At 42.1% G+C, this 288,358-nt stretch overlaps 4 protein-coding genes and 1 long non-coding RNA gene across 6 annotated transcripts; all 5 read left to right on the forward strand.

Annotated features, from left to right (window-relative positions):
- Positions 1 to 12,014: 12,014 nt before the first annotated feature.
- Positions 12,015 to 31,328, forward strand: fads6 (fatty acid desaturase 6). Its single transcript, XM_034194619.1, is given in 7 exon segments — positions 12,015 to 12,359; positions 17,155 to 17,321; positions 18,644 to 18,824; positions 20,295 to 20,482; positions 26,165 to 26,186; positions 26,189 to 26,343; positions 30,957 to 31,328. Coding segments are annotated over 7 exon segments (1,143 nt in total). The 5' UTR covers positions 12,015 to 12,079; the 3' UTR covers positions 31,107 to 31,328.
- An 8,534-nt stretch (positions 31,329 to 39,862) lies between these two features.
- Positions 39,863 to 71,402, forward strand: trim16 (tripartite motif containing 16). Its single transcript, XM_034194474.1, has 6 exons — positions 39,863 to 40,628; positions 49,607 to 49,702; positions 49,965 to 50,198; positions 60,253 to 60,424; positions 60,758 to 60,853; positions 70,412 to 71,402. The coding sequence occupies exons 1-6, from the start codon at positions 39,954 to 39,956 to the stop codon at positions 71,038 to 71,040; spliced, it is 1,902 nt and encodes a 633-aa protein (XP_034050365.1). The 5' UTR covers positions 39,863 to 39,953; the 3' UTR covers positions 71,041 to 71,402.
- A 7,599-nt stretch (positions 71,403 to 79,001) lies between these two features.
- Positions 79,002 to 89,391, forward strand: tvp23b (trans-golgi network vesicle protein 23 homolog B (S. cerevisiae)). Of its 2 annotated transcripts, XM_034194438.1 has the most exons (8): positions 79,002 to 79,111; positions 86,250 to 86,326; positions 86,438 to 86,582; positions 87,242 to 87,331; positions 87,495 to 87,620; positions 87,693 to 87,821; positions 87,898 to 87,961; positions 88,179 to 89,391. In XM_034194438.1, exons 1-7 carry the CDS (start codon positions 79,046 to 79,048, stop codon positions 87,922 to 87,924), a joined length of 660 nt encoding a protein of 219 aa, XP_034050329.1. In that variant the 5' UTR covers positions 79,002 to 79,045; the 3' UTR covers positions 87,925 to 87,961; positions 88,179 to 89,391. The 2 variants fall into 2 exon arrangements, with proteins under 2 accessions (XP_034050329.1, XP_034050328.1); XM_034194437.1 differs by having other exon boundaries at positions 87,898 to 89,391.
- A 2,676-nt stretch (positions 89,392 to 92,067) lies between these two features.
- Positions 92,068 to 180,403, forward strand: exoc7 (exocyst complex component 7). The gene is given in 22 exon segments (XM_034193326.1): positions 92,068 to 92,264; positions 92,396 to 92,461; positions 96,299 to 96,483; positions 96,593 to 96,698; positions 99,604 to 99,826; positions 100,667 to 100,834; positions 101,122 to 101,133; positions 112,566 to 112,658; positions 119,590 to 119,735; positions 126,084 to 126,236; positions 126,318 to 126,416; positions 126,506 to 126,568; positions 126,701 to 126,767; positions 128,342 to 128,380; positions 130,723 to 130,763; positions 130,765 to 130,789; positions 153,759 to 153,879; positions 154,987 to 155,082; positions 155,166 to 155,229; positions 158,377 to 158,418; positions 162,102 to 162,235; positions 180,148 to 180,403. Coding segments are annotated over 22 exon segments (2,106 nt in total). The 5' UTR covers positions 92,068 to 92,204; the 3' UTR covers positions 180,251 to 180,403.
- LOC117530446 lies at positions 130,920 to 139,254 on the forward strand. The gene is made up of 5 exons (XR_004566366.1): positions 130,920 to 131,012; positions 132,117 to 132,212; positions 132,296 to 132,358; positions 135,503 to 135,544; positions 139,224 to 139,254. It is a non-coding gene; the product is annotated as an uncharacterized LOC117530446 (long non-coding RNA).
- Positions 180,404 to 288,358: the final 107,955 nt, after the last annotated feature.

The raw sequence follows: 288,358 nt of genomic DNA on the forward strand, positions 1-288,358 counted from the left end.
AACATTTGTACGTGCTGAATAGGCATTAGAGGTGATGGTGTAGTGGTTCAGTGTTGGGCTTGAGACCAGAGGATCCTTGGTTCAAACCCCACCCAGACTAAACAATCACTAAGGGCCTTTGGAAAAGGTCTTTAATTCCTGAGTTGCCCCCAGTGTGTAGTGAGCTCAGTTGCAAGGCAGCACCCTGACATTGGTGTGTGTATGGATGAATGTGAGACATTGTAAGGTGCTTTGAGCTTCTGATTCAGTTGGAAAAGCGATAGATTCAAGATTCAAACAACTTTATTGATCCCTAAAAGGGCAATTCGTATCACACCCAATTACCTCAGACAAAAATACAGCAATTAATCAACAATTATTACTAGTTGAACGTAATAATGGCACACATTAGAATTAAAACACTGCACATATACATTTGATTGTTTATGTACGCTCAACTTTAAGACAGTCCGTCATCTGAATTGAGGCAATATGAGTGTGTGGGGGAGCAATCTTGTTAAAAAACAATGGTGTCAATAGCATTCAGAGACCAGCTGATTTATTTTATGGTTATTCCAATATAGTTCAAAGAATTAGTAGTCTGGTGAAGTTGGGACTTTTGAAGGTTGGAACAGAGACAGAAAAGCACAGAGGGAGAGGAGAGAGGAGGAGATGCGACCGCCCTCGCCGGAGTCCCAAGCTTTACAGATAACGTTCATTTAGCATAGATACATTGATGGAAAAAATGTGTTTTACTCTTTTGTATGCAAACTCTTGCATAGAACTGTTGCCCCTTTAGCTGCTTAATGAATGATGGAGTAATGAATGCTGGCACCGCGAGGAAAATGCATTGGCTGCTGACTGCTAATGTAAATGCCTCAGCAATCTAATAAATCTGTTGGCTGCAGCACTGAACAAATTTAAAACCTGCGCATATCAGCTTTGCTCTGTTGAAATGGTAATTGATGTGCAGCTGTTTCTTTCATATCAAGAGTATCAAATTACTGCATGTCTGTGGTTTGTAAGCTGCTATACAATTATAAGTGCAAGCTGGTTTACCATTTCTTCCTGACATTAAATCACTTTTTTCTTCTCAAACTAATTTGGACGGCCCTTGGACATATATGAAAAAATACTGTATTATCATATTTGACCACAAGATGGCAGTGTGTGACAAACTGCTCCTGTATTCTGAATGAGGTTCTGTGATTTATGCTCCAAAGCAGAAGTTGTAGGTAATGCCTCAATAAGATGGAAGAAGAAGAAGCTCTGATTGGGGAAGATGTTATTAGATAATTTAATAAATTATACTCTTAAAAAGACCATGCTGTTGAATAAAAAGTGGGAATATAACTTTGATATTACTCAGTGCAATAACATTAATTACCTCATTAGCTTCTGCTCGCTAATCAATCAATCAATCAATTTTTTTTTTATATAGCGCCAAATCACAACAAACAGTTGCCCCAAGGCGCTTTATATTGTAAGGCAAGGCCATACAATAATGATGTAAAACCCCAACGGTCAAAACGACCCCCTGTGAGCAAGCACTTGGCTACAGTGGGAAGGAAAAACTCCCTTTTAACAGGAAGAAACCTCCAGCAGAACCAGGCTCAGGGAGGGGCAGTCTTCTGCTGGGACTGGTTGGGGCTGAGGGAGAGAACCAGGAAAAAGACATGCTGTGGAGGGGAGCAGAGATCAATCACTAATGATTAAATGCAGAGTGGTGCATACAGAGCAAAAAGAGAAAGAAACAGTGCATCATGGGAACCCCCCAGCAGTCTACGTCTATAGCAGCATAACTAAGGGATGGTTCAGGGTCACCTGATCCAGCCCTAACTATAAGCTTTAGCAAAAAGGAAAGTTTTAAGCCTAATCTTAAAAGTAGAGAGGGTGTCTGTCTCCCTGATCTGAATTGGGAGCTGGTTCCACAGGAGAGGAGCCTGAAAGCTGAAGGCTCTGCCTCCCATTCTACTCTTACAAACCCTAGGAACTACAAGTAAGCCTGCAGTCTGAGAGCGAAGCGCTCTATTGGGGTGATATGGTACTATGAGGTCCCTAAGATAAGATGGGACCTGATTATTCAAAACCTTATAAGTAAGAAGAAGAATTTTAAATTCTATTCTAGAATTAACAGGAAGCCAATGAAGAGAGGCCAATATGGGTGAGATATGCTCTCTCCTTCTAGTCCCCGTCAGCACTCTAGCTGCAGCATTTTGAATTAACTGAAGGCTTTTTAGGGAACTTTTAGGACAACCTGATAATAATGAATTACAATAGTCCAGCCTAGAGGAAATAAATGCATGAATTAGTTTTTCAGCATCACTCTGAGACAAGACCTTTCTGATTTTAGAGATATTGCGTAAATGCAAAAAGCAGTCCTACATATTTGTTTAATATGCGCTTTGAATGACATATCCTGATCAAAAATGACTCCAAGATTTCTCACAGTATTACTAGAGGTCAGGGTAATGCCATCCAGAGTAAGGATCTGGTTAGACACCATGTTTCTAAGATTTGTGGGGCCAAGAACAATAACTTCAGTTTATCTGAGTTTAAAAGCAGGAAATTAGAGGTCATCCATGTCTTTATGTCTGTAAGACAATCCTGCAGTTTAGCTAATTGGTGTGTGTCCTCTGGCTTCATGGATAGATAAAGCTGGGTATCATCTGCGTAACAATGAAAATTTAAGCAATACCGTCTAATAATACTGCCTAAGGGAAGCATATATAAAGTGAATAAAATTGGTCCTAGCACAGAACCTTGTGGAACTCCATAATTAACTTTAGTCTGTGAAGAAGATTCCCCATTTACATGAACAAATTGTAATCTATTAGACAAATATGATTCAAACCACCGCAGCGCAGTGCCTTTAATACCTATGGCATGCTCTAATCTCTGTAATAAAATTTTATGGTCAACAGTATCAAAAGCAGCACTGAGGTCTAACAGAACAAGCACAGAGATGAGTCCACTGTCCGAGGCCATAAGAAGATCATTTGTAACCTTCACTAATGCTGTTTCTGTACTATGATGAATTCTAAAACCTGACTGAAACTCTTCAAATAGACCATTCCTCTGCAGATGATCAGTTAGCTGTTTTACAACTACCCTTTCAAGAATTTTTGAGAGAAAAGGAAGGTTGGAGATTGGCCTATAATTAGCTAAGATAGCTGGGTCAAGTGATGGCTTTTTAAGTAATGGTTTAATTACTGCCACCTTAAAAGCCTGTGGTACATAGCCAACTAACAAAGATAGATTGATCATATTTAAGATCGAAGCATTAAATAATGGTAGGGCTTCCTTGAGCAGCCTGGTAGGAATGGGGTCTAATAAACATGTTGATGGTTTGGATGAAGTAACTAATGAAAATAACTCAGACAGAACAATCGGAGAGAAAGAGTCTAACCAAATACCGGCATCACTGAAAGCAGCCAAAGATAACGATACGTCTTTGGGATGGTTTTGAGTAATTTTTTCTCTAATAGTTAAAATTTTGTTAGCAAAGAAAGTCATGAACTCATTACTAGTTAAAGATAATGGAATACTCAGCTCAATAGAGCTCTGACTCTTTGTCAGCCTGGCTACAGTGCTGAAAAGAAACCTGGGGTTGTTCTTATTTTCTTCAATTAGTGATGAGTAGAAAGATGTCCTAGCTTTACGGAGGGCTTTTTTATAGAGCAACAGACTCTTTTTCCAGGCTAAGTGAAGATCTTCTAAATTAGTGAGACGCCATTTCCTCTCCAACTTACGGGTTATCTGCTTTAAGCTACGAGTTTGAGAGTTATACCATGGAGTCAGACACTTCTGATTTAAAGCTCTCTTTTTCAGAGGAGCTACAGCATCCAAAGTTGTCTTCAATGAGGATGTAAAACTATTGACGAGATACTCTATCTCCCTTACAGAGTTTAGGTAGCTACTCTGCACTGTGTTGTTATATGGCATTAGAGAACATAAAGAAGGAATCATAATGCGGTGTTGCTTTATATATAAATAATGCACAGAGGTCAGTCAGGATGTAAACACTGACCTAAAGACTTTGGGAACCACTGGATTAGAGATTAGGATTCTTTAATTAAATTGTGTGCACAGTTTTTGTAGCAGTTGCCTGTCGCCATTACACTGTTCCAGCGATATAGTTGGCAACGTAACCCAGCATGTCCACCGGTGAATTTCATTTTGTTGGTTTGGAACCAAGATTTTGCTCGTTTACTAGTGTGCTTGGGATCATTGTCTTGTTGAAACACCCATTTCAAGGGCATGTCCTCTTCAGCATAAGGCAACATGACCTCTTCAAGTATTTTGACATATCCAAACTGATCCATGATACCTGGTATGCGATATATAGGCCCAACACCATAGTAGGAGAAACATGCCCATATCATGATACTTGCACCACCATGCTTCACTGTCTTCACGGTGAACTGTGGCTTGAATTCAGAGTTTTGGGGGTCGTCTCACAAACTGTCTGCAGCCCTTGGACCCAAAAAGAACAATTTTACTCTCATCAGTCCACAAAATATTCCTCCATTTTTCTTTAGGCCAGTTGATGTGTTCTTTGGCAAATTGTAACCTCTTCTACACTTCTTTTATTTAACAGAGGGACTTTGCGGGGGATTCTTGCAAATAAATTAGCTTCACACAGGTATCTTCTAACTGTCACAGCACTTACAGGTAACTCCAGACCGTCTTTGATCATCCTGGAGCTGATCAATGGGTGAGCCTTTGCCATTCTGGTTATTCTTCTATCCATTTTGATGGTTGTTTTCCATTTTCTTCCACGCGTCTCTGTTTTTTTTTTTTTTTTTTTGTCCATTTTAAAGCATTGGAGATCATTGTAGATGAACAGCCTATAATTTTTTGCACCTGCGTATACGTTTTCCCCTCTCCAATCAACTTTTTAATCAAACTACGCTGTTCTTCTGAACAATGTCTTGAACATCCCATTTTCCTCAGGCTTTCAAAGACAAAAAACATGTTCAACAGGTGCTGGCTTCATTCTTAAACAGGGGACACCTGATTCACACCTGTTTGTTCCACAAAATTGACGAACTCACTGACTGAATGCCACACTACTATTATTGTGAACACCCCCTTTTCTACTTTTTTTTTACTAATAGCCCAATTTCATAGCCTTAAGAGTGTGCATATCATGAATGCTTGGTCTTGTTGGATTTGTGAGAATCTATTGAATCTACTGGTACCTTGTTTTCCATGTAACAAATGAAATATACTCAAAACCTGGATCAATCTTTTTAGTCACATAGCACTACTATTATTCTGAACACTACTGTACATTTCAGGGTTCTTTCCCCAGTTAAAACTTCGCACACACGCGCATCTTCAACCAGGTCACTGCTGGGATGGGCTGGAGCCTATCCCAGCAGTTATAGGGTGTGACGCGGGGTACACCTTGGACAGGACGCCAGTCTGTTGCAGGGCCATGTATAGACACACAAACACAGTCACACCCGCACGCACACCTACGGACAATTTAAAGTTTCCAGTCCAACTACCCTGCATGTCTTTGGATGAGGGAGGAAACCGGAGCACCCAGAGGGAACCCATACAAACACAGGGAGAACATGAAAACTCCACACAAAGGCCACATGTGGGAGTTGATCCCACGGCCTTCTCGCTGTACAGCAACAGTGCTAACCACTAAGCTACTGTGTTGCCCTATGAAAACTTTAATTTTACCAGATACACACAAAAAAAACCACTTTGGCCATTGTAAATGGTGTCATCACATGGTATGTCCAGCAGAGGATGCTTCAACATTGCTTACAAAGTTGTCAAACATGGCTGGGACCCCATCACCCCTTGGTAACATTTGCTACAAGAGACAGAGGAAAGGTCAACAGCTGCCATTCATTTTAAATCAGTGGTAGCTCTGCCGCCAACTAGGTGGGGCCAAGATAGACCAGAAATCTATTTATTGCAAATACTGTGTGATGCGACCCAGCGACAGCCAATCCAAGTGAAGGCAGATATTCATGGTTACAGGCATTCATAATAAAGTTCATGTTTATACTGTAAAACATCAAAGCTCCGTGACATTTCTTTGTTCAAAGGGTTGATAATGAAATCTATCAGTATGGTAAATATTTTACTCCACAGGCTCTGATTTTTGTCAATAAGTTAATACGACTTGGGCTGTAAAAAAAAGTTAACGATATGAAGTTATGTGGGATTTGGTAGCTTAAAAAAATACTTTGACAGTCACTTCATTTTGTTCAGTTATTTCAAGACCACAGTGTGAGGACTTTGACAGTGACGAGATGAGTCTTTTAGTCCACTTACACTTTCTTTCATCACAAAGACAGCATCACACTATAACAGGATTTAAAGGACAGGACACTATGTAGTTGTTCTGGGTGTCACCTGTATTTATGGTCCCAGTTGGTCACACCTGCAGAAACCACCTGAAAGAACTTGTTGGTCCTTTCGGCTCATTTCAGCAGCTGTACACATTTTAAACTTTATTCTATTTGTTTCTTACTCATTTACAAATCGAATATCAGACCCACGCGATGTTGTGGATCACGAGAACACATCAAATTCACATTAAGATCATGAAGTTATTCTGACAGGCAGCACAACAGAATTTCAATAAGGCCTTAAATTACTCTTGAGTCATATTCTCTTATCAGACTGTCTGCAAATACTGGAAAAAAGTTACTGTGCTCCATTAAATGTAAACTTAAGGGAATCCTGAATTTTGTTGTTCATTTTGGGGCATTTTCTTCTCAGCATGTGCCGCCAGAGGTTTGTATTACTGGTTAAACAGCGTCATCTAGTGGCAGCTTACAGGACTTGTATAATGAGCTTTTGCAACCTCTGTTTTTATTTTTTGCAGGCACGTGTACAAGCGTGACAGTATGGCAGTTCCACACCTTTAATTTTTATATACAGTCATTCTTTATTTTATTCACTGGATAAAATGTGTCCTCAGTGAAAATGTGATGCATATCTGAGATTCTCACTCAGCATGTTACTGAAGCCCCCCCCCAGAAACATCGAAATATTTGCTGCAAATACACTCAGGTCCATAGGTATTTGGACAGTGACACAAAAACAGAAGGATTTTGGTTAAAAGAGGAAGCCACAAGGCCTAGAGTAGATTTGAGATTTGTTGTATGAAAATACTTCAGTCCATCATCGAGCTGTGAGCGGTGACACAACAGATGACAGCTGCACAGTCCAGACACAGACAGATGATGACTCCTTCATAGTTGTCTGGGTATCTTGGTGGCTTCCCTCACTTGTCTCCTTCTGGCACAGTAACTCAGTTTAATTGAGGAGTGTTTCCTTGAGAATTTAGCAGACAGTACCACAGTTTGTGTTTCCTAATAATTGATGTAAATTATGTAAAAAAATATTCAGAGAAATTAAACAAAACTGGCTGAGAAACTGATGATTTTATTTATAATAATTTGTCCAATTATTTACGATCTGTGAAAATGATGGAGCTGTATACAAATGGCTGTAATTCCTAAATAGTTAATGTGATAGTTTAGTTATACATTAACTGTGATTTAATGTAAAAGTCTACAAGCACCTGTGAACCAGTCCCGGATAAGTAGTTGAAGATTGAATGAGTGAGTGAGTGAATCTACAAGCCCATTTTGACTTCATCATTGTAGTGGAGTACGGAGGCAAAATTACAAAAAGGCTGTTGTCCAAATATTTATGGGCCTGACTGCACATGTTGATACCCCAAGACCACCTGCCTTTAATTATGGATCAGTGTTTTGTTTTTTAAATCAGAGAATGATTTGCATACTAATAAATATACTTAATCTGTATTTAAAGCCTTTATTATCCAACTGTCTATGGTGCGCTGTGAACCCGGGTGTGAACCCTGTGCCTGGTGCGATGTGAACCCTGGTGTGAACCATGTGTCTGGTGTGATGTGAACCCTGGTGTGAACCATGTGCCTGGTGCGCTGTGAACCCTGGTGTGAACCATGTGTCTGGTGCGCTGTGAACCCTGGTGTGAACCATGTGTCTGGTGTGATGTGAACCCTGGTGTGAACCATGTGCCTGGTGCGATGTGAACCCTGGTGTGAACCATGTGCCTGGTGCGATGTGAACCCTGGTATGAACCATGTGTCTGGTGCGATGTGAACCCTGGTGTGAACCCTGTGCCTGGTGCGATGTGAACCCTGGTGTGAACCATGTGTCTGGTGTGATGTGAACCCTGGTGTGAACCATGTGTCTGGTGTGATGTGAACCCTGGTGTGAACCATGTGCCTGGTGCGCTGTGAACCCTGGTGTGAACCCTGTGCCTGGTATGCTGTGAACCCTGGTGTGAGCCATGTGTTTGGTGTGATGTGAACCCTGGTGTGAACCCTGTGCATGGTGCGCTGTGAACCCTGGTGTTGATGTAACAGCGCCGTGATGGGCCTGTGAACATGTTAGATAACATCATGTTCTCAGGTTGCTCTGGGACGTGTTTCATTTCACTGAAGCTCTTTGTCTCTGCATGAATGGACATTTTCATGTTGGCGAATGTTGTTTTTGTAACATCACCTGAAGATGTACAGATTTAATTACTTTTTATTAAAATTAAGATCAAAGGCTGAACGGTGTCTCAATTTATTCTGGTGTGACTCAAATGAGTTTAAGACTGTTGTAGTGATCTGAGCACCAGGAAGTAAAGATGCGTTCCTGTTGCGCGTGTTGAGTGTTGGTGCTACGTTATTTATGCTGTCACTGGGTTAATGTTGTGGACAAAGTGTTGGTAGAACTTGAATGTGGTCTGGTGTCTGTTTTGGGTTTGCTGTGTACTTACTGCTGAAAAGTTGTTTACTTTAATGTGGACTTGTGTCTCAATGTTCGCAGGTGTCTGCTTGCCCGCCGCTAGAAACTCTCTAGCGGTAAGTTAGTGGTTTGTATCAGTTGTCTGTCTCAAGTTTGAAATCGTACTTACTGTGGTCCGACGATAAGCAGAACCGCTGTAAATACAAGAAAGGAACTGATAACTTTTAGCCGACCCTGTTGGGGGGAGACGTATGTAAATCTTCATCACGTGTCCTTGCAACATTAAATGACATAATATTCACCACATTTTAAGATAGTCAGTGAACTAAGATGAAGAAAGTTATTGACAATCAAATGTTTAACTTTTGATTAAGGTTAAAAATGGAAAACCCTTGAAACTTTCTCGTACTTTAGAGGAACAGATACTGTTGATTTTGGTTTAGTAGGATCACAGAGAACCTGAGTAATATTGATATATCACATATGTGGTCAGAGGAGAATATTTAACAAAAACCTTTCAAACAAGAAGTTTATTTTAGAATATCTGATATTCACAAACAGTAGTGGTGTGAATAAATAAATACTGAGCCTTTCAAAAGTAATCATCCCGTTGGGCTTGAACATATTTTAATTTCTTTATGCCGTTTTGAACACAAAAAGTAACTCAGGCTTCTATGTGTTAACATTTATAAAAATTATCCTCCTTAAACTCAAACTGAAAGCAAATCTCTACAACTTGATATAAATTAAATAAAAATATTAAAGCCAGTAGGATGGGTGACATAAGTAATGGCAACCTTTGATATAACACACATAAATCTTCACTTTTACAGCAGGTTTTTTTCAGACAAGTCTTGGACTTAATTTATATCCATCTTTAAGAAATACAAACAGTATAGTACTGTGGGGCAAATTTGTGTGGAGGAGGCAGTTCTCAAAAACTAATATGAGACTGTGCAAGAAGGAGATGAGTGAGGAAAGCCACCAAGACACCCAGAGAACCCAGAAGAACTTATAGGCTTCTGTGTCTGTGATTGGAGAAATTGTGCATAGTGCAAGTTTTGAATTTTGCATCACTAATTACACAGCTTCATGATGAAGTGGTATATTATATATGGAATATAATACAATACAGAACATGTAACAACAAAATGAAAAGTAACCAGCATGTACATGAAACATCAACACTATTAGAAACAGCACAAAGTAGTTTTAGCACAATTGTCCAGACTGAACAAGAGCAAGTGCTGTAGTTTATTTATAGCATAAAACCACTGCCCTGATGCACTGATTCCAACGCATTATTCCAATTTATATAATGCCTGAAAAGATCCTTGTTATTTGATTGGTGGTTTGTATGTCATGTGATATTCATCATTCATCCCATTTGCCTTTGTGCTCCATTTACTGTGCAAATTTGGTTCCATTTACCATGCAATTTTTGTGCCATTTACCATGTAGTTTTGTTCTATTTACTGTGCAAATTTGGTTCCATTTACCATGCAAATTTGGTTCCATTTACCACACAGTTTTGTTCCATATACCATGCAAATTTGGTTCCATTTACCATGCAGTTTTGTTCCATTTACCGTGCAATTTGGTTCCATTTACCATGCAAATTTGATTCCATTTACCATGCAGTTTTGTTCCATTTACCGTGCAATTTGTCTTCCATTTACCATGCAAATTTAGTTCCATTTACCGTGCAATTTGTCTTCCATTTACCGTGCAAATTTGGTTCCATTTACCATGCAGTTTTGGTTCTGTATGTTTTGTACCATTGCACGCTGCAACCACCACATACACACATTAGCGGCGATGGCGCTTAGCAGCTTATTAACACTGTACATTCTTCTAACACACACACGCAAAAAAAAAACCAAATCCAGTGCGCTGTTATTTGCAATATTTTCTGGGACATAACTAGGGAAAGTAGAATTGATATCAATTGAAAAGCTCAACAAATTTCTGTCGCAAAGTTTTCCTGGACTGAGAAAAGTAGACGGCAGTCTGCACACAAAGAAGTCAGTGCATGGCATCAGCTACGAACTACATCATCAGGATTATTTCTGAACTATCTGACTGTTTCTGCAAATTGACTGAGAACAATTTTGGATTGAACTGCTATTTAAAATTCGCGTTGGACTGTTTGGAATTACTTGACGTCAAAAGACCAGTGACACACACCAAAATGTATTTCCCGTTTTTTTTTTGTTCATAAATTAATAAAATACCAAATGACAAGGGTCTATTTTAGGCATAATATAAAACAAATAATGAATGTTTTTTTCATTTGTTCAATGGAAAGAATATTTTATGAGGTGAAATATTCTTACCGTTGCACTCATAAACATTCATTATTTGTAGAATATATATACAATTTTAACCCCTTCTAAGCCTGTATATACCATCAATGGGAAATTTCACTTTTTATTTGTGAGATAATGACGAGCCAAAATGAGGCGGGTGGTAGATAAAAACTTGATAAGTACTCTTCACCCAGGCAAAACACGTGCCTCTGCCTGTGTACTTTGTATGACTGGGTGAATTCTGTCACCTACTGAGGAACTGCTAACTCCTGCATATTTACATGTAGTAGTAATAATAATAATAATAATAATAATAATAATAATAATAATAATATGCTCCGTCCCGTTCAAATAAACAGTAAAGTTGCACTCATGTGGAAATAAAAACAAGACTTGAGGATGTAACTGGAGCTGTACTCTTGTGTTCCCTTCTTGCCTTCGGAAGAAAACAGATGACATCCAGCTTCAAACCCAGAACCCTGGGCCTGCTCCCAAAAAAGCACCAGACCCACATAAATAATCGACGTCATCTCATCTGCACTGAGGCGTAAACACACAAATTCCTGCAGCAGCGTTTCTGCCCGATCTGACCTTTCACCGAACATCACGAAATGGGTAACTGCACAGTGCACGGCGTGGGGAATGCACCCCTCCTTTCTGGTTTCTGAATGCTTTTGTCAAGGTGACAGAGGCAGGAGAAGAGCAGGAGCCAATGAAAGAGAAGGGGGTGAGCGCCATGCAGAATTAATGAGTGAGGGAGTGACACAGCACCTCTGCATCTGTTTGTGTGCTGGAGGACTGCAGAAGGAGCGAGGGAGGAGGAGAATGAGGAGGGAGAAGTGGAGAATCGGTGCGGCCTGTGCAGCAGCAGCAGGAAACGAGCCGGCCTGCATGATCACAGTGTGACCTTTGAACTGTCGACTTTATCTTGGCCATACTGCGTTCGTACACCACTCGCTGCTGACAGCGGGCACAACGTTCACGACGGTGGTGCTCGGAGAGATTTTGGTCATCACAGGAGTTGACATGCCGACCGTCCCGGAAGATCAGAGAGGAGGATGGGAGGAGAGCAGAGGAGGAAGAGGAGGGAGGAACAGCAAACGTCAGGGAGGAGACGCGTTATTCAGGAGAAAGAGGTACGAGAGCAGCGACGGCGAGATGACGGCTGCCGAGTTGTCAGAGAAGGAGTCACTGATGACGGAGCTGAGCAGGCTGGTTGAGTGGGTGGTGCAGGAGAGCAGCTGGTGGGAGAGGAGGGGAGTCGACTGCAGCATTCTGACGGGAGCCTTCCTCTGCCTGCCGCTCGGTGAGACTCGCCACTCTCACACCAGGCACTGTTTGTAATAGCCATGCCCATCAGAGGCCAGGAAGAGGCTGAGCAGCTCTGTTTACAAGTCCACTCCACTGATCTGTATATATGACTGGATCACTCACTGGCTCACACACTCTGTACTATCTGCTGAAGCAAAATGGCGGCCATCTTACCATTCCCAACTTATGCAGACTGCACAGACAGCTTATTAGAACATCAACAATTTCAAGTAATAACTGAGCTGAGATTGATCCCTCCTAATCGATGCATGCTATGATTAGCTATTTGATTTAATTCCTTTCTTTCTTTTATATATATATATATATATATATATATATATATATATATATATATATATATATATATATATATATATATATATATATATATATATAGTGTGCGTGTGTGTATTTGTACCATATCATAAACAAAAGTGGATGGATGACAAAAGTCTTGATTGGATAGTACAGAAATAGTGGATTTTTTTTTTTAAATAGTTTCACTAAAATAATAAAACACCACTTAACAAGCTACAGGAGAGTTAGTTTTCCCTGCAATGGCAAAATTTATTACACACAACTCTATGAGCTTCAGCTAGAGGTGGGCGATACTGGGAATTTTGGTATTGATCCGATACCAAGTAAATACGGGCCCAGTATCGCCAATATCAATACAGATCCGATTCTTTTTCATAATTAAGCTTCATAGATCCAAAGTGTTGTGGGCTGGGGTGTTTGGCTGGCTGGGTTTTGTTTTCTGTTTCTCCCACCAGGTGGTATGCATTCAGGACTGAGTGGCTGAGCATTAGGACCTCACCCTGAACACCTGAGGCTTGTTTTCACGTGCAGGTCATCAGGACTCACAGCTGTGGTGTATTCTGTCTTGATCAGAGATTGCTGCATTTAAACCTTGAATGCACAGTGTGTGATTGCCAGAGACTCGACCTTGTGAGCAGACATGTGAGATCGGCGTCAGGAGAACAGTCTCGGACGCAGAGACCGCTCCAGGTTTGACGCCACAGTCTGTGAAGGAGGATTGGGTGAGGTCTCACGCTCTTCAGCACACTTCCTGAGGTAATTTGGTTTTGGTGACTTTTATGAAGTAATGACAGTGGATTTGGTGTCCCTCACACCTTGTGTAGTGAGCTGTCACGTTATGCTAATTGTCTAATCAGCTTCTGCTGCAGTGGAGATTTGAACTGAGTTGTTCCGTGCCTGCAGGGTGAGAAGCTGATGTATAGATTTAATTCAGGAAGTGTTTGCTGATTGCGTGCACCTTTGAGTTGTGTCTCTCTGTGTGGAGTTGGACTCACCTCATGTTTTCTTTCTTCACAGACTTGGTTTGTCGCGGCCACCTGGGGGGTGTCGGCGGGGTCCCTGGGTCTGAACTGCTGTGGCTCCGGGCCGTTTGCGCTGTTGAGAGCGCGCCGTGTTTCCACCTCACCAGACCGCGGACTTTTTAGTTGTTTAGCACTTCACTCACTGTTATGTTTATTAAATTCTGTTACCTTTTGAACCGTGCTCTGCTTATTTTATGCTGGGTCCTTTCAAATGCTGGGTCGGTGCTCCGACCGCGTCCGAAACATAACACAAAGGATCTAAAAGACCGAGGATAAAATTTCGCCATTGTACGTGACAACAAAATACTTTATTATCACAATCAACATTTTTGTTTAAAAAATATCACTCAACACAACTTAAAACAAAATCTCCTGAGTTAGAGGGCTGACAAACCACAATACAACAAAATTAACACACCACAACAAATACTGTAAACAGTTTCAAACTTATTCTGTTTTTCAAGTCGAACAATACAATAAAATAATACAAAAAATAAGGAATTTCTTCCCTTCAGTGCACTTCTCTATGTTGTTTCTTAAATAAAGAGTGTAAAAAAATAGAACTTAAAGCAAATTAAAACAATCTTTTGAGGTTAGAGAGCTGACAAACCAAAATAGAGAAAAACTAACAGACCAGAACAAAACAAAACAGTAAACAGTTTCAAACTTGTTCTTTTTTTTTCAAGTCGAACAATACAAGAAAATAATACAAAGAAAAAGGAATTTCCTCCCTTCAGTGCACTTCTGGGTTTAAACAAAATAAAAACATTAAGTGAGAATTAAATAAAGTATAAATAAAGAAAGAAAGAGCGCTGCTCTTACAGACAGAGAATAGACTTTGATGAATCTGCGTGCACAGCAGTCAGTGCATGCAGGAGAGACAAAAGCTTGAGTATCGATCTTTTTACACAAGGATCGTTCAATATCAATACCAGCGTTGGTATCGATATTATCGATATTAGGATCGATTTGCCCACCTCTAGCTTCAGCCTAATATAAGGAATAAAATTCATAGCAACAACACCTAAAGCTCCAAAACTATGCAAAAGTAAACCTAATAAATGTCTTAAAATAGTTTGTCCAACACAAAACACATGTGGCTTCACATGTTGAGTTAATAAGCCACTTATTATTATTATTATTATTATCTTTACCTATATGCTGAAATAAGGGAGAGAACTCTTCAAATTATCATTCATTACTTCTCATTTTAATCATACTCACAGGTGAAATGTTTGTCCACAGCCTTTGAACTGGCGATTTGTGCAGTTTGTAGCTGCACATGAAGGTATTTTTTTTAACAAAATTACAACAAATAAAGTTGTGTGCGCCTCATTAAAGATCAATAGAAAAGAGTGTTCAGGAACAGGACATCGGAGTGGTAATATGACGGCCAGTTTGCTTCAAAAATATTGGCCAATGAGTGATCCAGTGTTATAGATCAGTGGTCCACTCACATTCCTCAAATGATGTCACTATGATGTCACTGACGGTGTTAAGTGTTTCCAGAGCTCAGTCTTCCTCCTGGATCAGATCCGGGTCAGGACCTGAGTGGAACGAGCCTGAACTTTGACCCGTACTGCAAGACTGTGAACAGCTTTCCAAACATGTCCCACTTCTCGTTTAGCACCATAACAACCAGTGTGCTGTGCAGAAAATATTCTAAAATGACCCTTTTTTTCCAGAGGTCATTAAACAAGAAGTTGGACTTTGGTTGTTTGCTCTGTTCGCACATGCACACTGGTACCAAAAATGACCATTTCAGTTTTTCATTTTATATCAGAAATATGGCCAGAAATGATTGTCACACCATAGTGTGAAAATCCATAGTGTGACAACTTATATACAGAAAAAACTACATTTGTCAGTAATAAGAAGAAAAATCATTATTCATGTAGAACTTTTCCAAGAATCAAAGCACTAAATAAAATAAACTCCAATAATAAAAGAATAAATGCCATCATAAAATCATAAAACTATTCTGCAACAATGCAGAAAAATGACATCACATTTCTGTGTTGCATTTATATGATAGTGTTAATGGTGACAAGGCAGAGTGCGTCATATCATTGTGTCGTGTTCAGCCAATATTGTGCTGTTTTTAGTGTAGAGGATCTTGAAGCACAGAGGTGATGATTCTTCCTGAATTCATGCTTTTGCAGTCAAATTGTTGGTTTTGGTTGTTCCTTTATTGTTGCTTCTCATGGATACTTTACACATTTTGGGAGTGATCCCTGCCCTCCAAAACCAGCACAGGATAACTATTAATTCAGAGTGCATATACCTCCTTCAAGGAACAACTGACCTCTGTTGTCACTTTCTTTTTCATTGTGAAGGTTTTGTTCCTTTGATCATTTCTCTAACATTTGTATTTCCCAATTCCTGACTTTTGATCCTGATGCTGATCTTTGTCTGATCTTTGATTCTGATCACTCATCTTTTATCCTGCTCTTTGATCCACAGCTTTGATCATGATCACCCATCTTTGATCCAAAACCTTAGCCTTTGATCACAGCTTTAATCCTTATCTGTGATCCAGATCACTCATGCTTGATTTTAGCTGCAGATAGCTGATATTTTTGTTACGTGTGTTTAGTGATATTATCATTAATCGTAATTACTACGGCCAAGATCATGACAGAAAAAAAATCATCCTCTGATGCCTAGTATACAGATTGGTAAATTACTGTGTACACTTTCCAAAACTGCATTTGACGGGTGAGGTGTGTAAGCACATGTACAGTTGTGCAGTAGAGTTCACCTCAGCGGGTAGTTAATCTTGATGGATAATTCCTCTCGACAGGTAGTTCATCTCAACGGATAGTTCACCTCGACGGGTAGTCGATCTCGACAGGTAGTTCATCTCGACGGATAGTTCACCTCGATGGGTAGTTGATCTCGACAGGTAGTTCAGCTCGACAGGTTGTTCATCTCAGCGGGAGGTCCATCTCGACAGGTAGTCGATCTTGACAGGTAGTTAATCTTGATGGATAGTTCATCTCAATGGATAGTTCACCTCGACGGGTAGTCGATCTCAACAGGTAGTTCATCTCAACAGGTAGTTCATCTCGACAGATAGTTCACCTCGACGGGTAGTCGATCTCAGCGGGTGGTCCGTCTCGACAGGTAGTTAATCTCGATGGGTAGTTGATCTTGACAGGTAGTTAATCTTGATGGGTAGTTCACCTCGACAGGTAGTTAATCTTGATGGGTAGTTCACCTCGACAGGTAGTTCATCTCAACGGGTAGTTGATCTTGACAGGTAGTTAATCTTGATGGGTAGTTCACCTCGACAGGTAGTTCATCTCAACGGGTAGTCAATCTTGACGGGTAGTTAATCTCGATGGATAGTTCACCTCGATGACTTTATAAGGTGCAGTATGTTGGCAGTTGAAATTGGAGACCTTTCAGTTTAGGGGTCAGTGTGGTCTCCTCTCTTCTGTCTTCCAGCCTTCCTGCTGCTGGGCTCCTCTCGGGTTCTGTGGTTTGCAGTGGGGATGCTGCTGATGGGTGCGGCACACGCTATCATCACCGTCAAGGGAGCCCACCTGGCCAGTCACGGGGCGCTGAGCCAGTCCCAGACCTGGGGAAAGTTCTGGGCCATCTTCTTCATTGAGGTGACATGTTCAGAAAGAACCTGTTGTGTCATGTGCATGATTGGAGTAAGGTGTAACTCCACCAACCAACAGAGGGAGGCAGTGCGCCCTCCAGAGCACAGATGGAGTTCATGTAATCGCCAAACTGTGTACAAAATTATTCAATACTGTTTCAAGTATAGGAAAACAGTCGTTATGTTATATGTTTGTGACTCGCTAGAGCTGCATATTGCAGTTTTTCTGAACCAGCTGCAATATTTAACTGGTGCAACATTTTCTCATAATCTTTCATTGTTGGGTAGTTTCTCAACAAACCAACCAACCAACTGTTAAACATAATCTGTTGACAGCGATAAAAACAAAAAAGAACTCACATGTTCCAGTCTGTGCGTGGTGGCCATAGAAACAACAATATTCCTAGTCTTTGGAGAAGTCTAGGCAAATTAATGAGCATATCCCCTCCAGTTTGCCAACAGAATAACTCAAAAACAATAACAGATGTTTTCATGTATGTGTGCAAATTAAAATATCATATAATGAGGAAAAATGCATTAAAATTTGGTGAACTTTGATGGACTAGATCAAGCAAAAACAACAACAAAAAAACTTTGTTTTGCCTTTGTAATGTCCCACAGATGTGCCTGCTGCCTGATGAACACTGCCACCTAGTGTTGTTTCACTTCAATTAAGAAAGCTGCCTCCAGTAAGGTCTAACCTTACCAACCCCTAGAGCAAACACACAGGCGACAGTGGCAAGGAAAAACTCCCTCTGATGATATTGAGGAAGAAACCTCAAGCAGACCAGACTCAGAGGGGTGACCCTCTGCTTAGGCCATTCTAACCCTTACAAGGTTGTTGTATTCAAGATAACATACAACTCAGTGTCACGAATGTCACATCTTGAGAGAGTGTACGTTGATACTGTACAGTTGGTACAGTTTACTGACTCAAACATTGTCCACCAGAACTGAATTTTTATTTGACTAAAATCAGGCTCCTCCAGCTGTTACTTCTTCACTGAATGAAACGATTTCTCAAGATAAACTGTTTGTTTCAGAGTGACCTCCTACTGTGACCAGTCCAAGGTCCGTCTCAACAATAATCATGCTGTGTAATCAGCATGTTGATATGCCACACCGGGCAGCTGGATGGATTATCTTGCTCACGAACACAGATTTTAAATATTTGAATAAAATTTGAGGAAAACCATTTTTTGGGTGCACAGAAGTCTTCAATTTTTTTAACTGATGAAAAATGGGAGCAAACACCAAAGTGTTGCATGCATGTACTGACTGTTCTGATTGCTCAATGTTGAAGTGTGTGTGTGTGTGTGTGTGTGTCAGATTTGTGGCTCGTTTTCAGAGCAAGTTGCCGTGCACGGCCACATTAAGCTGCATCACGCTCACACGAACATCATTGGGCTGGGTGACTCCAGCATTTGGAAGGCCCCGTTGCTGCCGCGCACCGTCTATCTGTTCCTCGCTCCTCTGGCAGTGCCTGTTCTCACTCCACTGATTGCACTTGGTAAGAGAGAAACATGTTTTCTTTCTCGAGTTGTTGTTCTTTTTGTAAAAGCCTTGTTGTGACCAAACATCAATACGTGATGAGTTGGGTAAACTCCTTCCCGGGTTCTCCTCAAATGATGCTCATCAAGCAAACATATCAAAACATTCAGCCTCAGACTGCTTCTTCCCAAGTGCAGGACCAACAGACTGAAAAACTCCTTCGTCCCTCAGGCCATCAGACTGTACAACTCCTCACTCGGGGGGAGGAGGACTAACAGGAAGACAGAGGACAGGAATGAGAAGGAGAGGAACAGTAGTAGCCAGTAAACCAGTAGCGATCAGGATGTCTGGTATTTATATTTGTGCATTTATATTTATATTTGCAAACTGTTTTGGGTTTTTTTACTTTCACTTTTGATGCCCTGTGTGCTGCTATACAATGCTGCTGGAACCTCAGTTTCCCTGAGGGAGTCTTCCCAGGAGATCAAGAAAGTACTAACTAATCTCATGTAATCTAAAAGTACCCCCAACCCAACCCCTCCACTCACCCCTCACATGAGGTATTAAGTGAACCTGTGTTGGACAGTTTGACTATGGGCTCCATGAGAATGTGGAGTATGAGTGCAGACATTGCACACAGGCATATCGATGTGAGGAACCTTTAGTTTCTGTGGTCTCCATCAAATCTGATCTGCACCCCAAGATGCGTGTGTCTAAGGTATGTTTAAAATGCCAAAAGAGAGCCTACAGAGTCACACTCCACCCAGGAGCCCCAGCCCGTCAAAACCCATAGACCAAATACCTTACAAGCCCTATGTGCATGGTGATGATATGGTTGTATAGATATACATAGGCATCCATCCTTCTCATGAGATGATGTGGTGTTCGTGCCCTTCAGCATTCTTGTCTTGATGAACAGCTTTGTCTTGCTGGAATGACCCGAAAAGCCTGGGAAAGATTTATGGATGTCCTGGGCTAGTCAAATGGCAGGAACTTCTTTGTGTCGCTGGTATGTTCCAAAGGGAAGGAAAATCCAATACGTTTGACACCAGGCAAGCCACACGAGTTGGTAGGAAAGTAATGTGGCACATTTTCCATCCACCTAAGGGGCTTCTCTGCTGATTTTCTTTCAGAGTTTACTCTGCTAGCTTTTATCTCTCCCGAGATTGTCCCACAAGGCAGCTGTTTATCCAAAGCTGCGGTTTTTGGTTCACGGGCACCAGGGCATATCCATGCACCTGTTGGCCTGCATGCCGCATGTCTGGAGGCCAAACCTCCTCCAAGTCCCTTGTAGTTTAGCTTGAGGTTGCTGGACACTCAGATGACATGTGTCGCCAGCCCCGTGGCACTACATAGGGCTTGCTGCATGAGAGACCATGTGCTGGCAAAGAGAGACCTATGCACTCGGCTCTCAACAGCAGGGCGAGCCAGTGATGAGTTTGCTGTAAACTGGATCTTGCAGTATTGACTATTTGTGGCTGTTTTGCAGCTCAACTCAAACAGCATTCTCTGGCTCACGCTGTCAGGAACATTCTGCTGGTCTCACTGGGCCTGTACTCCCAGTACTGGCTGCTGATCCACATCTCTGGTTTCCGGTCCCCTCAGAGTGCCTTGCTCTGCATGTTTGCCTGTCGAGCGATCTTCTCTGTGCCCTACATCCATGTCAACATCTTCCAGGTGAGTGAGCACTCACAAACCTGCTGTACAGACTCTGCAGGACGGCACACGTGTGCACGTTTCACAGGAGCCCCGCCTGCAGCATGATGCTTTCTGAAACCTCTTTTCTATGCAGCATTGTGTTCTCCAGGATCACACCAGCCTGTGAAACAAACACATAAAATAATCCATGCATGATTTACTCAGATGGGAAACTTGTATTTCTATGTGCATTGTTCTGATCAAAGATGGACTGGACTTTTGATCTGAAATCCAGCAGGACAGCATGTTTGTTCTCCCTGGGTGGGGTAGGGACTAAAACCCTTCATGTGTCCTGGTGCTGCTGGTGGCCATTGTCCTGTTTTGCTTCCCTTGAATGAAAGTTCTCTGAGTCCTGGTGTCACCGTGAACTTTTTTAAACTTCAGCTTATGGAACACAACATAACTGGTCTCACTACTGTCTTGTAGACTTTCCCCTTCACTCTTGCTGATATTCTTTGGACAGTTGACCCCAAGTATTTAAACTCATCTACTTTCACCACCTCTACTCCTTGTAACTGCACTATTCCACTGGGCTCCCTCTCATTCACACACATGTACTCAGTCTTGTTCCTACTGACTTTCCTGCTTTCCAGAGTGTATCTCCACATTTCCAAGCTAAACTCACCTTGCTCTCTAATCTCACTGCAGATCACATCATGGTCACAGTCCATGGACACTCCTGTCTGATCTCAGCCACCAACCTGCCCATCAGCATTGCAAACAAGAAAGAACTCAGAACTGATCCTTGGTGTAATCCCACCTCCACGTTAAATGAATGTCATTCCTACTGCGCATCTCACCACTGTCACACTATCTTTGTACATGTTCCACACTACACTCACATACTTCTCTGTCACACCACACTTCCTCATACAATACCACAACTCTTCTCTTGGCACCCTGTCATAAGCTTTCTCTGTCAGGTTTCAGCCCCGGGGTAGTGTCATTTAGCTTGTTTCCCCTTTCCATGGTTTTATATTGTAGTCATTGCTTTTTGTTCTGAGTTCATAATTTATTTTCTGTTCAGTATTTCGCAGTCTCTGATTTTGTTTTCTGTTTATTTTATATTTTCTGTTCATCATACCTTTGTCATGTAGTTTATTCAGTTGTAGTTTCTGTCCAGTCATTGTTTTTTCCATGGTGTTATGCTTTTGTTTCTGGTTTTATTTTCTCATTATTATACAGTATAGTCTTTAGTTCTTACATTCCTTTTTGCATTATACGGTTGTCTTAGGTTTCGTTTTCTTTTATGCTGTTTATCTATAGGTTACTTTGTTATGTTTATTATCTTTTCTTATCTGACTTTAGTCATGTGTTTAGTTTGTTACCTTAATAGTCACTGATTTTGGTCACCGTTTGTATTTCTTTCACTAAAGCCTCGGTCCCACCGAATAATGAAGGCTGAAGAAGGAGCCACACATGGGTGTGGAGTGATTATTCAAAGAATGACCCACGTTTTCATCTAACACGTATCCACTACTAAGGTGCCTCTCTGTACCCCGCATGTTGTGTGGGCCGCTGAAGAGGAGGTACTGCTGGCCCACCACCACCAGTCGGCGCCCTGCTTGGAGTGCGGGCTTCAAGCATGAGAGGGCGCTGAGACAGAGAGTGACAGCTGTCACTCATTTACACCAGCTGTCACCAATCACCTGCATCTCTATAAAAGCCGGATCATTACTCCACCTCCTCGCCGAGAAATCAACTACCGTGAAGGTAACCTTCTCTGCTGAATTATCGTTGTATCTAACATTGTTCTGTGTGCAGCCGTATTCCTGTGGATTGAGTCTGAAGCTGGATTGGCGGATAGTGGGAGTGCGACGTTCTTCGCCTCTTACTCCATCCAGGAAAGAGATTAACAGGAGCTGCACGGCAGTACCAGGATCTGCAACAGAAGACGGTGACCACCTGGGGACTCAGGACTTGGCGGCTCCGGTGTTCTTCAGGCCGTTGGTGGTGGAAGCTGTGTGGGTCCCGGCTCTCCGATCGCCAGAGGTCTCCTATCTTCGAGCCTGCCCGCACGTCACCTTGTGTTCAATTGGCATTATCTTTGTCTGTATTCAGTTGTGCGTTTCACAACATTAAATTGTTACTCTTTGTCTTATCCATTGTCCGTTCATTTGCGCCCCCTGTTGCGGGTCCGTGTTACGACACCTCCCCAACACCGCACATGCCACGTAGAAGCCACGACCGACAGGTCATTAGAGCCTCGAATGGCTCGTATCAGCCATGCTAAGCCACGTATGAGCCACGTATGAGCCACGCAGTGCTGTGTAGTGTGATGTTATCAAGCTATAAAAACATTAAAAATAGTTACCTTAAGCTGTTCAAAATATATTCCACATGGAGCAGGAAAGAGAGGGAAAAAAAGCATCCAGATGAAACAGTCCTCTGTGATTCCAGAAGTGATTAGAGGTGTTTTCAGCATCCAAGGTTTGGCAGAAAATTATTACATTATTTATATAGAGCTCAGCGCACAGAGCAGGTGGAATTGTGTGCACAAGAGCCGTTCCAAAAATAGCCTCTCAGGTCCTGCATAACTGCCAGGCACACGGATAATGGGTTTTTAGCAGACTCGTAATCACCAGGCAAATGCCTCTAAGCCGTCAAAGTAACTCAAACACAAACTGCGCCATGCTGTTGTTGCTAAATTTTGAACATCTTGAACTTAGAGCCATGCACAGAGAGGAGCCTCGTTAACTGAAGATAATGCCTCTAAGAGCCACTATACTGCCACGATAGCTCACGAAAAAAACAGGGTGCGTGGCTCCTTCTTCACTCCTTCTTCACTCGGTGGGACTGACGCTTAAAACTCTTTCACCTGCCTGTTTCTTCTTTGTCTCTGTTTTCCCAATGTGTGTTCACTTACTCTCTTGTACCTGCCTGTTTCATCTTTGTCTTGGTCTGCCATGATCACTCCCTCTCTCTCTTGCATCTCTTCCCCCCTCTTGGATTCATCTGACCATGCCTCCCTTCTATAACATTCTTCCACACGTGCACCTTGTTCCCCTAATTACTTCAACTGTGTATTTAAGCCCTTTACTTTCTTCACTCCCCTACCAGTTCATTGCGATCTTTGTATCCACGTCCCAGCCTTTTCTCATTGTCTTGTTTTTGCCTCATAATGTTTTGACCTTGCTTTGTTTTCCAGACCTTGTTTTTGCCTCAGCCTACGTTACAGTTTCTCTCCGTGTTTTTGAACCCAGCCTGTCTTACGACCACGTTTTTGCCTAGCACTTATTGTACCTCTGCTTCGCTGCATGCCTTCCCGTGTACCGTACCCCTGCCTGTTTAAACAATAAAGATTTTTTTTTTTTTACTTCAAACACCTTGTCCTTGAGTCTGCATTTTGTGCCCTCTCACAATCTGTGCCATGCATCCTCGAGCCATGTCATTCTCTAAATCTACAAACACACAATGTAAGACCTTCTGACCTTCTCTATACTTCTCCATCACTATTCTCAGAGCAAACATGGCACCTGTAGTGCTCTTTCTTGGCATGAAACCATATTGCTGCTCACAGATCTTCACCTGTTTTCTAAGCCTAGCTTCTACTACTCTTTCCCATAACTTCATGCTGTAGTTGATCATCTTAATGCCTCTGTAGTTACTGCAGGTTTGCACATAACCCTTGTTAAAAATAGGATCCATCACACTTTGTCTCCACTCCTCAGGCATCCTGTCAGTTTCTGAGATTTTTTAAACAATCTGCCATCGCTCCTAGACTTTTCCGAGCCTCCACTGGAATGTCATCAGGACTGTCTGCCTTTCCAGTCTTCATCCTCTTCGTAGCTGCCCTCACTTCATCCTTGCTAATCTTTTGCACTTCCTGATTTACTCTCTCCACATTATCCAGCCTTTTCTTTCTCTCTCATTTTCTTCATTCACCAGCTCCTCCAAATATTCCCTCGACTTTCTGAACACACTCTCCTCACTTGTCAGCACTTTACCCTCCATATCATTCATTACTCTAACCTGCTGCACATCCTTTCTAGCTCTGTACTTTTGTCTGGCCAGTTGGTACAAGTCCTTTTCTCCTTCCTTACTGTTCAATGTCTTGTACAGCTTGCAATATGCCTTTTCCTTAGCTTTTCCCACTTCTCTTTTCACTTTATGTCGCACCTCCTTGTACCACTGTCTACTTTCTTCATCTCTCTGATTATCCAAATTCTTTTTTGCCAATTTATTTCTCCTTATGAGCATCTTTGTTCAACCACCTTCTTGTCTTCCTTCCACTGTCCAGATGTCATACCTAATGCCCTCCTCACCACATCTGCAGGACTTTTCTAATTGTCCAAAATTGCTTCCCATCCATCCAGTGCTTCTCTCACCTGCTCACTGAATTTCAAACAGTAGTCTTCCTCCTTCACCTTCCACCATCTGATCTTTTGTTGAGCTTTCAATCTGTTCTTCTTCTTCTTCACCTCTAAAGTCATCCTACAAATCACCATCCTATGCTGTCTAGCTACACTCTCTACTGCCACACTCTCCAATTTCTTTTAGCTTGCATCTCCTACAAAGAATGTAGTCCACCTGTGTGCACCTTCCTCCACTCTTATATGTCACTCTGTGCTCATTCCTTTTCTTAAAGTGGATGTTCACCACAGCCATTCCTATCCTTGTTGCAAATCAATTAACATCTGCCCTTCCACATTCCTGTCCTTGATACCATATCTACCCATTAGTTCCTCATCACCTCTGTTCCCTTCACCAACATGCCCATTGAAGTCAGCTCATATCACCACTCTTTCATGCTTGGGTTCATTCTCCACCACCTCATCTAACATACTCCAGAAGTCTACTTTCTCCTTTGGCTCACAACCTATTTGATGGGCATATGTGCTGATGATATTCATCATCACCCCTTCAATTTCCAACTTCATGCTCATCAGTACTTGCTTAACCTCCAATACGGTCTTAACATACTCTTCCCTTAAAATGACCCCAACACTATTTCTCTTCCACTCATCACCCTGATACAACTTGAACCCACCACCTGTGCTCCTGGCCTTACTTCCCTTCCACTTGGTCTCTTGTACACACAATATGTCTACCTTTCTCCTCTCCATCATGTCAGCCACCTCTCTCCCTTTACCAGTCATTCTGCCAAAATTCAAAGTTCCAACTCTCACTTCCGCCCTTCTAGTTTTCCTCTTCTCCAGCTGTTGCTGGACACGTTTTCCTCTTCTTCTTCGCCCAGCAGTAGCTCAATTTCCACCAGCACCCTGTTGTGCAATGGCACTAGTAGTGGTCATTGTTAACCCGGGCCTTGACCGATCCGGTATGGAAATTCAGTTTGTACTCTGTATGGTTATGTTTGCTTCTGTTACGCCGGATGCCCTTCCTGATGCAACTCTAATCATTTATTCAGGCTTGGGACTGGTGTCACCGAATGCCCCCCCAAAATACTTTCAGTAATACTGATTTGATAATAATAATAGTGATGATGATAATAATAACTGTGAGACTTATTGCAATGAAATTATGTTTTGTATTGTGTTCTTTGTGTTCTGTTTACGGTGTTAGTATTTCTTCTGTAATCCCTTTCTGACGTTCTTGTGTTCAGATGTGTGTCTCTGTTCAGAACATTTGGTTTGATTCTCTGACCATGTGAGGATATGTTCACTTTTCATTCTAAACACATGGTGTCATCATCATTAACAGCACATCGGCCTGCCAATGTTCTCCTCCACCGCCGACCAAAGCGGATCCACCAGATGACTCACGGAGTCCTGAATCTGCCGCGGAACCCTCTGCTGGACTGGACATTTGGACACTCCATCATCAACTGCCACGTGGAGCACCATCTCTTCCCCTTCCTGACTGACAACATGTGTCTAAAGGTGGGAAACGCTCAAACTAATGAACCATCGCTTAAACAAACAACAGGTCAGCACTTGTGCAGTGGTGTTCAAAGTATTCCAGAAAGGGCCGAGAGGGTGCGGGGTTTTTTTGCAGCCACTGACTCCAACAGGTGATTTCACTGATTAACATCACTTTGAGCAGATGGGACAAGTTCATCAGTGGCTGCAACGAAAACCTGCACCCTCTTGGTCTTTTCTGGAATACTTTGGACACCACTACGTTGGAGTGCGTACCTCCACCAAACACTCTTTAGAGTGCGTACCTCACCAAACACTAGAGTGCGTACCTCCACCAAACACTCTTTAGAGTGCGTACCTCCAACAAACGCTCTTTAGAGTGCATACCTCACCAAACGCTCTTTAGAGTGCGTACCTCCACCAAACACTCTTTAGAGTGTGTACTTCCACCAAACACTCTTTAGAGTGCATACTTCCACCAAATGCTCTTTAGAGTGCGTACCTCCACCAAACACTGGTTAGAGTGCGTACCTCCACCAAACACTCTTTAGAGTGCGTACTTCCACCAAACACTCTTTAGAGTGCGTACTTCCACCAAACGCGCGTACTTCCACCAAACGCTCTTTAGAGTGCGTACCTCCACCAAGCACTGGTTAGAGTGCATACCTCACCAACACTGGTTAGAGTGCGTACCTCACCAACCGCTCTTTAGAGTGCGTACCTCCTCCAAACGCTCTTTAGAGTGCATACTTCCACCAAACGCTCTTTAGAGTGCGTACCTCCACCAAACACTGGTTAGAGTGCATACCTCACCAAACACTGGTTAGAGTGCGTACCTCCACCAAACACTGGTTAGAGTGCGTACCTCCACCAAACACTGGTTAGAGTGCATACCTCACCAAACTCTCTTTAGAGTGCGTACCTCCACCAAACACTCTTTAGAGTGCGTACTTCCACCAAACACTCTTTAGAGGACCAAAGAGGACCAAAGCCTCTTTCTGACTTCATAAAAGGGCTGCAACAAACGATTATTTGGATCATCGATGAATCTGATGGGGTTTCAACACGATTAATCGATTAATGGGATTAGCGGGGAATTTTTTAAAAATGTGCCAGGGAAACAATTTATCTCTCCTTCCGTCACTTTATTTAACAACAGAACATTATCTGAAAACTTAAAATACTTGAAAATCAACAAATGATCAAATGTCCCTTGGCTGTTGAAATATAAAATAATAAAGAATAAAACAGTTTATAATAAAGTAAATCAATAAAGTTTATAATAAAGAAAGAATTATTTCAAATGGCATTGCTTTGTCAAAGTGCTGAGTTGCCATAAAACAACATTGAAACATATGTTATAAAATATATGGTGAAAAAAGAGGTATTTTTGTTGCTGCAAATGAACAATTAGCATAACCAGTTAACCATAAAACCTAAATCAAAAACTGTAGCCAGACTCATTATATGTGCAACATTCTCTGTATAACTTGTAAACTACACTCAACAAAAATATAAACGCAACACTTTTGGTTTTGCTTCCATATTGTATGAGATGAACTCAAAGATCTAAAACTTTTTCCACATACACAATATCACCATTTCCCTCAAATATTGTTCACAAACCAGTCTAAATCTGTGATAGTGAGCACTTCTCCTTTGCTGAGATAATCATCCCACCTCACAGGTGTGCCATATCAAGATGCTGATTAGACACCATGATTAGTGCACAGGTGTGCCTTAGACTGCCCACAATAAAAGGCCACTCTGAAAGGTGAAGTTTTGTTTTATTGGGGGGGATACCAGTCAGTATCTGGTGTGACCACCATTTGCCTCATGCAGTGCAACACATCTCCTTCGCATAGAGTTGATCAGGTTGTCAATTGTGGCCTGTGGAATGTTGGTCCACTCCTCTTCAATGGCTGTGCGAAGTTGCTGGATATTGGCAGGAACTGGTACACGCTGTTGTATACGCCGGTCCAGAGCATCCCAAACATGCTCAATGTGTGACATGTCCGGTGAGTATGCCGGCCATGCAAGAACTGGGACATTTTCAGCTTCCAAGAATTGTGTACAGATCCTTGCAACATGGGGCCGTGCATTATCCTGCTGCAACATGAGGTGATGTTCTTGGATGTATGGCACAACAATGGGCCTCAGGATCTCGTCACGGTATCTCTGTGCATTCAAAATGCCATCAATAAAATGCACCTGTGTTCTTCGTCCATAACAGACACCTGCCCATATCATAACCCCACCACCACCATGGGCCACTCGATCCACAACATTGACATCAGAAAACCGCTCACCCACATGACGCCACACACGCTGTCTGCCATCTGCCCTGGACAGTGTGAACCGGGATTCATCCATGAAGAGAACACCTCTCCAACGTGCCAAACGCCAGCGAAAGTGAGCATTTGCCCACTCAAGTCGGTTACGACGATGAACTGGAGTCAGGTCGAGACCCCGACGAGGACGACGAGCATGCAGATGAGCTTCCCTGAGACGGTTTCTGACAGTTTGTGCAGAAATTCTTTGGTTATGCAGACCGATTGTTTTAGCAGCTGTCCGAGTGGCTGGTCTCAGACGATCCTGGAGGTGAACATGCTGGATGTGGAGGTCCTGGGCTGGTGTGGTTACACGTGATCTGCAGTTGTGAGGCTGGTTGCATGTACTGCCAAATTCTCTGAAACGCCTTTGGAGATGGCTTATGGTAGAGAAATGAACATTCAATACACGAGCAACAGCTCTGGTTGACATTCCTGCTGTCAGCATGCCAATTGCACGCTCACTCAAATCTTGCGACATCTGTGGCATTGTGCTGTGTGATAAAACTGCACCTTTCAGAGTGGCCTTTTATTGTGGGCAGTCTAAGGCACACCTGTGCACTAATCATGGTGTCTAATCAGCATCTTGATATGGCACACCTGTGAGGTGGGATGGATTATCTCAGCAAAGGAGAAGTGCTCACTATCACAGATTTAGACTGGTTTGTGAACAATATTTGAGGGAAATGGTGATATTGTGTATGTGGAAAAAGTTTTAGATCTTTGAGTTCATCTCATACAATATGGAAGCAAAACCAAAAGTGTTGCGTTTATATTTTTGTTGAGTGTATATATTATATTCCAATTCTAAGGTGGAACTATGCCAGTATACAAAGGTATATGTAAATATCTAAAAAGGAAGAGTAAAATAGGAGAGTAGAAAACAGTAGAGTAGAGCCACTTAGGTGCCTGGTCTTGAGAACCAGGGATGGTCACATGTGGTCATTTCACAATGACACGTGACTCTTGTCTCTTTCTCTAAAATTATATTGTAGCATTATTAGTTATTATTATTACTATTATTATTGTTGCTATTATTATTAATATATAAAAATAAATTAAAAAATATAATTTGTAATACATTTGACTCTTTTATGCCAACAAACGCTGAGCTATTAATTATTATACAAAAAACAAATGCACAAACATGCTGAAATGCCAGCAGCTTAATGCTAACATTAACACTGAAAACGCCATAGACATGCTAACGCGTTAGCATAAAATACATCTATCAACTGTTTCAGAAGACCATAAGAGGTCAGTTTACCAGACATATGTTATTTAGGGTTTTAGTGGGGAAAAATTAAGATAAAGCGAAATAAAACAAATGAAACCAACGAAGCAGCAGCTCGAAGCATTCCTTCATTGGTTCAAGATTCAAAGCAAAGCTTGGTTGATTATATGGAAGAAATTCAACATTTGCAGTAAAACAAAGTTATTTAGCAACTAATCGATGACTAAATTAGTTGACAACTATTTTAATAATCGATTTTAATCGATTAATTCGATTAGTTGTTTCAGCTCTACTTCATGAAGCTTTTTTTTTTTTTTTTTTTTGCATTTTACACATAAACAAAAGCACAATCAGAAAGTGCAGCCAGTGAAGTTCTGGATCTCTGGATCACCGTTCAGTTGTGCTGGTGCTGTATTCAGCAGACCACACTGGATGGACACCCGGGCGGACAACCACTCAGAAATAATGCATATCCCTTGTGCTTGTACACAGACTTAATCAAATAAAATCATGAAACAAAAAATAAAAGCAAACACTAATGAGACAATAGAAAAATTCACCTTACCATTGCCCTCTGCTGATACACTGGCACAGACCTGTGAACTTGCCCCAAAACTCCTTTTTTTCTGGCAGAGTTCTATCTTAAATGCAATAACAGCTGACAATCTGATTGTTTTGGGTTTTTTTTTCAGTTCATATCTAAAACACACCCATGACTAACTCCCTCTGTGTGCAGTATAGTACTGTGGTTCAAATACGCATTTCTCAAGAAACTGAGTGGCCATGGAAACAAGTGAGGGAAGCCACCAAGTCACCAATGACAGCTCTGAAAGAATTCAAGGCTTCTATGGATGTGAGAAATGGGAATAATGCAACATTTGCCTGTTGCATCCCAATTCACAGCTTCTTTGTTCATCTCGTGAATCCAGCACATTTAAAATGGATCATATGGCTCAGCACTGAGAATGATTTTCTTGATTAAAAAAAATTGACTAACTGCTCCTGTTTTGAAGGGTTACAGTGAAGCTGTCGGTTTTGTTTTAATCTCACATCTTTCCACGTCTCTCCAGGTGAAGCCTGTGGTGTCCAAATATCTGAGTGAGAAACAGCTTCCGTACCAGGAGGACACCTACCTGTCCCGCCTGCGTCTGTTTTTCCACACGTACCAGGAGCTGATGGTGTTTGCTCCGCCCATCACGGAGCTGGTGGGAGTTCAGTGACGGAGAGAAGCTCAAAGCACAAGAAGAGCAAGTTCTCAGTCGAATGCTTTAATACATCAGCTGGTTCTCGCACTATTTTCACGTTATTTAGTGAGTAGCACAGGAGAAAGCGCCAACATCAACGGACCTGTTTGGACTTGCATTAGTGTTGGAAATGTAATCACAGACACCTCCACCTGGTCGGACAGCTTTTTTTAATTTAATTTGCTGTGTGCGTTGCTCTAAAGCATTTTCTAAAAAGGTGCCATTATACGGGCACGATGTTATGTGCCCGTATAATGTTTTATTTCTTGTTGTTGTTTGTTTTTTTTTATATGTGTGTGTATATATATATGTATATATATATATATATATATATATATATATATATATATATATATACACACACACATAGTGAGCACTCCTTGTAGGAGGAGTCGTCCAGCCCCTCGTCGGAATTCCTTTGAGAAGTTGCTGAGAGACTGGCGCTTTGTTTGATCAAAATTTTTTCTAAACCTGTGAGACACATCGAAGTGGACACAGTTCGAAAAATTAAGCTGGTTTTCGGTGAAAATTTTAACGGCTGATGAGAGATTTTGAGGTGATACTGTCGCTTTAAGGACTTCCCACGGTGCGAGACGTCGCGCAGCACTCTCAGGCGCCGTCGTCAGCCTGTTTCAAGCTGAAAACCTTCACATTTCAGGCTCTATTGATCCAGGACGTCGTGGGAGAACAGAGAAGTTTCAGAATAAGTCGGTTTCAGCATTTTATTCGGATATTCCACTGTTAAAGGAGATTTTTTTAATGAAAGACGTGCGGGCGGATTACAGCGTCGGCTGCGGTATATATATATATATATATACACACATTGGAGCAAACTTCTAATTTTCTTCTGCATTCAGTCGAAACTCACTCATTTTCAACTGTTTACTCCAATTAGGGGTCACGGGGGGCTGGAGCCTATCCCAGCAGTCATAGAGCGTGAGGCGGGTACACCCTGATCAGAACGCCAGTCTGTTGCAGGGTCACATATAGACAAACAAACACATTCACGCCTACAGACAATTTAAAGTTTCCAGTCCACCTGACCTGCGTGTCTTTGGATGTGGGAGGAAGTTGGAGCACCCGGAGGGAACCCACACAAACACAGGGAGAACATGCAAACTCTACACAGAAAGGCCACAAGTGGGAATCAATCCCATGACCTTCTTGTTGGGAGGCAACAATGCTAACCACTAATCCACCATGCTGCCCTTCACAAGAAACTGAATTCAGAATTTCTTACAATTCCAAAAAGTCCATCTAATAGATTAGAGATTAGATAGAACTTTATTGATCCCTTGGGAAGATTTCCTCAGGGAAACTGAGGTTCCAGCAGCATTGTATAGCAGCACACAGGGTAAGAAGCACACAGAGTATCAAAAGTGAAAGTAAAAATGAAAAACAGTTTGCAATACAAATACACAATATACAGTAAATACCAGACATAATGATCCATACTGATTTACTGGCTACTACTACTACTAGTAATAAAGCCATGATTAAACATTAATCTACTAATTGACTTTCTTTTTTGACAAATGAAGCGAACATGTTGTGACTGTAACTAACTTCAGACCTGTGTGAGTGTTGTCTTTCCGTCCAGCAGGTATCCAGCAAAAATGTTCATGCTCGTCCAGCATTTCCAGAGTTCTTCCCGACAGGATCTCTGATCACCAGTTTAGTCGCGGTGTCCATCATTCTGTTTTCTGCTTCAGTTATACATCTTTTTTGGCATTTTCATTTGCATTTGGAGGTCTACTGCATTTGTATTGCTCCACGATGCTAACACAATATGTGTAACACCTAGGTAGCACACCGGTGTAATTGAGTATCAGGACCACTGCCGCTGCCGCCACCACCACCCTCTATGACATCAGCACAGGAAGTGTGTCGTGGCATCTTGACGTTGGTCAAAATCCTTAATTGTTTCCACTGATCATTTTTGTGATATAAGAAAGTTAATTCATTTCAGTATTGAGGAACAAAATAATGTTGGTGCAGAAGAAAATGCTTTTTGTGACATAAAGGATAAAAAAATCAAAAGGGACTAAACCTTTAATTGACATCACAACATGAATGTACACATAGTGTTTGTGCTGATTCATTTAGTTTGGCCATAACATACATACATACATACATCCATCAGCATAAGAAAAAAAAAATCACAGAGGAGTTACTCTGCAGCATCACTGAAAAGCTTCAACAGATAAAATAGTTTTTGATTGAGTGCTGAAGATTAAAGACTAAAAAGTGTTGAGAATTATTTTGTGTGAACCATCGTGTGGTTTTGTGAGATTATCATTTTGATGATTGTGTTATTCAGTGATTAAAAACAGGGTCTGGATCGAAGCACCTTTAATGATTGTGAAGTGCTCCCAGAGCTACTTTGTTCTAATCCTGAACATCAGGCGCTGATTGGCTGAGAGCTCCAACATCTTCATCGCGATCGCGTTGTGGCCCATCTGGATGATGTTGAAGGAGAAACGCCGTTTGGCCGTTGATAAAGCAGGACTCCATTAAAAGTATCATACGATTTAATTTGAGTCGAATACTTACAGCGTCGGCCACTTAACAACTGTGTCACTGTTTCTGCAGCGACCATCAAAAGGCAGGTGTGTGATCAATCTGTTGTGTGTGACTTGTGCGGAGGAAGTCTCAAACACCCGGGGCAGGTGTAGAATGCACCTTGGCCTAATATCCCACAGAAAATATAAAGGTCAGAGGTCAAGGTTGCAGAGGTCCTATGAAGGTTACAGTTGGTGCCCTTGTGGCACGTTACAAAGAAGGATTCTGTACGGTAGCTAGACATTGGTTTTCTCATTTCCAAAAACCTTTTTTTTTTTTTTTTTTTTTTACCTTGTCCATTGTGAAAGTGTCAAACCTGCAGAGACTCAATTATCTCAGCAGTGACTTTCATGAGGAGCTAAGGAGGCAGCTAAGACTCGGGTTCTGGCAGATCGACCCGGATTGGATGCTGACCTGGATTACATAGAGCTCACTAGTGCTTGCTATAAATGTGTCCTTCATTATGTTTGCAGACACGAGTTATGAGAGTAGACTATGACTGAAAACCTTTTTTTTAAAACAATGTCACTGAGTAACAAGGCCAAAACATTGTGACCATGACCTACAGCGGGCGGTTTTGGACCCAGTAACACAGCTGAGATATGAGTCAAAAGTCAGCCCTATATTTTACATATAATTTATATTATCTGCTAATATAACTAGCAGGTTGGTTGTTGTTGGTGTCCCACAGTAGGTTCTTGAAATGGAGTAATAGATAATGGAGATTTACCATTAATGCAGGTATAATTGAGTTTCGCCAAGAGGTCCAGTAGGAATATGTTATAGAACAGTTACAGACTGGAAATCACAGCAAAATTAGTCTATGAAGCAACAGCACAGCTATCTGATAATAAATCAGTTTTGCTAATCCACAGGTGCAGCTCTTCTTGCCCTTTTTTTTATGGACTTTATGACACGTGGGCTGTTGCTGGACTTCTTGTGTCTGTCATTCAAGTAAACTGGCAAGTTGGGAACTTGGATAGTTATAGTCCATCTGTACTAGCCAGTGTGTTGTCTGAATTCCTGGAAAGGATTTAAGTAGGTCATCTACGGAAATGTAGTGAACACAGGACGTCTTTTATGCATTTTTTTTTTTTTTTTTTTTTAAAAAGGTCATTTAGGCTGAAAATACTGAAAACAAATCTCTATAATACAATAAAAGTAAATAAAAATGTAAAAGCATTTCACTCTCTGTCCCCAACCTTGGGGACCTGACACTATAAATAGGTCTGTCAGCATGGTTCCATACCACAACTGATCAGGATGGCAAAGTGATTCTCAGTTCAGACTGCCTTACAGTTGATATTGGAAGAGACAGAGGGTTTTGATTTTGATGCAGAGGAAGACATTTCCAAATGTGAGGATCACATTTCTGAAAAAACAGAGTCTGACACTAAGTTTGTAGAGGAGGATGAGCATCAGTCAGCTCAGAAGCGTGAAAGAGCCTCAGGACCAGCCCTTCAGCAGCCAGGACTAGTCTGTGAAGTAGAGGTGGTGGATCGATCCTAATATCGATAATATCGATACCAACACTGGTATTGATATTGAACGATCTTCGTGTAAAAAGATTGATACTCAGGCTTTTTTTCTCTCCCGCACGCACTGACTGTTGCGCACGGAGATTTGTCAAAGTCTACTCTCTGTCTGTAAGAGCAGCCCTGCACTGTGTCATACAACACGGAGCAGCACACCCTTGTATTGTGGTTTGTCAGCCCTCTACCTCAGGAGATTTTGTTTTAAGTTGTGTTGAGTGATATTTTTTTAAACAAAAATGTTGATTGTGATAATAAAGTATTTTGTACAATGTTTGGCGAAATTCTATCCTAGGTGTTTGGATCTATGAAGCTTAAATATGAAGCAGTATCAGTATCGGTAACAATATCGGTGATACTGGGCTTGTATTTACTTGGTATCGGATCAATACCAAAATTCCCTGTATCGCCCACCTCTACTGTGACGTTTGTGGGCCTAAGATGGACAGAAAGACACAATATACACGCACCCAGTGCAAGAAGTACATATGCAATACACACACAGTCAAACTCTGCCCCTGGTGTTCTATAGTCTGGTGTGAAAGTGACCGAGTTCAATCCGTTGTTCAGACAAGTGTTATGTGTAAACTCACCTGAGTAGGTTAAATTTCTAATGAAATTCAAATGATTCTGAAATTGTTTTGGGCCCTTAGAACAAAAATTTGTTTATTCCCAGGTATTAATTTGATTCTTCTTCAAAGATCTAAAGTCTGCTCGTGGTCCAGTGAGTCTTTTTGTAACTGCTCCTAAGAAGGAACCTGACTTGTGGGTTTATTCTGTATGTCTTTTTTCTGCTCTTAAACACACAAAGGCACTGATTTAGCAGGTCACTATTTTCCCTACAATTATGTCACTTCGTCATTTAAAAGCTTTTACAAGAAATTCCATCTTCTTGTGAGTGGATGACGTATCTTTGTGGCCACATTGGGGTTTCAACACCAGATCGCTCGTACCTGAGACTAAGGATCTACCAGGTCAGCCAAAGGAGAATACCCCACTAGCCAAGCCAGGAGGAAGAACATTTCAATCTGGACTTCACCTGGCTACATTCTGGAATCTTCCATTCTCTGGTGATGGTGGCAGAGAATAGAACACTGGGCATTAAGGACGATGCCAGTCACCCTCTGCACAAGAGGAGCCTCTTCAGCCGCAGACTGCTCCTTCCCAACTGCAGGACCAACAGACTGAAAAACTCTTTGTCCCTCAGGCCATCAGACTGTACACCCCTTCACTCGGGGAGGAGGAGTAACAGGAAGGAGAGGAAAAGTAATAGCCAGTAAACCAGTACTGATCAGTATGTCTGGTATTTATATTTATATTTCCAAACTGTTTTTCTTTTTACTTTCACTTTTGATACTCTGTGTGCTTCTTACCCTGTGTGCTGCTATACAATGCTGCTGGAACCTCAATTTCCCTGATGAAACCCTCCCAAAGGATTTAATAAAGTCCAATCTAACTGAACTAATCTAAAGAGGCATCATCTTGGTGTATGTCAACTGGTGACCCAATGAAAACTCGTGCTATGTGCTGGCAGCTATATTTACAGCCGTGGACCTGTATCTTCACCGGTAATGTGACATCCTGAGGAAATCAAGCTGAGGAAATGTTTTGTGCTGCTGAAGTGTCTTGGAGTGGTGCAGCATGTGTCAGTGAACAACAAGAAAATTGCATCAACATCACAAGAAAAAGTATTTTATATATTTCTCCTGATTTTTTTAAGTTTATGCATATATAGAAATGTAATGTGTGTGAGCACAGGCCGGTCTGTGTGGATATGGATAAACAGGTCCAGTGGCTGTGGGGCACCTGCAGGTTTACAGCTCAAAGGGTTCAGATTTACTGATAAAGCCTCAAATGACAAAATGTCTCAGTGAGGTTTGTGTTGTCCACAAAACAATGTTCTGCTGTGGAGGTTCTCCTTAAAATCAAGAGAACATCTCGAACAAAGTGACACTGCTACCAGTAACTTCAGTAGCATGGTGGATGTTTCTAGGCTTTTCCCGAGCCAAGGTATGCACTCTGTATAATGCATTGACTAAATATGTTCTATGCAGTTTATGAATTGGAAATATTCCCAAAAAGGATCTGGAGCAGACTGGAATCAGTGTGTTGTGCAAGACTTCCAGAAGTGCACAAAGTCCTGGACCACACTATCAAAATGAAATGCTGTGTTTACTTAACCTAGTTATGTCAACCTCTCTCACAAAATGTGGTTGTTTCAAAGAGAAACATAATCTGAAAGTCATTGTAACAGTTTCTTCCAATTTAGTTTTCTCGTTTAAACAACAAGGTTTTCCACCGACATAACTGGATTAAGTGAATATAACATTTCAGTTGTTAGAGTGCAGAAGGGGACTCATCGTTTGAATTTCCAGACGTTTTAGTCAGTACCACTTAAAGGGAAGAAACGACATTTAGAATCCAGCCTCAGTGTATTATGACCTACACAAAATGTATGATAGCCATCCCAGGGTGGTAGCTGTTGCCAGGTAGGGGTCAGTGAAGAATTACACAGAGGTCAAACTTTAAAAATGCTCCAATCATGTTGAAAACTATATCACATTACTTGTCTGATCATAACAATTCCAAAAAGGTATAGTTTGGACTATCTATGACGGAATGTTCTGGAGTTATGGGGTCAAAACAGCAAAAATGGTGACAGAGGTCTTTAAAAATGATCCAATCATACTGAAAAGTGTCCCACATTGTTTATTCTGTCACATCCACCCACTAAACCAGCTGATTGTAATTAGATCACAGGTAGACGAGCTCATCAGTGAAATCACCTGCACAGGTAAGAACATTATCCTCAGTTTTCTACCTCCGTTTATGTGTCTGGTCAGAAATGTGTAGTTTGAACCATCTGTGACAGAATGCAGTGGAGTTAAAACAGCAAAAATAATGACAAAGGTCAGTTTCACTTTGTACAGGGGTCAAAGGTTAAAGTTGTTCCAATTTTCAGACATGTAATGTGGCATTCTTCTCTGTGATTGGAGCATTGTTGACCCCTGCCTGGCTACCACCCCAAACGACTGTCATACATAAATATTAACTTGGGATATAGACGTAGAAAATTAGGGGTGGTAGGTTTTGTTTTGGGAGACGCCCACGTGGTCTGACAGGTGTTTTACTCATAGTTTGAAATGAGCTTGTCAGGTTTTAGTTTTTCTTTTCCAAACCTTTTTCCCAGTCGCTGTGAAAGCCCCTGCTGCTTTTTGGGTTGTTTGAAGTGGATTTGAAGTTGAAGTAGAGTGTAAATTAACTCAAATATTTCAGGGATTTTTGTTGTGATGGTGTAGGAACACGGACCCACAACAGGGGGCGTTAAATGAACGGGCAATGGATAAGCCAAACAGTAACAATTTAATGTTGTGAAGTGCACAACGGAATACAGACAAATACAGTTTTGGTACCACAGACAGTTATATGTAGAGTGACGTGTGGGCAGGCTTGAGGATAGAAGACGTCCGTCCAGAACCGAGCCGGATCCCACACGGCCTTCACCGCCAACGGATCTGAAGAACACCGGAGCCGCCAAGTCCTGGATCCCCAGGTGGCCACCGTCTCCAGCTGTCAGACCTGGTACTGCTGGCAGAGAACAGAAACAGTATTGATGAGTGTGAGTTCGCACACTCAGTAATCCCACAGTCTGTGTTCGTTAGGGAGGGAGCACCTCCACCTCCAATCACACACTCGTGCAGCTCCTGTCTAATCACTTATCTGGTTGGGGTGTGAAGCGAAGCCGTCGCTGATCACACCAAACGCCAATCCCTCAGATAAGGCACACCACAGGAAAACGGCTGCAAAAGAGTTCAGACAGAGATCAGGTCAGCAGAGAAATGACCTCTTCTGGTGGCTGATTTCTCGGCGAGGAGGTGGAGTTGCAGTCCGGCCTTTATGGTGATGAGTTGGATGAGTGACAGCTGGTGCTGATGATGTGTGACAGCTGTCACTCCCAGTGGCTCCGACGCCCTCTCGTGCTTGAAGCCCACACTTCAAGCAGGGCGCCATCTGGTGGTGGTGGGCCAGCAGTACCTCCTCTTCAGCGGCCCACATAGTTTTTTTTGTTTGTTTTTTTTAACACCAATTTTTCCATCTGGAACTATAACTAGATGTTCCACAAACCCATAGAAACCTCTGCACTTCTCATTCCGTGTCATTTTCAAGGTAAATAAACCTACTTTTATTTTCTCAATCTAAATATTCTTTTTTTATTAAAGTTATTTTTTTTTATGTTGTGCAGTTGGATAAATCTACATGCTGACCACTAGGTGGCAGTGATTACACTGCAGCTGCTTTGTGACCTTTCACCTCCACTGTTTGCATTTCCAGTGGATTTCAGAAGTGCAGAAATGTGCAGAAGGTCACATGGTTGATTTAATCATCTGCACATGTGCACAGTCCCGTGTTGACTGACGACAGCACGTGCACATTTGACTTGCACATACAAACACTGCACGTGGGGGAATGCAATCCTACACTTTTCTGTGTCTGCTGTGCAATCTGAGCTCCAGCCTGCCGCTCTCCTCCCTGCAGGGACGGGGAGGGCACCGACTGCCGGCTCGCCCGCTTGCATGTGAGTGTTGAGGGGGTGGTTACATCTACATCATTTAGGTGTGGCTTCCTGGGATCCTCATTGTGATCCAGGAACTAAAAAGTGGCTGAACCAGTTCTCTTCACAGTATAAGAGAGTGTACGGTGAGCGTGGCTGACGTGTTAGACAGGAAACATGGCAGACGCACCAGCTGAAGAAGCAGCTCCTCTCTCCAAGCAGCATGTGTGCGGCGCGTGTTCGGCCGCGCTGAGCGGGGACGATCCGGCAGCCTGTGGACACTCTGTTTGTGGTTCCTGCCTGCAGGATAAAGGATGTCCTGAGTGTCTGCCAAGCCCTGATGTGCCTGATCCTGCTGGTGGAACCCAGGATGAAGCTCCTGTGACCAACTCCAAAGAGCTGGAAAGAGTTGACGGAAAGGCGGCAGAGGAAGTCGAAACTCAAGATCTGAAGGAGTCTGAGGGCACAGAGAAGACTGATGAGGACAAGGAAGAGGCAGACCTGGCAAAAAATGGAGCCAAGCAGGAGGTGAAAGAGAAGCCTTTGGGCCCTGATGACGTGGTGTGTGACTCTTGCATTGAGAACCCCTGCAGGGCCCTCAAGTCCTGTCTTACCTGCCTGGTGTCCTACTGCGAGGCCCATCTCCGACCTCACCTGGAGAACCCCAAGTTTCAGAACCACCGGCTGGTGGAACCCCTCCGAGACATAGAGAGACGCACGTGTGAGAACCACAAGTGGCCACTGGAGCTTTTCTGCCGCGCTGACGCCTGCTGCATCTGTCAGGACTGTGTGACCGAGGACCACAAAGGCCACAACACGGTGCCCGTGGCGGACGCCCGCAGGGACATCGAGGCAAGTCTCACTCGCTCAACTTCTTCACCATTTTAGTTTTACTTCCCAACACTGGAAGTTCACAGAGGTCATATAGTCCAACAGCATTCGATCAAAAACAGCCAAATCGTGGAAATTTTAAATAGCAAACTGAAATTTTCAGAATAGGTCCAGAAAATTGTGTAGAATCACACACTAAAAGTCCCTGTAATTCTGCTTAAGACACAACCACAGGCCAAAGCACTTGCTTATGGAAAGGACAAGAGCAATCTGGATACGGATCACCTCCAAAATTCAGTGGAGCCTTCCATGGTCTGATATCTATCTCTGGTGAAAATCTGGGGAGAATCCGTGACATAGTTTTGACGTAATCCTTCAAAACCAACATAAAGTGAAATCTTGATTCAGAAGCCAGATCACCTCCAAAATTCAGTGGAGCCTTCCATGGCCGAATATCCATCTGTGGTGAAAATTTAATCAAAATCCATGCAGCAGTTCTATCTTTATTAGTTTTTGAGATATAGAGGTCCTTTAAAATTGGGTGTGGCCATAGTTTTCCATAAAAATTGGGAGCTTCTAAAAAACTTGCAATAGTCAATCAGCGATAACTTTTGAACTGCTTATTGTAGAAGAATGAATTTTTCAGTGATTGTTCTACAGTATTATTACTCCAATCTTAACACTAACTGGTCTTATGAAGAATTTTTTTTTTTTTTTTTAATGACAGCTTCTTAAAATTCAGATAAAATATTTTCTTTTGTTTTTTTGGAGCAGCTTTGACCCTCTTTATCCCCTCTTTCAAATTTCAGATATATTATTCATATTGTCTTGTCTTGCTTGCCTCTACTGGTGGTTGGCTCTCACTGCGGTATTGTATCACTTCCTGTTCCGGAGCACAGCGGTGTTTTGCTGTATCTGTTAGCTGTTTAATCTGCGCAGTTAGATTGATCTAGTTATCTAGATTACGATTTGTTTCCCAGTGTAATCGTCACGTGCCTTAACTAAAGCACTCCTTCTGCTGAATCACCTCTAAATTATTTACACATTATTCACTTTGCGTGTTTTTAGGAATCCGCTAGCTTAGCGCAGCTACTAGCTCTTAGCCGGTTTAGCATGGCGGCTTCTCCTGTCTCTCCCGCACTTTTCTGCTCTGGGTGTGAAATGTTTAGTTATTCCTCGGCCTCCTTTAGCAGTAATGGTACTTGTAATAAGTGTAGCTTATTCGTAGCTTTGGAGGCCAGGCTGGGCGAATTGGAGACTCAGCTCCGAACCGTGGAAAATTCTACAGCTAGCCAGGCCCCTGTAGTCGGTGCGGACCAAGGTAGCTTAGCCGCCGTTAGTTTCCCTCTAGCAGATCCCGAGCAGCCGGGAAAGCAGGCCGACTGGGTGACTGTGAGGAGGAAGCGTAGCCCTAAACAGAAGCCCCGTGTACACCACCAACCCGTTCACATTTCTAACCATTTTTCCCCACTCGGCGACACACCCGCCGAGGATCAAACTCTGGTTATTGGCAACTCTGTTTTGAGAAATGTGAAGTTAGCGACACCAGCAACCATAGTCAATTGTCTTCCGGGGGCCAGAGCAGGCGACATTGAAGGAAATTTGAAACTGCTGGCTAAGGCTAAGCGTAAATTTGGTAAGATTGTAATTCACGTCGGCAGTAATGACACCTGGTTACGCCAATCGGAGGTCACTAAAATTAACATTAAATCGGTGTGTAACTTTGCAAAAACAATGTCGGACTCTGTAGTTTTCTCTGGGCCCCTCCCCAATCGGACCGGGAGTGACATGTTTAGCCGCATGTTCTCCTTGAATTGCTGGCTGTCTGAGTGGTGTCCAAAAAATGAGGTGGGCTTCATAGATAATTGGCAAAGCTTCTGGGGAAAACCTGGTCTTGTTAGGAGAGACGGCATCCATCCCACTTTGGATGGAGCAGCTCTCATTTCTAGAAATCTGGCCAATTTTCTTAAATCCTCCAAACCGTGACTATCCAGGGTTGGGACCAGGAAGCAGAGTTGTAGTCTTACACACCTCTCTGCAGCTTCTCTCCCCCTGCCATCCCCTCATTACCCCATCCCCATAGAGACGGTGCCTGCTCCCAGACCACCAATAACCAGCAAAAATCTATTTAAGCATAAAAATTCAAAAAGAAAAAATAATATAGCACCTTCAACTGCACCACAGACTAAAACAGTTAAATGTGGTCTATTAAACATTAGGTCTCTCTCTTCTAAGTCCCTGTTGGTAAATGATATAATAATTGATCAACATATTGATTTATTCTGCCTTACAGAAACCTGGTTACAGCAGGATGAATATGTTAGTTTAAATGAGTCAACTCCCCCGAGTCACACTAACTGTCAGAATGCTCGTAGCACGGGCCGAGGCGGAGGATTAGCAGCAATCTTCCATTCCAGCTTATTAATTAATCAAAAACCCAGACAGAGCTTTAATTCATTTGAAAGCTTGACTCTTAGTCTTGTCCATCCAAATTGGAAGTCCCAAAAACCAGTTTTATTTGTTGTTATCTATCGTCCACCTGGTCGTTACTGTGAGTTTCTCTGTGAATTTTCAGACCTTATGTCTGACTTAATGCTTAGCTCAGATAAGATAATTATAGTGGGCGATTTTAACACCCACACAGATGCTGGGAATGACAGCCTCAACACTGCATTTAATCTATTATTAGACTCTATTGGCTTTGCTCAAAATGTAAATGAGTCCACCCACCACTTTAATCATATCTTAGATCTTGTTCTGACTTATGGTATGGAAATAGAAGACTTAACAGTATTCCCTGAAAACTCCCTTCTGTCTGATCATTTCTTAATAACATTTACATTTACTCTGATGGACTACCCAGCAGTGGGGAATAAGTTTCATTACACTAGAAGTCTTTCAGAAAGCGCTGTAACTAGGTTTAAGGATATGATTCCTTCTTTATGTTCTCTAATGCCATATACCAACACAGTGCAGAGTAGCTACCTAAACTCTGTAAGTGAGATAGAGTATCTCGTCAATAGTTTTACATCCTCATTGAAGACAACTTTGGATGCTGTAGCTCCTCTGAAAAAGAGAGCTTTAAATCAGAAGTGCCTGACTCCGTGGTATAACTCACAAACTCGTAGCTTAAAGCAGATAACCCGTAAGTTGGAGAGGAAATGGCGTCTCACTAATTTAGAAGATCTTCACTTAGCCTGGAAAAAGAGTCTGTTGCTCTATAAAAAAGTCCTCCGTAAAGCTAGGACATCTTTCTACTCATCACTAATTGAAGAAAATAAGAACAACCCCAGGTTTCTTTTCAGCACTGTAGCCAGGCTGACAAAGAGTCAGAGCTCTGTTGAGCTGAGTATTCCATTAACTTTAACTAGTAATGACTTCATGACTTTCTTTGCTAACAAAATTTTAACTATTAGAGAAAAAATTACTCATAACCATCCCAAAGACGTATCGTTATCTTTGGCTGCTTTCAGTGATGCCGGTATTTGGTTAGACTCTTTCTCTCCAATTGTTCTGTCTGAGTTATTTTCATTAGTTACTTCATCCAAACCATCAACATGTTTATTAGACCCCATTCCTACCAGGCTGCTCAAGGAAGCCCTACCATTATTTAATGCTTCGATCTTAAATATGATCAATCTATCTTTGTTAGTTGGCTATGTACCACAGGCTTTTAAGGTGGCAGTAATTAAACCATTACTTAAAAAGCCATCACTTGACCCAGCTATCTTAGCTAATTATAGGCCAATCTCCAACCTTCCTTTTCTCTCAAAAATTCTTGAAAGGGTAGTTGTAAAACAGCTAACTGATCATCTGCAGAGGAATGGTCTATTTGAAGAGTTTCAGTCAGGTTTTAGAATTCATCATAGTACAGAAACAGCATTAGTGAAGGTTACAAATGATCTTCTTATGGCCTCGGACAGTGGACTCATCTCTGTGCTTGTTCTGTTAGACCTCAGTGCTGCTTTTGATACTGTTGACCATAAAATTTTATTACAGAGATTAGAGCATGCCATAGGTATTAAAGGCACTGTGCTGCGGTGGTTTGAATCATATTTATCTAATAGATTACAATTTGTTCATGTAAATGGGGAATCTTCTTCACAGACTAAAGTTAATTATGGAGTTCCACAAGGTTCTGTGCTAGGACCAATTTTATTCACTTTATACATGCTTCCCTTAGGCAGTATTATTAGACGGTATTGCTTAAATTTTCATTGTTACGCAGATGATACCCAGCTTTATCTATCCATGAAGCCAGAGGACACACACCAATTAGCTAAACTGCAGGATTGTCTTACAGACATAAAGACATGGATGACCTCTAATTTCCTGCTTTTAAACTCAGATAAAACAGAAGTTATTGTACTTGGCCCCACAAATCTTAGAAACATGGTGTCTAACCAGATCCTTACTCTGGATGGCATTACCCTGACCTCTAGTAATACTGTGAGAAATCTTGGAGTCATTTTTGATCAGGATATGTCATTCAAAGTGCATATTAAATAAATATGTAGGACTGCTTTTTTGCATTTACGCAATATCTCTAAAATTAGAAAGGTCTTGTCTCAGAGTGATGCTGAAAAACTAATTCATGCATTTATTTCCTCTAGGCTGGACTATTGTAATTCATTATTATCAGGTTGTCCTAAAAGTTCCCTAAAAAGCCTTCAGTTAATTCAAAATGCTGCAGCTAGAGTACTGACGGGGACTAGAAGGAGAGAGCATATCTCACCCATATTGGCCTCTCTTCATTGGCTTCCTGTTAATTCTAGAATAGAATTTAAAATTCTTCTTCTTACTTATAAGGTTTTGAATAATCAGGTCCCATCTTATCTTAGGGACCTCGTAGTACCATATCACCCCAATAGAGCGCTTCGCTCTCAGACTGCAGGCTTACTTGTAGTTCCTAGGGTTTGTAAGAGTAGAATGGGAGGCAGAGCCTTCAGCTTTCAGGCTCCTCTCCTGTGGACCAGATCAGGGAGACAGACACCCTCTCTACTTTTAAGATTAGGCTTAAAACTTTCCTTTTTGCTAACGCTTATAGTTAGGGCTGGATCAGGTGACCCTGAACCATCCCTTAGTTATGCTGCTATAGACGTAGACTGCTGGGGGGTTCCCATGATGCACTGTTTCTTTGTCTTTTTGCTCTGTATGCACCACTCTGCATTTAATCATTAGTGATCAATCTCTGCTCCCCTCCACAGCATGTCTTTTTCCTGGTTCTCTCCCTCAGCCCCAACCAGTCCCAGCAGAAGACTGCCCCTCCCTGAGCCTGGTTCTGCTGGAGGTTTCTTCCTGTTAAAAGGGAGTTTTTCCTTCCCACTGTAGCCAAGTGCTTGCTCACAGGGGGTCGTTTTGACCGTTGGGGTTTTACATAATTATTGTATGGCCTTGCCTTACAATATAAAGCGCCTTGGGGCAACTGTTTGTTGTGATTTGGCGCTATATATAAAAAAATTGATTGATTGATTTAATTTTTCTTATTATTATTCAAGAACACTCAAAAAATGGCTCATTGGATGAACTCAATTCAATTATGTGCAGGATTTCCATCTAATAAATATATGTAGCCACAACTCAAGTAAAGCACATCCATGCAACATAATGTAATTTAATTTAGTTGGGAGTACATATATTTATTAGATGGAATCCAATCCAATGAGTCAGTTTTTTGAGTGTGTCACAGAAACAAATGACTCATTGAATGAACTCAATTCAATTATAGGCAGGATTTCCATCTAATAAATATATGTAGTCAAAACTAAATTAAATTTGGATTACTTGGCATGGATGTGCTTTATTTGAGTTGGGGCTACATATATTTTATTAGATGGTAATCCTGCTCATAATTGAACTGCGTTCATCCAATTCATAAGTTTATGCATGAACTAGAAACGTGAGAAAAAATAAATTTTTATGAGTCATTAAAAAAATTTTAAAATTATTTTATGTATATTTTTCAAATATGTGCTGCCCAGCTATGACAAAGTGAACCATTAAAAAAAACAGTTGTGTCACTGGAAAGAGTATTTCTTTACTGATGAAAAAACCTGCAATATTAAGTTCATACCTTGAACCAAACTAGTTTTATTACGGTATCAGACAAACCATGTTTTACTGCAAATGGAAATGCTTTTTTAGGGCATATTGTGATATTTGTGAGGTCTCAGCAGGAATCCCACAGACATGTCTATGGGACGTGTTAACTAGGTTCGCTGGTGTTAACTAGATTCACTGATATTTTTGCTGTCCAAGCCCTCTGCTGAAATCCAGCACACTGTTTCTCTTCTCTCACTGGAGATGATAGAACAGTTTAAGCTGACAGTAGGTGGCAACACGTCTCTAATCTGATCGACTTTGACGGAATTTCCCATCCTGATTATTCCAGAGGTGCCTGGAGGTTATTTGGCTCAGTGAGACAGACGGCACCCAACAATATGCTGATTGAGGGGTTACATTGAACTGCATCTGATGAACTCTGGGGTCACTCCGAGCGGTTTCCAGGCTTTGTAGACACTCTGATGTGTTTTAGCCTTTGAAGCTCAGTCTCTCTGTGACAGTTCCTGGCCCTCAGAGTGAAGGCATTCCAATCCAGATTCCAGCAGAGATCTGGACTTGTAGTCGACACCTGTTATTTGCAGAGTGGGCTGTTGCCAAACCTCCAGCACTTTCATTAAAAGCAAGAAAGCAAACACTGTGTGATGTGAGAGAACAGCTGAGCTGACGCCGCAGCTTCCTATAATCACACACTGTTTGTACTGGAACTGTGCAGCTCATGGGTTTGAATCTCCAAACCTCCACTAAGTGAAATAATAGAAATATTAGAGTTAATAAGAGAGCTGAGCCAGATGGTAAGACTCTCGATTTCCCAGTAGATTCACGCTCCTATCCTCACATATAGTCATGAACGTTTGGTAATGACTGAAAGAGCAGGATCGTGGATGCACGTGATGGAAATGAGATTCCTCTTAAGGAATCTGAGCTCACATTCTGGGACAGAGTGAGAAACTGGAATATCTGGGAAGGACTCTGAGTAGAGCCGGTTTTTTTTTTCATTACGCCCTCTGGTTGTCTCCCTGGGAAGGTCGTCAAGACATGTCCAACTGGGAAGGGTCTCATCCCAGTTGAAAGACCCCGGACACACTGGAAGGATTATATCTCCCAGCTGGTTTGGGAATGGCTCAGAGTCCCGCAGGAAGCGTTCGAGATCTTGGCTGAGAATAGGGAAGTGAGCCACCTGTTCTACTCACACAATGACCCAAATAAACAGTAACAAATGAATGAAAGTGTGACTAAATATAAACATTAATGGTGAGATGAAACAGACTTCTGCATGACTGTTAACAGAGGAGACGACAACAGAGTAAAAGGACTTCCTCATCACGCCTTGTGTTTTCCAACAATACTGACAAACGCCAGCTACGGAAGTGTAAACTATATCGCACACATATTGTACTGCAGAATTTATTTTACGTCCAATACAGATTTGATTCTTCTTTCACCGCAGGCAGTAAACATGTTTATTCCTGGTGTACAGTTTAACATGAGGCTCCATGTGGAGGGCCTCACTTTCGGAGACAGTCACAAGTGGCCATTCAAACAACTCCAAAAGTTCTTACTTCCACATAATGAGGTTGTGTGAAAACCACCTCCCAGTAAAACATGTGTTATAACGTAGCCTGTTAGCCTTAGCTTGTTGGATAACTGTGAGGTGGGCGTGTGTTTGGACTTCCACCCAAGTCATGTTAATATTGCCTATACTTCACTTTTTACCCTTTTGTAAGTTGGCCGAGAGACTGTCAGAATCAGATACTGCACTGTTTGAGCATCAACGTTGGTGTGATGGACGTTTGTCACACAGTATTTACACAGTCTGTGGACAGACCTGCTAACATTTGGGCTAAGTTGCAACTGGCCTGTGCACGTCGTGATGCGACGGTTTGAACTATCTGCACCCTACTGAAGAGCATTGTAGGAAAAGTACTACATGAACAAACTGAAGATAAAACAATAAAAACATGCATTTTTGTGTGTTTGTAAATTTTGTCAACTGTGTTGCTAGCATGGTCCAAGCAGAGGGTCACCCCTTTGAGTCTGGTCTGCTTGAGGTTTCTTCCTCAAATCATCAGGAGTTTTTCCTTACCACTGTCACCCGTGTGCTTACTCTGGGGGTTAATAAGGTTAGACCTTACTTGTGTGAAGCGCCTTGAGGCAACTTTGTTGTGATTTGGTGCTATATAAATTGAAATGCATGAACAAGAGCAATCAGAGATTTCTGATGTATGCCAATCCGGATCTGGATCACCTCCAAAATTCAGTGGAGTCTTCTATGGCGTAATACTGTGTCTATCTGTGGTGAAAATCTGGTGAGAATCCATGAAGTAGTTTTGACGGAATCCTTCAAAGCGTATTTAAAGTGAAATCTTGATCCAGAATCTGGAATCAGATCTGGATCACCTCCAAAATTTAATGGAGTCTTCCATGGCCTAATATCTATGTGCTGAAAATTTCATCAAAATCTGTGCAGTAGTTTTGACGTAATAATGCTAACAGGCAGACAAATAAATAAACGCTGATGATTTAATTACGTTGTTGGCGGACGTAATTAGAGTAACTCCTTAACAAAAGACCATAATGTAAAGCTGATTGTTCGTTTCTGCTGTTGATGTGTTCCACTTTCATTCCATTTGGAGAAATATAACTGTTCCCTCAGAGTCTGAACTTTATGGAAACAAAATTATTCATCTTGAGTACCATCTTCGCCTGGGCCTGTCCAAGGAATTCCGACTCGTCTCTGTAGCTCAGTAATACATTACTGTTTGAAAATCAGATACATGCAGTGACATAGGAAGGGTGACTGCAGAACAGAACGGCCACAATGTTTAGTGTTTCCCAAATCGGTGACAGATTTGCGTACGGGTGAGATGTTAGGATTGGACATAGTTTCTGTGCGCCTGCATAGTTTGTGGCTGAATGGTGTCTTTATTTAACCACAGAAAGAATTGAAGGAGAAGCAGACTGAGATGGTGAAGACGGTGACGGCAGCGGAGAATGCCATTAACAAACTCCAACTCAACACAGTCTCCATCAAGGTAAATGAACTGAGTCATCTGCACATTGTCACGAGAATGTCTCAATACCCTGTGAGAGGGTGGCAGCTAGTTTTGGCCCGGAGCACCCAGGCTGTCAGATCTGCCCAAACCTGACAGGTTTCCCAACACTGAAACCGGGGAAACTGGTGTTTGTCACGAGGTGGTGTCGACACTTTGTAAGGCATCGAGGTATTTCCCACTGAGGTTGCAGTTTCTTGACTCATAACTCCTGAATGTGATGCGCACTGTTCTGCTATTCCAGAATTCTGTGACTGAGGTGCGAGCAGTAATCGCGAGCCAGTTTGAGAACCTTCAGGCAGAGGTGGAGCGGGCCAAGCGGGAGGTGACCGAGATCCTAGAGGCGGAGGAGAAGCAGGCGCTGAGTCAGGCCAAAGGTATACGGGCTCACCTGGAGCAGAGGTGCACAGAGCTGAAGAAGACTCAGGCGCAGGTGGAGAAGCTCTCCAGAAACAAGAATAATGTGGATTTCCTCCAGGTACATGTCCCAGATCTCAGCAAAGTTCTAATGTGTCCCTCAAACAAACATCGATATGATCTTATGAATCTGCAGTTGGTCTGGACTCTGGACTGTACCAGGTGTGCAGAGAACTCTGCATCCTGGGTTTCATGCATGCATGTCCATCTCTTGTGGGAATTCCACCCTAAATTGTTGCAAATGACCCATTGTACTGATGACCTCTTGCACAGAGGCATTTCTTCAAAACTGACCAATCACTGCTCACCATAACCCTTCCTTCTGTCTTGCAAAAAGAAAGTCAGTAATGACCATGAGTATGACCTCTTGATTATAGACATTACAAGTTGTTAAATGAGCCATAGTTTGTCCATATTTGTTTTACTGACACAATGGCTGCCTTGGTTACTATGGAAATCACCTAAAGCCTATTCCTTGCAATTATTTTTGCGTTTGCCTTGGTTACCACGGTAACCATTTAAAGCCTAACCCTGCATCCAATCACTCCCCAGCTGTTACTGTAGTACATATACAAGATGTAAGGAAACAAGTAGTAAGGACTTAATACCTACTACATACAGATGTACTAGTACTACACCACTGCCATCTTACCTGTGCTTTGACCTGCAGGTTTACAGATGACGCATATGCCACAAAAACTTCTTTTTTGCAACAGCAGAATTTTTAAACTGGTTTCTAATATTTCATAAATGTATATTTGCACAATGCCATGGCCACTTCTTGTATGCCCTCTGTTGTCTCTGAATTTTCTCAGGAAATACTTCTTCTTTGGTTTCCAGTCTTTGGCAGCTTCATGGGAGATTGTAGTGGAGCCCTTTTGCACACTATAGAGGTAGTAGATGATTCAGGTAGAGTTAAACTACTAACCTTCTGTTGAGTATTAAGATACTCTGCAGATTGTGAAATAGTAAGCTTGTATTAGTTTTTGTGTGTAGTTTATTTCTCACCATTACTTTGGAGCAGTGTTTGCATTTGATAACTGTTGGGAAAGTGTAGTGACACGGACCCACGACAGGGGACGTAAATGAACGGACAATAGATGAGCCAAAAATACAACACTTTACTGTTGTGAAATGTGCACAACGAAATACAGACAAATGCAGAATTTGGATTATAGTCAAATGTACAAAGGTGACGTGTGGCCAGGCTCGAGGATAGGAGACGTCCGTCCAGAGAAGAGCCGGATCCCACACGATTTCCACTGCCACTGAACCCGGAGGATACTGGAGCCGCCAAGTCCGGAGTCCCCAGGTGGCCACCATCTCTGGCTGTCGGATCTGGTACTGCTGGCAGGAAACAAAAACAGAAAACGAGGTGAGTGTGGTGACACTCAGCAACTCCTCGCACACAGTTCAGATAATGCAGGTGGGAATTACACCTCCACCTCCGCAAATACGAACACAGTCTTTCTACAGATCTGATACAGACGCTTGTCTTCACGGGTCGGGAAGGGTGCGGCTTGTCACCCTGTCGTCCGCGACCAGCTCAGCCTCCAGCTGACACAAGCTACCAGGAACTCCTGTAGAGAATCAGGCAACGATTACGTGCAATACGGCACAAGCTCCTCTTCACCCAGGAGCGTTCCTCAGGTCCATACCCCTCCCTGTCCACCAAGTACTGGAACCCCCGGCCCTTTCGATGGACATCCAGGAGCCGGCACACCGTCCAAGCCGGCTCCCCGTCGATGATCCGGGCAGGAGGCAGCGCCGGTCCAGGAGCACAGAGGGGTGAGGTGTGGTGTGGTTTGAGTCTGGAGACGTGGAATACTGGGTGGATCCGCAGTGAAGCTGGGAGTTGGAGCTTCAATGCGGCCGGACTGAGGACTTTGAGGATCTTGAAGGGGCCAATGTACGTGTCCTTCAGTTTCGGGGAGTCCACCTGGAGAGGAATGTCCTTTGTAGATAACCACACCTCCTGCTTGGGCTGGTATGCAGGGGCCGGGGAACGCCGGCGGTCTGCATGGGCCTTAGCCCTCGTCCAGGCCTTCAACAAGGCAGAACGGGCGGTGCGCCACACCCGACGGCATCTTCGCAGGTGGGCCTGGACCGTGGGCACACCAACCTCCACCACGGGAAACAATGGGGGCTGGTACCCCAGACACACCTCAAACGGGGAGAGGCCGGTGGCAGAAGACACCTGGCTGTTATGTGCGTACTCGATCCAGGCCAGATGGTCAGTCCAGGCCATCGGGTGCGCGGATGTCACACAGCGGAGGGTCTGTTCAAGTTCCTGGTTGGCCCGCTCTGCCTGTCCATTCGTCTGTGGGTGATACCCAGACGAGAGGCTCACGGTGGCCCCCAGTTCTCTGCAGAAACTCCTCCAGACCTGTGAGGAGAACTGAGGACCACGATCCGAGACAATGTCAGTTGGTATCCCATGCAGACGCACGACGTGGTGGACCAGAAGGTCAGCTGTCTCCTGGGCTGTTGGGAGCTTCAGGAGGGCCACGAAGTGGGCCGCCTTGGAGAATCGGTCCACTACCGTGAGGATGGTCATCATACCCTGGGACAGTGGGAGGCCCGTGACAAAGTCCAGGCCGATGTGGGACCAGGGGCGATGAGGCACAGGTAACGGCTGGAGGAGTCCTTGTGCTCTGTGATGATTGGCCTTGCCCCTGGCACAGATGGTACAGGCCTGGAAATAATCCCGGACGTCGGCTTCCATAGACACCCACCAGAAGCGCTGCCGGACCACTGCCACGGTCCTTCGCACCCCTGGGTGACAGGAGAGCTTGGAACCATGACAGAAGTCCAGGACTGCAGCTCTGGCCTCTGGTGGGACGTAGAGGCAGTTCTTCGGGCCCGTTCCTGGGTCCGGGCTCTGTGCCAGGGCCTCCCAGACGGTCTTCTCCACGTCCCAGGTGAGGGTGGCCACAATAGTGGACTCAGGAATGATGGACTCCGGCGGATCCAACAGTTCCGTTTTGACTTCGTCTTCGTGAACCCAGGACAAGGTGTCCGATCTTTGATTCTTGGTCCCGGGGCGGTAGGTGATCCGGAAGTCAAAACGCCCGAAGAACAATGACCAGCGGGCTTGCCTGGGGTTCAGCCGCTTGGCGGTCCTGATATACTCCAGGTTCCGATGGTCCGTGAAAACCGTGAATGGTACCGCAGCTCCCTCCAACAGATGTCTCCACTCCTCAAGAGCCTCTTTCACTGCGAGGAGTTCCCGATTGCCCACATCATAGTTCTGTTCAGCCGGGGTCAACCTGCGTGAAAAATAGGCACATGGGTGGAGAACCTTGTCGGACTCCCCGCTCTGGGACAGCACGGCTCCTATCCCTGAGTCAGAGGCATCCACTTCAACCACAAACTGGCGGCTAGGATCGGGCTGCACCAGAACTGGTGCAGTCGAAAACCGACGTTTCAACTCCCGAAACGCGGCCTCGCACCGATCCGACCAGGTGAAGGGGACTTTAGAGGAGGTCAGGGCTGTCAGGGGACTAACTACCTGACTATAGCCCTTAATGAACCTCCTATAAAAGTTTGCACTGTTGCAGCTTCCTACAGCTTGTGGGTTGGGGCCAATCTCTCACCGCCGCAACCTTGGCCGGATCAGGTGTGACGGAGTTGGAGGAGATGATAAACCCCAGGAAGGACAAAGAAGTGCGGTGGAACTCGCACTTCTCGCCCTTCACAAACAGCCGGTTCTCCAACAACCGCTGCAGGACCTGACGTACATGCTGGACATGGGTCTCAGGATCCGGGGAAAAGATGAGTATATCGTCTAGATACATGAAGACGAATCGGTGCAGGAAGTCCCGCAAGACGTCATTTACCAAAGCCTGAAACGTCGCGGGGGCGTTAGTGAGGCCAAACGGCATGACCAGGTACTCAAAATGACCTAACGGGGTGTTGAATGCCGTCTTCCACTCGTCTCCCTTCCGGATCCGAACCAGGTGATACGTGTTCCTAAGATCAAGTTTGGTGAAGATTTGGGCTCCATGCAGGGGCGTGAACCCTGAATCTAACGGGGCAGAGAGTATCGGTTGCGAACTGTGATCTCGTTCAGCCCTCTGTAATCAATGCATGGACGGAGTCCGCCGTCTTTCTTGCCCACAAAAAGAAACTGGCACCCATCGGGGAGGTGGAGTTCCGGATCAGCCCAGCAGCTAACGAGCCCCGGATGTAGGTCTCCATTGATTCGCGTTCAGGACATGAGAGGTTGTACAGCCTGCTGGACGGGTACTCAACGCCCGGGATCAAATCAATGGCACAATCGTACGGCCGGTGAGGGGGAAGAGTGAGTGCCAGATCTTTGCTGAAAATGTCAGCAAGATCGTGGTACTCTTCAGGCACCGCTGTCAGATTGGGGGGGACTTTAACCTCCTCATTAGCAGTCAAACCGGGGGGAACCGAGGATCCTAAACACTCCCGGTGGCAGGTTTCGCTCCACTGAGCCACAACCCCAGACGGCCAATCAATCCGGGGATTGTGTTTTATCATCCATGGGAAGCCCAAAATTACGCTGGAGGTAGAAGGAGTTACATAAAACTCTATCTCCTCCCGATGATTCCCAGACACTACCAGAGTTACTGGTTGTGTCTTGTGTGTAATTAAGGGAAGAAGGGTGCCATCTAGCACCCGTACCTTCAGTGGTGAATGGAGCACCACTAGAGGGAGCCCTACTTCCCTTGCCCATCTGCTGTCCAGCAGATTCCCTTCCGACCCCATATCCACCAGTGCTGGGGCTTGAAGGGTTAGATCCCCACTCAGGATCATAACTGGGAGCCGTGCAGAAATGCGTGTGTGTCCCACGTGAATTTCCTGGCCCAATCTTAGCCCAGTTCCTAAGAGCGAGCATTGGTGTTTAACCGTTTGGGGCAGTCTCTCTGCTGATGCTCGCTCGAGCCACAGATAAAGCACTCCCCACGGGCCAGTCTCCTCTGTCTATTGGAAGCTCTAAATTTAGCCCTGCTCGTGTCCATAGCATCATCAGCAGGGGGAGCTGTTGTCGCACGGAGCGCTGAGGCTGAGGAGTGTGGGGAGGGCGGAACTTTTTCGGACCCGGAAGGGAGAGGAACGTGTGCCTGGTCACGTCCTTCGTCTCGCTCCCGACAGCGTTCTTCTAACCAATTGTCCAATTGTATAACTAGATCAATAAGCCCGTCCAAATCCCGCGGCTCATCCTTAGCCACCAGATGCTCCTTCAGGACCGACGACAGTCCGTTTACGAAGGCGGCGCGGAGTGCAGCAGTATTCCAGCCGGACCTCGCAGCCGCGATGCGGAAGTCGACCGCATACTCGGGTGCACTCCGACGCCCCTGTCTCATAGACAGCAGCACTGTTGAAGCAGTCTTGCCTCTGTTTGGGTGATCAAAAACTGTTCTGAACTCCCTCACACACCCAGAATATGTCTTTCGGAGCCGTGAATTCTGCTCCCAAAGCGCCATAGCCCAGGTGCGTGCCTCACCTCGAAGCAAATTGATCACATAAGCCACCCAGCTGGATTCTGACGCATACATGACAGGACGCTGTGCAAAGACGAGTGAACACTGCATTAAGAAGTCAGCGCACGTCTCCACACAGCCTCCGTACGGTTCCGGGGGACTTATGAATGCTTCAGAGGATGGTGGGGGGGTTCGTTGAATGACCAGTGGAATGTCTGTATTTGGCACCAGGACAGCAGGAGGAAGGGCTGCAGCCGCACCCTTTGCGCGTGCTTCCACCTGAGCGGTGAGAGCCTCCATCCTACGATTGAGTATGACGTTCTGTTCGGTCATTAAATCTAACCGAGCAGTGAAGGCGGTGAGGATTTGCTGAAACTCACCTACCACGCCTCCTGCTGGCACCTGTGCACCCTGCTCTTCCATTGGTTGTTCACTCGATGGTTGATGCCCCTCGGAATCCATGACGTTGGCCGAGATATCAAGTTAGGAAAGTGTAGTGACAAGGAACCACGACAGGGGGTGTAAATGAACGGACAATAGATGAGCCAAAAATACAACACTTTACTGTTGTGAAATGTGCACAACGAAATACAGACAAATGCAGAATTTGGATTATAGTCAAATGTACAAAGGTGACGTGTGGCCAGGCTCGAGGATAGGAGACGTCAGTCCAGAGAAGAGCCTGATCCCACACGATTTCCACTGCCACGGAACCCGGAGGATACTGGAGCCGCCAAGTCCTGAGTCCCCAGGTGGCCACCGTCTCCGGCTGTCGGATCTGGTACTGCTGGCAAGAAACAAAAACAGAAAACGAGGTGAGTGTGGTGACACTCAGCAACTCCTCGCACACAGTTCAGATAATGCAGGTGGGAATTACACCTCCACCTCCGCAAATATGAACACAGTCTTTCTACAGATCTAATACAGACACTTGTCTTCACGGGTCGGGAAGGGTGCGGCTTGTCACCCTGTCGTCCGCGACCAGCTCAGCCTCCAGCTGACACAAGCCTCCAGGAAGTCCTGTAGAGAATCAGACAACGATTACGTGCGATACGGCACAGACTAAGGCTGAGGAAATTACCTCCAATGGTAGGCGATATCTCGGCAGCGGGGTGGAGATGTCGTCCGGCCTTTGTGGAATGGTTGATAATGTGGAGATAGGTGACAGCTGTCATGAGTTGAAGAGTGACAGCTGTCACTCCCGGCTGTTCCCGTGAGGCGGCAGCGCCCTCTCGTGCCTGAAGCCCGCACTTCAGGCAGGGCGCCCTCTGGTGGTGGGCCAGCAGTACCTCCTCTTCAGCGACCCACACAACAATAACCATCTCAAAGCATATTTCTCTGGCAAACTGTCTGCATTTTTTGAACTAAAAAACTACTTTTCACAACAGCTCTATTTGCCTTGGGTGCCATGGCAACTATCTAAAAGCCAACGGCTACATCCCAATATTCATTCTACAACCCCTGGCAAAAATTATGGAATCACCGGCCTCAGAGGATGTTCATTCAGTTGTTTAATTTTGTAGAAAAAAAAGCAGATCACAGACACGACACAAAACTAAAGTCATTTCAAATGGCAACTTTCTGGCTTTAAGAAATACTATAAGAAATCAGTAAAAAAATTGTGGCAGTCAGTAACGGTTACTTTTTTAGACCAAGCAGAGGGAAAAAAATATGGAATCACTCAATTCTGAGGAAAAAATTATGGAATCATGAAAAACAAAAGAACGCTCCAACACATCACTAGTATTTTGTTGCACCACCTCTGGCTTTTATAACAGCTTGCAGTCTCTGAGGCATGGACTTAATGAGTGACAAACAGTACTCTTCATCAATCTGGCTCCAACTTTCTCTGATTGCTGTTGCCAGATCAGCTTTGCAGGTTGGAGCCTTGTCATGGACCATTTTCTTCAACTTCCACCAAAGATTTTCAATTGGATTAAGATCCGGACTATTTGCAGGCCATGACATTGACCCTATGTGTCTTTTTGCAAGCAATGTTTTCAAAGTTTTTGCTCTATGGCAAGATGCATTATCATCTTGAAAAATGATTTCATCATCCCCAAACATCCTTTCAATTGATGGGAAAAGAAAAGTGTCCAAAATATCAACGTAAACTTGTGCATTTATTGATGATGTAATGACAGCCATCTCCCCAGTACCTTTACCTGACATGTAGCCCCATATCATCAATGACTGTGGAAATTTACATGTTCTCTTCAGGCAGTCATCTTTATAAATCTCATTGGAACGGCACCAAACAAAAGTTCCAGCATCATCACCTTGCCCAATGCAGATTCGAGATTCATCACTGAATATGACTTTCATCCAGTCATCCACAGTCCACCAGTCATCCACAGTCCACGATTGCTTTTCCTTAGCCCATTGTAACCTTGTTTTATTCTGTTTAGGTGTTAATGATGGCTTTCGTTGAGCTTTTCTGTATGTAAATCCCATTTCCTTTAAGCGGTTTCTTACAGTTTGGTCACAGACGTTGACTCCAGTTTCCTCCCATTCGTTCCTCATTTGTTTTGGTTTGCATTTTCAATTTTTGAGACATATTGCTTTTTCTGTCTTGACGCTTTGATGTCTTCCTTGGTCTACCAGTATGTTTGCCTTTAACAACCTTCCCATGTTGTTTGTATTTGGTCCAGAGTTTAGACACAGCTGACTGAACAACCAACATCTTTTGCAACATTGCATGATGATTTACCCTCAGATGACATCTCTCGTGTTAGAGCCATGATTCATGTCAGTCCACTTGGTGCAACAGCTCTCCAAGGTGTGATCACTCCTTTTTAGATGCAGACTAATGAGCAGATCTGATTTGATGCAGGTGTTAGTTTTGGGGATGAAAATTTACAGGGTGATTCCATAATTTATTCCTCAGAATTGAATGAGCCCATATTTTTTTCCCTCTGCTTGGTCTAAAAAAGTAACCGTTACTGACTGCCACAATTTTTTTTTCCTGATTTCTTATAGTGTTTCTTAAAGCCAGAAAGTTGCCATTTGAAATTACTTTAGTTTTGTGTCATGTCTGTGATCTGCTTTTTTTCTACAAAATTAAACAACTGAATGAACATCCTCCAAGGCTGGTGATTCCATAATTATTGCCAGGGGTTGTAGGTTTACTATACAGTCAGCAGAAAGCAGTATGTCATATTACGTAGGGTGTCCCAACACTCAGTCTGCATTTTGTAGTAGTCAAACTGTACCTGGATGACGTATTACTACCATTGTTTTTAAATGGACGACACTACACTGTACGATGATGCAGCTGGATCCTGGTAACCGACGAAGAAATTCAAAAAAGATAGCGGACATGTAGCAAACTGCAGCAGAAAGTCTGCCACTGCAAAATCTGTAACCATTTGGGTCAATGGACAGTAAGAGATGGCAGCGGTGCAGTATGCCTAAATTGTGTGCCTAGTACTTGCTCACTTTCTTCTATTACACACTACAGTAACTGTTGGGTTGTGGGTTCCTAACTGATGTTAGCCCCTACTAAGTTTTTGGATGTTGGGTATTTCTCGCCATTATCTTCAGTAATATTCTCAATGGTCAACCATGTTTTTTCTGACACTATATAGGGAGGGGTGTTATTTCAAAAAATTTGGAAATCTATAAATGTTTGCATGGAATATGGAAATTTACATGGAATAAACCATAACAGTATAATTTTTCGGTCATTTGGTTCCAAAAACCCATATGGACGGAACGTTTGAAAATTTCAAGTAACGCGTGTGTCATATATGTGCTGTTGACATAGAAAACCACTCTGTTGCTTATAATTAGTTAATTGTGGCCATGTCATTCTTTACATGTGATGATTATACTCAACTGTTGTTCCTGAAGTAAAAACTACATAGATTTTGTTTGTTACAATTAATCGGAACATATGTACTGAAATTAGGTTTTTTGTCAGTTACTCTTAAAAAACACCAGATAGGCTTATTGTTACTATAGACGTTGAATATAAATGTGGAGTTAAGCAACATTTGGAGCCAAATTTCAAGTCTCTAGGTGCAGCGGTTCTCAAGATATGACATGTTTGTCGATATTTTTAGCGATTTTTGAACCCGATATCTTCACTGGCTCTGTCCATATGGGTTTTTAGAACCAAATGACCCAAAATTTATCCTGCTATGGTTTATTCCGTGTATATTTCCATATTCTATGCAAACATTTATGGATTTCCAATTTTTTTGAAATAACACCCCTCCCTAACTATACCGCTGTAATACAGGGTATTGCAATTGGACTCACTTGGAAACAGTTGAGCGATTTTTTTTTTTTTTTTTTTTTTTTTTCTCCAACAAAATTGGGAGTAGGAACATTCTTTTGGTGCATGTCAATCTGTGGTCTCAAACAAAAACACTGACACCTGCGAGGAGTAATAGGAAGACAGAGATCGGGAACGAGAGGAACAGTAGTAGCCAGTAAACCAGTATTGATCACTATGTCTGGTATTTATATTGTGTATTTCTATTTGCAAACTGTTTTTCTTTTTTACTTTCACTTTTGAACTCTGTGCTTCTCATCCAGTGTGCTGCTATACAATGCTGCTGGAACCTCAGTTTCCCTAAGCGAGTCTTCCCAAGGGATCAATAAAGTTCTATCTAATCTATATTAAAGCTCATGCTTTTATCTTTGACATTTGTTCTCCAGGAGTATGCAGAATGGAAGAAACAAGTCGCTGACGTTTCTCTGCCTGGCGTTTACATCGGCCTCATGGACCGCCTGCACTCCTTCAGCCGTGTGATCGTTGACTCCACGCAGGAGCTGTGCACCATGCTAGTATCTTCCTACGTGGAAAGGGTTAAAGAGACGTGCAAAAACAGTAAGGCCAGAGCGAAACCTAAACAATCCACCTGAGTTAGCAATGCAGAGATAATCCACCGCCTATCTGGGCGTGTTTACACATGCAAAAGAATCATATGTTGTGTGTCACAGTTTTGGAGCTCAGGTTCACTGTGTGTGTGTACACACACACTTTGTATCAGCAAGAGTAAATGCCACTGGTGTGGTTCATGAGTCACCTCATGAGCTCGTGCTAATGTGTCACTTACGGGTGCTGAAGAACAACCAATATGTATGACTTATGTAGGTTTTTATGTAAAGAAATTTAAAAAGTGTTACGTTTGAAGACAAAAAATATTTCCTTCTATTTCAGACAAGATGGGAATAAAGACCACTGTCCAGCAGATTGTGGCAACCAAGCAGAACATGACTTTACCGGATCCAGTGACACGTTCTGACTTCCTCAAGTGTAAGTTTATTTGGATGCAGTCCTGAGAGTCTGTAGTACGAGACCCTGTGAGTCATTAGACCCTCTTGATTAACAGGACATGCACAGGAATAATAGAGTGGGTCACTGGGTCAGTTACTCTGTGAAAACTACAGTATATTCAGCTTTGACATTTTGGATTGTGATAGATACAGAACCTCATATTTTGGCATCTTTTTAATGCAGTAAATTGCAATTATTCTCTTATACACTTTGGATTAATGGGGAATCTTGGCACAGTGGGCCACGTCTTGACACGTAAAGTCGACCTTTAATTTGCATGTGATTTATGAAGTTGCGGATCAAGCTATGGGTATTTTACAGCGCCATATAGTGGTCATATACGTATATTAAAGTAAGATCTTTTGGCTTCTGTCGCTTAACTCTGGGTTGCTGCAGCAGACCTGATTATGGATCTGCATGTTGATATTGGCACAAGTTTTATGCCTTTCCTGAAGCAAACCTATACATGCAGAATGGGCATGGGTCTTGAATCAGGAACCTACTGTTTTGAAAGCAAGTGCTCTGACCACTTATCCACACGCTGTACAACCCCAGTTCCAACAAAGTTGGGACATTGTGTAAAATGTAAATAAAAACCGAATGCAATGATTTGCAAATCCTTTTCAACCTATATTCAATTGAATACACCACAAAGACAAGATATTTAATGTTCAGACTGATAAACCTTTTGTTTTTGTGCAAATATTTGCTCATTTTGAAATGCATGCCTGCAACACGTTTCAATAAAGCTGGGACAGTGGTATGTTTACCACTGCGTTACATCACCTTTCCTTCTAACAACACTCAATAAGCATTTGGGAACTGAGGACACTAATTGTGAGTGTCATGATTGGGTATAAAAGGAGCATCCCCAAAAGGTTCAGCCGTTCACAAGCAAAGATGGGGTGAGGATCACCACTTTGTGAACAACTGCGTGAAAAAATAGTCCATCAGTTTAAGAACAATGTTTCTCAAAGTTCTATTGCAAGGAATTTAGGGATTCCATCATCTACAGTCAATAATATAATCAGAAGATTCAGAGAATCTGGAGAACTTTCTACACGTAAGCAGCAATGCTGAAAACCAACATTGAATGCCCGTGACTTTCAATCCCTCAGGTGGTACTGCATTAAAAAACTGACATCATTGTGTAAAGGATCTTACCGCGCGGGCTCAGGAACACTTCAGAAAACCATTGTCAGTTAACACAGTTCGTCGCTACATCTACAAGTGCAAGTTAAAACTCTACCATGCAAAGCGAAAGCCATACATCAACAACATCCAGAAACACCACCGCATTCTCTGGGCCCGAACTCATTTGAAATGGACAGACACAAAGTGGAAAAGTGTGCTGTGGTCTGATAAGTCCACATTTCAAATTGTTTTTGGAAAAAGGAAAAAGACCATCCAGATTCTTACCAGCGCAAAGTTCAAAAGCCAGCATCTGTGATGGTGTCGGGGTGTGTTAGTGCCCATGGCATGGACAACCTACTCATCTGTGATGGCACCATCAATGCTGAAAGGTACATCCAGGTTTTGGAGCAACACATGCTGCCATCCAAGCAACGTCTTTTTCAGGGACGTCCCTGCTTATTTCAGCAAGACAATGCCAAGACACATTCTGCACGAGTTACAACAGCGTGGCTTCATAGTAAAAGAGTGTGGGTACTAGACTGGCCTGTCTGGAGTCCAGACCTGTCGCCCATTGAAAATGTGTGGTGTATTATGAAGTGCAAAATATCTTGTCATTGTGGTGTATTCAACTGAATATAGTTTGAAGAGGATTTGCAAATCATTGTATTCTGTTTTTAATTGCCTTTTACACAACGTCCCAACTTCATTGGAATTGGGGTTGTATATGATAGAGCGAGTAAGCAGTCAACGTTGCTGATGAGTTCACCACAGAGTCTCATTGCAGTTACTGTCATGGATGTCCTGATAATTTCAAGCTTTTAATGATGTCTTTGAACTGTTCTTTTGCCATGGTTGAATGATTCTACATCATTAATTACTTTAAAAAGCAAGAACGGGGTGCACAAGTTTGAATTTATTTTGGAGCTTCTCTAATCCACTCAGGGTCAAAATTATACATACAGGTTTAAATAAATACATACACCACCACTAATATTTGGTTAAATGTCCCTGAGCAAGCTCCATCTCAACCAGGTACTTTTGGTAGCGATCAACAACCTTCTGGCTTAATTCTGGCTGGATATGTGAACACTCGTCTCTGCAGAATCATTGAAATTGGTTGGTTTGCTGCCACATACCAGGTTTTTCAGCGTAGCCCACAAATTTTCAGTGGGATTGAGGTTGGGCTTTGGGAAGGCCATTCCAGTTTTCACATGCATTTGGGTTGTTGTCCTGTCGGAACACCCATTTGTGGCAAAATTTCAACAGTCTCGCTGTTGATTTGACGTGACGTTGAAGAATTTGGAGGTAGTCCCCCTCCTTTATTATTCCATCCACTTTGTGTAGTGCACAGTACCACTGGCAGCAAAACAGCCAAAGAGCGTGATCCTTCCACCACCGTGCTTGACACCACTTTTACTCCTCCAAACATACTTCTTGTCATTGTGGCAAATAGCTCATTCTTTGGCTCGTCTGACCATATAACGTTTCTCCAGAAGGCGTTTTGCTTGCCCATGTGGGCAGCTGCAAATTTCATTATTGCTTGAAGGTGTCAGTTTTGGAGCACGGGCTTGTTTCTTGGTTGACGCCCTCTCAGTCCATGGTGATGCAAAAATATCTTCACAGTGATGCTGGTGTTCTGGCAGTTTTTAGGTCATGACAGGCCTGAGCCTTGGTGGTTCCTGTGTTCTTCCTGAACGTCCTAATCAGTTTCCTTTCAGAATCAAAATAGCCTTTATTCACCAAAATACACCAGAATACAAGGAATATGACTCTGGTTTGAACTGTACTGTCTCTGTATGAGCGTGTGTAAATATACACTCAATAATTCATAGTAAAATGTGTGAAAAATGTGTGCAAATGAAAAACAGACAAACAGATTGAAGTTGTACATGAACTGGTGAGTGTTTTGACAGGTTAAATTGTTCATCAGTGAGTGTGATGGCCTGTGGAAAGAAACTGTTCCTGTGTCTGGTTGTTTTGAACATAGACATTATAAAGAGTAGACGCCGCATCGACCACTACCACGTATTGGTACTGACGAGCTGTGGGGCCGCCATCTTAGACTGGTCATCCGACCCGCTCCACTCAGTGCTGTTTGGCAGACACAGCGCATTTAATCCATCATAATTGATTTTCACCCGTTTTTTTTTTTTTTTTCTGCAAACGTCACGCATGTAGCTATGGACAAATGGTTTGTCGTATTTTAATATTCATAGTGGGATTAACAGCAATAGAATATTCTGATATAGACTAGACTGTAGACAGGTATTTTGCAAACACTGTAAACACAGACATTATGCACACACACTAATATATGATAGAGAAGCAGATAGTGTCAGTAAAGTCAACTAATTTAGTCATTTGAAGAGACATATATATATATATATATATATATATATATATACACTCAACAAAAATATAAACGCAACACTTTTGGTTTTGCTCCCATTTTGTATGAGATGAACTCAAAGATCTAAAACTTTTTCCACATACACAATATCACCATTTCCCTCAAATATTGTTCACAAACCAGTCTAAATCTGTGATAGTGAGCACTTCTCCTTTGCTGAGATAATCCATCCCTCTTCACAGGTGTGCCATACCAAGATGCTGATTAGACACGATGATTAGTGCACAGGTGTGCCTTAGACTGTCCACAATAAAAGGCCACTCTGAAAGGTGCAGTTTTTTTTTATTGGGGGGGGGATAATAGTCAGTATCTGGTGTGACCACCATTTGCCTCATGCAGTGCAACACATCTCCTTCGCATAGAGTTGATCAGGTTGTCAATTGTGGCCTGTGGAATGTTGGTCCACTACTCTTCAATGGCTGTGCAAAGTTGCTGGATATTGGCAGGAACTGGTACACGCTGTCATATACGCCGGTCCAGAGCATCCCAAACATGCGCAATGAGTGACATGTCCGGTGCGTATGTCGGCCATGCAAGAACTGGGACATTTTCAGCTTCCAAGAATTGTGTACAGATCCTTGCAACATGGGGCCGTGCATTATCCTGCTGCAACATGAGGTGATGTTCTTGGATGTATGGCACAACAATGGGCCTCAGGATCTTGTCACGGTATCTCTGTGCATTCAAAATGCCATCAATAAAATGCACCTGTGTTCTTCGTCCATAACAGATGCCTGCCCATACCATAACCCCACTGCCACCATGGGCCACTCGATCCACAACATTGACATCAGAAAACCGCTCACCCACACAACGCCACACACGCTGTCTGCCATCTGCCCTGGACAGTGTGAACCGGGATTCATCCGTGAAGAGAACACCTCTCCAACGTGCCAAACGCCAGCGAATGTGAGCATTTTCCCACTCAAGTCGGTTACGACGACGAACTGGAGTCAGGTCGAGACCCCGATGAGGACGACGAGCATGCAGATGAGCTTCCCTGAGACGGTTTCTGACAGTTTGTGCAGAAATTCTTTGGTTATGCAAACCGATTGTTCCAGCAGCTGTCCGAGTGGCTGGTCTCAGACAATCTTGGAGGTGAACATGCTGGATGTGGAGGTCCTGGGCTGGTGTGGTTACACGTGGTCTGCGGTTGTGAGGCTGGTTGGATGTACTGCCAAATTCTCTGAAACGCCTTTGGAGACGGCTTATGGTAGAGAAATGAACATTCAGTACACGAGCAACAGCTCCGGTTGACATTCCTGCTGTCAGCATGCCAACTGCACGCTCCCTCAAATCTTGCGACATCTGTGGCATTGTGCTGTGTGATAAAACTGCGCCTTTCAGTGTGGCCTTTTATTGTGGGCAGTCTAAGGCACACCTGTGCACTAATCATGGTGCCTAATCAGCATCTTGATATGGCACACCTGTGAGGAGGGATGGATTATCTCAGCAAAGGAGAAGTGCTCACTATCACAGATTTAGACTGGTTTGTGAACAATATTTGAGGGAAATGGTGATATTGTGTATGTGGAAAAAGTTTTAGATCTTTGAGTTCATCTCATACAAAATGGGAGCAAAACCAAAAGTGTTGCGTTTATATTTTTGTTGAGTGTATATATATAAATAAAACTAAATATTGACTAATGAATACATTATATTTCTATATAAAACATAAGATATTTATAGAGCAGAGACAATGAAAATATATATATAAGTCAGTGTATCTATATATAATAGATATATGTTATACATCAGAGAAAATCATAATATATACGAAATTTATATAGAGTATCAATATATCAGAGAAAATTTTATATATATATATATATATATATATATATATATATATATATATATATATATATATATATATATATAGTTACATATTAGAAAATAATAACATATAAATCATAGAGTATCTGTACTTCACATCAGGTCAGAGAAAGACAGAGTTCCAAGGCTGTAGAAAGCAGAGAGAGAATACAATGTAATGTCAATTGTCAAATTAACACAAAAACATGACACCCCTGCCCCAAACCTTATTTACACATGCACAAACTTTCTCGTGAAAGTTTTCCAGCCAAAATCCCCGACAGAGGACTGTTTGGCAGAGCATCTTTCTCATGCTCCCTTTCTGCAGGTCAAGAGAGCTGAGTTTGGCCATGTCTATGGTTTTGACGTACAGGGCTCTGTAACGTTGACCAGAGGGGAGGAGTTTAAACAGTGTGTGTCCAGGGTGTGAGGGGTCTGCAGAGATGTTACCAGCTTGCTTCCTGGTCCTAGACCGGTATAAGTCCTGGATGAAGGGCAAGCTGGCTCTGATGATTGTTTCTGCAGACCTGACAGTTTGTTTGAAGTCTGTGTCTGTCATGTTTTGAGGCAGAGGGAAACCAAACAGAGATGGAGAGTCACAGGACAGACTGAATGATGGATGTGTAGAAGATGATGAGCAGTTCCTGGGGCAGGTTGAATTTCCTGAGCTGTCTGAGAAAGTACATCCTCTGCTTTGTCTTTTTCCTGATGGAGTCTATGTGGGAGGTCCGCTTCAGATCCCAAGAGATGGTGGATCCCAGGAACCACAAAGTGTCCACTATCATCTCCATAGTTTTGAGAAAGTCCAATTTGTTCTGACCAAACCAGAAGACCAACTGGGGGGGGGGGGGGGCAGGTAGTCCACTGTTATTGGTGTGGGTGAGGGCCTCTTTCAAATCTTGCAAAAAACATGTTCAGTTCCTCAGCCAGTTGGGGGTTCTCCACGGGGGGGGGGGGGGGGGGGGGTATTGTAGGTTGGTGGCATGCTGAAGACCTCTCCACACTGGCACAGGGTCATTAGCTGAGAATTGGTTTTTCAGCCTCTTAGAGTAGCAAAAACTGATGTAAGATGTCACAGTGTCACAAAGTCCATGACTGCCTGTAGATGCACCTTCAAAGGCACTCCAGTCTGTGCAGTCAAAACAGGCCTGTAGCTCCTGCTCAATTCAACCATCCACTTCTTTACTGTCTTCACTACAGGCTTTGCAGATTTTAACTTCTGCCTTTATTGTGGTGTAGCAGTGGTCAAGAATGTTTGCATCCCTGGTGGGACACATGATGTGCTGTCTGTATTTGCAGAGTTCATGACTGAGAATTGCTCTGTTAAAATCCCCCAGTATGATGAGCAGAGAGTCTGGATATTTCCTCTCTGTCTGTGATCTGGTCAGCGAGCTGCTGCTGCACTTCCATTATGCACACCTGTGTTGGAATATACACACCAACCAGCATAAATGAGGAGACTTCAACATTAAATAAAATGGCTGACTGTTTATGAAAAAAGTTTTCAGCTGAGGGCTGCACATCCTATTCAGCACTGTGACATCTGTACACCAGCCTTCATTTATATAAAAGCATGTTCGACCTCCTCTCATTGTCACAGAAAGCTCTGTTACATGGTGCGTGCACAGCAGCTGGAAGCCAGGAAGTTGCAGAGCTCTGGGGATATGTTCACTGAGCCAGATTTCAGGGAAACATATTGCGACAGATCTTCCAAGGTCTGAGTTTGATCTGACTAACTTATACTTAGGTACAGTTATTTGAACTGATAATCTTGAAATATGCAGTTGTTCAGAAATGGCTCCAAGAGCATTCCCAACTTGTGTAAATCTACAACTCATCCTTTTTTGTTGGCAAAGAGAAACTACCAGTTGTAGTCAACCATGATCATTAAGAAGGAGTTAAAAGACCTTGACCATGTCATGTTAAGACATTATAGAACCTTCAGCACCACTAGGGAGCATCTCATCCTCCAACCTCTGGAAATAAACCTGTCTTAGTCATAAATCTGTTCTACCATGCAGAAAATGTACTCTGTTAATTTTTTGTTGAAAATGAACTATGTTTACATATGCCACCACCGCTGTGAAATTTTGCATTTTGTTTTGTATGAAAATGTGTTTTTTCTTAAATATCTCAAAAACTAAGGCCAATAGGCCTATAGTTGCTATTAAAGTTGAATATATGCTTGTGGTTTCTGCACAATTTGAGCCTAATGCAAGTCTCTAGGATGATTGGTTCTTAAGATATGGATTTTTCATATAAAATGAAAATGCAAAATCTCAAAGCATTGGTGGTAACACAAAATTTGAACAGACTAAGTTTTCTGCATGGTAGAATAGATTTATGACTAAGACGAGTTGCATTTCAAAGATTTTAAAAATCATCAGGGGGGTCTGTTGCACCTTAAGCACCACCTCATAAAAGATTTGAGCCTGTATGGGTAAACACATCAGAAATGGTGACAAAGGTCAGTTTCAGTTGGCACAAGTTTCAAAAGTTAAAGTTTCTCAAACTTTGCTGAACAGTGATATAAATTACACTGGTCAAAAAGAAAATTAAACTCTTGCATAGACTTTAAGAACTGATTTAGGGTCACTTTGGGATGCTGAATCTGACTCCGAGCTCAGATTTCCTCTATAACATCATGTTCTTTGGCAAACTGCATGTTCTGTGTTGATGGATTACACAAAACCTGCTCATTCACTCGTGGGTTTGACACCACTAATCGTGCACAAAAGCTGCTTCAAAAGCATAGTTTTTAAACCAAGTTCGTGAAATGTGAACAAGAGCCATAATATTGTTTATGGCTCCGAAGAGGTGTGCAAGACTGCAGTTTTTGCTTCAATGCTTGATAGAAAAAATATGTTTTCATATCTCAAGAACGTGATGTGATTCGGATTCAGCGCCCCCAAATTACCCCAAATCCGTTGAAAAACTCCATGCAAGAAAATTCGTGTTGACCAATATTGGTTAGTAGGGTTTGAAAATGGAATAACCTGCACCATCTGCCATGCTTAGTTATCATGAGGGAACAGGGTGAAGGATGCCATAGAATCTGTCAACCTTATTTGACGTTTACTTTGGAAACCAAGCATTCAACGTGGTCAAAATAATAATTTGCCATGCAAGAAGGAGACTAATGAAGGAAGCCATCAAGACACCAATGATGACTCTGAAGGACTTGCAGACTTCTGTGGCTGACTGGAGAAGCTTTAGTGTTCTCAGCTGTTGCTGTGATACTCGGAATATTGGCTTACTGAGACAGAAGTCACAAGACACTGTATTTACCTCTGCAGGTTTGAGTGCATTTTGAGACTAAATCTAATGACGTGAAACAGTTGTTCTGAACTCCACAACTCATTATTCATTCAGCCACACCAGACAGGTTTGGCTGAATGAGGCATACTGCACTGATCTGCAAAATCAGGTATATTTTGGATTTGGTCAAATCCTCACCATCCACTTCCTTCTTGCGGTATCCTCCCAAGACCCTGTGTCCATTATTTATTTATTTATTTTCAAAATCAAAGATATTTGGAAGTTAAAAAGAGCTTGTTCCAGCATGTAGTGCACATTTTGAATGGAAAACCATAGTCATGAAATTATTCCTCAACTCCTCCTCACAACTAGAGGTGGGCGGACTGATCCTAATATCGATACCAACGCTGGTATTGATATTGAACGATCTTTGTGTAAAAAGATCGATACTCAAGCTTTTTTTCTCTCCTGCATGCACTGACTGCTGCGCACGCAGATTCATCAAGGTCTACTCTCTGTCTGTAAGAGCAGCGCTGTGCTGTGTCACACAACACGGAGCAGCGCACCCTTGTATTGTGATTTGTCAGCCCTCTGCCTCAGGAGATTTGGTTTTAAGTTGTTTTGAGTGATATTTTTTTAAACAAAAATGTTGAAATTCTGTCCTAGGTCTTTTGGATCCTTTGGATCCATGAAGCTTAAATATGAAAAAGTATCTATCGGCGATACTGGGCCTGTATTTACTTGGTATCAGATCAATACCAAAATTCCCGGTATTGCCCACCTCTACTCACAACTCAACTTCGGTTTGCATATTTCACATAATGCATCTAACAATTTAATGATTGGAAATGCCTAAGAAAAATACAGTGTCCGGTGCTGCTGACTGAAGCAAACTAACTGTTTTCACAATCCTCTCCCAGATGCCACCAGTGTCAGTTTTGACCCCAACACAACCCACAAGTTCCTGCATCTGAAAGAGGAAAACAGGAAGGTGACTAATACCACGCCCTGGCAGCATCCTTATCCTGACATTCCTGAGAGGTTTGAAAACTGGCGCCAGGTCCTGGCAACACAGAGCTTCTATCTGGGGCGGCACTACTTCGAGGCCGATATAAGCGGGGAGGGCACGCACATCGGCCTGACCTACAAGTGCATCGACCGCAAAGGCAGCAACAGCAACAGCTGCATCACTGGAAACAACTTTTCCTGGTGTCTCCAGTGGAATGGCCGCACCTTCTCTGCTTGGCATAGTGACGTGGAAATCCCGCTCAGCGTGGCAAAGTTCGCACGTATCGGAGTCTATGTGGACTACACACGCGGCCTCCTGGCGTTCTACGGCGTGGACGATCCCATGACCCTCATCCACCAGTACGAGGCAGAGTTCCTGGAGCCTCTCTACCCAGCATTTTGGCTGTCAAAGAAGGAGAATGTAGTGGCTTTGGTGGCACCGGGGGATCCGTTGCCACTTAAAAGACCGTCTCCTCCCACCTCTCCACCACACGGAGCTGTGGCTCCAACACTGCGGCAGCAGAGCGAAGAGCAGAAATAAACTTTGCCTCGATTGTTTACGGCACCGCACCAGCGGTTTTTCCATTATAAGCCAAATGTATTCAGTTTTATGGACATTATGTTACTGAGAACCATTTTCCAAAGCACAAAAGTGGAACAGTGAATTTAAAAAAAATGGGTCTGTGTTTTACCTACTAGATGGACAGACCCTCCAGACATTTGCGATGTAAGGATTTCAACAAAGAATTCAACCAGTTCTCGACACAGATGGATGGTTCTACATACAGTGGCTTGCAGAAGTATTCAGCCCCTTCGTATTTCATGCATTTTAATTTGTTTCTGGCATTTCAAATACAAAAAGTAAATCAGGCTTCTCAATATAAAAAATTCTAAAATGATTTTCCTTGGACTCAAACTGAAAGTAAATCTCTACAAGTTGATATAAAGTAATTAAAATATAAAAGCTAAGATGATGGGTTGCACGAGTAATCAGCCTCTTTGGTATAATACCTGTAAATAATCAGTTTTATTGCCAGTTTTCTTCAGACTATTCAGGAGATGAATACATGAACATTTCCAAGTCAATGAATATGTCTTGGACTTTATTTACATCTGTTATGAAGAAATACAGTTTGACACTATGGTAAATCTGTGTGTCGCAGACAGTTCTCAAAAACTGAGTGACTGTGCAAGAAGGAGAAGAGTGAGGGAAGCCACCAAGACACCCAGACGACACAGAAGAAGTTACAAGCTTATGTGGCTTCATGATGAAGTGATACAGAGGAGGGTTTTCTTTCACCAGAACATCAAATCTAGGCTTGCATCTCAGATGTACCTTCTGGCAAACTGTAGCTGAACTTTCAGGGCTTCTTTTTAAGAAAATCCTCCTCTACACCACTTCATTGTGAAGCTGTATGACTGGGGATATAAAATGCAAAATTTGCACTGTGCACAATTTCTCCAATCACAGCCACAGAAGCCTGTAACTTCTTCTAGGTTGTCTGGCTGTCTTGGTGGCTTCCCTCACTCTTCTTCTTCTTCTTGCACAGCCACTCAGTTTTTGAGAACTGTCTACATAGATTTATCACAGAGTGCCAACTATCTGCATTTCTTCATAATTGATGTAAATAAAGTTCAACACATTCAATGACTTGGAAATGTTCACGTATCCATCCCCTGACTTGTCTGAAGAAAACTGATTATTTACAGGTAATATACCAAAGGGACTGATTACTTATGCAACCCATCATCTTGGCTTTTATATTTTTAATTAATTTATATTAACTTGCAGAGATTTACTTTCAGCTTGAGTTTATGGGAAAAAAAATTAGAATTTTTTTTTATATTGAGAAGCTTGATTTACTTTTTTGTATTTGAAATGCCTTAAATTAAAATGTGTGATATACTAAGGGGCTGATTACTTTTGCAAGCCACTGTATCTACATATAGAGAAATATTTAAATATTTTGGCTGTTTTTTTTTTTAATTGTTGAAATCTCTTCATTTCAAATTTCTGGAGAGTCTGTCTGTAACGAGGACCTAGACTCTGCTCCTGCAAATCACCAACCTGACATATTTTCCACCTCTGACTGCTCAACTAACAGCTATTTAACTGAGTAAGGTGTGTTCAACCAGTCACAAACTGGCTGGTAAAGGTGTATGTTCCACCGTACCACTGCTTTCAGTTTATTCCAGTACACTATTAAAATCCACACGCTGGTACTTGAAGCATCCGCGGTGTAGGTCAACATAGAAACTAACTTATCTTTAGGGGTGGGAGTATTAGTGGCACACCAGCCGCAAACCACCTAAATGCATATTTTGGTTGAACTCACCTCCATAACGGCGCAATGTTGCAAACAAGTTGCCGCAAACGCTTGTTTACACTGACAACGAAATCTCGGCCTCCCCAGCGAGAACGTGATTACGCGTGAGATTTGACACTGTAAAGGTATCAGTGTTTGCATTGGTTTCCTCCAGTTGCACCGGCGTCCTCACTTCCAAAGACATGCAGGTTTAGTGAACTAGTCACTCTAAGTTGACTGTAGGTGTGAGTGTCTGTCTATATGTGGCCCCGCCTCTCACCTCCTGAACGGTGCTACAGGTTCAGCACAGAGTGCACATTGCCCCTATGATGCACCTTTTTATTTCAAAGTCATGTACCTGAAGTCTTTCACTGCCATAAAACGCTAAGAGAGATGCTGGAACAAACATTTGCATTCACCACCTCGTCTGTAAACCCCAACAAAAACTGATACTGTACAACATCTGGTACGCAACAAGTGCATCCATTCTCTCAACAGCATGTTCATAATAATCAGCATCTGCTGTTCTCTTCAACTACTGTTACTGTGACAATGGTTGTGTGCATTATTTGTTGGTTGCCATTGCTGTCACCACGGCACCTGAATGCACCACCAAGAATTATTTTCAGATCGGTCTTCAGTTTCACTTGCATGGAAATAAATGGTAAATGAACTGCATTTATATAGCACTTTTCCATCTGCAGAAGATGCTCAAAGTGCTTTACAATTATGCCTCACATTCACCCATTCACACAAACACATTCACACACCGGTGCCAGGTTACTGCCATACAAGGCGCTCACTACACACCGGGAGCAACTTGGGGATTAAGGACTTTGCCCAAAGGCTCTGATAGTGCAGCAAATAACTGAAACAATACTTCACATGGTGATACAAGCACCAAATCTAGCACAAATTCTCCTTAGACATTGCTCTTTTGAAAAAAATGACAGGCCACTTGAGTTTTCAATAGGCGGCCACATAGGGGTCAATTGAAGAATTACACAGGGGTTAAAATATAAAAATGCTCCAGTCATATTGAAAACTATACCACATTATTTGTCTGATCATAAAGATTCCAAAAACGTATAGTTTGGACTATCTATGACTGAATATTATGGAGTTATGGGGTAAAAACCCTAAGAATGGTGACAAAGGTCAATATCAATTTGTACAGGGGTCACAAGTTAAAGTTGCTCCAATTTTAGTAAAAAATGGTGCAGATTGTTGATTGAGATACTTGGATTAATAAATAGAATAGTTTTGACTGTGTTGAATGCTTGGTCTCCAAAGTAAAGGTCAAATAATCGTGACGTCCATTGAGTTCTATGACATGTGACATATGTTACCCCGTAACGTGATAACTAAGCATGATACATGGTGCAAACTATTCCTTTTCGAAACCCTATTAACTCAACCAATAATTTGCATCACGTTTGAACAAAATTGGAGCAACTACTTTTGACCCCTGTACAAACTGAAACTGACCTTTATCACCATTTTTGTTGTTTTTACCCCATAACTCTATAGAATTCAGTCATAGATAGTCCAAACTATACCTTTTTGGAATCTTTACAATCAGACAATTAATGTTGTGTAGTTTTCAATATGACTGGAGCATTTTTATATGTTGACCCCTATGTAATTCTTCAATTGACCCCTACATGGCCGCCTATTGAAAATTCAAGTGGCCCATCTGTTTTTTTCAAAAAAGTAATATCTAAGGTGTACTTTTGCCAAATTTGGTGCTTGTATCACCATTTGAAGGATTCCTCTGTAAATATTCTGTTATCTGCTGCACTGTGAGTGATTTTCCAGTCAGACTGGGGTTTGAACTGAGGATCCCCTGGTCTGAAGCCCAGTGCTTAACCACTAGACCATCACCTCCCCAAATACTAAATTTATGAGAATTACATAATTCAAATCTTTTCAGAAATTAACTTAATGTGAGCTCACTGTTAGAACAGTAACTATTACTAATGAGTTTAAGTAAAAGGTGTTTGGTTCGAGTCCGAGCGCCTTGCATGGCAGCACCCTGGCATCGGTGTGTGAATGTGAAGCATCCATGTAAAGCACTTTGAGCTTGTGATTCAGGGGAACTGACTCATTAGTTTTCAAGTAATTCTCCATAAATTTGGCAGCTGAATGAGGCTGAAGTACGACTTTCACAGGCTTATAGTAACAGTAATAAATAAATGATTAAAACAAGAAAATTTGTGCCATATTTGACCACACTGTCTCTTTGAATGATAATGTTGTTCATCTATTCCAACAGAATTTGGGTTCAGCTCACTCACACTTCTGTTTACTTTGGTACTACTGTTACTGTTTGTTGACATACTGTGATTATAGAAATTTTATTTTCTGTATGCAAATAAAGTATTTTTCATTTGCAAAAACTGATCACTTGTTTTTCATAGCTAAAGATAGATTATGATGATGATGTAGAGCGGGTAGCTCAGTGGGATAGGCGGTTGGGCTACCAATATGGAGACTTTACATTCCCTGTACTACCTGTCTGGGTAGCACTGTTGCCTCAGAGCTAAATGGTCACTGGTTTGCTTCCCACCTGGTCCTTTCTGTGTGGATGTTGCATGTTCTTCCTGTGTTTCCTCCCACTTCCAAAGACATGGATTTGATGAACTGGTGACTCCAAATTGACCGTAGACACGCGTTTCTGTTTACATGTGGCCCTGCAATAGACTAGCGGCCAGTCCAGGTTGTACCTCACCTCTCACTCAGTGATCATGGGAAAAGGCTCCAGCCTCCCTCTGCCCCTTAACTGGACTAAGCGAATTCAGGAAATTAAATGAATCATCTTTATCACTCTGCATGCCAGCGGAGCAGTAAAGCAGGGCATTGTAATCGGTCCTGTATGTGCGTGTCTGTGAACAGGTTAACTAATAAACAGCTGAATGGATTTTCACCAAACCTGGTGGGAATATTACTTGGGCAGATATCTTGAGATGATTAACTTTTGGAGAGGATCAGGCAATAGTGGGGCAGCATAGCAAAACAATTCTTCATTTTGTGATAAAAACATGGAATTTGGCACACATATTCTAAATTGACTGTTTATTTTCAGATATGGAGCCATCCTGGAGCTGACCTCTAATGAGCTACAGGGGTCAATAAAGAATAACGCAGGGGTCAAAATTTAAAAATGCTCCAATCATGTTGAAAACTATACCACATTATTTGTCTGATCATAACAAATCCAAAAACGTATAGTGTGGACTGTCTGTGACTGAATGATCTGGAGTTATGGGGTAAAAACGGCAAAAATGGCAAAGGTCAGTTTCAGATTATACAGAGGTCAAAAGTTAAAGTTACTCCAATTTTGGTAAAAAGTGATGCAAATTATTGGTTGGAATAAAAGGATTAATAAATGGAATAGTTCTGACTGTGCTGAATGCTTGGTCTCCAAAGTAAAGGTCAAACAAAGTCAAAATCCATTGGATTCTAAGACGTATGACATACCCTGTAACATGATAAGTAAGCATGACAGATCGTGCAAACTATTCCTTTTTGAAACCCTATTAACTCAACCAATAATTTGCTTTTTTTTTTTTACCAAAATTGGAGCAACTTTAATTTTTGACACCTGTACAAACTGAAACTGACCCTTGTCACCATTTTTGCTGTTTTTAACCACATAACTCCATGGAATTCAGTCATAGATAGTCCAAACTATACCTTTTTGGAATTGTTATGATCAGACAAATAATGTGGTATCATTTTCAATATGACTGGAGCATTTTTATATTTTGATCCCTATGTAATTCTTCAATCGACCCCTAAGTGGCCGCCTATTGAAAATTCAAGTGGCCCGTTGTTTTTTTCAAGAGTAATATCTAAGGTGTACAACCCCTGGCAAAAATTATGGAATCACCGGCCTCGGAAGATGTTCATTCAGTTGTTTAATTTTGTAGAAAAAAAGCAGATCACAGACATGACACAAAACTAAAGTCATTTCAAATGGCAACTTTCTGGTTTTAAGAAACACTAAAAGAAATCAAGAAAAAAGATTGTGGCAGTCAGTAACGATTACTTTTTAGACCAAGCAGAGGAAAAAAATATGGAATCACTCAATTCTGAGGAATAAATTATGGAATCAACTTGTAAATTTTCATCCCCAAAACTAACACCTGCATCAAATCACATCTGCTCATTGACATTGACCCTATGTGTCTTTTTGCAAGCAATGTTTTTACAGTTTTTGCTCTATGGCAAGATGCATTATCTTCTTGAAAAATGATTTCATCATCCCCAAACATCCTTTCAATTGTCCAAAATATCAACATAAACTTGTGCATTTATTGATGATGTAATGACAGCCATCGCTCCAGTGCCTTTACCTGACATGCAGCCCCATATCATCAATGACTGTGGAAATTTACATGTTCTCTTCAGGCAGTCACCTTTATAAATCCCATTGGAATGGCACCAAACAAAAGTTCCAGCATCATCACCTTGCCCAATGCAGATTCGAGATTCATCACTGAATATGACTTTCATCCAGTCATCCACAGTCCACGATTGCTTTTCCTTAGCTCATTATAACCTTGTTTTTTTCTGTTTAGGTGTTAATGATGGCTTTCGTTTAGCTTTTCTGTATGTAAATCCTGTTTCCTTTAGGCGGTTTCTTACAGTTCGGTCACAGACGTTGACTCCAGTTTCCTCCCATTCGTTCCTCATTTGTTTTGTTGTACATTTTTCGATTTTTGAGACATATTGCTTTAAGTTTTCTGTCTTGACGCTTTGATGTCTTCCTTGGTCTACCAGTATGTTTGCCTTTAACAACCTTCCCATGTTGTTTGTATTTGGTCCAGAGTTTAGACACAGCTGACGGAACAACCAACATCTTTTGCAACATTGCGTGATGATTTACCCTCTTTTAAGAGTTTGATAATCCTCTCCTTTGTTTCAATTGACATCTCTCGTGTTGGAGCCATGATTCATTCAGTCCACTTGGTGCAACAGCTCTCCAAGGTGTGATCACTCCTTTTTAGATGCAGACTAACGAGCAGATCTGATTTGATGCAGGTGTTAGTTTTGGGGATGAAAATTTACAGGGTGATTCCATAATTTTTTCCTCAGAATTGAGTGATTCCATATTTTTTTCCTCTGCTTGGTCTAAAAAGTAACCGTTACTGACTGCCACAATCTTTTTTTCTTGATTTCTTATAGTGTTTCTTAAAGCCAGAAAGTTGCCATTTGAAATGACTTTAGTTTTGTGTCATGTTTGTGATCTGCCTTTTTTCTACAAAATTAAACAACTGAATGAACATCCTCTGAGGCCAGTGATTCCATAATTTTTGCCAGGGGTTGTAGTTTTGCCAGATTTGGTGCTTGTATCACCATTTGAAGGATTCCTCTGTAAATATTGTGTTATCTGCTGCACTATGAGTGATTTTCAACATGATTGGAGCATTTTTGAATTTTGACCCCTGTGTAATTCTTTATTGACCCAGCTCATTAAAGGTCAGCTCCGGGATTGCGCCATATCTGAAGTTAATTTGGAACATGTTAATTTAGAACAAGTTAATTTAGAACATGTGCCAAATTCCATGCTTTTATCACAAAATGAACAATGTTTACAGAAATTTTAGCTAAGCTGCAGGGTTGGGTAGGATTACTTTGAAATGTAATCCAAAAGTAATCAGATTACAAGTAATCCAAATGTACATATGTACATACATACATGTAATCCACATGTATTCTTTCAAAGTAATCCTACCCAACCTTGGCTGCACCACTACAAGGGTCAAGGTCAAGGGCAACAAAAACATGGTGTAAAAAGGATGATTTAAAGTTTATGTTGATCAGCAAAATGTTATTTTTAGAAAACAGAAATCCAGGATCATTGTCTCTCTGTTGTACTTACAATATGGACACACTAAAATACAGCACAAACTGTAAAGATGTGAAAGCTAAAACCTATGCAATTAATTTGCTTTGTAATTAAAGTAATTAAAATTGGTTTATTGTTGTTTATCTCCTCTTAATGTATTTTTTCTTTATGTACAAACATATGTTAAATGTGTTATTTTGGGTTAATAAATACATCAAACAAGCTAAACAGTGATTTGAAGCTGAAAAACGGCGCTTTGCATTAATGTCACTTACTTTGAAGCGTCACAAAAACATTCACTCAAACAAAACGTATCAAACCGTGCGTGATGACGTACTGACGTTCTTTCTACGCTCGGTTTGGTCACGTGGTCGTAACAGCGCAGCATGACGTGGCTTCCAGCGGAGCATGTAGCAGGAAGTGTCCGCTCACATTTCACCATGTTAACAGCAGTAAGTTTAATTTTTTTTTTCCCTGTTTGCGTTTCGTAATGTTAAATGATGACGGAGGCGCTGCGGCCGAGAACGGCTGGAATATGTTAGTTTGTACCTGTGTCGTTTTCGTACTACTAAATACTTAGCTAATGCTGCTAACACTGTCTAAATTTAATTGAATGTTTCTGCTCTCATCAGAAATGTAAAGGAACATTTATTCTGGACCTGCAGACAAACTGATCTTGCATTATTGTGACTGTCGTCTTCACTGTGGCGCCGTAACAGCTAAAGGTGCTAAGCTAACAAAACACAGAGAAACATCTTTTTCTGTTTATTAATCACAGACGTCATAAATCTGACAGTAACTCCAAAATAACTGCAATTACTTCGAAAAAGAGATCCTAAAAGTTAATTACAGTGACGCTGATTGGAGTAAGATGTGTGTTTACAGCTATCCGTACGGAGCCGTGAACGTCTCTCTCATAGGTCAGTATTGGTCATGTGATCACGAGGCTTCGTACTTGTACATGTATTTGCCACTGATACCGAGATTCTTAGAATATGTTAACCACAACCACTAATCCAAATTTTCTGATAATCTGTCTGTAAGCACCCTCATCGATAATCGGTCTGTACGCAGCCTCATTGATGATGTGCCTGTCTGTGGTGTTATTGATGATCTATCTGTACAGTGTCAGGTCAACCTGTGTCACCTACCTGCTCCTAGCACATGCTTGGTCAACTTGTAGCACTTTTTAATTCAGTAAGTGGACTCGGTGTGTTACAGCTGCTCGGTTTGATTGATGTTGATTTGTGCCGGTAATTTATTTTAAAGTTAGTTAGTTAGCATTGCCATTATCCCGTGCGGTAAACAGCGTTTTGGTTACGCTTGGTTATTGTGTGACAAGCAGTAAATCGCAGAAATCACAAACTCTTTTTTAACACATCATGATGTTTTCCATGTCTGCACAAAGGACTGCCCATGAGGAGGGTTAGATGTGTATGACAGTTTATTCACATTTTTTTACATTTACTAGAGCTGCCAGCTAACTCTTAGTATTGCGTACTATGACTTGACCAAGGTGCTACAAGTTAACTATACAGTACATCCAGAAAGCATTCACAGCATTTGTTGCTTTGAGAGGGGTTAATGAAGAAATTGTGGACCTATCTGTTTTGAAAAGCAGCGAAGCAGCGGGTCTGCAGTCAACGCAGAGAAATGATCATTTTCCCAGTACACACCCTTAGAAACAACAGCTGCTCCAGCGTAATGTGAACTGAAGGTCCGATAAGGGAATCATTAAGCAAAAAGGCTATGGATGTCGTGGATCAAATCATTTTTTAACAATTCTTAAAAGGAACTGGTATTTGATACCCATCTCTAGTTGTCCTTCTGGAAGGTTCTCCTCTTTCCACAGAGGACGATGGAGTCCATTGTGCTCATTGGGACCTTCAAAGCATCATTGGGACCCTTCTCCAGATTTGTGCCTGGAGACAATCCTGTCTTGGTCTTCAGTCAATTCCTACAGTCCAATGCTTGGTTTGTGCTCTGACATGCACTGTCAACTGTGGGACCTTATATGTAGACAGGTGTGTGTCTTTCCAAATCATGTTGAATTAAGTGAATTTACCCCAGGTTGACTCCAGTTAAGCTGTTGAAACATCTCAAACATCATCAGTGGAAACAGGATGCATCTGAACTCAATTTTGAGCTTCATGGCAAAGGCTGTGAATATTTATGTACATGAGATTTCTTTAGAAATTTTACAACATTTCAATTTTTTCTCACATTGTCATTATGGGGTATTGTGTGTAGTTTGAGGACAAAAATGAATTTCATCCATTTAGGAATGAGGCTGTAACATAAAATGTGGTAAGTGTGAAGCGCTGTGAATACTTTTTGGATGTACCGTAAACCCTCCATATTCCATGGAGAATGGGCAGGAGGTGGGTGTTGAACTGGGAACCTTTCCCACTGGAAATAAGTGCACTTAACCATTTGGCCATCACTTGATCATCTGTCTGTACCAAGGGGTGAATTTTGATGGTGTCACATGAAGCCCTACTTGAAAAAAGAAAAAAGTTGAGGCTGGCTCTAAAATAGGACATTCCCATAGGACTCCATGTTAAAATGGCCAACTTTACAGGAGAAATAAACATGTTTTAGCCTGGTACAAAAAACAGTTTTGTTCTCTATAGATCGTTTCCTCCTCCATGACAGCTGTACAGAGGGTGAGTTTTTTTTTTTTCTTTAGCTTCTTAGTTTAAGACATTTTAAGCCATGAAATTATGTATAAATTTAGGCGTGGTCACTTTGAGTGACAATAGCTTTGCGCTGAGTGACTTCTCCTCTCAGCTGGCGGCAGCAGCCACTCGCTGTTATGGAGACTGTGTCTGTTTATTTGGACTGTTTTATTCAAGGATTCAAAGGAATTTTATTGTCATATGCACAGAAGAACATGTTCCCTGCACAATGAAATGTGTCTACTGCATTTAACCCATCCTAATTGCCAGTAGGAGCAGAAGTCGCCATTAGGCGCCCGGGGACCAGCTCCAGATGTATATCCCTGCCTTGGTCAACAGCAGGGCTGAGCAAACCAAGACTGACCCATAACAAACGACACACACATAACACACAACACACATAGGCCGGCCCGGTACATAAACATATATTGAAAAGCAAAACACGAGGGAAAAGGAGAAAAAAAAACCCCTCATAACCGCTGCGTTACACAGCAGCAATGAGGAAAAAAATCCCCATCAGCACAGAAAAACAATAATCACACAGACAAAAAAGGACGCAGGACGACAACCGAGATTTGAAGGTCCATTTTATCAGAACACTCCGGAGGCAGCCTATTTGGCGCTGTCAACGGCCTTGTCTGACAATCCTGGAGGGGGAGGGGCTCAGCCCTGAGCAGTCCACTGTCCACAGTCAACGTCAGAGCTGGAGAAGCTGAGGGGAGGGGGGATGACCAGGGAGCGAGGCTTAAGTGTTGATCTTCTTGAGGAGGTTTTTTATCACAGCGACCTTGAAGTGCAGCTGTGTTGGGGAGGCCAAATGAATAACCAGATTAGCAGACGCCTGAAAGATTCCACAGTTCTGAGAACAGAGTGTCTCTCAATACATCTGAATGTAGAATGTGGTCTTCACAGACGGTCACAGCGGGTTTCCAGAGCTGCAATCCTACCCGAGATGTTTTCCAGCGTGCTGCGCAGCCACTGCCTTCCCAATCGAATCAATCATGTAGGGCAGCCTGGAAGGCCCAATCAAAGCTGCTTCCACTTTCTTGATTTTCCGGTAAACCAGCGCCATGCCCGCTCCACACAGCAGAAAGCCGGTCACCACCAAGCCGAATATATACACATCTTCGACGTCCTCCACAGAAAGCATGTAAAGGCACATGACCTGCCATCTCCTCCATGAGTCCATCACGTAACCCATCACATGCGTCCTGGCAGGATAGGTCGGGTCCTCTGCCCCCCGAATGTCTTGTAGAAAAATAGTGTCAATTGCGTTCAGAGACCACTTTAACAGATCCATTTTTGTCATTTTCCAGAAGAGCAAAGCTGCAGCCTCACAGACAACACGCCACAGAAGCAGGAAAGATAAGGAGGGAGGGAGAAGAGAAAAGTGCATCCGTCTCGGCCGAGTGCAAGCTGGCAAAAAAAAAAAAAAACATACATCATTATTACAAACATCTGGAATATTCTGGCTTGTTGTGCGGTAAAACGTCCTAACAGATCATATGAAAAGTCCCTGCTGCAACATTCGCGCTCAGTGAAACTCTGGTAGTATTTAAACCTATAAAGCCCACCCTGTGAAATAATTGTCAGAAAATTCTCTTAATTTTTTGAAACAAGAGTCTTTATTGGACCTTTTAACAAACCCACCAAAAACAAAAAACAAAAACCTTTTTGCATATATGTTTTTATTTGTATCATATTTTCTACATTGGACATTCTAGCATAAAAACATCCATTTTAAATCCAGAGCAAACATAACATTTCAAACCTATAAAATGCTGCATTTTCTTAGGGAAATTACTGTGGATCATTTGTTTCAGGCAGCCATTATGAATGTCTCATCTGAAGGCCCTCTGATGCATAAGATACTGACATCTGGTGGTTTGTCTGTGCACTACAAGTATCTCATTGTATACGATGGGTTTTTTGGGGAGAAAATATCACACTGATGAAGCAGGAATTCAGAAAATCCTGTATCAGATATGATACACTTGGCGTTATAGGGTTAATGTTAAATGCTAACAGTGTTAGTGCTTTTAGCAGCTTTTGCTAGCCTATTCTGTTAAGCCCCGTCAATGCACGATTACTGAAAAAATAAGTGGTTCCTAACTTTTAATGCCCACACCAAAGTAAATTGTTAGAACCACTGCACAGTCCCCAAAAATATGTAATAAACACCCAAACAAAGGTTAGCCTTGTTAGCTTAGGGGGTTTGGACTCTGAGGGGCCTGTTCAGGCTACATTCATCACACACTGAGCCACGTTCCACCCCTTTATGCATTCATAAGTTCATCATCACACAGCCAGAATCAGTGCTGCCATCATGGCGACACCCAGACATGGGCTGAATAGTCTAATCCGGTTTGCTGTCAAAATCCTACGGGTGATGTCACACCGGCTTTGTCCAGTATATACACAGTTTGTGGTCTGTACACAACTGTATTGTTCATCTGTACAGAGCCGTAATGATGATGCAAGATTGTGTTCGTAGAGCTGTGCATGATGTCACAATGAGGAAAAAAACAAGGCGTATATTCCATAACATCAGACATCACAAAATTACAAAATGCTTCTTGGTTTAAGCAAGAACCAAACTCATATTGCTGGAGTCACAGTCCAGAGTACCAGCCAGCACACTTCGGGATCGTACAGCTGAAAGAGTAAATAGTTTTGGTGAGCTTTTCACCATCATACTGGTATCAGTATTATTTTTGCAGATATGAAATCTGTTATTTTAATGACTCAGTGATGCAGAAAAACACTTTGGCTGTTGAAAATCGTGTCATTACGTCGTTATGTCCAGCAGAGGGTGCTTTGACAGCATTGTTTGCAATGCTATCAAGCATGGCTGGGACCCCATCACCCCCTAGTCACATTAGCCATAAGAGACAGAGGCAGAACAACCCGCTGCTGTTCATTTGCAGTCAGTGTGGATGTTTTACAGCGACGAGAGGCAAGTGTTCACCGTGGCATCAGCTCGGCGGCGCCAAAATACATGAGAAATCTATTTCCTGCGAATGTTGAGTGATATGACACAGTGTCTGCCTGTTCGAGTGAAGGCAGCCTGATGCCACTGTGACATACGTACATGCCTCATTTACATTTCTTTGTCATAACGGTTTGATTTTGAAAAGTTCTGAATCATTGGTACTTTTTCCTGTAGATACATGTTTAACCCCCTAATTGATATTGTGTTGACTCCCCCCAAAAAAAGCATTATTGGTTGGGCTCTACGACAACATCAGACCATAGTTTTGGGGATGAAAATTTACAGGGTGATTCCATAATTTATTCCTCAGAATTGAGTGAGTCCATATTTTTTCCTCTGCTTGGTCTAAAAAAGTAACCGTTACTGACTGCCACAATCTTTTTTTCTTGATTTCTTATAGTGTTTCTTAAAGCCAGAAAGTTGCCATTTGAAATGACTTTAGTTTTGTGTCATGTCTGTGATCTGCTTTTTTTTCTACAAAATTAAACAACTGAATGAACATCCTCCGAGGCCGGTGATTCCATAATTTTTGCCAGGGGTTGTATAACCACAGTTTTTCATGATTTCTTCACATCTGCGAGGCATGGAGTCAACCAACTTGTGGCACCTTTCAGCCGTTATTCCACTCCAAGATTCTTTAACAACATTCCACAGTTCATTTACATTTCTTGATTTTGCTTCAGAAACAGCTTTTTTGATGTCACCCCACAAGTTCTCAATTGGATTTAGGTCCAGGGATTGGGCAGACCACTCCAAAACATTAATTTTGTTGGTTTGGAACCAAGATTTTGCTCGTTTACTAGTGTGCTTGGGGTCATTGTCTTGTTGAAACACCCATTTCAAGGGCATGTCCTCTTCAGCATAAGGCAACATGACCTCTTCAAGTATTTTGACATATCCAAACTGATCCATGATACCTGGTATATGATATATAGGCCCAACACCATAGTAGGAGAAACATGCCAATATCATGATGCTTGCACCACCATGCATCACTGTCTTCACTGTGAACTATGGCTTGAATTCAGAGTTTGGGGGTCGTCTCACAAACTGTCTGCAGCCCTTGGACCCAAAAAGAACAGTTTTACTCTCATCAGTCCACAAAATATTCCTCCATTTCTCTTTAGGCCAGTTGATGTGTTCTTTGGCAAATTGTAACCGCTTCTGCACGTCTTTTATTTAACAGAGGGACTTTGCGGGGGATTCTTGCAAATAAATTAGCTTCACACAGGCGTCTTCTAACTGTCACAGCACTTACAGGTAACTCCAGACAGTCTTTGATCATCCTGGAGCTGATCAATGGGTGAGCCTTTGTCATTCTGGTTAATCTTCTATCCATTTTGATGGTTGTTTTCCGTTTTCTTCCACGCGTCTATTTTTTTTTTTTTTTTTTGGTCCATTTTAAAGCATTGGAGATCAATTGTAGATGAACAGCCTATAATTTTTTGCACCTGTGTATACGTTTTCCCCTCTCCAATCAACTTTTTAATCAAACCATGCTGTTCTTCTGAACAATGTCTTGAACGTCCCATTTTCCTCAGGCTTTCAAAGAGAAAAGCATGTTCAACAGGTGCTGGCTTCATCCTTAAATAGGGGACACCTGATTCACACCTGTTTGTTCCACAAATTTGACGAACTCACTGACTGAATGCCACACTGCTATTATTGTGAACACCCCCTTTTCTACTTTTTTTTTACTAATAGCCCAATTTCAGTTAAGAGTGTGCATATCATCAATGCTTGGTCTTGTTGGATTTGTGAGAATCTACTGAATCTACTGGTACCTTGTTTCCCATGTAACAATAAGAAATATACTCAAAACCTGGATTAATCTTTTTAGTCATATAGCACTATTATTCTGAACACTACTGTATGTCCTAAATCTCCCGAGACTTGATGCGTTCCTTCTTGAACCTCCAGGATGCCAACGATGAAGACGTGTCTCTGTTTGATGCAGAGGATGATGCAACTAAAAGGTCAAAGAAGACGGGCATTAAGTGAGTTTGGAGCAGCTTCCTTCATGTCTTTGTCTTGTTGTGCTGAACGGACTTCATCACGAGGTGAAAGGATTGACCTCTGTAATGAGTTTGTTGGAAATGTGTCACCAGGCACCCCGTGGCATCCTTCTTCCACCTCTTCTTCAGAGTTTGTGCCATCCTGGTGTATCTGCTCTGTGAGGTGTTCAGCAAGAGTTTCATCGCCTGCATGGTCACAATCATTCTTCTGCTCTCCTGCGACTTCTGGACAGTAAAGGTGAGCTCTTATTTCTGGTCGGTCATCCTGGTTAGTATTACTGATACATTAACTCATCAGGTCTCATTACCTGACCTCATTCATTAAACTGTAAAACTTTATCATTTTGCATATGCAAATTTGACTTCTGTCACAATTTATGAGCCTCCTCACAGACTTCAGCAGTTTAGAAGTGACTCGTGCTGTAACTCACACTCACTCACTCATCTTCAACCGCTCACTCCAGTGAGGGGTCACAGGTGGGGAGCAGGGCCCATCTCATCAGTCACGGGTCACGACACGTGGTTCACCCTGGACAGGATGCCAGTCTGTCACAGGGCCACATATAGGCAAACAAACACACCTACAGACTATTCTGTCCTCAAAATTTCATGGGAACAATATTGCAAATCATTCCTGTTATTTATCATGATAAATTGTTTTCTGAATGTGTGGAAATCCAGCTTCTCTCTGTTTTATCTCATTGTAAAATTAATAGATTTAAGATTTTAAGTTATTCCCCTCCGGGCCAGCAGGTGTCAGTGGTACTTTTCACCGTTTTGTAATATTTGGTAGACTGTTTAATTGGATTCATAAAGGTCACATTCACACTCTGAATTTAGGGGTTTGTTAGACAGAGTCATCTTGATGACATCATACGTGTGTGTCTTTGTGTCCAGAACATCACGGGCAGGTTGATGGTTGGCCTGAGATGGTGGAACCAGGTAGACGATGACGGGCGCAGCCAGTGGCTGTTTGAATCCAGGAAGGTGCGGCTCCATACTTGTCTCTACTACTACTTTTGTCTCGCACGTCTTCAGGTCACGTCATGACGCTGACCTCTGGTGTCTCAGTGTGCGCTGCGTCCAGTCAGCCGGCCATAGAGGATTTGCAGATGTCCTGATTGTGAGAATATCCTGTTTCTTCCTTCAGGGCTCTGGGAAGCAACAGTCCTCAGACTCGGACTCCCGCATTTTCTGGCTGGGACTGATCATTTGTCCTGTCCTCTGGGTTGTCTTCTGCTTCAGCACGCTCTTTTCCTTTAAGGTCAAATGGCTGGTAAGTCTTACAGTCGGACGGGATCTTTGTTGCTGCACGTCATGCGCTAACGCTGTCTCCCTCTGCTCGCAGCCTGTGATGATCATGGGTCTGGTTTTACAAGGCGCCAACCTCTACGGGTACGTGCGCTGCAAAGTGGGAGGCAAGACCAGCTTAAAGAACATGGCAACAAATTATTTTGGGAAACAGTTCCTCAAACAGGTGACTTACACGCCGAGTAACGGCCTCATTGGTCTGTTTCCAAGCGTGTGACGTGTCTCATGTTTTTCTTCCGCAGACGCTGTCTAAAGAAGAGGAGATGTAGAGTGCAGCTTTAAGGACGCTGCCGTTCTGCTTCACGTGTGAGAGTGATTTAAATAATAGAATGACACTTTTCCAGGAGCAGCAAGCTTCAACAAACTCATATCAAGTTACATGTAACTTCAGAACCACACAACTTTTACAACTAAATTCAGGTGTAGTTCTTTTTGCAGGGTTGTGTGGAGGTATTTGAGTTTCAGAACATAATCACTGTGAAATAATCAGTTTACTTCTCTGATTTATTACATTTCTGTGCAGAAACCTTGTCTCATTGATGACCACACCTGCTCCTAATCCATCTAGTGACCAACCTATCTGGCCCCAGACTAATCGTTAAACCAGCGTCCACTAACCAGCAAGTGCCAGACATGTCTGTGGGATATTACGTCGTATTTTTTTTTTTTTAAGCTGCTTTTTTGGTTGATCTGTTAGTTCAAAGTTCAGCATATTTTAATGAGTTTGTTTAAATTATATTTGAGTTACCAGTATTCATTGTTTTTAGTTATCCTGTTAACAAACTACTTCTGCGATAGGCTAGTGTGCCCCCGCGACCCTTAATTACAGTAAGCAGGTACAGAAAATGAATGAATGTTAACAAACCAGAGGGCGTGACTCATCTGTTTACTGGCTGTATTGTATTGGCTCTGTGCTGAGGCTTTCCCAAATGTCAAGAGTTAATGCAGTCGATGTTTGAAGCCTGATCTGTGTCACTAACGTTAACCAGCATCACCTGTCCTGCCTGTAAATTAGGTGAAACTCTGTTTAGCCGGAGGCCACCAGACAGATTGTTCTGCTTTATGAACGTGGAGTGTTCCAGTGTTCCCAGTAATGCTGCTTGAGGAACGCCGTTCTCCGCTTTGCAGATGTTGTACATTAACACTAAAGGTGCAGAACCAGTGTTTAGAAACCTTGGTGAAATCATTGGGCATACCATGAAACAAATTTGTGCAGCTCTTTCTAAGGAGTGTGGCTTTACTTTTCAGCACACTTCTGAAAGGACATGCAGTGTTCCAGAGTGACTCCTGGGGGTGGCGCTTACATGTTGGTAACATTAGCTAGGGCGGCAACTACACTTCTGTTTATAACGTTAAAGATCTACTGATGACTTCACTTTAAAGTGTTTTATTTTGAAGTGATGATTTACATTGTTAATGCATGAGTGATTTTTTTTTTTTTGTTTGTTTTTTTGTCTGCTGACTTGTTGCAGCTGTGCAGAATAGCTGGAATTCCGCAGCATTCTGTCCACAGACATCACTCACTGTGGACAGTAACCTATAATGCAGTTATTGCTGGGAACGCAGACTGCTCCCTGTAATAACTACTTTTAACATTAAATAATATTTCTGAGCTGTTTCATATCGACAGTGTTGTTTGGATGATAAACAAAAATTTGTAACATAACTGTAACATTCTAAGACTTTGTAAATATGTAAAGAACATCTCTGCAATTAAATTGTCGTTACTTTCTAAAGTTGTTTTTATTACTATTATTATTACACCGTTACAGTGCGTTTGGCTCTTTCTGCGGCCTGCAGCGACACCTAGTGGGTCGTGTATGTAAGACTGGTGTTGGAGCGTTTGGAGTGATTCCGTGTGATTAGTCGGTCTGCATACTTTATAATTTTTGTAAATAACAGCAGAAATGCGTTGAATTATTACAACAACCGGTCTTTTAGATCACAGCTCACCGCCGTCAGCAGCTTATACCGGAAGCGGAAGACAGGAGGTCAAGTTAATTACACAAACACACGCAGCTGTTCCTTTGTATCGAACGATTAAAAGTTTATTTATTTATTTTTTTTTTTTTGTGGTGGTGAACTCCGACAAAATGTGAATACGTAAATACTTATTCCAGACCTATTTTATTTTGCTATATTTGTCATAAATACAAATTTTAAAAGGTCAGATGACTGGTCTGTACATGTGGCAACATTGTGTGTATTTATTTTTTCCTCTACAACACAGTGGAGTTGAAATGAAACCATCCAGATGATCTTGTACTGTAGACTTTCAGCTTTACTTCAATGGTTTAAAAACAATTTAGCTGTTTTTCTACACGGAAGATTCCCCTTCAGAACCTACAAGTAATTTAAATGTAAAAATTAAATGGCAAATTAAATGTAAAGACTATTTTTAAAACAAATGATCACTTTTATAGCTATTGTTTTTAGTTAGGTTAAGGGAACATTTACGTTTTTTTTTTCTGACATAATTATGCAAACTAGCATTGTGTGGTATCTATAGAAGGCAGAGTACAAGAGTTGTCACTGTCCAAATACTTGTGTACCTGACTGTAGCACTCATATATATATATATATATATATATATATATATATATATATATATATATATATATATATATATATATATATATATATATATATATATATATATATATATATGCGCACACACACTCAACAAAAATATAAACGCAACACTTGATTTTGCTCCGATTTTGTATGAGATGAACTCAAAGATATACAACTTTTTTCCACATACACAATTTCCCTCAAATATTGTTCACAAACCAGTCTAAATCTGTGATAGTGAGCACTTCTCCTTTGCTGAGATAATCCACCTCACAGGTGTGCCTTATCAAGATGCTGATTAGACACCATGATTAGTGCACAGGTGTGCCTTAGACTGCCCACAATAAAAGGCCACTCTGAAAGGTGCAGTTTTATCACACAGCACAATGCCACAGATGTCGCAAGATTTGAGGGAGCGTGCAATTGGCATGCTGACAGCAGGAATGTCAACCAGAGCTGTTGCTCGTGTATTGAATGTTCATTTCTCTACCATAAGCCGTCTCCAAAGGCGTTTCAGAGAATTTGGCAGTACATCCAACCAACCTCACAACCGCAGACCACGTGTAACCACACCAGCCCAGGACCTCCACATCCAGCATGTTCACCTCCAAGATCGTCTGAGACCAGCCACTCGGACAGCTGCTGAAACAATCGGTTTGCATAACCAAAGAATTTCTGCACAAACTGTCAGAAACTGTCTCAGGGAAGTTCATCTGCATGCTCGTCGTCCTCATCGGGGTCTCGACCTGACTCCAGTTCGTCGTCATAACCGACTTGAGTGGGCAAATGCTCACATTCGCTGGCGTTTGGCACGTTGGAGAGGTGTTCTCTTCATGGATGAATCCCGGTTCACACTGTTCACGGCAGATGGCAGACAGCGTGTGTGGCGTCGTGTGGGTGAGTGGTTTTCTGATGTCAATGTTGTGGATCGAGTGGCGCGTGGTGGCGGTGGGGCTATGGTATGGGCAGGCATCTGTTATGGACGAAGAACACAGGTGCATTTTATTGATGGCATTTTGAATGCACAGAGATACCGTGACGAGATCCTGAGGCCCATTGTTGTGCCATACATCCAAGAACATCACCTCATGTTGCAGCAGGATAATGCACGGCCCCATGTTGAAAGGATCTGTACACAATTCTTGGAAGCTGAAAATGTCCCAGTTCTTGCATGGCCGGCATACTCACCGGACATGTCACCCGTTGAGCATGTTTGGGATGCTCTGGACCGGCGTATACGACAGCGTGTACCAGTTCCTGCCAATATCCAGCAACTTCGCAAAGCCATTGAAGAGTGGAGCAACATTCCACAGGCCACAACTGACAACCTGATCAACTCTATGCGAAGATGTGTTGCACTGCATGAGGCAAATGGTGGTCACACCAGATACTGACTGGTATGCCCCCCCAATAAAACAAAACTGCACCTTTCAGAGTGGCCTTTTATTGTGGGCAGTCTAAGGCACACCTGTGCACTAATCATGGTGTCTAATCAGCATCTTGATATGGCACACCTGTGAGGTGGGATGGATTATCTCAGCAAAGGAGAAGTGCTCACTATCACAGATTTAGACTGGTTTGTGAACAATATTTGAGGGAAATGGTGATATTGTGTATGTGGAAAAAGTTTTAGATCTTTGAGTTCATCTCATACAAAATGGGAGCAAAACCAAAAGTGTTGCGTTTATATTTTTGTTGAGTGTGTGTATATATATATATATATATATATATATATATATATATATATATATATATATATATATATATACACACACACAGAGTACACTTTACTTTGAAATTCATGCCGCCAGTTCTATTCCTGTTAGCTAGACGCTACCACATTTAGCTAAACAGCAGTGGGTTTTGGGGGGTGTCGTTCCTATATTATTATTTTTGTGTATAAATCGGCGTGTGAATCTGTTTCCAGCTGTAATTTGTCGTACTTTAATGCGAGTCCCCTCCCGGAGCGTTCAGGATGATTCCCACCGAGGACGCGTCCGCCAGGAAGCGGGAGATCGAAGAGAAGCTGAAGCAGGTAGCCAGAAGCTAACAGCTGACAACACCCTCACAAACAAAACAGCAAAACCGTCATCACACTGTTCATGGAGCTGCTGTGTCCAGCCGAGGTCTGAGTCTGAGGTTTAGTTTTCATGCTGCTTGTTTCAGGAGCAGGAGACGCTGTCGTACATCAGAGAGAATCTGGAGAAGAGCGATCAGCTGACTAAAGGCATGGTACGGCGATAAACACTAAAATAATACACAAACTACACGCTCATGGTACGGCGATAAACACTAAAATAATACACAAACTACACGCTCATGGTACGGCGATAAACACTAAAATAATACACAAACTACACGCTCATGGTACGGCGATAAACACTAAAATAATACACAAACTACACGCTCATGGTACGGCGATAAACACTAAAATAATACACAAACTACACGCTCATGGTACGGCGATAAACACTAAAATAATACACAAACTACACGCTCATGGTACGGCGATAAACACTAAATAATACACAAACTACACGCTCATGGTACGGCGATAAACACTAAAATAATACACAAACTACACGCTCATGGTACGGCGATAAACACTAAAATAATACACAAACTACACGCTCATGGTACGGCGATAAACACTAAAATAATACACAAACTACACGCTCATGGTACGGCGATAAACACTAAAATAATACACAAACTACACGCTCATGGTACGGCGATAAACACTAAAATAATACACAAACTACACGCTCATGGTACGGCGATAAACACTAAAATAATACACAAACTACACGCTCATGGTACGGCGATAAAAAACCACTAAATAATACACTAACTACACGCTCATGGTACGGCGATAAAAAACCACTAAATAATACACTAACTACACGCTCATGGTACGGCGATAAAAAAAACACTAAATAATACACTAACTACACGCTCATGGTACGGCGATAAAAAAACCACTAAATAATACACAAACTACACGCTCATGGTACGGCGATAAAAACCACTAAAATAATACACAAACTACACGCTCATGGTACGGCGATAAAAACCACTAAAATAATACACAAACTACACGCTCATGGTACGGCGATAAAAACCACTAAAATAATACACAAACTACACGCTCATGGTACGGTGATTAAAAACCACTAAAATAATACACAAACTACACGCTCATGGTACGGTGATTAAAAACCACTAAAATAATACACAAACTACACGCTCATGGTACGGCGATAAAAAAACACTAAATAATACACTAACTACACGCTCATGGTACGGCGATAAAAAAACACTAAATAATACACTAACTACACGCTCATGGTACGGCGATAAAAAACCACTAAATAATACACAAACTACACGCTCATGGTACGGCGATAAAAAACCACTAAATAATACACAAACTACACGCTCATGGTACGGCGATAAAAAACCACTAAATAATACACTAACTACACGCTCATGGTACGGCGATAAAAAACCACTAAATAATACACTAACTACACGCTCATGGTACGGCGATAAAAAACCACTAAATAATACACTAACTACACGCTCATGGTACGGCGATAAAAAACCACTAAATAATACACAAACTACACGCTCATGGTACGGCGATAAAAAACCACTAAATAATACACAAACTACACGCTCATGGTACGGCGATAAAAAACCACTAAATAATACACAAACTACACGCTCATGGTACGGCGATAAAAAACCACTAAATAATACACAAACTACACGCTCATGGTACGGCGATAAAAAACCACTAAATAATACACAAACTACACGCTTATGGTACGGCGATAAAAACCACTAAAATAATACACAAACTACACGCTTATGGTACGGCGATAAAAACCACTAAAATAATACACAAACTACACGCTCATGGTACGGTGATTAAAAACCACTAAAATAATACACAAACTACACGCTCATGGTACGGTGATTAAAAACCACTAAAATAATACACAAACTACACGCTCATGGTACGGTGATTAAAAACCACTAAAATAATACACAAACTACACGCTCATGGTACGGTGATTAAAAACCACTAAAATAATACACAAACTACACGCTCATGGTACGGTGATTAAAAACCACCAAAATAATACACAAACTACACGCTCATGGTACGGTGATTAAAAACCACTAAAATAATACACAAACTACACGCTCATGGTACGGTGATTAAAAACCACTAAAATAATACACAAACTACACGCTCATGGTACGGTGATTAAAAACCACTAAAATAATACACAAACTACACGCTCATGGTACGGTGATAAAAAACCACTAAATAATACACTAACTACACGCTCATGGTACGGTGATAAAAAACCACTAAAATAATACACAAACTACACGCTCATGGTACGGTGATAAAAAACCACTAAAATAATACACAAACTACACGCTCATGGTACGGTGATAAAAAACCACTAAATAATACACAAACTACACGCTCATGGTACGGTGATAAAAAAACCACTAAATAATACACAAACTACACGCTCATGGTACGGCGATAAAAAACCACTAAATAATACACAAACTACACGCTCATGGTACGGCGATAAACACTAAAATAATACACAAACTACACGCTTATGGTACGGCGATAAACACTAAAATAATACACAAACTACACGCTCATGGTACGGTGATAAAAAACCACTAAATAATACACAAACTACACGCTTATGGTACGGCGATAAAAACCACTAAAATAATACTAACTACACGCTCATGGTACGGCGATAAAAAACCACTAAATAATACACAAACTACACGCTTATGGTACGGCGATAAAAACCACTAAAATAATACACAAACTACACGCTCATGGTACGGTGATTAAAAACCACTAAAATAATACACAAACTACACGGTCATGGTACGGTGATTAAAAACCACTAAAATAATACACAAACTACACGCTCATGGTACGGCGATAAACACTAAAATAATACACAAACTACACGCTCATGGTACGGCGATTAAAAACCACTAAAATAATACACAAACTACACGCTCATGGTACGGCGATTAAAAACCACTAAAATAATACACAAACTACACGCTCATGGTACGGCGATTAAAAACCACTAAAATAATACACAAACTACACGCTCATGGTACGTAGTAAAGTAAATCTGTAAGCCCAAATTTGTAATTCAGCGGAGAAATCTTCGTTTAAAAATGACAAATTTGCAGCTAAAATTTAGCCCTCTGTGAAAACAGTTTGTACAGCCGTATCATTTCCATGACGTCAGGGACAAGACAACGCGCTCCCGCCTTCAGTCCGATCCCGCATTGAAATTGATTTTATCTGTTAGTAATGTTACTTATACACGTCCTGGTTTCAACATCCAAAAGTAAGCTGCAATGAATGTGAGATACAGATCTGTGTGCTCAGATCAGCAACGACATCGACAGCGGGCGCCGTTCTTCCTCTCCCGCTCTCTGCCTCCGCTGCGCTTATTAAGTCTGCGGGCTCGTTAACGAGCTCGTTAACCGCCAACGCAGGCCACTCACACCACCCGTGTCTGCTTTGCAGCCGGCATCACCTCTCTGTCTACTGAATGGAGCTGCAGCACACTTGGCACAAGTCCTGAGATTACGCTCGCTGTTTTAATGCGAAGCGGCGGATCTGCTTTTTTCTACAAAATTAAACAACTGAATGAACATCCTCCGAGGCCGGTGATTCCATAATTATTGCCAGGGGTTGTATTTGCAGGAGTTCCGAGTGCTGAAACAGGTTCTGTTTGTTTTTATTTTTTTCTGGAAATTGGTGAGAAAGTCATGAACCACTGTTGTTTCAGATTTGACTTGTAGGTTCTTCAGCTTTTAATATTTGTCTAAAATCTTCAGAATAAATAAAAGTTGCTGAGCAGGATGAGAGAGTTCACCCATGTGTGAACACCTTGACTCTTCCTCCACTTATTAATTTATGTTTGACATTAAATTAATGCTCCCTGTATTCCCCTCCCTCCCCTGTTCCCTGTGGGGACTTTGATCTGGGTTTAGGTCTCCATCCTGTCTTCGTTCGAGAGCCGCTTGATGCAGCTGGAGAACTCCATCATTCCAGTTCACAAGCAGACGGAGAACCTCCAGCGGCTTAAGGAAAATGTGTACAAAACTCTGTCCTGCATGGATCACGTCATCAGTTACTACCACGTGCCCAAAGACACGGACAGAATCATCAGAGAGGGGTAAGAGTTCACCTCTTGCTTGATGAGACTGTTGTGAACAGTTACAGGCTCTGAAATCTAAACTTACCAAGAACATAAGTTGGACCATAATGTGAATTTTCTGTTCCAGACCGACCGGCAGACTGGATGAGTATCTTTCCTGCATCAAAAAAATACAGGAAGCCGTGGAATACTTTCAAGACAACAATCCAGACAGCCCTGAACTCAACACAGTGGTACAGTATTAACTGTGTGTGTAAATTGTTTTGCTTTTTATGCCCCGTGCGGCATATAGCATCCAGGTTGTCTGTCCGTCCGCCCTTCTATCTGTTTGTCTGTCTGTCCGGCCGCATTTAGTTCGCCGCAGCACCTATTGTTCACAGAAACTTCATATTTGGTGGATACATGCCTTGGAGGAGTAGTTCACATGGGCTTGAAGACCATTGACCTTGGCCTACTTTTGAAAGTCACCAGTGGTCACAACTGTCAAATCCTTCGCCTGAAATTTGTTTGCCGCAATGTACCTCGGTACCTATTGCTTACAAAAACTTCATATTTGGTGGGTATTTGCCTCGGAGGAGTACTTCGCATGGGTTCAAAGGCCAGGGACCTTGACCTACTTTTCAAGGTCACCATTGGTCACAACTGTCAAATCCTTCGCCACAACATTGCTCGGCACCCATTGCTCACATAATCTTCATATTTGGTTGGTACATGCTTTGGTGGAGTACTTCCCATGGGTTTGAAGGCGGTGACCTTGACTTACTTTCCAAGGTCACCAGTGGTCACAACTGTCAAATCCTTCGCCTGAAATTTGTTCACCGCAGTGTACCTCGGCACCTATTGCTTGCAAAAACTTCATATTTGGTTTGTACATGCCTTGGAGGAGTACTTCGCATGGGTTCGAAGGCCGGTGACCTTTACCTACTTTAAAAAAATTACCAGTAGTTACATTTGTTTGAAGGCTACCAACTTTTTATGGTCACTGTTGGCCACATCCTCTCAATAAATATAATGTCAATCTCCAATTTTTCCACTGTGTATCCCAGTTTACATCAAACACATAAGGGTTCAACCAAATACCTACCCCACACATGTACATATTACTGCACTTTACATGGAAAATAGCACTGCGCGCGGGGCATTTCGTGACGAATGTCTCTAGTTGTTTTTTTTATTTGGATGATCCTATGATTTATACTGCACTGTGACTTGTATACAGAAGAGACACATTTGTTATTAAAAATAATAATAATAATTCATATAGCATGAACCCAAGAATCAACTCACTAAACAAAAATTTCAACAGGAAAAGTACATCCACCTCAAATTACCAGATTTCAGGAATGTTTCTGACTGACCATCTCCGGTTTGTTTCATCCTTTTGCAAAATAATGTTGTTATTCCCAGTAGACACCATACAAAATTTCAGGCACATCTTTATTGGTGTTTGAGATTTTGGGGCTTTAAAAGTGAGTATGACACAGGTTTTATTATAAAATCAGTAGTACAGAAAAATATGCTGAACTCAAAAACTCATTACTTTTGAACTCTTCATATGCATTATATTTTCTTGGGTATTGGATGTGGGCTCGTAGCACAGGAACACGCACAGATTGTGTCCACCGTAGGGTAGAAAATGAAGTACTTTGAAATATGTAATGTAATATACCATTTTAAAGGGTAATGTCTGGGATTAGGGGTGGGCATTTATTATATGTAAAGGGCCAAATGAGAAACAGAAAATATTGTGGAGGGCCGAGCCAAAAGGCTAAACTCAAGTCTGCACAATAATCATTTTATTCTGATATAACAAGCAGTAAATAGCATTGTTTTGACAAACTGTTAGATGTTCTGATTAGGCGATGAAAAAAAAGAGGTTACCTTACAAAAATGTAATTTATTCAATCAAATTTTCCAAGACAGTCGTGAACAAAATGTGAAACATTTTGAATTTATTTGAATTTATTAGGAACCAATGCAAAAAACAAACAAACACTCATTTGCAGACCACAGAATCACTACAAAAAAATAAAACAAAACAAAAGTAACAGGAAAGAAAGAACAAGAAAACAATAAACATGGTGCCCAAAAGGTGTAGGCAGAAACAATGCTTATCGATGCCTACACCCACTCATACAGTCAAATCAACCCAGACTAGATGCCAGTTCATACATGTTCATTTCCAACAAAGTCTGACCAGTAGTAGCTCATAACTACAGCTGAGGGAAGTGAGTATTTCACAACAGCTTCTATTTCGTTGTAGTTACCCCAGTACATATTCAATAGTAAGAATTTAAATGAAGCACCTTCATCATACAACACAACTCAACGTTTTCCATCAGATTCTTATCCGGCGAACACCATTTCTTTGTATAAATATTTAAACTGGTTGATATTTGGACATCGTTGGAGTTTCCCAGGTAGCTTATTCCATTTTTTGGGGGCCGCAGATAGAGACACAGAAGCATTTCCTGATCGTCCTTGTGCCAGCAATTTGTGTTGCAGGCATCCATCCAAAATGAGCAAATATTTGCAAAAATAAAAAAGTTTATCAGTTTGAATATTAAATATATTGTCTTTGTGGTGTATTCAATTGAATACAGGTTGAAGAGGATTTGCAAATCATTGTATTCTGTTTTTATTTACATTTTACACGTCTCAAATTCATTGGAACTGGGGGTGTAGCACAACTTGTTAGCTGACGCTCACATTAAGGCAGGCTCCGGTGGGCAGAGTGCGTTCAACTGCAACGGTTTGTAATTTATCACAAACCATCCAGCAGGTGGCAGACCTGTCTGCAGTATGTTACATAAGTAAAACAAAGGCATTTCTTTTTTTTGATGTGTATCGAAGTCGAGCAGCATCGGCGTCACTTCATCCTCATTATGTGCTCTTTTAATTTGGCGAGTTAGAAGATGATCACATTTATTATTTTTGAGTTCGGCAGCGGTGGCGGAATTTTTGCAGCTTCACGCACAAAGTAGGTGCGTCACAGTTTGGCCTCTGCATGTTTCATGAGTCTGATTTGAGGTTTTCTTATTTTACTCACATTCAAATTGTATTTGTTATTTTAAACTAAGAATGTTAAGAAAGCGGGTGGAATAGTTTGTGAATCCTGATGTTTGTGTCCCTCTGCAGAAAGCACGTTTTGAAAAGGGGAAGGAGCTGCTGGAGGCGGAGTTCCGCAGCCTCCTGACTCGGAACAGTAAGCCAGTTCCTCCTGTGCTCATCCTGGACGCCATCACCGTGGATGAGGAGCTGGAGGTTCAGGAAGAGGTGGTGCTGGAACATTTGCCAGAAGCCGTGCTCCAAGATATCAGCCGCATCTCTACCTGGCTGGTGGAATATGGACGGAACCAGGGTACAGACGTCTGACCTCTGCTGCTCCGTCGCTGCGTCTGCGTGCACACAAGTCACAAAGTACTGAAAGTGAAATTTGAAAATGCCGTCAATATGTTTAACTCCAAGATCATTTGGATCCGGAGTCTAAAATTTGACGAAAGTTGAAATATTTAGTGTTGAGAGAGAAAACTGAACACTTTTGACTTTTTGCGCTGTATGTCTAATGTTAATAATTTACTATAGTGATCGTGGCAACACACACACACACACTCTTTTGTGCAGGCTTTTGCTAATAATAATAATAATAATTAACAAAACACGGGGCATACTGTTAATCTGCATGAAATGAAGTGGATAAATTGTTTTAATCTACAACCTAAAACCAGAAAACATGACGTAGTCAGACACCTATGTCAGGTCTGATTATTATTGAAGAAATCTGATCATACGTCTGCATGCAGGTCGAGCACACAAACTCCTCGTGAGTTCAGACTGAGCGATAAAGCCTGATGATTCTCTTCAGTGTTTCGCTGCACCCACAGTTAAAGCCGAACTCCACAAAACTACTCGCCCAGAAGCTCCGCTCACTTGTTCATCCACAGCTGAGATGGTCAGTAGTACAGCGGAGTTGCGTTTAGTGATCTGTTGAGTCAATAATTCTATTAGTTTTAGTAAAAAAAAAAAAAAAAAAAAGAAGCTTCGTATCTGTCAAAAAAGAAAAACAAGCGTCTACCTATTGAGGAAAAAAAAAAATGAATCATTGAATCTCTACTGGACTCGATGAGCTCCAGCAGGTTTTGGTGTTTGCGATGCTCCTTTCATATCTGTGCAGTTTAAGTTCTCCTCATCTCTTTTGCAGACTTCATGAACGTGTACTTCCAGATCAGGTCCAACCAGCTGGATCGTTCCATCAAAGGCTTGAAGGATCACTTCCGCAAGAACAGTGCATCCTCTGGGATCCTCTACTCGCCCGCCGTCCAAACCAAACGGAAGGACACGCCCACCAAAAAGATTCCCAAGAGACCAGGTCAGCACCAAGCATGCAGCACTTTACGTGATCAGTGTGTAGTCACATGAGCACATCCTTTCCTGTAAAGTAGTCTAATGAACCCACATGTTCTCAAACCACAAAATTTAGTCCTGTTTGATCAGGTTACTGTTCCAGAAACCTTCACTGTCTCATATTATGTGCACACAGAATCCTCTCATTATCTTTCTCCTCAGCGTGCACTCACACCACACTGTGACTTTTAACACTCTACTCCAACTAATCCTTCATGCTTTCCTCTTTTATAATCTCCATGTTGATGACAGTCTACATCCCAGGTAAAGAGAAACGTTTGGTGTGCGCCGCGTGCTTGCTTCTGTCTGTCAGACGCTGCTCACAGCAAATAAACACCCAGGAGATACCCTAGCAGTCAGATGTAGTATTTTGCAGATAGTAGAGGTATTTTTTTTTTTTTGTCTTAAGAGATGTAGTAGGTTGTATTTGTTACAGTTGTCACTCCAGTTGTGTGTTGACTGACTTTTGCGCCCTGCTTTAATTAAGCATTTAATTGTTGTCAGTGTTGCTTTAATTTGAATCTTTGAATAAGTGGTCACAGCTTGGAGCTTTGTTTTAGTTGCGCAAGTGCGACGATGAGTGCAAATCTTTCGGAGTCGTGCACTGCTGTTGAGTATTATGGAAAGGTATTTGCAGTCCTGATTTTTATTATTATTATTATTATTATTATTATTATTATTTGTGTAAATATCATTTCAAGTAGTTTCAGATCCTGTCAGAACCACGTGTAATTGGACATTGATGCAGTTTTGTCATTTTGCTTCTGTCACACCACCAAAGTGGAGCTGAAATTAAATAATCATGATGTACTTCTAGTTTAGATTCAAGGGGTCTAACAAAAATGGCACTTTACTGTATTTTCCACACTAAGTCATGGGTTTTGTTTGTTTGTTTTTTACTTGTTTGGTTGGTCCTGTGACTTGTGTTTCAAAGCAATTTGTACATGGGAAAATACTGCACTTTAAGGAGCTACATGGTGCTGTAGATCACAAGATGACACCACTTGTAAGTTTGACAAGCTTAAAAGAGGTACTGTGATCATACTTAAGAGCAGAAGGTGGCAGAATTGAACCATTTACCTGCATGTCAACTGTCATAAAATAAGATGTGATTGAGAATCCTGTATCCAGTCTTAGTGAACAAATTAAATTAATAAATTATGCTCTCAAACTGAAAGACCGTTCTTAACCTTTATCTTACTCGGAACGCCACTTGTTCGCACTTTGTAGGGCAGACAGAACAGCAATGAGGATGACAGCTAGGCCAATGTAAGGCGATCTGTAATGTTTCAGAGATGTATAAACAATTAAAATACATCAGAGTTTTTAAACATTTAATTACATTATGTGAGATAAATGTACACACATTCATCTCTGACAGTTTACTCTCGAGTTCTTAGTGCATTGTAAAGAACATTAATTAGACTGTTGGCTTCTACTTGCTAATGCAGCAGTTGCATTATAAATAAATAATGTGCCGATTTAAATGCATTTTGCTTCTTGTTGCTTGAAGTAATAGTACTACATTAAAAGAAATAAATAAATGTGACTTATAGACAAGTGCCACTTGCAATTTTTCCTCTTCATGGAGCATTTTTGGACAAATGCAGCTAATACTCCAGTGTAACATGTAGTCTGGAAAAACTAAACATTTTGCAATTACTGTTACATCACCAGTAATACAGCCTCATAGTGGACTGGCATAGAAAAGGATTTTCTTCATACTATATGAATATTGTTCAGGGTTCTAGCTAGCGCAAACTTCCATTACGGCCCGTTACTCTATAATTTTGGACCGTTACGCTTATTTTGGACCGTTACAATTTTCAATACAGCATCTGTAATCAACCGTTTCTGCAGCGCGACTCCAGTTTGAAGCGTGAATCAATGAAGCAATGCTTCGATTCAATGGCTCGTGGCTCTTTGATTCGGTACTCTTCTCTTCAGAAGCGGTAAGTCCGCTTCTTAACCCCTCTGAAAGACATTAAAATATCATGAGTCACTTTTGTATGGATTAAAGTCACTAACTGGGACTCTTGTCTTGTTGCAGTCAACAAACGAGAATCGTCCTCCGTTCCGTTGTCACAGCTCCAAACGCTGCGCGGCTCTCTGCTGAGACAGAGTCCGCTCGGAAGTAATAACTTCAAAACGAATCTCCGCTTTAAATAAAGTGACACCTCTTACAAACGTTGCAATACAGACAATAAACTACAATCGACTAAAACGTTTTTTCCTCCCAAAATGAGACGTCTTGCATTCTTTATAAACCTAACCTGCAGCACATCTGCAAGAGCTCAGCTATGGAAAGACATTCATGCCAATAATGTCTGAAAGGAAATGCTTTTGACAAAAACTAACATATTTTATGTTTATGTTCAGAGATCAAGGATCCACCATGTAGAGTTTATGTCCAGAGTTTAAGGATCCAGTAACCAATTTCATATTTATTTACTTTAAGACTCAATAAAATGTTGTTCAATTTCAACTTAATCAGCTTATAAAGTGCCAAATTACAACAAAAGCCGTCTCAAGGTGCCTCACACAGGACAGTTAAACATAAAAATAAAAAAATTCAAATACCTAATTAAAAACAGAAGTAAAAGAATAAAACATAACAAAATAAAAACTACTCATAAGAAAGAGAATTAAAATGTTTTAAGTCTTGACTTAAAATGTCCACGGACTCCGACTGCCTCACTGAGGGCCATGTACTGGCTAACCCAGAATGAGATTGCCCACTCAACAAACTTCCCCAGCCTTCTGGACATGATGAAGGGACTTGGGCTGTCGTACCTGGCTTTTCCCCTTTGGGTACCCCTAGAATGGCCAATTTTTACCTTGAATTTTCAAAAGCTTCCCCCCTTCCACTCCCCCCCAGTTGCTTCGCTCCCTCGACATTACCACTACGCTAAAATTTTATCCTAGCTAGAACCCTGTTGTTGTATAAAAAAAGTTCTCCCTTCCACTTTACCATAATGCTGTGATTGGCCGAGCAACAGTCAATAGTTGCACTGTGCAAAGTTTCTGTAGTCACAACCACACAAGCCTATAACTCCTTTAGAGTTATCTGGGTGTGTTGGTGGCTTCCCTCACTTGTCACTTTATGCACATCACTCTGATTTTGAGAACTGCCAACGCCAGACAGATTTACCATATTATTTGTATCTCTTAATGATTGATGTGGTGACTTGGAAATGTTCTTGTATCCATACTGTAACTTGTCTAAAGAAATGTGTAAACTTGGTAATTTGTCCTTTTATTAGATTAGATACAATTTTATTGATCCCTTGGGAAGACTCCCTCAGGGAAATTGAGGTTCCAGCAACATTGTATAGCAGCACACAGGGTAAGAAGCACACAGAGTACCAAAAGTGAAAGTAAAGAAAAAAAAAAGTTTGCAAACACAAATACACAAATATAAATACCAGACAATATTAAAAATGCTTCTTGCATTTAGTTTGTCTAATTCCTTACATGCTCTTAAAATGGAGGCACGATGTCTTCAAATGGGCATAACTCCTAAATGGCTAATGTGATATTTTTGTTACACCCCTTGATTTTAAGCTAACAATCGTCTTTACAAGTATATCTGGATTTGTTTTCATTTAAATTCTGTTGCAATGGTGTAGATGTCCAACATTACAAAATTGTCTCACTGTCCAATTACTTATGGATTTGATTGTATTCAAACTCAATTTAAGAGTTAACCCGAGTAAACACAAAATACATTTTTAAATTATAATTGTGTTGACTGAAGTAAATTGGTCATCAACAACCTGTTGCACCCATAAAGGACGTAACATTCCCTTAAACCAAATTCTACTTTTAACAGCAACAAATGCAGCAAAGTGTTTCTGATCATTTGTGTCTGATACAATTTGGGCTCATTTCTTTTCAGAACTGCTTGACTGTCTTTTCACAGTTCTTTTGCTTTTTTACATGAAATTATTCTTTAAAAACTGTTTTGTTTTTTATTTTGTTTGAACATCTAACAATTTAAAATGTGTAGAAATGATAATAAATCAGAAGAAATTACAGTAAATACTTTTTCATGGCTCTAGTTGATGCAGGTGCAGTGGCTCAGTGCACAAACAGGATGTCTAAAGTGGAATAAATGTCAGGCTGGTGAATAATCACAATGTCTTTAGTCAGTCACATCACGTTGTGGTCAGAAGTTGACTCTTCATGGGCATGAATGTCATGGCAATCAAGGGCTTTCAATGGTTTCTTTAATGTTTTGTTTTGTTTTTTCTTGCAGTGAGCTTTAGAAATCTATTTACACTATTTTTTTATTCAAAATCTGCACGTAATCTGTTTTTGTTAGCATGGAGGCGACAGCATCCAAAAAACAAGAGAAATCCATGGATAACACCTTTTTACCTGTCAATCAAATAGGGTTTTCTAAATAATGACCCAAGTTCTCCATTCTTACTGCTCACTGTGCAGGGCAGGGACATAGCCAGAGGAAACGCACATAAATAAATTCATAGTTGTGTATCAAAATCCCGTGGGGTTTATTTTTTTCTGTTAAAGATATACGCTTATGTTGTAAAATGATTCTGCCCCATTAAAAACAAAAACCACTGTCACGATGTTCATGTCCATGATAGAGTGGATGTAAACCTCTGACCACAACTGTACCAGTCATATGTGTTATGACTAAAACTGATCACCCTATGGAAAGACATTTCTCCCTTAAATAATATTGTTGTCTATTAGGTTCAAAGTGTCATTATTTGAACACACAGTCAGCGGCACATCGACTGAGTTATGGTTTACACCAGCTGGGATGGACTCATTCACTCATCTCCATTTTTTTGTTGTCCAAGTCTTCCACTGTTACCAGCTCAGCGAATTGTCCATTTTTCACTTCACATGCGTTTTCATCAGCCATAATTTTCTGGTTTAATTTTTGTGACTTTGACCTCATTTTGCTTGTGTGTCTTTGCTCATCCAAATAAGTGATGCCAGCAGGCTTTGTGTATTTTCCTCGTTCCATCTGTCTTTCTCATTAACAAATTTCAGCATAACACAGAGTAAAATATTACTAAAATAATGGATGGCTGTGAAAGAAAGCCTCTTTTAAAGTCCAACTGAAATCACAGAAGTCATTTGTTATTCCTCATATTGGTTCCTACTAAATGGGAGATTGAAATTAATTTGTGCATCACCGCCTAAATTCAGCAGGCTGAACATTAACAGTACTTAGACCTTTCGCAGTGCTACCTGGCTGGTTCATATGGTAACATTTACAGTGTCTTTAGTCTCACGTGATTCACATGTTTACAGTAGAAAAACGTCACACTGCTCTGCTTCTGTAGCAGAATTGCTGTCGTCTGTAACTTTGCAGACAATGTCATCAGCCACGGCCATTTTTCAAAGTTCATGACACAACAATACTTTGTTGACACATACGCCATATTTTTTAGTATTTTGCACAACGTCATATTAAAACAAGAAGCTCTCCTTCTTATGGTTGCTTTTTAAAAATTCATTTATAAAAAACACATCAAATATTAGCAAGAAGGAGAAAGAGAAAGAAAAATGTTCTCACTGTGACTTTAATAACTGTTCAGATCAGCGACAGGAATTTTACATTTTACAGGTCATTTTACAGTAATCAATAATGCAGAAATTCGACAAGCAGTTTCCTGCAGACCTTTTAGTTGGTTGTAAAAAATCAAGTCCTTCGTGTCGTCAAGCAATTCGAAGTAAAACCTTGCGGGGTACAGATCACATCCGGGTCGAACGGCACCACTGTTATTTCCGCTGGCTCTTTTTGTAACACTGCCCCTCACAAAGTACAAACTCGAACTATTCCACTTGTAAATTTATTCAAAGTCACAGTGAAAATATGAGGCCTGGGTCCTGCAGAATTTCTCTCACAGAAGAGATCTGCTTGTTCAGAACCCCGACCAGTGGACACAAACAGTTTTTATAAAACTCAACATAGCCATAACAGAGGCGGACCTTATTTCGCAAAATCCTTTCCTTATTGGTCCCCGTGGGCATTCGAGGGAGGTCCAACCCCCTGCCCAAGATCCGCGCAATAATGGGACATGTATGATTTATAATGTAACCTGAATCTCTCTGTCCTAAGTGGTTAAAAACTGGTTAAATCCAGTTCGATGTGCACATTCCAACAGAGAACAAAGGAAAGTAAGAATAAAAGTGAAAACTAAGAATACAATCCTAAGTAAAATAACTACTTTAAAGAAAAAACAACTACAGAAAACAAATAAAGAAAACAATAATTAAACACAGAAATATATCTAACATATGTTCTTTTTTTTCTCTCTAATATTGTGCATTATTCACATTTACCTGATTGGTAGCCAGTCTGCAGCTCAGAACTCAGAAGCTAAGCAGTGTAGGGCCTGGTTAGTATGTGGATGTGAGGCCTCTTTGGGACACCAGGGGCTGTGTGTGTTTCTCCAGGGAGTTGTGTCAGGAAAGGCATTCGGTGTAAAACGTGCCAAATGCTAATGAGGATCTGGCTGCATCCGTCGTGGCGACTCTGAACAGACGGGAGCAGCCAAAAGGACGACGACGAGTGTCACCTGATTAAAACCAAGTGACACTCTGCACTTAAATAGTTCATCTCTCACTGTTTGCCATTTCTCCTTGTTAATGATAAAACGGAATCCAGTTTATTCAGGTCACTGCGGCATGCTTTTGGCAGTGCTGCCATGGTGTGCTGTAGCCAGCTGTAGTGTACTTTTCATCTTCTGATTGAAAAGGATGGAAAATCTGTTTTACCTTCTGACAGTCGACATGTCAGTGCAGTATTACTGTCTCCAGCAGCCACTGTCATCAAGCTTACTGTGTTTTCATTTGAAGCTTTTGTTGGAATTTTTGGAGTAATCTTTCCAACTCAGAAACTATATTTTTGAGAAGTCTATTGTGTAAGCACTCAGAAAACCTGTGTTTCCATTTCCTCTCATACGTATATAGCTGCCATCTTGGATTTTCAAAGTAGCGACCATAATGATGGATTTTGTTCATATCTCAACTCCCAGGCAGCTTAGAGCTTTGGTTAAAACAGCTAAAGTTACATTTACAGGACCAAGGAATGCAACGGGGGAAAAAAACTGAAGAATCCTGGTCGTCAAGATCCAATGTACTGCAAATTATCTCCATTTGTCCCTGAACTCATCAGAGCACATTATGTGGAACTTTGAAATATCAAAACACATGAAACCCTGTGAAACAGGAAGCAGAGTCGGACAGCACAATATTCTCCGTGACCGCGGTGTGCTCGTTAAGGTGAAGTAAAATCAGCAGGATATGATTGTGTTGCCAGGTGTATATTTATTATTTGATACGTAGTTTATCTAGTCTGATTTACACTTACTGGATGTATTTTTAATGCCGGCTGTGCTAGTTATAGTGCATCCAGAAGAACGGCCGACTAAATCTCTTCAAAATAAGGCAAATAATAATAATAACTAGGACTGCAAGCAGTCATATATGGGCCCTTGTTCCGCGCGACTGCCTACCCAGGCCAGTGGGTGCCATTGTGACCACATGTGGGCATGTGCATGCAGGGGCAACCACTCATCACACAGTTAAAATTTTAAACAAATCACACAATGCATGAAGGAGTTATGACATGTTGATTTTTCATCCACTAGGGGGCGCTCAGTGTACAAACAGAGGGGCCAGGTGTGTTCAGGGGCCAACCGTCATCATACATGTGAAGTTTCAAGTCAATCAGGCAAAGCATAAAGGAGTTATCATGATTTGATGTTCCATGGCAAAGGGTCAAAATGGCGGCACCATAGCGGCCACACCCTTCAACATAGAGAAAAGCTTTCGATAACTTTTGGTCAGCATCATCTTTGGATGCTATCAAAGAAATTTAAAGTGCATTGGACAAAATCCGTAGGAGGAGTTCGTTCAAATACAACATGTGGAAATCACGCCAAAATGAGAAGGAAATTCAAAATGGCCGACTTCCTGTTTGGAGTAGACCCATGGTGCAAGAGACTTTTTTGTACGTCTATGCAAGTCACACATGTGTACCAATTTTCATCTCCCTACTCCAAAAAACCCCTATGTGGAGGGGTTTTTGAAAGTTTCAAGGGGGCGCTATTGAGGCATTCACGAGTTCGTTCAAATGCAAGTAGTGGAAATGGCCAAAAATGGCAAAAATTTGCTCAAAATTGAAACTTAAAATCAAAATGGCCGACTTCCTGTCGATATTTCACCATGACAGTAAGAGACTTTTTCGTGCGTCCTGGCATGGTAAATATATGTACCGAATTTCGTGAGGCTACGATGAAAAAAGCCCAATGAGGAGGGGTTTTTGAAAATTTCTAGGGGGCGCTATTTCGCGATTTTTCTGCGACCATGTGCGACGCCCCCAAAATATCGAATTTCGGATCCGGCCGGACGACTTTAGAAAGTTAATAATAATGCCATGTCATCTCTGCTTGTCTATTAGTTGCCTTCTCCTCCCACCTCTTAGCTGACTTCAGTCAAACTTGGTATGCCAATGAAGGATGACGCTGAAATTCCACTTAAAACAATCATTTTGGAAAAGGTCATGGAATTTGATTTTCAACCTAATTCAGACCAAAGGTGGTGCACAGTTTGTTGGATTCCAGAACTGCCCTGCCAGGGTCAGACAGAGGTCAATCATTTGGGTGAAGGTCGTCAGTGGGTTCAAGTGTCAGACTGTTATCACCCTTACTGTCTTTATGCCGATGGGAACTATTACTTAGTTAAGGTGCAGTGACACAAGCATGTCTTTGATTCATGCACTAGCATGACCTGTGTCATGCTGCAGAGTAAACTTGTCTTTAACTGGTGCAGACTGAAAGTGAGAGGGGCGCCAGTGCATGCTATTGCGCACAGAGGATTTTGAAATGTTCAAAAAAATCTTTCACGCACAAATGTCGTGCTACGTGGCACGATCTAATCGCCAACTCGACGTGCAGCTCGTCAAGTGGAGTAAAGAAGTGAACAGAGCGAGTGGTGACATCAGCGGATCGCTCAGAGTGCAGCTCGTCTGAACGATTATAACAAGAAGTTAAAGTGGATATGACACTTAAAGACAACATAGTCTTATTACATGTAACAGGTTATATAAGCGTTTTGGGAAAATGGACACGGTTCTCCCGTTATATATAACATTTGAACGTCCCGCCACTGAAAAATGTGCACACCCCGTGATCAGCTTCCTGCTGAGCACCAAGCCTAAAATACGTTAGTACGTGTAGACCGTCTCGGCTTGCGTGCCTGGCAGCCGTTTTTACACTTTGTTTGCCGGCAGAAACTTTGATTAAACACAGCTCTCAGGGACTTGTTTGTCAATATGCCTGACCAGTGTGTCGCAGCATATTGCACAAACACAAGGCGAAAGGTTTTAGCCTTTTCAAGTCCAGGCAGATTGATCAAAAGCCGCACTGTTGTGCGATACGCGAAATGTCAGGCTGCCGCTCCCTCCGCTCGCACACATTTGCTCCCAACAGCAGACACTTTCCTCTACCGTCTCCATGTTCTCACTGCTCATAGGAACACATAAAATGTCAACCCCAAATAATATGTTCACAATAATCTTGAAATGGTCAAGGAACTTACGTAATAAACACGCCGGCGTCACATAAACACAGCCCCGGCACGTAAACACGGTGGCAGCATGTTCACTGTTGTTTTCGGCGATCTTTTTCGAAACTTTCACCGTTTATTTCCTTTTCTTTCGTGATAATAATGTAACTAAACATGGATGAATGCAATGCCAGGCACTCGAACACGGCAAAAACCCCAAGGTAATGACGGTGGTCCGCAAGTAATAGCTACACTGTCGCAGCTCCAGAACAGTAACAAAGGCAGTAAACAGACGCTCGAATCGAAATGCTATACAGTAATTAGACTGTTATAAACAGCAGCAACAAGAATCAAAGCTTCTCTTACCATTCCATATTCTGCAGCCTTTCAAAATCCATCGGAATTGGCACGTCTGTTGCCTCTGCTTCGGCTCTGCCATAAGCACCGCCGGCATTATTTTCGCTGCCATAATGCTCCTGGTTTGAATGTTTGTCCGAAAGATACGGCTCCAATCTGTAGGGTCTAATCACTGCTGCGACATCCTAAGGATCCGAGTCAGAAATAATCCACACTTGAAGAGGAGTCAGAAAAGTTCTTGATCTCGTCACTGTCCATGCTGAGGTCTATCTATTCCTGTTGTTAATCTAACAGACAAAGACGGGACTCTACACGCTGTGATGTCACGGCATCACGTGACCGCTAATGGAACGCTACCAGCACGCTTTCCAAGAAACACACTTTTCAGAAACTGTACAAACTTTATTTCTGTGATAATTAAAACCACTTTCAACTTACTATACTGTATGTATATTTTCATATTTATATCAGTTTAACCTAATTTTTTAGGTGTCATATCCACTTTAAATCTGTTATAAACATACTTTAACAGCTGCACACAAGAAGGAAAGAACACACAACTGTTTTACCAAGCCATGACAATGTAAACATGACAAATAATTACCTTTTTAGAAGGCTGAAAATGCTTTAGCTAGCTTGTTAGGCGCGCACGTGCACGAACAGCACCAGCTGAAGCCTCCTCTGTGATTCAGGAAGTGATTAGAGCCATTTTTACCAGCCAATTTGCAGAGAAAATGATTAATCCACCACAAAATAATTTATTTTATATACACAGCATACAGTGCAGAGCACGTGGCAGGCGGTAGAACAAAGAACAGCGTCCAGCTGGGAACAGAGTGGGTGGGATCATCATGATGACGTGCGTGCTAGTGCGTGACTCAAAGACATGCTTGTGTCACTGCACCTATAGTAAAGTTGGTGCAACGGGACATATCTGGGCTTATACAGGCAGGCACATTGTCAGAAAAAAATAACCGTCCTGACTATGGCCGGAAGAAGAGGGAACATACATGTAAAATTGGCCTTTTATGAATTCTTGTTGCTAATCGCAGGGTCCTGATGGCAACTCACTTTCATTTCCTGATCCCCCTTAAAGGACAGCATGCTATTTAATTTACACAGCACGTGTTCTGACAGAAAACACACTTATTTAGTTTTCATTTGGACTTTAAAATTGGAATTTTGCTATAAAGATTTTTGGCAGTGAAATGGTGAGGACAAATTTATATTTCAGAAAATGTGTTCTAGCTGCAGCAACCTTTAATCGGCTTTAATAAATGAGAAAAGTTTCTAACCCGTTGTAATGTGTGCTACATCCTTACCAACTCCCTGACCAAGCCAAAATATTATGTTTTAACCGTGAGCCTGGAACTTTGATATGATATGGACTGTGAATGTTTTGAGTAATTTTTGTATTGATAATGCAGAATGTGTCTGTAATTAATTGTGATGGCTGTTTTATGTTTACAGCAGTTCTAACCTGTTTTTTTCTGCTTTTACATGAATGGGGCACCCTGTGTTTCGGCACACGGGCCCCCTCGCTTGTGTAGTTTCGTTGTACTCTAATTGCTGTCACCCAGTCATTATTTTGCATAGCTGTGGTGCTAGGCCTCCCCCCCCCCTTCTTTCTGACTGTCTTGGTGTCTTGGTGTTGGTCATCATTCACTTCCAAGCTGTCCTCCTTCTCTTCTTCCTCTTCTTTTTCTCCTCCCTCTGTTTCTGGGCTGTCTGGACCTTGCTGCCTGCCTCCTCCTCTGGACTCTGTCTCTGTGCATTTATGGGACCAGGGACCATTCGCAAGGCTCAGAACCTTCTGAAACAGTACTCACAGCATGGGCTGGATGGGAAAAAGGGGGGCTCTAACCTCACTCCTTTGGAAGGTAATGCACCTTGGTTTTCTTTTCTGATTCCTTTTTTCCCTCCTGTACTGTGGTGTTGGTGTCGAGCTCCTCTGTTGTTTCTCATTAAGAACAACAGACACACGGACTCCTCCGTCACAGCAGCTTTTTGACATTGCAGATTTTGTGTGAATATACAAAAATTTGAATTTTAAATCAACAAAAATGACAAAAATCTCAAGCAGCTAAGTGTATTTGACATTAGGAAGTTGCACAATTTATTATAATTTTTTTACTTCGACAGTAATGATATGAAGGTGGAGTCAAGGTATGAATCACTACGTGACAAAGGAATGCTTTACAGCGATTAATCTTCAGCTGTAAAAATGAACACAGTACCATCTTACAGGTCACGCTGCATCTCAAAAAATCTGAATATCGTGAAAAAATTCAATATTTTTTGCAGGTGAAAATTTGACATTCTAGGCTATAAAGATCTGGACTATATAAAGAAAAAAGTTTTAAACTTCTTTTAATTTTGATAATTACAGCCTGAATGAACATACTTGATCAGAAGCTTGACATTTCTCTATGACAAATCTTTTTTCTGCTTGATCTCAAGAAATATTCTAATATTTTGCGATAGTTTTTGGAGGTCATAATGATCAAAATTTAAATAAAAATGCTTGGAACATTTTATGTATGAGTCGAGAATATATAAAATTTTCACTTTCTGACTTTACTGACAAAGTATGGTATTCAAATTTTTTAGATGCATCTTTAAGGTTTTTTTTGGCAGAGGGGATTTCCTGTTGGGGAGGTCTCACAGAGTGGAGAACCGAGCACTGCTGATAGTACAGAGTGCCAGACAATATCAAGCTAAAAGCATCATTACAGTAAATTCAACTTCTCAACAGATTGATGAGACTGTGCCGTCCCTCTTGGTCAGATATTGGTGGAATTATTCGCTTCATGGATTTCAGATACAACGGAAATAATTAAAGGTGTACAACCACTGGGTTTTTTAAGATCTAAGTCATGAAAAATAATTTTTTTTTGGCACGACTATAATTTTATTTATGAGTCTTGAAATAACTGGTTCATAATATGACATTACCAATATGATCAAAATTTGTGCTCTCTGAAAAAAAAAAGAATTATTATTTCCCCTGAAGGGAACAATTTCAAATGAACAGATGGCCTTGAACTATTTATGGTAGCGACCCGTACAGTCTACGCTAGCGACCATAGCAACATCCTAGATCACATGGGGGCTTCCCCTGACTTGCGCGAGGGATGCTGGGAAGCACATGGCAACAACCAGTCAGAGTAGAGAAAGGCACGGTGACATCAGCTGGCTGCTTGCAGGAGCAAAATGAAATAGCGTATTTCTTTATAAATCTGTCTCTCATATTTTGTAAAAGATAACAAGAAATAAACACTTTTAAATCTATAAACACTGTTTTTAAAACCAGATAACCCCTCTGAAGTGATTTACAAGGCATCTTATGAGTGTTGGCGTGCACACCTCGTGTATGTGCATCACGCAGTGTCAAAGATAATTTAAAAACTTCCTCCTGTAGACGGTATTAAAAGGTAAATAAAATATTCCTCATGGAATTCCGTCAGGTAAGTATGTTCTCTTCAGTAAAATGAGCTATAATTTTGAAAGAATTTTCAAAAATAGGCCAACACTGTAACGCTTGGATTTCAGTAGAAATAAAATTTTGTCCTTTCTGTTCTTTTCCTCTTTCAGAAATGTATTTGCAGTGTACCTATCATTTGCACATTTATTGATTTAGAATTTTCCTCTTTTGGAAGGGTAATTCCAGACATGGGGTCAAATACTTTTCATTGTATTTAAATACAAATACTTTAGATTTTTTAATTCTAGATACAAATACAAATATTTTGTACTTTTTCAAATACAAATACTTTATATTTTGAGTATTTCAAATACAAATACTTTCTATGAACTACAAACAACAAATCAACACAAAAACTGATAAACCGGTGACAATTTATTGTGAAAATAGCATGACCAAATATTATTGATAAGTAAAGGATTGAATGTTTTATCACAAATTCACTATTATAATATCACAGGCAATAATCAAACTATCACAATTTATATTCAACACGGTGTCACAGAGATTCCCAAGTTTGAAAAGTATTTGAAAAAGCATTTATAAAAGTATTTGAAAATACTTGGGATCGGCGATGTATTTGAAATACAAATACTTTGAATTCAAAATCAGAAAATACAAATACTCCGAAAAATGTTTTTAAGTATTTTCAAATACAAATACTTTTGTATTTGGCCCCATGTCTGGGTAATTCTAACCATTTAAACGTTATTTTAACTTTGCTAACATCTGGTTTAAAACAATTACAGTGATGCTTTTAGAAGTTTAGAAAATGTTTAAACCAGTTCATATTTGGTTTGAAAATTATTCAGAATATAATTTCTTTCAAATAAAACAGAAGATTCCTTAAATTTGATAACTGGACTTATTTTGAAAAATAACAAAATTAGTAATTGATTAATGAAACAGTTGTTTACTGTTAATTAATTGTTTCAGGTCAGTATAAAATTATTAAGGTTTCTGAGGTCGTTTACATTCCTTGGGGGTGGGGTGATTGTTTTCTGTAAACGTTAGATGAGTTATTCTGTGAAATTTAGATTAGATAGAATTTTATTAATCCCATGGGAAGACTCCCTCAGGGAAATTGAGGTTTCAACAGCATTTTATAACAGCACGCAGGGTAAGAAGCACACAGAACATCAAAAGTGAAAGTAAAAAAAAAACCCAAATAAAAAAAATTGCAAATATAAATACCAGACATGCTGATCACTATTGGTTTACTGGCTACTATTTATTGTGGAAAAATGCAGATAAGCAAGTTTCCACAATGAGGTATATGAATAAATAAATTGTAACTACTGAAAAGTCCTGACTTTGTTTTTGTAAGCTTAGTGAGATTTCATGGAGTCTGAGCATCTAAAGATTCTGCAGTGTGATAAAAGCTGGTGTTACGGCGTTTGTCAAAACTGGTTTATTTAGTTGTAGCACACGCACAGTCTAACGTAGTGTCACGAATCACGTGCACAAACCCTACCTCTCTGGGCACTTTGAGCCCATGTCCTCACCCACCTCACTGTGGTGGGTGTTCCTTGCTTCCTGCCCCCTCCTCCCCTCCCGCTGGGTGCTTGGTGGTGGTCGGTACAAATGTTCCAGGTTTGTCCCGCAGCCAAGTCACGACTCTTGTGGTTTGACTCGGCCTCTTCCCGACCCCACCCACCAGGTTACGATCATGACCTGCGGGTCAAACTCCACTCTGACGCCCTGATCGAGAAGCACGGGGCCGCACCAGGTGAGTGAGGGGAACAAGTGAGAATTTAAAAAAAAAAAAACACGTCCTGACTGCAAGTCATCTCTGTCGAAGACTGTATTTTTACACATTTACAACATCAGCTTTAACGTATCTTTCTGTTTAAACACAGTCAAACTGGTACATTTTTTCTTGGTTTATGGGGGGGAGAAACTCAGATTTTGTCCTAAAACATTTACAGTATTATGTCCTAGAGCCCAATCTTACAATCGGTGGAAAGAAGCTCCAACTGATGCAGTTATTGTTTTTATGCCCAGTATCCACGTTGTGTAAGAACGGCCCCCTCATTGCTAATTTCTGGCTCAGATTGATGTCCCGATTTCAAAAATGAGGTAATCAGGCCCAATTATCCGCAACAGCAGTCTAAAGTTGTGTGTCATAGTATATGTACCAAAACAAAGCACACATTGACTGATCACTGCACGGTCAAATTGACTGAGCTGTCAAATCCACATTCAAGCAGAATTTAATTCATTTCAAAGTGCAGTAACAAAATAAAAACCAAAACCGTCAGTAAAATTAGAGTTAAAGACACAGAGTACGTCCCATCATTCACCTTTGTGGACTGTGATGTGACATAATGTCAGAAATTTTTTTGAGCATTGTCAACATTTTCCTGATTGGTCACTACATTCTACAGCAACAGCACTGTTATTCTCGATGACACACATTTTTGTGCCCCGATTGGATGTTAAATTGCTTTTTACCCATAAATGTACACAATCGAGTGTCAGAAATCGACAATGGAAGAACTGCTTCAGTAACAAATGAATTTGCACTCATTTATGTGCCCATCGGACTTAATCAGGAGTTTATGTGGCCCCACGTTCAGATAGATACACCTTAAATAGGCGGGTTCATAATGTGTGTGCACTCGTGCACGGTTTAACTAGTATCATGGAGTTGGGCACATCGCTATGCACTTTGTATCCCGTGTTATCATTTAAATCAGGCCCTTAATGTTTGAAGTGAAACTGTATCACTCCAACATCATTTAAAACTAAATTTAAAAATGTAATAGTTTGCACAACCTTTACGTTAACACAATGTCACATCACTTTTACAGTCGGTTGACTGTAGACATCAGGAGACTGATAGAATATTAAGTTTCTTGGCGTTGGTTAAATCATTCAAAGAAGCGTGTTAAATCTGTTCAAAACAGTTTGTTTTCAAAAACTGAGAGAATCAAAACTCCAAACCAGAATTTGAGTCTTCTTTTTAATACCGTTCTCTGTTTCTGTATCATGTGTTAAGGAAAAATTTGACCTGCTCAGAGAGAGCTCAGGAAAACCCAGATGCCAGATGCACGTTCCTGGTAGTGGGTATTTATCCTTCCTCTGCAGACACGAGAGTCTGTGACCAGGGTCACTAAGACAAACCAAACAGTTTCTTCGGGTGCCAGTTTAATCTTAACGCTGAGACACAGCATCAGTCTGACCTTTGACCCTGAGATAGAGGACAACCTGAGAAACTCTTCAGCACAGCAGGAAACAAACCTCCTTCACATCATCAAGCTGTGACCAGTTCAGCAACAATCAAATGTACACAGTCTCTTCAGTCAGACATGGACTGTTATAACGGTTTGATGGTTTGTTTCTGTTCTGCAACCCCAATTCCAATGAAGTTGGGAAGTTGGATTTGCAAATCCTTCAACCTGTATTCAATTGAATGCACCACAAAGACAAGATATTTGTATGTTCAAACTGATAAACTTTATTGTTTTTGAGCAAATATTTGCTCATTTTGAAATGGATGCCTGCAACATATTTCAAAAAAGCTGGGACAGTGGTAACAAAAGACTGGGAAATTTGATGAATGCTCAAAGAACACCTGTTTGGAACATTCCACAGGTGAACAGGTTAATTGGAAACAGGTGAGTGTCATGATTGGGTATAAAAGGAGCATCCCGAAAAGTCTCAGCTGTTCACAAGCAAAGATGGGGCGAGGATCACCACTTTGTGAACAACTGCATGAAAAAATAGTCCAACAGTTTAAGAACAATGTTTCTCAAGGTTTAATTGCAGAGAATATAGGGATTCCATCATCTACAGTCCATAATATAATCAGAAGATTCAGAGAATCTGGATAACTTTCTACATGTAAGCGGCAAGGCTGAGAACCAACACTGAATGCCCGTGACCTTCGATCCCTCAAGTGGCACTGCAATAAAAACAGACATCGTGTAAATGATCTCACCGCGTGGGCTCAGGACCACTTCAGAAAACCATTGTCGGTTAACACAGTTTGTCACTACATCTACAAGTGCAAGTTAAAACTCTACCATGCAAAGTGAAAGCCATACATCAACAACATCCAGAAACACCGCCACCTTCTCTGGGCTCGAGCTCATTAGAAATGGACAGACGCAAAGTGGAAAAGTGTGCTGTGGTCTGATGAGTCCACATTTCAAATTGTTTTTGTAAATCATGGACGTTGTGTCCTCAGGACAAAAGAGGGAAAAGACCATCCAGATTATTACCAGCGCAAAGTTTAAAAGCCAGCATCTGTGATGATATGGGGGTGTGTTAGTGCCCATGGCATGGGCAAATTACACATCTGTGATGGCACCATCAATGCTGAAAGGTACATCCAGGTTTTGGAGCAACACATGCTGCCATCCAAGCAACGTCTTTTTCAGGGACGTCCCTGCTTATTTCAGCAAGACAATGCCAAAACACATTCTGCACGTGTTACAACAGCGTGGCTTCGTAGTAAAAGAGTGCAGGTACTAGACTGGCCTGCCTGCAGTCCAGACCTGTTGCCCATTGAAAATGTGTGGCACATTATGAAGCGCAAAATACGACAACGGAGACCCCGGACTGTTTAACCACTGAAGTCGTACATCAAGGAAGAATGGGAAAGAATTCCACCTTCAAAGCCTCAACAGTTAGCATCCTCAGTTCCCAAACGCTTATTGAGTGTTGTTAGAAGGTAAGGTGATGTAACACAGTGGTAAACATACCACTGTCCCAGCTTTTTTGAAACATGTTGCAGGCATCCATCTCAAAATGAGCAAATATTTGCACAAAAACAGCAACGTTGATCAGTTTGAACATTAAATATTTTGTCTTTGTGGTGTAATCAATTGAATATAGGTTGAAGGGGATTTGCAAATCATTGTATCCTGTTTTTATTTACATTTTACACAATGGGGTTGTAGTTTGCTCAGTTTTTGAGGATGCAAGAGACGGTGTTACCGTACAGTCACACAGTGTGTATTTCTTAATGATTGGTGTAAACAAAGTCCCAGTTCAGTGAAATAATCGCATGTCCGTCCTCTGACTTGTCAAAGGATGATTTGTTTTCACTTTGAGATTCAGGTGGCAAATTATTCAAATTAAATAGTACTTTGTTTAAGAAGTCAGATTATGGTTATTTTAAAATCTGATGTAATGACAGCAGGAACATGTCAAAGCCTGAGGAGTGAGGAGTCCTTATAGTTGTTGTGGTCTGCCAACAAACACATTTTTGAGGGTTAACACACAAACTCTAATTGCTTTTGTCTACTTGTCACATGACCAGGGCCAAACCCAAACCCATATTTGATTCTCTGACTAATTTTTCATCCTGTGCTTCTCAGGAAAGGACGATGTGCTGGACATCGAGACGGACTCCTACATTCATTGTATCAGTGCCTTTGTGAAGCTGGCCCAGAGCGAGTATGCTCTTCTCACCGAAATCATCCCGGAGCACCACCAGAAGAAGACCTTTGACTCCCTCATTCAGGTCATTGATAGCAACCAGGGAATTTTGTAGAAAACCAGGACACGTTGGTGGTACTGGCAGGGGAATGGTTCTGTTTTTGAAATTTTAAGGTGAATATGGACAAATTTTGGACAAGATGCTGCCTGCTGTACTGACGTGAAGTTTCCTCCTGCAATTTTCTATTCAAACGCACAAGTTATTTTTGTAGCTCAAATTTTATGAGGAGAGATTTTATCTTGAAGATGAAGACAGCAGCATGTCACAGCAACACAAAGCATTCTGGGACTACTGACAGGCAAGTGTGATGTCAAAATTAAGAGGAAACATGCAGGACCATAGGTTATATACTAGGTCATTGTGAAGGATTTGGTTCTAAACTACTGTTAAGTGCATCATCGCCACCTACAGGGCATCCAGAAAGTTTTCACGGCACTTCACTGTTTCCACATTTTATGTTGCAGCTGCTGAAAAACATCCCCACAGCATGATGCTGCCACCACCAGGCTTCACTGTAGGGATGGTGCCTGGTTTCCTCCAAACATGTCGGCTGACATTCACACCAAAGAGTTCAATCTTTGTCTCTTCAGACCAGAGAATTTTGTTTTTCCTGGTCTGAGAGTCCTTCAGGTGGCTTTTGGCAAACTGCGGGTGGGCTGCCATGTGCCTTTTACTTAGGAGTGTCTTCCGTCTGGCCACTCTACCATACAGGCCTGATTGGTGGATTGCTGCAGCGATGATTGTCCTGGAATTTTCTCCTTTCTCCACAGAGGAATGCTGGAGCTCTGACAGAGTGCCCATCAGGTTCTTGGTCACCTCTTTGACAAAGGCCCTTCTCCCCCAGTAACTCAGTTTAGACTGGGGGGGCAACTCTAGGAAGAGTCCTGGTAGATCCAAACATCTTCCATTTGCAGATGATGGAGGCCGCTGTGCTCATTGGGACCTTCAAAGCAGCAGAAATGTTTCTGTACCCTTCCCCAGATTTGTGCCTCAAGACAATCCTGTCTCGGTCTACAGACAATTCCTTTGACTTCATGCTTGATTTGTGCTCTGACATGCTGTCAACTGTAAGACCTTATATGTAGACAGGTGTGGGTCTTTCTAAATCATGACCAATCAACTGAATTTACCCCAGGTGGACTCCAATTAAGCTGTAGGAACATCTCAATGATGATCAGTGGAAACGGGATGCACATGAGCTCAATTTTGAGCTTCATGGCAAAGGCTGTGAATACTTACGTACACGTGATTTCTTTTTTTATTTCTAAGAAATTTGCAAAAATCTAATGTCATTATGGGATATTCTGTGCAGAATTTTGAGGGAAAAGTTAATTTACTCAATTTTGAAATAGGGCTGTAACAAAATATAACACAATGCTAAAATAGCCTTGACCGTATGAGCATTGTTGTCTTTATAATATATATATATATATGGCCCCTGGAAGCGATTATGGCCCCTGGAAGCGATGGCATACCACCAGAGGTCCTCAACAGCGGGAAACCTGCACTACTTCAGCCACTGCATGACCTACTTTGCCTCTGCTGGGAACAGGGCTACATCCCCCAGGATATGCGGGACGCGAACATCGTCACCCTGTATAAGAACAAAGGAGACCGCAGCGACTGCAACAATTACCGGGGCATCTCCCTCCTCAGCATTGTTGGCAAAGCGTTTGCCCGTGTCGCGCTGGCACGCCTGCAACCTCTCGCCACCCGCATCTTCCCCGAGTCCCAGTGTGGCTTCAGGGCCAGTCGATCAACAGTGGACATAATCTTTTCACTACGCCAGCTGCAGGAGAAGTGTCAGGAGCAGCAGATGCCACTTTACATCGCCTTTATCGATCTAACAAAGGCATTTCATCTGGTCTTCAACCTGCTTTGGAAGATTGGCTGCCCCCCACACCTGCTTGCAGTGGTAATGTCATTCCACGAGAACATGTACAGCACGGTCTGCTACAACGGCGCAACGTCCGAGGCATTTCCAGTCAGCAGCGGAGTGAAACAAGGCTGTGTCCTCGCACCAACACTGTTCGGCATCTTTTTCTCCATGCTGCTCCAGTTTGCCTTCCAAGACTGCAGCGAGGGTGTCTACATCCATACCAGGTCTGTCGGCAAGCTCTTTAACATTGCCCGACTCCGCACTAAGACCAAGGTCATCAAAGTTCCCATTCGTGAGATGCTGTTTGCTGACGATGCAGCCTTGGCTTCACACACAGTAGACGGCCTCCAGCAGCTTGTCAGCCGCCTCTCTCTCGCCTGCAAGAAGTTTGGTCTGACCATCAGCCTCGAGAAAACCAGCGTCATGGCACAGGGTGCCCAGCTCCCACCAGCAATCACCATTGATGGGTACACCCTGGAAGTGGTCGACAACTTCATCTACCTTGGATCTATCATCTCTAGCACACTGTCCATCGAAGCAGAAATCAACAGCAGGATTGCCAAGGCAGCAGCAGTCATGGCCAAACTGAACCAGCGAGTGTGGAACAATTCCAACCTCACTGAGAAGACCAAGATGCGAGTCTACCGGGCCTGCGTGCTCAGCACTCTCCTCTATGGCAGCGAGTCATGGACCACCTATGCAAGGCATGAGCGGAAACCAAACAGCTTCCACATGAGGTGCCTGCGACGCATCCTCCAGATCAAGTGGCAAGACATGATCCCCAACACCGTGGTGCTGGAACGTGCCAGCATGGGCAGCATGCATTCCATGCTTTGCGAGAGACGGCTCCGTTGGCTCGGCCGCGTCAGGCGGATGGACACAGGCCGCATCCCCAAAGACCTCCTCTACGGCGAGCTGGCAGAAGCTGTAGGACGACAGGGGTGCCCAAAACTGCGCTACAAGGACATCTGCAAGAGAGACATGAAAAACTGCAACATCGACGTCCAGACGTGGGAGAGCTGTGCAGACAACCGCCCCGCTTGGCGTCTTTCTATCAAACAGGGCACAAAAGCCTCAGAGGCAACACGGAAATCAGTCACCATCAACAAGAGAGGAAGCGGAAAGAGCGCCAACACGAGCCCCAGAAACCCACTCACTTCACCTCCTTCAGGTGCGGCAGAGACTGCCATTCAAGGATCGGACTTCACAGCCACTCCAGAAAGTGCAGAGGAACCAACTAGGGCTACACCATCGTCTCTCAAGACGGACGGATGCCGAGATAGCTATTTACATTAATTATTAAGATCCTATTGTCTTACTTACATTTTGTACATGTACATGTTCCCTCTGTCGTTCAGTCAATCAACCATAAACAATATTCACATTTATGAGCTTTCAATATTGGTTGTCCATTTGGCTGCTCCCGTTTTGTGTTCGGGGTCGCCACAGCGGATACAACCAGATCCGCATTGATAGTTGGCACAGGTTTTACGCCGGATGCCCTTCCTGACGCAACTCCAGTGTTACCTGGAGAAAACACACAGCCACTGGTGTTTCCAAAGAGGTCTCCCATCCAAGTACTAATCAGGTCCTGCACTGCTTAGCTTCTGAGATCTGACGGGATCAGCCTGACACAGAGCAGACCAGCTGCATTTATGAGCTTTCAACAAGAGTGGAAATTAGCTTTGAGTTAGCAGAAGTTAGCATGTCCGCTACAAAATGGTAAATGGACTGCATTTCCATCTGCATCAGACGCTCACACCGCTTTACAGTTATACCTCACATTCACCCATTCACACAAACACTCTCACACACCGATGTCAGGGCACTGCCATGCAAGACGCTCACTACACACCCCAGTGTGTAACTAGGGTGTGTAGTGAGTGCAACTAGGGGATTGAGGACCTTGCTCAAGGGCCCTTAGTGATTTTGCGGTCAGGCTGGTGTTTGAACAGAGGAGCTTCTATCTCAAGCCCAACGCTTAACCACTAGACCATCTCCTCCCCAGCATTACCGTACAAAAACAGTGTTTTCAGTTTTAGAAGTGTTTATTTCTGATAACCTTTACATAATATATGACAAACACGTCACATTTACACACAAATGAAACAGAGTTGAAGATAGCTACCAGCCTGTGACATCACCACGCTAACGTCCGCTCTTGTAAATCACTTCAACTGAGTTATTAGGTTCCAAAAAACAGCGTTTTCAGTTTTACAAAGTGTTTATTTCTCTCTTGCTTTATAGAAGGTATGAAAAATATGTTATATAAACACATAAATGAAGAGTTTTTAGAGAGACCTGCCACTGATGTCATGGTGCCACTCTACTCTGATTGGCTGTCTGCCACTCGAAATAAAACCTCTTAAAATAGGTCAATCTTTGAACTTGTCCAATGTCTGTGTCCCAAGAATGTTCCCTGTGAATTTGAAGACTCTGGCAGTAATAGGACGGGAGTTATGCTGAGCACAGACAGACGGACGGATGCAAAGTCTTCGCAATACCCGATGGTCGTGATAAATACACGTTTCTGGCTTCATGTATTTGTTTGAATATTCATGAAGCGTTTTGCATGGGCCGTTCGTTTGTGGCTGAATGTGGGCGTGTAGATGGTGGGATATGAGGTGGATCACCATGCGCTCAGTTCAAAGAAGTGTGTGATTCATAAAGACTATTTTCCTTTCAGCTATGCATACAGAGAATTTTGTAAGTCAGATTTTTTTATGTATGCCATTTTTGGTTCTTGTTTGTACGTACGTACGACTCATGCACAGTGTTTTTTTCTTTTTTTTTTAAATGAGGCGCCTGGTGCTTCCTGTCTTACTGTATGGTTGTGAGAATTGGACGTTTTAATGAACGAACTTGGTGTACGTAGTAGTTACAGCCATCACCGGCTCCTGTTTTGAAATTAGGGTCAAATTTTCAAACTGTTCAAAAGTTTCAGCCCAGTATGCAAAATCATGCTAGTGCGTGGCAACACTCAGGTATTTGTAGTCTTAATAGCTTTAATCATGTTCTGATGTTTTTTAAACGGGGTATTCCTAGTGAGTTCAGCCTGAAACCTGTTTGATCCAGCGCCATCGTTGTAAAAAATTTGAAGCAGAAGCAATATTGTTGTGGTTCTCGCTGAGGACACAGCTCCTTACTTTCATTTTTGGGCATGTTGCCAGGTCTGCAGTTTATAAGCTAGCCTGTTAGGAGGTAAGCTGAAGTAAGTAGTTTCATCCTGTAGTTGCACTTTTTTTTGTATCGTCGGCAAACGTAACAGAGCGGTTCCCTGTGGAAAAGGGGTGTTGGGGAGGCTCAGATGAGGAGTGTCACTTTCATTGTGAGGGTGGGTTAGCTGCAACATTTTAACTATGTGGCGAGTTCTCTGCATGTTCCAAAATGCACATGCCAAAGTATTGAGGAACACAGCAACTAGGGAAGTCCATGGTGGGTGCCCATGTTTCACCTGGCTATGGCAGATAGATGATTACACTGAAAAAAGAGAATGTTTGAACCAACTTAAAGTGTTACAATTTGTAAAATTCCTGAATGGATTAAGTTGTGTGAACTTATGTTTGTAAGTTAGAGTTGATTTAACTTTCAAACTTAAACAACTTAATCCATTCAGGAATTTTACAAATTGTAACACTTTAAGTTGGTTCAAACATTCTCTTTTTTCAGTGTACTTTCAAGAGGTGGGAATAGATCTGGGGTGGTTCTGTTGTGTGGTGGATGCAGCAACATGTGGCACCAGTACCTGCAGTACCTTGTGTTAACAGTAGAGTTTTCATGAAAAATTATAAACATAGGTCTTTTTTTATGTTTCTCTGACTATAATATTTCACCTGTTCTCTTTTGTAACGTTAAAAATCTGCAAATCCTTAGTAGCACAGTAGTAGCATTTCTTAAAACTGCAGCCAACAATTTCAAACATTTTCATTCTCCTTGGCCCAAAATGACTAAGGTTTGACCGTCTTTATTTCAGAAGCATTTTGGCTGTAGACCAGTGTTATTTGACCAGCAGATGTCAGTCGTCTCTTTTGAGTTCTTAAATGAGGCTTAAAGCAATGAAGCTTTTAGAGAAGTATGTGACTGTCAAGCTCGGTTTAATGTTCGATAATATGAAATATTTGCACCAAATTCCATCTTTCAAGAGACACACTTTATGTTTCACAAGTACACAACTGTCTGCTGGAGGAGGGTCCCCAAGATTTGTGAGGAAAGCTTAATGGGAAGACACATTATTGTAAGATCTCGACATGAGAATGAAAATGATGTAAATCGGATAGCTGAGCTAGCTGACAACAATGCAGAGAAAATACATCATTTAACCACTTTTAAATGACAAATACACACCTGTCCAATTCAGGTATGGTGGTGGAGTTCCCCTCTTTTCTGAAGAGCTCTTCTAATGGTTCAAGACGAACATTGATAGCAAACCTGAGGTGACTCTCTTAAGTTTTTAAGAAGTTAATCATGCATTGTGTTACTTTTGCTGTCCACAGGAGGCGCTGGACAACCTGATGCTGGAGGGTGATAACATTGTGTCGGCAGCTCGCAGGGCCATAATGCGCCATGACTATAGCACCGTCCTCAGCATCTTCCCTGTACTCAGACATCTGAAAATGAGCAAGTCTGAGTTTGACTCAACTCTCCAGGTTTGGTCCAGTTATGTAATGTGTAAAAAGTAGCAGCTTAAAAATGTTAATTATGTGTTTTACTCTGTGATCTGTCTGCAGGGAACAGCAGCAAGTACTAAGAACAAGCTGCCGACACTCATCACCTCCATGGAAACAACCGGCGCCAAAGCTCTGGAGGAATTTGCGGACAGTATCAAGGCAGGAAGCTCCGCCCCTTTTTTCATCAGCAATCGATCATCCGTCCTCAGTTCTCGTGGCTTAATGAATTCTCTCTTGCGTACCTGTAGAATGATCCTGATAAGGAGTACAACATGCCCAAAGACGGAACCGTCCACGAACTAACGAGTAATGTAAGTCGATGCTCAGGATGACGCCGATCACCCGCTGCAACACAATCTCGGCACACAAGGTTGTCAGTTACTTTCTGGGGATCCAGCCGGACTCTCCAATAAACTCAGGCGGTGCTTGTTCCTCTCTTACAGACCATCCTGTTTCTGCAGCAGCTGCTTGACTTTCATGAAACAGCTGGAGCCATGCTGGCATCTCAAGGTACTGACACGTCTCGTAGTTATGGCTCTTATAATTGTGAGCTGTCTACAATCCAAAGACCATTTATGATGAATGATCATCCATTCATTCATTTTCTATACCCGTTTATTTCAATTATGGTTCATGGTGGGGGGGGTGGGAGGAGCGGTCATCTCGACAGTCCATCCAAGGATTGAAACATCAGTTTTAGTGGAACTTTTGCATTTACAGGCACATAACAATCAGTGACGTGTACTTGGGCTTCTGCAAAAGCCTGAGCAGTTACCTCGTAAAATGCAGTGAATGAATGTACATCCCACATTCACAAGAAGCCAAAACTGACACTGAAAACTATGATTTTGTTGTCCTGAACCGGTGGGCTTTTTTCACTGCCGGTTCGTTTAAGCCTTAACAGCTGTTAATTAAACACAGCCATGGACCTTTTAAACATATACAACTGTGTTGGGGGAAAAAAGTCTTTAACTCATTAAGTTATAATTCAAATTTTAACATTAACCTCTGCTATCCAAGGGCATTTCCTAATGTCAGTAATTTCCCTTTTAGGTATTTGCATGTAGTATAGTGCCCATGCGTTGCATATCAAAATGTTCAGACCGCATCAGCTTTTTGAAATGTGAGACATATATTGTCTAGAAACACTGAGTAAAAGATGTAATTTGGCTCTTAACCTGAAAATACAAAATGTCCTTTTAGAAATTCTTCAAATCTTTATTCAGGTCTTCCTTTTATTCATGTAGACATAATGTTTGGTGTTGAAAAGGGTTTTGCTGCAAAATGCACCTCATGATTTTGGGGGATGAGTACCACCAGGTCTGGACATTCATGCTGGACATTAGGAGGAGATGTGGGAGATCTTGCACATAGCTTGTCCTGAGCTTGTCTTTCATTTCTAAGTGTACCGTAGGTCTGTTTTCCAGTTGAGTTAATAATTAATTGGCGAGCGATGCCAGTTTCATTATTTTGGCTCTGTGCTCTAACACACTTGTTGTGAAGTGAAATCATGAAGACATGGTTTAACGAACTTCAACTTTTAATTTGCGGGTATTTAAACCACATCTAGTAAGGGGAATGGTTTTGGTTCAGTTAGATTATCTGGCGGTTTTTGTGTGTTTCAAGAAAACTCTCGGCACCCAACTCTTTTCAGACTCTCACCACTGGCCTTGTTTGTCTTGTGTGTGTTTGTTGTTTTGTTGAAGTGTTATTTTGCACTGTAATACATCTGCTTTTTTTGTTTTTGTTTTGTTTTTCCTAGCGGGAGGAAGGTCTTTGTTTAATTAGCGATACAGTTGGGGCTTGTATGTTGGGATTTGCATGTTGCCTCGCAGGTGTTCTCTTGTTGTTGTGTTTTTAATGCATGTCCATCCAGCAGCCACACTGTGCATTTTATTTTTGTGGTCAGCAGAGTTCAGATGATTCTGAGGTTTTGACCTCCTTCCTGTATTTGTCTCGCTGCGGGCTGACACCTGTTTGCTACTTGGCTTTACTCCACGCTAACCTCGTCTTTTCTAACCTTTTTGCACTTGTGCTTCTTTGTTTCTCTTCTCTTTCTTCTTTGCCTTGCCTCGGCCCCTTAGTACTGGGGGACACTTACAATATACCCTTAGACCCCCGAGGTAAGCACAAGACCATATTAGGCCCCTGAATGTTTGTCTATGTCCCCTTGACAGGTACATCTTCAAAATGGTTTGTTCTTTTAATTAGAATGTTTTTCAAAATGTGTTCTGTGAAACTGCTTGAAAACAGTGTGCAGCATACATTTAGGTACAGTGTCACTTTAACAGCTCTACCAGCATGTAATAGTCAGCTGCAATAACACATGTGTTGTCCATTGCACAAATACATGTAGCCATAAATGTAGTTAATCAGTTTGTGGTATCTAATAGTAACTTCAGGTAATTACTCCAGATGGGCCAAGCACGTGTTTCAGCAACTCTAAAAGAGGACAAACAACACTTACAATCCAGCCTCGGTGTACCGTAACCTACACAAAATGTATGGTGGCCATTCCAAGGTGGCAGCTATAAAACGATGAATTACAGAGGGTGCAACATTAAAAATGCTCCAATCATACTCAAGCCTATACCACATTGTCTAAATGTGTAGTTTGGATGATGTCCTGACTGAGTTTTTGGAGTTATCTGCTTAAAAATGGGCAAACAAGATCAAATTCAGTTTGTACAGGGGTCCAAAAAGATAAAGTTACTCCAATTTTTAGTGAAAGCATTGCAAATACTAGTTGATAATATTGTTTTAAAAGTAACTGTTTGCACCGGTCTGTTCTGCTTAGTTGTCATGTTACAGGGTAACATGTTAGGCATGGGCCGGTATGAGATTTGGATGGTATGATAACCGTGGCAAAATACCGCGGTTTCTCATGGTATTATGTATAGCTTTAACAACATTATGGCTATTTGCATATGAAGCGCACGTGATTCAGGCGCGTGATGTCTACCATGACGAGCACTATATCACTGATAGCTTTAGAAAAAATACCAAATAATAGTCACTCTTTTAGACATGTAGCATCTGCCCCGTGGGAGACATGACTTACTTGCTTAGGGAGACAACACGGCTCGAATAAGGTTCCGGAACTCTGCGTGCCTCAATACTTGGCCCAGCTTCACCAACAAAGTGCTTGGAATAGATGTATTTGTCCTTCTTGACATGTTTTGTGGGAGAAATTTGGTCGACCACAATCACGACTCAAGTTCATTGCTTGTACTTCTCAGTGGTTTCCAATGATGGGATAAAGTTTACTCCTTCCATGTAATCCTTTATGGGTATCGTGAATCGCTCCGAGTCCGACATAGGCCATAGCTACGGTGCTTTGTTGCCACCGTTTTTGGCTTGAAGGACTATTCCACGGAAAATTAAACAAAAAAGCCAACTTGGTGCTTTTAGACAGAGGGAAAAGTTAAGTGTAGGCATCGCCTCCTTCAGCCATGATGCAGAGCTAGCTAATGTTAGCTGTCTGTTTGTAAACAGACAGAGGTGCACGCCAGGGGGAAGGGCGGCAGCGGCTGCCTCCATTCTGCCTGTCAAGAATTCTCATAACCCGTTCATACCGTAGGGACAGTATAATGGAAAATTTTAGTGGTTTTGATACCGTGGCTTTTTCATACCACGGTATACCATGAAACCGGTTATTGGTCCATGTCTAAACATGTTATACATCATAGAATCCAATGGATGTCAGTCTTCTTTCATCATCATGGTAAAACCTATTCCATTGTCTTAATTCTGATTACCTCAGCCAATAATTTGCATTTTTTTAATCAAAATTGGGGCAACTTTATCTTTGGATCCTTGTACGCCTTTATCACCAGCTTGCTCTTTGTACCCCATAACTCCATAATGTTCAGTCCGAGAAAGTAAAATTATACCTTTTGAGTACCTATGATCAGACAAATAATGTAGCGACTTTTCAATATGATTGGAGCATTTTACATATTGATCCCTCTGTGTCCTTCATTGGCCCCCACCTGGCTATAGCTCCCACCCTGGGATTGCACACATTTTTTGCAGGATTGTGTTTGTATTTGTTTGTTTTTTTCCTTTTAAGTGGTACTGATTAGATCAAAATTGGCATCATTGACTAATAACTAATAAATAAGGCAGTTTTTTTTCCTTGATAATATGGTTGTTTTGGTGCTAACAGAATTTGATTTATTATTAGTAATTATATGTTTCATTAAATATGAGGGCTGTATCCAGCCCCCGGGTCTCCAGTTGCCCATGCCTGTCCTGAATGCTGCAGTGGGAAACTGAGTGCTTTTATTATTTAATTCATTTTTAAACCGTTACAAGTCAAAGTATAATGTAGATTTCCTCCTTCTCCTGATCCAAGGGTGAATATGTTCTGTGAGCTCAAAGAAAGCGGGAAACATGATGATTGTGGGTGTTGAGTGATTTCAGCAGGCACTGCTTACGAGAACATTTTATGTCTTTTTTCCAGAAACCAGCTCCTCAGCGAGCAGCTACACCTCAGAGTTCAACAAAACGCCTCCTCAGCACCTACATATGTAAGCACACAGGAACCCGGAGCAGGGCTCATTGAGCGTACTGCTCTCTTTTCTCATCGTTTTTCTGCTGGTGACTGAGGGAGGATTTTTGTCCTTTTTCAGGCAAAGTGTTGGGAGAACCTGCAGCTGAATCTGCTCAGCAAGTCCAAGGTGTACGACGTTGCGGCGCTGAGTGCCATTTTCCTGCACAACAACTACAACTACATCTCAAGTCCCTGGAGAAGTAGGTACAGTTCATTCCTTCATCCTTGAGTTCCACTCCACTGAAGGATGTAAATGACATCCAGGATATATTCAGTGACGTGGAAGTGCTCATGTTTGTGTTTCCAAACGTAGTGTCTGCTGCACCACCACAAGAAAACAAACCAAAGCTGAACTCCAGTGTCGTGCGGGTTGGGGTCTGGCGTGCTGCGCGGCTGTCAGGGCTCCCTCTGGGCTGTGGTGCGGGTTGTTTCTACCCTGCACCGTGGTGTGGGAGCCTCGACCCAGGACATCTGGTGGTGTGTGGGGGCGTTACCTCAGTTCTGGGAAGCGTATTTACCCATTGTCTCTGTGGGATTCTGGGATCTGCTCGATGTTGGAACTGCTGGTTTGTGTCCACTGACTGTCGGGGGATTCGGGGAATTATTTTGTTGGATGGCTGGTCTGCGAGGCCCTGCGCGGGGCGGGTCTCAGTTCAGAGGCCATGTTGTATGGATGCAACACCTCAGCATCATCCACTTTAGTCTGCATATTTCTGGGACACAGCTGTTATCCTGGTGTGAGACCTGGGTGCTGATGGTCTGTGTGTCGTTTTTCTGTCTCTCTCTCTCTTATTGTTGTCCTTGTTGTTGCCATGGACACAGTCTTTGTGGTTGTGTGCTGTTGCCACTATTACTGTCACTGCCACTGTTTTATGGTTCTGTTCTGTGTCACCACAGATGACTCACATTTCCATTAAGTTGAATGAATGGGGAAAGACCAAACTCTCATCGTCCCACGTGTCTTCTGGCACTTGTACCTGAAAATATTTCACAAAATCGTCCTCTTCACAGTTGTCCCATTGTGCTGATTTAACTAACTGTAGATAAGGTGAGGTGCCTTCCTGTCTGTTCTTTAAAGCGTCACCCGCTAGCTCTGTCTGACTTTACACTCTGCAGGTTTTATTGTGGTAAAGTGCTCAAAGTGCATGATTTGGACCAAAAGCCTGACAGACAAACAGCTTCAGGTATCAACAGACTGATGGAACAAACCGAAACAGAGTCTGTTATTTTTAACAACCGGGTCTTGGTCTCACATGTGTGGGTCTGTTGTGTCATATGTAAATTCTGGATTTGAATGTGTTCAGGTCTGAACTGATCCAGCTGGTGACGGTGACCCAGAAAAACGCTGAGACCTCCTACAGGGAGCTGATCGAGCAGCAGATTCAGACCTACCAGCACAGGTAGACCGGTCGCAGTGGACCTCCGTCTTCGATGTTTGGACTCTAAACTCGCACTGACCTCATGTTTTTTCTCGCTTTTGTAGCTGGTCAAAGGTCACGGAGCACCTAACAGACCGAACATGCCTGTTTTCCAACCCGGCGTCAAGGTCAGAGTCAAACCTCACTGCAGAATAATTTTGAAACTTAAAGCTCTAAGGCCCTTCAAGTTCACTAAACTGACAAAAGTTTGCCTCAACTGACATCCAAGCACGATAATGTCTGTTCATTTTAGAAACATTTTGGAAAATTACAGCTCATTTTAATAAAGAGAACAGATTTATCTGTGGGGGGGAAATCCATGACAAATATATTTTTTTACTTGTCAACTGCGTCTGCAGGAGGATGTGTGTGTGCTCATGCATGAGCTTTTGAAAAGACCGGAAGTTACCTTTTACTGTAGGTGATGCGTGTGCACGTAGCATGCAAGCTGACGTCCGTGATATGTCTTGTACATCACTTTAGAGGTGTTATCAGGTTACAAAAACAGCGCTTTCTGATTTAGAAGTGTTTATTTTTTTGCTTTTTATGTAAATAGACTGCATTTACAACCCCACTTCTAATGAAGTGCTACGTTGTGTAAATGTTAATAAAAACAGAACACAATGATTTGCAAATGCTCTTCAACCTTTATTCAATTGAATACACTGTAAAGACAAGATATTTAATGTTCAAACTGATAAACTTTATTGTTTTTGTGCAAATATTTGCTCATTTTGAAATGGATGCCTGCAACACATTTCAGAAAAGCTGGGACAGTGGTATGTTTACCACTGTGTTAAATCACCTTTCCTTCTAACAACACTCAATAAGCATTTGGGAACTGAGGACACTAATGATTGGGTATAAAAGGAGCATCCCCAAAAGTCTCAAGCAAAGATGAGGTGAGGATCACCACTTTGTGAACAACTGCATGAAAACATAGTCCAACAGTTTAATAACAACAATGTTTCTCAACGTTCAATTTCAAGGAATTTAGGGATTCTATCATCTACAGTCCATAATATAATCAGAAGATTCAGAGAATCTGGAGAACTTTCTACAAGTAAGCTGCAAGCCAAAAACCAACATTGAATGCCCATGAACTTCGTCCCTCAGGCGGCACTGCATTTAAAGCTAACATCATTGTGTAAAGGGATCTTACCGCGTGGGCTGAGGAACACTTCAGAAAACCATTGCAGTTAACACAGTTCGTCGCTACATCTACAGTGAACAGTTAAAACTCTACCATGCAAAGCGAAAGCCGTACATCAACAACATCCAGAACGCCAGCGCCTGCTCTGGGCCTGAGCTCATTTGAAATGGAAAGATGCAAAGTGGAAAGTGTGCTGTGGTCTGATGAGTCCACATTTCAAATTGTTTTTGGAAATCATGGGACGTTGTGTCCTCCGGACAAAAGAGGGAAAAAGAACCTCCAGGTTGGTACCAGCACAAAGTTCAAAAGCCAGCAATCTGTGATGGTATGGGGGTGTGTTAATGCCCATGACATGGGCAACTTACACATCTGTGATGGCACCATCAATGCTGAAAGGTACATCCAGGTTTTGGAGCAACACATGCTGCCATCCAAGCAACGTCTTTTTCAGGGACGTCCCTGCTTATTTCAGCAAGACAATGCCAAAACACATTCTGCACGTGTTACAAAAGTGTGGCTTCATAGTAAAGGAATGGGGGTACTAGACTGTCCTGCCTGCAGTCCAGACCTGTTGGCCATTGAAAATGTGTGGCGCATTATGAAAAGCAAAATACGACAACGGAGACCCCGGACTGTTGAACAACTGAAGTCGTACATCAAGCAAGAACGGGAAAGAATTCCACCTACAAAGCTTCAACAATTAGTGTCCTCAGTTCCCAAACGCTTATTGATTGTTGTTAGAAGTAAAGGTGATGTAACACAGTGGTAAACATAGCACTGTCCCAGCTTTTTTGAAACATGTTGCAGGCATCCATTTTAAAATGAGCAAATATTTGCACAAAAACAGTTTTTCAGGTTGAACATTAAAGATCTTGTCTTTGTGGTGGTATTCAATTGAATATAGGTTGAAGAGGATTTGCAAATCATTGTATTCTGTTTTATTTACATTTACACAATGTCCCAACTTCATTGGAATTAGGATTGTATATAACACTTTTCCATCTGCATCAGACGCTCAAAGCGCTTTAACACTAATGCCTCACAGTCACCCCAATGTGAGGGTGCTGCCATACAAGGCGCTCACTACACAATGGGAGCAATTGGGGAATAAAGACCTTGCCCAAGGGCTCTTACTGATTTTCAGTCAGGCTGGGATTTGAAACCGAGGATCTTCTGGTCTCAAACCTAACCACTAGACCATCTCACACACACACACACACACTCACCCATATGAGACGTGATATGTATATGAGAAACGCAGCTGTTTTGGAGGGTTTTCCACCATGTTGATTTAGTAGCCAGAGAGATCAGCCAGTGACATCATGGTACCGTCTCTACTCTGATTGGCTGTCACACGTGTCCTTCCCAGAATCCCTCACACAATTCTGGGGAAGCCCCCACGTGATCTATGACGTCTCTGTTATTAGCTGTATTGGTCTTGACCCTCACTGCTGTAGGTAGTTCAAGGCCGCCTGTTTCTTTGACAATTTACCCTTCAGGGGAACTTTTATAAAAAAAAATTTTCTAGACAAAGTGAATTTTGATTGTATTGGTAATGTCACATTATGAATCTCCTACTTAAAGGCGAATAAATAATATTATAGTGGTGCCAAAGAAAATTCTTTTCATGCCTTAAATCTTAAAACGTTTTGTGGCTCTATAAGTGTCGGCTTCTTATGTGCTTGTTGTTTTTGACACACAAGGACATCTGAACTGGTGTCGCTTCAGCAAATGTACTTAGAGGCTGCAGCGCCACCAGGAGGTCACATGCAAAATCAATGTTTGACACTTTGACACTTCAGGGTGTATGTGGCTTTCCATGTGTTCTGGGGCTGTTCCAAAAGTTTAAACTGTTCACATTGGCCTGGTTTGTTTGTTTGTTGTTTGTTTGTTTGTTTGTTTATATCACATTCAGGTCCCCTCACTCTGTTCAAGATTTCAAGTGTTTTCCTTCATCTGAAAATAATGTGATTTTAAATGTTTAATAAAAAAAACTTGAGTTGGTCCTTCCTGAGATGTGATGTGGCCACACTGTGTTCCAGAGGAAATTCTTTTTCTTTCCCTGTTTGTGGTGAATGTTTGTGTTTGTCTGACTGTGTGTGTCGTGTATTTCTTCCAGCTGAAAGATAAAGAGCGGCAGGTGATCAAAGATAAATTCAAGGTGAGCATCTGGCATCTAGTAGTCCATACTAATATATATATATAAAGCTGGACAGTGGCCTTTGCAACAGCACATCATGGGTTTAAACCCCGGTCAGGACACACATCCATCCAGTAAGGGTCCCCAGTAGGCATGTGAATCTTATGACAATGATGACTGACAACGATTCAATACACACCCTCGATACACTACCAGCGATAACGATACATATTGTCATACATGACAATACTGACGATATGATGCGATATGATTGACCCCTGTTCCCGATTTGGTGCGATATGAATTAGGGATGGGTACTGATAAGATTTTATGTCCGGTGGCCATTATCGATTCCGCTTATGAATCCGATTCTTTATCGATTCCCTTATTAATGCCTCTGTGAATTTTCTGTTTACTAAAAGTAGGCTTTAGAGGTTTTCTATGTCAACATTTTATTGTCTTAAAGTAAATAAATCTGAAATTAGTCACTGTTAAAAATTAATAAAATCTGTACATGGTCACTGGATCCTTGATGTACATGATGGATCCTTGATCTGTGAACAGAAATAGAAATAAACAAAATGTAGTTTTTGTCAAAAGCAGTTCCCTTCAGATATTAATGACACAAATGTAACTCCATAGTCTCTGAGTTGAGCTCTTCAGCCGGCTGCACTGCACATCAGGATGTAATGCATAAAAAATGCAGGACATCTCATTTTTGGGGGGAAAACCCTGGGTTTGGTTGGTTGTAGTTTGTTGTTTGTATTATAACATTTGGAAAGAGGTGTCATTTGATTTAAAACTGTGATTCGCTCTGAAGTTATTAATTCCGACTGAAATCTGCGTGGCTCTTTGGAGCTGTGCACTTAGTCCCACAAAACAGAGGATATTATTATTAGTAGTATTTTTATTTTCCTTTCCCTGATGGACAACTTCAGTTTATGTACCGGGCGGTGCTCACGCCAGTGTACTTGCCACATCTGAAAACCAGCAAAGCAAAGAACCAGTGAACAGCGGGTTGAAAGCTGCTTCGTTGCTTCAGGCTTCAAGCAGACCTGCTGCAGTCTGCAATCAACGTAGAGAAATGATCCTTTTCTCAATGGACACCATCAAAAACAATGGCCCCTCTCGGTTTTCCGAACCATCCGTGGTGCATTCAGTGTGCCTTGAAAAATCAATGCATGCAGGCAGCGAGCGATGCACCAAGATTCAAGCCATCAGTTGCATTGATGCACACCGAATGAATCGATGCACTCACATCGCGCACCTTTTTATCTAGATACCGATTCGTATCAATTAATCTCCACATGCCTAGTCTCCAAGCTAGACCCCCCCCCCCCCCCATGCTACCCCCACAGCCTACCTTGATATAATGAGCGAGGCTCAAATAAATAAAGCCATACCAGCTCAGGCGTCACCCGAGTTAACAAGGTCTGCATCAGTTGTTGAGAAACCAGGACACACGGTTGGGAGGTGGGCCACTGGAACAAGATGTTCTTGGACACAGGTTTTGACACAGTGGACCATAAAATACTTTTTCAAAGGCTTACCTCCATTGGACTATCAGAACAAGCAGTGGGATGGCTCAACAGTTACCTGTCAGGGAGAGCACAGCGTGTACAGGCAGATGGCCTCACTTCTGCCTCCCTAAATATTTCAAAAGGTGTGCCCTAAGGCTCAGTCCTTGGGCTTCTTCTTTTTGTTATTATACAAACAACCTCTGCAATAATGTAAAAAATGCAAATTAGCATTACTATGCTGATGACACTGTTCTTTATTGTTCTGAGCCCACATTAGGTCAAGCAATTTCAAATTTACAGTCTGCTTTTAACATTTTGCAACACAATCTGGCTACTTTAAAACTGGTTTTAAACTCTAAAAAAACTAAAGCCATGACCTTCACTCTTGGAAAATCAACTAAAAACAATGTCCCAACCATTTGTACACTCTCTAGTATTGAAATTGAAGAAGTGTCACATTACAAATATTTGGACATCACCATTGACCAATAAAAAATTTAAATTGATATTAGGGTTTTTTTTAAATCAAGTCCTGGTTATCTTTTGAAGCAAGAAAGCAACTTGTAAATGCAACATTCTTGTCTGTCTTGGACTATGGTGATATTTTATACATGCATTCAAACTGCCATTGTCTTCATGCCTTGGACTCTGTGTTTCATGGAGCCTTGAGATTTATTACAAACTTAAAATCTCTCACTCGTCACTGTTTGCTGTACTTTCGGGTTGGTTGGTTGGTTCTCCCTCTCCATTCGGCGTTGGATTCACTGGCATTTTTATTTATAAGGCAGTACTTGGGCTTCTTTCTCCTTATTTGAACACTTACATTCTCCCAAGGCCTGCAGGGACGTATCACCTACATTCACAGGATCTGTTTTTATTGACTGTCCCTAAAGCCTGCACTGTCTTTGGCAAAAAGGCTTTTAATTTTGCAGCACCTTCTGCATGGAATCAGCTTCAGAATGAATTACAGTTGAAGGAGTTGGTCTCATTTTATTCATTTAAAGGTTTTTTTAAAGGACCTTGCAGAAAGGCAGTCTGTCTGTGGGAACTGTGGATGAACAGAAGACCAACCTCCACACTGACCAAGAAGCACATTTGTTCTAACAGTTCCAACATCAGTAGAAGGAAGCGTCTGTTGAAACTGGAGATCCAGAGGCTGCAGCAGTGGTACTGAGCAGTGTGAAGGCAAGGAGCAGAACCTGGTAGGAGAGAGTCGTGTTAAGGAAGCGGGTGATGCCCAAATACCTGCTATGACGGATGCATCTACTGAGCTGAGGATGAAGGTTGTGGTTAGTCTAAAGCAGACGGCAACACGACCAAGAGCGCGACCAACACTTTTTCACTTTCCTGTGACATCACTTCTCAGAGGGCTTTAAATTTTTAAGTCCTTCTCTAATTTGGCAGACTTGTAGAGGATTTAAGTGATTGGCTGGTTGCCCTTTTTGTTTTTCTGTAAAATCATTTGGTGAATAAATGATTGGTAGGCTGTCTGTGCTCTGCGCCGAGTTCCATCCAGGAGGATTCGTAGAACCTCATCCACTTCATGATACGGAATTCAGGGCCTATATAAGGACTAAAAATGTGAAGTTGTCGGAATTTGTAGTTGTTTGAAAGTTATTTTTAAGCACTTTTTTTTTGTTGTACAGAACTGAATTCGCGTCCATTTTATGCCAGATACACGTAATATCAGTGTCCTACATGTAAGCCCAAGGAGCCGGTTTGATATTTTCATGAAATAGCTGTTTTGAAAAATGTGCAAGTTGAAAAAAATCCTCTGGTCACCGAATATTTTAATTTTGGAACCTGATACAGTCTAACCTTGAAACCAACTAATTTTCTTAAGTTTTAAAAGGTTTTGTGTCAGTTGTTAGAAAGTGACCGACTCCTTTATTGTATTGATCAGGATAAAAACCTTTAATCTTGGCTTTGTCACTGATGCAGGATCTACTCGAGCACCTGTAGGTGAGAAATGTTTTCACGTGCACGAGCAACCCCTCCAAACCTGTTAACTGAGCTGTTCTGTATCAGTGTCTCTGACAGGATAAAACCAAAATTATATTCTTCATGAAAATGTCACTTTTATAGCTGACCTCTTAAAGTTCCACTTGAAGTGTTTGATGTGAGTAAATGTCTCTGTGACAGAGTAGATCTGACCCGTTGCTCTGCTCCGTCACTCACAGGGCTTTAATGAGGGCTTGGAAGAGCTGTGTAAGACCCAGAAGGGTTGGGCCATCCCGGACAAGGAGCAGCGAGACTTCATCCGCCAGGCACAGAAGAAAGTGGTGTCAGAAGCTTACAGGGCGTTCCTGCACAGGTGAGACCGACGCTGATCAAAACGTTCAGAATAAATATGAGCCAAGGGCTCAGCAAGTGGTGGGGCAAAGACAACTGCACAAAAGCATACAGATAAATTCAATTATGCTTGTCTGCTGCAACCTTTTGTACTCTTAGGAAGATCTCCAAACCAGCGGCAATTGCATTTGTTGAAAAAAAATTAGCAGAGTGAGTAAGTGAAAACTGACCTAAAGTGGTGACGCGCCAGCCCCTCAGGTTCTGGAACACGGTGCATGAGCGTTATCTGAGTGTCAGAAATCGACAATGGAAGAACTGCTTCAGTAACAAATGAATTTGCACTCATTATGTGCCCATCGGACTTAATCAGGAGTTTATGTGGCCCCACGTTCAGATAGATACACCTTAAATAGGCGGGTTCATAATGTGTGTGCACTCGTGCACGGTTTAACTAGTATCATGGAGTTGGGCACATCGCTATGCACTTTGTATCCCGTGTTATCATTTAAATCAGGCCCTTAATGTTTGAAGTGAAACTGTATCACTCCAACATCATTTAAAACTAAATTTAAAAATGTAATAGTTTGCACAACCTTTACGTTAACACAATGTCACATCACTTTTACAGTCGGTTGACTGTAGACATCAGGAGACTGATAGAATATTAAGTTTCTTGGCGTTGGTTAAATCATTCAAAGAAGCGTGTTAAATCTGTTCAAAACAGTTTGTTTTCAAAAACTGAGAGAATCAAAACTCCAAACCAGAATTTGAGTCTTCTTTTTAATACCGTTCTCTGTTTCTGTATCATGTGTTAAGGAAAAATTTGACCTGCTCAGAGAGAGCTCAGGAAAACCCAGATGCCAGATGCACGTTCCTGGTAGTGGGTATTTATCCTTCCTCTGCAGACACGAGAGTCTGTGACCAGGGTCACTAAGACAAACCAAACAGTTTCTTCGGGTGCCAGTTTAATCTTAACGCTGAGACACAGCATCAGTCTGACCTTTGACCCTGAGATAGAGGACAACCTGAGAAACTCTTCAGCACAGCAGGAAACAAACCTCCTTCACATCATCAAGCTGTGACCAGTTCAGCAACAATCAAATGTACACAGTCTCTTCAGTCAGACATGGACTGTTATAACGGTTTGATGGTTTGTTTCTGTTCTGCAACCCCAATTCCAATGAAGTTGGGAAGTTGGATTTGCAAATCCTTCAACCTGTATTCAATTGAATGCACCACAAAGACAAGATATTTGTATGTTCAAACTGATAAACTTTATTGTTTTTGAGCAAATATTTGCTCATTTTGAAATGGATGCCTGCAACATATTTCAAAAAAGCTGGGACAGTGGTAACAAAAGACTGGGAAATTTGATGAATGCTCAAAGAACACCTGTTTGGAACATTCCACAGGTGAACAGGTTAATTGGAAACAGGTGAGTGTCATGATTGGGTATAAAAGGAGCATCCCGAAAAGTCTCAGCTGTTCACAAGCAAAGATGGGGCGAGGATCACCACTTTGTGAACAACTGCATGAAAAAATAGTCCAACAGTTTAAGAACAATGTTTCTCAAGGTTTAATTGCAGAGAATATAGGGATTCCATCATCTACAGTCCATAATATAATCAGAAGATTCAGAGAATCTGGATAACTTTCTACATGTAAGCGGCAAGGCTGAGAACCAACACTGAATGCCCGTGACCTTCGATCCCTCAAGTGGCACTGCAATAAAAACAGACATCGTGTAAATGATCTCACCGCGTGGGCTCAGGACCACTTCAGAAAACCATTGTCGGTTAACACAGTTTGTCACTACATCTACAAGTGCAAGTTAAAACTCTACCATGCAAAGTGAAAGCCATACATCAACAACATCCAGAAACACCGCCACCTTCTCTGGGCTCGAGCTCATTAGAAATGGACAGACGCAAAGTGGAAAAGTGTGCTGTGGTCTGATGAGTCCACATTTCAAATTGTTTTGTAAATCATGGACGTTGTGTCCTCAGGACAAAAGAGGGAAAAGACCATCCAGATTATTACCAGCGCAAAGTTCAAAAGCCAGCATCTGTGATGATATGGGGGTGTGTTAGTGCCCATGGCATGGGCAAATTACACATCTGTGATGGCACCATCAATGCTGAAAGGTACATCCAGGTTTTGGAGCAACACATGCTGCCATCCAAGCAACGTCTTTTTCAGGGACGTCCCTGCTTATTTCAGCAAGACAATGCCAAAACACATTCTGCACGTGTTACAACAGCGTGGCTTCGTAGTAAAAGAGTGCAGGTACTAGACTGGCCTGCCTGCAGTCCAGACCTGTTGCCCATTGAAAATGTGTGGCACATTATGAAGCGCAAAATACGACAACGGAGACCCCGGACTGTTTAACCACTGAAGTCGTACATCAAGGAAGAATGGGAAAGAATTCCACCTTCAAAGCCTCAACAGTTAGCATCCTCAGTTCCCAAACGCTTATTGAGTGTTGTTAGAAGGTAAGGTGATGTAACACAGTGGTAAACATACCACTGTCCCAGCTTTTTTGAAACATGTTGCAGGCATCCATCTCAAAATGAGCAAATATTTGCACAAAAACAGCAACGTTGATCAGTTTGAACATTAAATATTTTGTCTTTGTGGTGTAATCAATTGAATATAGGTTGAAGGGGATTTGCAAATCATTGTATCCTGTTTTTATTTACATTTTACACAATGGGGTTGTAGTTTGCTCAGTTTTTGAGGATGCAAGAGACGGTGTTACCGTACAGTCACACAGTGTGTATTTCTTAATGATTGGTGTAAACAAAGTCCCAGTTCAGTGAAATAATCGCATGTCCGTCCTCTGACTTGTCAAAGGATGATTTGTTTTCACTTTGAGATTCAGGTGGCAAATTATTCAAATTAAATAGTACTTTGTTTAAGAAGTCAGATTATGGTTATTTTAAAATCTGATGTAATGACAGCAGGAACATGTCAAAGCCTGAGGAGTGAGGAGTCCTTATAGTTGTTGTGGTCTGCCAACAAACACATTTTTGAGGGTTAACACACAAACTCTAATTGCTTTTGTCTACTTGTCACATGACCAGGGCCAAACCCAAACCCATATTTGATTCTCTGACTTAATTTTTCATCCTGTGCTTCTCAGGAAAGGACGATGTGCTGGACATCGAGACGGACTCCTACATTCATTGTATCAGTGCCTTTGTGAAGCTGGCCCAGAGCGAGTATGCTCTTCTCACCGAAATCATCCCGGAGCACCACCAGAAGAAGACCTTTGACTCCCTCATTCAGGTCATTGATAGCAACCAGGGAATTTTGTAGAAAACCAGGACACGTTGGTGGTACTGGCAGGGGAATGGTTCTGTTTTTGAAATTTTAAGGTGAATATGGACAAATTTTGGACAAGATGCTGCCTGCTGTACTGACGTGAAGTTTCCTCCTGCAATTTTCTATTCAAACGCACAAGTTATTTTTGTAGCTCAAATTTTATGAGGAGAGATTTTATCTTGAAGATGAAGACAGCAGCATGTCACAGCAACACAAAGCATTCTGGGACTACTGACAGGCAAGTGTGATGTCAAAATTAAGAGGAAACATGCAGGACCATAGGTTATATACTAGGTCATTGTGAAGGATTTGGTTCTAAACTACTGTTAAGTGCATCATCGCCACCTACAGGGCATCCAGAAAGTTTTCACGGCACTTCACTGTTTCCACATTTTATGTTGCAGCTGCTGAAAAATCCCCACAGCATGATGCTGCCACCACCAGGCTTCACTGTAGGGATGGTGCCTGGTTTCCTCCAAACATGTCGGCTGACATTCACACCAAAGAGTTCAATCTTTGTCTCTTCAGACCAGAGAATTTTGTTTTTCCTGGTCTGAGAGTCCTTCAGGTGGCTTTTGGCAAACTGCGGGTGGGCTGCCATGTGCCTTTTACTTAGGAGTGTCTTCCGTCTGGCCACTCTACCATACAGGCCTGATTGGTGGATTGCTGCAGCGATGATTGTCCTGGAATTTTCTCCTTTCTCCACAGAGGAATGCTGGAGCTCTGACAGAGTGCCCATCAGGTTCTTGGTCACCTCTTTGACAAAGGCCCTTCTCCCCCAGTAACTCAGTTTAGACTGGGGGGGCAACTCTAGGAAGAGTCCTGGTAGATCCAAACATCTTCCATTTGCAGATGATGGAGGCCGCTGTGCTCATTGGGACCTTCAAAGCAGCAGAAATGTTTCTGTACCCTTCCCCAGATTTGTGCCTCAAGACAATCCTGTCTCGGTCTACAGACAATTCCTTTGACTTCATGCTTGATTTGTGCTCTGACATGCTGTCAACTGTAAGACCTTATATGTAGACAGGTGTGGGTCTTTCTAAATCATGACCAATCAACTGAATTTACCCCAGGTGGACTCCAATTAAGCTGTAGGAACATCTCAATGATGATCAGTGGAAACGGGATGCACATGAGCTCAATTTTGAGCTTCATGGCAAAGGCTGTGAATACTTACGTACACGTGATTTCTTTTTTTATTCTAAGAAATTTGCAAAAATCTAATGTCATTATGGGATATTCTGTGCAGAATTTTGAGGGAAAAGTTAATTTACTCAATTTTGAAATAGGGCTGTAACAAAAATATAACACAATGCTAAAATAGCCTTGACCGTATGAGCATTGTTGTCTTTATAAATATATATATATATGGCCCCTGGAAGCGATTATGGCCCCTGGAAGCGATGGCATACCACCAGAGGTCCTCAACAGCGGGAAACCTGCACTACTTCAGCCACTGCGACCTACTTTGCCTCTGCTGGGAACAGGGCTACATCCCCCAGGATATGCGGGACGCGAACATCGTCACCCTGTATAAGAACAAAGGAGACCGCAGCGACTGCAACAATTACCGGGGCATCTCCCTCCTCAGCATTGTTGGCAAAGCGTTTGCCCGTGTCGCGCTGGCGCGCCTGCAACCTCTCGCCACCCGCATCTTCCCCGAGTCCCAGTGTGGCTTCAGGGCCAGTGTCAACAGTGGACATAATCTTTTCACTACGCCAGCTGCAGGAGAAGTGTCAGGAGCAGCAGATGCCACTTTACATCGCCTTTATCGATCTAACAAAGGCATTTCATCTGGTCTTCAACCTGCTTGGAAGATTGGCTGCCCCCCACACCTGCTTGCAGTGGTAATGTCATTCCACGAGAACATGTACAGCACGGTCTGCTACAACGGCGCAACGTCCGAGGCATTTCCAGTCAGCAGCGGAGTGAAACAAGGCTGTGTCCTCGCACCAACACTGTTCGGCATCTTTTTCTCCATGCTGCTCCAGTTTGCCTTCCAAGACTGCAGCGAGGGTGTCTACATCCATACCAGGTCGTCGGCAAGCTCTTTAACATGCCCGACTCCGCTAAGACCAAGGTCATCAAAGTTCCATTCGTGAGATGCTGTTTGCTGACGATGCAGCCTTGGCATCACACACAGTAGACGGCCTCCAGCAGCTTGTCAGCCGCCTCTCTCTGCCTGCAAGAGTTTGGTCTGACCATCAGCCTCAAGAAAACCACGTCATGGCACAGGGTGCCCAGCTCCCACCAGCAATCACCATTGATGGGTACACCCTGGAAGTGGTCGACAACTTCATCTACCTTGGATCTATCATCTCTAGCACACTGTCCATCGAGCAGAAATCAACAGCAGGATTGCCAAGGCAGCAGCAGTCATGGCCAAACTGAACCAGCGAGTGTGGAACAATTCCAACCTCACTGAGAAGACCAAGATGCGAGTCTACGGGCCTGCGTGCTCAGCACTCTCCTCTATGGCAGCGAGTCATGGACCACCTATGCAAGGCATGAGCGGAAACAAACAGCTTCCACATGAGGTGCCTGCGACGCATCCTCCAGATCAAGTGGCAAGACATGATCCCCAACACCGTGGTGCTGGAACGTGCCAGCATGGGCAGCATGCATTCCATGCTTTGCGAGAGACGGCTCCGTTGGCTCGGCCGCGTCAGGCGGATGGACACAGGCCGCATCCCCAAAGACCTCCTCTACGGCGAGCTGGCAGAAGGCTGTAGGACGACAGGGTGCCCAAAACTGCGCTACAAGGACATCTGCAAGAGAGACATGAAAAACTGCAACATCGACGTCCAGACGTGGGAGAGCTGTGCAGACAACCGCCCCGCTTGGCGTCTTTCTATCAAACAGGGCACAAAAGCCTCGGAGGCAACACGGAAATCAGTCGCCATCAACAAGAGAGGAAAGCGGAAAGAGCGCCAACACGAGCCCCAGAAACCCACTCACTTCACCTCCTTCAGGTGCGGCAGAGACTGCCATTCAAGGATCGGACTTCACAGCCACTCCAGAAAGTGCAGAGGAACCAACTAGGGCTACACCATCGTCTCTCAAGACGGACGGATGCCGAGATAGCTATTTACATTAATTATTAAGATCCTATTGTCTTACTTACATTTTGTACATGTACATGTTCCCTCTGTCGTTCAGTCAATCAACCATAAACAATATTCACATTTATGAGCTTTCAATATTGGTTGTCCATTTGGCTGCTCCCGTTTTGTGTTCGGGGTCGCCACAGCGGATACAACCAGATCCGCATTGATAGTTGGCACAGGTTTTACGCCGGATGCCCTTCCTGACGCAACTCCAGTGTTACCTGGAGAAAAACACACAGCCACTGGTGTTCCAAAGAGGTCTCCCATCCAAGTACTAATCAGGTCCTGCACTGCTTAGCTTCTGAGATCTGACGGGATCAGCCTGACACAGAGCAGACCAGCTGCATTTATGAGCTTTCAACAAGAGTGGAAATTAGCTTTGAGTTAGCAGAAGTTAGCATGTCCGCTACAAAATGGTAAATGGACTGCATTTCCATCTGCATCAGACGCTCACACCGCTTTACAGTTATACCTCACATTCACCCATTCACACAAACACTCTCACACACCGATGTCAGGGCACTGCCATGCAAGACGCTCACTACACACCCCAGTGTGTAACTAGGGTGTGTAGTGAGTGCAACTAGGGGATTGAGGACCTTGCTCAAGGGCCCTTAGTGATTTTGCGGTCAGGCTGGTGTTTGAACAGAGGAGCTTCTATTCTCAAGCCCAACGCTTAACCACTAGACCATCTCCTCCCCAGCATTACCGTACAAAAACAGTGTTTTCAGTTTTAGAAGTGTTTATTTCTTGATAACCTTTACATAATATATGACAAACACGTCACATTTACACACAAATGAAACAGAGTTTGAAGATAGCTACCAGCCTGTGACATCACCACGCTAACGTCCGCTCTTGTAAATCACTTCAACTGAGTTATTAGGTTCCAAAAACAGCGTTTTCAGTTTTACAAGTGTTTATTTCTCTCTTGCTTTTATAGAAGGTATGAAAAATATGTTATATAAACACATAAATGAAGAGTTTTTAGAGAGACCTGCCACTGATGTCATGGTGCCACTCTACTCTGATTGGCTGTCTGCCACTCGAAATAAAACCTCTTAAATAGGTCAATCTTTGAAAACCATCTTTGAACTTGTCCAATGTCTGTGTCCCAAGAATGTTCCCTGTGAATTTGAAGACTCTGGCAGTAATAGGACGGGAGTTATGCTGAGCACAGACAGACGGACGGATGCAAAGTCTTCGCAATACCCGATGGTCGTGATAAATACACGTTTCTGGCTTCATGTATTTGTTTGAATATTCATGAAGCGTTTTGCATGGGCCGTTCGTTTGTGGCTGAATGTGGGCGTGTAGATGGTGGGATATGAGGTGGATCACCATGCGCTCAGTTCAAAGAAGTGTGTGATTCATAAAGACTATTTTCCTTTCAGCTATGCATACAGAGAATTTTGTAAGTCAGATTTTTTTATGTATGCCATTTTTGGTTCTTGTTTGTACGTACGTACGACTCATGCACAGTGTTTTTTTCTTTTTTTTTAAATGAGGCGCCTGGTGCTTCCTGTCTTACTGTATGGTTGTGAGAATTGGACGTTTTAATGAACGAACTTGGTGTACGTAGTAGTTACAGCCATCACCGGCTCCTGTTTTGAAATTAGGGTCAAATTTTCAAACTGTTCAAAAGTTTCAGCCCAGTATGCAAAATCATGCTAGTGCGTGGCAACACTCAGGTATTTGTAGTCTTAATAGCTTTAATCATGTTCTGATGTTTTTAAACGGGGTATTCCTAGTGAGTTCAGCCTGAAACCTGTTTGATCCAGCGCCATCGTTGTAAAAAATTTGAAGCAGAAGCAATATTTGTTGTGGTTCTCGCTGAGGACACAGCTCCTTACTTTCATTTTTGGGCATGTTGCCAGGTCTGCAGTTTATAAGCTAGCCTGTTAGGAGGTAAGCTGAAGTAAGTAGTTTCATCCTGTAGTTGCACTTTTTTTTGTATCGTCGGCAAACGTAACAGAGCGGTTCCCTGTGGAAAAGGGGTGTTGGGGAGGCTCAGATGAGGAGTGTCACTTTCATTGTGAGGGTGGGTTAGCTGCAACATTTTAACTATGTGGCGAGTTCTCTGCATGTTCCAAAATGCACATGCCAAAGTATTGAGGAACACAGCAACTAGGGAAGTCCATGGTGGGTGCCCATGTTTCACCTGGCTATGGCAGATAGATGATTACACTGAAAAAAGAGAATGTTTGAACCAACTTAAAGTGTTACAATTTGTAAAATTCCTGAATGGATTAAGTTGTGTGAACTTATGTTTGTAAGTTAGAGTTGATTTAACTTTCAAACTTAAACAACTTAATTCATTCAGGTTTTTACAAATTGTAACACTTTTTTAAGTTGGTTCAAACATTCTCTTTTTTCAGTGTACTTTCAAGAGGTGGGAATAGATCTGGGGTGGTTCTGTTGTGTGGTGGATGCAGCAACATGTGGCACCAGTACCTGCAGTACCTTGTGTTAACAGTAGAGTTTTCATGAAAAATTATAAACATAGGTCTTTTTTTATGTTTCTCTGACTATAATATTTCACCTGTTCTCTTTTTGTAACGTTAAAAATCTGCAAATCCTTAGTAGCACAGTAGTAGCATTTCTTAAAACTGCAGCCAACAATTTCAAACATTTTCATTCTCCTTGGCCCAAAATGACTAAGGTTTGACCGTCTTTATTTCAGAAGCATTTTGGCTGTAGACCAGTGTTATTTGACCAGCAGATGTCAGTCGTCTCTTTTGAGTTCTTAAATGAGGCTTAAAGCAATGAAGCTTTTAGAGAAGTATGTGACTGTCAAGCTCGGTTTAATGTTCGATAATATGAAATATTTGCACCAAATTCCATCTTTCAAGAGACACACTTTATGTTTCACAAGTACACAACTGTCTGCTGGAGGAGGGTCCCCAAGATTTGTGAGGAAAGCTTAATGGGAAGACACATTATTGTAAGATCTCGACATGAGAATGAAATGATGTAAATCGGATAGCTGAGCTAGCTGACAACAATGCAGAGAAAATACATCATTTAACCACTTTTAAATGACAAATACACACCTGTCCAATTCAGGTATGGTGGTGGAGTTCCCCTCTTTTCTGAAGAGCTCTTCTAATGGTTCAAGACGAACATTGATAGCAAACCTGAGGTGACTCTCTTAAGTTTTTAAGAAGTTAATCATGCATTGTGTTACTTTTGCTGTCCACAGGAGGCGCTGGACAACCTGATGCTGGAGGGTGATAACATTGTGTCGGCAGCTCGCAGGGCCATAATGCGCCATGACTATAGCACCGTCCTCAGCATCTTCCCTGTACTCAGACATCTGAAAATGAGCAAGTCTGAGTTTGACTCAACTCTCCAGGTTTGGTCCAGTTATGTAATGTGTAAAAAGTAGCAGCTTAAAAATGTTAATTATGTGTTTTACTCTGGATCTGTCTGCAGGGAACAGCAGCAAGTACTAAGAACAAGCTGCCGACACTCATCACCCTCCATGGAAACAACCGGCGGCCAAAGCTCTGGAGGAATTTGCGGACAGTATCAAGCAGGAAGCTCCGCCCCTTTTTCATCAGCAATCGATCATACCGTCCTCAGTTCTCGTGGCTTAATGAATTCTCTCTTGCGTACCTGTAGAATGATCCTGATAAGAGTACAACATGCCCAAAGACGGAACCGTCCACGAACTAACGAGTAATGTAAGTCGATGCTCAGGATGACGCCGATCACCCGCCTGCAACACAATCTCGGCACACAAGTTGTCAGTTACTTTCTGGGGACCGCCGGACTCTCCATAAACTCAGGCGGTGCTTGTTCCTCTCTTACAGACCATCCGTTTTCTGCAGCACTGCTTGACTTTCATGAACAGCTGGAGCCATGCTGGCATCTCAAGGTACTGACACGTCTCGTAGTTATGGCTCTTATAATTGTGAGCTGTCTACAATCCAAAGACCATTTATGATGAATGATCATCCATTCATTCATTTTCTATACCCGTTTATTTCAATTATGGTTCATGGTGGGGGGGGTGGGAGGAGCGGTCATCTCGACAGTCCATCCAAGGATGAAACATCAGTTTTAGTGGAACTTTTGCATTTACAGGCACATAACAATCAGTGACGTGTACTTGGGCTTCTGCAAAAGCCTGAGCAGTTACCTCGTAAAATGCAGTGAATGAATGTACATCCCACATTCACAAGAAGCCAAACTGACACTGAAAACTATGATTTGTTGTCTGAACCGGTGGGCTTTTTTCACTGCCGGTTCGTTTAAGCCTTAACAGCTGTTAATTAAACACAGCCATGGACCTTTTAAACATATACAACTGTGTTGGGGGAAAAAAAGTCTTTAACTCTTAAGTTTATAATTCAAATTTTAACATTAAACTCTGCTATCCAAGGGCATTTCCTAATGTCAGTAATTTCCCTTTTAAGGTATTGCATGTAGTATAGTGCCCATGCGTTGCATATCAAAATGTTCAGACCAGCATCAGCTTTTGAAATGTGAGACATATATTTGTCTAGAACACTGAGTAAAAGATGTAATTTGGCTCTTACCTGAAAATACAAAATGTCCTTTTAGAAATTCTTCAAATCTTTATTCAGTCTTCCTTTTATTCATGTAGACATAATGTTTTGGTGTTGAAAAGGGTTTTTGCTGCAAAATGCACCTCATGATTTGGGGGATGAGTACCACCAGGTCTGGACATTCATGCTGGACATTAGGAGGAGATGTGGGAGATCTTGCACATAGCTTGTCCTGAGCTTGTGTCTTTCATTTCTAAAGTGTACCGTAGGTCTGTTTTTCCAGTTGAGTTAATAATTAATTGGCTGAGCGATGCCAGTTCATTATTTTGGCTCTGTGCTCTAACCCACTTGTTGTGAAGTGAAATCATGAAGACATGGTTTAACGAACTTCACTTTTAATTTGCGGGTATTTAAAACCAATCTAGTAAGGGGAATGGTTTTGGTTCAGTTAGATTATCTGGCGGTTTTGTGTGTTTCAAAGAAAACTCTCGGCACCCAACCTCTTTCCAGACTCTCACCACTGGCCTTGTTTGTCTTGTGTGTGTTTGTTGTTTTGTTGAAGTGTTATTTTGCACTGTAATACATCTGCTTTTTTTGTTTTGTTTTGTTTTTCCTAGCGGGAGGAAGGTCTTTGTTACTTAGCGATACAGTTGGGGCTTGTATGTTGGGATTTGCATGTTGCCTAGCCAGTGTTCTCTTGTTGTTGTTGTTTTTAATGCATGTCCATCCAGCAGCCACACTGTGCATTTTATTTTTGTGTCAGCAGAGTTCAGATGATTCTGAGGTTTTGACCTCCTTCCTGTATTTGTCTCGCTGCGGGCTGACACCCTGTTTGCTACTTGGCTTTACTCCACGCTAACCTCGTCTTTTCTAACCTTTTTGCACTTGTGCTTCTTTGTTTCTCTTCTCTTCTTCTTTGCCTTGCCTCGGCCCCTTAGTACTGGGGGACACTTACATATACCCTTAGACCCCGAGGTAAGCACAAGACCATATTAGGCCCCTGAATGTTTGTCTATGTCCCCTTGACAGTACATCTTCAAAATGGTTTGTTCTTTTAATTAGAATGTTTTTCAAAATGGGTTCTGTGAAAACTGCTTGAAACAGTGTGCAGCATACATTTAGGTACAGTGTCACTTTAACAGCTCTACCAGCATGTAATAGTCAGCTGCAATAACACATGTGTTTCATTGCAGCAAATACATGTAGCCATAAATGTAGTTAATCAGTTTGTGGTATCTAATAGTAACTTCAGGTAATTACTCCAGATGGGCCAAGCACGTGTTTCAGCAACTCTAAAGAGGACAAACAACACTTACAATCCAGCCTCGGTGTACCGTAACCTACACAAAATGTATGGTGGCCATTCCAAGGTGGCAGCTATAAACGATGAATTACAGAGGGGTCAACATTTAAAAATGCTCCAATCATACTCAAGCCTATACCACATTGTCTAAATGTGTAGTTTGGATGATGTCTGACTGAGTTTTTGGAGTTATCTGCTTAAAAATGGCAAACAAGATCAAATTCAGTTTGTACAGGGGTCAAAAGATAAAGTTACTCCAATTTTTAGTGAAAGCATTGCAAATTACTAGTTGATAATATTGTTTTTAAAAGTAACTGTTTGCACCGTCTGTTCTGCTTAGTTGTCATGTTACAGGGTAACATGTTTAGGCATGGGCCGGTATGAGATTTGGATGGTATGATAACCGTGGGCAAAATACCGCGGTTTCATGGTATTATGTATAGCTTTAACAACATTATGGCTATTTGCATATGAAGCGCACGTGATTCAGGCGCGTGATGTCTACCATGACGAGCACTATATCACTGATAGCTTTAGAAAAAATACCAAAATAATAGTCACTCTTTTAGACATGTAGCATCTGCCCCGTGGGAGACATGACTTACTTGCTTAGGGAGAAACACGGCTCGAATAAGGTCCGGAACTCTGCGTGCTCAATACTTGGCCCAGCTTCACCAACAAAGTGCTTGGAATAGATGTATTTGTCCTTCTTGACATGTTTGTGGGAGAAATTTGGTCGACCACAAGCACGACTCAAGTTCATTGCTTGTACTTCTCAGTGGTTTCAATGATGGGATAAAGTTTACTCCTTCCATGTAATCCTTTATGGGTATCGTGAATCGCTCCGAGTCCGACATAGGCCATAGCTACGGTGCTTTGGTTGCCACCGTTTTTGGCTTGAAGGACTATTCCACGGAAAATTAAACAAAAAGCCAACTTGGTGCTTTTAGACAGAGGGAAAAGTTAGTGTAGGCATCGCCAATCCTTCAGCCATGATGCAGAGCTAGCTAATGTTAGCTGTCTGTTTGTAAACAGAGCAGAGGTGCACGCCAGGGGGAAGGGCGGCAGCGGCTGCCTCCATTCTGCCTGTCAAGAATTCTCATAACCCGTTCATACCGTAGGGACAGTATAATGGAAAATTTTAGTGTTTTGATACCGTGGCTTTTTCATAACCACGGTATACCATGAAACCGGTTATTGGTCCATGTCTAAACATGTTATACATCATAGAATCCAATGGATGTCAGTCTTCTTTCATCATCATGGTAAAACCTATTCCATTGTCTTAATCTGATTACCTCAGCCATAATTTGCATTTTTTTAATCAAAATTGGGGCAACTTTAATCTTTGGATCCTTGTACGCCTTTAATCACCAGCTTGCTCTTTGTACCCCATAACTCCATAATGTTCAGTCCGAGAAGTAAAATTATACCTTTTTGGAGTACCTAATGATCAGACAAATAATGTAGCGTACTTTTCAATATGATTGGAGCATTTTTACATATTGATCCATCTGTTGTCCTTCATTGGCCCCCACCTGGCTATAGCTCCCACCCTGGGATTGCACACATTTTTTGCAGGATTGTGTTTGTATTTGTTTGTTTTTTTCCTTTAAGTGGTACTGATTAATCAAAATTGGCATCATTGACTAATAACTAATAAATAAGGCAGTTTTTTTCTTGATATATGGTTGTTTGGTGCTAACAGAATTTGATTTATTATTTAGTAATTATATGTTCATTAAATATTAGGGCTGTAATCCAGCCCCCGGGTCCTCCAGTTGCCCATGCCTGTCCTGAATGCTGCAGTGGGGAAACTGAGTGCTTTTATTATTTAATTCATTTTAAACCGTTACAAGTCAAAGTATAATGTAGATTTCCTCCTTCTCCTGATCCAATGGTGAATAATGTTCTGTGAGCTCAAGAGAAGCGGGAAACATGATGATTGTGGGTGTTGAGTTGATTTTCAGCAGGCACTGCTTACGAGAACATTTTATGTCTTTTTCCAGAAACCCAGCTCCTCAGCGAGCAGCTACACACCTCAGAGTTCAACAAACGCCGCCTCAGCACCTACATATGTAAGCACACAGGAACCCGGAGCAGGGCTCATTGAGCGTCTGCTCTCTTTCTCTCGTTTCTGCTGGTGACTGAGGGAGGATTTTTGTCCTTTTTCAGGCAAAGTGTTGGGGAACCTGCAGCTGAATCTGCTCAGCAAGTCCAAGGTGTACGACGTTGCGGCGCTGAGTGCCATTTTCCTGCACAACAACTACAACTACATTCTCAAGTCCCTGGAGAAGTAGGTACCAGTTCATTCCTTCATCCTGGAGTTCCACTCCACTGAAGGATGTAAATGACATCCAGGATATATTCAGTGACGTGGAAGTGCTCATGTTTGTGTTTCCAAACGTAGTGTCTGCTGCACCACCACAAGAAAACAAACCAAAGCTGAACTCCAGTGTCGTGCGGTTGGGGTCTGGCGTGCTGCGCGGCTGTCAGGGGCTCCCTCTGGGCTGTGGTGCGGGTTGTTTCTACCCTGCACCGTGGTGTGGGAGCCTCGACCCAGGACATCTGGTGGTGTGTGGGGGCGTTACCTCAGTTCTGGGAAGCGTATTTTACCCATTGTCTCTGTGGGATCTGGGATCTGCTCGATGTTGGAACTGCTGGTTTGTGTCCCACTGACTGTCGGGGGATTCGGGGAATTATTTTGTTGGATGGCTGGTCTGCGAGGCCCTGCGCGGGGCGGGTCTCAGTTCAGAGGCCATGTTGGTATGGATGCAACACCTCAGCATCATCCACCTTTAGTCTGCATATTTCTGGGACACAGCTGTTATCCTGGTGTGAGACCTGGGTGCTGATGGTCTGTGTGTCGTTTTTCTGTCTCTCTCTCTCTTATTGTTGTCCTTGTTGTTGCCATGGACACAGTCTTTGTGGTTGTGTGCTGTTGCCACTATTACTGTCACTGCCACTGTTTTATGGTTCTGTTCTGTGTCACCACAGATGACTCACATTTCCATTAAGTTGAATGAATGGGGAAAGACCAAACTCTCATCGTCCCACGTGTCTTCTGGCACTTGTACCTGAAAATATTTCACAAAATCGTCCTCTTCACAGTTGTCCCATTGTGCTGATTTAACTAACTGTAGATGAAGGTGAGGTCCTTCTGTCTGTTCTTTAAAGCGTCACCCGCTAGCTCTGTCTGACTTTACACTCTGCAGGTTTTATTGTGGTAAAGTGCTCAAAGTGCATGATTTGGACCAAAAGCCTGACAGACAAACAGCTTCAGGTATCAACAGACTGATGGAACAAACCGAAACAGAGTCTGTTATTTTTAAACACCGTGTCTTGGTCTCACATGTGTGGGTCTGTTGTGTCATATGTAAATTCTGGATTTGAATGTGTTCAGGTCTGAACTGATCCAGCTGGTGACGGTGACCCAGAAAAACGCTGAGACCTCCTACAGGGAGCTGATCGAGCAGCAGATTCAGACCTACCAGCACAGGTAGACCGGGTCGCAGTGGACCTCCGTCTTCGATGTTTGGACTCTAAACTCGCACTGACCTCATGTTTTTCTCGCTTTTGTAGCTGGTCAAAGGTCACGGAGCACCTAACAGACCGGAACATGCCTGTTTTCCAACCCGGCGTCAAGGTCAGAGTCAAACCTCACTGCAGAATAATTTTGAACTTAAAGCTCTAAGGCCCTTCAAGTTCACTAAACTGACAAAAGTTTGCCTCAACTGACATCCAAGCACGATAATGTCTGTTCATTTTAGAAACATTTTGGAAAATTACAGCTCATTTTAATAAAGAGAACAGATTTATCTGTGGGGGGGAAATCCATGACAAATATATTTTTTTACTTGTCAACTGCGTCTGCAGGAGGATGTGTGTGTGCTCATGCATGAGCTTTTGAAAAGACCGGAAGTTACCTTTTACTGTAGGTGATGCGTGTGCACGTAGCATGCAAGCTGACGTCCGTGATATGTCTTGTACATCACTTTAGAGGTGTTATCAGGTTACAAAAACAGCGCTTTCTGATTTAGAAGTGTTTATTTTTGCTTTTTATGTAAATAGACTGCATTTACAACCCCACTTCTAATGAAGTTGCTACGTTGTGTAAAATGTTAATAAAAACAGAACACAATGATTTGCAAATGCTCTTCAACCTTTATTCAATTGAATACACTGTAAAGACAAGATATTTAATGTTCAAACTGATAAACTTTATTGTTTTTGTGCAAATATTTGCTCATTTTGAAATGGATGCCTGCAACACATTTCAGAAAAGCTGGGACAGTGGTATGTTTACCACTGTGTTAAATCACCTTTCCTTCTAACAACACTCAATAAGCATTTGGGAACTGAGGACACTAATGATTGGGTATAAAAGGAGCATCCCCAAAAGTCTCAAGCAAAGATGAGGTGAGGATCACCACTTTGTGAACAACTGCATGAAAACATAGTCCAACAGTTTAATAACAACAATGTTTCTCAACGTTCAATTTCAAGGAATTTAGGGATTCTATCATCTACAGTCCATAATATAATCAGAAGATTCAGAGAATCTGGAGAACTTTCTACAAGTAAGCGGCAAGGCCAAAAACCAACATTGAATGCCCATGACCTTCGATCCCTCAGGCGGCACTGCATTAAAAGCTAACATCATTGTGTAAAGGATCTTACCGCGTGGGCTGAGGAACACTTCAGAAAACCATTGTCAGTTAACACAGTTCGTCGCTACATCTACAAGTGAAAGTTAAAACTCTACCATGCAAAGCGAAAGCCGTACATCAACAACATCCAGAAACGCCAGCGCCTGCTCTGGGCCTGAGCTCATTTGAAATGGAAAGATGCAAAGTGGAAAAGTGTGCTGTGGTCTGATGAGTCCACATTTCAAATTGTTTTTGGAAATCATGGACGTTGTGTCCTCCGGACAAAAGAGGAAAAAGACCATCCAGGTTGGTACCAGCACAAAGTTCAAAAGCCAGCATCTGTGATGGTATGGGGGTGTGTTAATGCCCATGACATGGGCAACTTACACATCTGTGATGGCACCATCAATGCTGAAAGGTACATCCAGGTTTTGGAGCAACACATGCTGCCATCCAAGCAACGTCTTTTTCAGGGACGTCCCTGCTTATTTCAGCAAGACAATGCCAAAACACATTCTGCACGTGTTACAAAGTGTGGCTTCATAGTAAAGGAATGGGGGTACTAGACTGTCCTGCCTGCAGTCCAGACCTGTTGGCCATTGAAAATGTGTGGCGCATTATGAAAAGCAAAATACGACAACGGAGACCCCGGACTGTTGAACAACTGAAGTCGTACATCAAGCAAGAACGGGAAAGAATTCCACCTACAAAGCTTCAACAATTAGTGTCCTCAGTTCCCAAACGCTTATTGATTGTTGTTAGAAGTAAAGGTGATGTAACACAGTGGTAAACATAGCACTGTCCCAGCTTTTTTGAAACATGTTGCAGGCATCCATTTTAAAATGAGCAAATATTTGCACAAAAACAGTTTTTCAGGTTGAACATTAAATATCTTGTCTTTGTGGTGTATTCAATTGAATATAGGTTGAAGAGGATTTGCAAATCATTGTATTCTGTTTTTATTTACATTTTACACAATGTCCCAACTTCATTGGAATTAGGATTGTATATAACACTTTTCCATCTGCATCAGACGCTCAAAGCGCTTTACACATAATGCCTCACAGTCACCCCAATGTGAGGGTGCTGCCATACAAGGCGCTCACTACACAATGGGAGCAATTGGGGAATAAAGACCTTGCCCAAGGGCTCTTACTGATTTTCCAGTCAGGCTGGGATTTGAACCGAGGATCTTCTGGTCTCAAACCTAACCACTAGACCATCTCACACACACACACACACACTCACCCATATGAGACGTGATATGTATATGAGAAACGCAGCTGTTTTGGAGGGTTTTCCACCATGTTGATTTAGTAGCCAGAGAGATCAGCCAGTGACATCATGGTACCTCTCTACTCTGATTGGCTGTCACCGTGTCCTTCCCAGAATCCCTCACACAATTCTGGGGAAGCCCCCACGTGATCTATGACGTCTCTGTTATTAGCTGTATTGGTCTTGACCCTCACTGCTGTAGGTAGTTCAAGGCCGCCTGTTCTTTTGACAATTTACCCTTCAGGGGAACTTTTTATAAAAAAAAAATTTTCTAGACAAAGTGAATTTTGATTGTATTGGTAATGTCACATTATGAATCTCCTACTTAAAGGCTAATAAATAATATTATAGTGGTGCCAAAGAAAATTCTTTTCATGCCTTAAATCTTAAAACGTTTTGTGGCTCTATAAGTGTCGGCTTCTTATGTGCTTGTTGTTTTTGACACACAAGGACATCTGAACTGGTGTCGCTTCAGCAAATGTACTTAGAGGCTGCAGCGCCACCAGGAGGTCACATGCAAATCAATGTTTGACACTTTTGACACTTCAGGGTGTATGTGGCTTTCCATGTGTTCTGGGGCTGTTCCAAAAGTTTAAACTGTTCACATTGGCCTGGTTTGTTTGTTTGTTTGTTTGTTTGTTTGTTTGTTTATATCACATTCAGGTCCCCTCACTCATGTTCAAGATTTCAAGTGTTTTCCTTCAATCTGAAAATAATGTGATTTTAAATGTTTAATAAAAAAACTTGAGTTGGTCCTTCCTGAGATGTGATGTGGCACACACTGTGTTTCCAGAGAAATTCTTTTTCTTTCCCTGTTTGTGGTGAATGTTTGTGTTTGTCTGACTGTGTGTGTCGTGTATTTCTTCCAGCTGAAAGATAAAGAGCGGCAGGTGATCAAAGATAAATTCAAGGTGAGCATCTGGCATCTAGTAGTCCATACTAATATATATATATAAAGCTGGACAGTGGCCTTTGCAACAGCACATCATGGGTTTAAACCCCGGTCAGGACACACATCCATCCAGTAAGGGTCCCCAGTAGGCATGTGAATCTTATGACAATGATGACTGACAACGATTCAATACACACCTCGATACACTACCAGCGATACGATACATATTGTCATACATGACAATACTGACGATATGATGCGATATGATTGACCCCTGTTCCCGATTTGGTGCGATATGATTAGGGATGGGTACTGATAAGATTTTATGTCGGTGCCATTATCGATTCCGCTTATGAATCCGATTCTTTATCGATTCCCTTATTAATGCCTCTGTGAATTTTCTGTTTACTAAAAGTAGGCTTTAGAGGTTTTCTATGTCAACATTTTATTGTCTTAAAGTAAATAAATCTGAAATTAGTCACTGTTAAAAATTAATAAAATCTGTACATGGTCACTGGATCCTTGATGTACATGATGGATCCTTGATCTGTGAACAGAAATAGAAATAAACAAAATGTAGTTTTTGTCAAAAGCAGTTCCCTTCAGATATTAATGACACAAATGTAACTCCATAGTCTCTGAGTTGAGCTCTTCAGCCGGCTGCACTGCACATCAGGATGTAATGCATAAAAAATGCAGGACATCTCATTTTTGGGGGGAAAACCCTGGGTTTGGTTGGTTGTAGTTTGTTGTTTGTATTATAACATTTGGAAAGAGGTGTCATTTGATTTAAAACTGTGATTCGCTCTGAAGTTATTAATTCCGACTGAAATCTGCGTGGCTCTTTGGAGCTGTGCACTTAGTCCCACAAAACAGAGGATATTATTATTAGTAGTATTATTATTATTCCTTTCCCTGATGGACAACTTCAGTTTATGTACCGGGCGGTGCTCACGCCAGTGTACTTGCCACATCTGAAAACCAGCAAAGCAAAGAACCAGTGAACAGCGGGTTGAAGCGCTGCTTCGTTGCTTCAGGCTTCAAGCAGACCTGCTGCAGTCTGCAATCAACGTAGAGAAATGATCCTTTTCTCAATGGACACCATCAAAAACAATGGCCCCTCTCGGTTTTCCGAACCATCCGTGGTGCATTCAGTGTGCCTTGAAAAATCAATGCATGCAGGCAGCGAGCGATGCACCAAGATTCAAGCCATCAGTTGCATTGATGCACACCGAATGAATCGATGCACTCACATCGCGCACCTTTTTATCTAGATACCGATTCGTATCAATTAATCTCCACATGCCTAGTCTCCAAGCTAGACCCCCCCCCCCCCCCCCATGCTACCCCCACAGCCTACCTTGATATAATGAGCGAGGCTCAAATAAATAAAGCCATACCAGCTCAGGCGTCACCCGAGTTAACAAGGTCTGCATCAGTTGTTGAGAAACCAGGACACACGGTTGGGAGGTGGGCCACTGGAACAAGATGTTCTTGGACACAGGTTTTGACACAGTGGACCATAAAATACTTTTTCAAAGGCTTACCTCCATTGGACTATCAGAACAAGCAGTGGGATGGCTCAACAGTTACCTGTCAGGGAGAGCACAGCGTGTACAGGCAGATGGCCTCACTTCTGCCTCCCTAAATATTTCAAAAGGTGTGCCCTAAGGCTCAGTCCTTGGGCTTCTTCTTTTTGTTATTTATACAAACAACCTCTGCAATAATGTAAAAAATGCAAATTAGCATTACTATGCTGATGACACTGTTCTTTATTGTTCTGAGCCCACATTAGGTCAAGCAATTTCAAATTTACAGTCTGCTTTTAACATTTTGCAACACAATCTGGCTACTTTAAAACTGGTTTTAAACTCTAAAAAAACTAAAGCCATGACCTTCACTCTTGGAAAATCAACTAAAAACAATGTCCCAACCATTTGTACACTCTCTAGTATTGAAATTGAAGAAGTGTCACATTACAAATATTTGGACATCACCATTGACCAATAAAAAATTTAAATTGATATTAGGGTTTTTTTTAAATCAAGTCCTGGTTATCTTTTGAAGCAAGAAAGCAACTTGTAAATGCAACATTCTTGTCTGTCTTGGACTATGGTGATATTTTATACATGCATTCAAACTGCCATTGTCTTCATGCCTTGGACTCTGTGTTTCATGGAGCCTTGAGATTTATTACAAACTTAAAATCTCTCACTCGTCACTGTTTGCTGTACTTTCGGGTTGGTTGGTTGGTTCTCCCTCTCCATTCGGCGTTGGATTCACTGGCATCTTTTTATTTATAAGGCAGTACTTGGGCTTCTTTCTCCTTATTTGAACACTTACATTCTCCCAAGGCCTGCAGGGACGTATCACCTACATTCACAGGATCTGTTTTTATTGACTGTCCCTAAAGCCTGCACTGTCTTTGGCAAAAAGGCTTTTAATTTTGCAGCACCTTCTGCATGGAATCAGCTTCAGAATGAATTACAGTTGAAGGAGTTGGTCTCATTTTATTCATTTAAAGGTTTTTTTAAAGGACCTTGCAGAAAGGCAGTCTGTCTGTGGGAACTGTGGATGAACAGAAGACCAACCTCCACACTGACCAAGAAGCACATTTGTTCTAACAGTTCCAACATCAGTAGAAGGAAGCGTCTGTTGAAACTGGAGATCCAGAGGCTGCAGCAGTATGGTACTGAGCAGTGTGAAGGCAAGGAGCAGAACCTGGTAGGAGAGAGTCGTGTTAAGGAAGCGGGTGATGCCCAAATACCTGCTATGACGGATGCATCTACTGAGCTGAGGATGAAGGTTGTGGTTAGTCTAAAGCAGACGGCAACACGACCAAGAGCGCGACCAACACTTTTTCACTTTCCTGTGACATCACTTCTCAGAGGGCTTTAAATTTTTAAGTCCTTCTCTAATTTGGCAGACTTGTAGAGGATTTAAGTGATTGGCTGGTTGCCCTTTTTGTTTTTCTGTAAAATCATTTGGTGAATAAATGATTGGTAGGCTGTCTGTGCTCTGCGCCGAGTTCCATCCAGGAGGATTCGTAGAACCTCATCCACTTCATGATACGGAATTCAGGGCCTATATAAGGACTAAAAATGTGAAGTTGTCGGAATTTGTAGTTGTTTGAAAGTTATTTTTAAGCACTTTTTTTTTGTTGTACAGAACTGAATTCGCGTCCATTTTATGCCAGATACACGTAATATCAGTGTCCTACATGTAAGCCCAAGGAGCCGGTTTGATATTTTCATGAAATAGCTGTTTTGAAAAATGTGCAAGTTGAAAAAAATCCTCTGGTCACCGAATATTTTAATTTTGGAACCTGATACAGTCTAACCTTGAAACCAACTAATTTTCTTAAGTTTTAAAAGGTTTTGTGTCAGTTGTTAGAAAGTGACCGACTCCTTTATTGTATTGATCAGGATAAAAACCTTTAATCTTGGCTTTGTCACTGATGCAGGATCTACTCGAGCACCTGTAGGTGAGAAATGTTTTCACGTGCACGAGCAACCCCTCCAAACCTGTTAACTGAGCTGTTCTGTATCAGTGTCTCTGACAGGATAAAACCAAAATTATATTCTTCATGAAAATGTCACTTTTATAGCTGACCTCTTAAAGTTCCACTTGAAGTGTTTGATGTGAGTAAATGTCTCTGTGACAGAGTAGATCTGACCCGTTGCTCTGCTCCGTCACTCACAGGGCTTTAATGAGGGCTTGGAAGAGCTGTGTAAGACCCAGAAGGGTTGGGCCATCCCGGACAAGGAGCAGCGAGACTTCATCCGCCAGGCACAGAAGAAAGTGGTGTCAGAAGCTTACAGGGCGTTCCTGCACAGGTGAGACCGACGCTGATCAAAACGTTCAGAATAAATATGAGCCAAGGGCTCAGCAAGTGGTGGGGCAAAGACAACTGCACAAAAGCATACAGATAAATTCAATTATGCTTGTCTGCTGCAACCTTTTGTACTCTTAGGAAGATCTCCAAACCAGCGGCAATTGCATTTGTTGAAAAAAAATTAGCAGAGTGAGTAAGTGAAAACTGACCTAAAGTGGTGACGCGCCAGCCCCTCAGGTTCTGGAACACGGTGCATGAGCGTTATCTGCGGTGCGCTAATCTTGTTACGATTGGTCAGAATGCCTGGTGTCAGTCGGCTGGTTGCTTTGAGATGCATCACTATAATAAGAAAAGGAAACACAATGATGACAAAAATGAAGGAGGAAGCCCAAACAGACACGGGGCGAACATGCAAACTCCACACAGAAAGGGTGGGAAGTGATCCCACGACCTTCTTGCTGTGAGGCACCAGTGCTAACCACTAATCCACCATGCCACCAAGAAGCTGTTCCATGATGTGCCCTCTGTTGTGTTGTGTGGTCTGAGGGGGAGAAAGGTGGGAGTAAAAAGTGGGCATTTTAGTACAAGTGAAAAGCAGGTAGCTGACCTACCAGTCTCTAGACCTGGGTCTGAATCCTGCTGCATCGTCTCAGTCCACCCAGCTCTAAATGGGTAACGGCCTTGGCTGGAATGGAACGAAAATTCAGCCCTGGACTTGGACTGACCTACCACTACAACCTGCATGCAGATACTCTGCCCCCCCCAACTGAAGTACATATAAACACACAAGCCTTTAATAACACTACAATACTGAGCAATATCCCTTTTTATTGTATGGCTATGATGCCACACGCGCTCTGATTGGCTGATTTCTGGTTTAATATTTTCCCATATCAGACTGTTTCCTGTGGTTAGGGTTCCGGACGGGACCGGACTGGTGATGGACTCACGCTGGGAGCAAGAACCAGAACAGATCGTGAACGAAAAAAAGCTTTATTTACAACACTAAATAACTGAGGTGCTGAGCTGGAGGAAACCTGCTGAACCAAGACCAGGCCCACATATCGTGGTGGAATTTTGGGAGCCGCAAAGCACACAGACTTGGGAGTCTAAGAACAAGCTGGAGTCCTGGAGTATATGGCGCTGGAACCGGAGCCAGGTGGACGCAAGGACGACGAACTAGGAGGACGGAGGAGAACGGAGCAGAATGATTGCACCTGTAACACTGGAAGCCTTTAACCACAAGCAGTTCACTGTAGGCTTTAGGCAGGAACGTTCACAGTTCATGAATTGTCCTCAGAGGTTAGATGCTGCGTGTCTTGTGACGCAGTTCCAATTATGCAGGACTTGATTTTAGAAACTGCTTGGAAAGTTCTTAGTTGTTCTACATCAGAGCTTGAACAGTTCTTAGTACTTTTTCTTGGAAACAGTTCTGGGAAACAGTTCTTGGTCATGCACAGTCACAGACAGGAGCAGTGTGAGAACGGGATCTCACAGACATGCAGGAACTTAGCTGAATGTTTCAGAGCTATGTGCTCTGAGACAGAGAGCAGATGAGTTCAGAAGTGACGTCGTGCAGAGAGTGGTGTGGGAGCCAGGAGCATGCAGTGTGGGAGCTGTGCAGGAAAGCGTCTGCAAACACCAAAAGATCATCAAGCTCTAATACGGGAATTAGAGTTGGCCAGGTTACCTTGAAAGCTCAAACGTCAGAGCGCTTGGAAGTGTCAGCGTAGACAGGGTCATGGATTTCTCATGGAAGGCTCACGAAGTATCATGGAAAGTCACGGAGAGTCACGGAAGACTCTCGGGGGTCAGGGTCACCGAAACTCTGGCCAAGACTGAGCTTAGAGCCGGGGTTTAAGTAGCCAGCTCATGATCAGGAGCTCATGTGCATCAGGTACGAGAAGATGATGAGCTGCAGGTGTTCCTCGGCTCTGCAGTGCACCACCTGGAGAGAAAACAGACAAGCTACACAATTCACATTAAAATGCAGGAAATGCTTCAGGCATTTTTTGTGGCTGTTTACATGTAATAAGATGTCACACAAATTATATTTATGCCACTCAGAAAAACAATTCCTGTTCAGTGCACATCGGGCCCAAAATTTGTACAGATATTACACCTCAATGTCCATGTGTATTTTTTCCCTAATTCCTTGTTTTTGTAGCATTTTTTGTATTGGTGTTGGTACAAACTGACCTAACTGTATTAGTGACCAAAAAAATAGAAAAATGTGTTTTGGGGCCGGAGGGACTCTCTACCTGGAGTCCTGTGTTCTCCACGCCTGGAGCCTGCTTACTGTTGAGGCAGCGTGTGTTTGCACCCTGCTCTGTGTTCCAGGACTCGGAGCTGTGGCAGAGCGCTGCAAGATTGAGTCCTGGAGAAGCTGAAAAGAGAAGCGCGCAATCCGATCTACTGTGCAGATCTATGCACACAGATCGGTGGATCCACCTGCTATTGTTCGTCCAGACCAGAACAATAAAGTCCACTTCATCATCAGACTGATCACACTCTGGCTCAGACTCTGATGATACGCTCCGCACTTTGATTGAAAATAAATGAATAAAAAAAAATAAAATAACTATAACACCACGCGCTAAAACACTCCACCACACACACAGTAAAAACACACTTCAAGCACTGCAGATATCACACAACTTTCAAAACTGATTGCTGTCTGCTTTTTGCGATACACAAAACCACAATTTTCTTCGCTCAGCAACCAAATTACATGAATTAGGCATCATTGTTTATTTGGTAATATATTTCACACCAGTGATAAAGAAAAAAATGTGTAGTTTTTTTTTTACTTGTTTGCTGTCGCAGACAGAGAGATAGAAGAAAAGTCTCATTCGCAGTGGTAGTGTAGATTTTTGTAACATGAGATTTACAATATCAAATCAAAATCAAATCAATTTTATTTATATAGCGCCAAATCACAACAAACAGTTGCCCCAAGGCGCTTTATATTGTAAGGCAAAAGCCATCCAATAATTAAAGAAAATCCCCAACGGTCAAAACGACCCCCTGTGAGCAAGCACTTGGCGACAGTGGGAAGGAAAAACTCTCTTTTAACAGGAAGAAACGTCCAGCAGAACCAGGTTCAGGGAGGGGCAGTCTTCTGCTGGGACTGGTTGGGGCTGAGGGGAGAGAATCAGGAAAAAGACATGCTGTGGAAGAGAGCAGAGATCAGTCACTAATGATTAAATGCAGAGTGGTGCATACAGAGCAAAAAGAGAAAGAAACACTCAGTGCATCATGGGAACCCCCCAGCAGTCTAAGTCTATAGCAGCATAACTAAGGGATGATTCAGGGTCACCTTATCCAGCCCTAACTATAAGCTTTAGCAAAAAGGAAAGTTTTATGCCTAATCTTAAAAGTAGAGAGGGTGTCTGTCTCCCTGATCCGAATTGGGAGCTGGTTCCACAGGAGAGGAGCCTGAAAGCTGAAGGCTCTGCCTCCCATTCTACTCTTAAAAACCCTAGGAACTACAAGTAAGCCTGCAGTCTGAGAGCGAAGTGCTCTATTGGGGTGATATGGTACTATGAGGTCCCTAAGATAAGATGGGACCTGATTATTCAAACCTTATAAGTAAGAAGAAGAATTTTAAATTCTATTTTAGAATTAACAGGAAGCCAATGAAGAGAGGCCAGTATGGGTGAAATATGCTCTCTCCTTCTAGTCCCCGTCAGTACTCTAGCTGCAGCATTTTGAATTAACTGAAGGCTTTTCAGGGAACCTTTAGGACAACCTGATAATAATGAATTACAATAGTCCAGCCTAGAAGAAATAAATGCATGAATTATTTTCAGCATCACTCTGAGACAAGACCTTTCTAATTTTAGAGATATTGCGCAAATGCAAAAAAGCAGTCCTACATATTTGCTTAATATGTGCATTGAAGGACATATCCTGATCAAAAATGACTCCAAGATTTCTCACAGTACTACTAGAGGTCAGAGTAATGCCATCCAGAGTAAGGATCTGGTTAGACACCATGTTTCTAAGATTTGTGGGGCCAAGTACAATAACTTCAGTTTGTATCTGAATTTAAAAGCAGGAAATTAGAGGTCATCCATGTCTTTATACCTGTAAGACATTCCTGCAGTTTAACTAATTGGTCTGTGTCCTCTGGCTTCATGGATAGATAAAGCTGGGTATCATCTGCGTAACAATGAAAATTTAAGCAATGCTTTCTAATAATACTGCCTAAGGGAAGCATGTATAAAGTGAATAAAATTGGTCCTAGCACAGAACCTTGTGGAACTCCATAATTAACCTTAGTCTGTGAAAAAGACTCCCCATTTACATGAACAAATTGTAATCTATTAGATAAATATGATTCAAACCACCGCAGCGCAGTGCCTTTAATACCTATGGCATGCTCTAATCTCTGTAATAAAATTTTATGGTCAACAGTATCAAAAGCAGCACTGAGGTCTAACAGGACAAGCACAGAGATGAGTCCACTGTCTGAGGCCATAAGAAGATCATTTGTAACCTTCACTAATGCTGTTTCTGTACTATGATGAATTCTAAAACCTGACTGAAACTCTTCAAATAGACCATTCCTCTGCAGATGATCAGTTAGCTGTTTTACAACTACCCTTTCAAGAATTTTTAAGAGAAAAGGAAGGTTGGAGATTGGCCTATAATTAGCTAAGATAGCTGGGTCAAGTGATGGCTTTTTAAGTAATGGTTTAATTACTGCCACCTTAAAACCCTGTGGTACATAGCCAACTAATAAAGATAGATTGATCATATTTAAGATCGAAGCATTAATTAATGGTAGGGCTTCCTTGAGCAGCCTGGTAGGAATGGGGTCTAATAGACATGTTGATGGTTTGGAGGAAGTAACTAATGAAAATAACTCAGACAGAACAATCGGGGAGAGAGAGTCTAACCAAATACCAGCATTACTGAAAGCAGCCAAAGATAACGATATGTCTTTGGGATGGTTATGAGTAATTTTTTCTTTAATAGTTAAAATTTTATTAGCAAAGAAAGTCATGAAGTCATTACTAGTTAAAGTTAAAGGAATACTCGGCTCAATAGAGCTCTGACTCTTTGTCAGCCTGGCTACAGTGCTGAAAAGAAACCTGTGGTTGTTCTTATTTTCTTCAATTAGTGATGAGTAGTAAGATGTCCTAGCTTTACAGAGGGCTTTTTTATAGAGCAACAGACTCTTTTTCCAGGCTAAGTGAAGATCTTCTAAATTAGTGAGACGCCATTTCCTCTCCAACTTACGGGTTATCTGCTTTAAGCTGCGAGTTTGTGAGTTATACCACAGAGTCAGGCACTTCTGATTTAAGGCTCTCTTTTTCAGAGGAGCTACAGCATCCAGAGTTGTGCTCAGTGAGGATGTAAAACTACTGACAAGATAATCTATCTCACTCACAGAGTTTAGGTAGCTACTCTGCACTGTGTTGGTATATGGCATTGGAGAACATAACAAAGAAGGAATCATATCCTTAAACCTAGTTACAGCACTTTCCGAAAGACTTCTACTATAATGAAACTTATTCCCCACTGTTGGTTAGTCCATTAAAATAAATGTCAATGTTATTAAGACATGATCAGACAGAAGGGGGTTTTCAGGGACTACTGTTAAGTCTTCAGTTTCCATACCCTAAGTCAGAACAAGATCTAAAGTATGGTTAAAGTGGTGGGTTTACTCATTTACATTTTGAGCGAAGCCAATATGACAGTTATAAGACTTTCATAGCTTTGATACGCTACCATGATGAGTATTAAAATGAGTATTAAAAACAACACAGTAAAATAAGTGTATTTTTACTCTGCAAAAACTGACTGAAAATTAGAAGTATTTGTTTTGAATACTTTCTATTTCAATAAAAATGGAGAGCACAGCAGTGAACATTCAGTGAGAGGTGTTTCCTTAGAATAGTCACTAGCAAACAGTAATTAAAGAACTGGATAAGAGAAGTCTTTCTACAATCTAAAAACTGATTTTACCCACACACACAAGCACAGCCACGTGGAATCTTTGGGTTGTCGTCAAACCCACGTATGGTTGGTGATTGTGATTGGTCAGCAGAATGAGGAAATGAGTCATTTTTGCTGTGGGTGTCTGCAAAACGCGCAGCAAATATGAGCATATTATCCAGGAAAAAAAACTTGCGTAAATTAGTAATCACAATTCAAGTTATACTTGGCCTATTAACAAAATTTAAAAAGTGGTATACAGGTTACATTCCACACGTTCAACATGCATTCAAAGAGAGACTCTGAGTGGAGCAGATTGTGTGCTACGTCCGGTTAATTAGGCCATGTGACTTTTTACACGGTGGTGCATCAGTCGACTCCAGAAGGTTAAGTGGTTATAATAAAAGCAACTAATCAATTAATCAGGATATGAATATGGTATTGTTTTCCAATACTTTAGATAACTAGATTTAGTTGTAACACACCACACTATGCAGAGTTGGCAGTGAGGTGAGCACATTAAGTGTTTGATTTGAATGTTTTTGGAGACGTAAATCTCTTAGACCTGTAGGTGCAACCGGAAAAGGGGGGTACTGTTTTATTTATATGAAAGGGTAAACATTTATATGAATGAGTGCTTATCCACACCATGCTGGCACACACCTGCTATCATCGCCACCAAACCAATCTCCTCCTGGCCCTGTACCACCTCCATGGCACTCACTGTCTGACTCTGACAGCACCTGCTGCTGGGGTGAGGGACCCGCAGGCACCCCTGCCAGGTCAGTCCCCGCAGCAAACATCTCTGAAATTTTTCTGCTCTTAGCAGCATCAGTTGCAAGAGCTTTTTTTTCCTTTTCCCTCTTTTTGTGCACCTTCTTTCGATTTTTTTTCTCTATTTTATGACCCACTTTGTTTTTCGTGTTCTGCTGTGTTGTGTCTCTCTCTCTCATCGTGATTGCTCATCATTAAAGGTGATTGGACGAGAGGGGTCTAGAACATGCATGAGTGGGACTCCTGGGCCTCTGTAGCCTATTAGCCTGACGTTCCTTCCAGAGGGAGTTGTAGATTGTCATCTGCTTCATGCTGTGGAATCTGGAGATACAGTAGTGTTCAGAATAATAGTAGTGCTATGTGACTAAAAAGATGAATCCAGGTTTTGAGTATATTTCTTATTGTTACATGGGAAACAAGGTACCAGTAGATTCAGTAGATTCTCACAAATCCAACAAGACCAAGCATTCATGATATGCACACTCTTAAGGCTATGAAATTGGGCTATTAGTAAAAAAAAAAGTAGAAAAGGGGGTGTTCACAATAATAGTTAGGTTAGTGATTCACAGGATTGCTAAAAAAGCAGTTTGAACATAACAGTTTTGAGTTTGTAGCGTCAACAGCAGATGCTACTATTATTGTGAACACCCCCTTTTCTACTTTTTTTTACTAATAGCCCAATTTCATAGCCTTAAGAGTGTGCATATCATGAATGCTTGGTCTTGCTGGATTTGTGAGAATCTACTGAATCTACTGGTATCTTGTTTCCCATGTAACAGTAAGAAATATACTCAAAACCTGGATTCATCTTTTTAGTCACATAGCACTACTATTATTCTGAACACTACTGTAAGAACAGGTACAAATGGACCTCAAGGCTTTTAGGATCTGCAGTGTCAGCCTGCTGCACTCTTTATTAAGATATAAAATTTCTCCTGATGCAGTTTGAGCAGTGAAAATGATGTGGGTTCATTGATGAAATAAAATTGTGAGGGGACAACAGGAGGTGCTTTGTGCATGTTTAAAAAAAATAGCCATATTGTGGTGGTCGGGGAAGGATTTTGGTGTGATGTGGGAAAAAGGAGCACAGACACGCCTGGGAAACCTGTAACTCCTGTGAATTACTGTTATTTGTAGGGCTGGGCAATATGGCCAAAATCTCATATCCTGGTAATAAGTACTGTGCAAAAGTTTTAGGAATCCTAGAGATATAATAAAAGTAGCATTTGATGCCCCTCCCTTCACATGCCCCTTTTTATTGGCATGTCAACACAAAATCAGTTCCAACAAAAGTGAATATGTGGCTATATTCTTTTAATTGCATAATATTAATTTGTAAGTGTGTTTTACAATAATTTTAATGCATATTGCATAATCATTTGCAACTGTGTTTGGTGGTATTCTACTGGCCAGTACACTTACAATTACTCATACTTTAAGTTGTGTTTTTCTCAAAATATTATTTGAGGTCCCGTGACATATACTCTGGTGTGACTTATGAACTGAAAAATCACACGTAAATAGAACCTAATTTTTGTATTGATTTTCATTAAAGTTGAAATTCATCACACATTTATTTCTGAATATTTATCAGGTTTTAATGCTTTTATGATGCATTAAATGTGCCTACATTTACACAGTACTGTATATCACAATATAGTACATTTTATTTAAATTCAATCAATTCGTTTCTACACTCAACAAAAATATAAATGCAACACTTTTGGTTTTGCTCCCATTTTGTATGAGATGAACTCAAAGATCTAAAACTTTTTCCACATACACAATATCACCATTTCCCTCAAATATTGTTCACAAACCAGTCTAAATCTGTGATAGTGAGCACTTCTCCTTTGCTGAGATAATCCATCCCACCTCACAGGTGTGCCATACAAAGATGCTGATTAGACACAATGATTAGTGCACAGGTGTGCCTTAGACTGTCCACAATAAAGGCCACTCTGAAAGGTGCAGTTTTGTTTTATTGGGGGGGATACCAGTCGGTATCTGTTGTGACCACCATTTGCCTCATGCAGTGCAACACATCTCCTTCGCATAGAGTTGATCAGGTTGTCAATTGTGGCCTGTGGAATGTTGGTCCACTCCTCTTCAATGGCTATGCGAAGTTGCTGGATATTGGCAGGAACTGGTACACGCTGTCGTATACGCCGGTCCAGAGCATCCCAAACATGCTCAATGGGTGACATGTCCGGGGAGTATGCCGGCCATGCAAGAACTGGGACATTTTCAGCTTCCAAGAATTGTGTACAGATCCTTGCAACATGGGGCCGTGCATTATCCTGCTGCAACATGAGGTGATGTTCTTGGATGTATGGCACAACAATGGGCCTCAGGATCTCGTCACGGTATCTCTGTGCATTCAAAATGCCATCAATAAAATGCACCTGTGTTCTTCGTCCATAACAGATGCCTGCCCATACCATAACCCCACTGCCACCATGGGCCACTCGATCCACAACATTGACATCAGAAAACCGCTCACCCACATGACGCCACACACACTGTCTGCCATCTGCCCTGGACAGTGTGAACCGGGATTCATCCGTGAAGAGAACACCTCTCCAACGTGCCAAACGCCAGCGAATGTGAGCATTTGCCCACTCAAGTCGGTTACGACGACGAACTGGAGTCAGGTCGAGACCCCGATGAGGACGACGAGCATGCAGATGAGCTTCCCTGAGACGGTTTCTGACAGTTTATGCAGAAATTCTTTGGTTATGCAAACTGATTGTTTCAGCAACTGTCCGAGTGGCTGGTCTCAGACAATCTTGGAGGTGAACATGGTGGATGTGGAGGTCCTGGGCGGATGTGGTTACACGTGGTCTGTGGTTGTGAGGTTGGTTGGATGTACTGCCAAATTCTCTGAAACGCCTTTGGAGACGGCTTATGGTAGAGAAATGAACATTCAATACACGAGCAACCGCTCTGGTTGACATTCCTGCTGTCAGCATGCCAATTGCACGCTCCCTCAAATCTTGCGACATCTGTGGCATTGTGCTGTGTGATAAAACTGCACCTTTCAGAGTGGCCTTTTATTGTGGACAGTCTAAGGCACACCTGTGCACTAATCATGGTGTCTAATCAGCATCTTGATATGGCGCACCTGTGAGGTGGGATGGATTATCTCAGCAAAGGAGAAGTGCTCACTATCACAGATTTAGACTGGTATGTGAACAATATTTGAGGGAAATGGTGATATTGTGTATGTGGAAAAAGTTTTAGATCTTCGAGTTCATCTCATACAAAATGGGAGCAAAACCAAAAGTGTTGCATTTATATTTTTGTTGAGTGTATATGTAGCAGCCACATGGAAATGTCTCTTTCCTACTGAATTTTAAACTATGTAATTAGAAATAAAAAATGTGGGCAAATATACAGTGGGGAAAATAAATATTTGACCCCCTGTCAGTTTTGCAGGTTTTCCCACCTACAAAGAATGGAGAGGTCTGTAATTTTTATCATAGGTACACTTCAACTGTGAGAGACAGAATCTAAAAAAAAATCCAGTAAATCACATTGTATGATTTTTTTAAATAATTAATTTGCATTTTATTGCATAAAATAAGTATTTGACCCCCTAGAAAAACAGAGCTTAACAATTGGTACAGAAACATTTGTCTGCCATTGCAGAGGTCAGACATTTCCTGTACTTCTTGACCAAGTTTTCACACACTGCAGCAGGGATTTTGGTCCAACGGTCCATACAGATCTTCTCGATGTCTTTCAGGTTTGGAGTTTCAGCTCCCTCCAAAGATTTTCTATTGAGTTCAGGTCTGGAGACTGGCCAGGCCACTCCAGGACCTTGAAATGCTTCTTACGGAGCTCCTCCTTAGTTGCCCTGGCTGTGTGTTTGGGGTAAGAGCATTGAAGATGGGTCATGGCTGGGTCTTCCGAGGGAAGGAGGTTGTTTGCCAAAATCTTGCAATACATGACCCCATCCATCCTCCCTTCAATACGGTGCAGTCATCCTGTCCCCTTTGCAGAAGAGTACCCCCAGAGTATTATGTTTCCACCCCCATGCTTCACGGTTGGGATGGTTTTCTTGGGGTTGTTCTCATCATGGTAAGTGGAGTTGATTCCAAAAAGCTCTATTCTGGTCTCATCTGACCACATGACCTTCTCCCATGCCTCCTCTGGGTCATTCAGATGGTCACTGGTGAACTTCAAACGGGCCTGGACATGTGCTGGCTTGAGCAGGGGGACCTTGCTGCCCTGCAGGATTTTATACCATGACAGCATCATGTGTTACTAATGTAATCTTTGTGACTGTGGTCCCAGCTCTCTTCAGGTCATTGACCAGGTCCTCCTGTGTAGTTCTGAGCTTTCTCTGAATCATCCTTACGCAGTGGTGAGCACACTTCCGATAATCCGATAACAGATATCGAAGATAATGTTTTCATTATTGGATTATCTTTTTAGATAACTTTAAAAACCATTATCGGACTAATTATCTTCCGATAAATTGTTATCCGATAACGTAGTAAACCAAGCTGAACAGTGGTAAACATTTTTAAAATTTAAAATCAGTTGAGACTTAGTGTTGGGCGAAATGAAGCGAGGCACCGAAGGCTGTATCGAGCAAAAGGGGGCATGTCAAATGAAGCCCCGCTTCGAGGCCTGTATCAAACCACGTGACTACAGCTAAACGAGGCCTTGTTTCCTGAAATCACGTGACTGCTTCGTTGAGTGAATCGATTCGCTGAAAAGCGCTCGAAAAATGCAGGAAACGTTTGGTGCTTGCCTGGTCCAGCGCGTGGAGGAGAGTGATTGACAGGTTCAATGCCTGCAGCTGGGATGCAATTTTATGGATTGTTTTAAATTGTTGATTATGGACTTAGCAGCCCCTCTTTCCCCAAAATAGTCTTTCATTGTTATAAATTATTATTTGAAACCACCCATTTTAAAAAATTACATTAATATATGTCTCAAAACTAATATGTCTAGGGCCTTATTTGTTTAATTCACTCAGTCATTTGTTTAATTCACTAAGTTAACGAACAATATTATTCTTGGTTTATTAATTTATTGTTTCAAGTATTTATTTGCACAATTTAAGGTCAAACATCAAATCCAGGGGGTCATCAGAGTAAATTCATCCTGTGCATTTCTTTCTCCACTTGATGGCAGTACAGCAAACCAAGCACTGCGTGAGGCCTCAAGACATGTATCGAAACGTTTGATGAGAAGCCTCGAGTCTTGAATGGGGCTTCATTTGCCCATCACTATTGAGACTTACCTGTTAAAAGTTTCCTAAGAGATGTATAGTTCCACCCTCTGCAAACAGAAGAGAGCTGCTTTCAGAAGAAACCACTCTATCCTCTGCAAGCAAAGGAGAACTGGTCACAAAAAACTCTCTTTTAACACCATACTGATACACTGGAAATATCACCCAAGTCATCCAGAGGCATACTTTTTAACTTATGGTTCAAATTTTAACCAAACTAATTTGGACAAGTTATTTTAAATTACTGTCATGTCTGAAGTTTTATAAAGTGAAAATATCAGATATATGTTTTAGTTTTAAAGTAATGTGCTAATTTTTAAGGTTTTGTGAGCACATGCTGTGCCCAGCAGTGCATTATGGGTGATAGGGTAATCTCAGTACATTCACGACATGAGAAATGCATTTCAGACACTCTGTTCAGGCTCCACAGATAGCAGCATTAAACTCTAGTGCCTAAAACTCTCGTGAATATATTCTCTGGGTTTATAGACGTTATTGTATTTGTGTTTGTTAAATTCTGCGCATCTTAAATGTAGCTGACACGGATTATCTGGAATTTAGTTTTGGCAAGTTTTCAAGGCCTCTACTGCCATCTACTGGCCAGTAGTGTTCATAGCAGTATTCACGCTAAGTACTAAGCATCTGGGCACCAGTAGATGGCAGTGTTCTACTTATTTTGACCCCGGTTATATCAGATGGTTGTCAAATCAACTTTTTGGCTTTGCAAATGGCTTCTTTTTTTTTTTTTTTTTACAAATTAAGCTTAAAAACAAAACAACAAAAAAACATTACAAGGCAGCTCTGCGGTGTTTGCACATGCACAGTATGAGCGGTTGGACGCTTGTAGCTGTTCAGCAGCCAGACCAGAATAATATCAAACAGGTTTGATTTTCATTCGACCATACGATCGGCGATCAGGAGGTGGTCGTGAGATGTTGAACGCAGCTTGTTACTCCATGTATACTACACGATGCAGGACGCGTGATTAACCTGAAACCCGGTCCAAAAAATTCTCGCATGAATGAAAAATCATCTGAAAAAGGGCCAAACTCGCACAGTGTAAAGCCAACATTTATGTGTCAAGACAATATTGAGTGCACATCATAAAACGTGCGCACATCATAAAACATGCGCCTGGCACTAATAAAACATGCGCACATTCTCTCCACATGCAAAACATTTTGCGATGACACTTCCACGGCTCCGTAAAAATGCCTGTTTTTACAAATAAAAAATGGAATATTTTACAGAAGCACATTTATCTGTAAACACCAACACACGACACACGTCACATTAACGTGTTGGTTTACATAATGAATGACTGAACCAATCAGAAAAAAAGAGAAAAAAGATGTTATATTTACCCATGTACAAATGACAGAATTGACATTAATGGAGTTATTCTATCAGTATTCACACAAAACCATAAGTCAGTATGCCTTTATTTTTCAAGACCTCCGCCTGACCAGAGCATTGTGATTGGGTAGAGAGCTGGCTTTGTGGCTGCTCTCACAGTGCTTCTGTGCTGTAGCCGTGTAGCTTCCAGCAGGGGGCAGCATGTTCAAACATAGAAGTACTGGCTCATTGTTTGAGTCTTTTGTCGCTTTTGATGCTTCCAAAAGCGATCGTGGTGTTAAAACTCAAATTCAGCTTGTTAGTAGTTGCAAATATACCAGAGACAATACTGAAATTTATTGGTTATCGGTTATCTGTAACTTCCGATAGATTTTTGGGTGGTTTATCGGTTTATCTTTATCAAAGATAACCTTTCAGTTATCTGATTATCTGTTATCGAAGTTATCTGTGCCCACCACTGTCCTTATCCCACAAAATGAGATCTTGCATGGAATCCCAGACCGAGGGAGATTGACAGTCATCATGTGTTTCTTCCACTTTCTAATAAATAATCATAACAGTTGTTGTCTTCTACCAAGCTGCTTGCCTGTTGTCCTGTAGTCCCATCCCAGCCTTGTGCAGGTCTACAGTTTTGTCCCTGGTGTCCTTAGACAGCTCTTTGGTCTTGGCTATGGTGGACAGGTTGGAGTGTGATTGATTGAGTGTGTGAACAGGTGTCTTTTATTCAGGTAACACATTCAAACAGGTGCAATTAATACAGGTAAAGAGTGCAGAATAAGAAGGCTTCTTAAAGAAAAATTAACAGGTCTGTGAGAGCCAGAATTCTTGCTGGTTGGTAGGGGGTCAGATACTTATTTTATGCAATAAAATGCAAATTAATTATTTAAAAATCGTACAATGTGATTTTCTGGATTTTTTTTTTTGTGTGTGTGTGTGTACCTAGAATAAAAATTACAGACCTCTACATTGTTTGTAGGTTGGAAAACCTGCAAAACTGACAGGGGGTCAAATACTTATTTTCCCCACTGTATATGTATGTTCAAAATACAAAAAAATGGACTTTTGAAACAAGTTTTATTTCATTTGGAATTGTAAGAGACACAAGTGAGCCAGAATATATATATATATATATATATATATATATATATATATATATATACACTCAACAAAAATATAAATGCAACACTTTTGGTTTTGCTCCCATTTTGTATGAGATGAACTCAAAGATCTAAAACTTTTTCCACATACACAATATCATCACCATTTCCCTCAAATATTGTTCACAAACCAGTCTAAATCTGTGATAGTGAGCACTTCTCCTTTGCTGAGATAATCCATCCCACCTCACAGGTGTGCCATATCAAGATGCTGATTAGACACCATGATTAGTGCACAGGTGTGCCTTAGACTGCCCACAATAAAAGGCCACTCTGAAAGGTGCAGTTTTATCACACAGCACAATGCCACAGATGTCGCAAGATTTGAGGGAGCGTGCAGTTGGCATGCTGACAACAGGAATGTCAACCAGAGCTGTTGCTCGTGTATTGAATGTTCATTTCTCTACCATAAGCCGTCTCCAAAGGCGTTTCAGAGAATTTGGCAGTACATCCAACCAGCCTCACAACCGCAGACCACGTGTAACCACACCAGCCCAGGACCTCCACATCCAGCATGTTCACCTCCAAGATCGTCTGAGACCAGCCACTCGGACAGCTGCTGAAACAATCGGTTTGCATAACCAAAGAATTTCTGCACAAATTGTCAGAAACCGTCTCAGGGAAGCTCATCTGCATGCTCGTCGTCCTCATCGGGGTCTCGACCTGACTCCAGTTCGTTGTCGTAACCGACTTGAGTGGGCAAATGCTCACATTCGCTGGCATTTGGCACGTTGGAGAGGTGTTCTCTTCACGGATGATGCGAAGGAGATGTGTTGCACTGCATGAGGCAAATGGTGGTCACACCAGATACTGACTGGTATCCCCCCCAATAAAACAAAACTGCACCTTTCAGAGTGGCCTTTTATTGTGGGCAGTCTAAGGCACACCTGTGCACTAATCATGGTGTCTAATCAGCATCTTGATATGGCACACCTGTGAGGTGGGATGGATTATCTCAGCAAAGGAGAAGTGCTCACTATCACAGATTTCGACTGGTTTGTGAACAATATTTGAGGGAAATGGTGATATTGTGTATGTGGAAAAGGTTTTAGATCTTTGAGTTCATCTCATACAAAATGGGAGCAAAACCAAAAGTGTTGCGTTTATATTTTTGTTGAGTATATATATATCTATATATCTCACACTCACTCACTCACTCACTCTTCAGGCCTCCCTGCAAGTCCACGCCTCCAAAACACATGACTAGAATACATAAATTGCCTATTTGCTGATGGGACAGACTGAAAGGACCAAAGGGATGAAAACAGTTTCATTTGACAGTTGAAGACAACAGAAGAATATCTTTTCATATGATGCTCTGACTTATTTGTGAATATTTTGTGCTAGTTGTAGTCATGATGTTGTTAAAGTTGTGCAAGTCAGTGACAGGCTAATCTGACCGCTTTTTTCACGTGTTAATATATCCAAACCAGTAATCTGATTAAAGTTACTTCTCCAAGTCACTGTGCGTTACTATTATTTTTGTATTGTGTCGATCGCAGCAGTCCGTGTGAGACGGCGGTCACGGTTCAACTGAACTGATCACTTCACCCACGAAGAGTTTGATGCTGTGAGCTCTTCATCTGCTTTCTGCAGCACAGCTTTGAGTTGAAAACAGTTGTTGTCTCTCAAAGCGCGGTGACGGCCGCTCCGTGTGTGTCCTCACTAAAAACAGCTGATCTGCATGCATTAACAAATTCTAATGGTTGTTTTTTCCACCCAAATGCGTCTAAAGTCTCTGAGGATGACATGATGTAAAAAAAAAAAAAACCCTGCTGAAAAACATTTAAAAAAAAAAAAAAAAAAAATTCCTACCTGTCAGTCGGGTCTTCCCTTTTCCATAAATACACGTTGTCAATTCTTCCTGCTCAGACAGCAATCCAGGGGTGAATCCAGGCAGAAAGGAGAGCACGCCCCCCACCGCACCCCTAGATTAAAGGTCCACTTTTGAAGACAATTTTCATACTACTACTACTACTGCTACTACTACTAATAATAATAATAATAGTTATTATTATTTTAACAATTAAAATGTTGAGAAAGAATTTAATAGTTACATTTATAAACAATGTATATTATAAATTGTAAGTTTTCCATTACAGTGCTGTCAACAGTTAAATATGAGATCAAGAAAGATATCCTTATTTTCTTTTTTATGAAACAAGTATTTATGTTCACTGAAGTCAAGAAAGGGTGACTATAAAGCAAGTATTGGCAAAACAGGTTATCATTTTAATGTTGAGGTGGCGGGGGGGTGTTGTTGGCAGCTGCTGAAAGTAACTAATGAAGTAACTAGTAAACTTAATTACTTTTAAAATTTAGTAATCAGGAAAGTAACTTAAGTTTTTCAAGCAGTAATCAGTAATTGGATTACTTTTTCAAAGTAACTGTGGCAACACTGGTCAGTGATTGCGGTGTTAAAATGCAGAGAAGCACCACGATGAGTTTAAACGGTTCTCGACAGAGTGACGCCGTCCGTTTGTGGTGGTTGTAAATAAGGCCTGGTTCGCATGGCAGGATAATTAAGCCGATATCGGACCCAATCTTCCCCTTCCGACAATCTTAAGGACGCCCTGACAATCGTGATGACGCTAAAGATAATCTTATCAGATATTCCTGCCATGTGTGGTGTGCTAACAGCGGTCTGATCTGCTCGGAAGGACGTCAGGAGCGCTCCAATCGCAAATCGGGGATATTCAACATGTTGGATTTTTTTTGGCCCGATATCGCAGTGTGTGTGGTATCCTCCGATCACAAACGAGCACGCAGCCTGCTGAATGTGACGTGCAGCAAATCAGAAAGCAATGTGACGGACATATGGCGTGGAAAATAAAATCAAAGCAACTGTTCTGACTTACCAGAAAATCCGGTGGTCGCCACTCCTTTAAAGAACGCCTTTTCTTTTTCTTTTTGTATTGTTTTTTCCCTCTGTTTTAAATAGTCCACAAAGTATCTCAGTTTGTTTACTCTGAAGTCATGTTTAATCGCAAGAGATTTTGTGAGATTTCCTGTCTGAGCTGGGAATGTTCATATGTGATATCTATTCATTTGTGGTGTTGTTGTCCTTACCGCGTGGCTGAACACCACACACTGTACGACCAAACCTGTTACATCTATGATTTTTTCATCTTCACATCTGTGGTCTCTCAGGTTTTGGAATCCTAAAGATAATTTTAAAATCCTTTCGTGTGAACCAGGCTTAAGAAGTAGAAATGATGGTGACATTTGTTAAGAATGTGTTTGTGGTCAGGTTAGCAAATACTTTGATTACTGTAACCACCAGTCAGCTGATCTCTGAACAGCGGTTAAACCGTTGACCTACTCGAGAGGCTCACATACACATTTTAAGCAACACCCATCAGCCAATCAGATGCGTCTGTGGGCCATGTGTGGTTTTCTCTACGCTGACCGTTTCATTTTGTTTATTTCATTCAGATGTGCAAATATCTCTTTCACCAAGAACCCCGAGAAGTATCACAAGTACCGACCGGAGGAAGTGGAAGAGATGATCGAGAAGCTGTTCGACACGTCGGCTTGAGCTGCACGCAGTGAACTCCCAGAGTCTTTAATAACACTCTCCTCACACTGCACTTGTCTGAAGAACGCTCACTTTTGTACAGAGATAAACGTGAAGTATTTATGTAACTTGTTCCTTCTTGATTAACCCAAATAAAATCAACTCTGAAATGAATCTGGATTGTTGATTTTGTGGCTGAATATGACGACTTTGATGGTGCTTGTTCATTATTTACTGCTTCATTGGCAGATCTGGCTGCTGTGTTCCAGCAGAAAGAAGTCAAACATCCTTTCATGCAAAAGGAAAAAAAACACTAACAAAGTGGAATTGAACACCTCAAATGCACTTGCATTATTCAGACTGTGTGCTGCAGACTGTCAAGATGGGGCCCAAACAGTAGCTCAGTTTCATGTTGCTTAACTGTCATCATATCTAATCTCTACAAGCTGTGACTGCAATGTGAAATCAGATTTGTCTGAATTTATTCAGAAAGTGTGATTTTTTTTTTTTTTTTTTTTTTTTTAAGCTAAAGTTACTCTGCAAACATGAACTTATATTAAAATCCCTTTTTGGTATGCAAATGTACACCATATTTTAGAACTTTTAAGCACTGAACATGCTGAGTGTTTGAGGACCTAAAGCAGAACCAGAACCTTGTTTGAGGACTTTTTCAGAGGAGAGTGACGTTGATCTGGAATTTTCTGCAAACCGGGAGAGCAGCTGCTTGGATCCCTCTGAGCACCCAACGGTTGACCTGCTGTGACCCGCTCACCCCCCCAACAGACCTACTGCTGTCTGAGTCCCGATATCCTCACCTCCTGACTCACATTTTCCCATCAGCCCCCACACGCACAGAAATCAAACCTGACGCGGCTAAAACTGAGCAAACTGCTTTTTATATCTGTTGTATCCGGGAGGATGTGGCTGTTTCAGGCGGCTTGTTTCCTTCTCTGTTCCTCTGGGAGTCTGAATTACTGCAACATCAAACATCCCAGAAGTGTCAGGAAACTCAACACACCAGAAACCAGCTGTTTGAAAGGAAACTCCTGTTGGGAGTGCACGGAGCTGAGCCGCGGTAGAGCTGCTACATTTGGTGAGTCCTGCTCCTTGTGTACAAACCGCCCTATTGATGCCCAAGTCGAGAGGACAGCACGCTGGTGCTGCGCATCGCCTTACCCATCCCTCCATGGAACCGCCCTGGTCCTCGATAACAACCACCCAGGCATCCACCAGTCTGTTCCCACTTCTCAAAAGCACCCAGAAGCTCCCTAAAATATGGGCACCCCCTTGGTGACCTTCAGCTGTTGGAGTCTTGACACAAACGCATTCCAGTGGTACCTGGTGCCATGTTCCCCTGCAGCAGATGATACAGTTGTATGCAAAAGTTTGGGCACCCCTGATAATTTTCATGATTTTCCTTTATAAATCATTGGTTGTCTGAATCAGAAATTTCAGTTAAATATATCATATAGCAGATGAACACTGATATTTGACAGGTGAAATGAAGTTTCTAGTATTTACAGAAATTGTGCAATAATTATTTAAACAAAATTAGGCAGGTGCATAAATTTTGGCACCCATGTCATTTTATTGATTTGAATACATTTAGCACTAATTATTGGAACACAAAATTGGTTTGGTAAGCTCATTGACCCTTGACCTCCTTACACAGGTGAATCCAAAGATGAGAAAGCGTATTTAAAGTGGCCATTTTGCAAATGTGTCCCCTCTTTGCATCTCTTCTAATGAGTGGCAACATGGGTGCCTCTCAAATTACCTGAAATGAACTGTACACTGGACAAACACACTGTAACGTCACCTGTACCTTTTCTGAAGAGCAACACTCAAGCTCCAATAATTTGGATGCTCCAAACATCAGCATCTTGGCAGTGCCGGCTCCACAGATCTCCTAGCCAAAGAGGATGAGGTTGGGAAAAACCAGCGTGACCTGGACAGGACGAACACTCTGTTACCACACGAGCTAAGGCTAACATGGTAACTTTGGTTCGGGTGTGTCGAAGTAACATATTTTTGCAGAGTGGGTGGTTGTTTTCAGGCGCAGGTATTAAAACTAAGCCCAAGCAGAGGGGTCATCCCTTTGAATCTGGTCTGCTTAAGGTTTCCTCCTCAAATCATCTGGAGGAGTTGTTCCTTCCCAGTGTTGCCTGTGTGCTTGCTCTAGGGGTTGGTAAGTTAGACCTTAGTTGTGGCAGCTTTGTTGCGATTTGGTGCTATATAAATGAAATAAATTAAAATTTAATAAAAAAAAGTGTAAAAAAAACAAAAAAAAAAAGACGCTACACCATCGACTCCCACAGTCGGATGGATGCCAGGAGGATATTAAAACTAATGGCTGACATATTGCCTCAGCAACTGTTGCAACTTTACTAGCGCTAGCATCACTAAGCTACCTGCTAATTAGTTCCTAACGGTGCTAACATACAAAAAATACCAACTTGGCCCTCAGTGGTCTGTTTGTACAGTTGAGCACACAGCAAACCATTATCACCGATATCTGTAACAGAATGCACACAAAGGACAAACATTTTGTTTTGAGTGAGGGAAAAAAATCACATTCTTTGGATTGTTTGAGCCACACCTGATGTATCCTTCATTTTTTGGGAAAAGACTAGGGTGGCTGGGAAGTGCAAAAACACTTTTACGGCACACTTTTACAAGACGTCCGGAAACAAATTTCCAAATGACATTCTGACGGAAGGGGAATGTCAGTCATTTGGTACATTCCCCTTCCGTCAGAATCTCGCTCGCTAACTCATCTTCAATTGCTTACTCCAATTAAGGGCCGCAGGGCTGGAGCCTATCCCATAAGTCACAGGGTGTGAGGAGGGGTTCCGTCAGAATCTGTAATTTGTAAATTTGTTTCGGGACTTGTAAAAGTGTTCTGCCGTTTGTAAATTTGTTTTGGGAATTATAAAAGTGTTTTCGCCCGTTTGTAAATATGTTTCAGGACTTGTCAAAGTGTTCTGCCGTTGTAAAAGTGTTTTGGATTTTGTAATTTTGATTTGCACTTCCCAGAAGGTGCCATTCATTGGTGACATCCTAAGAATGCTTTAAAATTGGACGGCCTCATCCCCAAAAGGATTCAAAATGTGGCTGAAGAATGCAGCCTTCAGGATGTACAACCCATTTCCAGTGAAGTTGGGACATTGAGTGAAATGTAAATAAAACAGAATACAATGATTTGTAAATCCTCTTCAACCTATATTCAATTGAATACACCACAAGACAAGATATTTAATGTTCAAACTGATAAACTTTATTGTTTTTGTGCAAATATTTGCTCATTTTGAAATGGATGCCTGCAACACATTTCAAAAAAGCTGGGATGGGGCACAAAAGACAAAGAAAGTTGATGAATGCTCAAAGAACACCTGTTTGGAACATTCCACAGGGGAACAGGATAATTGGAAACAGGTGAGTGTCATGGTTGGGTATAAAAGGAGCATCTGCAAAAGGCTCAGCCGTTCACAAGCAAAACTGGCGTGAGGCTCACCACTTTGTGAACAACTGCGTGAAAAAATAGTCCATCAGTTTAAGAACAATGTTTCTCAACGTTCAATTGCAAGGAATTTAGGTATTCCATCATCTACAGTCCATAATATAATCAGAAGATTCAGAGAATCTGGAGAACTTTCTACAAGTAAGCGGCAAGGTCGAAAACCAACATTGAATGCCCATGACCTTCAATCCCTCAGGCAGCACTGCATTAAAAACCAACATCATTGCGTAAAGGATCTTACCGCGTGGGCTCAGAAACACTTCAGAAAATCATTGTCAGTTAACATAGTTCGCCACTACATCTACTACAAGTGTAAGTTAAAACTCTACCATGCAAATCGAAAGCCATACATCAACAACATCCAGAAACGCCGCCGCCTTCTCTGGGTCTGAGCTCATTTGAAATGGAAAGACGCAACGTGGAAAGTGTGCTGTGGTCTGATGAGTCCACATTTCAAATTGTTTTTGGAAATCATGGATGTCGTGTCCTCCAGACAAAAGAGGAAAAAGACCATCCAGATTGTTTCCAGCGCAAAGTTCAAAAGCCAGCATCTGTGATGGTATGGGGGTGTGTTAGTGCCCATGGCCAGGCCCGGCACCAGTAGAAAAATATTAAGGGGGTGATGAGTTTATCACAGGGGTGGGGTCGCCCCCCCCCCCCCCAAAAAAAAAGTGCGCACCGGAGGGTACCTGCCTCTGAGCGTGCGTAATGAACTGGGTGCGCTCCTAGAAAGCTCGTGTATTTAGGCTTGTAAGAGACTGAGTAAGAGTAAAGAGTGATGACAGTATTTTTTTAATTATTATTTGAACGTATAGACCCTTGGTCAAGTGATCTCCTGCATACCACAAAACCAAACCAACAACTGATCTGAGAAACTACACGAGACAGTAGATTAACCCCACATACAGCCCTCCATCACAAGTGCAAACACAGCGCAATTGGGCATGACAGTCCACAACGGGTCAAAGATAAACCTTTCATATACAGTGGTCCTTGTTTATCGCGGGAGTTTACGTTCTAAAAAATAGCCCGCAATAGGCGAAATTCGCGAAGTAGTCAGCGTTATTTTCACAATTATTATAGACGTTTTAAGGCTGTAAAACCCCTCACGACACACTTATACATTTTCTCAAACAGGCATGAACATTTTCTCACTTTTCTCTCGTGTGTAAACACTCTCAAAGTTCAAACCTTAGTAGAAAAATAAGACCAACCTGTTTTCAGGCCTAAACATTTGTTTGAGAAATAAAAATAGAACATTTTCCTATAAATAATTATGATGGAACTAACGAATTTAATTTTAACGATCAACCTACGAGGTTGGACACATAAGAATATTAATAGTGACTGACCAGTATTTCACAGTTCCTCTGATTGCGCCTCTTCGTCCTGGCGTCGCTCCGCTGTCGCGCCTTTTTCCACTCACACCTCGCTGCCGGTGTCCTTTTTCCGAGTGAAGAACAGAGTTATGGGTAGTTGTTGCTGCTCTTTTTTCTTCTGGGCGAGAAGATTCTTATAAGAGACATGCAGAACACAATGCGCGTACTCTCCCTTCGCGGTGCCGCAACAGGTGTCCTGTCATCTCGACAGAACACCGGCCTGCTTGATGAGGAAGCAGAGCACAATGCGGTTTAAAAAAAAAAAAAAAAGCATGCAAAATTGGACTAAAAAATCTGCGAAACTGTGAGGCGGTATATTTTCCAGTATTTCTTTTTCTTTCTTTTTTATTTTTATTTTTCGATAACTCTCACATCCGAGGGGGCGAGGTTGATGACGTGGTGCCGGGTCCATGGCATGGGCAACTTACACATCTGTGATGGCACCATCAACGCTGAAAGGTACAACAACTGAAGTCATACATCAAGCAAGAATGGGAAAGAATTCCACCTACAAAGCTCCAACAGTTAGTGTCCTCAGTTCCCAAACGCTTATTGAGTGTTGTTAGAAGGAAAGGTGATGTAACACAGTGGTAAACATACAACTGTCCCAGCTTTTTTGAAACATGTTGCAGGCATCCATTTCAAAATGAGCAAATACTTGCACAAAAACAATAAAGTTTATCAGTTTGAACATTAAATATCTTGTCTTTTGGTGTAATCAATTGAATATAGTTTGAAGAGGATTTGCAAATCATTGTATTCTGTTTTTATTTACATTTTACACAATGTCCCAATTTCATTGGAATTGGGGTTGTAGCCTTTGAAGGACTTGGCCCCTGAACTGAGACACAGTATGTAGCTTTAGGGTAAAGAATTATGGGACTCTTCGGATGTTTAAGATGAAAACCCAACAATAATTAACTGTAAAAAATTTCGGTTGACGCTTGTTGCAGTCTGCAGTACTCTGAAGTTTTTATTACTGTATTTGTAGTATTATCTTTATTATTTTACATGTCAGTTTTTGTTTGTTTGCTTCTTGTTGTTTTTGTTTTTTTTACCCATTTTGATGGAACCCCAGAAGGCCATCTGTCCTGTTGCATGAGAACGTTTGTGGTTCTTACCAGCAGGTGGCAGTAGTATCACAGGGACTGGGAGCTGGACTGTGGGACCTGAGGTCCTGTTGTGGCCTCCTCTTGTTGTCCTCCTGAACTCTGGTGCAGAAGAGCTGCGGATGTTTACTCCAGGCTCACCTCGGCACCAAGCAGGACTCTTCAAGTTCCTGTCACACATGAAGTCAGTGGATTTTCCACGTGCCAGCCGTGATGGGCGCGCTGACAGACCTGAGAACACTTGAGTTCAAACCAGAAACAACATGTGCCTAAAGACGAGGAGACAGCGTCGGAACGTCTCCTCGTCCCACCAGCACAGTGTGTTTGAAATGTTCACAGTTTAAATTAAGTTATTCCATCATCATTTTAAGATATCTTGGTGGGGTTTTGGGTTTAAATTTGACCTGACTCACCTCTGAGCATGTGCTTGCTGCACTGATGGCCGTCCTGTTACAGGAAGGACGAGGAAATGACATCATGGTTGTTTCCTGCTGCTGCCAAAATCCTGAATTAAGTGGCTTAAACAAACTTTGTTGCAACAATATTCCCATCCCAAAGCTAAAGAATCAGCTACAGCTCTGCAGAGTGCAAATGCAGGGAGTGACTGAATAGAAGGATAAATGTGTGGGAAAATTTTACCAAGATAACTCAAAAACAATAAATGTTAACATCTCACTGATCTTCATATTTAAAGGACATGTAATAAGGATCAACTGATTACACTTTAGTTAATTTTGATACACCAAGTGATTCCAAAAAGCGAGTTTGTTTTGCTTATATAATGTACTGAGTGCCTATGTACAGAGAATAACAACTTGTGATCTGGCACCATTCTGTTTCCTATTATTAATATAATTATTATTATTATATTTTAAAAACAGCAAATATGAAGATTTTATTTATTGATTGTAATATTCATTTTAATTATTTATTAATTTTTGGTGGATTATATCTATCATGCACTATGGCTTTGTGAGTTTTTCTTGCTGCTGATCATCTCAGCAGGTGGTTTCACTGATCAGCAACCAGCACTTTGAGGAGAAATTAGTATTTTTAGGAGGTACCACCATGATGTCTGCGGGCGATTTTGAAGATCTTCACCTAATATGAGTCCTTTATTCACATGTCAGGCATCAATACAAGGGTGATTCTTAGACTACAGGCACTTATTATGTCCTTTGATCATATTGTATGAAAAACAGAAAAAAGGGGAAATTTCACACTTTTATAGTTATCTTTACAATGAAAGTGTGTTATGAAATTTGTTCTAGTAGTCTATGATGACTTTTTCACCTTTTTTCAGCATCATTGTATGCAAATATTGCCGTTTTGTGCTTGTCCCACACCCAGACTTTTGATCTTCAATGATAAAAATGAATGGTAAAGAAACGTTTTTTCTAATGTTTTAAAATATCTCTGAATAAAATATCAGTAAAATAATCAAAACATAACTGGGGTATTCAATGTCATACAACTGTTGTGATTTTTTTAAACAAAATGTAGTTGTCCCACACTATTGCCGTAATTTCCACCACAACACTGTAATGTCCCTAAACAGTTTGTATGAAAGATTGTTTGGGTAGTTTCTATGGAGATAAACAGTGACATCAGAGCACATGTATATAGCGCCAAATCACAACAAACAGTTGCCCCAAGGCGCTTTATATTGTAAGGCAATGGTGTGGTGTAAATTACATTTACAAGGCCAATAGTGCCCGTAGTTAAAGAATCACCCACAAACAGACAAATCAGATGGTTTGTGAAACTAAATCTGACTCAGATGAATCAGCTGCAGCAGGATTATGTAACCCATTCAGTTTCTAAACTGCATTTTGAATCGCCACATTTGGAACATATGTCCACAGTAAGAACCTTTCCAGACATGCAAAACCACATAGGAGACATCTTAGAACCAATTACCACGAGTTCATCTGATGACAAGACAAAGAGGCGTTAGAATTCTGACAGGAAATGAGTTCATTTTGGATCGTTTCTGCCTCAAATACTAAAACATCTTTCCTGCTTGATTGATTCAATGTTGGTTAAATGCAGGGTGCTGTTAGAACCAGTCAGCAGCAGGACGCTCTGCAGTTGCTGCAGGCCACAACACACACATCGTGACCCCCTCGTGACGTACGACTCCAATCCACACGTGTCGACACTCTCAGGGAGGTGAATCGGAAAGCGGTGACCTCAAAACATCTGCTCCTCGGAGCGACCCAGAGTCCCGCTCATCTGCTTCAAATGGCCCAAAGTCCAAAAACCACATGACAAAACTCCACAGTGGAACCCAGGCTGATAAACCTCTGGTCTCACACACACACACACACACACACACACACACACACACACACACACACACACACACACACACACACACACACACACACACACACACACACACACAACACACACACACACATACACACTAGCTCAGGGGTGGGCAATCATGTGCCATGAAGGGCCGAAGCACTGCAGATTTTCCTTGCTACCAATCACCTCAGCAGGTGATTTCATTAATGTTCAGGTGTTTCAACAGGTGATTTCATTGACAACCAGGTGTTTATGTTCAAGGGAGACGCTCATCAGCAACCCACCTGCTGAGGTGATTGGTTGCAAGGAACACCTGCAGTGTCTCGGCCCTCGTTGCCCACCCCTGCACTAGCTCATAGTCCTACACTTTATAAATAGCATGCACTTTTAATATGCGCGTGTCCTGCGGATAACGTCAGCGCTTTGGGAGAGAGGCTCAGGGAGTGTTTCATTATAAACCTGTACTATTAAAACATGCTGGCTGGGTCTAGATTTGGCTCTCGTGTCCTTCTCAAACTTTTATGAGCCCAGTTATGATCCTAAATCAATGCAGGAAACTGAGCTGGAGGAGTTGGACCTGCTACGCTGCGCCTTGAACTCACAAATAAAAGGTGACTCTGATTTTGTGGCTGTTTGCACTATAACGTTTCATTTAACTTCAAATACTGTACACACCTGTGTAACATCTTAGTGTTTTGGCAGAAACACACTTTTTTTTTTTGTTCTGCAGCACAGAGACGCAGGTCTGAATAATGTGAGTCTGAGCTGCTCAAACACGATTTTTTCTGCTTTCAAATAATTTTACGTCGGGCCTGATTTTTGAGGCCGATACCGATTTGATATTTGAGGATTCTAAAATCCGATATACTGATATATTTAGACCAGAAATTCTTTTTTTCTCTCCAGAAACTTGCATGATAAACAAAGATTTCCCCTCAAATTTGTTTTATGTCATTTTTGTAAGGCGTCCTCACCACAATAACATGACATAACACAGATTGAAATTAAACTTGTTTTCTCAGCATGGACAGAATTTGAACAAGACTTCAAATATATTATTCGATAAATAAGACTGCTATATTTCTAAAAATGTGGCCAAACCCCCGTGATAGAGCTAACTGTAGAAGTGCTGTCTTTATTTAGCAGGACTTTGTTGATAACCCACATGTCAGGAGAGATTCCATGTTCTCAGGGTGCTGCATGCCTGTAAAATCTACGTCATTTTTATATTCATTGCATTTTGTCTATAGAGAGGCGATAAATCAAACCTAGTTATGTATTTCACATGACAGCAATTTATCACACAGATGATTTCTATCCTGCTCAGTCTTCTTCTGTCAGCTAATTGTTGTGACAAAAGTGGAGCTGCAGACCGCCATCTGGTGGACTAACTGTGCAATGACAACACTAACGCCACAGTTAGACTTGTTTTTATTGTCAGTCAGTAAAAAACATTACAGATGCTGTCACAGAACGAAACATCGATGCACTGCACGAATAGATAAAAACACAATAAAGCACAGAATACCAGTCCAAGGTGTGTGATAGTGATATTTTTTAAACCTATTGATAATTGTCTCTCTAACTTTGTATACACAACATACAATAAATAAAAACAGGCACGGCATATTGCACATATGAAGATGCGACAAGGATAAAGTTGCTACCAGATGCTACAGTGTATTCTATATCTTACATTCTATATTTCACAGTTCTTTCTATCGATTTATATTTAACTGTCTTATGGTGGTTGGGTAAAACCTGCCCCTGAATTTGTATGTTTTGCAGCTCACTACTTAGTCTACTTGAGGGCAGGAGGGAAAACAGATTGTTAAAGGGATGTGAAGTGTCCCTGAATATCCTTCTTGCCCTGGACAAGCAGTGCTGTTCTGCCATTTCACCAATGGTTGGCAGCCTGGCCCTAATAATCTTCTCTGCTGCCCTCACGACCCTCCTCAGTGCCTTCCTGTCTGCAAGGCTGCTACTTTTATGCCACAGTGAGATACTACTAGTTCCATCTCTCTGTTTCTTTTTAGTTGTCATTTATCGGCCATTGCAAACGCGACTAAACCCAAACACCCTGAAAGCGGCTTGGGAAGACGAGATTTCTACAGAACCATACTGGCCTGTACATTGACAACCACTGGGATCTGCTTCATTTCCTTTCAACTGTCTCATCTAACTTGGAATCACAGATAGTTGAAGATCCAACAATGACCATCAATCATTGCATCCAGTGTAGTCCAACAACACAGTGAAGTGTATTCCTTTTGGATAAATTCAGGCATTTCCTGTACTGCTGTGTCCACAGAGGCTAGACTACTAGCTCCTACCTACCTAGAAGACCCATGAACTAGTAACTATAATTTTCTGGATGACAACCACAGAATTTTTGGTTCAATTCAATTTCAATTTATTTGAAATTATATTGCACCAAATCACAACAAAGCTGCCTCAAGGCGCTTCACACGAGTAAGGTCTAACCTTACCAACCTCCCTGAGCAACCTCATAGGTGACAGTGGTAAAGAACTAATGAGGAAAAAACCTCAAGCAGACCTTGACTCAGAAGGGTGATCCACTGCTTAGGCTGTTCTAAAAGTTACAAGGTTTATACAAATTTTACAAGAATTTCTGAACAAACAATAAACAGAAAACAGAAACAGAACAAACAAAAGAGCAACAAAAACAGAGTCCATCCATCCATCCATCCATCCATCCATCCATTTTCTTCCGCTTTATCCGGAGTCTGTCGCGGTGCAGCAGCCCAAGCAAAGCCGCCCAGACTTCCTGATCCACACACACCTCCCCCAGCTCCTCTGGGGAACCCCGAGGTGTTCCCAAGCCAGCCGAGAGACATAGTCCCTCCGGCGTGTCCTGGGTCTTCCCCGGGGCCTCCTCCAAAAACAGAGTCCTTAATTGAAATTCAAAAGCAGTCCATCTTGGGTCTTTGGTCTCTGTCCCTCCAAGTCCAGTCTTGACATTTACTTATTTATTGTTCATTCACAACATTCAGCACTTCATCCTCCAGTTCTCACACTTTCCAGAGAACATGTAAATGGATGTTCCGTTGTTTTCAGTGCGAGGACAATGAAAATTCCTCTCTGCTCAATTGCCGTCAAAAGTTGCACCTTTTCTGCTTAACACAGCGTCAAACACAAACGGGATATTCGATTTATCTTTAGTGATGGGAAATGAGGGACAGAGAGAGATGGACTATTGAAGTGCAGAAAAACCAAGTTTTCTATCAGGTCAATGGGAATAATTTGTGTTATAATCCTGACAGGAATTAAGTTGTAATTTGACTAAAAGTTGAACGTTTGTGTGGCCATCTGAGCCAGAGCTGGCTGTTTTGAAATAATCTTATGCAGAAATTCTAAAACTCTTTTGTATCTTTCAACTCAACAAATTATTGCCCATCCTGTTTCTCACTCTCACTCACTCATCTTCAACCGCTTAGTCCAAGTAAGGGTCGCGGGGAGCTGGAGCCTATCCCAGCAGTCCCCATCCTGTTAACAAAGATAAATGCTGGTGCATCACGTCATCATCTACCGTCTAACTGCAAATGACAGTAACTCTGTTATAACGAGCCGCACGCCAGTTTGTTGACAGTCAACATGCGAATGCAGCATAACAATTGGATTGTGTTTGAGTTAAACAAAACTAGTAATTACTATTAATATTCATTCATCTTTATCTTGTAATCACAGATTCTTCCTGAATTAAATAACAGTCTCGCTGTGTGAGTACTCTTTGAAAATGAATTGAGTGTAAATATGAGCAGTCTTTCTCTGCTGACTCTGTTGAGTTTCTCAAAGTGTTGACCAAGCTGCACTCTGGGGACACCTTAATAATTTGAGGGCCCCCAACAGGTTGTTGGACATCATAGCTGTGTATCCAGGTAAACGCTGCCGTTTGAACGCTGTCCAGGTGTTGTTCTGACTCCTGCACTGTTCAGTACTGTATTTCCACTGACTCGGTGTTGGTGGGCTTGTGGAGACCAATGATTTGGGTGCATTTGTTAGTGAGGAACCCTTTGCTGAACTTTTCTTTAGGGCTCCTTCACACATAACACGATTGAAGCCGACTAGTGCACAAAGGAGGAACTGCATGCCATTCGTGAAAAATCCGAGCTGCCTCAAACACCTCGTACACCTGTCGCTACAACTATTCGCGCACACCAGTGGCTGAAAGACAGAGAGTGCCCTGTGAGAGCCCATTCGATCCCGCTCACGGCAGGTGTCGGCCAAATTCCAGGTGACACACACACGAACATCCAACGCTTGCTTGACACTTAGAAAATGTGTGGCCATTCGTGCCGTTAGCACAAAAATAGTGAGCAGATGATCACTTTCAAGCTGGATGTGAAATTTGTCTAGATGCTGCCACGTGTGTGGCATTGCAAAAAGCAACACACATGTGATATACATGTGTATCGCACGTGTGCGCATGTTTTGCAACCCCCCCCCCCACATCTGCCGTGCGTGTTTTTCGCATGCCCCCCCCATGTAATGCAAGGGAGAGCACACTTGCATGACATGCTGATTTGTATTTACAGACATGATCACATGGGGGCCAGACAGCCACATCAGAGCGAACACTGCGCACCTCGGCAGACTGTTGCATGTGAAACAGACTGTCAGATCAGGCAGCAGGTGATCTGAATGTCACGCGTGTTTGGCAGAACACACACCGCAGGATTATGACAATATAACAAGCCAACAGTGCCACAAATACGCCACTTTCACTCACGTATAGCCAAAAAACAAACACCATTTTGTCAGTTATTACGGCGCTTGTTTCTCTTCCTTGTTGATTTTAGACATTTTACGCTCCTGTTATAAGATAGTTATTGTAGCATAATGGTAAAGTTCCCATCTGGTAATCTGAGCTTTTGTCAATTGCAGGTTCGAATCCCTCGAGTGGCATTTATTTTTTATTTAATCAGGGTTATTTAACTGCAGGGTTCTGTATTGCGTGCCTTTTTATTTATTGTTGATATCAACCCAGTGATTTTCACTATACAGCTGGTTTTTATTTTTATTTTTCTTCACAGTGGCACGATGTGGTGCAACACATTCCAGCTACATGCACTGTGTTCGTGCACGCACATGAGCATGTACGAAACCGTCGTTAATGTGTCGTGAATGCTTGTGCGACTGTGTGTCCCTCACGACAGCAGGTGGATGGTATGTGGTTCCCCATTTTGTGTTTGGTTCACAGATTTTCTTCTGGTTTCTGCGTCTCGTGTTTTGTGTGAAGGGGCCCTTAAGGATGATGCTGTGAACTATGTGGATTCATTAAATGCTCTAACTGCAGCACCTGAGAAGCTGAGTGAGGCGTTTCAGCATCTGGGGTTGCAATGGTCCTGAATTCAATCTAAGATTCAGGCTTTCTTTGACCTCTAGGACTCAGCCATCAGAAGTGGTGGAAGTGACAAATTTGTAGTGATACTCGCTTCTGTCAGCATTGACACTCATGTCTTTGGGTCCTCAACCATTGAGGATAAAAGAGGCCTGGGAACAGTTTCTGGAGCCATGAGTTCACTGGACACAGACATATGCCACCTTTGCAGGAGGCTGAAGGTCTTGAGGGTCCTGGTGCTTCCTGTCTTGCGATATGGTTGTGACAGCTGGATGCCTAACCAGTGATGATGACTAGATATCAGTGGTACCTGATCTGTCTGGAGGATCCTTGGGTATCACATCTTAGGTAGACTCAAATGAAGTGTGCTGTTTGCATTTTGAGGTTATTTCAGATACAACTCCAATTCCAATGAACTTGGGAGGTTGCGTAAAATGCAAATAAAAACAGAATACAATGATTTGCAAATCCTCTTCAACTTATATCAATTGAATACACCACAAAGACAAGATATTTAGTGTTTAAACTGATAAAGTTTACTGTTTTTGTGTAAATATTTTCTCTTTTTGAAATGGAATTTTGAATTGCCTGCAACACGTTTCAAAAAAATTGGGACAGTGGTATGTTTACCACTGTGTTACATCACCTTTCCTTCTAACAACACTCAATAAGCGTTTGGGAACTGAGGACACTAATTTGAGCATCATGATTCAGTATAAAAGGAGCATCCGCAAAAGGTTCAGCCGTTCACAAGCAAAGATGGGGTGAGGATCACCACTTTGTGAACAACTGCGTGAAAAAAAATAGTCCAACAGTTTGAGAACAATGTTTCAACGTTCAATTGCAAAGACTTTAGGGATTCCATCTTCTACAGTCCATAATATTATCAGAAAATTCAGAGAATCTGGAAAACTTTCTACACTTAAGCAGCAAAGCCGAAAAACAACATTGAATGCACATGACCTTCGATCCCTCAGGCGAGACTGCATTAAAAACTGACATCAGTGTGTAAAGGATCTTACGGTGTGGGCTCAGGAACACTTTAGAAAACCATTGTCAGTACTGTCCCAGTTTTTTTGAAACATGTTGTTGGCATCCATTTCAAATTGAGCAAATATTTGCACAAAAACATTAAAGTTTATCAGTTTGAACATTAAATATCTTGTCTTTGTGGTGTATCCAATTGAATATAGGTTGAAAAGGATTTGCAAATCAATATATTCTGTTTTTATTTACATTTTACACAACGTCCCAAGTTAATTGGAATTGGGGTTGTATGACCAGTGGTGGGCACAGTTCCGCTAATCCGCTAACTGTTAATTAACGAAGCTGACATTTTCGTTAGCAGATTAACTTTTCAGCTAACTTTGAAAACCATCAGCGGACCAATTAGCTTCCACTAAATTTAGTTACGCTAACTTTCACTCCACTAACATTTTTTGTTTTGTTTTTGTTTTTTGCTCGTAAAGTGAGTAAATTTAATGGTCAAAATGTTTGTAAACCCTAAAATCATACATGTTACTTCCTGTTTATGAATGCAGAGAGCTAGTTAATACTTCGGTTCACAAGTGAAAGCACAAGAAGACAAGAAATTACAATGTGGACATAAACGGTATGTAAGCAGCTCAAAAGTCAGTATTTTTATTTATTTATTTTTCATGCATTTGTTTTGTGTTTGTGAATGCAATATGGGTGAGCCGTAGCTCCATTAATGGTTTATGAATATATAATATAGAGATAAACTGTGACTTCTAATACTGCAATTATACAGATGATGACAGTGTTTGGGGTTTTATTTTTTTTATTTATTTTAAAATTTTCCCTGGATTTGTTTTTGTGTTTGTGATCACCTTTGAATTTACCCATCAGTCCTTGCGGCACTTAAACTTGAAAGTGGCTTATCAGTATAGCCAACAGTGTACTGAGTCAGTACTAAAAGTTAGCAGTGTTATTTCCGCCAGCTCTTTCTGTAACACTGCCCCTCGCAAAGTACAGACTTGAACTATTCTGCATTTTTAAATTTATTCAAAGTCAGAGTGAAAAAAATCAGGCCTGGGCCCTGAAGAACTTCTCTCACGGATGAGATCTGCAGAACCTTGAAAAATGGTGATGGCGTGGCTCATAACAGGTGGACACAAATAAGTTCTCACCAGAGATGGAGTAAGTAAAAGGTTTAATCGTCAAAGCAAGCAGGCAGTCGGCACACAGGTGATCCAGCAGTGAGGCAACGGTAACAGAGAGGCAATAGGCTGAGGCGTGGTTCAACAGACAGGCACAGGTCAAAATACACAGCGAGGAGGCAATCAGAGACAAAGGCAAACTCAAGGTTGAGGACAAAACAAGGTCAAAAATCCAGTAGGCAAAAAGCAGGGTAAAGGTCAACTTGGAACTATGGCTAGAGAGTGACATGAAATCAACAATCTGGCAGTGAGTAGTGAGACTGTGAGGGTTTAAGTAACTGGTGTTGTAATTAGTGGAGAAATGAGGAGCAGGTGTGCAGAAGGTGCTGGAAGGGGGCGTGACCGGGGAAGACAAAGGTAAGTGCAAGAGAGTGCAGTGAGGCAAAAGCAAAATGAACTGGGGAAAGATAACTAAGTGGCTGAAAAACCAACGGTGCAAAGCAAGTAAAGTAAGTGACAGATAAACTAACAGTGAATAACGTGACGTGTTCCAGACAAGCAATAATGTGTGAGCAAAACAAAAGGGGAAACAAAACTAGGAAATAACATGATTATCCAAATAGCGGGAAACATGAAGATCTATGATTATAATCGGAACTAGAACAGGGACTGATCCAGATTAAAGTATAAAAATAAAATGTAATAACTGATAAAGACATGACGAATCAGATTACAAACCGAGCAGAACATAACTGACACAAAACAAAACTAGTAACCACAAAATACAACACAAAATAGATGATAAACAGAGAATAAACAAACCCAGTGACTACAGAGTAATGCAATAAATAAAAGATAACTGATAAACAGAAAATGCAATAAACAACAAATGGAACATGATATGAAAAGAAACACTGAAGGTGAATAATAACCAAAACCTGTGACTAAAGCATAATACAAGAAATGTGATAACCATAGAGGACCAGGAGTGAAAAAACAATAACCAATTCCAGAATAAAAGAAAACCAAAGAAAGAATCTGTGACGAAAGTGTAACGTAAAGAAAAGCAATGAATAACTGAATGAAACCAGTGACTAAATAGTAAACAAAGCAAAGCAATAAACAGAACCAAACTGAGACTAACATGATAAAGAATAAACTAATGAAAGGTAAAACCAGAGAATCAAAGAGGAAATAAGGCAATGACCAAAGACCAAGCTCCTGCGCCGGGGCTGGACATGATAAATCCTAAGTTCATACCAAAACAAGCACAGAAAACACAAAGAAAAGAATAAACACAGAAATATATCTAACACCGGTTAGCAGTAACTTCCACTAAATTTTTTAGCGGTTTATCGGTTTAGCTTTATAAATGTTCACTTTTCAGTTAGCGGTTTAATGGTTATGGAAGGTAACTTTTCGATTAGCTGTGCCCACCGCTGGATGTGTCGGATGAGATCAGCGACCCAGTGCAGCACAATGAACACAAACTGAAAAGAAAAAAACAGGTTTTATTTTCCTCTGGACTGCTGGACTGAGGGATTGGACAGGCAGTCGTTTCTGGGCGGCGTGGAAGTGGCACAGGACCACGGACACAGAGAATGTGTGAGGAACTGAATCGTGGTGAAGCCGTGGGCTCTCTGGATGCATCAGGCAGGGTGTGGCGGGCATCAACAAGCTCGGGTCATAACCGAGAAATCCTATTAAAAACCTTTAGGGCTCAGGCTAAAATCACAGTCAGGATAACAGACTCAAAGGTTAAAGGCAGGCAGGACCATAACGAAGAGGCTGAGATCAGAATCACAGACGAGGACCGCCGGAGAGAAGACCACTGTTGGGGAAAGTGAGGAACACGGACCCACAACAGGGGGCGCAAATGAACGGACAATGAAGAAGTCAAATAACAAGGTTTTACTGTTGTGAATTCGCACACAAACACAACAGATCACAATTGTAAAAATAAACCAATTCCACTGGTGTCGTGTGGGCAGGCTCGACGATAGGAGACATCCGTCCGAGTCGAACCAGAACCACCCGATTTCCTCTGCCACCGAACCCCGGGAATACTGGAGCCGCCAAGTCCCGAACTCCCAGGTGGCCACTTGCCTCCGCTCGTCGGATCCGGTACTGCTGGCGAGGAACAGAAACAGTCCAGATGTGGGTGCGGCTGCACCCAGCACACGTAGTGTGGAAACACCGCCTCCACCTCTAGTCACAAACAATACTGCAGTGTAGGGTACTTATCCGATATGAATCTAGTTCAGTCTTCAGCTGTCTTAAGCACAAGCAAAAGGTTATTCCTCAGAAATGAGATGACTGGCTGAGTGCGTTACCTTCCTGGTAGAACGATATCTCGGCAATGAGATGGAGATGCCGTCCAGCTGATATACCCCTCAGCTGATGGATGTCAGCTGTTTCAGGTGATGGGTGACGGCTGTCACCTGGGCTGCTCCTGTGAGGCGGCAGCGCCCTCTGGTGCATGGAGCCCGACCATCCAGGCGGGGCGCCCTCTGGTGGTGGTGGGCCAGCAGTAACCTCCTCTTCAGCGGCCCACACAACAGGACCCCCCCCTCAACGGGCGCCCTCCTGGCGCCCGACCGGGCTTGCCCGTGTGGCGGCGGTAGAAGTCGGCCAGGAGGGCCGGGTCCAGGATGAAGCTCCTTTTTCACCCAGGAGCGTTCTTCGGGGCCATACCCCTCCCAGTCCACCAGGTATTGAAACCCCGGCCCATCCGTCGGACATCCAGAAGCCGGCGCACGGTCCAAGCCGGCTAGCCGTCGATGATCGGGCAGGAGGTGGCGCCAGACCGGGAGTACAGAGGGGTGAAGTGTGAGTGTGGCTTCATTCTGGACACATGGAATACAGGATGGATCCGCAGTGAGGCCGGAAGCTGAAGCCTCACTGCTGCGGGATTGACGATTTGGAGGATTTTATACGGTCCTATGTATCGTACTTTGAGTTTCGGGAGGCTACTTGCAGTGGTATGTCCTTGGTGGAATAGCCACACTTCCTGCCCGGGGCGATACGTAGGGGCCGGGTCCTCCGCCGGTCTGCATGGGCCTTAGCCCTCGCCCGGGGCCCTCAATAAAGCAGAAGCGGGCGGCACGCCACCCCGATGGCACTTCCACAGGTGGGCCTGGACCGAGGGCACACCGACCTCTCCCTCAACCACCGGGAACAATGGGGGCTGATACCCCAAACACACCTCAAAAGGGGAGAGGCCGGTGGCTGACGACACTTGACTGTTGTGGGCGTACTCGATCCAGGCCAGATGAGTAACTCCAGCCACCGGGTGCGCGGCTGTCACACAGCGTAGTGTCTGCTCCATCTCCTGGTTGGCCCGTTCTGCTTGCCCGTTGGTTTGGGGGTGATACCCGGACGAGAGACTGACCGTGGCCCCCAGTTCCCGGCAGAAACTCCTCCAGACGTGCGAGGAGAACTGGGGACCGCGATCGGAGACGATGTCTGATGGTATCCCATGCAGCCGGACGACGTGGTGGACCAGGAGGTCCGCTGTCTCCTGGGCCGTTGGGAGCTTCAGGAGGGCCACGAAGTGGGCCGCCTTGGAGATCGGTCCACTATTGTGAGGATGACGGTGTTCCCTGGGACGGCGGGAGGCCCGTGACAAAATCCAGGCCGATGTGAGACCAGGGGCGATGAGGTACGGGCAGCGGCTGTAGCAAACCCCGAGGACATGCGGTGGTCGTGCTTTGCCCCTGGCGCAGGTGGTACAGGCCTGGATATAGTCCCGGACGTCGGTTCTCCAGGATGCCCACCAGAAGCACTGCCGGACGACCGCCACGGTTCTTCGCACCCCAGGATGACAGGAGAGCTTAGAACCGTGACAGAAGTCCAGGACCGCAAGCCACTAGCTTCTGGTGGGGACGTAGAGCCTGTTCTTCGGGCCCGGTTCCAGGGTCCATGCTTCGTGCCAGGGCCTCCCGGACGGTCTTCTCCACGTCCCAGGTGAGGGTGGCCACGATAGTGGACTCCGGGATGAGGGATCCGGGGATCCGACGGCTTCCGTTTGACCTCATCTTCATGTACCCGGAACAAGGCATCCGATCTCTGGTTCTTGGTCCCGGGACGGTAGGTGATCCGGAAGTCAAAACGGCCGAAGAACAGTGACCAGCGGCTTGCCTGGGATTCAGCCGCTGGGCGGTCCTGATTATACTCAGGTTTCCGGTGGTCAGTGAAAACCGTGAATGGCACGGACGTTCCCTCCAACAGAGTGTCTCACACTCTTCAAGCGCTCTTTCACCGCAGGAGTCTCGATTGCCGACGTCATAGTTCCGTTCGGGCCGGGGTCAACCTGCGGGAAAGAATAGGCACACGGGTGAAGGACCTTATCGGTCTTCCCGCTCTGGGACCGCACGGCTCCTATCCCTGAGTCCGAGGCGTCCACTTCACCACAAACTGGCGACTAGGATCGGGCTGCACCAGACGGTGTGCAGACGAGAACCGACGTTTCAACTCCTTGAACGCGGCATCGCAACGATCCGACAGGTGAAGGGGACTTTGGAGAGGTCAGTGCTGTCAGGGGGCTAACTACCTGACTGTAGCCCTTAATGAACCTCCTATAGAAATTAGTGAAGCCGAGGAACAGTTGCAGCTTTCTACGGCTTGTGGGTTGGGGCCAGTCGCTCTCACCGCCGCAACCTTGGCCGGATCAGGAGCGACGGAGTTTGGAGGAGATGATGAACCCCAGGAAGGACAAAGACGGCGGTGGAACTCACACTTCTCGCCCTTCACAAACAGTCGGTTTCTCCACAACCGCTGTAGGACCTGACGTACATGCCTACATGGGTCTCGAGGGTCCCGGAGAAAGATGAGTATATCGTCTAGGTATACGAAGACGAACCGTTGCAGAAATCCCGCACCGACATCATTAACCAACGCTGGAAAGTCGCGGAGCGTTGGTGAGACCGAACGGCATGACAGGTACCAAAGTGACCTAACGGGTTGTTAAATGCCGTCTTCCACTCGTCTCCCTTCCGATCCGAACCAGGTGATACTGCATTTCTAAGATCGAGCTTAGTGAATATTCGGGCTCCATGCAGGGGCCGTGAACACTGAATCCAACAGGGCAACGGGTATCGATTGCGAACCGTGATCTCGTTCAGCCCCCTATAATCAATGCATGGACGAAGTCCGCCGTCTTTTTTACCCACAAAAAAGAAACCTGCACCCATCGGGGAGGTGGAATTCCGGATCAACCCGGCGGCTAACGAGTCCCGATGTAGGTCTCCATTGATTCGCGCTCAGGCCGTGAGAGGTTGTACAGCCTGCTGGACGGGAACTCACTGCCCGGAACCAAATCAATGGCACAATCATAAGGACGGTGGGGGGGAAGGGTGAGCGCCAGATCCTTGCTGAACACGTCGACAAGGTCATGGTACTCCACCGGCACCGTCCCCAGATTGGGCGGGACTCTGACCTCCTCCTTAGCCTGGGAGCGGGAGGAACCGAGGAACCTAAACACGCCCGATGGCAGGTCTCGCTCCACTGCACCACTACCCCGGACGGCCAATCGATCCGGGGATTGTGTTTTACCATCCAGGGGAACCCTAAAATCACACGGGAGGTAGCAGGAGTCACAAAAAACTCGATCTCCTCCCGGTGATTTCCTGTCACCACCAGAGTTACAGGTGGTGTCTTATGCGTGATCGGAGGGAGTAGGGAGCCATCTAGTGCCCGCACCTGCACAGGCGAGGTGAGCGCCACCAGAGGGAGCCCCACCTCCCTAGCCCATCTGCTGTCCAACAGATTCCCTCCGAGCCCGTGTCCACCAGTGCTGGGGCCTTCAGGGTTGAGTCCTCATAAAGGATCTTAACTGGGAGTCGTGTGGCGATGTGGGTGTGTCCCACATGAATGTCTTGGCCCACCCCTAGCCCAGTCTCTAGGGGCGGGCGTTGGTGTTTAACCGCTCAGGGCAGTCTCTTACGTGGTGCTCTATCGAGCCACAAACAAAACAAGCTCCGTGGGCCCGCCTCCTCTGTGCATCTGGTGCCCTAAATGTTGCCCTACTCGTGTCCATAGCTTCATCAGCAGGGGGAGCTGTGGCCCCACGGAGCGCAGGGGCCGTGGAGCGTGGGGAAGGCGGAGCGCAGTCGGAACCGGAAGGGAGAGGGACGGCGCGTGCCCGGCCACGCCCTTCGTCTCGTTCCCGCCGACGTTCTTCTAACCGGTTGTCTAACCGTATGACAAGATCGATGAGCCCATCTAAATCCCGCGATTCGTCCTTAGCCACCAGGTGCTCCTTAAGAACCAATGACAGTCCGTTTACAAAGGCGGCGCGGAGGGCAGTGCTATTCCAGCCGGACCTCGCAGCCGCGATGCGGAAGTCGACTGCATAGGCAGCTGCGCTCCGACACCCTGTCTCATCGACAGTAGCACAGTTGAAGCGGTTTCTCCTCTATTACGGGTGATCGAACACGGGTTCTGAACTCCCCTCACAACCCATCATATGTCTGAAGGAGCCGTGAATTTTGCTCCCAGAGCGCTGTAGCCCAAGCGCGTTTGCCTCGCCGCGAAGCAGGTTTATTACTAAGCTACCTTGCTAGCATCGGTCGCGTACATAACTGGACGCTGTGCGAGACGATGCGAACACTGCATAAGGAAATCCGCGCACGTCTCTACACAGCCTCCGTACGGCTCTGGGGGGCTTATGTATGCTTCCGGGGAAGGTGGAAGGGGGTGTCGTTGAACGATCAGTGGAACGTCACTGTACGCACAGGTCTACGGGATGTGAGAGCCGCAGCGGCGCCCGGAGGGCGCGCTTCCACCTGCGCGGCAAGAGCCTCCACCCTGCGGTTAAGGAGGACGTTCTGCTCGGTCATCAAATCTAACCGAGTCGTGAAAGCGGTGAGGATCCGCTGCACTCTACCGACTTACCCCTCCTGCGGACGCCTGCGCGTCCTGTTCTTCCATTGGCCGGTTCAACAGCCGGTTGACGCCCCTCGGGATCCATGACGTTGGCCGAGATATCCTGTTGGGGAAAGTGAGGAACACGGACCACAACAGGGGGCGCCAATGAACGGACAATGAAGAAGTCAAATAACAAGGTTTTACTGTTGTGAATTCGCACAACAAACACAACAGATCACAATTGTAAAAATAAACCAATTCCACTGTGTCGTGTGGGCAGCTCGACGATAGGAGACGTCCGTCCGAGTCGAACCGGAACCACCCGATTTCCTCTGCCACCGAACCCCGGGAATACTGGAGCCGCCAAGTCCCGAACTCCCAGGTGGCCACTGCCTCCGCTCGTCGGATCCGGTACTGCTGGCGAGGAACAGAAACAGTCAGATGTGGGTGCGGCTGCACCCAGCAAACACGTAGGGTGGAAAACACCACCTCCACCTCTAGTCACAAACAATCTGCAGTGTAGGGTACTTATCCGATATGAATCTAGTTCAGTCTCCAGCTGTCTTAAGCACAACCAAAAAGGTTATTCCTCAGAAATGAGATGACTGGCTGAGTGCGTTACCTTCCTGGTTAGAAACAATAGCTCGCAAATGAGATGGAGATGCCGTCCAGCTGATATACCCCCTCAGCTGATGGATGTCAGCTGTTTCAGGTGATGGGTGACGGCTGTCACCTGGGCTGCTCCTGTGAGGCGGCAGCGCCCTCTGGTGCCTGGAGCCCGCACTCCAGGCGGGGCGCCCTCTGGTGGTGGTGGGCCAGCAGTACCTCCTCTTCAGCGGCCCACACAACAACCACAATGGACTGTTTATAGTCTGGCACCGACTCAAGAGTGGAAGACGCAAACTGTCCTGCAACTGTGAGGAAGAACAGGGTGAGACTGTCAGTGAGGCAGCTGGAGACGCGACACCATAACAAGTCGTGGCATTCTGTCCATGTGGTACATTTCTCTGGGTATGATCCTCCACACAGATGCTTCAATGTGGAAGACTCCAGCAGCTGAATAAGTCCTGGTCGTGGAGCAGATAAGTTTGATTTTTGGCCAGAATTGTTCACTTGGTGATACAAGCATCAGATTTGGCATGAATGTTCTCCATAAATCAGTGTTTGAGAATATCCAATATGGCGGCCAGGTAGGGGTCAGTGAAGAATTACACAGGGGACAAAATTGAAAAATGCTCCAATTTTGGTAAAAAGTGGTGCAAATTATTGATTGAGCCAATAGTATTAATAAATGGAATCGTTTTGACTATGTTGAATGCTTGGTTTGCAAAGTACATGTCAAACAATGTCGATGTCCATTGGATTCTATGACATGTGACATATGTTACCCTGTAACATGATAACTAAGCATGACACATGGTGCAAACTATTCCTTTTTAAAACCCTATTAACTCAACCAATAATTTGTATCACATTTTACAAAGATTGGAGCAACTTTAACTTTTGACCCCTAGCTGTCCAAACTGAAATTGACCTTTGTCACCATTCTTGCTGTTTTTACCCCATAACTCCAGAACATTCACTCATAGATAGTCCAAACTATACCTTTTTGGAATCTTTGTGATCAGACACATAATGTGGTATAGCTTTCAATATGATTGGAGCATTTTTATATTTTGACCCCTGTGCAATTTTTCATTGACCCCTACCTGACTGCCAAATTGGATTTTCAAGTGGCCCACAATTTTTTCTCAAACACTGATTTATGAAGAACATTCATGCCAAATCTGATGCTTGTATCACCAAGTGAAGGATTGTTTTAGTTATCTGCTGCACTATGGAGGACACTCACATATGACCTGGCTGTAGCAGAGGCACAGCTGATTTTTGGAGGTGGCTTCACACCGGTTGCCATTTCAGTTCAAGGGCGGTTTTGTGGGTTAGTGGATGCACGAACGCATGGCACCAGTGTGTGCTCCTGGACCTGATCTGATCTGCAGAGCTCTCAAGTCTCACACATTCGGAGTGAGACAACATGTTGTCCCGCTCTCATGCTAATGCATGACATTCTCAACATTTCACCGCTATGACCTGCAAGACAAGATTATACAGAAAAGAACTCCTTAAGTGTATCTCAACTTGAGAGCTCGTCATCTGCCTGACCCGGCTGTGTAGCTCCTGAGGCAGGTTTGGGTTTTCTGCATTTGTTCTGTCACAGCTCCCTGAAAACACACTTTATACTGCTTTCATCTGGACAAGGCGAGTGACCAGAGCTCAGCCGCTCAGCTGGTACAGTGGACTGTCCATCGGTTACAGAGCTCATGTTATGATCAAAAATGAAGCCACCTAGAAGAGGAGAAAAGTTGCAGTTCCTTGACTGGCTGCTTGAGGCTCCAAAAAGCAAGCAAGCTGTCATAGAAGCCCATGTTAAAATGTCCAACTCGAGAGCAGAAATAAACATGTTGGCAGTCTGGTACAAAAAAAAAAAAAAGGCTTAGGTCTTTATAGCTCATCTGTCCCTCCTTGACAACTCTACAGGGTCAAGTTTTGTGTAATTAGGGGTGTGATCACTTTGAGTGACCCCTAGTTAGTGCCATTGAGCTGAGCTCAGAGCTCTGATCGCACACGCCATTAGCCTTTGTGGCTGTCCTTTCTGAGCAACACCTTAGGCAGCTGTCACACCTGTACCTCATCACCCAGTCTACTTAATCCCAGAGTTTCCTGTCCAGCTTTGCCAGATTGTTCCGTCTTCCCCTGATGTTCCACCTGGTCTCGGCAGTCCCCTCACAGTGTGTCTTCCCTTCCTCCCGTTCGTTCCTTCACTCTCGGTTGCAGTGCACGTGTTCATCAGTAAACTTCTTAAATTTTCTACTCCTGCCTTTTTGCATTTTGTGCCCTCACCCTGCTGCCTTGGTTGCAGCAGAACAGATCCTAACAGCTACTTTCTACACACACAGAATTATGTGACTTTAATGCAACAATACCAGCATGATTGAAACTGACAATACATTTTAAAAGACCTTAAATATTATATATCATTAAATAATCATTACACATAAATTAAATATGATCAAAATAGTTCTTACCATATTAACAGTTGTTAACATACTTTGATGTCAGCTGCACAGAGCTCATTATGTTTCTCTGAGACTTTTACATGTTCAGTTTTTGTGCTTTTTTAACCTTTTGACCTCATATGATGTTTGTTTTGACCCTAGCTGATGTGCTGAGACAGAAATTTCACTTTTGAATATTAGCAGGTGATGTTTAGTCCAGTTATATTCACGGTGTTGTTTTTATGTCTTGATCTGGAGTTGTTTGACTGATACTAAATGACTGATGTAAATGAAATCCAGGACTTGGAAATCTTCATGTTTCCATCCTCTGACTACTTCAAAGAACACTGGCTGTAAAAATTATGATTTGTATCAACAATCTACAAATATAATTGGTCCACTTTCTTATGGACCTCACTAACTCTGTCTTCAGAGTTTGTGTGCTTCTGTGGAAAAGTTCAAAGGTCACTACAGTCACATGATGAGGTATGCAGGTGCTTCAAGACCTGCAGGAGGACGTAAAGCAGAGAACTGCAATCACGCAAAGCCGCGCGCGGTTTCCAGCACGTTGCCAATATCTCTCACTCTGTGTGCGCCAGACTTTCTCCCTGAGTTATCCGATCCCTCCGTCATCTCCACTGGCAGCCCTCCCCGCTGCCGCTGCCGACCGCACACAAATGGTTTGAATAAGAAGCCTGCATGACTGGGCTGCGGCCACAGATGAAATCCTGAGGAGTGATAGTTTACTTAGCCTAAATAGCCGCGATTAGACAAATTGAAACATTGTTGTTATGTGGTGGAAACTCAAGGACCTATTGGACAGTCTGTTAACCCCATTCCGGAAAAGGCTGCGCCGCGGACTTTCATCATGTGAAAACCAGCGGGTCGGACAAGGGTGGAAAAAAAGCTGTGACACCATAAACCAAACCCCCCCCAAAACAAAAGCCGTAAAACAGAAAATCAACACATTGAGATGATTCACCAAAGACGCAGACACACGCGACTCGGGCTCCTGCAGCGACCGACAAACACGGCCAACCACAGACCTTCTGTCCCGCTTTAAGGAATGCATTCCATCAGGCACCATGTCACATTTTCCCCTCAGTTTGAATGTTTTCAGGAAGAGACGGCATTGCTGAGCCGCTCCTGAACTGATTATAAACTGCTCCCGTAGAAACTATCATTTAACAGCATCAGTCAAAACATCACACGCATGAAGAAATCAGCTCAGTGTGTTTTAAACAGCTTGATTTTGGATTTATATTATCTTATATATATATATATATATATATATATATATTATGTCTGTAATCATGTTCCTTGACCTTGACATTTGACCTTTGAATAAACAACTACGTCTTATCACCTCTATAGTCCATTGGCCAAGAAAGTTTTCGTTACCACTTAAGGGGGAAAAAAACAACACTTAGAATCCAGCCTCAGTGTATCATTGTCTACACAAAAATGTATGATAGCCATCCCAGGGTGGTAGCTGTATCCAGGTAGGGGTCAATGAAGAATTACACAGAGGTCAAACTTTAAAAATGCTCCAATCATGTTGAAAACTATATCACATTACTTGTCTGATCATAACAATTCCAAAAAGGTATAGTTTGGACTATCTATGACGGAATGTTCTGGAGTTATGGGGTCAAAACAGCAAAAATGGTGATACAGATCAAGCTCAGTTTGTACAGGGGCCAAATATTAAAGTTGCTCCAATTTCAGTAAAAAATTATGCAAATTATTGTTTGGGTTAATAGGGTTCTAATAAGGAATAGTTTGCACCATCTGTCATGCTTAGTTATCATGTTACAGGGTAACATATGTCACATGTCATAGAATCTAATAGATGTTGACCTTGTGTGACCTTTACTTTGAAGACCAAACATTCAGCACAGTCAAAACTATTCCATTTATTAATCCATTTATTTCAACCAATAATTTGCATCATTTTTTGCTGAAATTGGAGCAACTTTAACTTTTGACCCCTGTACAAACTGAAATTGACCTTTGTCACCATATTCACTGTTTTTACCAGGTCAAAAGTCATGACTGGCTCATGGACTACTACATGTCTTTCAGAGTATTGCACCCACCATGTCTGATCCATCTGGGCTTCTTGAATATTGAGATATATGAAAATTCTGAGCACGTGTTCTCTGACCTTGACCTTTGACCTTTGATTAAACTACTCTAAAACCTAAATATATGTAGTATATGGTGTAGATCATCCATCTAGGTTAATGAGATATTAAAAAAAAAAAAAAATTGGGACCATGTTTGTCTTGACTTTTGACCTTTTACCAAACTCCTCCAAAATGAAGGATTTTAAGGCAAGAAAACGTATCAGCTCCCAGCTTGAGTCACCCACGTGCTTTCTGGCAAACTGTATCCTGAAATGTCACGTGTTCCTTTCAAGAACATAATCTCTGTTCCACCATGAAGATGATGCACGATGCACAGCTTCTCCAGTCACAGCCACAGAAATCTGTAACTTTTTCAGACTCGTCACAGGCATTTTGGTGGCTTCCCTCACTTGTCTCCATCTTGTGTGGCCACTCCAGACCATACAGTAACGATTTAAATGAATTCAACGTCATAGTCAGGTTCATGGAAATGTTCATGTATTCATCACTTTTCAAACGATAACTGGCTGTAAAAGTGACACTTATTTAAAATATAAAACTTAGATTTTGTTCATTGTCTTATGAGCTCTGAATATAAAAACAGCTGTAATTCCTCAACAGTTTGTGTATTGTTTTTGTTAAACCCCTCGAGTCAAAGCTAATTTGACACTATAAGATCAACACAAAAAGCTACTTTGTTTTGTTTGTTATGAAATACTTGTCTGCTGCCTGGACGTGTCTGGGCTTGTTACAGGGACAATCTTATCATCACATGAAGTCAGTCCTACTGTATATCAGCCTCAGGCCCTTTGGAGCTGATTAGAGTGAATTCCAGTCCATCAGTTTCCCAGTTCAGGCTAGAGGTGTGCGATACCGGGAATTTTGGTATTGATCTGATACAAAGTAAATACAGTCCCAGTATCACCGATATCGATACAGATACTTTTTCATATTTAAGCTTCATAGATCCAAAGGATCCAAAAGACCTAGGATAGAATTTCGCCAAACATTGTACATGACAACAAAATACTTTATTATCACAATCAACATTTTTGTAAAAAAAAAAAAAAATCACTCAACACAACTTAAAACAAAATCTCCTGAGGTAGAGGGCTGACAAACCACAATACAAGCATCTGTGTTGTGTGACACAGCGCAGTGTTGCTCTTACAGAGAGAGAGTAGACTTTGATTAATCTGCGTGTGCAGCAGTCAGTGTGTGCAGGAGAGAAAAAAGCTTGAGTATCGATCTTTTTACACGAGGATCGTTCAATATCAATACCAGCGTTGGTATCGATATTATTGATATTAGGATCGATCTGCCCACCTCTAGTTCAGGCTGGTATCTACTTACAACTGGGTGGACTGGTACCGTACAGAAGAAGCACCTTGTCCAAGGACACAGACAAGTAGGGTGACCAGGAATCGAACACACAATGCCCAAGTCTTTTCACAAAGGTTCATCATAACTTCCATCACATGCATGAGGAAAATATTTTTATTGAAGTGCCACCAAGTCATAAGTCATCTCAAAACACTGAACACGACTAACATCCCCCCACGACTAGTATGGAAAAACTCTGTCAGTCTCTCTAACTAATTTCATAATTTTCAGCGCTAGCAGAGGCTTCTGCTGCTAGCTGCTGTGGGCTCGACCGTGTTTCTGAGCATTTTATAACAAATATCTGAGATGATACGGCTTTATGTGTGCTTAATTGAATGAATGGACCATCTAAGAAGTCAGTGCTTCAATATTTCCTCTGTGTGAAATTTCTTGAGAAAACATGTGGATCTGATTTTCAATGTATTCTCTCCAGGTCTTTCAAGAACAGGCCTTATGACATCACAAAGCTTGATGCTGTGTACAAAGTTGTCATGAAAATCTTGAACCTGTGACAGTTTAGCTTGTTAGAAGACAGTTTAGCGTATCATAGAACGAGTAAATATTCCTCATAATTTTGTCAAGTTGTAGAACTGTTTTTAGATTTATGTTTTTTTCCCAGCGAGCAAGATAGATTATAATAAGCTTAGCAGAAACATTAACAGTACTCGCCAACTTTGGGAGCGCCCCCTGCTGTTACACCTGGAATGTCAGTACAGTCTGAGAGGAAGAAGAACCAGATCTGGGATTGGTTTCATAAAACAGTCTAATCTTTTATTCTACTAAACTTAGCTGACTAAGGTTAGAAGCTCAACATTATTCATATAATCTGTTTCACATCGACGGCTAAACTTGTAGATTAACCGTTTTACATACATTAGTCAATGATTTTCATGGGCATAGCGGCTTTGTGAATGCCTTTGCCAAGAAACACCTCCAATGCATGAGAGTTTTGTTTACTTCTGGGTTGGGTTTTGTTTACTTCCGTAATATTGTCTGCTACAACCATGGCCAAGTCTGCCACACCAGGGGAGAAGCGTTCCCGGAAAAAGGCTACGTTCTCCATAAAGCGGAGGAAGCTCTTCGTTTGGAGGAATACGAGCGACGTAGGGGTGCTCTTAGGTATTCCATCAAATCGTGGTATATGATAGCTGCTATTTTTGAGGTAAGTTTTGTTGACTAAAATAAGATTAGCCTCCTGACTAAGTGCTTTGTGCAACAGCTAACATCAAAAGATTAGTCAACTCAGTCAGTTTAGTCAACTAAAGAAGATGGGACTGCTTTATGAAACCGGGCCCAGGCTTTACTTCACTCAGTGTTTTCACACGTATCATGGCCATGCTTGTTTAGCATGACCTTTTTTTTTTACTTTTAAACTGGATGTAGTCACTGAAATAATGGGTTTTAACCTCGACTTTGAAATAAAAAAACCAAAGCGTGCTTGCGGCTGTGAACAAGGTGTTGTGTGCGGTCAGTGTCTCATTTGCCACAGCTGCACACACTGTGGACAAAAATCCATTTTCTCTCCCAGATGAGGTCATTAGTCCTCCCATTTCCACACGCCGTCCTTTGAACTCAAAACGCCGGAGGCCAAAGCGTTCAGTGTGATCACACTTCTTGCACTAACTTGGCTTCCGAGTATTCTGCTGTCGCATAAACCCTAATCAAGCCTCAGCACCTGACGAAGCAGTCCGTCTGATTTTTGGTGTTTCGATGATGCAAGGGGACACGTGCACTCGTGTCCACGTGACCTGGAAAGACTCGCTCGCTTTGTTCAATAAGTGCCGTCTGCTGCCATTTTCCGAAAGCCCTGATTTGCCACACAAACAATGAAGACCTACATAAGACTTCGAGGTTATTTTAGGGGGACTCTGACGAGGTAATTGCACCAAACTTGAGGCAATGCAATTCCAGCCTCCAGAGGTCTGCAGATATAGCAGGAGGAAAAGAAAGAAGTGACGTAATGCGTGCGGATGTGCGTCACCCTCCTTTGTTCTGCCGGCCCGTCTGGTGCTCGGTAGCTGTGTGCAACATTAAAAACGGCCCAAGGCGTCGCTGACACAAGAAGCATTCTCACGCTATCCCGTCTTCTGCTTGCTCCCATACGGTGTCCCTCATTCCTTTGGGAACCATCAAAATAAAATGAATCAGTTGGGGCTGTCAAAGTTAACATGTCAATCACTGGTCAAGACCATTTTTCTTGCATGGAGGTTTTGGGTAATTTGGGGTGCTGAATCTGAATCTGGTGTTAGTTTTTGCCAATCACATCACATTTTTGAGATATGAAAACACATTTCTCGTATCAAGCATTGAAGCAAAAGCTGCAGTCTCGAACACCTCTTCAGCACCATAAATTACATTACAGATTCCAGAAACACACGTGCTCCAGCAGAAACGCCCGATCAAGGCTTTTTTTTTCGATTGATCTGTACTTGGATTAAACCCGAGTCAACTAGTATGTGACGCGCACAACTCAGTGTTTGTTCTGTTTCCTAAGGACGGCACGGTCACCCGCTCAGAGCTCCAGGGTCAAATTTTTAAAAACACACATGGCTTCAAATAGACACCAAGTCTGTTTCTGATGATCTTACCTTCCTCCAGGCTAATCATGTTGTGAGATCCACCAAAAAATTAACGAGTTTTCCTCGCCGTCATTCGTTTAACCTTTGTTTACACAAACAATGACCCGGCGTGGAGCCAAAGAGGAGCCGAAAGGGCCTTGTCCCCCCCTTGTTGGAATTGTTGTGACAAGCCCTCAGTGATGAGGAACATCATGTCTTGATCGAAGAGACACCTGTGGGTGGGTTTGATTAATGTGCGAGTGTCATTGCTCGCCGACAAGCATACGGTCCTTGACAGAACCTTAGTCTGGTCCGTTGGCTTGTAAATCCCAGATGATCGGAGTTTGAGGACCTGCTGCAGCCTTCATCTGCCTTCACAGCCGCTGGGTTCCAAGCCATCACCTCCACCTGATCCGCCTTTGAAGGACTTCTTGTTTCAGGTGTTCAGGGTTCCTGTTGGGGCCTTCATGGTTACCATAACGGACACACAAGGACAAGCACACAAAGTCCCCAAAGTATTTCAACTCAACAGTCCCATACTTGATCCGTTACCTACAGTAGGTGTCACTATGGAGATGAGAAGTTGGATTTTGACACACTGTTGGAGTAAAGACTTATGAAGACATTTTAAAGACATTTTATATATAACAACAACAACAATGACAACAACAGTAATAATAATAATAATATTAAGAAGAACAACAACAACAAGCATTTTTTAACAAATAAAACATCATTCAATGGAATTGATGAGACATCAAACAAAAAAAACATCTTAAAGATTGCGAACATTCAGAAGCAGCTTGAAGATTTTTTTTTATTTATCTTCAATCCAAGAGCTAACTCTGGGCAATCATATGATTAATGATGATTAAATATTCTAATCAATTGACACACACACACACACACACACACACACACACACACACACACACACACACACACACACACACACACACACACCACACACACACACACACACACACACACACAAAACAAAAAACAACTTTGACTTTTATTTCTTTACAAACATTTTGAACCCAACATGTTTCAAATTTTGTGGAATCAATTTCATTTCATTTGTTAACATGTATTACTGCATTTAAGTTCTACAACACCCCCCCCCCCCAAAAAAAAAAGACAAAAAGAAAAAAAGAGGGGATGGTGTGGTCAGTTTATTCTAAATATGAGGATTTAATGATCAATTTACAGCCAGTTTTTTTTACAAGTCATGGTGGGGGGGGGGGGTTACATACATGAATATTTCCAAGTGACTGATTACGTCTTGGACAAGTCATTTCAATCAATCATTAAGAAATACAAAGGGTATGGAAGTATATGGCACCATGTGGTACTGTATGATAATGTATGGTACTATTTGGTACTGTACGGAACTGTGAAATACTATATGGTACTGTGTGGTAAACCTGTGTTAAGCGGTTCTCAAAAACTGATCATGCTGGAAGAAGACTAGTGAGTGTCTAAGGACACAGACAGGTAGCGTGACCAGGAATCAAACTCAGGTATAATATTAGTCACGCACATGTTCCACTGATCCACCTGCTCTGTACGACCAGAGGACCTATCAATCACGAAAAAGTGATTGGGCACATCCCCTCCTAGAAGTGTAAAATCGTACAAATATATATAAATATTTTCAGTATTTGTGTAATAGTCTCATTTGAGCCTCTCCGTGATATCGCAGGATTCAACCACTTCACACAGAAAAATGGTGTACTGTTTTGTTTTCAGCTGTGAGCAGTCGTGAAAAGTGCAGTTTTTTTTTTTTTTTTTGGTTCTCAGTGGAGAAAAGAAGACGAGGCAAATGGGAGAGGGCGTGTCAGTAAGTTATCCTACACACCTTGACAGAGTAGCAACATTCTCTCACCTGCACAACCGCCTCGACATGTTTAAGCTCCGGGTCATGAAAAAAATGCATGTCCACTTTCCACCACATCATCACTTTTTGTTTGCATTTTCACTTTGTTTTCCTGTAATCTGCCCAAAAACTCAGAGGAAGTGCCACGTTTCTGATGGTGACATACAAGGGATGTCCCCAGATGTAGGATTATTGCATCATATATGTCGCATTTTAACCCTTTAGCGCCCACCCTTAAAGGAGACTGCGCTGCCCAATATGCATCCTGACAGAAAACAATATATTCTGTAAAAAAAAAAAAAAAAAAAATATAATGCAATGATAAAATAACCTTGGCTGTATGGGCATAAAAATAGGAAACAGAATGTGACCTTTTGACCTCTTGAAATAGGTCCAGGTTAGCATCTTTGAACTTGTGCAAGGTCTGCTTCCCAAGAATGTTCTTTTTGAATTTAAAAACTCTGGCAGTAACAGGACTGGACAGACAGACAGACGGACGCAAAGCCTTCGCAATACCTGACGGCCATATTTTGGCCTCGGGTAAAAACAAAAAAACCTGCAGACTGTCACCCGCTTCTTACTCATTCAGTGTCTGTGAGCTTTCTGGGCAACACTGTTTATGGTCCAAAGCAGGTGTATTGTAACCAGATGTGAAGTGAAGCCTGCGTGTAGTAACTTAAATTTAGCCAATCACGACGGCCGAATGTGAGGTAAGAAGAGGTGATGTTGTTATCACAAAACCAGAGCCAGGGACACTGTCACCACAGCAGGAATGGACTAATTTTACAATTGTACCTACAGAGCAGAAAAGTGCTCCCCCCCCCCATTTTTTTAGGTCAGTTTCCAGCCCATTTTATCTTAGAAAAAAAAAAAAGTGCATTGAATCATGGGATTGGGCAGTGAACACTCCACCTGATGTATCTTTGATTTTGGCAGGGAAAGAATGCTTCACTCGTCGTCCGCTTCACAAGCAGCCTTTGAAATGCGACGGCCTTCTCGTGCCACTTATGACATAAACGGCCAATGACTGCAGCTTTAGACCGTTTACAGCCACTGAATTGGGTCACAGCCCGTCTACAGGGAGTCCATGTAGACAGAAAGAACATGTTTTGGACCATGATTTCTGTGGTTTATTTAGCTTTTGGTAATTTGGGCAATTAAATTAAATGTATCTGTTTCTGTGAAGGCTCTCAGTTGTCCAGGTGGTTTCCATAGTTAGAGAAGCTTGAATCTGGGTTGCTTGATGTGAGGACGTTTCGCTTTGAATTGCAGAAGCTTCCTCAGCTAAAATTCTTGCTCTGGTAGTCTGACTTCTGTCTTGACTCTTGTAGAGAAGAATGAGAAGAATTTCTTCTGTTGCAGAGCCACAAACTCACAAACAAACACATTCACACCCACACGCACACTTACGGACAACTTAAAGTTTCCAGTCCACCTAACTTGCGTGTCTTTGGATGTGGGAGGAAGCCGGTGTCCCATCGAGATGAGGCGAACGTCAAGATGAGGTGAACGTCGAGATGAGGTGAACGTCGAGATGAGGTGAACGTTGAGATGAGGCGAACGTCGATATGAGGTGAACGTCGAGATGAGGCAAATGTCAAGATGAGGTGAACGTCAAGATGAGGTGAACGTCAAGATGAGGTGAACGTCGAGATGAGGCGAACATCGAGATGAGACGAATGTCAAGATGAGGTGAACGTCAAGATGAGGTGAACGTCGAGATGAAGTGAACGTCAAGATGAGGTGAATGTCGAGATAAGGTGAATGTCGAGATGAGGTGAATGTCGAGATGAGGCGAACGTCGAGATGAGGCGAACGTCGAGATGAGGCGAACGTCGAGATGAGGTGAACGTCGAGATGAGGCGAACGTTGAGATGAGGCGAACGTCGAGATGAGGCGAAAGTCAAGATGAGGCGAACGTCGATATGAGGCGAACGTCAAGATGAGGTGAACGTCGAGATGAGGCGAAAGTCAAGATGAGGTGAACGTCGATATGAGGTGAACGTCGATATGAGGTGAACGTCGATATGAGGTGAACGTCGAGATGAGGCGAACGTCGAGATGAGGCGAACGTCGAGATGAGGCGAACGTCGAGATGAGGTGAACGTCGAGATGAGGTGCGTCGCGCTACTGCACATGCATGCGCATGCACACATCGCTCTACCCCGGACTTGAAGACGTCACCCGTCGAGATGAGGTGCCTCGCGCAACTGCACATGTGCAGATGATGTAACTTGCTCGACGTGCAACTGCGCATGTGCATTTTTTTTCCATCAAAGTTTTTTTTCTATTAATTGTATTCAGTGTATTTATAGTCTAGTAAGTAAAACATTTTCTGTATTTTACGTTAGGAGCATAAATGTATGTATTTGTATATTTTGCTTGTCGAAATAAGCTAACTCCAGGTTAAAAATACTTATCGCTTTATAGTGAGTAGATTTTATGCATTCCTACGGTCGGATGAACAATTTATACATTTAGTTGCCCATCAAAATAAGCGAACTTCGTCAAGTCAGTTTTTTCAGTGCACACACGTGCAATTACGTGAGGAACCTCATCCCGAAGATGCACCTCATCTGGACAGAACACCGGAGCACCCAGAGGGAACCCACATAAACATGAGGAGAACATGCAAACTCCACACAGAAAGGCCACAGGTGGGAATCAATCCCATGACCTTCTTGTGGTGAGGCAACAGTGCTAACCACTAAGCCACTGTACTACCCTAATTTATATCACGTTGTCCATATTTGTGTTGGTTTGAGTTTAAAAGTGATCATTTTAGACATTTTCAAATAAACATGAATATTTTTTCCTCAGTTAAAATATGTAAAAGCCTATCTATCTATCTATCTATCTATCTATCTATCTATCTATCTATCTATCTATCTATCTATCTATCTATCTATCTATCTATCTATCTATCTATCTATCTATCTATCTATCTTCTTTCCTTTGTTGCTTCACAGATGATGGCGTCTCTTGTCTCTTCTCGTGGATGTGGGCTCGGGTTGTGAATGTTCTGCAGAGCTATGCAGAGGACAGCCAGGGAGGAAAGACTGATCTGGACTCCATGCCGTCTCCTTCAAGTAGCGAAACCACAGAACCTGCAGCTCTCCTTTCTCTTGACGTCAGAGGAGCTCGCGCTGAACCTCACACTGCCTCTGGGGTCATCGATCAGTCGATCCAAGACTTCATGATCCATTTGAGCTTAACGATATGCTTGTATGTATTTCTAATGCATCCAAGTGGCTCAGAGCTGATGTTTCACCAAACAGATTGACTGAAGTCAAGGTTTTCCGCTGCTTGAACTATAAAAATGTTTGCAGTGATTTGCAGTTTATGAGTAAATGTGACACGGAGCATGTTTTAGAACTTAGTGAGTACCTCTGATTTTATAACAAATTTTATTTTTTAATTATGGATCATGAAAAAAGGATTGCTTGTGAATTTTTAAGAGCAAATCATTTATTTCTCGGACAGTCTGTTATGTGTCAACGCGGGTTGAGGAGCGGACCTGCGTCAGACAGGACCCAGCGCTAAAAATAACCAGAAAGCGGTTCCAAACAGAAACTATTTATTATTCACCTGTGCTTAAAAGTGTAAAAACATAAAAACAACGTCCCTCTGGTGGAGTGATTCGTGGCTCGCTCTCCAGCGCCCGCAAGGATTAAAGCCGGTGCTCCTGGACTTCCTACCACCGCCAAACACCCCCCAGGTGGACACGACAAACTGATTCTCTGTGAAGCAAAGAGAAGGTGAGGTAAGTCAACAGATACAACTATATCTTCCAATAAACACACGCTATCAGCAATACACTCAGGTCAGTGTCCTTTTTTTTACTTTATGCAAATGAGCAGCTTCTCACAACAAGTGGAGGATCACTTATCCTTCACGCCACAGCAGTGAGAAGCAAACTGCACAATTCTCTTCACAATTCCAGTATACTGTGTAACAAAACACCAAGTTACTATCAACAAGTACCTAAACACTTAATTACCTTTAGTGTGTGCTGACAGCATGTGTCCTCACCCCTCCCTGCTTCACGGGCTCGATGTGTCAAAACCCAGGCGCGGTCCTCAGCGTCTCACAAACGAACGTCACAAGGTCGAGTTCCCGGCAGTTCTGCTCAAATCACACATGACTTAAATGCAGAACGCCATCCAATTATCTGCTTCAGCTGCAAGTCGTCCAGGTTGCACGTGAGCACCAATCACAGGTGCTTTCCATGATGTTGATGAGGGTGAAGACTCTTCAGCCAGCACCTTCTTCACAGACAAATCAGCCCTCATGCCACCTGGAGAGCAAAGAAAAGAAAAGAACACCAAAACATCCAGCCACGCCCCCCCAACACACAACACAGTCCTCTGAATGGTATCTCAATTAAAGAAGTGCTTTAGAAATATTATAGTACAATTATTGACATAAGTGTTTGTATTGTCAGAAAGTTTTTGTAATTTTTCATCTGTACATCACCACAAAGTTAAAATGAAACACTGAAGTGGACATCAAAGTATTTAGTCATTTTTCACAAAAATATTGCATGAACCAGTTTTATTTATATGGCCCTTTTGCAGTGGTGGGCACAGTTCAGCTAATCTGATAGCAGATAATTATCGAAGCTAATGTATTGATATCGGATTAGCTTTTCAGATAAGTTTTAAAACCATCATCAGACAAATTATCTTCCGATAAATTTAGTTCTGATAACTTTCAGTCCGATAACATTTTCTTTGCTAGTAAAGTTTAACGGTCAAAAACGTTTGTAAACCCTAAAATCAAACATTTTATTCTGTTTGTTGTGTGTTTGTAGCCACTGAGCAGACTGGCTGCCTGTCGCTTGCTGATGACATCATCATTAAGCACAAAATGTGCTTGGCTGGTCAGCGCAGGGAGCATTGTGGGTAGTGTAGTTTAGGTTCACTTTGGACGTTACAGTGACTTGTCCACATGACACAAAAACAAAACAGACTAATTTTAACATTATTTTATTTTATTTCTTTTTGGCTGATGGTATAATTTAATTGCCAAGATTCGATGAGGGAGAGGAACTCTCACGGCACAGCTGTGTACAGAGGGACTTTTCTTCACCGTTTAGACACCACTTTGGATTTTAAAAAGGACACTTTATGTGGATTATTTATTCAGATGAATCCCACTGAAACTAACAGGTAAGAATTTATATTTATTACATGTATTTTACTTGTCAATCAATGCATTAATGGATGGATTTCGGTTGTTTAAGCCGCAGGGTTCAAAGCGTGTAAAAAAAGCAGCAGCTTTTAGCTCGTAAATGATGGTGTATCTAATACCGAGATAAACTGTGACTTCTAATACTGTGTTTTACTGCTTTTGAAAGATGATGACAGTGTTTGGGGTTTTATTTTTTTATTCATTCATTTTTCGTGTGTTCTTTGTGTTTGCGATCCTTGAATTTACCCAGCAGCCCCTGTGGCGCTTAAAGTGAAACTGGTTTATCAGAAGCCAACAGTGTAATATAATGTGGCCGCGTCTGAATCAATACTAATAGTTATCGGTTATTTGTAATAAAGATACATTTTTTTTTAGCAGTTTATCGGTTTATCGTCATAAAAGATAACTTTTCAGTTATCTGATTAATGGTTACGAAGCTACCTTTTTGGTTAGCTGTGCCCACCACTGCCCTTTTGCACATCCTTTCCAGCTCAGCCCATCTGTCTGGTTAGTCGGTACGAGTCCTTTTTGACGTCCGTATTGCTCACCTTCAAATACAGCTGACTATGTGACCTTTCCTTCACTTTTGTTACTTCTCTTTTCACCTTACCCCACATCTCCTTGCACTCCTGTGGACTTTCTTCATCTCTCTGACTATCCATGTTCTTTATTGCCAACCTCTTTCTTCTTGTATGTTCCTGAAGATCTTTATTCAAAGACCAAGTCTCTTGTCTCCTTTCCTCTGTCCAGAGGTCACACCCAATACGTTCCTGTCTGTCTTTCTCACCACATCTGCAGTAGTTTTTCCAATTGTCCAGAATCACTTCATCCCCACCCAGTACTGGTCTCAACTCCTCCCTAAATTTCACACCAGTCTTGCTCCTTCAGCTTCCAACATCTGATCCTTTGTTGAGCTGTCACTCTCTTCCTCTTCTCCACCTCTAAAGTCATCGTACAAACATCCTATGCTGTCTCGCTACACTCTCTCCTGCCACCACCTTAAAGTCTCCCATTTCTTTTAGGCTGCATCTCCAACATAGACCACCTGTGTGCAGCTTACACCACTCTTATATAAGTGTGCATTCACGACAGCCATTTCCATACTTTTCAAAAAATCTACAAACATCTGTACTTCCACATTCCTGACCTCAATATGTCCTCATCACCTCTGCTCCTTCACCAACATGCCCATTGAAGTCTGCAACAGTCACCACTCTTTCATGTTTGGGTTCACTTTCCACCACCTCATCTAACTCACTTCAAAAATCTTCTTAAGATAAGATAAACTTTATTGATCCCTCAGTAGGGAAAATCACTTGTTGCAGCAGCAAGAGTTGTACAGTAGTAAAGAAAAAAATTGACATTAAAGAAAGGTGACTAAGATATATTGCAATGTTTGCTGGTAGGTGCATAAATACTGGTGTGAATAAATAATGTGAAAAAAGAATATAAGTGAGTATAAGTATGTGTAAGTATGTATACAGTAGATATGGTAAAATTATTACACAGATGTGCATGTAATAAAGCACAAAAAGTGGTGGTAGATGTAGTTAATAGTGCAAAATCAGCAGGTGGTTATGGTGCTAAAACATTTTGAGGTATTATACAGGCTGACTGCAGTTGGAATAAATGACCTACCTGTAGGGCATACGCACTGATGATATTCATCATCACCCCTTCAGTTTTCACCTTCACACTCATCACCCTTTCAGACATTTACAAAATTGTATGCACTTTCAGTCACAATTGAAGGACTATTGCATTTCTTTGGCTTATTAAAGATAATACAAGCATTTTTAGCACAACAGTGTCCTTTGACTCTTCAATGGCATGCTGAGTATCCATGTGCTTCAAAATTCTAAATTATATTCAGAGAAGTTAAATTTTGATCATATTTTTGATATAACATTGTGAATCCGCCATTTGAATACTGTGGAAGTGGACAGACTGTGTCGATGCTGGACAAACCCTCTGTGACATCACCCATCGGTATTCTCAAGAGGTGGTTTGAAACTCAAATAACATCACCATTTCAGAAGAGCCTGACATCCAGCCATCCCTTAAAGAGGTGGAGTGGAATGTGGGCCAGACTGGCTCAATGAATGATGCCTGACTACGCCATCCAGGAGTCAATCAATCAATCAATCAATCAATCAATTTTATTTATATAGCGCCAAATCACAACAAACAGTTGCCCCAAGGCACTTTATATTGTAAGGCAAGGCCATACAATAATTACGTAAAAACCCCAATGGTCAAAACGACCCCCTGTGAGCAAGCACTTGGCGACAGTGGGAAGGAAAAACTCCCTTTTAACAGGAAGAAACCTCCAGCAGAACCAGACTCAGGGAGGGGCAGTCTTCTGCTGGGACTGGTTGGGGCTGAGGGAGAGAACCAGGAAAAAGACATGCTGTGGAGGGGAGCAGAGACCAATCACTAATGATTAAATGCAGAGTGGTGCATACAGAGCAAAAAGAGAAAGAAACACTCAGTGCATCATGGGAACCCCCCAGCAATCTAAGTCTATAGCAGCATAACTAAGGGATGGTTCAGGGTCACCTGATCCAGCCCTAACTATAAGCTTTAGCAAAAAGGAAAGTTTTAAGCCTAATCTTAAAAGTAGAGAGGGTGTCTGTCTCCCTGATCCGAATTGGGAGCTGGTTCCACAGGAGAGGAGCCTGAAAGCTGAAGGCTCTGCTTCCCATTCTACTCTTACAAATCCTAGGAACTACAAGTAAGCCTGCAGTCTGAGAGTGAAGCGCTCTATTGGGGTGATATGGTACTATGAGGTCCCTAAGATAAGATGGGACTGTTGTGAAAGTGTAGGTACACGGACCCACAACAGGGGCGCAATGAACGGACAATGGAGAAAGGTGAATAACAAATTTTACTGTTGTGAAACGAGCACAACCAATACAACAATCAGTAATGTGGGGTTTAAGCCGAAATCTGCTGGTGGCGTGTGGGCAGGCTCGAAGGTAGGAGACGTCCGTCCTAGTCGAACCGGAACCACCCAGATCTCCTCTGCCACCGAACCCCAGAAGTACTGGAACCGCCAAGTCCCGAATTCCCAGGTGGCCACTGCCTCCGCTCGTCGGATCCGGTACTGCTGGCGGGAGAGAGCACAAACACACAGGTGTGGATGCGACAGCACCCAGTAAACGGAGAGGGGAGAAGCCACCTCCACCTCTTGTCACAATAAAGCAGGAAGGTGAGTACTTATCCAAGTGATTGGCTTTCGGTAGTCAGCTGTCCTGGAAGGTTTAACAAGTTTTATCAGATTATACAGTATATGCTTGCAGAGAAGGTTACCTCGATCTCAAGGCGATATCTCGGCACTGAGGTGGAGACGCCGTCCTGCTGATATACCTCCGTGCTGAGTGGAACAGCTGTGTCCATTGATGGGTGACAGCTGTCACCCTGGCTGCTCCCGTAAGGCGGCAGCGCCCTCTGGTGCCTGGAGCCCGCACTCCAGGCAGGGCGCCCTCTTGTGGTGGTGGGCCAGCAGTACCTCCTCTTCAGCGGCCCACACAACAGGACCCCCCCCCTCAACGGGCGCCTCCTGGCGCACGACCGGGCTTGTCCGGATGGCGACGGTAGAAGTCGGCCAGGAGGCCCGGGTCCAGGATGAAGCCCTTCTTCACCCAGGAGCGTTCCTCGGGACCGTACCCCTCCCAGTCCACCAGACCGGCGCACAGTCCAAGCCGGTTCCCCGTCGATGACCCGGGCAGGAGGTGGTGCCGGACCCGGGGTACAGAGGGGTGAGGTGTGATGGGGCTTGATCCTTGACACGTGAAATACTGGATGGATCCGCAGCGAGGCCGGGAGCTGGAGCCTCACTGCGGCGGGGTTGATGACTTTAAGGATTCTGAAGGGTCCGATGTATCGTTCCTGGAGTTTTGGGGAGTCCACTTGCAGAGGAATATCTTTGGTGGACAACCATACCTCCTGCCCAGGACGATACTTGGGAGCCGGGGCCCGCCGCCGGTCTGCATGTTTCTTCGCCCTCGTCCGGGCCTTCAATAAAGCAGAGCGGGCGGCACGCCACACCCGACGGCACTTCCGTAGGTGGGCCTGGACCGAGGGCACACCAACCTCTCCCTCAACCACCGGAAACAAGGGGGGCTGATACCCCAAGCACACCTCAAAAGGGGAGAGGCCGGTGGCTGACGACACTTGACTGTTGTGGGCGTACTCGATCCAGGCCAGGTGGGTACTCCAGGCCGTCGGGTGCGCGGCTGTCACACAGCGTAGTGTCTGCTCCAGTTCCTGATTGGCCCGCTCTGCCTGCCCGTTGGTCTGGGGGTGATACCCGGACGAGAGGCTGACCGTGGCCCCCAGTTCCCGGCAGAAGCTCCTCCAAACGTGCGAGGTAAACTGGGGACCGCGATCGGAGATGATGTCTGATGGTATCCCATGCAGACGGACGACGTGGTGGACCAAGAGGTCCGCGGTCTCCTGGGCCGTTGGTAGCTTCGGGAGGGCCACGAAGTGGGCCGCCTTGGAGAAACGGTCCACTATCGTGAAGACGACGGTGTTTCCCTGGGACGGCGGGAGACCCGTGACAAAGTCCAGGCCGATGTGGGACCAGGGGCGATGTGGGACGGGCAGCGACTGTAGCAACCCTGAGGTCTTTCGGTGGTCGGCCTTGCCCCTGGCGCAGGTGGTACAGGCCTGGACGTAGTCCCGGACGTCGGCCTCCAGGGACGCCCACCAGAAGCGCTGCCGAATGACTGCCACGGTCCTTTGCACCCCAGGGTGACAGGAGAGCTTAGAACCATGACAGAAGTCCAGTACTGCAGCTCTGGCTTCCGGTGGGACGTAGAGTCTGTTCTTTGGTCCGGTTCCGGGGTCCGGGTCACGGGTCAGGGCCTCCCGGACGGTCTTCTCCACGTCCCAGGTGAGGGCGGCCACGATAGCGGACTCCGGGATGATGGGATCCGGGGGATCCGACGGTTCCGTTTTGACTTCGTCTTCGTGTACCCGGGACAATGCATCCGATCTTTGATTCTTGGTCCCGGGACGGTAGGTAATCCGGAAGTCAAAACGGCCAAAGAACAGTGACCAGCGGGCTTGCCTGGGGTTCAGCCGCTTGGCGGTCCTGATGTACTCCAGGTTCCGATGGTCAGTGAAAACCGTGAATGGCACGGCTGTTCCCTCCAACAGATGTCTCCACTCTTCGAGGGCCTCTTTCACCGCAAGGAGTTCTCGATTGCCGACGTCATAGTTCCGTTCGGCGGGGGTCAACCTGCGGGAAAAATAGGCACACGGATGAAGGACCTATCGGTCTTCCCGGTCTGGGAGAGCACCGCTCCTATCCCTGAGTCCGAGGCGTCCACTTCAACCACTAACTGGCGGCTAGGATCGGGCTGCACCAGAACTGGTGCAGACGAGAAGCGCCGTTTCAACTCCTTGAACGCGGCTTCGCACCAATCCGACCAGGTGAAGGGGACTTTTGGTGAGGTCAGGGCTGTCAGGGGGCTTACTACCTGACTGTAGCCCTTAATGAACCTCCTGTAGAAATTAGCAAAGCCGAGGAACTGTTGCAGCTTGTGGGTTGGGGCCAATCTCTCACCGCCGCAACCATGGCCGGATCAGGGGCGACGGAGTTAGAGGAGATGATGAACCCCAAGAAGGACAAAGAAGTGCGGTGGAACTCACACTTCTCGCCCTTCACAAACAGGCGGTTCTCCAACAACCGCTGTAGGACCTGACGGACATGCCGGACATGAGTCTCAGGATCCGGGGAAAAGATGAGTATATCGTCTAGATACACGAAGACGAACCGGTGCAGGAAGTCCCGCAAGACATCGTTTACCAACGCTTGGAAAGTCGCGGGAGCATTAGTGAGACCGAACGGCATGACCAGGTACTCAAAATGACCTAACGGGGTGTTAAATGCCGTCTTCCATTCGTCTCCCTTCCGGATCCGAACCAAATGATACGCATTCCTAAGATCAAGCTTGGTGAAGATTCTGGCTCCATGCAAGGGGGTGAACACCGAATCCAACAAGGGCAACGGGTATCGGTTGCGAACCGTGATTTCGTTCAACCCCCTGTAATCAATGCATGGACGAAGCCCGCCATCTTTTTTACCCACAAAAAAGAAACCAGCACCCATCGGAGAGGTGGAATTCCGGATCAACCCGGCAGCTAATGAGTCCCGGATGTAGGTCTCCATTGATTCGCGTTCCGGCTGTGAGAGGTTGTACAGCCTACTGGACGGGAACTCACTGCCTGGAACCAAATCAATGGCACAATCATACGGGCGGTGGGGAGGAAGCGTGAGAGCCAGATCCTTGCTGAACACGTCCGCGAGGTCATGGTACTCCGCCGGCACCGCCTTCAGATTGGGCGGGACTCGGACCTCCTCCTTAGCGTGGGAGCCGGGAGGAACCGAGGAACCTAGACACTCCCGATGGCAGGTTTCGCTCCACTGTACCACTACCCCGGACGGCCAATCGATCCGGGGATTGTGCTTTAGCATCCAGGGAAAACCCAGAACCACACGGGAAGTGGCCTGAGTCACAAAGAACTCGATCACCTCCCGGTGGTTACCTGACACCACCAGAGTTACTGGAGGTGTCTTATGCGTGATCGGTGGGAGTAGGGAGCCATCTAGTGCCCGAACCTGTACAGGCGAGGTAAGAGCCACCAGAGGGAGCCCTATCTCCCTGGCCCATCTACTGTCTAGCAGATTCCCCTCAGAGCCCGTGTCCACCAGTGCTGGGGCCTTCAGGGTTGAATCCTCATACAGGATCGTGACTGGGAGTCGTGTGGCAATGTGGGTGTGTCCCACGTGAATGTCTCGGCCCACCCCTGGCCCAGTCTCTAGGGGCGGGCGTTGGAGTTTAACCGCTCGGGGCAGTCGCTTGCAAGATGCTCACTCGAGCCACAAACAAAACAAGCTCCGTAGGCCCGCCTCCTTTGTGCTCCAGGTGCCCTAAATGTTGCCCTGCTCATGTCCATAGCTTCGTCAGCAGGGGGAGCCGTAGGCGCACGGAGCGCAGGAACAGAGGAGCGTGGGGAGGGCGGAGCTCGGTCGGACCTGGAAGGGAGAGGGACGACGCGTGCCTGGCCACGCCCTTCGCCTCGTTCCCGACGGCGTTCTTCTAGCCGGTTGTCGAGTCGTATGACTAGATCGATGAGCCCATCTAAGTCCCGTGGTTCGTCCTTCGCCACCAGGTGCTCTTTTAGGACCAGTGACAGTCCGTTTACAAAGGCGGCGCGGAGGGCAGTGCTATTCCAGCCGGATCTCGCCGCCGCGATGCGGAAGGCGACTGCATAGGCAGCTGCGCTCCGACGCCCCTGTCTCATTGACAGTAGCACGGTTGAAGCGGTCTCTCCTCTATTGGGGTGATCGAACACCGTTCTGAGCTCCCGCACAAACCCATCGTATGTATGAAGGAGCCGTGAGTTCTGCTCCCAGAGCGCTGTAGCCCAAGCGCGTGCCTCCCCGCGAAGCAGGTTTATTACATAAGCTACTTTGCTAGCGTCAGTCGCGTACATCATGGGACGCTGTGCGAAGACGAGCGAACACTGCATCAAAAAATCCGCGCACGTCTCCACACAGCCTCCGTACGCTTCTGGAGGGCTTATGTAAGCTTCTGGGGATGGAGGAAGGGACCGTTGAACGACCAGTGGAACGTCACTATCACGCGCAAGGTCCTCGGGAGGGAGAGCCGCAGCGGCGCCCGGAGGGCGCGCTTCCACTTGTGCGGCGAGAGCCTCCACCCTGCGGTTTAGGAGAACGTGCTGCTCGGTCATTAAATCGATCCGAGTGGTGAAAGCGGTGAGGATCCGCTGCAACTCACCGATTACCCCTCCCGAAGACGCCGACGCGCCCTGTTCTTCCATTGGCCGTTCAACAGCCGGTTGACGCCCCTCGGGATCCATGACGCTGGCCGAGATATCCTGTTGTGAAAGTGTAGGTACACGGACCCACAACAGGGGCGCAATGAACGGACAATGGAGAAAGGTGAATAACAAATTTTACTGTTGTGAAACGAGCACAACCAATACAACAATCAGTAATGTGGGGTTTAAGCCGAAATCTGCTGGTGGCGTGTGGGCAGGCTCGAAGGTAGGAGACGTCCGTCCTAGTCGAACCGGAACCACCCAGATCTCCTCTGCCACCGAACCCCAGAAGTACTGGAACCGCCAAGTCCCGAATTCCCAGGTGGCCACTGCCTCCGCTCGTCGGATCCGGTACTGCTGGCGGGAGAGAGTACAAACACACAGGTGTGGATGCGACAGCACCCAGTAAACGGAGAGGGGAGAAGCCGCCTCCACCTCTTGTCACAATAAAGCAGGAAGGTGAGTACTTATCCAAGCGATTGGCTTTCGGTAGTCAGCTGTCCTGGAAGGTTTAACAAATTTTATCAGATTATACAGTATATGCTTGCAGAGAAGGTTACCTCGATCTCAAGGCGATATCTCGGCACTGAGGTGGAGACGCCGTCCTGCTGATATACCTCCGTGCTGAGTGGAACAGCTGTGTCCATTGATGGGTGACAGCTGTCACCCTGGCTGCTCCCGTAAGGCGGCAGCGCCCTCTGGTGCCTGGAGCCCGCACTCCAGGCAGGGCGCCCTCTTGTGGTGGTGGGCCAGCAGTACCTCCTCTTCAGCGGCCCACACAACAGGGACCTGATTATTCAAAACCTTATAAGTAAGAAGAAGAATTTTAAATTCTATTCTAGAATTAACAGGAAGCCAATGAAGAGAGGCCAATATGGGTGAGATATGCTCTCTCCTTCTAGTCCCCGTTAGTACTCTAGCTGCAGCATTTTGAATTAACTGAAGGCTTTTCAGGGAACTTTTAGGACAACCTGATAATAATGACTTACAATAGTCCAGCCTAGAGGAAATAAATGCATGAATTAGTTTTTCAGCATCACTCTGAGACAAGACCTTTCTAATTTTAGAGATATTGCGTAAATGCAAAAAAGCAGTCCTACATATTTGTTTAATATGCGCTTTGAATGACATATCCTGATCAAAAATGATTTCTCACAGTATTACTAGAGGTCAGGGTAATGCCATCCAGAGTAAGGATCTGGTTAGACACCATGTTTCTAAGATTTGTGGGGCCAAGTACAATAACTTCAGTTTTATCTGAGTTTAAAAGCAGGAAATTAGAGGTCATCCATGTCTTTATGTCTGTAAGACAATCCTGCAGTTTAGCTAATTGGTGTGTGTCCTCTGGCTTCATGGATAGATAAAGCTGGGTATCATCTGCGTAACAATGAAAATTTAAGCAATGCCGTCTAATAATACTGCCTAAGGGAAGCATGTATAAAGTGAATAAAATTGGTCCTAGTCCAGAACCTTGTGGAACTCCATAATTAACCTTAGTCTGTGAAGAAGATTCCCCATTTACATGAACAAATTGTAATCTATTAGATAAATATGATTCAAACCACCGCAGTGCAGTGCCTTTAATATCTATGGCATGCTCTAATCTCTGTAATAAAATTTTATGGTCAACAGTATCAAAAGCAGCACTGAGGTCTAACAGAACAAGCACAGAGATGAGTCCACTGTCTGAGGCCATAAGAAGATCATTTGTAACCTTCACTAATGCTGTTTCTGTACTATGATGAATTCTAAAACCTGACTGAAACTCTTCAGATAGACCATTCCTCTGCAGATGATCAGTTAGCTGTTTTACAACTACCCTTTCAAGAATTTTTGAGAGAAAAGGAAGGTTGGAGATTGGCCTATAATTAGCTAAGATAGCTGGGTCAAGTGATGGCTTTTTAAGTAATGGTTTAATTACTGCCACCTTAAAAGCCTGTGGTACATAGCCAACTAATAAAGATAGATTGATCATATTTAAGATCGAAGCATTAAATAATGGTAGGGCTTCCTTGAGCAGCCTGGTAGGAATGGGGTCTAATAGACATGTTGATGGTTTGGATGAAGTAACTAATGAAAATAACTCAGACAGAACAATCTGAGAGAAAGAGTCTAACCAAATACCGGCATCACTGAAAGCAGCCAAAGATAACGATAAGTCTTTGGGATGGTTATGAGTAATTTTTTCTCTAATAGTTAAAATTTTATTAGCAAAGAAAGTCATGAAGTCATTACTAGTTAAAGTTAAAGGAATACTCGGCTCAATAGAGCTCTGACTCTTTGTAGAGCAACAGACTCTTTTTCCAGGCTAAGTGAAGATCTTCTAAATTAGTGAGACGCCATTTCCTCTCCAACTTACGGGTTATCTGCTTTAAGCTGCGAGTTTGTGAGTTATACCACGGAGTCAGGCACTTCTGATTTAAAGCTCTCTTTTTCAGAGGAGCTACAGCATCCAAAGTTGTCTTCAATGAGGATGTAAAACTATTGACGAGATACTCTATCTCACTTACAGAGTTTAGGTAGCTACTCTGCACTGTGTTGGTATATGGCATTAGAGAACATAAAGAAGGAATCATATCAGGAGTCACCAAATAAGCTTGGTTTGAGCATTATATTAACACAGATTTTGTGGGCTCGGTGGTAGTTTTCATCAACGGTGGCTTGTGTGAAGGTGCTAAAAACTATGACCGGCTTATATGCCACAGTAACTGTAACAGTGGCGATACATTATATATGCATATGCATATGTTATAATGCATATGATATATGCATATGTACTATATATGTACATACATATAGATATGCATATGTATATGTGTATGTGTATAGGTATGTGTGTGCATATGTGTATGCGTGCATGTATGTATGTGTGTGTATACAGAGGGTTAAATTATACTGGAATTTCACATGGAAGTGGAGCACAGATTTTTTCAATGAGCCGTTAATATAATTAAACTGCACTGAACAGCAAGTCATGTTAACGCAAATATCTGCAATAACATGCTTAGAAACTACAAACGTGGTTGGATCCACAACAACAAGCTAACTCTGCTAGTGGGTCCTGAACGCATCTGCACACACAAGCTGTCACTCAAAGTGAACATCCCGCCAATTAAATTTCTACCTTAAAATGGCTCAAGTGGTGGAGCTGTATAAAATCATCCCCTGTGCAGTGTTTTTGTTTTCCCCACCAGGCTATAAACATGCATATTTCTGCTGTAAAGATGTACATTTTAACCTGGGTTTCTATGGAGAGTGACTCGCTTTTGCAGGCAGCCTCAGTGAATTGCAAGATTTGCGTGTTGGCTTCAGTTTTTAGTCCTGGATGTTGGGGCTTGGTGGTGATGCAGAAAATTATTTTATGACCCAATTTGTGAAAAGTCCAAAGGAACTACAGAGTTGCAAATCTAAATACGAAAGACACTTTTCAGTGAGACAGCAATGTTCTTGTTGCATCTATGGTGACCACCAACACAAAATGACCTTTAATTCGCTGGATGGCTTCTGTTTGAGCAGATTTTACTTCCATTGTCAGAGTTTTCCATCCTTCCTCCTTTTCCTCTGAGTATACACTGACTTTGTCGTGGTTGTCATGTAGCGGCCGCCTCCTGCAGCACAAATCCATCCTGTGCATGTCGACAGATGATTAGTCCATCCAAGTCTTAGCGGAGGTCGCGAGGGTTAACTTCCAAGCTAACTCCGTACAGAGATTAATTGAACCACCTGATTCAAATGCACGCACGAGCCCTTTCCTTGGCTTCAGGAAAATCGAAGTTTGGTCATGAGTGAACAGCCTTAATGAAACACACACTCTTTCCTCGGTGCAGTAAATCACTCCACTGTTTATGTCATGTTTGTCCTTTGTTGTCGCTAAAACACTGGTCCCCTCCACCCGCAGTGCTCCGCAAGGTGCACTCAGGAAAGAGGCTTTCCGCTTCAGAAGCAAAGGCTGCGTAGAGCCATCAGTCATTGATTGAATACATTAAACAAGGCTTCATAATCAGTTGAATTAGGTGGATAATACATCACAGGGATGAGCAGCATGGAAAATACGCGTAATCCACTTGAGTGAAAAACACTCCCAAACACACGGGCGTAATGCACGAGCGTGCACTGTCAACGTTATGTCATTTCGCATGCAACCGAGCGCTCAAAGCGTACACATCTGTGGGTGCGCGGCCGGTGGTGTAACAACACGCTGCAGCTCCAGCTACTCCACTGTTTGGATTGCTCCATAACGAGCTGTGATGACAGACCGAGCTGTTGAGGTCTCCGGAATATTTCATTGTGACCAATGGGAGCTCTTATTTGGGAGTGTGGTAGTCGTGCACTCCGGGCTAAAAGCGTTGTGTCATTTCTTTATTTATTGTGCAGGGCCACATGGTGGCGTTCACCCTCAAACACACAGAGGAAAGGCCAAGAGGCTGGAGCTCAGTATTTATCAAACAGGTGCTAATCCACCTCTCTGTGTAGTACTCTGTGTATTATCTCTTTCTGTGGTGAATACTGTTGTGTTACACTGAAAATTTACAGTGGATGCTGAAAGTTCACTCACCACTGGGCCTTTACACATTTTATTTTCTTTACCATTTCAGGTGAGACAAAGAGATGGATATGTTAGATATATTTGCGTGTTTATATATTAGATTTTGTTTTGTTTTCTTTGGTATTTGTTTTGTTGTTACACAGTTACTTTACTTAAATGGTTATATTCTTACTTTTAGTATGCTTTTACTCTGTTATTTGTCTAAATGTGCTACTACGGGAGCTATGACCACTACCTTTGCAACTGCCCCCAGGACTAAACCAAACCAACTTTTTTAGGTTCCTTAGATGACCCCAAAACACAATCTGGATGCTCCCAAAAATAAAAACTGGCCTCAAGCCATTTATCCAAGATGACGTCCAAGATGGCCACCAAAATGGGGTTTTTCACTAAACCACTACCTTTGCAACTCCCACCCCCCAGGACTAAACCAAACCAACTTTTTTAGGTTCCTTAGATGACCCCAAAACACAATCTGGATGTTCCCAAAAATAAAAACTGGCCTCAAGCCATTTATCCAAGATGACGTCCAAGATGGCCACCAAAATGGGGTTTTTCACTAAACCACTACCTTTGCAACTCCCACCCCCCAGGACTAAACCAAACCAACTTTTTTAGGTTCCTTAGATGACCCCAAAACACAATCTGGATGTTCCCAAAAATAAAAACTGGCCTCAAGCCATTTATCCAAGATGACGTCCAAGATGGCCACCAAAATGGGGTTTTTCACTAAACCACTACCTTTGCAACCCCCACCCCCCAGGACTAAACCAAACCAACTTTTTTAGGTTCCTTAGATGACCCCAAAATATAATCTGGATGTTCCCAAAAATAAAAACTGGCTTCAAGCCATTTATCCAAGATGCCATCCAAGATGGCTGTCAAAGTTGTGTTTTTCACTAAAACACCTTTAAACAGCATATAAAGAGACCATAAGACCATTGCAGGTCACTCGCTCATTTGTGCCTAAACTAAATTCATTCATGGGTTTAAGATTCAAAATGGCATCCAAAATGGCTGCCAATAGATTCAGATTCAGATTCAGAAAACTTTATTGATCCCAGAGGGCAATTCGTTTACAGCATTCCAGAACAGTTCTTGCATACACACAACATACTACCATCCATTTCAATTACAAGTGAAACTCTGGTGGAACAATAAAAGTTATACGACATTTTAAAAAACCCAGTCCCCTTAGAGTTCATCAATTTAATAGCAGAAGGCACAAAGGAATTTGAGAAACGATTAGTTTTCCGAGCTGGAAAATAAAAACGATGATAATAATAGACCCTTATGATTAAATACATAGTAGGAAGTTGTTTATATGTTCTTTAAAGGTGTTTTAGTGAAAAAACCCTATTTTGGTGGCCATCTTGGACGCCATCTTGGATTATTTCTGGAAACATCCTGATTGTGTTTTAGGGTCATCTAAGGAACCTAAAAAAGGTGGTTTGGTTTAGTCCTGGGGGGTGTAAAGGTAGTGGTTGTAGCTCCCCTAGTATGCATGTTGAACTGGGATGAACCAGTTTTACCACTTAGAACAAAGATATTAAAGTTACAATATAAATTGTAATATCTCCCATTATTGCACGGATTATGGGCCTCCCTTGAATGCCCATAGGGACCGACAAGGGAAGGATTTTGTGAAATAAGATCTGCCTTTGTCACTCCCATGTTGTGTTTGATAAAAACTGTTTAAGTGCTTGGATCTCATGGGAGAGAGAAATTCTTCAGAATCCAGGCCTGTTTTTCACTGTGACTTTGAATAAATTTAAATTGAGATATTATGTGGGGGTGCAAGTTAAAAGGGCGATCCAAGGCCCGACTGAACCCAGCCTGAAATAACTAGAAGCAGTTCCAAAGAAACAAGTTTATTGATCCCCCTGTCGTGCTGTACATAAATGTCAAAATAAAATACATCTGGTGGTGACTAAACAGGCGGCGTGCTCTCTCTGCGCCTGGACTGACCGGAGCCCGAACGTTCAGGACTCAGGATCTCCGCCGACACCCCCCCAGGTGGCCTTTCCCGAACTATACTCTGTGAGGAGGAAACAAAGGTGATATCCTTCAATATAAATATCAGAAAACTATTAGAGGCTTACTTATCAGCAACACGTTCAGTTTGATCTCAGCGTTATTTAAAAGAACAGCTGCTCGCAGCCGGTGGAGGATTATCACTCCGCACGCCACCGCCGCAAGGAGCAAACAAGACACTGACTTTTAGTATTTAAATTTAGCTACGCACAATTGCCATATTATTTTCATAGATAAACATTCAAAGAAAGTCACCTCTGACGTGTGCTGACAGCATTTGCCTCTCACCCTCGTCCTCCTTCACAGACGTACGGTCAGGCTCTGGAGCGACCCTCAGCGTCCCCAAACGGTCGACACAACGTTGTTTTGAGCTGTGAAAAGTTGATTTCTCCGGCAGCCAGCACTCATCACCGCTGGCTTAAATGCAGCTCCTCATTTCTCTATTGACACCAGCTGAAAGTCCTTACTCTGCACGTGAATGCCACAGGTGCAGCAAATCCTTGTATCAGAGGAGAGAGACTCTTCTGCAGCACAATTTACCCAGAGAACAGTCCCAAACCACCTGGAAAGGAAAACAAACACACAAACACCAACACAATATCCAACCCCGCCCCCCAACACACAACATGAGAAATAGTTTGAATTTGTACTTTGTAAGGGACAGTATTACAATAAGAACCAGGTGTCTTGGACTTCATTTCCGAATATATATAGCTTGGTATATATATATATATATATATATATATATATATATATATATATATATATATATATATATATATATATATATATATATATATATATATATATATATAGCTCGTATATACAGTTTGGTATATGTGTCTCGAGGAGGCAGTTCTCAGAAACTGAGAGACCACACGAAAAAGGAGGCTAGTGAGGGGAGCCACCAAAACACTTATGATGACAGTTTCTGTGGCTGTGATTGGACAAAATGTGTATTGTGCAACTTTGCTCTGTTGCATAGTGTCATGGTGGAGTGAAACAGAGAATTTTCATACAATAAAACCCTTTTGCATGATCGTGGTTGTTCATTTCTTGAGAACTGTGTACTCTAGACAGAGTTACCACACAGCACCATACTGTTTATAATTTCTTTCTTTTTTTTCAAAATGTGTTTATTACCTTTTTCATTTTATACACACTGCCATACAAAGAAACAATAAACAGAAATAATATAATAAGTAAAGTAATGAACAAACCAACCAACCAACAAACAAACAGTGGCCCATGGAGAAAATGTATGAAGTTTTCAGTCCCATGTATGTTATGAAAAGTTCCAAAGTCTTATGAAAGACATCATCCTTGTGGTGTTGTTGACAGGTAGTCCAGGGAAATGTAACTGAAAACAGTCTTATGCCACTGTGTCCTATTGGGAATCTGGTCTGAAATCCAAATTGGTACAGTCTTGACGAAATTTACGTAGCAACAAAAACAAAGGGTTGCAGTTCAGATTGGTTGAAAATGTTTTGTTCAGTTCCTGTTCGATCATCTGCCAGAAATGTACTTTTGAGCATGACCAAAAGCAATGTGTGAGGGTACAAGTCTCAACTTTACACTTTAAGCACAATGGGGAAGAATCAGGCTTAAATTTGTGGTGAAGATACAGAGAGATGTGGACTCTGTGGAGAATCACGAGTTCAGTTGCTCTAACTGTATTGCAGACACATAAAGTTTTCAAATTGCTCCAAGTATCTTTCCACTCATCCTCAGAAATTGCATAATTGAGCTCCTTCTCCCACAGTACCCTCAAATGTGAGGTGTTAACTGTAGACTACCTTTTAAGGATATTGTAAAATATTCTAATGGAGCCAGGTGACTTGGTTACAAAAATTTGGCTCTCTGTGTCTGATACATTATGATGCACAGGATCCACAACATTCCTATGAATAAAATCCCTCACCTGCAGATATTGATCAAAATCCCTCCAAGAAATATCAATTTTGCCTTTTAACCAATTAAAAGACACAAGAACATGTCCCGCAAAAAGTCCTTCAGTTTAGATAAACCTTAATAGGCCCAATTTTGAAATCTATTATCTGCCATGCCCTGTACAAACTCAGGATTATTCCATAGTGGTGTGAACATAGACATTATGTTTGTGCGGCCTTCTAGGCTTCTAACCATCTGCCATGTAGCTGTAGTAAGAGTAATCGGATTAGACCAAGTGACCCTTATGGATCGAATCTTTCTGAGAAACAGTAGGGTTGCTAATGGACATTCAGAAATGGAACTTTCTATATCCATCCATAATGAGTTAGGTTTATTATGCACCCAGTCAGCTATGATTCATAAATGGGTGCTCAGTTGGTAATTTTTAATGTCTGGAAGATCTAATCCCGAGGGATGGCATAGCATGGCCATCTTGAGGTTTGTCTTTCTTTTAGACGAAATAAAGGAACTAAACCAACTATTTAACTGTTTGATTGTCTTGTGAGATAACATTACCGGAACCATTTGAGGTAGAGTAACCTGGGTAGAAATTAATTTTTAAGCAATTTAAGCAAGCAATTCAGCCCATCCAAGAATGTGCATTCCATCTCTCTAGGTCAAGCCGAATGCGGTCAAACAAAGGGGGAAGTTTGCTTTATACATCTGCTCAAATTTAGGAGTTACGTGTATTCCCAAGTAAGTAAAACCTTCCGGAGACCATTTGAAGGGAAAATTTCACAGAAGCTTGTTGAAAATTAAAAAGGCCCAGAGGCATAGCCTCAGACTTGATAAAGTTTATCTTGTAGCCTGAAAAACTATTGAAAACTCTGGATCTGTCATAACAATCAAAATGTCGTCAGCATAAAGTGTGACTTTATGTTCCCTATCTGCAATTCGAAGACCACTAATGCTATAATTCTCTTTGATGACCTCAGCCAAAGGTTCTATAGCAAGGGCACAAAACAGGGGTGACAGGGGCACCCCTGCCTTGTTCCTCCAGATATAGCAAAGTAGGGTGAGCGCAATCCATTTGTGAGTACTGCTGAGAGAGGACTTTTATGCAGGATTTTAATCCAGTTTATAAATATTGTTCCCAGTCCAAACTTATTCAATGTATGAAACAAGTAGGGCCACTCTATGCCTTCTCCACATCTAGGGAAAGCACAAGGCCACTTTTAGAGTGATGCTGGAAGTATCGAATTATATTTAGTATACGGCACATGTTATTATGAGAATTCCGACCTTTTATGAATCCAGTTTGGTCCTCTTTAATTGAGACGGGTAATGCTTTCTCCAACCTAACTGCTAAGACTTTAGAAATAATTTTCTGGTTGACGCTTAATAATGAGATGGGTCTATATCAGGGGTGGGCAACGAGGGCCGAGACATTGCAGGTTTTCCTTGCAACCTATCACCTCACCAGGTGGGTTGCTGATGAGCTTCTCCCCTGCACATAAACACCTGGTCATCAATGAAATCACCTGCTGAGACACCTGAACATTAATGAAATCACCTGTGAAGGTGACTGGTAGCAAGGAAAACCTGCAATGTCTCGGCCCTTTATGGCGCATGATTGCCCACCCCTGGTCTATATGATGCACAGTCTTCAGGAATCTTGCCTTTTTTAAGAATCAAGGAAATATTGGCTTGCTGTTAAGCATGTTCAACAGAGGAGCAATTAATATATCATGGAATGCTTTATAAAACTCCACACTGAGTCCATCTGGACCAGGGGACTTAACAAATTGTAACCTTTTAATGGCATCAAGTACCTCTTTTTTTAGAAACAGGGGCATCAAGAGCTGCTTTCTGCTCTTCTGACAGACAAGGCTGGTTCAGCAAGGAAAAGAAATCAAATGAGTTAGGCTGTTGTTCAGATTTGTGTAGATTTATGTAGAAGCTTTTAAAAGCATTATTAATGCTTAAAGTATCAAGAGATTGGTTGCCTTGGTTATCCACAACTGAGCCAATAGTTTGAAAGTCAGACTTTTTTGTTAAGTATGCCAAATATTTCCCTGCTTTGTTACCACTTTCATACAGATTTTGTTTGCGAACCTGATCTGGATTGAAACTTCCGTTGTCAGGAGGGAGTCTAAAGCACATCGAATTGCAGATAACTCTTTAATTTTCTGTGAAGATGGCCGGACACCATGTTCTCTTTCAGCACGTCTTAACTTGGATTCAAGAATTTTTTTGTTCAGCCTGTCTTTTCCTTTTGGTTGAAGTACAAAATATAATAATACCCAGAGAAAAAGGCTTTTGAAGTCTCTCATAAAAGGCATGAGTCATTAGTAGAGCTGGAATTTGAGGAGTAGAAGAACCTAAACTCGCCACTAATAGTATGAGGAAAACCTCTCGTCTGACAATATAAGTCGGTAAATTTCCAATATCTGGTTTGAGTTAATTGGTGTGATAGTTTATACTGTAAACATACAGCAGCGTGGTCAGAAACTATGATTGGGCCTAACTAACAGAGCACAATAAAGATCTGGGGAGCAAAAAAGAGTCAATCCTTGAAGATGAGAGTGAAGAACCTGAGAAGAATGTGTATTCTTTTACAGAGTGATGCTGAGCTCTTCACACATCTGCATCATCCATGTCCTTACAAAATACATTAACTAATTTGGCATGTGAGGAAAGTGAAGGTCTACCAGGTGGGGGTTTATGGGTTAAGATGGCACTTAAGATTACCTCCTATAATACAACCCCAATTCTAATGAAGTTAGGACGTTGTGTAAAATGTAAGTAAAAACAGAATACAATGATTTGCAAATCCTCTTCAACCTATATTCAATTGAATACACCACAAGAAAAGATGAAAAAAGACCTGATTAACCCCCTGATGGAGTTTGAGATGTTCACTGTCATTTAAATGTGTTTCCTGCGGTAATAATACTTGTACTCCCTCCTTTTTAAGGTAATTAAAACCTATTTACATTTTATAGGTGTATGTAAGCCCTTGACATTCCAAGTCCACAATTTAAGCCCTGACATAACAGTTAAAGTGCAAAATAACAAAGCGAGTCAATCATCAAAGTCTTGAGCATTATAATATTGAACACTGGGCTAAAGAAGTTAGAACAAAAATGGTGTACTCGAGGTACACACTGTTAAAAATAGATCAAAACACTGTCCTCCTCCCAAACACAGAGGAAATGGGGCCTCTAGCGGTAAAAAGAAACATTAGTCCGTGTTTCAGTGTTCCCATAATGCCACTGGTGGCCACGTGCATTTCCCAGAATGCGACACGGTGCCCTCAGATTTCCACTGTCTCACAGCGCATGGCAAAGCAAGGATGTGGATGGCGTTAATTTACGAGTGATTATGATGATGATATGCTCTCCCAAGTTGAGAGGGTTATCTAGAGGAGGTGTAGCACCTGTGATGGACTTGTGCTGTGCCCTGATGTTGTCTTATTGTCCACACTTCACGAGATGTGTTTACACTGTGACTGCTGAGCTCCTGAACCCAACCTCTCGCTTGAGTCCAGTGATGCCAGTAAACACATTACTTAGTAACGCGGACCACTTTTTTTAGTAACGAACAATCTAACGCGTTAATCTGTCCAAATCAGTAATCAGATTAAAGTTACTTCTCCATGTCACTGTACGTTACTATTATTTTTCATTGTGGGTCGACAGCAGCATTAAACTTGGTGTGTGGGCAGGAGGTCGGGGTTCGACTGAACTGCCCACTTTAAGTGAGCTGTGAGCTTTTCATCCACGGTTTTCTGTAGCAGCTACAACTCGTCCTCACTTCTTAAAGAACGGTGACAACAGCACACCTGCACTGAGCTTTACAAAGACATTTTTATGCTGTTTTCTCCTTTATTTAGAATTCTGAGCTGAGCCGCTCCGTATCGTCTCGTTAAAAACAGCTGATCCACCGCAACGTGTCAACAACTAACACTATTTTCCACTCAAATGCACCTAAACTCTCTTCTGAGGACCACATGATGTGAAAACACAATAAAACTTTCTTACCTGTAAATCTGGTCATGTTTTTTGCATAAATAAATGTTATCCATTCTTTGTGCCAAAGCAGGGGCGAATCCAGATGGAATGGGGGTGTGGGGCAAGGATGGGCCCCCCCACAGCACCCCTAGATTAAAGGTACAGTTTTGAAGCCTTTATTTTACTACAACTACTAATATTGCTTATAATAATAATAATTTCGATAAGTAAAATGTTTAGAGAATTTAAATGTTAGAAAAATGTTAGAAAGAATTTAGTAGTTACATTTATAAACAATGTAGGTTAGAAATTGCAAGTTTTACTGTTACTGGGGAGGTGATGGTCTAGTGGTTAAGGTGTTGGTCTTGAGTCTAGAAGATCATGGGTTCAAATCCCCACTTGACTGGAAAATCACTAAGGGCCCTTGAGCAAGGCCTTTAATCCCCTATTGCTCCCGGTGTGTAGTGAGCGCCTTGTATGGCAGCACCCTGACATCGGGGTGAATGTGAGGCATAACTGTAAAGCGCTTTGAGCGTCTGATGCAGATGGAAAAGTGCTACATAAATGCAGTCCATTTGTTACAGTGCTGCCAACAGTTAAATATGAGGTCAAGAAAGATGTCTTTATTTTTACTTTTTATAAAACAAGTATTTATTTTCATTGAAGTCAAGAAAGGGTATTTTACCTAAGTCAAAAGAGCATGTGACTTAGGCAATTTTAGAAGTTTTTCAAAATGGCAACTGCTTCAGGAAAAATGAAACTCTACTCAGCCACTGAAGCTCTTGTGTTTTCCTTTGTGTTTTCTCAAAAACATGAAAACATGACTTAGGCCATTATTTTAGGAAGGCGATGATATGCTATTTAAAGGGAGAAAAGGGTGGTTGATGTGGAGAAAGAACATCAGGAAGTACAAGAGATTAATAAGGATGAACTGAGGGCAGCTATGAAGAGGATGAAGAGTGGAAAAGTAGATTGTCCAGATGACATTCCAGTGGAGGCATGGAAATGTCTAGGAGAGATGGCAGTGGAATTTCTAACCAGATTATTTAATAACATTTTGGAAAGTGAGAGGATGCCTGAGGGGTGGAGATGAAGTGTGCTTGTTCCTGTTTTTAAGATCAAGGGTGATGAGCAGATAGAGACATAAAGTTGATCAGCCACAGCATGATGTTATGGGAAAGAATAGTAGAAGCTAGGCTGTGAGCAGCAACATGGTTTCATGCCAAGAAAGAGCACTACAGATGCAATGCTTGCTCTGAGAGTACTGATGGAGAAGCATAGAGAAGGCTAGAAGGAGTCGCATTGCGTGTTTGTGATTTAGAGAAAGCTGATGACAGGGCGGCGAGAGAAGAGTTGTTATTACATGAGGATGTCTGGAGTGGCAGAGAAGCATGTGAGAGTACTGCAGGACAAGTACAAGGATGGTGTGACAGCGGTGAGATCCGCAGTAGGAATGACATTCAGTCAAGGTGTCAACGCACAAGTGATGTCTCAGATCTTTAAAAAGATAGACAAATGTAGAACAATGACAAGGAGCATAGCCAATCAAAACTGTAAAATTTGAAGGTGCAGGACATGTGGTCAATCATCCCTCTCAATGTAAGGTATACACCTATGGAATTCTTTACCTTTAGAAATTAAATTGCAAACAGAACTGAAGAGGTTTAGTGTGAAAGTTAAACATTGGCTCAAGCAGGAGCAGAAATGTGAACATTAATTTCTTTCAAGTCATTTTCATTGCAATAGCATTTTACCAAGGTTTAATGTTAAAATTATCTTGTGATTTAATCTCTAATCTACAGCTGCAACTGTGTTTATTTATTCATGTTACTTATTCATTGTATCATTCACTGTATTTGTATCATTGCATTGTATTATTTTTTAGTAATTTTTTCTATTCTAAACCCTGACCAGGGACAAAGACTGCAAATTAGCTGAAGCTAGATATGTTTTGTACATCACATTTTCCCATTTTTTGTGGGAATGTTGTTTGTATCATCCCTGATAAATAAAAATTTAAATTAAAATAAATAAAAAAGGTGGAGATGGGATTACACCAAGGATCAGCTCTGAGTCCTTTTTTGTTCCATGGACTATGATGTTTACAGATGACATTATGATCTGCAGTGAGAGTAGAGAGCAGGTTGAGTCTAACATGGAATGTGGAGATATGCTCTGGAGAGAAGGGGAATGAAAGTCAGTAGGAACAAGACTGAGTACAAGTGTGTGAATGAGAGGGAGCCCAGTGGAATAGTGCAGTCACAAGCAGTAGAAGTGGTGAAAGCAGATGACTTTCAATAATTGTGGTCAACTGTCCAAAGTAATGGAAAGTGTGGCAGAGTTTTGAAGAAGAGAGTGCAGGCAGGGTGGAGTGGGTGAAGGAAGGTGGCAGGAGTGATTTGTGACCGAAGAATATTAGCAAGAATGAAGATGAAAGTCTACAAGACTGCAGTGAGACCAGCTATGTTGTAAGGCTTAGAGATGGTGGCACTAACAAAAAGACAGGAGACAGAGCTGAAGATGTTATGATTCTCTTTGGGAGCGACAACACTGGACAGGATTAGGAATGAACATATCAGAGGGACAGCTCAGGTGGGACAGAAGACATCGTCATTCACTGAAACAGCCAGGAATTGATTCACACAAAGTTTGGGAAGAAGGACGGCTGCTCATCTGGTCTACAAAATCTTGTTGTTAATATTATGTAACTTATGTACTAATCAAATACAAAACAACTGAAATTTTTGAAGTAATCACAGAGATAAATATTGAATTTCAATGCACGAAAACACTCTTCTTGAAATCACTGACCAAATGGAGAGTTCGGGCCAATCCACATGGAGATGAGTTTAGACCTATCAGCAAAATTTTTGTATCGTATTGGTGTTTCGTCCACTCCCCGAGTGGATAAATCTCAAAACGCTGCCTTCATGCATTGTTTGTCAAATGATGACATCATCACCTTCTTCTTCTGTGTTTGTATGCAGCATGCAAACTTTATGCCATGCTCCACATCTTCTTCTCTGTTTTTAGTGGAAGAGTTACAGCGCCACATATAGGCCTGGCATATACTACAGCATTTTCAGTCATTTTTACCCGAGGCCATCAAATTTGGCCATCGGGTATTGCAAAGGCTTTGCTTCCATCTGTTCGTCTGTCTGTGCTTAGCACAAGTCCAGTCCTATTACTGCCAGAGGTTTCAAATTTACAGGAAATATTCTTGGGACACAGACTTTGGACAAGTTCAACAATGACTAACATTGACCTATTTTAAGAGGTTAAAAAGTCACATCCTGTTTCAATCTGGTCAGATTTGTTTTTGAGTGACAGTCGTGACAGCAGATCAGCACTGTGACGTTAGTCACGGGCCTCTCTAAAATTGCTTTGTTTTGTGTGTTCATATACATGATTCTCATATATCATGTAAAAGCTAGTGAGAAATAAACACTTCTAAAACTGAAAATGTTGCTTTTGGATCCCAATAACACCTCTAAACATATTTACAAGACATTTTGCGGACGTTAGCATGGTGACATCATAGTGTGGTCGCTAGCTGCAAAACCCTGTTTTGTTAGTGGTGTCCAAAAAATGAGGTGGGCTTCATAGATAATTGGCAAAGCTTCTGGGGAAAACCTGGTCTTGTTAGGAGAGACGGCATCCATCCCACTTTGGATGGAGCAGCTCTCATTTCTAGAAATCTGGCCAATTTTCTTAAATCCTCCAAACTGTGACTATCCAGGGTTGGGACCAGGAAGCAGAGTTGTAGTCTTACACACCTCTCTGCAGCTTCTCTCCCCCTGCCATCCCCTCATTACCCCATCCCCATAGAGACGGTGCCTGCTCCCAGACTACCAATAACCAGCAAAAATCTATTTAAGCATAAAAATTCAAAAAGAAAAAATAATATAGCACCTTCAACTGCACCACAGACTAAAACAGTTAAATCAATCAATCAATTTTTTTATATAGCGCCAAATCACAACAAACAGTTGCCCCAAGGCGCTTTATATTGTAAGGCAAGGCCATACAATAATTATGTAAAACCCCAACGGTCAAAACGACCCCCTGTGAGCAAGCACTTGGCTACAGTGGGAAGGAAAAACTCCCTTTTAACAGGAAGAAACCTCCAGCAGAACCAGGCTCAGGGAGGGGCAGTCTTCTGCTGGTCCTGGTTGGGGCTGAGGGAGAGAACCAGGAAAAAGACATGCTGTGGAGGGGAGCAGAGATCGAACACTAATGATTAAATGCAGAGTGGTGCATACAGAGCAAAAAGAGAAAGAAACAGTGCATCATGGGAAACCCCCAGCAGTCTACGTCTATAGCAGCATAACTAAGGGATGGTTCAGGGTCACCTGATCCAGCCCTAACTATAAGCTTTAGCAAAAAGGAAAGTTTTAAGCCTAATCTTAAAAGTAGAGAGGGTGTCTGTCTCCCTGATCTGAATTGGGAGCTGGTTCCACAGGAGAGGAGCCTGAAAGCTGAAGGCTCTGCCTCCCATTCTACTCTTACAAACCCTAGGAACTACAAGTAAGCCTGCAGCCTGAGAGCGAAGCGCTCTATTGGGGTGATATGGTACTACGAGGTCCCTAAGATAAGATGGGACCTGATTATTCAAAACCCTATAAGTAAGAAGAAGAATTTTAAATTCTATTCTAGAATTAACAGGAAGCCAATGAAGAGAGGCCAATATGGGTGAGATATGCTCTCTCCTTCTAGTCCCCGTCAGTACTCTAGCTGCAGCATTTTGAAATAACTGAAGGCTTTTTAGGGAACTTTTAGGACAACCTGATAATAATGAATTACAATAGTCCAGCCTAGAGGAAATAAATGCATGAATTAGTTTTTCAGCATCACTCTGAGACAAGACCTTTCTGATTTTAGAGATATTGCGTAAATGCAAAAAAGCAGTCCTACATATTTGTTTCATATGCGCTTTGAATGACATATCCTGATCAAAAATGACTCCAAGATTTCTCACAGTATTACTAGAGGTCAGGGTAATGCCATCCAGAGTAAGGATCTGGTTAGACACCATGTTTCTAAGATTTGTGGGGCCAAGTACAATAACTTCAGTTTTATCTGAGTTTAAAAGCAGGAAATTAGAGGTCATCCATGTCTTTATGTCTGTAAGACAATCCTGCAGTTTAGCTAATTGGTGTGTGTCCTCTGGCTTCATGGATAGATAAAGCTGGGTATCATCTGCGTAACAATGAAAATTTAAGCAATACCGTCTAATAATACTGCCTAAGGGAAGCATGTATAAAGTGAATAAAATTGGTCCTAGCACAGAACCTTGTGGAACTCCATAATTAACTTTAGTCTGTGAAGAAGATTCCCCATTTACATGAACAAATTGTAATCTATTAGACAAATATGATTCAAACCACCGCAGCGCAGTGCCTTTAATACCTATGGCATGCTCTAATCTCTGTAATAAAATTTTATGGTCAACAGTATCAAAAGCAGCACTGAGGTCTAACAGAACAAGCACAGAGATGAGTCCACTGTCCGAGGCCATAAGAAGATCATTTGTAACCTTCACTAATGCTGTTTCTGTACTATGATGAATTCTAAAACCTGACTGAAACTCTTCAAATAGACCATTCCTCTGCAGATGATCAGTTAGCTGTTTTACAACTACCCTTTCAAGAATTTTTGAGAGAAAAGGAAGGTTGGAGATTGGCCTATAATTAGCTAAGATAGCTGGGTCAAGTGATGGCTTTTTAAGTAATGGTTTAATTACTGCCACCTTAAAAGCCTGTGGTACATAGCCAACTAACAAAGATAGATTGATCATATTTAAGATCGAAGCATTAAATAATGGTAGGGCTTCCTTGAGCAGCCTGGTAGGAATGGGGTCTAATAAACATGTTGATGGTTTGGATGAAGTAACTAATGAAAATAACTCAGACAGAACAATCGGAGAGAAAGAGTCTAACCAAATACCGGCATCACTGAAAGCAGCCAAAGATAACGATACATCTTTGGGATGGTTATGAGTAATTTTTTCTCTAATAGTTAAAATTTTGTTAGCAAAGAAAGTCATGAAGTCATTACTAGTTAAAGTTAATGGAATACTCAGCTCAATAGAGCTCTGACTCTTTGTCAGCCTGGCTACAGTGCTGAAAAGAAACCTGGGGTTGTTCTTATTTTCTTCAATTAGTGATGAGTAGAAAGATTTCCTAGCTTTACGGAGGGCTTTTTTATAGAGCAACAGACTCTTTTTCCAGGCTAAGTGAAGATCTTCTAAATTAGTGAGACGCCATTTCCTCTCCAACTTACGGGTTATCTGCTTTAAGCTACGAGTTTGTGAGTTATACCACGGAGTCAGGCACTTCTGATTTAAAGCTCTCTTTTTCAGAGGAGCTACAGCATCCAAAGTTGTCTTCAATGAGGATGTAAAACTATTGACGAGATACTCTATCTCACTTACAGAGTTTAGGTAGCTACTCTGCACTGTGTTGGTATATGGCATTAGAGAACATAAAGAAGGAATCATATCCTTAAACCTAGTTACAGCGCTTTCTGAAAGACTTCTAGTGTAATGAAACTTATTCCCCACTGCTGGGTAGTCCATCAGAGTAAATGTAAATGTTATTAAGAAATGATCAGACAGAAGGGAGTTTTCAGGGAATACTGTTAAGTCTTCTATTTCCATACCATAAGTCAGAACAAGATCTAAGATATGATTAAAGTGGTGGGTGGACTCATTTACTTTTTGAGCAAAGCCAATAGAGTCTAATAATAGATTAAATGCAGTGTTGAGGCTGTCATTCTCAGCATCTGTGTGGATGTTAAAATCGCCCACTATAATTATCTTATCTGAGCTAAGCACTAAGTCAGACAAAAGTTCTGAAAATTCACAGAGAAACTCACAGTAACGACCAGGTGGACGATAGATAATAACAAATAAAACTGGTTTTTGGGACTTCCAATTTGGATGGACAAGACTAAGAGTCAAGCTTTCAAATGAATTAAAGCTCTGTCTGGGTTTTTGATTAATTAATAAGCTGGAATGGAAGATTGCTGCTAATCCTCCGCCCCGGCCCGTGCTACGAGCATTCTGACAGTTAGTGTGACTCGGGGGAGTTGACTCATTTAAACTAACATATTCATCCTGCTGTAACCAGGTTTCTGTAAGGCAGAATAAATCAATATGTTGATCAATTATTATATCATTTACCAACAGGGACTTAGAAGAGAGAGACCTAATGTTTAATAGACCACATTTAACTGTTTTAGTCTGTGGTGCAGTTGAAGGTGCTATATTATTTTTTCTTTTTGAATTTTTATGCTTAAATAGATTTTTACTGGTTATTGGTGGTCTGGGAGCAGGCACCGTCTCTACGGGGATGGGGTAATGAGGGGATGGCAGGGGGAGAGAAGCTGCGGAGAGGTGTGTAAGACTACAACTCTGCTTCCTGGTCCCAACCCTGGATAGTCACGGTTTGGAGGATTTAAGAAAATTGGCCAGATTTCTAGAAATGAGAGCTGCTCCATCCAAAGTGGGATGGATGCCGTCTCTCCTAACAAGACCAGGTTTTCCCCAGATGCTTTGCCAATTATCTATGAAGCCCACCTCATTTTTTGGACACCACTCAGACAGCCAGCAATTCAAGGAGAACATGCGGCTAGACATGTCACTCCCGGTCTGATTGGGGAGGGGCCCAGAGAAAACTACAGAGTCCGACATTGTTTTTGCAAAGTTACACACCGATTTAATGTTACTTTTAGTGACCTCCGATTGGCGTAACCGGGTGTCATTACTGCCGACGTGAATTACAATCTTACCAAATTTACGCTTAGCCTTAGCCAGCAGTTTCAAATTTCCTTCAATGTCGCCTGCTCTGGCCCCCGGAAGACAATTGACTATGGTTGCTGGTGTCGCTAACTTCACATTTCGCAAAACAGAGTCGCCAATAACCAGAGTTTGATCCTCGGCGGGTGTGTCGTCGAGTGGGGAAAAACGGTTAGAGATGTGAACGGGTTGGCGGTGTACACGGGGCTTCTGTTTAGGGCTACGCTTCCTCCTCACAGTCACCCAGTCAGCCTGCTTTCCCGGCTGCTCGGGATCTGCCAGGGGGTAACTAACGGCGGCTAAGCTACCTTGGTCCGCACCGACTACAGGGGCCTGGCTAGCTGTAGAATTTTCCACGGTGCGGAGCCGAGTCTCCAATTCGCCCAGCCTGGCCTCCAAAGCTACGAATAAGCTACACTTATTACAAGTACCGTTACTGCTAAAGGAGGCCGAGGAATAACTAAACATTTCACACCCAGAGCAGAAAAGTGTGGGAGAGACAGGAGAAGCTGCCATGCTAAATTGGCTAAGAGCTAGTAGCTACGCTAAGCTAGCGGATTCCTAAAAACACGCAAAGTGAATAATGTGTAAATAATTTAGAGGTGATTCAGCAGAAGGAGTGCTTTAGTTAAGGCACGTAAAGATTACACTGGGAAACAAATCGTAATCTAGATAACTAGATCAATCTAACTGCGCAGATTAAACAGCTAACAGATACAGAAAAACACCGCTGTTCTCCGGAACAGGAAGTGATACAATACCGCAGTGAGAGCCAACCACCATTAGAGGCCAGTGGAGATAAACACTGATAAATGTGGTCTATTAAACATTAGGTCTCTCTCTTCTAAGTCCCTGTTAGTAAATGATATAATAATTGATCCACATATTGATTTATTCTGCTTTACAGAAACCTGGTTACAGCAGGATGATTATGTTAGTTTAAATGAGTCAACACCCCCGAGTCACACTCTCTGCCAGAACGCTCGTAGCACGGGCCGAGGCGGAGGATTAGCAGCAATCTTCCATTCCAGCTTATTAATTAATCAAAAACCCAGACAGAGCTTTAATTAATTTGAAAGCTTGACTCTTAGTCTTGTCCATCCAAATTGGAAGTCCCAAAAACCAGTTTTATTTGTTGTTATCTATCGTCCTCCTGGTCGTTACTGTGAGTTTCTCTGTGAATTTTCAGAACTTTTGTCTGACTTAGTGCTTAGCTCAGATAAGATAATTATAGTGGGCAATTTTAACATCCACACAGATGCTGAGAATGACAGCCTCAACACTGCATTTAATCTATTATTAGACTCAATTGGCTTTGCTCAAAATGTAAATGAGTCCACCCACCACTTTAATCATATCTTAGATCTTGTTCTGACTTATGGTATGGAAATTGAAGACTTAACAGTATTCCCTGAAAACTCCCTTCTGTCTGATCATTTCTTAATAACATTTACATTTACTCTGATGGACTACCCAGCAGTGGGGAATAAGTTTCATTACACTAGAAGTCTTTCAGAAAGCGCTGTAACTAGGTTTAAGGATATGATTCCTTCTTTATGTTCTCTAATGCCATATACCAACACAGTGCAGAGTAGCTACCTAAACTCTGTAAGTGAGATAGAGTATTTCGTCAATAGTTTTACATCCTCATTGAAGACAACTTTGGATGCTGTAGCTCCTCTGAAAAAGAGAGCTTTAAATCAGAAGTGCCTGACTCCGTGGTATAACTCACAAACTCGCAGCTTAAAGCAGATAACCCGTAAGTTGGAGAGGAAATGGCGTCTCACTAATTTAGAAGATCTTCACTTAGCCTGGAAAAAGAGTCTGTTGCTCTATAAAAAAAGCCCTCCGTAAAGCTAGGACATCTTACTACTCATCACTAATTGAAGAAAATAAGAACAACCCCAGGTTTCTTTTCAGCACTGTAGCCAGGCTGACAAAGAGTCAGAGCTCTATTGAGCCAAGTATTCCTTTAACTTTAACTAGTAATGACTTCATGACTTTCTTTGCTAATAAAATTTTAACTATTAGAGAAAAAATTACTCATAACCATCCCAAAGACTAACCATCCCAAATCTATCTTTATTAGTTGGCTATGTTCCACAGGCTTTTAAGGTGGCAGTAATTAAACCATTACTTAAAAAGCCATCACTTGACCCAGCTATCTTAGCTAATTATAGGCCAATCTCCAACCTTCCTTTTCTCTCAAAAATTCTTGAAAGGGTAGTTGTTAAACAGCTAACTGATCATCTGCAGAGGAATGGTCTATTTGAAGAGTTTCAGTCAGGTTTTAGAATTCATCATAGTACAGAAACAGCATTAGTGAAGGTTACAAATGATCTTCTTATGGCCTCAGACAGTGGACTCATCTCTGTGCTTGTTCTGTTAGACCTCAGTGCTGCTTTTGATACTGTTGACCATAAAATTTTATTACAGAGATTAGAGCATGCCATAGGTATTAAAGGCACTGCGCTGCGGTGGTTTGAATCATATTTATCTAATAGATTACAATTTGTTCATGTAAATGGGGAATCTTCTTCACAGACTAAGGTTAATTATGGAGTTACACAAGGTTCTGTGCTAGGACCAATTTTATTCACTTTATACATGCTTCCCTTAGGCAGTATTATTAGACGGCATTGCTTAAATTTTCATTGTTACGCAGATGATACCCAGCTTTATCTATCCATGAAGCCAGAGGACACACACCAATTAGCTAAACTGCAGGATTGTCTTACAGACATAAGGACATGGATGACCTCTAATTTCCTGCTTTTAAACTCAGATAAAACTGAAGTTATTGTACTTGGCCCCACAAATCTTAGAAACATGGTGTCTAACCAGATCCTTACTCTGGATGGCATTACCCTGACCTCTAGTAATACTGTGAGAGATCTTGGAGTCATATTAAACAAATATGTAAGACTGCTTTTTTGCATTTTACGCAATATCTCTAAAATTAGAAAGGTCTTGTCTCAGAGTGATGCTGAAAAACTAATTCATGCATTTATTTCCTCTAGGCTGGACTATTGTAATTCATTATTATCAGGTTGTCCTAAAAGTTCCCTGAAAAGCCTTCAGTTAATTCAAAATACTGCAGCTAGAGTACTGACGGGGACTAGAAGGAGAGAGCATATCTCACCCATATTGGCCTCTCTTCATTGGCTTCCTGTTAATTCTAGAATAGAATTTAAAATTCTTCTTCTTACTTATAAGATTTTGAATAGTCAGGTCCCATCTTATCTTAGGGACCTCATAGTACCATATCACCCCAATAGAGCGCTTCGCTCTCAGACTGCAGGCTTACTTGTAGTTTCTAGGGTTTGTAAGAGTAGAATGGGAGGCAGAGCCTTCAGCTTTCAGTCTCCTCTCCTGTGGAACCAGCTCTCAATTCGGTTCAGGGAGACAGACACCCTCTCTACTTTTAAGATTAGGCTTAAAACTTTCCTTTTTGCTAAAGCTTATAGTTAGGGCTGGATCGGGTGACCCTGAACCATCCCTTAGTTATGCTGCTATAGACGTAGACTGCTGGGGGGTTCCCATAATGCATTGAGTGTTTCTTTCTCTTTTTGCTCTGTATGCACCACTCTGCATTTAATCATTAGTGATTGGTCTCTGCTCCCCTCCACAGCATGTCTTTTTCCCGGTTCTCTCCCTCAGCCCCAACCAGTCCCAGCAGAAGACTGCCCCTCCCTGAGCCTGGTTCTGCTGGAGGTTTCTTCCTGTTAAAAGGGAGTTTTTCCTTCCCACTGTTGCCAAGTGCTTGCTCACAGGGGGTCGTTTTGACCGTTGGGGTTTTTCCGTAATTATTGTATGGCCTTGCCTTACAATATAAAGCGCCTTGGGGCAACTGTTTGTTGTGATTTGGCGCTATATAAATAAAATTTATTTGATTTGATTTGATTTAGTGTGTAAATATATCATATATTATGTAAAAGCTAGTGAGAAATAAACACTTCTAAAACTGAAAACGCTGTTTATGTAACCTGACAACACCTCAGGAGTCATTTACAAGCCATTTTGCAGACATTATAATGCATGCTAACTCAAAGCTAATTTCCTATGGAGTTACATTTGTCTCATTAATACCTGCAAATGCAGAGAGGGTGATCTACAAATATTCCTTGATTTGGTCAACTTCGCTTATAAAACCTAAATATTGTTTTTGATTGATTGATTGATTGATAGAGGGACTTTATTGAACATGTACAAATTGTATGTGAGACAATAGGATGTTAATCATTAATTAAACAACTGAAAATTATAAAGAACACAATGCTCATACAGACGAGAGTATTATCAGTTATCAAGTTGTTCAGCAATGAATATGGCTTTATACACCCTGAAGAAAATGGTACATGTTGTATGGTTTTCTTCAGGGTGTAAAAAGCCATATTCATTGGTAAAACAACTTGATAACGATTTTATCATATACAGTGGTCCCTCGTTTATCGCGGGAGTTACGTTCTAAAAATAACCCGCGATAGGCGAAATCCGCAAAGTAGTCAGCGTTATTTTTTACAATTATTATAAATGTTTTAAGGCTGTAAAACCCCTCACTACACGTTTTATACACTTTTCTCAAACAGGCATTAACATTTTCTGACTTTTCTCTCCTGTGTAAACACTCAAAGTTCAAACCTTAGTAGAAACAAAATAGAACGTTTTCCTATAAATAATTATGATGGCTTTTAGAACTAACAAATTTAATTTTAACAATCAACCTATGAGGTTGGACACGTAAGAAATTATTAATAGTGACTCACCAGTATTTCACAGTTCCTCTGACTGGGCCTCTTCGTCGTGGCGCCGCTCCGCTGTCCGGATTGGCTGATTACTCAGGTGGTATGAAAAATATTACCCGTCCGCGAAAAGGGTGTATTGCTATTTATTCTTTAGTGTTTTATTCAATCATATTAGTGTATCATTTATAGATTTATGATAATGTGTTATATTTAGTGGTTTTGTGTGTACGCAGAGATATTTCTTTTAACAGAACACTTTTTGGACAAGGCAATATTAAAAGAAAAGGCTATGTGGCACCTCCTTATACAAGATGGCTGGTGAAAATATTGATGCCCACTTTAGTCTTTTTTCTATCTTTGTGTCCTTGCACTATAACACAGCCCAATCCTGGACATGGTTAATGCAAAAGGACATTATGTCCTCATTTAAGTTATACTCTTTTTTGAGTCACAGTAATCACAAAATACTGTTTTTTATGATTTTTCTAATTCAGGGAGTTGTTTTAAATTAAAACTGGAAGAGCGCAGTCCATGTAAATGTTATGTCTATGTGCAGCTGCCAAAAAAATCTGTCCAAGACAGACTGTGGGAAGCAGTAAAATAAGCAGAGAATATGATCTATGTATGTAGAAATTCTTTGAAAAGGCAAAAACCAAGTCACACTCTGACAGTGAGTCAATAAAAATAAAGTACTTCAAAGAATAATGTATTTTTTTTCAAAGTCTGTAATGCTGTGTTACGTTATTCAGCGTGCTTCCTCGCGCTCTTACAGCTGTGCAGATCATTAGCACACAGTTGCACGGAAACCGCAGGCCTGCCAAACCTCCAGAGCAACTCCTGAGCTACATCCCGGGGTCACGGCAGGTTTCGGGGCTTGGTTTCCTTGGAGGTCTGAGATGAAAACGAGACACGATTAAACACTGAGCTATTCATCATGACAAGCAAAATAAAAAGGTCAGACAGACTCGTGGCTGCTGACTCGAGGTCTGAGCAGAATGAAATCAGAGGTTTGGGTCACACCTCTGATATCTGACAGTCACTTTTAACCCACTGAACATCAGTCCTTAAACATCAGTCCCATTAGAACAAATTTGCAGCTATTGTTACACAGTCAATGATTTTTTTGCTTTGGCACAAGTATTATTATTATTTTGCATTTATTTAATTCTAGGGCAGGTCAGATCCAAGATGATAATACCACATGTTACCTTACCCATTGGACCACAGAATCACTCCCATCCTGAATAGCAACCACCCCTGCAGACAACAGGTCCATCCCCACCTCTCAAATGTAACCATCTATCTGCCACAGCCAAGTGATGTGGGGTCCCTTTGGCCTTCTCTACCCCCAGATGTTTTCTACACTGGAACACCTGCATGGTAGATCACACCCACCAGAATTTGTCACATGGCCAGAATCTCATAGCTGATGTTTCCTCACTACACATGTGGATGCTTCTCATCTGAGACTCCCTAAGTAACTCTACCTTTGATATAAAACAATTTCACAAAAGGATTCTCTGGAGAGACCTTTTATCAAAGACACCCAGTCATTGCCTTTGGTAGGATACTGCGTAGGGTTTCTTACAACTATACAACCAAACAGAAAGTATCAGGACCCTAAAGACCTTAACCTTCATTTTTCTTCAAAGGTATCAGCATTGCTGGATACCTCTGTTCAGGGACCTCATGACTCCATAAGGCATCTTTCAGAACCCAGAGACATGAACACCACTGACAAAATAAATGAATCTCTTCATAAATTCAATACTTTCACCGCACACAGATACATTTGGATGGCCGAATCCAGGAAGTCACTGAAAGTTAAAATCACACCAAAAAGAATATTAGGAGTAAAATATCCCAGCCTTTGGAAACTCTCTCTGGGAATCTATCAGTAGCATCCTTGAAGAGATTCAATCTGAAAGCCAAAGTTTGTATGAATTTGACACAAATGACAATCACAAAGATTATCATGGATGCAAATAGTACAACTGGTATTCTTAACCCAATGACTTGACGAGAATAGATTTGTAAATTAAATTTTAAAAATGACTATAACAGCAAACAACTGTTTTCTACATAAAGATTTAATGGATGAATGGTGTCCCTCTGTGCTCTGAGCTTTACTGTCCTGTTTTCATTCTTGGTCTCGCTGTGCAAACAGGTTTAGTACGTAGGATTCCTGTGTATGCGGGTCCAGCATGTTTGAGTCATGCTCTGTGAAACTGTTGCTGTTCCCCATAACCTCAACATAAAGTGCCTAATGTATATGTGGGTCTGTCCATCTGTGTGTGTGTGTGTGTGTGTGTGTGTGTGTGTGTGTGTGTGTGTGTGTGTGTGTGTGTGTGTGTGTGTGTGTGTGTGTACAACCCCTGGCAAAAATTATGGAATCACCGGCCTCAGAGGATGTTCATTCAGTTGTTTAATTTTGTAGAAAAAAAGCAGATCACAGACATGACACAAAACTAAAGTCATTTCAAATGGCAACTTTCTGGCTTTAAGAAACACTATAAGAAATCAAGAAAAAAAGATTGTGGCAGTCAGTAACGGTTACTTTTTTAGACCAAGCAGAGGAAAAAAATATGGAATCACTCATTTCTGAGGAATAAATTATGGAATCACCCTGTAAATTTTCATCCCCAAAACTAACACCTGCATCAAATCAGATCTGCTCGTTAGTCTGCATCTAAAAAGGAGTCATCACACCTTGGAGAGCTGTTGCACCAAGTGGACTGACATGAATCATGGCTCCAACACGAGAGATGTCAATTGAAACAAAGGAGAGGATTATCAAACTCTTAAAAGAGAGTAAATCATCACGCAATGTTGCAAAAGATGTTGGTTGTTCACAGTCAGCTGTGTCTAAACTCTGGACCAAATACAAACAACATGGGAAGGTTGTTAAAGGCAAACATACTGGTAGACCAAGGAAGACATCAAAGCGTCAAGACAGAAAACTTAAAGCAATATGTCTCAAAAATCGAAAAATGTACAACAAAACAAATGAGGAACGAATGGGAGGAAACTGGAGTCAACGTCTGTCACCGAACTGTAAGAAACCGCCTAAAGGAAATGGGATTTACATACAGAAAAGCTAAACGAAAGCCATCATTAACACCTAAACAGAAAAAAACAAGGTTACAATGGGCTAAGGAAAAGCAATCGTGGACTGTGGATGACTGGATGAAAGTCATATTCAGTGATGAATCTCGAATCTGCATTGGGCAAGGTGATGATGCTGGAACTTTTGTTTGGTGCCGTTCCAATGGGATTTATAAAGATGACTGCCTGAAGAGAACATGTAAATTTCCACAGTCATTGATGATATGGGGCTGCATGTCAGGTAAAGGCACTGGGGAGATGGCTGCCATTACATCATCAATAAATGCACAAGTTTACGTTGATATTTTGGACAATTGAAAGGATGTTTGGGGATGATGAAATCATTTTTCAAGATGATAATGCATCTTGCCATAGAGCAAAAACTGTGAAAACATTCCTTGCAAAAAGACACATAGGGTCAATATCGAGCAGATGTGATTTGATGCAGGTGTTAGTTTTGGGGATGAAAATTTACAGGGTGATTCCATAATTTTTTCCTCAGAATTGAGTGATTCCATATTTTTTTCCTCTGCTTGGTCTAAAAAAGTAACCGTTACTGACTGCCACAATCTTTTTTCTTGATTTCTTATAGTGTTTCTTAAAGCCAGAAAGTTGCCATTTGAAATGACTTTAGTTTTGTGTCATGTCTGTGATCTGCTTTTTTTTCTACAAAATTAAACAACTGAATGAACATCCTCCGAGCCCGGTGATTCCATAATTTTTGCCAGGGGTTGTATATGTGTGTGTGTCTTCAGCTCATATTTGGGTAAAGAGGTGGAGCATGATTGAGACCGTGAAAGAACACCAACAACCTGATTTACTAAACCAATACGTTTAGTAAATCATTTCAACTTCACACTTCAACTGTAAGAGACAGAATCTAAAAGAAAAAATAGTCACATTGCATCATTTTAAAATAATTACTTTGCATTTTATTGCATGAAATAAGTATTTGATCACCTACCAACCAGCAAGAATTCTGTCTCTCACAAACCTGTTCATTTTCTTTAAGAAGTCCTCCTTTTCTGCACTCTTTACATGTATTAATTGCACCTGTTTGAACTCGTTACTTGTATAAAAGACACCTGTTCACACACTCAGTCAATCACACTCCAACCTGTCCACCACGACCAAGACCAAAAATCTGCCCAGTGTGTATGATGGAGGGGTGCAGACTGTGTGAAGTTAGAGTGCCTTCATTCAGAAAGTAGCGTCAACTGAGAACATTATGCCATTTTGGGGCTAATTGTGCTGAACTACTGAACGAGCCATTTATGTTTTTAACATTTTCTTTTTTTATCAGTTAAACACATACAGAAACACTTCCACTTCTTCAGCATCTCACCATTTATATCCTTCAGACTTTTTTTTTTGGAGCAAATGCTTCAGGAGAGCATTAGCATGGCTACCCCCTGCCACCTTTTTAGTCATGTTTCTTTTTTGTCTTTCAGCTTCTACGGATGGGTCTGTGGGGACCTCCACCCCCCAAAATACAAGAAATACAAAAAATATAAAGAATAAATAAAAATTTCTAAAATTATCTTCCTCAAACTCAACCTGAAAGCAAATCTGTAAAACTTGATAAAATGTGTAAATAATAATCAGTTTTCTTGCCAGTCAGGGGATTGAAACATGAACAGCTAAGGTTTTGTCACTGTTGTGTCACTCAGACAACAAAATTAAGAGGTTACACAGGTTTTATTCAGAACAGAGGAGGAGTAAATTACCTTCAGCCTGAGAGTCTTCACGTTATACAGTGAGGAAAATAAGTATTTAACACCCTGCGATTTTGCAAGTTCTCCAGAAATCACAATGTATGATTTTTTTTATAATTTATTTGTATGTTACTGCTGCAAATAAGTATTTGAACACCTGTGAAAATCAATGTTAATATTTGGTACAGTAGCCTTTGTTTGCAGTTACAGAAGTCAAACGTTTCCTGTAGTTTTTCACCAGGTTTTCACACACTGCAGCAGGGATTTTGGTCCACTCCTCAATACAGGTCTTCTCTAGATCTTTCAGGTTTGGAGTTTCAGCTCCCTCCAAAGATTTTCTATTGAGTTCAGGTCTGCAGACTGGGTCGGCCACTCCAGGACCTTGAAATGCTTCTTACGGAGCCCCTCCTTAGTTGCCCTGGCTGTGTGTTTGGGGTCATTGTCATGCTGGAAGACCCAGCCATGACCCATCTTCAATGCTCTTACTGAGGGAAGGAGGTTGTTTGCCAAAATCTCGCAATACATGACCCCATCCATCCTCCCTTCAATACGGTGCAGTTGTCCTGTCCCCTTTGCAGAAGAGCACCCCCAGAGTATGATGTTTCCACCCCCATACCTCACGGCTGGGATGGTTTTCTTGGGGTTGTTCTCATCCTCTAAATATGGTAAGTGGAGTTGATTCCGAAAAGCTCTATTCTGGTCTCATCTGACCACATGACCTTCTCCCATGCCTCCTCTGGATCATCCAGATGGTCACTGGTGAATCATCATTACCCCACAAAGTGAGATCTTGCATGGAATCCCAGACCGAAGGAGATTGACAGTCATCTTGTGTTTCTTCCACTTTCTAATAAATAATAATAACAATTGTTGTCTTCTACCAAGCTGCTTGCCTGTTGTCCTGTAGTCCATCCCAGGCTTGTACAGGTCTACAGTTTTGTCCCTGGTGTCCTTAGACAGCTCTTTGGTCTTGGCTATGGTGGACAGGTTGGAGTGTGATTGATTGAGTGTGTGAACAGGCCTCTTTTATACAGGTAACAAGTTCAAACAGGTGCAATTAATACAGGTAAAGAGTGCAGAATAAGAGGGCTTCTTAAAGAAAAATTAACAGATCTGTGTGAGCCAGAATTCTTGCTGGTTGGCAGGTGTTCAAATACTTATTTGCAGCAGTAACATACAAAAAATATTAAAAAAATCATACATTGTGATTTCCGGATTTTTTATTTATTTATTTATTTTTTAGCTTATGTCTCTCACAGTGGACATGCACCTAAGATGAAAATTTCAGACCCCTCCATGATTTCTAAGTGGGAGAACTTGCAAAATCGCAGGGTGTTCAAATACTTATTTTCCCTCACTGTATCTCATGAATCAACAGCTGCCTGCTCGTTTAAAATCACTGGAGAAACACGCGTATATAAGGCAACCTGAATTAAAGGAGAAATGCCACTTTTAACAACCTGGACCTCATTTGTGGCATAAAATATGGTTATTTACTTACGATATAACTTTGGTGTCATTAGGAGTCTGTGGTTCAAATGACATATTCAAGTTCAAATCTGGTTCAAAGATTTTTCTTCTTCTAATAAAATGGATTACAACTTCTTCTTTTACACTTCACCAACTACTGGACAGGAGGGGCCGAGCAGTCAATATGTGTCACTGATTTCAAAATGCAGCTCTTATTGTTTTTTTTTTTGTTTTTTTGCATGTGCTGTGACATGTCAATCATCTGTGTCTCTCCAGAAGCATTTACTGAAAAAGTCTGAAGGAACTACATAACATGGTTAGATCTTGAAGAGCTTTGCTCATTCATGTTCAACATATACAATTAATAACTACAGCTTATGTAGCCTGAATTAAGCATGAATAAATACATAATAAATTAGTAACACATAATTAATTAAGAATGACTCATAATAAATAATTAACTAGTTTTTCCTTTCAGCTGCTCCCTTGTATGCATTCAGGGTCATCACAGCAAATCCAAGGTGGATCTGCATGTTGAATTGGTACAACTTTTACGCCAGAGGCCCTTCCTGACACAACTCCACATTACATGGAGAAATGTGGCAGGGGTGGGGTTTGAACTGGGAACCTTCCTCACTGAAAGCAAGCACACTAACCACTTCAAATGAATAGTCCCATGGCGAGGTGATGTTCTAGTGGTTAAGGGCTGGGCTTGAGACCAGAGGATCGTTGGTTCAAATCCCAGCCTGACTGGAAAATCACTAAGGTCCTTAATCCCCTAGTTGCTCCCGATGTGTAATGAGTGCCTTTTATTGCAGCACCATGACATCGGGTTGAATCTGAGGCATTATTGTAAAGTGCTTTGAGCATCTGATGCAGATGGAAAAGCGCTATATAATTGAAGTCCATTTACCATTTACATTTACTCATTGTCTTTCATACTTTATAAACCATGTGCAAACAATTTGTAAATGCATATATGTATGCACTATTACGCCATGAGTTAAACTTTGTGTTTATGGCAAGTTGACATAATGATTACTATAATTAGATGTGCAAGGTTACAGACCAATTCAAATATCTCCATGACTCTGTCATAACATGATATGCTAATGACAAATCAAAATGCTACCACTTTACTTGAGGTCAAAGACTATCTTCATTACACTGTCATAACTGTGTCATGACAGTCAGTTTATACTTCATGATGTGTTAACGACAAATCAGAATGTTACCACTTTAGGTCAGTAACATCTTCATTACATTGTCATAACTGTGTTGTGACAGTCAGTTTATAATTCATGACATGTTAATGACAAATCAAAATGTTACCACTTTACATGAGGTCAAAGACTATCTTCATTACACTGTCATAACTGTGTTGTGACAGTCAGTTTATACATCATGACGTGTTAATGATAAATCAAAATGTTACCACTTTACATGACGTCAAAGACTATCTTGATTACACTGTCATAACTGTGTCAGGACAGTCAGTTTATACTTCATGATGTGTTAACGACAAATCAGAATGTTACCACTTTACTTTAGGTCAGTAACATCTTCATTACACTGTCATAACTGTGTTGTGACAGTCAGTTTATACATCATGACGTGTTAATGACAAATCAAAATGTTACCGCTTTACATGAGGTCAAAGACTATCTTGATTACACTGTCATAACTGTGTTGTGACAGTCAGTTTATACTTCATCATATTTTAATGACAAATCAAAATGTTACCACTTTACTTGAGGTCACAAATTATCTTCATTACACTGTCATAACTGTGTCAGGACTAGTGCTGGGTTGGAAAGATTGATTTGCCAATTTTAAATCGATTCTCATTTTAACTCCCACAGGTTGATTCATACATCCAAAGATCAATTTTTGTTTATATATATATATATATATATATATATATATATATATATATATATATATATATATATATATATATATATATATATATATATATATATATATATACGAGGTCTATTAGAAAAGTATCCAACCTTATTATTTTTTCAAAAACCATATGGATTTGAATCACATGTGATTGCGTCAGACAAGCTTGAACCCTCGTGGGCATGCGTGACTTTTTCCACACCTGTCGGTTGTGTCATTCGCCTGTGAGCAGGCTTTGTGTGAGGAGTGGTCCACCCCTCTTGTCGTTGTTTCATTGTCAGGAAATGGCGGAATGATTTGGGCTGTTTTTCCATCAGAATTTTTTCAGAAACTGTTAGAGACTGGCAGCTGGAAACCATTATAAAAATTTATCTGGCTTTCGGTGAAAATGTTACGGGCTTGGTAGAGAATAAGAAGTGTTACTGTTGTTTTAAGGATGGCCCCCAGCGGCATCCGAGAAATTGTGGATGTGCCTGGACATGCCAGAACATGTCCTGTGAGGCTTCATCATGGCGTTGCTTTGCGCCATGCGGCACCGCCGCAACGCACGGAATTCCTCCGCACGTCTGTCTCAATGTGCCGAAAAAGTGCTGATGTCCACGTCTTTTCACAATTCCTGTGCTAGTCAGACAACGTCCTGGATAAAACACAACATCCAGTTTGGAAATGAACGGCACATTCCACTGTTACAGGAGTTTTTGTCATGGAAAGAGGAGCGGAGGCTTTGCGCGTCGCGGCGGTGCCACATGGTGCAAAGCAACGCCGAGATGAAGCCACATCTTATTATATTTATCAGGTAGCACTTTATAATAAGGACAACTTATTTAGTGTTAATTAAGCATGAAGTGCCACAAATCCCTTTTACACTATGAATAAGATATGTATTAATGATTAAGGAATGTCTAACTACATGCTCTACTAATCTTGCAATACATTACTAATTCAAGCATTTACAAGTACTTTTTTGTGAACACTACTAAAGTGAAGACTACAACCTCAATTTCAATGAAGTTGTATGTTGGTAAAATGTAAATAAAAACAGAATAGAATGAATAGAATGATTTGCAAATCTTCTTCAACCTGTATTCAATTGAATACACCACAAAGACAAGATATTTAATGTTCAAACTGATCAACTTTATTATTTTTGTGCAAATATTTGCTCATTTTGAAATGGACGCCTGCAACACATTTCAAAAAAGTTGGGACAGTGGCAACAAAAGACTTGGAAAGTTGATGAATGCTCAAATAACACCTGTTTGGAAACAGGTGAGTGTCATGATTGGGTATAAAAGGAGCATCCCCAAAAGGCTCAGCCATTCATAAGCAAAGATGGGGTGAAGATCACCACTTTGTGAACAGCTGTGTGAAAAAAAAATTACATTAAACATTGTCTTTGTGGTGTATTCAATTGAATATGCACGGTGGATTAGTGGTTAGCACTGTTGCCTCACAGCGAGAAGGTCATGGGTTCAATTCCCGCCTGTGGCCTTTCTGTGTGGAGTTTGCATGTTCTCCCTGTGTTTGCGTGGGTTTCCTACAGGTGCTCCGGTTTCCTACCACATCCAAAGACATGCAGGTTAGGTGGGCTGGAATCTATAAATTGTCCATAGGTGTGCGAGTGGGTGTGAATGTGTTTGTCAGTTTGTGGCCCTGCGACAGACTGGCGTCCTGTCCTGGGTGTACCCCACCTCACGCTCTATGACTGCTGGGATAGGCTCCAGCCTCCCACAACCCTTGATTGGACTAAGCGGTTGAAGATGAGTGTGTGTGAGTGTATGTATTCTCTTTTTATTTACATTGTACATAACGTCCCAACTTCATTGGAATTGGGGTTGTATTTATGCTTTCTAAAGTATTTGTTAACCCTCTGGGACGGCGCTGTCGTATGCGATGGCTAAGACCAAGCTTTACTAAATTATAAATAACTTTTTAATGATATGAGATAGAAACATACTTTTTTTTGCTGAAAAGTTAACCCCGCTGACTTTCAAGCCAGCCATCAGCCATCTTTGTACTCCTCATAGAGGCTGTGTGATGACGTGCGCAATGTGAGTGTCCAATCAGAATTGGTTCACCATCACATGGTTTTCCAAAATCCAATCGTAGGGCAGATTTATCTCACGTGAAAAGCCAAAGATCATTTTCAGGAGTGATATGTTACTAGTTGGCCTGTTTGAATAGCCCCCTGGGTGCTCCAATGAGTACATACTATTCCAGTGCACCCTGCGCCATTACGCACAGTGAAAGTGAAAGCAGATGGAGCAGACGGAGAGCCTCTGATGACAATCTCACGTGCTCAAACAAAGAGTGTGTAACTATCAGGATTGCTCCACTAGTTTGCATGTGAATGTTACTGGATAACTCTGTTGCTTTCTCGGTGTAAAGCACTGTTTACCATATCAGTGGACAACAAAATGCATAGACCATTTTGTATATATTGTTCAAAATGTGCATTTGTGTTTATTGTTTGAACCTTTTTGTTGTACAGTCTTTTACACAAGACCTCAAATTACCTTTATAAAGTGTTGAAACAGTTGTTTATTATAGTTTGCTGTTTGTTTTGACTAAATGTGTGTGGAAAAAAATTTTCGCTTTATTTTTTATTTCTGATTGTAAACCTTTATTACACTTATAAAACACAACAAAAACATATATATTCTGAAAGCACAGGTTGTCCTGAAAAAAGAAACATAAAGCTTGATTGTGGGATGCAGGGAGAGCTGTTAACAGCAATAATAAAACATTTCTGCCAGGCGAGTGAACTGTCCAAAAAATGCCCTCGGACCCCAGAGGGTTAAGGTAGACAAATCCCACAAATCCCTTTTCAGTGTAGAAATCATACCAACATCAGTATAAGTAAAGCTGCGAGACATTGATACAGAAGTTAAGTATTTGCAAAACTTTACAGAAATAAAATCAGTGTACATATGTACACAATTACAAATGTTATAAAACAATAAAGTGCCAAAAATGAGCCATTAAAACTTAGCCACGCAGTTGCAAAACTTTTCTGGGCTACTTAAAAACACAAAATATTAATAAACAAAATATTTTATCAGTGCAAATACTTGTTAACATAACTCTGAAATACTTTTCAAAGACAACAATATCTTATCAGTGCAATTTTTTTTCATAAATACAACTCTGAAGTACTTTCTATAACCCTTCATTACTTTATCTGAAAAGGCAGTAGCTTTGTAGTCTTTAATCAGCTGTTCTACCTGTGCATCCTCTTTTTTGCAAGCGCACACTGCGCTGCAAACAGAGAGCTTAACCTGTTGTAGTTTTTAAAGACTTCCCTATATTTGCTACGTGCAGTGATCGACATCTTTGCAATGGGAACTGTTATCATGATGCTGTTCTGGTCCACTTGATAGCGCATAAATGCTCCAGCAGATGCAAAGTTCTTTCAGTCGTGGAGTTAAAGAATGAGCAGGTAGTGTCAATGATCTTTTAAAATTTGAAACAAAAAGAGAGATGAGACAGGGTTGTATTCATGCACAGCTTTAATCATGTGGTCTGTTCTCTGTACTGGGATCTCACCTTTCTATTCACCATTATAAGTTGGACACATTCCAAATGATTTGTACTTTGCAACATAGATTGTGTCCCATAGGTTATCAAGACAAGGAATCAATGTGTTTTTGATAGTCTGGTATTTTTAATACAAATGTAAAATAATCTTCTCAAATTCATAAAGACTAATATGCATTTTGTGCAACAAAACCATTGCAAAAATACAGCCAACATACATCCATGCAGTTTGCATTTGAGGCATCATTTCCAGTCAATTCAGAATTTTTGTAACCCTAGATGGGGACTGTGTGGGACTGTTTCCCTCCGTGTTTGCTCAATGTGTGCAGGTGGTTTCAGTGACAAGACTCTGGGTGAAAGAGACGACATGTGTTGATACAGTTGCCTACCCTGAGGCCTGACAACATCCCTTGAAGAGAGGGGCCACAATAATAGATTAGGCCCATGGCAGTGGCCTTCCCTATTCACCTCCCCCATATGGTTCAGGTCACAGCCCTCCCAGCGGGGCACTGAGTCCATTTCCAATCCTGCTGATCAAATCCTACTGGCTGCCATTCTACAAATCATGGGGCATGTTTCACCGCTGCGCACAGATATTTGTTGATTTGCAACCCCAAATTAGAGAAATTTTGGACAACATGGAAAGAAAAACAAAACAAACTAACTAACAAAAAACCCCCAATAACAGTGATCTGATACTGACTTGGACTTCTGTTTCGTTGCTGACAATTTGAAAACAAGATATTTTCTGTTTTGTGCCGTCAGCTTCATTTCATTTGTTAACAGACATCCATTTCTGCATTTAAGGCCTGCAACACATTCCAACAACATTGGAACAGGCACAGTTTCTTCTAAATAGAAGGATTAAATCATTACTTTCACAGCCAGTCTTCTTGAGACACATCAGGCGATGGATACATGAATGTTTGCGAGTCACTCCATCAGTCATTAAGAAATGCAAACAGCATGGAAGATCTGTGTCAAGTACACAGTTCTCAAAAATGTAATGAACATGCTGGAAGAAGACTAGTGAGGGAAGCCACCAAGACAACTTAGTTGTAAAATTCTGATTTATAATGACAAAAGTCTAGGTTTGGGCTTAGATTTGATCTATTTTCCCAAGCCTAGATTGTCCCAGGTCAGTTGAAATTTTGTACCTTGTGTTTATAAAAATTCTCCTCTCTACCACTTCATCATGAAGCTGTATAATGGCAGATGCAACAGACAAAGCTTGCACTTGGCATAGTTTCTCAAACCACATCCACAGAAGCAGAGGTGACTGCATGTCTTGGTGGCTTCCCTCACTCATCTCCGTACAGCCTAAAGAACTGCCTAAATGACACAGATTTACCACACAATGTGATTGCTGTGATGACAAGGGAAGTAGGAGGAGGGGTCCAGGCGTGTGCGGCTGTGCAGTCTCACAGAATTCTAAATATAATGCTAAAATACACTCGGCCATATGAGCATTGTGTTCTTTATAATTTGCAGTTGTTTAATTATTAAGAGCCTATTGTTTTACATAAAATTTGTACATATACAAGTCAAATTATTTGTTCATGTTGTGCAAATAAAGGAATATTTGTAGATCACCCTCTGTGCATTTGCAGTTATTAATGAGACAAATTTAACGTTAGCTTTGAGTTAGCGAAAATTAGCGTGCAAGCTGATGTCCACAAAATCTCTCTGAATAAGTTCAGAGGTGTTAACGGGTTACAAAACCAGTGTTTTTTTAGTTTTAGAAGTGTTTATTTCTCTCTAGCTTTTACATAATATACCAGAAACGAAGCTGTTAGCAAGTAGCTACACCAGGAAGTGACGTCACCATGCTAACCTCTGCGAAATGTCTTGTACATAAGTTGAGAAGCGTTATTAGGTTACAAAAACAGCTTTTCAGTTTTACAAGTGTTTACTTCTAGCCAGCTTTTACATAACACATGAGAAACATGTATATAAAGACACAAAACTAAGTGGTTTTGAAGAGACCAGCGACTGATGTCACGGTGCAGCTCTACTCTGATTGGCTGTCACCCGCGCCACTCATACATGAAATGGTTCACATTGAAACAGAATGTGACATTTTAACTAGAGGTGGGCAATACCGGGAATTTTGGTATTGATCCGATACCAAGTAAATACAGACCCAGTATCACCGATACCGATACTGATACTTTTTCATATTTAAGCTTCATACATCCAAAGGATCCAAAAGACCTAGGATAGAATTTCGCCAAACATTGTACATGACAACAAAATACTTTATTATCACAATCAACATTTTTCTTTAAAAAATATCACTCAGCATAACTTAACCCCTTAACGCCTATTGTCGCATATATATTACAATATTTGACTCAAATATGCAACATACCAAATTGACCAGTATGCCTGTTGTCGCAAATTTGCAACATATCATTATTATTATTATTATAACATTATAACATAAATTATTACCAAAATACCAAAATTGCTATTTAGTTTTTGTGCAAAAGTGTAATTAATAATCTCATCATTATTTACCATCTACTTAAAGGCAAAAACACACACAAAACATTTTTTTAGATACAGCTATTTAAATTCAGGCATTAAGGGGTTAAAACAAAATCTCCTGAGGTAGATGGCTGACAAAACACAATACAAGGGTGCGCTGCTACATATTGTGTGACACAGCACAGCGCTGCTCTTACAGACAGAGAGCAGACTTTGATGAATCTGCGTGTGCAGCAGTCAGTGCCTGTGGGAAAGGAAGAAAGCTTGAGTATCAATCTTTTTACATGAGGACCGTTCAATATCAATACCAGCGTTGGTATCGATATTATCAATATTAAGATTGACCGCCCACTTCTAATTTTAACCCTCTTGGGCCAACGCCGTCATATATGATGCTTGGGACCAAGCTTTACTAAATTATGAATAATGTTTTAATGATATGAGATAGAAACTTTTTTTTTTTTTTTGCTAAAAGGTTAACTCTGCGGACGTTCAATTCACTGTTGGCCATCTTTGTACTCCTCATAGAAGCTGTGTGATGACGTGCGCAATGTGAGTGTCCAATTGGAATTGGTTCACCATCACATGTTTTTCCAAAATCCAGTCGTAGGGCAGATTTACCTCACGTGATAATCCAAAGATCATTTTCAGGAGTGATATCTTACTAGTTGGCCTATTTAAATAGCCCCCTAACTCCTCCACTGCGCGCTGCGCCATTACGCACAGCGAAAGTGAAAGCAGACGGACAGCTTCCGATGACAATCTCACGTGCTCAAACAAAGAGTGTGTAACTATCAGGATTGCTCCACTAGTTTGCACGTGAATGTTACTGGATAACTCTGTTGCTTTCTTGGCGTAAAGCACTGTTTACCATATCAATGGACAACAAAACACATAGACCATTTTGTGTATATTGTTCAAAATGTGCATTTGTGTTTATTGTTTGAACATTTTGTTGTACAGTCTTTCACACAAGACCTCAAATTACCTTTATAAAATGTCAAAACAGTTGTTTATTATAGTTTGCTGTGTGTTTTGAATACACTTGTGTGGAAAATTCTTTTTTGCTTTGCTTTTTCCTTTGTTATTTTTGATTATAAACCTTTATTACACTTATAAAACACAACAAAAGTATATATATTATGAAAGAACAGGTTGTCCTGAAAAAAAGAGAGACATAAAACCTGATTGTGGAAGGCAGGGAGAGCTGTTAACAGCAATAATACATCATTTATGCCAGGTGAGTGAACTGTCCAAAAATGCCCTCGGACCCCAGAGGGTTAACCTCTTAAAATAGGTCAAGGGTTAGCCATATTGAAAACTTGTCCAAGGTTTGTGTCCCAGGAATATGAATTTAAAGACTTATGCTGCGCACAGACAGATGGACAGACAAACGAAAAGCCTTTGCAATACCCGATGGCCATATTTGATGACCGTAGGTAAAAATAGGATTTTTAGGCATTACAGGTTTTTAATTCCTAAATCACAACATGGATTAAATTTAAAATGATTATTTAAAATGTAAAAAAAAAAAAGCTGAAAGCAAAAACCTGTTTTGAATAAAAGGCATTTATCCAGTCATAGACCAACGGTGCACAGGGCATGAGCACGGTGTGGAGTCTATCTGTGCACGTGCATGGGTCTGTTTGATCTGCTGCAGCCCCCCAACTAACTGAGTGTCTGCACACATGTGACAAAATCACATCAGATGACTTTCAGGGACCAGGCCTCAAGGGCTTTGTGTTGCCGCTGCTCTGCAAACTTTACCTGGTAGTAATTATGTTGAACCAGACATCTAATCCATACATGACCGGCAGAATTCCAAGGATCCGTGCCATCAATCACATGGATGTGATCAGCCTGGAAGACCAGACCAGACCATCCTTTTGCAGACGAAGTACTGTAGATCTCTCACACATGATGGAAAATTTGAGTCATTGCTCACTTCCAATAAATCAGCTTAAATCAAATCACAATCCAACCATATGCCTGCTGTTATACTGAAGTATTTAACACCGTGTCAGATGCGAGGAGATGTTTTAAAGGTAGTGGTGCTTGTTTAGAGGGGTCACACTGGTGCCAGATCATCTTAAATCTCATGTTTTCACTTAAATGATGGTTGGTGTTTTGTGGAAAATATTCTCCTAGAATTCTGACTGTGTGCAAAAGCAAACCTGAAACCTGAAAAGGTTCATTTTACTGTGGAAATGTGTGTATGTGAAGGCAGCGTGCACTCAAACAGCCACACAGCCCGTCACAGTCACAGTCACAGAGAGAAGCCTGGAGGGGGCATCGCCCGGCAACTACAAACCACCATTAAAGACGCTGACGCCATTTTTGTAATTTTGTCTCTGTGCACCTCCACAATGGAGATGTAATGATTAAGATAGAGATATTTAGTTTTAATTCAACAGATTTGAAAAAAATATTGATGTTATTCTTTGAGAAATGATGGCCAAACTTGCACTGTGTACAGTTTCTCCAATCACAGCCACAGAAACCTTCAACTTCTTATGGGTTCTCTGTGTGTCTTGGTGGCTTCCCTCACTAGTGTTCAACCAGCATGTTCACTCAGTTTTTTAAACAGCCTATTTCACACAGATTTGCCACACAGTACCATAGTATTGACTGGGATAACATCCGAGACCATTGGATTGGAAACGAAGCTGTTAGCAAGTAGCTACACCAGGAAGTGACGTCACCATGCTAACCTGTGCGAAATATCTTGTACATAAGTTGAGAAAAGTTATTAGGTTCCAAAAACAGCTTTTCAGTTTTACAAGTGTTTATTCCTCGCTAGCTTTTACATAACGCATGAGAAACGTATATAAACACACAAAACTAAGCGGTTTTGAAGAGACCAGCGACTGACGTCACAATGCAGCTCTGTTCTGATTGGCTGTCACCCGTGTCACTCATACATGAAATGGTTCACATTGAAACAGAATGTGACATTTCAACTAGAGGTGGGCGATACCGGGATTTTGGTATTGATCCGATACCAAGTAAATACAGGCCCAGTATCACCGATATCGATACAGATACTGATACTTTTTCATATTTAAGCTTCATAGATCCAAAGGATCCAAAAGACCTAGGATAGAATTTCGCCAAACATTGTACGTGACAACAAAATACTTTATCACAATCAACATTTTTATTTAAAAAATATCACTCAACACAACTTAAAACAAAATCTCTTTTTGTAATTTTGTCTCTGTGCACCTCCACAATAGAGATGTAATGATTAAGATGGAGATATTTAGTTTTAATTCAATAGATTTGACCAAAATATTGGTGTTATTCTTTGAGAAATTATGTCCAAAACTTGCACTATGTACAGTTTCTCCAATCACAGCCACAGAGACCTTTAACTTCTTATGGGTTGTCTGTGTGTCTTGGTGGCTTCCCTCACTAGTGTTCAACCAGCATGTTCACTCAGTTTTTTAAATAGCCTATTTCACACAGATTTGCCACACAGTACCATAGTATTGACTGGGATAACGTCCGATAGCATTGGAAGGAGCTGGTCTGCCACAGCAACAGCCACTCTCTCCGTACGCCAACTCTTTGGACAACTAGACCAAAAAATAGATGTATCTACCCATAGAGATCTGGCTTCTTCCAGGTTTTTGCACTTCACAAAATGCAGCCACTGCGATACAGAGTTTTCCGAGCACCGTCCACAGCAGTGGAAGATGGTCATCCTCGCTGGCACCAACATGAGCCACCTCAGGTTTGCACCTGCAGTGGACAACCCCTCACTGGCCACCATTCTCCAAAGACAAGACCCTTGGTGCTCTCTTGTGGTTTCTTCTTATTGGGGGAAGAGACTCCAAATGGTTTTCCTGGGTCTTCAGCCTTTGAGATTGAGAGGTGCCTTGGAAGACCTTATAGAGTCATGAGGTCACCATGCCAATATATTTGCAGGACAACAAAGGTCCAAGTCTTCATGGTCCTGGTGCTACCTGTCTTGGATGACATTGAAGAAGGTACGTATAAGCTTCTGTGGATGAGAAAACCCTCCTCTGTTCCACTTCAACCTAAAGCCATATCTCTGGTGACGCACGAGACAAAAGTATGCAGTTTCAGAAGCCGATACCTCCTTCAGAGTTGTCTGGGTGTCTTGGTGGCTTCCCTCACTAGTGTCCTTCCAGGATGGTCAGTCAGATTCTGAGAACAGCCTACCTGACACACATGTGTCAGGTAGGCTGACACATGTGCAGTACTGTTTGTATTTCTTAATGATTGATGTAAATGAAGTCCAAGACACATTCAGTGACTTAGAAACGTTCATGTGTTCATCCCCTGACCTGTCTCAAGAAAACTGGCTGTAAAAGTGATGATTTTATCCTTATATTTAGAACAAACTGCTCCATTCTCAGCTTGTCTAAGGAATGTGTTGCAGGCCTTAAATGCATGAATGGATGACAGAACGTGAAATGCCTTCAGGTTCATCTGTATAAGAACAAATAAAATGATATTGATCACACAAAAGATATATTTTTAAAATTTGCATTTTCCATGTCATCCCAACATTTTGTGATTTGTGGTTGCAGCAAAGTGGAGCTGGATATGACCTGAATGCATTGTGGACGTAAGAGCCTGATTATGAAATTCTACATTTTAATTAATATGTGGCTTTCAGATATTTGTTGGTACTGAGACGTGATGATGTTGTTGTTTACACAGTAGTACTGCTAAGTGCTCCAAATGGGTCCATAATAAAGCTCTAGTCTGTAATGATTTCATAAGACGACTTGGCGTCACGTGTGATTGTTACTGCAGTTGCTTTGTTTATTTTTGTTGCTCCTCTCCTCCTCCTTGTCCGTCGTTCTTTTCCTTCCCTCCGCTGTTAAAGGTCATAAGTTGATTTCCTATTTCTCTCTGGAAAACAAGGGCACCTTTTTCCACTCGTCCACTGCTGTGGACAGCATGGATCGTGTTTTTGATCGAGCAGAGCTGCTTTTCTTTGATTGGAAACAGTTCTGTGGCCGAGGCATCAAGGACGCAACTTTATTACTGTCTGAAATCAGAAGACTTCATTTCATTCAGCAGACTCACCCGCTTAAAAAAAAATCTATCTATCTATCTATCTATCTATCTATCTATCTATCTATCTATCTATCTATCTATCTATCTATCTATCTATCTATCTATCTATCTATCTATCTATCTATCTATACAGTAAAATCACCAGTGTTAAATTAACACTGACAGTGTACATATGGTCCTACTCTGTGTCAGAGTAGGACCATATGTACACTGTCAGTGTTAAACTAACACTGGCAGTCTTAAATTAACACTGGCAGTGTTAATTTAAGACTGTTAGTGTTAGTTTTACACTGGTGATTTTACTCTGTATCTATCTATCTACACTCAACAAAAATATAAACGCAACACTTTTGGTTTTGCTCCCATTTTGTTTGAGATGAACTCAAAGATCTAAAACTTTTTCCACATACACAATATCACCATTTCCCTCAAATATTGTTCACAAACCAGTCTAAATCTGTGATAGTGAGCACTTCTCCTTTGCTGAGATAATCCATCCCACCTCACAGGTGTGCCATATCAAGATGCTGATTAGACACCATGATTAGTGCACAGGTGTGCCTTAGACTGCCCACAATAAAAGGCCACTCTGTAAGGTGAAGTTTTATCACACAGCACAATGCCACAGATGTCGCAAGATTTGAGGGAGCGTGCAATTGGCATGCTGACAGCAGGAATGTCAACCAGAGCTGTTGCTCGTGTATTGAATGTTCATTTCTCTACCATAAGCCATCTCCAAAGGCGTTTCAGAGAATTTGGCAGTACATCCAACCAGCCTCACAACTGCAGATCACGTGTAACCACACCAGCCCAGGACCTCCACATCCAGCATGTTCACCTCCAGGATCGTCTGAGACCAGCCACTCGGACAGTTGCTGAAACAATCGGTTTGCATAACCAAAGAATTTCTGCACAAACTGTCAGAAACCGTCTCAGGGAAGCTCATCTGCATGCTCGTCGTCCTCATCGGGGTCTCGACCTGACTCCAGTTCGTCGTCATAACCGACTTGAGTGGGCAAATGCTCACATTCGCTGGCGTTTGGCACGTTGGAGAGGTGTTCTCTACACGGATGAATCCCGGTTCACACTGTCCAGGGCAGATGGCAGACAGCGTGTGTGGCGTCGTGTGGGTGAGCAGTTTTCTGATGTCAATGTTGTGGATCGAGTGGCCCATGGTGGCGGTGGGGTTATGGTATGGGCAGGCGTCTATTATGGACGAAGAACACAGGTGCATTTTATTGATGGCATTTTGAATGCACAGAGATACCGTGACGAGATCCTGAGGCCCATTGTTGTGCCATACATCCAAGAACATCACCTCATGTTGCAGCAGGATAATGCACGGCCCCATGTTGCAAGGATCTGTACACAATTCTTGGAAGCTGAAAATGTCCCAGTTCTTGCATGGCCGGCATACTCACCTGCTGTGTCTGTGTCTGCTGGTTATACGGCCACAAATTGAGCTAAAAAGGATTTTTACAGCGACGCGTAAAACAGCCATTTGCGACCGTATAACAGTTTGAACGTCCACAAATCATCAAACGCAAGGGAGTTATTCCCATTCTAATCCAATTCCATCATTTGCACGGTTTATTTTTCTGTCGGTAATTCAATTGGCGAGGCTTACCGTGAGGCAGCGTCGCTCCAACAGCGGTCAGGGTGTGGAGTAATCCATCAAATGTGAAAATCCATCAAATGTGAAACGGTAATTCTGTATCAGAATCCACATCAATACATTCGTATAGTATCTTAAATTCACCCATTTCAGCATCGGCTTTGGTACGCGACTTTCTCTCGCTGTCAGCTAACAGTGCTAACAGTGCTAACAGCTAGCAGCGTGTGCAGCTGGTGTTCTGTTGAACTATGCATCTTGTCACATAAATCAACAGTTCTGCTTCCCGACAATATTGCGCATGCGTGCGTGTGCATGTGTGTGTGCAGTTGCACGGAGGGCTGGCCTGTCGACGGGAATAACATCTCGTCAGAACACCGGTCAGGGCGCGGAGTAATACATCCAAATGTGAATTTATATAGCTGTATATAAAAAAATGTTTTGTGTGTGTTTTTGCCTTTAAGTAGATGGTAAATAATGTTGAGATTATTAATTACACTTTTGCACAAAAAATAAATAGTAATTTTGGTATTTTGGTAATAATTTATGTTATAATGTTATAATAATAATAATAATGGTATGTTGCAAATTTGCGACAACAGGCATACTGTTCAATTTGGTATGTTGCATATTTGAGTCAAATATTGTAGCATATATGTGACAATAGGTGTTAAGGGGATATTTTGCCACCATTACCCCGATATTATACAGTATGAAATCTCACACAATTAACCAATCAGATTTGTGGAAAAAGATGTAATTGGATTAGAATACTGATTTACTATGGTTCCTCTCATTCCTGATCTCTGTCTTCCCGTTATTCGTCCTTGCCCTGAGTCAGTGAGGAGAAATGTTGGTTTCTCCGAATGCAAACGATGGAGAACCACGCCCTACTTTTCCTGGGTGAGGCTCAAAACTTCTCAATCACCCTCATAAATGGAGCATAATTAAGCCTTTTATAGTTAATTAACCCACATCCACCACAAATCAAATCAAATCAATTTTATTTATATAGCGCCAAATCACAACAAACAGTTGCCCCAAGGCGCTTTATATTGTAAGGCAAGGCCATACAATAATTACGGAAAAACCCCAACGGTCAAAACGACCCCCTGTGAGCAAGCACTTGGCAACAGTGGGAAGGAAAAACTCCCTTTTAACAGGAAGAAACCTCCAGCAGAACCAGGCTTAGGGAGGGGCAGTCTTCTGCTGGGACTGGTTGGGGCTGAGGGAGAGAACCAGGAAAAAGACATGCTGTGGAGGGGAGCAGAGATCAATCACTAATGATTAAATGCAGAGTGGTGCATACAGAGCAAAAAGAGAAAGAAACACTCAGTGCATCATGGGAACCCCCCAGCAGTCTAAGTCTATAGCAGCATAACTAAGGTTATGGTTCAGGGTCACCTGATCCAGCCCTAACTATAAGCTTTTTCAAAAAGGAAAGTTTTAAGCCTAATCTTAAAAGTAGAGAGGGTGTCTGTCTCCCTGATCTGAATTGGGAGCTGGTTCCACAGGAGAGGAGCCTGAAAGCTGAAGGCTCTGCCTCCCATTCTACTCTTACAAACCCTAGGAACTACAAGTAAGCCTGCAGTCTGAGAGCGAAGTGCTCTATTGGGGTGATATGGTACTATGAGGTCCCTAAGATAAGATGGGACCTGATTATTCAAACCTTATAAGTAAGAAGAAGAATTTTAAATTCTATTCTAGAATTAACAGGAAGCCAATGAAGAGAGGCCAATATGGGTGAGATATGCTCTCTCCTTCTAGTCCCCGTCAGTACTCTAGCTGCAGCATTTTGAATTAACTGAAGGCTTTTCAGGGAACTTTTAGGACAACCTGATAATAATGAATTACAATAGTCCAGCCTAGAGGAAATAATTGCATGAATTAGTTTTTCAGCATCACTCTGAGACAAGACCTTTCTAATTTTAGAGATATTGCACAAATGCAAAAAAGCAGTCCTACATATTTGTTTAATATGCGCATTGAATGACATATCCTGATCAAAAATGACTCCAAGATTTCTCACAGTATTACTAGAGGTCAGGGTAATGCCATCCAGAGTAAGGATCTGGTTAGACACCATGTTTCTAAGATTTGTGGGGCCAAGTACAATAACTTACACACAAAATACTAAATATTATGAGAATAAAGTTGTCATTTTATGAGAAAAAAAACTCATAATTTACAAGGCTAAAGTCATAAATTTCAGAGAACAAAACTCTTAATATTATGAAAATAAAGACGTGATTTTATGAGAGAAAAACTCATCTCAAAATGAGATCTGTGGAGCGCTTTAAGTTGTACTTCAGTATAGATTTTACAAATAAGGAGCCGATGAAAACCAGAAGGTTGTTCCAAAAGGGCCCGTGGAACGTGTCTCTCACAGCACTCCTGTTGAAAGTACCAGTAGGTAGGAACCACACGGACGTCACCTGTAGTTTCGCCAATTAGTAGCTGCCAAAATCGCCTCTTTCATGGAGGAGGAGATAGCTGGTACGAGTTTTTCTTGTAAAATTTACGACTTTATTCTCGCAAAATATTGTAAGTTTTTTCTTGTAATATTATGAGAATAAAGTTGTAATATTACAAGTTTTTTTCTCGTAATATTAGACTTTATTCTCGAAGTCTAAAAAAACAATTTAATCCTAAAACGCCATCATACTCAAGAGATGTTCCACAGTACCAGACGGATTTCGCCTGTAGTTACAGCAATTAGTAGATCCCAAAACTGCCTCTTTCATGGAGGAGGAGATGGCTGGTACAAGTTTTTTCTTGTAAAATTACGACTTTATTCTCGTAATATTGCAAGTTTTTTCTTGTAATATTACAAGAATAAAGTCATAATACAACCCCAGTTCCAGTGAAGTTGAGACGTTGTGTAAAATATAAATAAAAACAGAACACAATGATTTGCAAATCCTCTTCAACCTATATTCAACTGAATACACAAAGACAAAATATTCAATGTTCAAACTGATAAACTTTATTGTTTTTATGCAAATATTTGCTCATTTTGAAATGGATGCCTGCAACATGTTTCATAAAAGCTGGGACAGTGGTATGTTTACCACTGTGTTACATCACTTTTCCTTCTAACAACACTCAATAAGCGTTTGGGAACTGAGGACAGTAATTGTTGAAGCTTTGTAGGTGGAATTCTTTCCCATTCTTGCTTGATGTACAACTTCAGTTGTTCAACAGTCCGGGGTCTCTGTTGTTGTATTTTGTGCTTCATAATGTGCCACACATTTTCAGTGGGCGACAGGTCTGGACTGCAGGCAGGCCAGTCGAGTACCTGCACTCTTGTACTACGTTGTTGTAACACATGCAGAATGTAGCTTGGCATTGTCTTTCTGAAATAAGCAGGGACGTCCCTGATAAAGACGTTGCTTGGATGGCAGCATGTGTTGCTCTAAAACCTGGATGTACCTTTCAGCATTGATGGTGCCATCACAGATGTGTAAGTTGTCCATGTCATGGGCACTAACACACCCCCATACCATCACAGTTGCTGGCTTTTGAACTTTGTGCTGGTAACAATCTGGATGGTCTTTTTCCTCTTTTGTCTGGAAGACACAATGTCCATGATTTCCAAAAACAATTTAAAATGTGGACTCATCAGACCACAGCACACTTTTCCACTTTGCATCTGTCCATTTCAAATGAGCTCAGGCCCAGAGAAGGTGGCGGCGTTTTTGGATGTTGTTGATGTTTGGCTTTCGCTTTGCATGGTCGAGTTTTAACTTACACTTGTAGATGTAGTGACGAACTGTGTTAACTGACAATGGTTTTCTGAAGTGTTTCTCAGTCCACACAGTAAGATCCTTTACACAATGATGTCAGTTTTTAATGGAGTGCCACCTGAGAGATCAAAGGTCACGGGCATTCAATGTTGGTTTTTGGCCTTGCCGCTTATGTGTAGAAAGTTCTCCAGATTCTCTGAATCTTCTGATTATATTATGGACTGTAGATGATGGAATCCCTAAATTCCTTGCAATTGAACATTGAGAAACATTGTTCTTAAACTGTTGGACTATTTTTTCACACAGTTGTTCACAAAGTGGTGATCCTCACCCCATCTTTGCTTGTGAATGGCTGAGACTTTTGGGGATGCTCCTTTTATACCCAATCATCAATCAATCAATCAATTTTTTTATATAGCGCCAAATCACAACAAACAGTTGCCCCAAGGCGCTTTATATTGTAAGGCAAGGCCATACAATAATTATGTAAAACCCCAACGGTCAAAACGACCCCCTGTGAGCAAGCACTTGGCTACAGTGGGAAGGAAAAACTCCCTTTTAACAGGAAGAAACCTCCAGCAGAACCAGGCTCAGGGAGGGGCAGTCTTCTGCTGGGACTGGTTGGGGCTGAGGGAGAGAACCAGGAAAAAGACATGCTGTGGAGGGGAGCAGAGATCGATCACTAATGATTAAATGCAGAGTGGTGCATACAGAGCAAAAAGAGAAAGAAACAGTGCATCATGGGAACCCCTCAGCAGTCTACGTCTATAGCAGCATAACTAAGGGATGGTTCAGGGTCACCTGATCCAGCCCTAACTATAAGCTTTAGCAAAAAGGAAAGTTTTAAGCCTAATCTTAAAAGTAGAGAGGGTGTCTGTCTCCCTGATCTGAATTGGGAGCTGGTTCCACAGGAGAGGAGCCTGAAAGCTGAAGGCTCTGCCTCCCATTCTACTCTTACAAACCCTAGGAACTACAAGTAAGTCTGCAGTCTGAGAGCGAAGTGCTCTATTGGGGTGATATGGTACTACGAGGTCCCTAAGATAAGATGGGACCTGATTATTCAAAACCTTATAAGTAAGAAGAAGAATTTTAAATTCTATTCTAGAATTAACAGGAAGCCAATGAAGAGAGGCCAATATGGGTGAGATATGCTCTCTCCTTCTAGTCCCCGTCAGTACTCTAGCTGCAGCATTTTGAATTAACTGAAGGCTTTTTAGGGAACTTTTAGGACAACCTGATAATAATGAATTACAATAGTCCAGCCTAGAGGAAATAAATGCATGAATTAGTTTTTCAGCATCACTCTGAGACAAGACCTTTCTGATTTTAGAGATATTGCGTAAATGCAAAAAAGCAGTCCTATTTATTTGTTTAATATGCGCTTTGAATGACATATCCTGATCAAAAATGACTCCAAGATTTCTCACAGTATTACTAGAGGTCAGGGTAATGCCATCCAGAGTAAGGATCTGGTTAGACACCATGTTTCTAAGATTTGTGGGGCCAAATATAATAACTTCAGTTTTATCTGAGTTTAAAAGCAGGAAATTGGAGGTCATCCATGTCTTTATGTCTGTAAGACAATCCTGCAGTTTAGCTAATTGGTGTGTGTCCTCTGGCTTCATGGATAGATAAAGCTGGGTATCATCTGCGTAACAATGAAAATTTAAGCAATACCGTCTAATAATACTGCCTAATGGAAGCATGTATAAAGTGAATAAAATTGGTCCTAGCACAGAACCTTGTGGAACTCCATAATTAACTTTAGTCTGTGAAGAAGATTCCCCATTTACATGAACAAATTGTAATCTATTAGACAAATATGATTCAAACCACCGCAGCGCAGTACCTTTAATACCTAGGCACAATCATGACACTCACCTGTTTCCAATTAGGTGTTCTTTGAGCATTCATCAACTTTCCCAGTCTTTTGTTGTCCCGTCCCAACTGTTTCGAAAGGTGTTGCAGGCATCCATTTCAAAATGAGCAAATATTTGCACAAACACAATAAAGTTTATCAGTTTGAACATTAAATATCTTGTCTTTGTGGTGTATTCAGTTGAATATAGGTTGAAGAGGATTTTCAAATCATTGTACGAGGTCTGTCAATAAAGTATAGGTCCTTTTTATTTTTTTCAAAAACTATATGGATTTCATTCATATGTTTTTACGTCAGACATGCTTGAACCCTCGTGCGCATGCGTGAGTTTTTCCACGCCTGTCGGTGACGTCATTCGCCTGTGAGCACTCCTTGTGGGAGGAGTCGTCCAGCCCCTCGTCGGAATTCCTTTGTCTGAGAAGTTGCTGAGAGACTGGCGCTTTGTTTGATCAAAGTTTTTTCTAAACCTGTGAGACACATCGAAGTGGACACGGTTCGAAAAATTAAGCTGGTTTTCAGTAAAAATTTTAACAGCTGATGAGAGATTTTGAGGTGATACTGTCGCTTTAAGGACTTCCCACGGAGCGGGACGTCGTGCAGCGCTCTCAGGTGCCGTCGTCAGCCTGTTTCAAGCTGAAAACCTCCACATTTCAGGCTCTATTGATCCAGGACATCATGAGAGAACAGAGAAGTTTCAGAAGAAGTCGGTTTCAGCATTTTATCCAGATATTCCACTGTTAAAGGAGATTTTTTTAATGAAAGACATGCGGACGGGTCCGCGCGTCGGGAAGCAGCCGGCGCGGTGCTGCGGCACAGGAAAAACACCTCCGTGTTGATAACCATTTGTAAAATCCAGGCGGCTTTTGATGGCTTTCAGTGGAGTGAGTATATGAGAAATTGTTTAACAGCTGGACATGTTCCAACTTGTCCTTAAGGCTTCCAACAGAGGTGTTTTTCCTGTGGCGGAGCGTCGCGGCGGCTGCGAGCCGACGCTGCAATCCGTCCGCACGTCTTTCATTAAAAAAATCTCCTTTAACAGTGGAATATCCGGATAAAATGCTGAAACTGACTTCTTCTGAAACTTCTCTGTTCTCTCATGACGTCCTGGATCAATAGAGCCTGAAATGTGGAGGTTTTCAGCTTGAAACAGGCTGACGACGGTGCCTGAGAGCGCTGCGCGACGTCTCACACCGTGGGAAGTCCTTAAAGTGACAGTATCATCTCAAAATCTCTCATCAGCCATTAAAATTTTCACTGAAAACCAGCTTAATTTTTCGAACCGTGTCCACTTCGATGTGTCTCACAGGTTTAGAAAAAATTTTGATCAAACAAAGCGCCAGTCTCTCAGCAACTTCTCAGACAAAGGAATTCCGACGAGGGGCTGGACGACTCCTCCCACAAGGAGTGCTCACAGGCGAATGACGTCACCGACAGGCGTGGAAAAACTCACGCATGCGCACGAGGGTTCAAGCATGTCTGACGTAAAAACATATGAATGAAATCCATATAGTTTTTGAAAAAAATAAAAAGGACCTATACTTTATTGACAGACCTCGTATTCTATTTTTATTTACATTTTACACAACACCCCAACTTCATTGGAATTGGGGTTGTATTACCAGTTTTTTCTCGTAATATTACGACTTTATTCTCAAAGTCTAAAAAAACAAAAAAACAACAACAACAAAAAAAAAACATTGTGGCCCTAAAATGCCGTTGTACTCAAGGGACATTCCACAGTACCAGACTGACCCCACAGCACACACTAGGTACCACGTGACCTTACTGTTTAGACCATGAGGTAATTTATTGAGTACAGGATTCCACTCAGAGCTGGGCAGGGGATTTGCAGTTCACTGCTTATTATTTGCCGACGATGACATGAATGACATGGTTTTACATTTGGGAGCAGATTATTTGTTTGCCAGAAAATGAGCTACTGTAGATGTCTTCATTGATAGGAAACTCAAAAGCCACACCAATGACGAATGAGTTTAGTTATTTGCTGTCACTCAGCATGGTGCTTTTTCGGCTGTCTGTTTTTTTTTTTTTGGTTGCCACCTCTGCCCATGACACATTCTGAGGTCATGCTGTGCAGGAACCTACTCATCTGTCAGGACAATGGAGCACTCACAATTTCCCAGAGTGAAGTGCTTAGTTGCACCAATCAAAGGCCTGGGAATCAATGCCTGTAGGTTTTTTAGAACGTCCTGCCAAGTCAGAAGCATATAAGGAACCATCTGATACCATGAAATGACTTCCTTCCTTACTGAAGGGAAACCAACAAAGAAGCGTTAACACCCAGAAGTGACCACCCTCTCTTTGTTTCACCATGTGTGCACCAACAGTTGACAGCTATGACAAAAATTAAACTCTTGGCAAGCAGGTCTTTGTCAAATATTAGCAGCCTATAAATTAGTTGCTGGTTGCTGTTTCACAAGTAGTCATGAAACAGCACAAGAAACAGAAAAACCAAAATACCACCATGAGGAAAATGACACTCAACATTATGAGACAAACAAAATCAACACTTTACACAATACATCTGCGGTACGTCTTAGATCAAGTCCAGCACAAGGGCAGGAACCTGGTAGGTGACAGCGACTAGAAGAAGACAAAGAAATCCTGGAGCCTGTTGATCCTGCTGATGAAGCGGATGAGAAGCTTTAACTCCCCCTGGATGGTACTCCAGTCCAACATAAATTACTTTCCCACCAAGACCAGTATCCATTCCCAGCTGGGTGGACTGACATCTGATGCTGATACAGACCATCCGATACTGATAAAGATTCCGACACAAGAGCTCTTGCTGAACTTGTTAAACCTTATGTGCCTTACATGCCTTGCAATCATACAGTGAGAACTTGCTCTGTGTTTCCATGGTTAAGAAGAAATAAGCAGGTTTGAGATCTTTAGCCTTCCATGCTCATACACTGTGGAGCAGTTTACCTGTTGATATCAGAAAGTCCACCTCAGCTGAAGCCTTTAAGGTAAATCTTAAAATGTACTTTTCTTCTGTTACCTACCCTTAGTTACAATGCTTAAATATATTTGCTGTTTTTAAAGATTTACAGTCTTTAAAATAAAAATTGCAGATTCAAAGCAAGGACTGGCGAGTCAGTGTTTAGCTTCCCAAATTGCCCTCCGACACCAATAAACCTGTGTCCTGCTCAAAATAAAGAATGCCAAACTTTTACAGCATTTTTCATGAAACCTTTTTCTGCCTAAATGTGAAAATGACTTTTCCTCAAGTGACAGATATCAACAAATGATTGCACTCAGTGGAAAAAGCAAAGAATTGCAGACATTTTAATTTTCTTCACCAACTGTTACCTCATTAAACCTGCCTGATTTTTATAATGATTGTATTTTTTTTAATGTCAGGCAGTGGCATCTGAATGAGACCTTTTTTTTTATTATTCAGAAGCTGCAGCGTGGCACGTCATGTCTTTGAAAATGGAACTCGGATGTGCAGTGTGAACGCACCTTTACACTCATCAAAAAGGTCAATAATGACAGTTTTTGCAATTTTTAAAGTTATTTTTATATTCACCATCCTAAAGCTGCAGGAGCAAAGTAGACTCACCACATCATGTATTTATGTGATTGGCAAGTGGATTGATCCTGTACCTCAGATATCCAGTATATGAATACTGTCACTGTCGCACCTGATACCGATATTGGATCAGATCGAGCCAATCCCTAGTCCTTGGCCTTTGAGTTTGAGAGACACCTTGGAAGAACTTATTGAGTCAGGAGGTTGCTGGTGAGAGATGTTTGGCCATGATGATGTCTTTGCAGGAGAATAAAGGTCCAAGTCAGTATGGGTGTGAGACCTGGATGCGAACCAGTGACCTAAGGAGACGACTGGATGTCTTTGGTACCAGGTCTCTTCAGAGGATCCGTAGGTACCACTGGAACATCTCTGTGACAAACAAATAGTTATTTAGGGACACTCAGAAAAACCTGCATTGCAGTGGCGTTATAGCTTCTACATTTTGGCCATGTGTTATGTTTCTCTTTGCATGATCCAGCAGATGGGGGCCTTGATGTTGATGACCCCAGTGGCTGGAGAAGACCAAATGGTGGATAGATAGTTGCTTTTGATTCGATCCCACTGCTGTCCCGGCCACAAAGGTCCTGCGGTCACACTTGCTAGCTTTAGCTTGTTTGGTAACTCTTCAATGGGGGCGTATTTAGCCTTCATTCTTCCCACCCTCCTCATGCACACAGAGCCGCCCTATTTGAACTTCAGACCTATACCTGACGTTATGGAGGGTTCGATCAGTATATGTGAAATCGATTTATCATGGAAAATAAACATCATTAAACAAGGAATTGCAGTGTACCGGGCAGCACGGTGGCTTAGTGGTTAGCACTGTTTACTCACAGCAAGAAGGTCATGGGATCACATCCAACCTGTGTCCCTTCTGTGTGGAGTTTGTGTGTTCTCCCCGTGTTTGTGTTGGTTCTCTCCGGGTGCTCCGGCTTCCTCCCACATCCAAAGACATACAGGTTAGGTGGATTGGAAACGTTACATTGTCCGTAGGTGTGGCTGCGGGTGTGAATGAGTTTGTCTGTCGATATGTGGCCCTGTGACAGACTAGCATCCTGTCCAGGGTGTACTACGCCTCACGCCCTCTGCTGGGATAGGCTCCTACCCCCCCGACCCTTGATTAGAATAATCAGATTTTGAAAATGGATGGATGGATTGTATTGCACCAAATCCAATCGCACTTCATTTCTTCATAAGACGTATCCTTCCTGAATCGTACGATAGCTCATGTATCTAGGTACTGAATCCTTTTATAAGAGACACTCCGCTGGAGCTTCCTTCATCCCAGCATGGATGTTCTCGTGTTGTATCATACATTTCCTAGCACAGATAGTGACTTGAAGGTTCCCAGAACATCCTGAATGTTCCCTGAATATCCACCAAGTAATTTAAAAGAACTCCACTCTGATATTTTGTAAAAAAAAAAAAAAAAAAAAAAATGGAGTTCCTGGGTTATTCTATGCCATGCACATCCACCCTTAATCCAAACCTCACTCAAGTTACGGGTCATGGGGGTCTGGAGCAAATGGATGTAGTTTTATCTTTAATGTCAGTCTATCTCTAACATTAGTTTATCTAGCCGGCTGCAGCACCGTTTGTCATAGCTAACAAAATAGTCGGTCCTGTTCTGTTTGGGAAGCTAATGTTAATACACGCTTTTGTTTACATTTGTTGTTATATGTATTTGTTGTTAATACTGTTATTGTAGGGTGAAGCGATGCTATTGTACTTTATACGCCAGTTACCGGCTTTGTTTAGCTTTGTTGGCTAGCAAGGTACGGGTGGCTAGTTAACGGCTAAATTAACGGTAGCTCATCTGGCTATAGTTAGCCTACTTTCACGATTTACACTTTTATTTTACATGGTGTAGATTTTTAATGGTTCTTCAGTATATGGGTTCTTTAATAGATATAAACAGATAGTATCTAAGTTTGGGGTTTCCATGAGAAATCATGTAGAGTCTGGATTTTGTCTTCCTATACTAAGCTAGCAGGGTGAACTTTAGATAGATACCTAAAACATATTACATGATAGATTCTGTTTCCATAATAACATAACCATATTCATAGCTTAGCCTACTAGCTATCAATTGTGAAAGTAACTCTGATAAGTTACTTTTTCAATTACTTTTTACAGTTACTTTATGCAGTTATGTCATTCGCAGCTTTAGGCAATTACTTTATTAGAATCTGCCAAAAACTTGCAACTAATAAGTAATGTTAGTTAAGGTAACTAGTAATCTAACTTGGTTACTCTTGAGATTGAGGAATCAGCAAAGTAACTAAAAGTTACTTTTCTGAGTACTAAATCTTAAAAATAACCAAATTAGATTATGAGTTACTTTATTAATTACATTCAGCAGCTATCGATAAGTTGTCCGCAGCTGCTAATGAAGTAACTGTAAAATATAATTGTATAAAGTAACTTTCCAAAGTTACTTTGCCAACACTACTAGCTATAATTTAGTTTTACAACAAGTCTACAGACTAGGTAGATGTATACGACAATCTTCTCCTGTATGAACATTTAGGTTTCAGGAGCTAACTCCTATAATATTATGTAGTAACAATATTTCTTGTATATGTTGTTTACTACCCTGATTGTGTAAATGTCACTTACGAGGTCTATTAGATAATAAACCAACCCTTTTATTTATTTTTTTAATTATATGGATTTGAATGACGTGCGATTACACCAATCATGCTTGAACCCTCGTGCGCATGCGTGAGTTTTTTCACGCGTGTCGGTGACGTCATTTCCCTGTGGGCAGGCCTTGAGTGAGATGTGGTCCCGCCCTCTCGGCTGAATTCCTTTGTTTCACACGCTGCTCGAGACGGCGCGCGTTGCTTTATCAAAATTTTTTCTGGACCTGTGAGGAATATCCGAGTGGACACTATTCGAGAAATTAAGCTGGTTTTCGGTGAAACGTTTAACGGCTGATGAGAGATTATGGGGTGTTTCTGTCGGTGTAAGGACTTCCCACGGAGCGGGACGTCGTGCAGCGCTTCCAGGCGCCGTCGTCGGCCTGTTTCGACCTGAAAACATCCTAATTTAAGGCTTAATTCACCCAGGACGTCGTGAGAGAACAGAGAAGATTCAGAAGAGGCCGGCATGAGGACTTTATGCGGACATTCCACTGTTTAAGGACATTTTTTAATGAAAGACGTGCGTGCAAATTCGCCGAGTTGTTTCCGTGACAACTCGGCGAATCTGTGTGCGCCGTAACAGGAAAAACACCTCCGTGTTGAAAACCATTTGTAAAATTCAGGCGGCTTTTGATGGCTTTCAACAAGTGAGTAACTGAGAAATTGTTTAACAGCTTGGACATGTTCCAACTTGCTTGTTAAGGTTTCCAACGGAGGTGTTTTTCCTGTCGCGACCCCCCGCGGTCGGGTTCCGGCCCGACATGCGACTCTGCCCGCACGTTCTTTCATTACAAAATGTCCGTTAACAATGGAATGTCCGAATACACTCCTCATGCCGACTTCTTCTGAAAGTTCTCTGTTCTGTGACGACTTACTGCGTCAACAGAGCCTGAAATGTGGAAGTTTTCAACTTCAAACGGCGAGACACTGCCGCCTCGTCCTTACGGTGACACTTACAGACCAAAATCTCTCATCAGCCGTTAAAATTTTTACCAAAAACCAGCTGAATTTATTGAATGGAAAAAATTTTGATCAAACAAAGCAGCAGTCTCTGAGCCATTCCTAAACAATGAAAAAATCAACGAGAGGGTGGGCCACTCCTCACTCAAAGACTGCCCACAGGCGAATGACATAACCGACAGGCGTGAAAAAACTCTCGCATGCCCACGAGGGTTCAAGCATGTCTGATGTAATCACACGTGATTCAAATCCATATGGTTTTTGAAAAAAATAATAAGGTCGGATACTTTTCTAATAGACCTTGTATATACATGCTGTCCATATTCTTGAGCGGCTTAAGTGGGTAGGAATAGTTCCCACGCAATAAAAAAGCTTTTTTAACCTACCATCTCTTTTTTTTAGCTATTTATCAACAGATTTCAATGAAATTTTTACCAGGGGTGTATCGTGGCCTAACATATAAGTCATTAAATTTTGGTAATGATCCGGAACACGATCCGGATCCAGTAATTTTTTGGGGGGACGCAGTCGTATACGATGTCTGAGACCAAGCTTTACTAAATTAGAAATAACTTTTTAATGATATGAGATAGAATCTTACTCTTTTTTTTTTTTGCTGAAAAGTTAACTCCGCGGACTTTCAAGCCACCATCCACCATCTTTGTACTCCTCATAGAAGCTGTGTGATGACGTGCGCAATGTGAGTGTCCAATCGGAATTGCTTCACCGTCACATGGTTTTCCAAAATCCAATCATAGGGCAGATTCACCTCACATGACACACCAAAGACTGTTTTTAGGAGTGATGTGTTACTAGTTTATTATAGTTTGCTGTGTGTTTTGAATAAATGTGTCTGGAAAATTATTTCCTCTTTACTTTTTCCTTTCTTATTTCTGATTGTAAACCTTTATTACACTTATAAAACACAACTATAGCATATATATTTTGAAAGTACAGGTTGTCCTGAAAAAAAAGACATGAAACGATTGTGGGATGCAGGGAGAGCTGATAACAGCAATAATAAAACATTTATGCCAGGCGAGTGAACTGTCCAAAAAATGCCATCGGACCCCAGAGGGTTAACCACTGAATCTGAAACATGACAGTAGGTGCGTGAAACGACGTGGAATGAGTCTCTTTGCCAAAGGGTATTCCATGTGACGTCAGTGACCCTATGGCCTTGGCGGAGGTTTGCGCTCTCCGAGTGCTTCTAGTTCTATTTTGTATTACTTTAAATACGCATGTTGGCACAGTTGGACACGTCTGGGTTTGTTCAGGCAGATGTAAAGTAGGTCTATTGCTGTTCCTCATTAAATAAGATTAAATTAAGTTTGACAGATTTTCGCCAAGGTGTATATATAGATTTCAGTGCACATTTGTACCACAAAAATACATTTACACCAAAAACTCAGACCTTGTTCTCTTATCTTACCTAACATGGACCCAAATTTTATGATAATTGTTTGTGTTTTTGGCATAAATAACAAACTCCTTAACGACCTCAGTTTTTTTTATGTAAAAACCAGTTCGAGTTCCATAAAGATCCAAAGACTACACCTCCCTCATCCCACCGCGCATGTAAAACGCCTGATTACACCACTGACATTCCAGCTGGGTTCAATTTAGCCTCTCTTTTCTTTCTGCAAAATTTTCTGATCATTTTTTAATCATAACTGTTTCCTGCTGCTGTTTGTGTGGTGTGTGATTATAGGGCCGCCTGGCCAGCTTGAACCCCGGCCTTCGTGTGGGTAGGCAGAGACACCGGCTGCGGCAGGACTTTCCAGGAATATCTCAAATAAATCAGGTGTGATGGCCGAGTGGAAAAACACAATGCGTTTTCCATCTCCTCTTTCCAAACATCCCTCGTATCAGGGATTCCAATGTTTTACACCTTCTGCAACAACAGACATCTGCTGGCATTTCTACACCCGCCCCCCCAACACACACACACACACACACACACACACACACACACACACACAAAAGAGAGATTTTGTGTGTAAACAGCAGCTTTTTCCATGGTTTTGTTTGTTGTATTGTTATGGCAACAGCAGAATCACCAATCCGTGCACCTCGGTCATGCTAGCGCGCTCCCATCCTCCCAACCCTTTTCCAATACATTCTCAACACTCCTGAGTAATTGTAGTGGTCGACGCCGCGTGCCAAACAGGAGACAGGAAAAAGCGCTGAAAGTGCTCTGATCGAATGAGATCAGACTGTGGAAAACGAGGGGAAAGCGGGTGGACACGTGCGCACGGAGTCCGCTTTGCACCGCTGTGTGTTATAATTGCAGCGATTAAAAATAGACAGCTGAGGTCACGCAATTGTTACCGTCTTTATTGGACATTCGTAAGCGTGTTGTCAGAGCCTGTGAGGGCAGTCAGATGTGGCGTGGAGCTGGAGATGAGCGCTGGAGGTCACGCAGAGGTCGCGTCCCCGCTGCGGCTGCTGTCCCGTCATCGAGCTGTCACACACTGTTCATGTTTAGCAACTGAAAATATGAATGAAATGGATTTTTTTTTTTTAAATCCTTTACCAGCAGTGTAGTTTTGGGAAATGAGCACAAAATCTTCTCTTCAGTCATAACTGGAGGAATAGAATGAGATGATTTTGTTTTGCCTGCTCGCCTTCTAGTGCAGCAGATAACTGAAACAATCTTGCAAATGGTGATACAAGCACCAAAGCCAGCAGAAATACACC

This window comes from Thalassophryne amazonica, chromosome 18, assembly GCF_902500255.1.
Source record: "Thalassophryne amazonica chromosome 18, fThaAma1.1, whole genome shotgun sequence".
Classification (NCBI taxonomy): domain Eukaryota; kingdom Metazoa; phylum Chordata; class Actinopteri; order Batrachoidiformes; family Batrachoididae; genus Thalassophryne; species Thalassophryne amazonica.

Excerpts from the sequence above, each read along its gene's own strand:
- tvp23b (XM_034194437.1), top strand. The coding sequence starts at position 79,046 with ATGACGTGGCTTCCAGCGGAGCATGTAGCAGGAAGTGTCCGCTCACAT. Across the intron at positions 86,327-86,437 it reads TCAAAGAAGACGGGCATTAA|GCACCCCGTGGCATCCTTCT; the intron begins GTGAGTTTGGAG and ends ATGTGTCACCAG. Across the intron at positions 86,583-87,241 it reads GCGACTTCTGGACAGTAAAG|AACATCACGGGCAGGTTGAT; the intron begins GTGAGCTCTTAT and ends CTTTGTGTCCAG.
- trim16 (XM_034194474.1), top strand. The coding sequence starts at position 39,954 with ATGGCAGACGCACCAGCTGAAGAAGCAGCTCCTCTCTCCAAGCAGCAT. Across the intron at positions 40,629-49,606 it reads ACGCCCGCAGGGACATCGAG|AAAGAATTGAAGGAGAAGCA; the intron begins GCAAGTCTCACT and ends ATTTAACCACAG. Across the intron at positions 49,703-49,964 it reads TCAACACAGTCTCCATCAAG|AATTCTGTGACTGAGGTGCG; the intron begins GTAAATGAACTG and ends CTGCTATTCCAG.